The 288,358-nt window shown below is 43.2% G+C and overlaps 1 protein-coding gene and 1 long non-coding RNA gene across 7 annotated transcripts; one reads left to right on the top strand and one right to left on the bottom strand.

Annotated features, from left to right (window-relative positions):
* Window positions 1-8,643: 8,643 nt before the first annotated feature.
* LOC133502465 (uncharacterized) lies at window positions 8,644-20,319 on the top strand. Its single transcript, XR_009795485.1, has 3 exons — window positions 8,644-12,222; window positions 12,297-12,338; window positions 20,188-20,319. It is a non-coding gene; the product is annotated as an uncharacterized LOC133502465 (long non-coding RNA).
* A 38,066-nt stretch (window positions 20,320-58,385) lies between these two features.
* On the bottom strand, window positions 58,386-272,189 carry LOC133502463 (cytosolic carboxypeptidase 4). Of its 6 annotated transcripts, none has more exons than XM_061823276.1 (27): window positions 271,823-272,189; window positions 270,129-270,253; window positions 245,481-245,544; window positions 224,271-224,417; window positions 212,210-212,341; window positions 207,729-207,822; window positions 205,916-205,953; window positions 191,812-192,020; window positions 188,862-189,021; window positions 188,469-188,539; window positions 173,459-173,575; window positions 165,669-165,831; window positions 158,409-158,499; window positions 156,260-156,526; window positions 154,646-154,726; window positions 154,409-154,498; window positions 121,545-121,693; window positions 118,471-118,558; window positions 105,551-105,683; window positions 105,180-105,273; window positions 83,176-83,356; window positions 80,270-80,399; window positions 73,169-73,300; window positions 72,956-73,018; window positions 66,876-66,989; window positions 66,344-66,498; window positions 58,386-59,127 (listed from the first exon to the last, which is right to left on the bottom strand). In XM_061823276.1, exons 2-27 carry the CDS (start codon window positions 270,249-270,251, stop codon window positions 58,899-58,901), a joined length of 3,315 nt encoding a protein of 1,104 aa, XP_061679260.1. In that variant the 5' UTR covers window positions 270,252-270,253; window positions 271,823-272,189; the 3' UTR covers window positions 58,386-58,898. The 6 variants fall into 6 exon arrangements, with proteins under 6 accessions (XP_061679260.1, XP_061679258.1, XP_061679262.1 ...); XM_061823274.1 differs by having other exon boundaries at window positions 58,387-59,127; window positions 105,180-105,333; window positions 191,812-192,017; XM_061823273.1 differs by having other exon boundaries at window positions 58,388-59,127; window positions 105,180-105,333.
* Between the last annotated feature and the right edge of the window lie 16,169 nt (window positions 272,190-288,358).

Raw genomic sequence — 288,358 nt, 5'->3', positions numbered from 1 at the left:
CGTGCATTTGGGTCCACCCTTGAGCCCCGCATCGTGACAGTTACAGTTACACTCGGAGCGAACAAAATGCAACAGTACATATTGTGCTGGGTATTGGACTCAGTACAATGTGTCTACTGTCAAAACGATATGTAAGTATCAAGTATTACCGGTGATTACTGCCACAGGATTTTGGTTTTTACATCTGGATGGAGAGTGGATGGATGTGGGAACAAATACGACTTATGAGATGAAAATGTGTGACGAAACAGACAGAGGAATGGCGTGTACATTACAACAGGGACACAGCAATCCATGTTTAACCGACTCAGAGGCTGTACTTTGTGATTGGACGAGGGAGCCACGAAGGGAGATGTTGTGGCAAATCGAACCACACGCTCTATGTGTGGCAACAATGCAAAATAATTCACAACTACCATCGGTTCCTTTCGTTGGTTACTTATATAATGTGCACCTATGGCATTGGGGAAACCAGACGTATCGTTTGACGAATTACTCTGTGTCTAATCGGCTGACACAAGTACAATGGGATGTACTAAAGAATCCCTGGAACCTCTCACTGGAGCGTTTCAAATGCGCATTGGAACAATCCACTGAAGTTCAGAAAATTATACAGTCACATACGTCTAACATCTCCAAGCTCATGGTGTCCACATTAGTAGCCAGCGGACGGGTACAACATGCTGCTAAAATAGTACAACAGTCCTCAGCCCATCACTGGTGGGACATCTTTTCAGGGATGTCAGTCACTGCTAGGAGGACTTTGGTGCCCCCTCTGATTCTGTTGGTTATTATAATAATATTGCTATCACTATGTAATCTGCTAACATGTATCTACGTAAGACATATCCGAGCTGAAGTGGAGTGGGTGATTATGCAGCGCATGAGATGATTGTATGCCTTGAGAAAAGTAATGGACACTTCGGTATCGAGAACTATACTGTTAAGTTGGTGCCTCACCCCACTCATATATATACATTTATGCTAGATGGCAAGGATGTTTATCACATCAATATATTCACAGAAACCTAACGTTGCGGGAATTATGGTCCATGTTCTTTCATGACATCATGAATCACACTGGAAATGGAATAGTGTTACCATCGATGTTTGACGGGTATATCAACTAATATGTGAAGCCTCAAGAGTGGAATGAAAGGAGTGTTAATTAGTGATGCTTCCCATAACCGTATAATACCCGAATGTATTGTATCTCACTTGTTTTATCTGGTTCAAAGACAACATTGTATTGTATCTCATTTGTTTTATCTGGTTCAAAGACGACCATTGTTGTGGGATATCTTGATTGTTATGTTTCTCAGAGCCTGAAGGACACACTTAGGTGTCAAATGTAAATTGGCTTGAATTGTTGCGGCGCCAGGTGGGACGGGTAGGCCACCCGCTCTTTCTCTCGCACGCAACTGAAAAGTATAATAGAGAGATGCAGAGCACAAACAGGTAGAGTCTGCTGCGGGTTTCGTACGAACGCCCAGCTGGTTGACAAAGCGGACCTCTACCTGGGTGACGGCTCTCCACCTTCTCGGCAGGTAAGAGGCTCATATGATTGATTTCACGCAATGTCAACCGTGTTTTGAGAACTTGCATTTGGTCGAAATAAATATGCCAGTTATTGAGGCTAAATAGCATTTGGGAATGTTGGTCTTTTGTTGAGTGTCATCTTTGTCTCCTGAGCGCCGACCAGCAACGATCCTTTCAATAAAACAAGAGCATATGATGGAACCCTCTCCAATGAGATACTCCAAGACCAAATGACTAAAATACATAATGCTTATCAAAATTGAAAGAAGCACACGAAGCACTTCATCCACATAAGACACCTGATGGAGAGACTCGTCGTCGAGTAGACACGTGATGCTCTCACCAAACAGATCTTGCAATGGGATCTGATGGGAAAGATGGATAAAGAAGCTTTGTTGAGACTGACTCGATATTTTTATCTACAGCTTCCCAAAGATCTAATGTGTACTCAAAGGGAAGTAGTTCAGCAGTAAGTTCAAGCTTAAAATCAGGACATTCACCTCTGTATTCTGTAAAGATACAAGAAGCCGTAGCAGTGTTAGCTGCAACTCAAGCCACTTTGCATGTACTGCAAGAAATGGAATGTAACAAGAGCTTGAAATGCTGGAAATGAAAACATAGAAAAACTTGCTCTTCAGGAAGCTGAAAATACTACTTGGCTAAAAACTCTAGAACATAAGCAAATGCAAATACAGCATTTACAAGTAGTTAAGAACATGAATGCAGCGAAGGCTAGACTGCAATCTATACACAAGAAGGAGACTTGGATCAAGAAATATAAGAGTGGCTTCATGAACCTAAGCACAAGAAACTTGCATCTAAAGTAAGAGATCTTACAGTGAATTTGAGACCACAAAGTAGTTCCCATGTTCAACCTACTGTGTTAAACCCAAATGCACAAGGGGAGCAGCCTTCTGCCCATCAAGAACACAGCACTGCATCACTAGCCAGTGCAATTGGAGAAGCAATCAATGGAAACCATCTGCCTGTGCCAGAGCCTTCAATGTTCAGTGGAGACCCACTAAAATACAAGGACTGGAAAATGGCATTTCAAACTCTGATCGGCAAATAGAACATTCCAGTGAATGAAAAGGTCTACTACATACGCAAATAAGTGGGTGGACCAGCAAAAATAGCTATTGAGTTATTTTCTGATTGATACTGATGCATCTTACCATTCAGCATGGAACATTTTAAAAGAAAGATATGGAAGCTCGTACATATTTGCTAAAGCCTTTAGAGATAAGATCACATCATGGCCAAAGATAGGACATAAGGATGGTCTTGAGCTAAGGGAGTTTTCAGACTTTCTTCGAGGTTGTGAAGTGGCAATGTGTGAGATCAAAGGACTGGAAATTCTGAATGACTGTGGTGAAAATCAAAGAATATTGGCTAAACGTCCTGATTGGTTAACAGCCAGATTGATCAGACGGGTAATTGAGATCGAAGAAGCCCAAACATTTTTTGTTGAATTTGTCACAAGGGAAGCCAAGATAGCCTGTAACCCTGTGACATCCCTGCATGCGCTGAAGTCTAGTGAGGGTGAAAAGGTCAAACCTCCAAAGACGCTAAGTGTTGGTGCAAAGGTACTGGCAAGCAGTTCTGAAGAGAAACCCGATGTTAAGGGTTGCACATTTTGTGAGAAGCTAAATCCCAGCATTCAAACATGTCGAAAATTCATGGATAAGTCATTTTCAGAAAGAGTCAAATTTGTGCAAACTAATAAAATGTGTTTCAGATGTCTGCAACCAGGACACCTTTCAAAGAACTGCGAAAAGAGAAATGTCTGTAACACATGCAAACAAAAGCATCCAACATGTCTGCACGAAGATCGAGTCACAGGGGATGGAAAGAAAGAACATTGTGTGGATGAAAGAGAAGAGAGTGGAAGATATTCAAAGGAAAATGAAAGGCCAAAGGAGAGAACAGAGTCTAAACCAGGGGTGTCCAAACTTTTTGCAAAGAGGGCCAGATTTGGTAAGGTGAAAATGTGTGGGGGCCGACTATTTAGCCTGACATTCTTTGAACCATTAACATTAAATACAAATTAACTTTTTGGGATTTTTTTTAATTTAATTACAAATGGCATACTTTTACTTTTACATTTTTTTTACATTTAGGTTTTTACCGAATTCACAAACCACAAAAAATTAAGAAAACTATAAAGGATATCTAAGTTCATGTGAAACATTACATATTATTCACTATTATATGCTCACTGTAGGAAAAGTGCTGAAAACAAAACAATGATCACTGCATATTCAAACTGTGATTTTGACCATCACAAAAAAATTAATTAACTGAGATTTAAGAATTTATTCAACTCAGAGGACTTAACAAAGGTCTTGCTGCACTAATGTGAAGGGTGATACTGGGATCTTGACTGCAGTATGTAGTCCATGTCTGGCTCAAGAGCAGTGGTTTTGATGCGCAAGACGTCACGCAGGTGAGAGTCACTCAGTCTCGTCCTCATGCGGCTCTTGTTAATGTTCATAACGGAGAATGTCTTCTCGCACATGTATGTGGAGCCAAACAAGCTCAGCATTTTCTTAGCAAATGTCCGAATTGCTTGGAACCTGCCTTCATCCAGCTGGCGGTAGAAGTTGACAAGAGGGAGCTGTTGGTGCCGACTGCGATGCTCGGCGTCACACTGCAGCTCAATGAGCTCCAGTTGCAGGTGGTCTGGAGCGTCATCAGGGTCCACGGAGAAAGGAGAGGAAAAAAGCGTGATCTCCTTTTCAATAGCTGCAAAGTCCCGAAAGCGCTGCTGAAACTCCTCAACCAGAGATGAGATGTCTGCTGCATACTTTGTCATTTGCGCACTGATATTGATCTGTGGGAAACTGGTCACAATTTCCTGCAGCGACGGGAAATGTGCGGTATTGGGCTGCGCCTGTGACAGGTGTCTTTGGAAAAGTAGCAGCTTGGTCCGAAAGGCTTTGATGTGTGAATACAGTTGGCTTACCACTGCATTTTGCCCTTGAAGGCTTGTGTTCAGCGCATTCAGATGTCGCGTTATGTCAACTAAAAATCCCAAATCAGCCAGCCAAACAGGATCATTTAATTGTGGCATGGGTTGTCCCTTTTTAGTCAAGAATTGTCCAATTTCCTCCCTGAGAGAGAAGAAGCGCTGCAGCGCAGACCCCCGACTGAGCCACCTTACGTCGGTGTGATTCAAAACATCTCCGTATTCAGCCTGGATGTCGAGAAGAAACTGTTGAAACTGGCGGTGGCACAGCGCTTTGGAGCGAATATAATTAATAGTCTTTATCACCGGTTTCATAACATTATCATATTTCATATATTTGGCACAGAGAACTTCTTGATGAATAATACAGTGGAGTTTAATAGCGCTGCCTCTTCTTCGCTGACTTTGTTACAGACAAGGCTTGATAATCCACTCCGCTCGCCAGCCATGGCAGGTGCGCCGTCCGTAATAATCCCGGTGACTTTATTCCACTGTAGTTTCATGTCATCTACGGTGGAACAAACAGAAACAAATAAATCCGTTCCTCTTGTTTGGCCCTTCAGACTCTGGAGGTCCAGAAGCTCTTCACTCACGTTCATGTCATTGTCCACTCCTCTTAAAAAGATCAGTAACTGAGCGGTGTCGGACGCATCCGTGCTTTCATCGCACGCTAACGAGAAAAAGTCAAACTCAGTTCCTTTTGCCTCTAACTGTCTCTTAATATCTAATGAAAGGTCTTCAATTCTCCGTACCACAGTATTACGAGCCAGGCAAATATTGGCAAACTCTTGCTTCTTCGCGGGACAAATTTTCTCAACCATTTCCATTACACAGTCTTTAATAAATTCACCCTCAGTGAAAGGTTTGCAGTGCTTTGCAATCAGCGTTGCCACTTCGTCGCTTGCCTTTGTGGCATTTTCATTTGACTCACGGACTCTTGTGAAAAAGCTTTGCTGTGCCGTTAAAACAGCTTCCAGTTGCTTCACTTTTTCACCGCGTATGTTCCCAGTTAGCTTGTCGTCGCTAGCATGTTTCGTCTGGTAGTGCCTCTTGATGTTGAATTCCTTGAAAACAGCCACAGTCTCTTGGCAAATTAGGCAGACACAGTTGTTTCGTATTTCAGTGAAAAAATACTCAAATTTCCACTTGTCCTGGAAGCGGCGGCCCTCGCGGTCAACTTTCCTTTTTTTGTTTACAGACGCCATGTTAGAAATGGGCTGGGCTGAAACGATCACGCAAGGTCAAGGGTCACGGCGGCCAGAGTGCGGCCACAGGGCTACTGCCATCTTCTGGTGAAATGAAAAATATGAAAAATAGCTTTTTGTACACATGTATTTTATACTGTGGTCAACAGTGCTGGCGGGCCGCATATTATTGATTTCATGATAGAGGCCGCGGGCCGGTAAAAATTTGTCCACGGGCCGCAATTGGCCTGGGGGCCGGACTTTGGACATGTCTGGTCTAAACCAACTGATGCAACATTAAGTGTGGCAACATCTAATCGGGTAATACAAGATACATACAGTACCCATACCTCCTCAGTTATGCAAGTATGGTTATCGATAACAAGTAATCCAGAAAATGAGGTTCTCTGAAGTGCATTTCTAGACAAGAAAGAAAGAAGAAGAAAAGAAAAGGTTGACATTCTGGACACAGAAGGAGCTTGCGAAGTTGAAATTATCCAACCTGGTTTCCAGAAGCACAGTTGTTTACAGTCAGAAGTTAACTGATTTGCAAGTCAGAGGCTTTCATGCTTCAAAGAAGATTCCTCTCCCAGTAACTTACACAAGAGAATTTATTCCTGGCAATCTGAGTCACATTCCTACAGCTAAGACAGCAAGAGCTTGGCCTCACTTGGACCACCTGACTGAAGAAATTGCTCCTTTAATTGATTGTGACATTGGCCTACAAATAGGTCACAATTGTTCTCAAGCCCTGATACCTAGAGAAGTTGTGGCCGACAAAGACAACGAACCATTTGCTCAAAGAACGGATTGTTGTGAGACAAGTAATACCCTGCAAACAGTTGCCTGCTTATCTGACCAGTGAAATTCGATACATTTGTCAAACACAAATAACGAAAGTCGTCAGTCCGCCAGATGTGATAAAGGCTCTTGAGTCTGACTTCAACGAGAGGGGCAAGTATAACCTGTCCTCATGACTTTGCACAGTTGTGCGTGTTTTATGTGTCCTTTCTGTGTTTTTTTTTCTAGTTTTAATGAAAGTGTTGTATCTGCCTTTGTGTGTAATTGCGTTTTTTGTGTTTTAATGTGATGTGTGGCTGTGTGTCTTATGCTCACATTTTTCTGACATTGAAACCAATGAGAGAACAAGAATGTAAGCCTTTTGCTTGTCGGTGCTTACCTAATTGGGTAAAAAATATATATTTTTGTTTAACTCTGTCAAAGAACACAGATTTTCATAACATGTAAACATGCTTTGCATCGTGTCTATGTTACGATTTAAACTTAATCTGCAACTGTTGTATTCTGCGTCTTGGACATTTCCCAAGTCAAATCCCATTGTTTTGGCTATCAGCAAAGATAAGGTTAATCAGGAACAATCTGCCAATTCGATGAAGGCTAAACTGCCCATCCACCAACACTGCCGGCACCTATTTCGCATGGACGTTGTTGATGGTATTTTTCGAATATTTGTTTTTATAACCATTGGGCCAAATTCCAACCCGTATTTACGGCTCTGTGGTTATTGGGAATGTTTTTTATATTTTGCTGAAGCGAGCATAAATGGAATCATGTGTCACTTTATCACTTTATTCTGAGGTCCCAAGTTGAGTCCCGGCCACGCCCGTGTGCAGCCTGCATGTTCTCCCCGTGCCTGCGTGGCTCTCTAAATTGCCCCTAGGTGTGATTGTGAGTGGTGCTGTTTGTCTCCATGTCCCTGTGATTGGCTGGCAACCAGTCCAGGGTGTACCCCACATCCTGCCCATTGAAAGCTGGGATAGGCTCCAAGCACTCCCCGTGACCCTCATGAGGATAAGTGGCTAAGAAAATGGATGGATGGATGGATATCGCCACTGTTTGCCCCTTTTTAAGATGGGGGACCGGATGGTGTGTTGCAATCACAGGGGGATCACGCTGCTCAGCCACCCTGGTCAGATCTATTCAAGGGTGCTGGAAAGGAGAGTCCGTCTGGAAGTCGAATCTCAGATTAAGGAGGAGCAATGTGGTTTTCATCTTGGCCGTGGAACAGTGGACCAGCTTGGCAGGATACTCAAGGGTGTATGAGAGTTTGCCCAAACAGTCTACATGTGTTTTGTGGACTTGGAGGTGTATGACCGTGTCCCTCAGATCGTCCTTTGGAGGGTTCTTTGGGAGTATGCGGTACCGAACCCTCTGATATCGGCTGTTCAGTCCCTATATGACTGGTGCCGGCAGTAAGTCGGACTTGCTTCCGGTGAGAATTGGACTCTGCTAAGGCTGCCCTTTGTCACCGATTTTGTTCATCACCTTTACAGACACAATCTCTAAGCGGAGCTGGGAAATAGAGGGGTTCCGGTTTGGTAGCCTTCGCATTGCATCACTGCTTTTTGCAGATAAGGTGATTTGGCTGACTTCATCAAGCTGTGATCTCCAAAGCTTACTGGAATGATTTGCAGCTAGGTGTGAAGCAATTGGGATGAGAATCAGCACCTCCAAATTTGAAACTATAGTCCTTACTCAGAAAAAGGACTAGTACACCCTGAGCACCAGCCAATCACAGGGAACGTGTAAACAAACAACCATTTGCATTCACATTCATACCTCTAGAGAATTTAGAGTTGTGAGTTAACTTACCCTGTGTGATTTTGTTGCATGTAGGTTATCTGGAATAAAAAAAGCAAGGGGAGCAGGTACATGATTAACAAACATTCCTTCATGTCAAAACATTGGAATCTGGAATGTCGTTAAGCTTGTCTGACTTTCAGGCTCTCAAGGCACATGAATTCCTCACACCTCCCATGCCCGTGACAAAAAACAAAAACAAAAAAACACTATATACAGGTTTTTCAAGCTACTGAAACAGAGATCAGTAAAATCAACATAAAATTAAATACGGTACAATAGAATCAAATACAAAATAAGTGATCAAATTGTGGTGCCTTTATGTTACCCAGGTTCAGAAGATTACCTTCATACAATGTTGCCACAAATGGTGAAAATACAAATATTTTCCTTGGCCTGGAGGTAGACTACTCTGGTGCCACCCATTATTTTAACCGGATTAATTGGTGAGGTAAAAAGATCTGTAAGGGGTGGTATTATCACATGCGTTGTATCTTGATGGCACACAATCACCATCTACTCAATATTTTAATTGTGTCAAAGGTCAATTTATTGAGTTTGGTCTAGCTACATGTGATAATACTGTCACACTTAAAAACAAATTTTAAACAAAACAAAAATACTGTCCTCACAAAATGTCATTTAGAGTTTGTAAATAAAAATATATAGTTTAATAAAACAAATTATGACCTCTATCATGAATCCAAAACAAATGTTTATTTGCTTTATTTATTGACAGTCATTTAATAACAAACAGTGTGCCACAGATACCTTGAAAAATTAATTAGTTCATTTACTGATTACTTGATTTCAAAAGTAATGAAGTTAGAAAAAATAATGTTTTAGTTACTTTAGCAGCTGTCAACTGACAGGAATAACTTTTATACACAGTACAAAAAAATTTGCCATATTCTTGGTAATGTACGGCACACAAGTGACAGAATGGTGTCAGTAACCTGAATTATTTGTGTGTACTTGAAGCCTCACTAAATGGGCAACTTTGAACAGACTTGTCAAGCGAAATAGCTACCTAAATGTAAACAAGCACACCATTCACAGTACACTTCTTTAAAGACTCTTGACTGATTGACTACCTACCGACCTACCTACCACCTACAGTCACCAGTGTGCAGTTTTCATGTTCTCCCCATACCCATGCACGTCCAAGTACTCCGATTTCCTCCCACAGCCACGAAAAAATATGCATGGTAGGTTGACGTTTCTAAAACTGTCTCCTGCCCATTGAAAGCTGGGATTGGCTCCAGCACTCCCCACGACCTTTGTGAGGATAAGCAGCTAAAAAATAGATGGATGGATAGTATTTTCTGTACCTGTAAATTATTTCCATGGAAAAAAGGTTCAAATAAGTAGTTACAACAATGAACAAAAACAACACCATTGTCTTTGTAAAAGCAGAATATTATATACACCTCTATTGAATTGTATTGTGCAAGTGGTTTGAAGGTTGTGGCTGGTCAGTGTGAGTAACAGGCGTCATCTAGTGGCTATTGAAGTAATTGGAAGACATTGGGGAAGAATTATTATTTTTTTTTGCGAAGGAGGGATCCAAGTTAGATTTTTATGCTGATTAAACCTACAAATGGCATGCAGATTCCAAAATTGCAGTCATTCCCCCCCAGAATGTTAAAGTATTTTTTTCTCCCATAGTTTACGTTCCAGATAAGGAAGATTGCACTGATTAGCTGTAGTGAAGATGTTGAGGTTCTCGCTCGGAGTGACCAGGTTGGATAGGATTAGAAATGAGCTCATTCGAGGGACAGCCAAAGCTGGATGTTTTGGAGACAAGATTCGAGAGAGCAGACTTCGATGGTTTGGACATGTTCAGAGGCGAGAGAGTGAGTATATTGGTAGAAGGATGCTGAGGATGGAGCTCCCAGGCAAAAGAGCGAGAGGAAGACCAAAGAGAAGGTTTATGGATGTGGTGAGGGAAGACATGAGGGCAGTTGGGGTTAGAGAGGAAGATGCAGGAGATAGGCTAAGATGGCAAAAGATGACACGCTGTGGCGACCCCTAACGGGACAAGCCGAAAGGAAAAGAAGAAGAAGAAGAAGAAGCACTGATTAGCTGTAGTAAGAGTTGCCAGCTGATTACAATTAGACTCATCCACAGCTACGTGGCAACTTGTTTATTCAGTCACAATTGGGACAGCGGAATGAGAATTCTGTGCAGCTCCTCATCAGTCTGTGCTATGAGAATCTTTAACAGAAAGATAACAAAGTAGGAATTGAGAGGATTTGTGCTGATCTTGTAACCACGGGCATGCTGCTGTAATTTCTATCACCGTTTATGCTGGGCTTTTTCCCCATCTAAGTGTTTTATTTACATGAGTATATATTTCCTTTAAGTGGTACGGTGGGACTACTGGTTAGAGCGTTGGCCTCACAGTTGTGAGGACTGGGGTTCAAATCCTGGCCCCGCCTCTGTGGATAATGTATGTTCTCCCTGTGCCTACGTGGGTTTTCTCTGAGCACTCTGGTTTCCTCCCACATCTCAAAATTATGCATTCATTGAAGACTCTAAATTGGCCCCAGGTCTGATGGTGACAGCGACTATTGTCTATCTCCATGCCCCCTGCAATGGATATGTTTCCAATTACGTCACCACCACCCTTAGACCAATGGGATAAATTAATGATGGAAAAAAACCTCATGCTTCACCCATCACCTGTATTCTCTGACCTCTATGACACACAAGATGGCATAAATGGAAACCTATCCATTGGCTGGCAACCAGTTAAGGGTATAATGCCAGTTGACAGCTGAAAAAGTCTCCAGCACTCCCGTCTCCCTCGGGATGATAAGCAGCTCAGAAAATTGATGGATGGATATATCTGACAACTTCATTTTGGGAATAAAAAAAATCATCTGAAAACCTCATTGTGGCGAAGCTTACATCCTGAATGAGTCTTTTAATATATAAGCATTGTAACCCCATAAAACCACTGTTTCCGTCTCAAGGCTCCTATAATAACACATATTTGGATGGAAAGGTGTTATGTCCCTAACGGCCTCATGCTACTGGACGTGTGTAACTGCATTATAAAATATTCAAATGGATTAGAAACAATTTGTTTTATGTATCATGTGAAGATACAGAGTTTACATAATAGTCTCATTTTTTAGCTCGACATTCTCAGCGAACAGGATAAAAACATGTGACTGTATGCGCAGGCGTTTACATAATGGGCACTCCAAATGTTCTAAAAGCCAGAAGATTGCATCCTTGCACAACTGAGAGTTGTGAGAACTGTAAGAACTGTGAGTTCTTATCAGAAAAAAATTTCCTGTCAATTGACTGTCTTTTGTTTCTTTGTTCTTGTTATTTTGTTCTGTTCTTTGTAGTCAACATGTATGTTGTAATACGGTACCACCAACTGGGTAAGTTTCTTTTGGCTTGTCCCTTTCAGGGTCGCAACAGCGCATATATATGTTTGGCACAATTTATTTATTTAAAGAAAAGGCACAACACTTCTCAGGGAGTGGAGCCCCCAGTGGGATACGAACACACAACCCATGGTTTACCAAACCAGTGCTCTAACCACTGAGCTATGAGGCCTCACAGTGCCACTGACTATTGGTGACAAATTCCTTGTGTGTTTTTCCATACTTGGCCAATAAAGTTTATTCTGAGGATAGAATACTGAGTGTAAATTTTAGTTTCAGAAACCAAGTATTATTTTTTTTTTAACTCCACAAGCAGTCAAGTTTGTGTGTGTCTTTGTGTATGCTATGAATTGATGCACATGTTAGTATCATTTGCCTCTATGTGTAATATTTACAACTGACCACCAAAGTAACAGGTCCTCTCAGAGTCTTCAAAAACTGAGATTGTGACACATGGGAACATACCTCACCGATGGACACACGCAGACCAGGGGTACCCACTACAACTCGTCTGACCTTGGAAGAGGTACAATGCATTTCTCATATATTCTACAATTCATTGAGACAACTATAGATTAACAATACTTGTTTTATTGGCAGATGAAACCTTGACTTCATCTTATTTCAGCAGATATGACACAGGTGTGTATTATCCATTTAAGAATATCTGAAAACCAATATGCTTGGGAAAAATAAACTTTATCACCTATTTTTTTTCTCAAATTACAACTTGTCTAGATGATGTTTTGCGGGGGCAAATACTTGGAATAACCCCGACCACTCTGCCTGATTCACAAGCTAACAGCAGCACAACACGGGTAGAGACTGAATATCAGAGACAGGTCCATCAATCGCGGAAGAAGATGTTAAAAAAAGATTCAGACAAAACTTTGTTCGACACACCACACAAACAAGAAGCAGTTCAATCCACACTACGTCTGCAGAAAGAATTGGACCGCTATTTCTATCAAGATAAATGGAATAAGACCAGACATATTTATACTAATCACAATGTTTGTCAGGGTAAGTCTACTTCCTTTGCATTCAGCGAATCAGCTAATTTAAAAAAAAACTTCATACTGTTCTACATCTACATCAAGAAATGGATGATAAATTGCACCCTCAACACAAATGTGGTAACACAATTATATGCAGGGTTCCCTCGCAAAAAAAAAAAAAAAAACAGGCTTACATTATTGCGGGAAGATGGATTGATAATAGGCACATGATTGGTCCCTGCTGCGACATCAACCATCGAGAGCATGAGTGGATCTATCTTGTGAGCTAATTGGCTGCGCTTCATCGAAGCCCCACCCAGCAACTTCCGTTCCACCTTTTCCCTTGTCCTTTCCGCCATTTTCTATGCTGTTGACTACGCAATAGACTTTCATGTTCACAAACTTGACAAAGTGCTGTGCTGTTGCAAAACCTTTATCTGGAGTGCTCAAGAAGATGAGGAAGATGATGACAATCAACGAAAAAGTAAAACTTTTGATTTTGATCAAAAACAGCAGAAGTTACGCTTTGTGGCATGCCATTAAGGCATGAATAAATACACGGTGTGCTACATCAAATCCACAAAACCACATCAATAACTAAGTAAGTGAAACATGTGGTGACTGCGAAATAAGAGGTTTGTTCAAATGGAAGCTGCATTATCTCTGTGGACAGCGGATTGCAGAAAGACGGCCCAGTGACGATGAAGAAGTTCAAGAAAGTGCTGACAAACCTCAAGCTGCAAGGAGGGATTCACCCCTTTGAGGATGAGGTTTTTCGGCAAGCAAAAGTTGGTTTGAAAAATTTCAGAAGTGTTAGAAGCGTGCCTCTGTATGGTGAGGCTTCCTATGGTGACAACGATACTGCTCGTTGTTTTAGGGAGGAATAATTTGCACAAGACACCGATGACAATATGGCACAAGCTGTCGAGTTTAGCAATTGTGTCATGGCCCTGCCGGTCCCTGACGCGGCACGCACCTCCAGTAATCAGTGGAGGTGCACACCTGGGCCTCGTTTCACGTAATCACGGCCAATACACATAGGACCACATGTAGGGTCTGGCCTTTGCCAGATCGTTGCCTCATGCCTCGTTCCCGCACTCTCCTGATACTGTTCTTGCTCTCACATGTACCGACTCCTGCCTGCCCACTGACCTGCCTTTAATGCCTGCCGATTTCATTACTGCTGCTTCCGTGGACTGCCTGTTGCGTTCTCGACACTAGACTGAATAAAGACGTTTCCCAAACCGCCTCTGCGCCTCCCGAGTTGTGTATTTGGGTCCAACCCCATGTTCTGGTTGTGACATTGTGTTGACTGGTTTATGTCCTTGTAAAGGGGAATTTTGAAGCAGAAGGAAAAACAAAGACAACACCATGTTTTTCTCAAAGATAAAAACCTCAGTTGCACCATCAGCACTGTTGGATTAATTGGATTAAATGTACATAAAGTTATCTCATATTTGCTCTCGTTTTGCTTTTAATGCTTGATCGATAGATAGACGTGATTAAACAATGCGATGCAATTAAGAGAGGCACATTGGTGGAACTGAGGGTACGTCACAACAGTGAACGGAGGTGACATCACAATAGTGAGAAGGAAGGGATGTCACAGGGGTGCATCAGGAACATTCTGCACTCTACAGGAGAAGACATCATGCATTTGCTTTGTTTGTCACACTTGCTTACAGTTGCTTTGTCTATCACGTTTGCTTGGTTTGTTACTTTGCGGACCGCCCTAAGGAAATAAATAATGGACCACAGCCAAGAGGGGCATAGCCTGGCCACACCTCTGACACCTGTCACTGGCCACAGCTCTTTTCCATGTGGACTCTAATTAGACCTTGTATTTATTGTGCAAGTGTCGTCAAACGGATGATTTTTGGTATATTATTAATGAAAAACCCACAGCCAATATGGTCCCATGTGTTTTTTCACCACAAAACATGATTTTGACGTATACAGCTTTTTGTAACTCCCGCCATGAAAATTCTCTCGAGGGATTTGTTTTTGAGAAGAAGCAGGAAGTGACATGCAGGACAGAGGCGCGCCCTAGTGGACTTATTTGTTTCCACATTGTTTTTGGAATGTTGATAGGGATGACACCCGGGCTTTAAGTTTGGAGTTTTGTCACTGGCTTTGCCAATTCGTTGCCTTGTGTCAGTGTATTGCGTTCCATGCCAGTTGGATTCTCCACTACTCAGAGTATGTGTAGTGTTGAGCTATCCTCGTCTATACCGTGTATGACCTTGATCTTGAATAAAACCACGCCTAACACCATGTCGTCTTGGAGTCCTGCATGTGGGTCCACCACTGCACCTTTGGTTCATGAAAGAACGCACCAAGCAGAACCGGACCCAGCAGGAAAGGCGAGACGTTGCCGGGCACTTCGCTGGGGACACCGCCGAGTTGATCGCAAAGCTTCTGGCCCAGAGGGAGAAGGGGTCCGTGACCCCCGTGTTGCAGCGATCTGAGGATCCTGAGGCCTTCTATCGCGAAATGCGGGTGGAAATAGAGCAGCTGAGTGCAGAACTTGCGGTCCTCTTGGACCATGTTCGGCGGGAATTAGATTACCAGCCGAGCAACAGACTCGCTGCTGATCCATGCTCACGCTGCGGTAGCCACCGATCCGCTACCGAGATGCGAGATACGGTCGTCAGGCTGCTGTGAACGGGTCTCCGCTGAGGCACATTCATCAGGCGGGTGTGGACAGGTTGCTGCCGGGACAGGAACATGAGGCAGCCATGGAGGGGTCATCGCTGACAAAACAGGAACGTGAGCCGACTGTAGATGGGTTGGTTGCCGGATTGGTTGGCTGTGGCTTGGTCATCACTGGAGTAGCGGCGGAGGTCGGCTGAGGCTCAGTCGCTGGTGTGACAGGGTTGGACGTCAGCTGAGGCTCAGTCGCTGGTGTGACACGGTTGGACGTCATCTGAGGCTTGCTGGGGCGAAAGCGATAGGTCGTTGTGGCTTGGTCGCTGGTGAAGCGTGGGCGGCTGTCGGCTGTGGCTTGGTCACAGAGCCACACCCTACTTGGGCGTCTCCTCTTGCCACCTTGCGGAGGACCTGGATAGATGGCCAAACGGATTCCCCAAAAAGGTTTAGAGGAAGAGGACTTGGACGCACAGGGCGAAGGCACTCGGGGCTGGAAGAATAGGTTGGCAAAACAAACTGACTGGGACCAATCCCCGGGAGAGGAAAATCAGAGTCATTGTCTGAGTCAGAATCAGGCAGCCAGCCATATAAATATAAGTGTTCCTCGTAATCTGAAAAATCTGAGTCCAGCAAGACATGTGGTGGTGAGCGGGTCGTGGTTGGGGAATAATCAGGACACTCGGGTGGTGCAGACGACGTGGTAGGTGGAAACAACAAAACAGAGCCCACCTGGATAGGAGATGCTTAGTCTTCAGGCAGGCGGCATGGCCAGCGACGCCGTGTCTTCCCTGTTGGGTCCTGTACTGGCCAGTTCGTTCTGTCAGGGATCAGCGGTACGGCGGCGGACCCAAATGCAGGACATCCAGACAACGGCATGATATTAGGCGTGGCTCTATTCCAGAAGCAGTGTCCACACACAGTAACACAATGCAATGAACTGGCAAAGGTCAGTGACAAAAACTCCAACATAAAGGGTAATGTGTAATGTCTAATCCAAATGATCTTACCTAGATGAAAATATATGTTCAGTTGTACCATAAAATACGTATCCTCTTTGATTTTTCCCAAAAATACGGTTTTGAATTAAAGCCAGCGAACTTTGACCTAGTTTCCATCACAAGAAAAACGACTAATTTCAGGGGCGGAGCCTCTGATGTCACTCACGGTGGACGGCGGTGCGACTTACATGAGCACCAGACTCGCTGGTTTTGAAAATTCCTCAGTGATTGTGAGCTAAAACCAATCCATAACAATGTTGAACACAAGTGTGGTTCAGTTTTGTAGCATGAATAATTCTGGTCACAGTGTGCATTATTTTTACAAAGACCGAAGCCTCAGAAGACAGTGGGTAAGCTTTGTGCAAATGAATAGGGCTAATTTTTCCAAACCAAATTCACGTGCAGTGAGCATTTAATCTGAACACGTTTCGGAAAGCTGAGCACCGGCACACATCCATCCATCCATCATCTACTGCTTTTCCGGGGATGGCTCGCGGGGGAAGTAGCTTCAGCAGGGATACCCAGACTTCCCTTTCCCCAGCCACTTCTTCCAGGTCTTCCGGAGGGAGCCCGAGGCGTTCCCAAGCCAGCCGAGAGACATTGTCTCTCCAGCGTGTCCTGGGTCGTCCTCGGGGTAACTTTCCAGTGGGACATGCCCGCAACACCTCACTTGGGAGGCGTCCAGGAGGCGTCCGAATCCGATGCCCCAGCCATCTCATCTGGCTCCTCTCATAGTGCAAAAAAGTCACGACTCGACACTGAGCCCCTCCCGGATGACCGAGCTTCTCACCCTATCTCTAAGGGAGAGCCTGGACACCCTGCGGAAGAAACTCATTTCGGCCACTTGTAACTGGGATCTTGTTCTTTCGGTCACGACCCACAGTTCATGCCCATAGGTGAGGGTAGGACCGTAGATTGGTAAATTGAGAGCTTTGCCTTTCGACTTAACCCCCTCTTTACCACAATGGACCAATACAAAGTCCGCATCACTGCAGACACTGCACCGATCTGTCTGTCGATATCCCTCTCCATATTTCCCTCACTCGTGAAGAAGACCCAAAGATACTTGGGAAAGCCTCTCATCCCCAACCTGGAGAGGGCACACCACCCTTTTCTGACTGAGGACCATAGTCTCGGGTTTGGAGGTGCAGATTCTCATGCCAGCCGCTTCGCACTCACCTGCGATTCGCTCCAGTGAAAGGTGGAGATCATAGCTTGATGAAGCCAACAGAACTACATCATCTGCAAAGAGCAGAGATGTGATGTTGAGGCCACCAAACCGGACACCCTCTACACCTTGGCTGCGCCTAGAAATTCTATCCATAAAAATTATGAACAAAATCGGTGACAAAGGGCAGCCTTGGCGGAGTCCAACTCTCACCGGAAACATGTCCGACTTATTGCCAGCAATGCAGACCAAACTCTGACAGCGGTCATGCGGGGACAGAACAGTGCATATCAGGTGATTCGGTACCCCATACTCCAGAAGAACCCCCCACAGCGCTCCCCGAGGGACACAGTCGAATGCCTTCTCCAAGTCCACAAAACACATGTAGACTGGTCCACTGTTCCACGGGCAGGACGAAAACCACATTGCTCCTCCTGAATCTGAGACTCGATTTCCCGTCGGACCCTCCTCTTCAGTATCCCTGAGTAGACCTTACCAGGGAGGGTGAGGAGTGTGACCCCTCTATAGGTGGAACACACCCTCCGGTCACCCTTCTTGAAAAGGGGGACCACCACCCCAGTCTGCCAGTCAGTCTCAGTAACAGAACACCACTCAAGTTCTGATCGGGGGGGGGAGGGGGTTCCTTCCCAATCACGCCCTTCCAGGTCTCACTGTCATTGCCCAAAAGGGCATTGAAGTCCTCCAGCAGATTGATGGAGTCGCCAGAGGGAGCGCTCTCCAGCACTCCCTCTAAGGAGTCCAAAAAGGGTGAATACTCTGGACTGCTGTTTGGTACAGAAGCACAAACAACAGTCAGGACCCTTCCCCCCTTACGTACAAACAGAGGGAGGCTACCCTCTCATCTACTGGGGTAAACCCCAACATAAAGGCTCCGAGCCGTGGGGCAATAAGTATACCCATACCTGCTCAGCGTCTCTCCCAGTGGGAAACTCCAGAGTGGAACAGAGTCCAACCCCTCTCAAGAGGAGTGGTGTCAGAGCCCAAGTGGTGCATCGAGGCAAGTCGGACTATATCTAGTCGGAACTTCTCGACCTCACGCACCAACTCGGGGTCCTTCCCTGCCAAAGAGGTGACATTCCATGTCCCTAGAGCTAGTTTCTGTAGCCGGGTATCAGATCGCCAAGCCTTTGGTCACCACCCAGCTCACATTGCACATTGCCGCAATGGAACCTCTCACAGGTGGTGAGCCCATGGGAAGGGGATCCATGTTACGCTTTCGGGCTGTGCCCGGCCGAGCCCCATGTGTGCAGGCCCGGCCACCAGGCGCTTGCCTTCGAGCCCCACCTCCAAGCATGGCTCCAGAGGGGGGCGCCAGTGACCCACGTCCGGGCAAGGAAAACCAAGATCCAATTTTTGTAGTCATTATAGGGGGTTTTGGAGTCGTACTTTGTCTGGTCCCTCACCTAGGACCTGTTTGCCATGGCTGACCCAACCAGGGGCATGAACCCCCAGACAATTTAGCTCCTAGAACCATCGGGACACACAAACCCCTCCACCACGATAAAGTGTCAGCTCGAGGTAGGGCACCCCTACACAAAGGACCAAAACTGCAAAGACCTTTTGTTAAAAGACAAGCTGCAGAGGTATGTTGATAATCTTTTATTTCCTGAAAACCATGAACACTGTTTACATGGTTGAATGATAGAAGCACACGTCGTACTTTGCGAAAAATATTTTACCGCAAATACTGAAAAATGACCATTCGGAACTAGAAAAAAGGATAATGTGTAGAAATGGAAGCACGGAGGAACAGTTGGAAAGCGTTGCTCTTACAGTACTGAGAACCTGTGTTCAATCCCAGCCCTCCGTGTGTGTAGTTTGCATTTTCTCTCCATGCCTGAGTGAGGTTCCTCTCACATCCCAAAAACATTGGAGAATCTAAATTGGCCCTATATGTGATTTTGAATGCGGCTGTTAGTCTCAATGTGCCCTGTAATTGGTTGGCAACCAGCTCCGGGTGCCCCCTACCAATTGCCCGTTGAAAGGTAGGATAAGCTCCAGCACTCCTGCAACCCTCGTGAGAATAAGTGGCTAAGAAAATGGACAATGGATACAAACCTTTTTTTTTCATTTATTAATTTTGTTGCAGTTTTTTTAATTTTAATAAAATATTACTTAAGCAGTTTTTTAATTGTCAAAAAAATATTATATAACAAAACAAGCAGTATTACATACTAGTCACTCACAGGACACCTGTTATCAAAAACAATTTGTGAACCATTATATAGAATGAAATAAACCTGTGCTTCATCAATACATCCATCCATTTTACTTTGCCGCTTATCACGAGGGTTGTGGAGAGTGCTGGAGCCTATCCCAGCTGTTAACGGGCAGGAGACAGGGTACACCCTGAACTCGTTGCCAGCCAATCGCAGGGCACATCAAGACAAACAGCACCACTCACAATCACACCTAGGGCCAATTTAGAGTCAGCAATTAATGCATGTTTATGGGATGTGTCAGGACACCGGAGTGCTCTGAGAAAACTCACGCAGGCATGGGGAGAACATGCAAACATGCAAACAAACAGGCAGGGCTGGGATCGAAGTGGGTCCTCAGAACTGTGAGGCCAATGCTTTACCAGCTAGTCCACTGTTTCATCAATACAGTTTTTCTTATTTTATAAACTTTGAACCTTATTTTTCTGTTAGTTACAGATGTTGCAGGAAGCATCTTCTGCACAAGAGGTTGACATCGAACCAGAAGATGCTGAATCTCCATCTTTGGTCCATTCCAAAAGTTGCCAGACTGAAGTGACTATTCATGACGGAATACATCTTTCCGACAACATGTATTTCAACCTCAGTTGTTGTCAAAGTACTCTTCTTGAAAGACCAAATAATTCTGTGCTAATGTTATGTAACATTTATACAAAATATAAGCGTACAGTTAAATAAAAATGCTATGATGCTACTTCTGTGGTGTATGTTTACTTCATATACATCAACATTTACACAAAGAAAAACAAAATTAGGATGTAGACCATTTAAATCCTGTGTACTCTTGGCCCTCAGAATCAGGAAATGTGTCACGAATCTTTGACACACAGCACGATGAAAGTGCCATGGGGTTATTACTGCCAAAAATTTCCCAACATCAAGTATGTCGCATTAACCTGAAAAAAAAGAATATATGACAATTTTCCATAATGGGACTGTTAGATTGGACAAATGCTGCTTTTAGTAGGGCGACATGGAGGAGCAGCTATAAACCGTTGGCCTCACAATTATGAGGACTCTGGTTGAATCCTGGCCCACCTGTGTGGAGTTTGCATGTTCTCCCCGTGCCTGCGTGTGTTTTCTCCGGGATGTCCAGTCGGGATCTCCACTTCCTTCTGCTTGATGACAGCTGAGATAGGCTCCAGCACTCCCATGACCCTTGTGAGGATGCGATGAAGAAAATGGATGGATGAATGTAAATGGCAAAAAGTTGGGCTGATTATGAGAAGTTTTTTTTTTTTTCCAAAATACTGTAGCTCTTACTTACTGTTGTGGAAAATTCAGTCGCTGCCTATACTGTTCCTGGAATTGTGACTGCCATTTTCTGGTGAATATGTTGACTCTCATGGCAACAAAAACTCTTCTGTTGTTTGCATAGGAATGCACCATTTACATGCACACCTGTGAATATAATAAATAAATAAATACATTAAAAATCGGTTCACATTCACAAACGTCTACATGCTCAAACACCCATATCAGTCCAGTAAACAGAACCATCCACCCCTTTTGCTATTGTATTTTAAGCATTTAGTTTCCCAACAAAACCACAAGACATATAACAGTATACTATTTTCATTAAAAACTTTTGCGGCTTTGCTCATGACATCTTGGAAAAATTGTGACTAAAATGGGGTTTGGATGGGTGTGGGTGCTGTTTGGTTATGGCATCAGTTCAGTACGTGAAATTACATTGATGGTGAAGCAAGTTAAGACCAGCTATTGCTCTCAAATTAATTTGACACCATTTTTAAACTGATTTCGTTCATTGAAATCCTTGCTTGTGAAAATATACCAACTTAGACTGTGTAATACGTTATCATCTTCTTTTTTGGTGTGATAATAAACTAACCTTGTACACGCAAAACAGTGACGCACAACTTATTGCTCATAGTTTCTCATACGAGCAACCATACAACAAAAAAAAAAACGACGATGGGCTCAGCGCGGCAGAACCGTCCCAGGCCACTTTTACCATGGACCCATACATATAAAAACCGGACAGCTCTTGTCTTCCTCTTGGGCTATCCTGCCAGAAGACACACGTCTCGTGTGTGGCAGATACCTAGATAAGACCCGGAAGTCTGTATTGCACATTCCTTTGTAATAATTCCATTTGCTGTTAACTTTGTCTCATCATTGGTTATCTCTTCCTCGATCAGCAAACACGCGTAGGGTCCAAACTCGCAAATCCCTACTATTTCTTGGTGACCCCGGCCTTAAGTCGAGGGAGGTGGCCGTCGATAGATGAAATAAAGACAGACATATGAGAAACACAGGAGTGTTAAAAGGCAAGTCAAGGGTGGTCGTCTGTATTTCTGACTTCTCCAGGTCGCGACCAAATCCAAAGGTAAGCAGAAGCCTGTTTACTGTCGAATTCTGCATATTGAGCTGCCTAAATATGAGAAGTCATTGGTATCAGATTGGTCATGCCTCATACGAGTTATAAGAGAATAAGAGAGAAGTTGTATATCCCAGCGTAGCTGACGTATATTGTAGACGTACAATTGCACTGTGAGGTTTACCTGTTACACCTACGGGGGATGGGATCCCTTAAAAAAGAGGGTTTGCCGTCGGTTTGAGCCTGGGATGTCGCAAGGTGGCGTACGAAAAAAAAAAATAGTATAGGCTTTCTAATTTGTTGCACGATAGGAATTCAGTTGGGTTAAGTCAAAGAAGAGTGACCACTAAATTACATAAATAATCATGGATGGTGAATTTGATCATGAATGTGCTGAATATAAACCAACTAAAGATGAAATGTACATTGAAAATGAGTGACAAATGGTGCCTAATGTTGACAAAAGAAACAAGATATAAGAAAGGAAGCTTGCATTAAAACAATGGCAAAAGCACAATTTGGGTAAAATTCACGAATGGGACAAACTGATGATGAAGTTATAGGAAATTGACAGAGACTATGTAAATATAATATAAATATAAATGTAAAAGACTATGAAAGACATTAAACAATGGCTCATGGAATTTAAAGAGGTGAACAGAGAAAGGCATACTATGCATTTAATGATGGTGACGGTGACATCGATGCCAACGTTGAAGAAAAATGGTAATGGTAAGTTGAACGAAGGTAAAGTGAAAAAAAGTGTATTTGATATGTGGACGCGAGTGAAGGACTGCAAAAATGCAGAAGGAGGCACATCGAACACGCACACGCCCCGAATCACACGTAAGTTCACCACACACACACAGACAGAGGCACTGAAGGGGGGTTTGTGAAAATGGTCTTATTGATTTGACGCGAAGCGTCCTCTCGCACGACGACGATATTATTAGTATTATTATATATTATGGCAACACGGTGGATCAGCTGGTAAAGCGTTGGCCTCACAGTTCTGAGGTCCCGGGTTCAATCCCGGACCCGCCTGTGTGGATTTCGCATGTTCTCCCCGTGCCTATATGGGTTTCTTCTCACATCCCAAAAAACCGCAATATTAATTGGACACTCAAAATTGCCCCGAGGTGTGATTGGGAATGGGACTGTTGTCTGTCTGTATGTGCCCTCCGAATGGCTGGCAACCAGTTCAGAGTGTACCCCGCCTCCTGCCCGTTGACAGCTGGGATTGGCTCCAGCACCCCCCACGACCCTCATGAGGATAAGCGTGAAAGAAAATGTATGTATATCATATTATTATATAACAAGCAAACAAAACACTACAAGATTGAAAACTCTTTTTTTCTCAGGCTTTTTAGAATACATCCACTTTTTGATCATATTACTTGCACTGTATGCGGTTTTAATTGTCTTTCTTATTGTTTTTATCCTGTTGTAAAGGTTTTATGTCTTTGTTTTAAAATGCCTATACAATTAAATTTGCTTTGCTTTGCTTTACAATGATGCCTACGGTAGAGGCTCCAGCAGGTCCAATATACGAGCTGTTTGATCTTAAAGATGTTGATTGTCTTACTGCTAACTTGCCTCGTCTCTCTTCTAGTGGTAATGCATGGCTGTCTAGTTTTGTGGAAACTTTACAGGGGTATACACTCTGCATGGGACACTGGAGACAAGCAGCATCTAGATCATGCACTAGTATTGAACAACGAGAAATCGAGACAACTGCGGGTATGCTTAACATACCCAATGGAACCATATTAAGAGCACACTTCGAGCGTCTGGCCGCAGCTATCAGAGAGAGGTTCCCCACTCCTGTTATAGCCGCACCCACTTCTTTCCCCTATGTTAAACGACCCACTTGAGGACTTGACTAAGTTTATTAAACTTTGGACTGAATCGACTGCTGGAAACCCTGGACATTCTGGTTAGGAGGAGGCTATGTTCAGGACTGCGATCCTGGCAGGTCTCCCTCAACCAGTACAGACCACTCTTAAAGCTCACCCTGACCTCCTCTCTCCGGAGATGAGCCCAGATTTAGACGAAACTTAGTGCATCACCTCAAAATTTATTGAAACCAACAACTGGGTGAGGATAATGAAATTGCTAAACTCCAAAAACAACTTAGTAAATTAAAAGTACCACAGGCAAGACGTAATGGTCCAAAACCACACCAAACGTAATTTTTTGGCAGGCACAACCACCTAGACAGGCAGCTGGGGTGGATACACAGGAAGATGTGGAGGGGGCAAAGGGAGAGTGCAACAACATCAACGTGATTAAGGATGTTTTGGTTGTGGTTCTACCAATTACTGGATTAAAGACTGTCTTAAAGCTCCTCCACCTCAAAGGTCCAATGCAAGGGCGTGGTGGCTGGTCCAACAACCGAAGGGGCCAAGGCAGAGGCAGAAATGACAGCTTTGGCGGCCCACTGAGCAGCAGGATGGACAGCGGCAGGTTGGACAGTACAACTAGGGGTGCCCGAGAAGCCAGGGGTCCGGCAATGCAGGTGCCATGATCACCATCTCTGTTCTGGGGCAAAAAGTGAACATTCTCGTTGACACGGGGGCAAGAAACTCCTCACTCAAGATCTCGCTCCCGGACACTTTATTGTCACAATACACGGTGAAATTGATGGGCTTTTCAGGACTCAACAAGCCCTGCAATGGACTCAACCCCTACCAACAATCTTGGCTGGACAGACCTTCCACCATTCATTTATAATGACGACAGCTGACACCGTCTGCCACTCTGGACAATGGCTTTTGACACCTGTGAGTGAACCAGCTCCCACTCTGGACATTTATTGGGCCCGACTTGAACCAGAAACACTGCTCAAACCTGGTCTCATACATCAATTTCTGTTGTGGAAGCCCTGGTCAAACACTCTTAGGGCTTACCTGCCACCACTAGATCCATACCATTGCACACTATATTACGACCGCAAACACGATTTAATATACATGGAAAACTTTTTCTGCATACAAGGTGATGCTTGGGACTTTACATCCACACATATATTTGCAGCAAGAGAGGGTGTAGCGGCATCCTGTTCTCTTACACCAGATCAAATGACATGGTTCAAAATCCAGAAAGAGTCAGTATCCCACATTTCACTCGCTCTGTCTCTAGGACACGAGGCCTGACAGCTGGGATCTATGGTAAAACGACTGACTCAAATAACTGACTGGGAGAACACACCACTCCCTAACGTACAGACCTCCAAATCTGCAGATGTATACTGCATCATTGTTCCTGATGCCCCCCCCAACAACTAATATTACCATATTAGAACACGAGACTCTAACTAGAGAACACAGACGTGACTACTCTGACTATGATGACGCCGAGTCAATGTTAAACGAACTGCCAAAATCAGTTTGGTCCTCTGGACCCTTTGATTTTGGACATTGTACTAAAACACCAGACATTAAAATCACTGTTTTTCTAGCATATCATGTTTACAGACCTCAATATCCTTGGCCTCCGGCTGCTAACCAGCAGATGGAAGACACTCTCACTGTCCTGTGGAATTCTGGAGTCCTGGAAACATCCACCTCCTCGTGGTGTACACCACTCAGGCCAGTTTTAAAAGCAGATGGTAACACTTACCGTATAGCGCATGATTTGAGAGCCGTTAATGATGTAATGACCACACCACTGTTACCTTTACCACACCCCCACAGAATGTTGTCTAACATCACACCTGGTTTGAAAAACTTCATAGCGATTGATTTGGCAAATGCATTCTTCTGTGTCCTACTTGCACCCTAGTGTAGACACTTGTTTGCATTCAGATGTCATGGACACAATTTGCAATACATCAGGTTGCCACAAGGCTTCAAAAATTCACCTGGAATTTTTAATCAATGTTTGAAATCATTGCTGCAGAATCTAGATCTCCCAGATGGATGTAAACTCCTGATGTATGTTGACGATCTCCTGTTGGCAGCCCTAACAGCAAAGTTGTGTTTGTCTCTAATTAAAGTTGTTTTGCTTCGTTCGCATTAGCTGGGATTCAAATCTTCCAGAAAGAAGTGTTGTCGCAAATTAGTGACCTTCTTGGGCAGAGTGGTGTCCTCTGAAGGATCCACTATGTCCTAGGAGCATCGTTCTTCTATTCTGCAGATTGTCTTCGTCCACGTACTGATCTCTCTGTCCAACCTCTGACTAACGGCAGGGTCCTGTTCACTGATGGTTGCTGTTACCGTAAGCCGAATGGCTTTTGCTGCAACGGCTGCCGTAGTGAAGCAGCAGCCCTCAGGTGAAATTTTAACTGTTTCCTCTTCCTTACTGACATCTGCTCTCTCAGCCCAGGCAGCGGAATTGCTCGCACTCTGTCTCACACTGGAACTGGCGGTCAGACAATCTGTCACTCTCCATTCTAACTCAGTTGACGCTGTATCGGCTGCTGTGTTGGACCTGTCTGCCTGGAAACGGAATGATTTTAAAACTGCTAAAGGTACCCCTATTGCACATTTGACACTGATCCAATGATTAGACAAAGCCCTGGCCAAACCTTCAGCGGTGGCTATCGTCAAGGTCCCTGGCCACTCCAAATCCACTTCAACCACAGCCCTTGGCAATAATGCAACCAACTTGGCTGCCAAAGAGGCTGTGGGCTATGTCCCACAGATGCTTGTCCAATTATCTGACAAATCCTCTCCTGACCTGCCCGAGCCTCCGTTTCTTTGTGAATTGGTTAAAATACAGCACAACGCCACTCCTGAACAAAAGATATTTTGACCAAAACTTACTCTCTGGCTCATATTGGCCCCAGAGCCATGCTAACCAAACTTTGCATGTAGTGGCAATATAAAATGTCTGACTTGTGTCACGCCCACTGTCATGACTGTAATATTTGCCAGCTACACAATGTTCTCCCCACACTTAGACCGTTGCCAGGTTTATTTGACCCACCCACCTGGCCCGGTGCTGAACTGGTTATGGATTTCACAGACATGATCACTCCTGTTCAAGGTAAGCGCTACCTTCTTGTTTTTGTTGACACCTTTTCCGGATGGCCTGAAGCCTACCCCTGCGCTCGCAAAGACCCCATGTCGGTAATGAAAGCTTTGGTGAACCATTGGATTCCAACGTACGGTTTCCCCGCTCTCATCCGCTCAAACAACGGTACACATTTCACATCCACACACCTAGCTACTGTAGAGCAGTGGTTAGGGTTAACTCATAAGTTTGGTTGTGTTTATCACCCTGCCAGTCAAGGTCCAGTTGAATGTATGAATCGCACGTTGAAGGAAAAACTAGCTAAAATATGTACCTCTTCCAGCTTGAACTGGGTTCAGGCTCTTCCCCCCTTGCTCTAATGTCTGTGAAACAAACTGTGTCTCGCTCTACTGGTTTCCCCCCTTACGAACGTGTTACAGGTCGTCTGATGCCTGGCCCTTCCTCCTCACTCCAACCGCTGGAGCAGGCCATTGTGTCTCCCAAGTTTTCTCAGAAACTGTTTTGGACACAACTGCATTCTTTTGCTTCTAATTTCTCTTTACAGATCCAGGACTGTCTTCCATAACCACCTCCTGCACTTGATCTTCCTGAGTGGTCATCTGTCTACCTTAAACGACTCTCTCGTAAGTGGTCAGAACCCCTTTGGTCTGGCCCACACAAGGTGACTGCTCGTACCTCCGAAGGGGAGGGAAAAGGGAAAAGTTACTAAGTGGTTTAATTATTCCATGCTTCACCCCGCTACAGACTCTTAATCACACTTTTATTTTATTGTTTGTTGTTGTTTTATTGTTAACCATGATTCGTGCAGATGGTCTGATTGCTTTTCGGACCAAAAAAAGGAGAGCAGGAGTCTATGGCATTCTTATTATTGCTCCTTCCCCATAATTAGGACATATACAAATAGAACTCCTCATACGGTCTGGTCTTTGCCAAATTGTTGCCTCATGCCTAGTTCCCGCACTCTTGTTATTCCGTCCCTGATCTCCCGTGTACCGACTCCTGCCTGCCCACTGACCTGCCTCTTACGCCTGAAGTTCTTGTTAGTGCTGCTCCCATTGACTGCCTGCCTGATCTCCAACACTGGACTGAATAAAAACGTTTCCCAAACTGCCTCTACGTCTCCTGAGTCATGCATTTTGGTCCAACCCCATGTTCTGGTCATGACAGGGATTCTTTGATTTGTATGATATAACTCAAAGAATCTACAGAAACAACAAAAATGAATATATCTGCCTTTGCGTCCGAATTCATTTTGTTTTTTTCAACAGGACACAATTTTTTTTCCCATTTTGTAGTCACAGACAAAAAAAAAAAAAAAAACAGAAACAAAAAAACCCAATAATAATCTGATTCTCAGGTCCCATTGAGTTTATTCCAAACATCACTGAAGCACCCATGGGCTGTGCAACAAGGGAAGGGAAGGTGATTTAAAGGGAAACATTACAACAACATTACAACATTCATTTCTGACAAAGCGAAATTTCCTGTCCAAGCAAATACTGCAACTGAGAAGCCTGGGGATTAAAGGGAAACATTCAATCCATTCTGTGAAATTGAAATTTCCTGTCTAAGAAAATACTGCAGCTGAAAACCCTGAGGATGGAGTCCTTTCATCTTATCCCATATGCCTTAAAAAGCCAGACCAATAAATTTACATTGATTGCAGAATGAACATTAGAAATTGAATGAGCTGCATGAAAGTCAGCTATGTGAACCGCTAAATTAGCAATGGCGACAACAGAAATTGAGGCAATTTGATGTCTTTCTCCCTAAATGCATTACTAATTTACTCTATAAATGTATTCATGTGCTGTAGCTTTTAACCCCAGAACCATAAATGTTATTACTGTATATTATATTAGCTTTAGTTTATTATTGTCATTTGTGGGAAGACTTAGATGGTGAGTGCGGAATCCTTCTGTGGTGTTGTGAATTCAGAATAACCTGCTAGAAAGAAGCTATAGAGTTGTGTGTGTGTGTGGGTGTGGGTGTGTGTGAATGTGTGTGTGTGTCTGTGTGTGTCTGCGTGCATGTGCGAGTGAAAGCCTGTTAACCGTTGATGAGTAATCCTCTATCTTTTATGGCAAAGGAACATTAGTAAATTGGGGAATCATTAGACAAGAGATACAATTTAACTCGGATTTAAAATAATAATGGGTCTGTGGTCTGCTTCCATTAAATTGTTGACTGATGACAGATAATTTATAATGATGGTGTGGTAATCAGTAAAAGCCTGCCCGAGTATTTTATATGCAACAGGTTGACTAAGTTACGAATGCCATAATGCAGCATTAGTGAGTAACGCTTGGATAAAATGTCTGATGCTAATGACTTTAAACATAATCACTTTATCCAGGATTGGTTTACCCTTCACTCTGCATTTTAGTCTTATTCTCCAGAAAACAATCAATATGAATTAGATAAAAACTGCTAGCGATCACATGTGAACATTAGGGTCCAGTAACTTCAATCATTCTGAAAAGGAAAATATTTAATATGAACAATGGCTTGTATGTCATCCCTCAAGCAGTAAATGATGCATATGTTGTATCGTGCATTTAATGTGTATTCCCCTCTTTAATGTTGAAGACTTTCAAGCAAATGATGATATCAGATAGATCTAACTGAAGGCACATTAAAATATGTTGTATTGAAGATGAAGAAGATGAAGATAGGCTTAGATGGAAAAAGATGACACGCTGTGGTGACCCCTGATGGGACAAGCCGAGAGGAAAAGAAGAAGAAGTAGCTCTACTATGAGCTCTTCACACTCTTTCTCGAAAGGAGAGCCCAGACACCCTGTGGATGTACCTTATATCCTCATTTTGGCTATTTATATCCAAAACATCTTCTTTCTGCCATGACCCACACCTTGTGACCATGGGTGGGGCCAGGAATATAGATCGAGTGGTAAATTTAAAAAGTTGCGTTTTGGTTTAGGTCCCTCTTTACCAAACAGACCTATACAAAATCCACGTCAGTGAAGACGCTGCACCAATCCACCTGTCAATTTCCTATTCCATTCTTCCCTCACTCGTGGACAGGACCCCAAGAAATTTGAACTGCTCCACCTGGTGTAGCATTTCATCCCTAACCTGGAGAGGGGATCCAACCATTTTCTGACTGAGTACCATGGTCTCAGGTTTCATGGTGTTGATTTTCATCCCAGCTACTTAACACTCTCCTGCAAACTACTCCAGTGAGAGTTGGAGATCACAGCTTGATGAAGCCAAGAGAACCACATGCTCTGCAAAAAGCAGAGGAGCAATACTGAGACCACCAAACCAGACCCCCACTATGCCTCAACTGCACCTAGAATTTCTGTCCATAAAAATTATGAACAGAATTTGTGATGAAGGGCAGCCTTGACAGTCCATCCCTCACTGAAAATGAGTGCGATTTACTGTTGGCAATGCCGACAAAACTCTGACATGGTCGTACTCTGACTGAACACCTTGCATTGGGGGGTTGGTCCTCCATTCTCCTGAAGCATGCCCTACAGAACTCCCCAAAGGTCAAACGCGTTGTCAAATTTAATTTAACACATGTAGACTGCTTGGGCAATCTCACGTGCACCCTCGAGGACCTTGACAAGGATGTAGAGCTGGCCCACTATTCCATGGCTAGGACAAAAACCACACTCTTCCTCTCAAATCTGAGATTTAAATTCCTGACACAGCCTTATCCCCAGCACCCCTGAAAAAACCTTACTAGGAAGGATTCGTAGTGTGTTCCTTCTTTAGTTGGGACACACCCACTGGCCACCACACCATTTTCCCAGCCCAGGGGCACTGTATCCGATGATGCGATTTTGCAACAAGAACAACCTCACAACCACCTGCCCCCAAGTGCTCTCAAGCACCCCCTCCTCGGATACCAAAATGAGTGGATTCTGACCTGCTGTTGAGTGCATAGGCAAAAACAACATTCAGGACCTACTGTATCCCCACACACGAAGGCAGATGGAAACTACCCTCTTTTCCATTGGGGGGAACTCTAATGCACAGTTGGATTATAAAAAGTATACACAAACTCCCTTGGTGCCGCTCAGCTGATCCAGACCTGTGTATCCCTGTGTGTCTATGTTTAGTGGGATGGATTTCAGTGCGAACAACAAGGCACCTCTCACGATTGCAATGCGATGATCAGACCACCATGGGAAATACTCTGTAGGCTTGGGATGGACTCAAGGCACCAATTTGTTTCAGCATCCAAGCCAATGCAGCCTTTTGGTCAAGTGGGCCAGTCACTTTGTTTATGTGAGGCATCCACTTTGTCACCAGGGTTCCAAGTCCAATTGGGTGTGTTTATACTCCTAATTAGGAAGTAGACATGTGTAATCTGACCGTAGCAGCCTGACTATGCAGTGTGTTTTTGTGTGGCCAGCATAAAGCATAATTTTATACACAAAGACTCATTATTTTATTCCAAGACAAGCCCATCAAGCACTTTTAATTTCATGATATTGCAGTATGGTAAACATTGTTACATCCCTAGTATATAATAATGTAAATATGATATGATACATATACAAACTAAAAAAAATGAAACTGGGATGTTGTGTTAAACATTTAAACACGGAATAAAAGGATTTGGAAATAATATTCAAACTTTATTTAATTCAATACACTCCAAAGGCAAGCGGGGTGCAACAGTTGGTGGAAGGTGTCTGGTGTTCTATGTGACAGAAGAGTATCTGCCAGGATGAAGGGCAAAATTTATAAAACGGGGGTGAGGCTGGCCATGATGTATGGATTCGAGATGGTGGCCCTGAAGAAACAAAAGGAAGCAGAACTTGAGGTAGCAGAAATGAAGATGTTGAGGTTCTCGCTTGGTATGAACATGTTGGATAGGATTAGAAATTAGGTCATTAGAGGGACAGCCAAACTTGGATGTTTTGGAGACAAGGTGAGAGAGAGCAGACTTCGATGGTTTGGACATGTTCAGAGACGAGAGAGTGAGTATATTGGTGGAAGGGTGCTGAGGAAGGAGCTGCCAGGCAAAAGAGAGAGAGGAAGACCAAAGAAAAGGTTGATGGATGTTGTAAGGGAGGACATGAGGATAGTGGGTGTTAGAGAGGATGATGCACGAGATAGGCTTAGATGGAAATAGATGACATGCTGTGGCGACCCCGAATGGGACAAGCCGAAAGAAAAAGAAGTAGAACACTGCAAGGGCAATATATAATGTTCAAACTGATAAACTCAAGTGTTTTTGACAAATAACCATTGACTTGGAATTTTATGGCTGCAACACTTTCCAAAAAAGGTGAGACAGGATCCTGTTTACCCCTGTGTGACAGTGCCTTTTCTTTTAACAACGTTCAATAAATATTTGGGACCTGAAGACACTCATTTTTTAATCTTTGTAGGTGGAATTCTTTTTCCCATTCTTGCTTGATGTACAGTTTAAGCTGTTCAACAGTCCGGGGTCTTCATTATTGTATTTTACACATCATAATGTGCCGCACATTTTCAATAGGAGACAAATCTGGACTGAAGGTAGGCCACTCTAGTGCCCATACTGTTTCACTACGAAGCCACGCTGTTATAACACGTGTAGAATGTGGTTTCTCTCTAACTTGCTGAAACAAGCAGGGCCAGTGTTTCTCGTTGGATCACTGAAAACCTTTCTGCTTTGCATCAGCCAATCTTAGATGTGCTTGGGCTTCAGGGAAGCTGGCGGCATTTCTGGATGTTGTTGATAAATGGCATTTGCTTTGAAGAGTAGAGTTTTAAATTGCACTTAGGGGCATAGCGCCACACTGTATTTACTGAAATTTCTTCTTTGTTTGTTGTTCTTTGTTTTCTGAAGAGTTCCTGAGCCCATGTGGTTAAATCCTTTCCACATTAATGTCGTTTTTTTATGCAATGCCACCTGAGGGATTGAAGATCATGGTAATTCTTTGTTGGTTTTTGGCCTTTCTTCTTACATGCAGTGATCTCTCAAGAATCTAGACTGTAAATGATGAAATACCTCAATTCATTGCAATTGTATGTTGAGGGACATTGCCCTAAAATTATTCAACTATTTTCTCGTGCACTTGTTCACATAGAGCTCTACCTCACCTCATTTTAGCTTGTGAATGAATGCAATTCCTAACCCTTTTATACTCAATCATGGCACCTGCCTGTTCCCAACAAGCCTGTTCACCTGTGGGATTTTGTTAACAGATGTTTGATGAGTATTCCTAAACTTTCTCAATCCTTTTTGACACCTGTCCCAGCTTTTTTGGAACATGTTCCAAGACATACAATTCCAAGTTAATGATTGCTCGAGAAAAATATTTAGCGATTTGAACTTAATGTCTTTGTAGTATATTCAATTAAATATAGGTTGAACATCATTTGAAAATCATATACATAACTGATATTTGGATTGATTATTCCCATTTTTAAAAGCTTCTTTTGCTGTTGTTTTCAATATATATATTTTAAAGATGATTATTAATATCTAGTAAACATAAAATAAATGCAGCCCTACGGGGCCACTAGCCAGTGCAATCTGCAGGCCGGTCCCAAGCCCAGATAAATGTAGAGGGTTGCGTCAGGAAGGGCATCCGACGTAAAAGTATACAAAACAAATATTATCGTTCATCTAAAGAATCCCATACCGGATCGGTTGTGGCCTGGGTTAACAACGTTTGCCCCCGGCACCACTAACCTGCAGGGCGTCAGTGGGAATTCAGCTACTGTGGATCGTAGACAAAGAAGAGGAGGAAACCAGATTAAATGGTAGAAGAAGAAGAGGAATAAACAGAGCCTACAACTGAGTGTAGGTACTTTGAATGTTGGGGCTATGACAGGAAGAGCTCACGAGCTGTTTGACATAATGAGAGAGCAGGTGGAAAGTTTGTAAGGCTAGACATTTAGAAGCAGGGTTTAAATTATTTTATGACGGTGTTGATGGGAAGAGAAATGGAGTAAAGGAAGAGCTGGCTAATAATCAGATTGATTGATGAGGCTGAAATTTGAAATGGAGGGTGTTCTATATAAGGTGATTAGTGGCTATGGCCCACAGGTAGGATGTGACCTAGAGATGAAGGAGAAATTCTGAAGTAACGAGATGCTCAGATAGCGAGAGAGTTGTGATTGGCGCAGATTGTCATGGACATTTTGGTGAAGGAAATAGAGGCGATGAACAAGTGATGGGCAAGCACGGTATCCAGGGAAGGAACTTTGAGGGACAGATGGTGGTGGACTTTGCAAAAAGGATGGAAATGGCTGTAGTGAGTACTTTTTTTCCAGAAGAGGCAGGAACATAGAGTGACCTCCAAGAGGGGAGGTTGAAGCACGCAGGTGGATTATATTTTGTGCAGATGATGAACTCTGAAATAGGTTACTGACTGTAAGGTAATGGTAGGGGAGAGTATAGCTCTTGTGGCCCGCAGAAGATCGGTTTTGGTTTTGTCCACCTAGGGGGTTGGGTAGCTACCAAGGATGACGACAGTTTGTAGCTGCCTCCGCATCTTCAACCGCCCTTAGATGGAGCCTACGTAGCCCGTCTCGGTAGGCTTGTTCGTCAAACACCATGTCAGTGGGGATGTCTTCGTCAATGTCTTGACAGTATTTGCGGACGTCATGGAGAAGTAGGCGCAGTTGAGGTGGTTCGTTTGAGATCTGATGGCACGGGTGTGCGAGTAGTTGGCAACGTAGTAGATACTGCCAGGCGAGTAGTTCGTTGTGTTGATTCACCGTTAGGATTTTGGTCTCACGATGCAATCGCTATTGGTCAGTCGTGCAGCAGGTAAAGGTGATTAAGGTCTTCTTCTTTTCCTTTCGGCTTGTCCCGTTAGGGGTCGCCACAGTGTGTCATCTTTTTCCATCGTAACATATCTCCTGCATCTTCCTTTTTAACCCCAACTGCCATCATCTCTTCCCTCACCACATCGATCAATCTTCTCTTTGGTCTTCCTCTCGCTCTTTTCCCTGGCAGCTCCATCTTCAGCACCCTTCTATCAATATACTCACTCTCTCGGCTCTGAACATGTCCAAGCCATCTAAGTCTGCTCTCTCAAACCTTGTCTCTAAAACATCCAACTTTAGCTGTCCCTCTAATGATCTTATTTCTAATCCTATCCAACCTGCTCACTCCGAGAGAACCTCAACATCTTCATTTCTGCGACCTCCAGTTCTGCTTTCTGTTGTTTCTTCAGTGACACCGTCTCTAATCCGTACACCATGGGTGGCCTCACCACTGCTTTAAAAAACTTTGCCCTTCATCCTCACAGAGACTCGTCTGTCACATAACACACCAGACACCTTCCGCCAACTGTTCCAACCTGCTTGGACCCGTTTCTTCACTTCCTTACCACACCCCCATTTGTATTGTTGACCCCAAGTATTTGAAGTCGGTGTAGGTGTAGGTAGAAATTCAGATAATGCAGGTCGAAGACAAAAAAGAGAGGAAAGCAGCTTAGTCGGAGGAAGAAGAAGAAGAGGAATGCACAAAACCTACAGCTGTATGTAGGGACTTTGAATGTTGGGACTATGACAGGAAAACCTCAGGAGTTAGTTGACATGATGACTAGGAGAAAGGTTGACATATTGTGCATCCATGAGAGCAAGTGGAAATGGATTAGGGGTAATTTTAAAAGAAGAGCTGGCTAAGAATGTCTTCGAGGTGAATAGAGGATCAGATCGAGTGTTGAGGCTGAAATTTGAAATTGATAGTATTGTGCATAATTTGATTCGTGGCTATGCCCCACAGCTAGGATGTGACCTCGAGTTGAAAGAGACATTCTGGAAGGAAGTAGACGAAGTAGTCCTGAGCATCCCAGAGAGAGAGAGAGAGAGAGAGAGAGTTGTGATTGATGCAGTTTTCAATGGGCATGTGGGCGAAGGAAACGGGTGATGAAGAAGTGCTGGGTAAGTACTTTGAGGGGCACATGGTGGTGGACTTCGCAAAAAGGATGGAATTGGCAGTGGTGAACACTTATTTCCAGAAGAGACAGGAACATAGAGTGACCTACAAGATCGGACGCAGGAGCATGCAGGTGGATTATATTTTGTGCAGACGGTGTAATCTGAAGGAGGTTACCGACTGTAAGGTTGTGGTGGGGGAGAGTGTAGCTCGACAGCATAGGATGGTGGTGTGTAGGACGACTCTGCTAGTGGGTAGGAAGACTAAGAAGACAAAGGTAGAGCAGAGAATCAGGTGGTGGAAGTTGAAAAAGGAAGAATGTGAGGTGAGACAGGCTCGGGATGAACAGGAAGAGCTCCCAGAAGACTGGAATACTACTGCCAAGGTATTCAGAGAGGCAGGCAGGAGAGTACTTGGGGTGTCTTCTGGTAGGAGAGGGGAGAAGGAGACTTGGTGGTGGAACCCCAAAATACAAGAAGTCATCTAAGGTAAGAGACTATCGAAGAAGAAGTGGGAAACGGAGAGGACTGATGAGAGTTGTAAAGAATACATTGAGATGCGTAGTGTGGCGAAGGCTAAACAAGAGGCATATGACATGTACTCGAGGTTGGATACGAAAAAAGGAGAAAAGGAGCTCTACAGGTTGGCCAGACAGTAGGATAGAGATGGGAAGGATGTGCAGCAAGTAAAGGTGCATCAGGGTTCCGTGCTGTGCCCCTTCCTGTTTGCGGTAGTAATGGATAGGCTGACAGACGAGGTTAGACTGGAATTCCCTTGGACTATGACGTTCACAAATGATATTGTGATCTGCAGTGAAAGTATATTGGTAGAAGGGTTCTGAGGATGGAGCTGCCAGGCAAAAGAGCGAGAGGAAGACCAAAGAAAAGGTTGATGGATGTTGTGAGGGAGAACATGAAGACAGTGGGTTTTAGAGAAGGATATGCATGAGATAGGCTTAGATAGAAAAGGATGACATGCTGTGGTGACCCCTAACAGGACAAGCTGAAAGGAAAAGAAGAAGATGGTGAAGGAAATAGGGGCGATGAAGAAGTGATGGGTAAGTACGGCATCCAGGAAAGGAGGTTTCAGGGACAGATGGGGGTGGACTTTGCAAAAAGGATGGAAATGGCATTAGTGATCACCTTTTCCCACAAGAGGCAGGAACATAAGGTGACCTACAAGAGCGGAGTTCGAAGCACACAAGTGCTGACAATGTAATCTGAAGGAGGCTACTGACTGTAACGTAGTAGTAGAGGATAGTGTAACTCAACGGCATGGGATGGTGGTGTGTAAAATGACTCTAGTGGTGGGGAGAAAGATTAAGAAGACAATGGAAGACTAGAGAACCATGTAGTGGAAACTGTCGTCCTGAGCATCCCAGAGAGAGAGAGAGAGTTGTGATTGCGCAGATTTCAATAGACATGTTGGCGAAGGAAACAGGAGCAATGAAGTAGTGAGTACGGCATTCAGTAAAGGAACTTTGAGGGTCAAATGGTGGTGGAATTCGCAAAAAAGGATGGAATTGGCAGTGGTAAACACTTATTTCCAGAAGAGACAGGAACATAGAGTGACCTACAAGATCGGACGTAGGAGCACGTAGGTGGATTATATTTTGTGGAGACAATGTAATCGGAAGGAGGATACTGATTGTAAGGTTGTGGTGGGAGAGAAGCGGGTGGTAGCGGGTAGGAAGATTAAGAAGTGGGACATGGAGAGGACTGAGGAGAGGTGGAAGGCAAGTCATTTGTCAATGTTCACACTCCCAGTGTCACATCAAAACTAAAATTAGCACACCAAAGCAAAAAAGAATAACGTACCTAGAAAAAAACCCCAAATAAAACAGACTAAAGACTGAAGAAATAATTGACAGAACATGCAGTGTAAGTGGTATTTACATTTTGAGTAGTGCCAAAAAACATGTTGGGAACACTCCCAGCATGCTTTGAGTGGTGTTTAGGTTTGATCTTACACCGTGAGTGTGAACAACATGTTGACTAATGACTTACCTGCACTGTCAGCGTGTGGGGGAATGCAAAACACTAAATTACCCTTAGATGTGATTGTGAGTGTGGCTGCTTGTCTCAATGTGCTCTGCAATTGGCTGGCAACCAGTTCAGGGTGTACCCCACCTCCTGCCCGTTAACAGCAGGGATAGGCCCGAGCACTCCCCATGACCCTTGTGAGGATAAGCGGCTAAGAAAATAGGTGGATTTCAAGGCTTTGCTTTACTTAAGCCAATCGCTAGATTCATATAAAGGGGGTGTTCCCATTTTCGGGAAGATGCTGGGGTTGTTTCACTTGCATCAAAAATTGCTTACTGCCCGCTCGTGATGTCTCAGAGAGAGGATAAGGCCAAAAAACGACATCTGGGACAACGGGTTCATCACACTGCTATGGCCAGAGGCAACCACTGAGTTTCAGCGATTACCTGGCTGCCATGCAGTGCCTCTTGTGGTTCGTGAGCGGCTGTGCATCACTTGGAACAAGCTCAACGTTTCGCGGAGTGTCATTATCTGGACACGTTCAGTGTCTAAAAGCTGACACAATGCATCATCTCTTTACCCTTTTTTGGGGAGAGTTCACGTACTCAACGATTCTGTCCATCATTATAAATTTGTTATACTTATCATCACTTCTTTGTGCTGTTCAGTTTTCCAGGATTTTTTTTGCGACTGCAGAGGATCTTTAAATTACTCAAAACTGCATGACACAGTTGGTTATAGGCTTTTTCATGTTCCGATGAGCTGTTATGTCTTCCATTGATTCTGAGGCCACGGTTCGTCCAGGTTTTGTGAAACTATTGCTAGCCAAAGCAAATGTGAGTGATATCCTGGCAATAATTCCCTTTCAGTAATTGTCAATCAGAAATCTAACATGGCTGCTGTTGGAATTGTGATTGGATCAGCAGTGTGTGTCGACAGAACCTTCCCGCACACCAGAGTGTGATCGCACAGTTTAGACATGCCGATGTCCTTCTGTAGGGCCAGGGGTACAAACTTTTTGACTTGCAGGGCACATTGGGTTCTAAAATTTGACACAGGATCTATCTATCTATCTATCTATCTATCTATCTATCTATCTATCTATCTATCTATCTATCTATCTATCTATCTATCTATCTATCTATCTATCTATCTTCTATCTATCTATCTATCTATCTATCTATCTATCTATCTATCTATCTATCTATCTATCTATCTATCTATCTATCTATCTCTATCTATCTATCTATCTATCTATCTATCTATCTATCTATCTATCTATCTATCTATCTATCTATCTATCTATCTATCTATCTATCTATCTATCTATCTATCTATCTATCTAAGAGCGAGAGGAAGACCAAAGAGAAGGTTGATGGATGTTGTGAGGGAAGACAGGAGGGCAGTTGGTTTTAGAGCGGAAGATGCAGCAGATAGGCTTAGATGGAAAAAGATGACAAGCTGTGGTGACCCCTAACCAGACAAGCCGAAAGGAAAAGAAGAAGACGAAGGAGGACTGGGAACTGGAATTTTGGTGTGCTCTAGAACGCACTGGGTGTTTGGACTGGTAGCCTGCAGCTGTGTCACTTCTTCATAAAACAATTAGCCCCAACTTCAGTCTCTGTGAGTGCCTCCTGGGTTTGCTACCCAGACTCAAGGGAAATATACTTCAAAGTGATCATTAACTCTCTTCATACTGCAGGACTATAAACAATGACTACGGGTCCTTTTTGCTTTCGCTTTCTTTCAGTGCTTAACTTACCCACATAGGTAGATACCGTGCTGTATGCTTGCATAAAAAGTCTTGTTATTCTCCTCTTGCGTGATCACATCAAGATGCACTTTTCCGATTTGAACAAATTCTGCTCAGCTACAGCATTTATGTATATTAGTTCTTGACAAACAACATTAGCAGCATTTAACTTTGCCAGGACCTTTTGATGGTTGAAGGGAGGTTTGCCAAAGACATTTTAGTTTGTGTGCCACATTCATCCCACTTTGATCTCAAGTGGCCCAGACAAATGCTGTATATCTGTGACTTAAAAAAGTAAAAATAAACAAAATCTAGAACAACAGTTCTTTCATCCATCCATTATCTGATTCACTTATCCTCACAAGGATCACGGGAGGTGTTGGAGCCTATCCCAGCTATTTTCGGGCAGGAGGCGGGGTATACCCTGACCTGTTTGCCAGCAAATCGCACAGCACAGAGAAGCAAAAATCCGTACACACTCACAACCACAGGGCAATTTTGAATCTTCAGTTGACTTACCACGCGTGTTTTTGGATGCGTAAAGAAACTGGAGTTTCCAGAGAAAACCCCGCAGGCAAGAGGAGAACACGCAAACTCCATACATCCGGAGCTGGAATTTGATCCCCGGTCCTCAGAACTCTAAGGCAGATGCTCGAACTAGTTGTTCCTCTACTGTTCCACCGCACATTTCAACTTTTTTACAATTTTTTTGGGGAGTGCACATTATCATAGTTACAGCTGGGACATTTATTGATAATTGTTGCAAATCTTGTTGTGAATTGTGAGCAATCTCAATTTTCATAACATAAATTTGTCCAAGTTCAACAATATTATAAATCAGTGTTTTTGTATACATATGGTCCTTACACATCACATTTATAAACTGTACATGTACATTTTATAACAATGTTTTTTAATCATTTTAAATTTACATTCATTTTCACATCCAACTGTGAATCATAAAAGGCTCGTCTGACTCATCACACCTTATAAACTGCACATGCACATTTGCACTGGATATTCCTCAACAAAACATGATATTATATATACAGGGTGGCCCATAAGTCTCCATCCATCCATCCATCCATCCATCCATCCATCCATCCATCCATCCATCCATCCATCCATCCATCCATCCATCCATCCATCCATCCATCCATCCATCCATCCATCCATCCATCCATCTATTTAGTGAGCTGCTTATCCTCCCTCATGAGGGTCGCGGGAGTGCTTGAGCCAATCCGAGCTGTCATCGGACAGTCGGCAGGGTACACACTGAACTGGTTGGCAGCCAATTGCACAGCACAGGAGGACAGACAACAATCACACTCACAATCACACCTAGGCGCAATTTAGAGTGGCCAATTAATGCATGTTTTTGGGATGTGGGAGGAAACCGAAGTGCCCAGAGAAAACCAACGAAGGCATGGGGGGAACATGCAAACTCCACACAGGAGAGGCTGGGATTTGAACCTGGGTCCACAGAACTGTGAGGCTAACGCTATGCACCTTCTTCACCATGCTGCTGGAAGTTACATTAGTTTTACAATTCTGCTATGTCTGGACATTTTTATTCATAATTTAAAAAATACATTCAAAAGACTTGTTTTTGCAGTTATGCTTATGCATTCGTTAAACACACACCTACAGTGTTTTCCGACATGCAGCTTTTTCAGTATTGCTAATGCTGTTCTGAACAAGTGATTGAAAATTATAGATTGACATTCGATTCAACATCAATTCCTCATACAAAAATGATAATAATATGTAATAATATATCCACATTAAAGCAAAGCAAAAAAGGGGAACGGCTTTTTCCTTTTTCAGCTGCTGATAAAAATGTTCTCGATGGAAAGCGCACCACAGTTTGTAATTGTTGTCGTGTTGGAAATTTTCTCAACCTTTTGGGACCAGTGCAGTTTCAATTTTATGTTTGAGGTGGATGGTATTACCTTCATGACAGTAGAATATGTACACATCAAAAGGTCACAATTATTCAGGTGACTTATTTTCTAAGAAAGCAGAATCAGAGTCTGAGACTCTCATGATCAGGTTCTTCTCTTCTGGATTCAATTTACAGATTTAGTTTAGGGACAGTCATTGTTTTCCAATATAATACAGACTTATGTCGTCCAGCCTGGGTGTGATGGTTGAGGCCTCTCTCCAGATACAGCTCCACACCACATACATGACATGAGAATGCTTTAAAGGCCTAAATTAGAAGATGAACGATGATCAAGCTCCCAACGTCACCTAACTCATGTAGCAGAGGCAACATGCCCCACTTGGCCACAAATAACAATGAAGTGGTGATTATGTCACTCAGTTTGACCGACCCCCAGACAACCCTGACTTTTATTGATTATTTGTTTTTAGGTCAAAAGATTTGGATTAGCATTTCCATCAGGTTCCCAGCCTCCTATTGGAAAACAGACCTGTAAAGGCAACAAGCATAAAGTTCCATTCTGTGAACATCAATTACCTACTTTAGTAATGTAGTTGGCGGTGGTGACCAACTTCCCTGCCCTGAGAAGATTTGTGGAATGCAGGAGTGAGCAGTCATGTATTGAGCTTTTCTAACTTCATTGTTTGGGCTAAACAATTAAATTTAAAATGTAATGCTATTGCAAAAATCTAATCGCAAAGCTGCCATTAAACAATGACAAAAAAAAAATGTGACGTGTGAGCAATGTGCAAATAGAGGTGTGTGCTGGAAAAACATCTACCATAGGGTTTATCCTTGTAATTGTATAATTTTATAAGATGTTCCTCTTGCACTTACGTCACAAAACTGAAGAAGATGAAGAAGAACACTTCTGGAGAATTGTGAAATGGCATTGGGCAATGGCATTGGCAATGGCAAAAAAATACTTGTTTAAGACAATACTTCTTGTTGAATGTGGAATATACTATTTTACATAAAATGACATTGGTTATGATATTTTTGTCTGAATTTGTGGAGAAGTCCAGATTCCTCAATCTTGGGTGCTTTTCCTATTGGAAACATTCTGTTCCATGTCACCATTCTTACCGTCAAGAATCAGGAGAAGTCAGAGGTCCCCACACAAATGAGTTTTGATACAGTAGTGTTAAAAAAAAATAGCAGTCCAATGTGATTAACCAGATTAATCCACCTTTTCAGTAGAGTATATTTGTTATTCTTACATCTCAAACAAGTTACCAGTGGGTGCAATACATTCTCAGCCAGCATTCATGTTTTACTTACACACTCTTGAGGGTGTGCAGTTGGAGGATTTGTTGAAAGGGGTGTGTTGAAAATAGCAGTATTCCATTGACTTTACAATTTCAAAACTATTTTATACAAACATTTTGTTTCTTGTATTTACCATTTGTTTGAATCACTAAACTAATATTAAGTTGTATGACCACAGTTTAATTTTAAATAACTGCTTGACATCTGTGTGCCAAGGAGTCAACCAATTTGTGGCACTCCAAGATTCCTTTATGACATTCGACAATTCATTTACAATTCTTGTTTTTTCTTCAGAAGCAGAATTTTTGATCTCACCCCACATTGTCTCGATTGGACTAAGGTCCGGGGAATTGGCTGGCAACTCCATGACATTAACTTTGTTGTTTTGGAACCAAGACGTTGCATGTTTACTCGTGTGTTTGGGATTTTTATCGTAGGTGCATGTCCACTGTGAGAGAGATAATCTAAAAAGAAAAATCCAGAAATCACAATGTATGATTTTTTAATGATTTATTTGTGTGATACAGCTGCAAATAAGTACTTAAACACCTGTCCATCAGCTAGAATTCCGAACCCTCTAAGATCTGTTAGTTTGCCTTTAAAAGTCCACCTCCACTCCATATGTTATCCGTTGTGAGCTGGATAAAGAGACCTGTCCACCCCATACAATCAGTAAGACTCAAACTTGTAAGATGGGCGAGACCAAAGAGCTGTCCAAAGACACCAGACACAAAATTGTTCAAGTCCACACAGCTGGAATAGGTTATGGACAAATTGCCAAGCCGCTTGGTGAAAAAAGGTCCACTGTTGGAGCAATCATTAGAAAATGGAAGAAGCTAAACCTGACGGTCAATCTCAATCGGAGAGGAGCCCCATGCAAGACATCACCTCGTGTGGTCTCGATGATCCTTAAAAAGGTGAGGAATCAGCCCAGGACTACACGACAGGACTTGTTCAATGACCAGAAAAGAGCTGGGACCACTGTTTCCAATGTGACTGTTGGTAATATACTAAGACGTCATGTTTTGAAATCATGCATGGCAAGGAAGGTACCCCTGCCTAAACCAGCACATGTCAAGGTCTGTCTTAAGTTTGCCAATGAGCATTTGGATGATACAAAGGATTCATGGGAGAAGGTTTTATGGTCAGATGAGATCAAAATAGAACTTTTTGGTCATAAGTGGTGGTCAGAAGTGGCTCTGTCAGAAGCATATCAAGTTTCAAGTTTCTTCTAGTTGTACAATTTTGTCTCTGGTGTCTTTGGACAGCGCTTTGGTCTTGGCCATGTTACAAGTTTGATTCTTACTGATTGTATGGGGTGGACAGGTGTCTACATGCAGCTAACGACCTCACGCAGGTGCATCTGAGTCAGGATAATAAATGGAGTGGAGGTGGACTTTTAAAGGCGGACAAAAAGGTTTTTGAGGGTCAGAATTGTAGCTGATAGATAGGTGTTCAAATATTTATTTGCAGTTGTATTACACAAATAGTTAAAAAGTCATTCATTGTGATTGGATTTTTCTTTTTAGATTATCTCTCTCACAGTGGACATGCACCTACGATGAAAATTTCAGACCCTTCCATGATTTCTAAGTGGGAGAACTTCCAATATAGTAGGGTGTCTATCCATCCGTCCATCCATCCATCTATCCATGAACAACACCGTCAAGCCGTGGCGCTTTACTGCATTGTCTTCGCACATGGCTGAGTAAGGCATTGTCGGCTTCATTCTTCAAAGCCGCCGCCGTCCATAAGCCTGACGCTCAGCCTTCACTGGCAAAGCGATGCAGCAGCCCGACGCCGTCCAATGTGCACATCGACACATTTCGTACGTGGATCTTTTTTCACGTTATGCAAGACCAATTACGTGGTCCGCCCCAAACTATTATTTTTTTTAGTAGCTATATACACACCTACCTGTCATTTGGAACCCACAAAGCTCTCGTCCTCTGCACACGTGCAATCCATTTTTCACGACGAACCGGGTCTCTTGCAAACTTATGAAGGGTAAATCCATTCTCCCGAGTGTTCAAGCAATGTCCAGCAATGCAACGAGCCAGCATTTTTGCTAACACAAAGGAACAATAAGCTACCTTCCGGAGGTAAAACTAATGGAAACAAAAGCATTTGAATAACCATCATCTCACTTGTTTTTGAAACCCATCAATGTTGAACATACATTACTTTATGACACATGGCAAGTTCATAATTTAGGAAACAACATATCTTGCTTGTTTGTAGAACACCCCAAAAGTCCATACAACCCACATTTTTAAATTCTTTTATTCACTGATGATTGCCGCGATTCTTTATATGGTCAAGTCGAGATTAAGTCTGTAAAATCAGCAATGAAGTGGCAGCCTGATCTTCATGCTGGAACAACAGGGAGTTGGATGACGGGCCTATTTTGGATGACCGAAGGTATAAAAAAGACCTCTGCAAAACATTGTGTTTACTGTTTCTAATTGACTATATTCTGGTGTAGTTGAAGAAGGATTTTGACTTTCGCAGTAATAATGTTACATGCAAGACAACAAACCATGTCACACAGTCTATTCACCACTGTTGTCAGGTTCACCAATCAGACATTCATTAAACAGGACAAAAAAGGAAGCAAAGACACCAGTACAAGTCTCGCAAGGAGAGAGGAGAGGAACTGTCTCGTACAATTCACCACTGCACTCTCTGATTATCCTCTCCTCAGGACCTCTATTTATTTAGTTTTAAGACGCCCCTTATTTACATGGATGTTACAAAAAGGAGACGACAAGCAAAACAGTTTGAAACAAGCTGTACATGTTTGTTAATGTGCGTGTGCATGTGTGGAAGATTGCTGAATACATGTGTGGTCATCATTTCTTCAAATGTATGATAATTATGATCACAATTATTCCGACATTTCCCCCTTGTTTATCCTACATTTGCTCCCCCATTTTCTAGAGCAGAGCAAAGCATTCTTCATTGCAGGCAGAGACAGTAACTGAATTGGAGCAGAGCAAAGCATTTCTTCATTGCAGGCAGAAACAGTAACTGAATTGGAGCAGAGCAAAGCATTTCTTCATTGCTTTCAGAAGCAGTGACTTAATACTATTTACAATTATTTCTACATTATCCTCCTGTTTATCCTACATTTGTTCAAATCCTTAAATCATCTAATAGATCACCCTTTTGGCTTACACTCGGAGGAAAATATAGCACTAATTACTTGTAATCTTCTGGATCAGAGAACAGGTCTGGAAGAGAAATCATAACGTCATCATCGTGGTCAAGAATATCACTGTCATTACTCTGTTGTGCCAATAATGGATATATTTGTGCCAATTTTGAATTTGTCGGGGCAATAGCAGTGGTTATAAGTTGGTTAAGTGATGCCTTTATGCAGGTAGTACAACAACATCCACACAATGCAAGAATAGCTGCAAACAGCTATAGAAACTAGGACAGAGAACACCAAATTTTTAGATTTGCCAAACTATTTTTTTTTCTTCCACCACTCAGACCTGGCTGATGTATTTACACCAGAGTGCTCCTTCATCTTGTGGTTCAGGGTGCGGAGGCCTTGAATGGCCCTTGTGCATGACCCATCAGGTGCTGTGATATTTGGAATAAACAACACTGGTCACCGAACATTGAGCAGTCACCACCCTTCTCGGCCAGGAGCATGTCGACCGCTAATGCGGTGCTGGAACGTCATGAGTGAGGTTGCAGCTGGTTGTTCCCTTATGGCAATAAAGCCTCCTTCCGTATAATTACCTAGTTTCTGTACATTTTAATGTATGCAGTTGATTATGTCAACATTTTTATTTGGGGTTATCCATAACAAGATGGATTCCCATCCTGCAGCAATCTCGTTAACCAACTTATACTCATCTGGTATGCCGTTGGGATGCCATTTGCATCAATGTATGTCAGATCTCCATCTTTCCAAGAGAAAGGTGTATGGGCTCATAATTAGCTAGTGCTTCTTCTTCTTTTCCTTTTGGTTTGTCCCATTAGCAGTCACAACAGCGTGTCAGCCCTGTCTCCATTTTCTCTATAATACCAACTGCCCTCATATCTTCCCTCACAACATCCATCAACCTTCTCTTTCATCTTCCTCTCAATCTTTTTCCTGGCAGTACAATTCTAAGCATCCTTCTACCAATATACTCATTCTCTTGCCTCTGGACATGTTCAAACCATTGAAGTCTGCTCTCTTGAAGCTTGTCTCCAAAACATCCAACTTTGGCTGTCCCGCTAATGAGTTAATTTCTAATGCTATCCAACCTGCTCACCCCTAGAGAGAACCTCAACATCTTCATTTCTGCCACTTCCAGTTCTGCTTCCCGTTGTCTCTTCAGTGCCACTATCTCTAATCCGTACATCATGGCCAGACTCACAACAGTTTTATAAACGTTGCCCTTCATCCGAGCAGAGACTCTTCTGTCATATAGGACACCAGACATCTTCCACCAGCTGTTACAACCTGGTTGGACCCCTTTCTTCACTTCTTTATCACACTCATCATTGCTCTGGATTGTTGAAGTTGTTCACCCTTTCTATATCTTGTCCCTGGAGCCTCACTCTTCCCCCTCCACTCCTCTCATTCACGCACATATATTCTGTTTTACTTCGGCTAATCTTAATTCCTCTCCTTTCCAGCGCATGCCTCCATCATTCTAATTGTGACTCCACCTGCTCCCTGTTTTCACTGGATATCATATCACCTGTGAGCATCATGATTCAAGGGGATTCCAGTCTAACCTCATCTGTCAGCCTATCCATTACCACAGCAAACAGGACGAGGCTCTGCACTGTTTTATAAACTTTGCCCTTCATCCGAGCAGAGACTCTTCTGTCATATAGGACACTAGACACCTTCCACTAGCTGTTCCAACCTGTTTGGACCCGTTTCTTCACTTCTTTACCACACTCGCCTTTGCTCTGGATTGATTACCCTAAGTATTTGAAGTCGTCCAGTCTCGCTATTCTCCCTTGAGCCTCAATCTTACCCCTCCTTCACTCTTCTCATTCACGCACATATATTCTGTTTTACTTCAGCTTATCTTCATTCCTCTCCTTTCCAGTGCATGCCTCCATCTTTCGAATTGTGACTCCACCTGCTCCCTGCTTTCACTGCATATCACAATGTCATCTTCGAACCTCATGATTCAAGGGGATTCCAGTCTAACCTCATCTGTAAGCCTATCCATTACCAGAGCAAAGAGGAAGTGGCACAGAGTTGATCCCTGATGCAGTTCCACCTCCACCTTAAATTCTTCTGTCACACCCAAGACATACCTCACCACTGTTCTGCAGCCCTCATACATGTCCTGTACTATTCTGACATATTTGTCTGCCACACCAGACTTACGCATGCAGTACCACAATTCCTCCCTTGGTACTCTGTCATAAGCTTGTCTAGATCCACAAAGACACAATGTAGCGCCTTCTGACCTTCTCCGTACTTTATCCACGAGCATCCTCAAAGCAGATATTGCATCTGTGGTACTTTTGTGGTACTTTTTTTCTGAGTCTAACCTCCCATTCTCTTTCCCATAACTTCAACTGCATCTCAATGTATTCCTTTCACCTCTTCTCAATTCTCTGTGTCCCATTATTTCTTCGTTAATCTCTTTCCTCCTATGACTTCCTGTATTTTGGGGTTCCACCACCAAGTCTCCTTCTTGCTTCTCCTACCAGAAGACATACCAAGTACTTCTTTGGCACAGTTTTATGCCAGATGCCCTTCCTAATGTAACACTCTTCCTTTATCCAGGCTTGGGGCCTCCCTACAGATTGCACTCACTTGTGCCCCCGTGGTTGCCCCCAGTAGTTGAATGATAATCTTTGATGTCTTATTTGGCCCACTGGGATGTGACAACAAACTTGAGGCAAAAATTTGGCAGCATATTAGAGTGGAATTGTACGTTAGCTGTTCAAGAATATAATTGCAATCGGGAAGAAACTACTGGAATGGCTGCTAGTTTTGGTTTTCATTGTTCGGTCGTGCCTACCTAAGAGAAGGAGTTGGAAGAGTTGGTGTCCAGGATGTGGAGTGTCTGATATGATTCAGCCCGCTCTTGTCCTAGTTTAGGTGGTCTGCAAGACCTCAAGGATGGGGAGGGTTTGGTAAAAATCCAAAGATGTGATTGTTTATTGGTGTTGGAGTTTGTCCTCTTTTGTGCCAGCCTCAAACCAAACTGTGATGGAGGTACACAGTCCTGATTTGATGACCGCTATTTAGAACTGTCTCAGCTGCTTTCGTGGCAGGCCATGCTTCCAGCGAAGCCGCAGGAAATCCATACATTGCTGGGCTTTTTTTGAGGATGAATTTGATGTTTGTCTCCCACTTCACATCCGGTGAGAATGAAATTTACAGGAACCTGAAGGTCTTGACAGTTGACAATAGACAATTAAACAGCGTCAAGGGCAACTGTGGTGAATGATGCCTCCTTATGTCAACAATCCTCTTCACAGTCTTTAGTGCGTTCAGCTCCAAGTTGTGTCAGTCACAACGAAGCTCCAGCTTCCCCACTTCCCATCAATCCAGAGGAACTCCACTGTCTTTGATGAGCCTGATAACTCTGCTATCATCTGCAAACTTCAGGGGTTTCACAGCAAGGTGTGTTGAGGTGCAGTCATTTGTGTAGAACGAGAAGACCAGTGGGGAGAGGACACAACCATGGGGTGCCTCAGTGTTGATGGTCTATGTAGATGAGGTGGTGTTCCCCAGCCTCTCCTGCTGTGTCCTGCCCATCAGGAATCTGTAGATCCATTGGCAGACAGCAGACGAGACACTGATATGGAGGTGTTTGGAAGAGACAAGTTCGGGGATGATGGTATTGAATGCAGAGCTGAAGTCCACGAACAAAATCCTCTGATAGGTTCCCACGCTTCAAAGTGTTCAAGCATGAAGTGCTGAACTATGTTAACTGCATCATCTGCAGACTTCTTTGCTCAGTCGACAACCACAGTGGGTCCAGGTAGGGACTTGTGATGCTTTTGAGGTAGTCCAACATAAGGCGTTCAAAGGACTTCATAACCACAGATGTCAAGTCAAACAGGCCTCTGGTCATTCGGACCCAAGATTTCAGGTTTCTTGGGGACTGGGATGACAGTGGAGGTTTTGAAGCAGATTGGTACATGTAGGAATAATTGTGATCATAATTATCATACATTTGCTTCCAATAAAGAAATGCTTTGCTCTGCCCTAGATAATGTGGTAGCCTCCTAACAGGAGATAGCAAGAACAAAAACATCTAATCATCAGAACTGTTAGAACTGCTGCCTGTTAAAGAAATGATGACCACACATGTATTCAGCAATCTTCCACACATGCACACGCACATGAACAAACATTTACACCTTGTTTCAAACTGTTTTGCTTGTTGTCTCCTTTTTCTAACATCCATGTAAATAAGGGGCGTCTCAAAACTAAATAAATAGAGGTGCCGAGGAGAGGATAATCAGAGAGTGCAGTGGTGAATTGTACGAGACAGTTCCTCTCCTCTCTCCTCGCGAGACTTGTACTGGTGTCTTTGCTTCCTTTTTTGTCCTGTTTAATGAATGTCTGATTGGTGAACCTGACAGTACATTACACAGTTGTAGAGACCTGCTGAAGATTGAAGATTGGAACAAGTTGGTCTGTGCAGATTTTGAGGCAGAATGGGTACAAAAGCTCTGGGCCGGCAACTTTGTTCGTCTTTTGCTGTTTGAAGATCCGTCTTACGCGTCGTTCATGGATGGTAAACAAAGAAGTCGGAGGTGTTGAAGTGATCGGTGGTGCGACTTGGTGGGAGCGTGGAGTGAAAGTGTCCATTTCAAATTTGCAGTAAAAGCTTTTCAGGTCGTCGGCTCAGCACCTATGATTGTCCACTGGGGGGGCTCGTTGCTTGTAATGCATGCCAGACTGATTTGGAGTCATTGATGCCAAACTGTTTTTCCATCTTTGCTGCATAATCCCTCTTTGCAATGTTAATGTCATCAGTCAGATGGTTTCTAGGGTGACGACAATGAATGACACCCTCTTAATGTGGCACTATGCAAATATCAGTTTTGTTTCAACATACATTAAATATGGATGAAGTGGAGTGGCACAGTATCGCAGCTGTAGAGCATTGGCCTCACAGTCCTGAGGACCGGCGTCTAAATCCTGGCCCCACCTGTGTGGAGTTTGCATGTTAAAATACAGCCCCTTGACGTCATGGGGCAGCTATATAAGGCCAAAGAGATTTTATTTTGTTTGGCTATGATGCTAAGTTGTGAGTTAGCAGTGCTTAAAGCCCAAGTGTCATCCATATAAACATTCTAATATTGATATTGAAATGAAAAATGCATATAACATTATTCACTTCAATGTCTATACGAAAAAAGAAATATGAGTGGAGAGCGCGCCATCCATGCGTAAAGTTGCGGAAGTGTCATTCGACATCCAAGTGGTCACCATATTGGCTGCATCTACTTCCCGTAATGTCGCCCCGGACATTCGCCATTGAAAACCCACTGTGGCCCCTAATATGGGACACGCCCCTTCAGACACGGAAGCTCTTTTCAAAAAAGAGAACATCTCACAATCAAGTGAAGTGTCCGGCACAATATTACGCTATTGTTTCGAGCCATATTTAGATGACATGCGGATCACTTCTAACTAACATCAGACGCCCAAATAGTATGTATGAGCCAGCCCGGCCGAAGCCGTGGCCCTCGTCCGTGAGGCACGGCTTCAGCGACGGCTAGTCCGCTCACCTACTATGAGGAACGGAAGCTCGGCCGAAGCCGTGATTGGCGGACACGGCGCCAAGAGCACATCAACATATTTAGCACCTCTGATTTACAGACATGGATCTTTTGTTACATTCTGAAAGGATTACACCCCCCCCAACTATTGTTTTTTTTTTTTTTTTTTTTTTTTTAGTAGCTCTATACACACCTACCTGTCATTTGGAACCCATGAAGGTCTCGTCCTTTGCACCCATGTAATCCATTTTTCATGATGAACCAGGTCTCTTGGAAACTTATGAAGGGTAAATCCATCCTCCCGAGTGTTTGAGCAATATCCAGCAATGCAACGATCCGGCATTTCGGCGAACATGAAGGAACAAAGAGCTACCTTCCCGCAGGTAAAACGAATAGAAAGAAATGCGTGCGCTACTGCCCTTAATGTCACTTCCTTCTTCTTGTCGAAAACAAATCCCTCAAGAGGATTTTCATGGTGGGAGTTACAAAATGCCATATATGTTAAAATCATGTTTTGTGCTGAAAAAAACGAATGGGTCCATACTGACTGCCATTTTTTTTTCATTAGTAACAAACTAAAAATCATCCATTTCATGACAGTAGCAGTTTAACTTCCATAACAAGACCATTTTACCATTCCCACAATGCAATCAGCAAGCTCATGATAGCTGAACCCTAAAAATGTGTCTTCTCCGGTGTCAGGTTCATCACAGCAAAACCGTTTAAAAATAAGGAGGAGGCACTCATCACCATTTTGTTTGCATCCAAGGAGAGTGGAAGAGAACTGCACCCCACAATTCTCCACCACAAATCGGGAAAATGTCCTGACCAACTCTCCAATTACAGGGTTAAGTTTCCCTTTCACCCCAGTTGACCCTGATGGCATATACGCCCAAGGCCCAAGCGTTCTGCCCTCAAGATTACGACTCCGGTGAGCGTGAATGACCCTGTGGCGGTATTGAATTGAGACCTGCTTCAAGTCACCTTGAACACAGAGGATCGTACTTGTTCACCTACAGCCTTTATTGACTCGGGATTGGATGGCAACCTGATTAATCCATGGGTAGTCGAGGCTTTGAGCGCAGTGGCCTTTTAAGACGCAATGGTTCCATAACGCGTACGAAGCCAATGGCGAATTCTTATGTCGGGTAACAGACCGTACGCATTCTTTGAGGATGACATTTCCGGACGCACACACCGAGAAGATAAGCTTCCACGTATTTACCTCCCGGAGCAGTGATGTCATCCTGGGCAGCCTGTGGTTTAAGAAACACAACCCGCACATTGAGTGGACCACCGGTCAAATCAGGGCAAGGGGCGCTGAATGCAGTAAGACGTGTCTCGAGGCTTTCAAAGAGAGGAACTTGCAGATCGCCCCGGGAGACTTACAGGAGTCGAAGTTCGTGCCAGAACTATCAGCAGTTCTATCTTGTTATTGGGATCTTAAGGAAGCATTTTCGGAGGCAAAGGCTAAGTCCCTTCCGCCACATTGCCTGTACGATTGTGCTATCGAGTTGTTGCCCGGTACCTCACGACCCCGAGGAAGGCTCTTTTCGTTGACAGGACCGGAGCCCCAAGCTATGAAGAAGTACATGGAGGAGTCGCTAGCGGCGGGTCTCATCCGACTATCATCGTCACCTGCTGGATCGGGATTTTTCTTCGTCAAGAAGAAGGACACCTCTTTACGGTCCTGTATTGATCATCGGGGACTTAATGACATCACCATCAAGAACAGGAACCCTCTTCCCCTAATCGCCACCGCATTCGAATTGCTACAAGGGGCCTGGATCTTCACCAAGTTGGATGTAAGAAATGCCATCTGGTATGCATCAGAGAGGGGGACATGTGGAGGGCTGTCTTAATACACCAACAGGCCACAACGAGTACCTGGTGATGCCGTTTGGTTTGACTAATGGGCCAGCGATATTTCAGAAATTTATAAATGATGTGCTACGGGAGAGACTTTACAAGAATGTGTTCGTCTACCTCGACGACATTTTGATCTTTTCTTCAGACGAAGCTTCCCACTTAGAGCATGTCAGGGAGGTTCTGCAGCAGCTCCTACGTTATAACCTATATGTCAAGATGGAAAAGTGCAAGTTTCACCTGCCTTCTGTCACATTCCTGGGATATCGGTTCGTAGACCATTTTGTACTGGGCTGCAAAGAATGAATAATAAATGATTCAATCGTTTTTTTTCTTCTGGGTGTCTTATTTTGAAAGACAACCGAGTCCACCCTTGCCTCATTTCTACGCTTGACTCTTTGGTGCTACCCCCCATAAAATGAACCAGAAACAGTTCACTGGATAGTTTCTTTGGAAAGGGTATACAAGACAACAATGAGACAACAGAGCGGTCACACACTGCCTGCAAAAATAAAAGTGCATTTCAGAGAAAATTCCAAGATTCTTATCTGCGTTATGGGTTCATCACAACAGGTGATTCACAAGCCCCACACCAATGGCGTCAGCTCAAAAGTGAGAGGTGCTATTGAAAAACTGAGCAAGCATTTTAATTGTGTCCGGGCTCCTGTTTTTTTTTTTTTTAATGTGCCTATTACGCTCGTTGCTACGTAATTTTAGCTCGATACAGTTTGAGCTCTCTTCATTTTGATAGCAACCAGATGGCATTATATATTTTGATAGTGACCTGATGCCACACATTTATACCAAACTTTTTGGAGAGGCTGCAGTAAGGTTGAAAACATCCCGCTTTCAGTGACCACAAAAAGAAGAATAAATGAAATAGCAGGTGACATCCAGGCACAGTTACTGAGGAAGATAACGTATAACACTTATGCATTATGGTTAGTTGAATTTTTCATGCACTTAACATTCATTTTTAATAAGAATCAGAATAAGCTTTATTGGCCAAGTGTGTAAAAACACACAAGGATTTTTTCTCCGGCAGTGGGTGCTGCCATGGTACGACATTCAGAACAAAGAACAACAAAGCAATAAGAACAAAGAATAAGAGACATTTCTGCTTATAGGAACTATTCCTTATAAGAGTGCTGCAAGATGTAAAATCTTCATTGAGAACAGGTAACAGATGAGTGTGTTAATTTCCCACATTGTGTTAAACTTGTACAGAGTCGCTTTACCCGTTCGCAGTTCCCATTATTGACCAGTGCAATGACAATTGTGTAAAGGGAGCAATTTATAATGACGAATTGTGCGATAGTCGACAAAATATATTACTAATACTGATTGGACAAGCAGGACGTTAGTGAGTATCCTAACAGTGGCACAAGACATAAAAATAGTAAGTTCGCTGATGAAGAATTTAATTACTTACTTGTCAGAGGGAAAAAAACTCCTTGAATGCCTGCCAGTTTTGACTTTCATCGATCTGTAGCGCTTTCCCGATGGAAGGAGCTGGAAGAGCTGGTGGCCAGGATGAGGAGGATCTGAAAGGATTCTGCCAGCTCTGGACCTAGTTCAAGTTGCGGGCAAAAGTCCGCAATAGTGGGTAGAGTGGTGTTGACAATCCGTTCAGCGGTTTTGATTTTCCGTTGCAGTCGGAGTTTGTCCTGTTTTGTGGCGGCCATAAACAAATCTGTGATGGAGGTACACAGGATTGATTGGATGACAGCAGTGCAGAACTGTCTCAGCAGCTCTTGTGAAAGGCCATGCTTCCTCAGAAGCTGCAAGAAGTACATCCTTTGCTGGTTTTTTGAGGATGGAGTTGATGTTCGTTTCCCGCTTCAGGTCCTCTGAGACTGTAATTCCCAAGAACTTGAAGGTCTTGACGGTTGACACAAGACACATGGAAAGCATCATGGGCAGCTATAGTGAAGGATGGCTCCTGACGTCCACAATCATCTCTACAGTCTTTAGATTGTTCAACGCCAGGTTGTGTTGACCACACCAAAGATCCAGTGTCGCCCATTCCTGTTGATATGCAGACTTGTCGCTGTCTTTGATGAGGCTGATGACTGTAGTGTCATCTGCAAACTTCAGATGTTTGACAGTCAGATGCCATGAGGAGCAGTTGTTCGTGTAGAGCAAGAAGAGAAGAAGGGAGAGGGCACAACCTTGAGGTGCTCCAGTGCTGGTAGTGTGCATGGATGAGATTGTCTCCCCCAACCCTACCTGCTGTTTCCTGCAGATCAGAAAGTTATAGATTCACTGGGAGATGGCAAGCGGGACGCTGAACTGGAGAAGTTTGGAGGCGAGCGGTTCAGGAACGATGGTGTTCAATGGAGAGCTAAAGTCAATGAACAAGATCCTTGCATAGATACCCTCGCTGTCAAGATGTTGAAGGATGAAGTGCAGACCCATGTTGACGGCATCATCCGCAGACCTGTTAGCTCGATAGGCAAACTGCAGTGGGTCCAGGCTGGGGACCTGTGACGCTCTTGAGGTGGTCCAGTACAAGGCGTGCAAAGTACTTCATGACCACAGATGTCAAGGCAACAGGCCTGTAGTCATTAAGACCTGAGACTGCTGCTTTTTTGGGGGGACCGGTATAATGGTGGAACATTTGAAGAAGGTTGGTACTTCACACAGTTGTAGAGACCTGTTGAAGATTGGTGGTGTGGAAGGTGGTGCGGCTTGGTGGGTGCTTGTTGTGGAAGTGTCTATTTCAAATCTGCAGTAAAAGCTATTTACTGGAGGTCATCGGTGAGTCCGCTCTTGTTTTCTTCCGGGGGTGAACGTCGCTTGTAATTAGTGAGCAATTCCAAACTGATTTGGAATTATTAGCGCTGAGATGTTTTTCCAGTTTAACTATATAGTCCCTCTTTGCAATGTGACTTTCTTTAGTTGGAAGGTTTCTTGTGGATAGAGGGCCTTATCCTCACTACGACACGTAATCTCTTTAGCCTGGCGGAGTTGCCCAAGTCTGGCTGAAAACCACGGCTTATTGTTATTGAACATGCAAAATGTTTTTGTTGGTACACACACCTCCTTACAGAAACTGACATATGCGGTTACAGTATCCGTGAATTTGTCTAGACTGCGTGCGGAATTTTCAAAGACAAGTAGCTTCGAAGTTCTAATTTTGCCTCGTTGGTCCACTTTTTAACTGATTTTCCTAAAGGCTTTGCACATTCAAGTGCTTGCCTGTATGTAAGTATTAAGTACAGCAAGCAGTGATCAGAGGAGCCAATGGGTGCATGGCGGATTGTACGATATGAATTTTTAATGGATGTGTAACAGTGGTCTTGGGTGGTATTTGCCCTCATTGGACATTTCACTTGCTGCTTATAGTTCACAACAAGGCGTCGCGAACATTCGATGATACACGACAAGACATCATACGTTGGCTTTGTTTGGGAATTTCTGTACTGCAATAAAATGTTAATTTAGTTTTATTGTTTAACTAGACACTTGTACTGTTGTAACGTTTGTCTCAAGTATGCAATGTATAAATGCTGTACTGTTGATTAAACATTGTTACCCACGCTGAAGTTCCAGTTGAAATCTCCGAGTGATGAACGGTTACTATACCAGTAATATAATACAGTAAGTGTTTTATAATTTATATTTATATATACATTTATAATACTGTATGTATTATATTTATCCGTGTAATATCCTGAATCAGATACACCTGTGTGAGGTCGTTAGCTGCATGTAGACACCTGTCCACCCCATACAATCAGTAAGACTCAAACTTGTAACATGGCCAAGACCAAAGAGCTGACACCACAGACAAAATTGCACAACTCCAAACGGCTGGAAAGGGCAACAGAGATATTGGCAAGCAGCTTGGTGAAAAAAGGTCCACCGTTGGAGCCATCATTAGAAAATGGAAGAAGCTAAACATGATGGTCAATCTCAATCGGAGTGGAGCCCCATGCAAGATATGGGGTCTCAATGATCCTTAGAAAGGTGAGGAATTAGCCGAGGACTACACTACAGGACTTGGTCAATGACCTTTCCAAGGTGACTGTTGGTAATACACTAAGACGTCATGGTTTGAAATCATGCATGGCATGGAAGGTTCCCCTGCTTAAATTAGCAAATGTCGAGGCCTGTCTTAAGTTGGCCAATGACCATTTGGATTGTACACAGGAGTCATGGGAGAAAGTTTTGTGGTCAGATGAGATCATAATTCCACTCACCGTGTTTCCAGGAAGACGAATTATAAGTTCCATCCCAAGAGAACCATCACTACTGTGAAGCATGGGGGGTGGTACTATCATGCTTTGGGGGCGTTTTTCTGCACATTGGACAAGACAATTGCACTGTGTTAAGGAGAGGATGACCGCGGCCATGTATTGTGAGATTTTGGGGAACAACAGATTTCCCTTAGTCAGAGCATTGACGATGGGTCGTGGCTGGGTCTTTCAAAATGACAATGACCCGAAGCACACAGCCAGAAAAACCAAGGAGGGGCTCCCAGAAACCTGTCTGATCTAGAGAAGATCTGTGTGGAGGAGTGGGCCAAAATCCCTCCTGCAGTCTTCGTGAACCTGGTGAACAACTACAGGAAACGTTTGACCTCTGTAATTGCAAATAAAGGCTACTGTACCAAATATTACCATTGGTTTTCTCAGGTGTTCAAATACTAATTTCCAGCTGTATCACACAAATAAATCGGTAAAAAAATCATGCATTGTGATTTCTGGATTTTTCCTTTTAGATGATCTCTCTGACAGTGGACATGCACCTATGATGAAAATGTCAGACCCTTCCATGATTTGGAAGTGGGAGAACTTGCTATATAGCAGGGTGTTCAAATACTTATTTTCTTCACTGTATATCAAAAACGCAATACTCATACAAACTAAAAAAAGATGGGAGTCAAATGCAGACACCAATTAAATCCTTACCCTTAGGAAGCAGAAGGGATTATAATCTGCCATACTATTAATTGTTAATTTAAAAAACCTTCACAGATGATTTATTGCAATAATGATTATGTCAAGATTCCTCCATTTTTTTGTTTGAAATATATCTTGGGAAATTTCAAAAACAAACAAAAATTCTTACAAAAATCACATCCTTGCATCAATAGAAACATCTGGTGTTACTGCAAGAGAAAACATCTTTAGAAATCTCAAGTAAAATAGCAATGACTATGACAATGTAACAGACCCAAATTAATGAAATAATTGGGGAGGCAAAGATCATGGACCACAACTGAGTCGAATAGCGGAGACACGATCACAGTATCCCGGTTGTCTTTAAACACCTGGGTCACATCATATAATAGTCAATTGAAAAAAATTAGCAAAGTCAATTGAAAAACAAGCTACAATTGATACCTCTCTAAAAATGCAGCTCAGCTCGGATATAGTCCCGTTGGTGAGAGTCACATGAGCCCACTTGTTTCATCATTCAGATAGAATTTCAATGGACACCTGCGTTATCAGGTGAGGGAGTAGGTGACTTGACTGTTGTGAATGTTTGATAATATCCTCCTATTTCCCCGGACATTTGTCTTTTAGTGCTACCTTCTGCATCAATGTTAGCCATGCATCTGTTTATATCCAATTCTAAATCATCGCCTTTCAGACCAGGAGACTCAGTTGAATATTCAATTTCTTCAACACATGGAGGCTCATCATCTTCAAAAGAGCTGTATGAGACACAAAAAGATGTTTAACAATGTCTATCATGCATAATCAGTAAAGAAACTATTTTTATACCCAGAGATAGACAAGGAATTACAGTGCAACCTTGGGGTTTGAACATCATTCGTTCTCGTGGAGTGTTCAAAGTCTGATTTTTTTCATCCTCCCTAGTTTAAACCCCCTACCTATTGATTTAACAGTTCTAAAAGATGTGCAAAACATGCTCCTCAAAGTGAAAGTCAGTGATGGCTTACAGAAAACTGAATTAGAAAGTATACATTAGTGGTCTCAAACTGGCGGTCCGTGGGCCATTTGTGGCCCCCAAGGTGATGTTTTGCAGCCCCCACCTTACTTACTATGAAACTCAAATGATGGTGTGGCCCTGAAGTTTTATATGAATGGCACTTTACGGTGTTGTGTGCAGAGCTGGTGAACCGACCAATAACGGTGGGGTTGTGGCTTTCGGGGTGTGACAGTGACAAGTCCTGATGCAAGCTGAGAAACATTTTTCATTGAGTGAAAGTTAGTCATTTTGCCATGGAGAGTTTTATTAGGTTTGCGCACAACCTGTTTACACCAGGTTTCTTGCTTAAATTATTTTGTGTTTTTTTTTTTTTTTTAAAAAAGACTTTTAAATTGTGTGCAACTAGAATCACTGAGGGGGTAGTGGTACACACATCTGCCTTTGGTGTGGGCAGTATGGGATCGATTCCCGCTCAGTGATGGTGCTGATATCTGCCCTGTGACTGACTGGGGACAAATTCAGGGTGTAGTCCACCTTTTGCCCGAATTTAGCTGGAATCGGCTTCATCTTTCCTGCAACTCTTGTGAGGATAAGCGGCTTGAATAATGACATGCTATGACAAATTTTCTGCATGTGCGCTGAGGCTGCGTCCCAGGCTCAGCCAGAATGTACCTCCAGCGGCCCAGAGGTGAATGGACTTTTGAGACCACTGATGTACATAATCAGGGGTAAACCTGTATTATCAAATAATAATAATAATAATAATAAAATAAAATCTGTTAAAAACACTGACAATTTTGAGTCATGGGGCTTGCCATGTCTCAACAGGAGGGATAGTAATGGTAGATATTATACAGACATTTTCGCACCTTTGGATTGAATTCTTACTCAAAAAATTTTGTAGATCATGTCTTAATTGCTACAAACACAATACTCAAGGGAAGTGCAGACCTAAGAGAGGGCAGTTTCCCCAAGGTAGTCACCCTTTCCAGTTTTTACACATTAATTTTATTTGAGTTAAACATCATTACAAATGTAGTTTAGTATTGATCTGCCCCTTATCTAAATGGGTGGAGATTTTTCTATGTACAAGTGCTGATGCTATTACTGTGGCAAAGTTCTTGTGTAAATATATTATTCCTTCTCATGGCATCTCAGAAAAATTGTATGGCAACAATGTGCCACATTTTGTAAATGAAAAAAAAAATAGTCAAGTATCTGCAAATCTAGAAATAATAATATAAAAAAAAATCATTGTGCAGAATTAGTGGATCGAAGCAATGGGACAGTGAAGTCTTGATTAAGGAAAACTACATTTAGTAAAACTGTATATGAAAATAACCCCAACAGATAAAGGATTGTTCCCATTTGAAATAGTATCTAGTAGATTAGATTAGATTAGACTGCCCATGGTAGACCAGTGCAGCAGTCAGAAGAAAATACTTTAAGTGATTGGGTGAAAGAGATGCTGCTAAATAAAACTGTAAAAGAAGCAAATGATCTGCTGCCTACTGTGCCTTCTTCACAGGTGCTGTTGGTGTCCATTGGTGATTGGGTCCTGAGAAAAATCATCAAGAGGAAGTGTTGGTCCTCACCTCGCCGGGATGGTCCACTCCCATGGTGATAAAGATAGCAGAACGTCCCACATGGATACACTTGTCCCACTGCAAGCCTGTGGCTCCCTTTTCATTCAACGACGAGTAGCGGTGTAAGTCCGGCTACAAAGGGTGGGGTAGCAATAGGCTGCCCTGGTCTCAAACCGGTGAAGAATTCAGCTGATCCGCGCTTGAGCAAGTTAGGCAAAGGAGAGCCACTATTGAGACTGCTGGCCTTCGTGCTGTTCGGACCATGGCTCCTCCACACTGGCCAGTCTGGGACTGTACGTGTTTATCACTCGATCTATGGACATGAATCATCATGGAGCAAGGACAATCCCACCTCTCCAATGGACGCCAACACCTGGTACTCTTATGTGAATATGGTGTCCCTCCGTGGACCACCAATGACAGATCAACAAGTGTGGTGAAGCTGGAACTACTCAGATGCCCCGCCATGAAAAGAAGTGTGCAGCAGCGACGAGTCCGACAATGCCAGCAATTCCACCTACTGGTCCCAGACTTCATGCCAGGCCAGGAGAGGATGCAGAGAGAAACAATCTGAGGTCTTCAGGACGGACATGATCACCACCATGAAGGTGCATGACTCGTACCAGCTCAACGCAGAGGATTACTACGTCCTGCCCGATCCATAGGAGCAGAAGTGAGAAAAAGGGTATCCACGTGCCCGTTAGCCCGCAGTCCATCCTGGAGCCCGTGGCCCGGGCGCTAACTGACAAAAGCAAGGATGTCATGTTCATCAGGCCCAAGAAGCTGATCTGCCCATCTGCCACCCTGGTCCTCAGTTATGTGGACATCAGGACTTTGGCGGAGAGCATGTGTCACTACAACCTGCATGAAGAAGATGTTACCTGGCTGCAGGTCATCGACAAGGAGTTTGCAAGGTTTCCCTTCTTCCACTGATGAATTCCCCATAGAGTCCTGAGCACCGTTGTCATAACAACATGACACACACTACCGAGACACAGTAGGGCCTTGGTATCGAGTACAACAAGAATGTGGTGTGTGACGTGCCAGTTCCCCAACGGAGAGGACGACAACGAGATGGTGTTCTGCAACAAGTGCAATATCTGCGTCCACCAGGTATCCTGCCAAAGTGCCAGTTGTGCCCGAAAACGGGCGATGCTTGAAGCCCACCCGCAGTGGAACCAAGTGGGTCCATGTCAGCTGTGCATTGTGGATCCCAAAGATGAGCAATGGGAACCTGCCGAAGATGGAGCACGTCACCAACGTGTCGCACACTCCTAGCAACAGCCTCCACTCCGGCCTGAAGAGACCATCATCACTCAGAACGACAAAGTCAAGGTCAAGTACTACTGGCCCAAGCACTCGGGCCTTAAAGGCAGTGACTCTGTGGAGCGGGACTCCACCACTGAAGTTGAAAATGAGGAAAGCGTCGGGAGCAAGAAGGGCAAATTGAGAGGAAAGGTTGGAAGGGACAATAAAGAGGACATGGCTGCCTTCTGCCTCATCCCTTTTGCCTCGTCATCCTTGTGTCTTGTTTGTAAATGTGACTTGCAGGAAAAGCGCGCCAATGTCCGCAAGATGAAATTGCAAGAGATGGAGGAGGTCTTCTACCAGTTTGTGGACACCAAGGAAGTGGGCCGTCACCTCAAGATGACACCCAAGACAGTTGACTTCCTGTACCAGTACTAGAAGCTGAAGCGCAAAGCGAACTTCAACCAGCTGCTGCTCACGCCTAGGAAGGACGAGGAGTACACCCTGGCCAGACATGAACACGAGGTGTTGCTGAGATGACTGCAGCTATTCAAGCAACTCAGCCAAGATCTGGAGAGGGTGTGCAACCTGACTTGCATGGTGATGAAGATGTAAAGACTGTTGTTTGGAAAAATACGAGGGATGGAGTGCAGGACAATGGCCTGACTTTAAATGGACAAGGACTCTGCACTGTCACCAGCAGAGCTGAAGAATCTCTTCTGTGTTTGCCCTTATATGCCATGGGTTGCAAAAGTCTGCATGACTGTCCCAATCACCAGCGAGGGTTACATTTCTAATCACGGCTTCCAGTTCAGTGGTGGCTGTGTGTTTATCTCGACATCAACCATTGCCTTTCTCCTTACATGTTTCGCGACTCCAGTACCAAGAATATCTACACTAGACTTGGTTGGGCTGCTGTGTAGCCGCACATGATGGGTTCAGAAATGAGCAACGATGTTCACCAACTGTTTATTTATGATGATGATGATGATGATGGTGAGTAATATTTATTACTATTAGTCCTGGTTCACCTCCGGACCTTGGTATTTTGTTATGAGGAATTTCCTTACCTGTAATTACTGTTCTGGGTTTGATCTGCCATTTCATGATGTGTATAATCGCACATTTGAAATCTATGATGGTTCGAGCAAGGTCAAATGTTTTTGTGAACTATGCCCTTCTACAACAAGTAGACCCTGATTATATGCAGCTCGAGCCAAAAGGAAACTTTTGATGCCTTTTATACGCTCGAGTGTAAATGATGAACTTTCTGAAAATGCAACAGCAAGAAGGAAGCTTCTAATGTCCTCACTTGTATTTCCAAAATGATAAACAGGAGGGAAATGTAAAAATAATCATCCATATGTTCTCATTTTGTTCAAACTGTAGTTGGTTACACATCACCACCACGCTTGTACCTTTGAACTCACTGTCTTGATGTAATCAATCTAACTTGATGTAAACAATCAACCAGTCAGACACACTCACACACACACTCATCACGTGATTCACTGAATAAAAAGAAGCCGCAAGGAGACACAAGTTGGAGTTGGTTGGAAGCAGGGAAGTCCCGTCGCTCCCCTTGCAGCAAGTAAAACTTGAAGCCTCGTCTGTACGCCTTCTTTTAATAGAGAGTCAAGCTATTAAACCTGACACCCACCTGTGTGGAGTTTGCATGTTCTACCTGTGTCTACGTTGGTTTCCTTCAGGCACTCCAGTCTCCTCCCACATCTCAGAAACATGCAACATTAATTGGACACTAAATATCTCCTAAGTGTGATTGTGAGTGTGGCTGTTTGTCTCTATGTGCCCTGCGATTGGCTGGCAATCAGCACTCCCGCGACCCTTGTGAGGATAAGCGGCTAAGAAAATAGATTGATGGATGAATATTGCTTTGGAGCTGTGTTATCACTGAAATTTTTGAACATTTGAGACCAGTCAAAAGTGCACATGGTACAACCATTTTCTTTATTGTCGCCTTTTGGTGGTGGTTGAATCACTTTTGCCGAGGCAAAGAAAGTCTATACTGTGCATACTGTATGTATGTCAGTCAGTCAGTCACCCTAAACTGCCCCAAGGTGTGAATTTGTGTGTGACTGTTGTCTGTCTCTCTGTGCCCTCCGATTGGCTGGTAACCAGTTCAGGGTGTACCCCGCCTCCTGCCCATTGACAGCTGGGATAGGCTCCAGCACTCCCCGCGACCCTTGTGAGGGTAAGTCGCTAAGAAAATGGATGGATGGATGTTTTACATGAATAAAATATTTTCAAAAAAAAAAAATACACAAACTCATATTTCAAATGGTTAATTTCTAATGGATGCTTTATAAAGGGTGACACGATGGAGCAACTGAACAATGTTGACATCACAGTTCTGAGGACCGGGGTTCAAATCCCAACCCCATTTCTGTGGAGTTTGCATGTCCTCCTCGTGCCTGTGTGCTTTTTTACACACGCTCCGGTTTGCTCCCACATACCAAAAAACATGCGTTAATTGGATACTCTGAATTGACCCTAGGTGCGATTGTGAGTACAACTGTCTCTTTGACTGTTGTGCAGCCAGTTCAGGTTGTACCCTGCTTCCCGCCCAATGACAGCTGAGAATGTTTCCAGCACTCTCACAACCCTCGAGGGGATAAGTGGCTCACAAAATCAATCGATAGATATTTTACAAAGGATATAGCACAAATTCTTTTCATTACTACTGTACAAATACGTTGCCTCTTTAGCTGTAGAGGAGTCCAATCGTAATCAGTTGGCAAGTCTTACTAAAGTTCATCAGTGGAATTTTGCTTTTCTGGAGGGTAAACTGCAGAGAAAAAACTTGACAGCTTCGAAAAAAACTGACTCTGGTTTTGGAATCAGCATGCCAATTTTAGTTTCATCTGCATAAAAATCAATTTGGACTTTTTTTCCCAATTGGTATCCAGTGTTATTTCAACTGACCTCACCATAAACCCATGGGCGTGTTTGAAGAGGCTCCATGTTGTCACTTTTTCCTGGGATCACTACTGGAGCATGAGTGAAGCCTGCTGGTGCTTAAGAGGCACTGCATGCATCTCAATGACTGCAATATTTAGGGTTATATATATAAAAAATATAAACGCTGTATGAATGATCTCAGTGACCAGTATATCGTAATATCAATGCCAATGACTATATCTTCTTATACAGGTCTACTACCGAGCCTTCTTCAAAAAAACAATGTGATTATGTTTTATCAGATGATCTGAAAGGTCACATAATTGATATGTCTTCTCCACCAAACAAAGACAAACAAAACAATCATTTCACATTATCCGTTATGTGTCAGACAATGCAAAAACTGGTTTTAGCCCACAGATAAAATGTTGGATGAAATTTAATGGTACAGGTGTGGTTTATTCTCCCGATCTGGTCTTTTATCTCACTCCTTTAAGGTACAATAACTACAACCTTCTTCTCAACTCTCTTTTGTTTCCTGCTAAGCTCCAAAACCTTGGCTGTGGCAAAAACTCCCCTTTTGTTCCCTTCCCCCATGCCAACAAGATGGCAGAGCCACAGGGACTCGACCTGACAAAAACCTTCCCAGCTGATTTAACACTTCCAGGACCAAAGAGAGAATGATTTTACTTACAACAACTTTGCCCACAATTCCGTTGCTCAGCAAATTTACATTCCAGTCCATATGCCTCAACAGTCCAGCCCTGGCTGTGCGGGTTCTTCTCCAGATCGTTGCAACTCATGCCCCGTTCCTGCACTCCTGTATCTCTGATCGTGAACCCGTGTGTACCGACCTCCGCCTGTTCTCCGACCGACCCTGTAAGCCTGACTCCTTTGACACTTCTGCCTTCTTTGATCGATCTCACGTGTACCAACTCCTGCCTGCCCGCGGACCTGCTCGGTACGCCCAACGTCCTGACTACCGCTGCTGCACCTGACTGTCTGCCTGATCCCCGACCTTGGAACAATAAACGTTTTTCCCTAATTACTTCTACGTCTCCTGAGTCCTGCATTTGGGTCCTCCCTCCGTCTCGATGGGTCGTGACACATGCTAACTCAATTTATAAGCACAAAATGTGAATATAGTTGCATGAACCTGAACACTTAAATCAGAACACACCCTTTCAATATTTCAAAATTAGTCCGGGAGATACAGTATCTTACTTGTGTGACTTGTGATCGAGGATGTTTTGTCCCAGATTCATGTGGTTGATGAGACTCTTGCCATAAAGTGCCTTTGTATCTATAGTCAGGGAGAGCAAACTGTGGCAAAATTTCATTCCCATTTCTTCCAGCTCCCGGGTGTTTATCTGTAGACCCTATACAATTATGAATAGAAAGAGAGGCACAGATACAAAGACTGAATTTGCAGCAAAATGCAAATTCCATTTTATAATAAGGCTGTAACATAAATTGTGGAAAAAGTGAAAAGCTCTGACTAGCTTCCGGATTCATTGTTATTACAATGGTGTTAAATGTTTTTTCATCCTTCTCAATTTCTTCCAATCTTTTTGTCTCTGTCCTCTCCAGTCCCAAAATAGAAATAAAGAGAAATGTGTGACATTCATGCCCATGATGAGTGTATATAAACCCAATTTCAGTCAGTTAAGAGTTCAGTTCAGAATAAGGTGTCTATACTATACACTCATGATTATAAATATCTTCATAAAAGTTTAGAAAGTTCTAATCTACAAACCTTGTATATTCCCTGGTCAAAACCATTGTAAGTGCTTTCCATGGTATAACTTCTCAGCACGCCCAATTCTTTCCAGACAACAATTCTGGCAGTGGCAGAACGGGACTTCTCCACCTGAAAATAGAAAATTAGTAATGCACATGAAGTTTAAAAATTAAAAATATTATGACAAAGATCATTCTAAAAAGAGGGTCACTGATGGTGTAGTGGTACACACGCCTGCCTTTGGTGCGGGCATCGCGGATCAATTCTCGCCCAGTGATGGTGTCAGTATCTGCCTGCGACTGACTGGCGACCAGTTCAGGGTGTAGTCTGCCTTTCGCCTAAAGCTAGCTGGGATAGCCTCCAGCTTTCCCGCGACCCTCGAGATAATAAGCGGCTTGGATAATGACATGAGATGACATAATTCTAAAAAGTTATTCTGTCAGTTCAGAGAATTCAGTCCATGATTACATATGCAGTTACATTTAAATAAATATCAATCTAACTACTTTCTGTACTTTTTGCACACCACACACCGTACGATGAGAAGCTCAGAGTGAAAGAGGTGTGCACAGAGTGTCGAACCCCTCTGGAGCAGACAGGATGATGCCTTAGTCAAGGGCTCCTCAAGAGTAGCTGACCAACAAATTAGCAACTCTCCAACAACTAGTTGTGGACTTTCACACATTTTTGCCCATATTGGGACTCAAAACCATGTTCTCTGATCTCAAAACCCAAGTCCTCCTAGACTGTGTTACAGCTGCATCACACACAACAAAAGCTGTCATTCTTTTTCAACATGCATGCAGGACCAATTACATGCTTGAGTATAAACTGATTAGTCATACCTGGAATGGGGCACATGGATAATCTGCTAAAGAGATATCTGTTACTGTTACATAGTGGTCACTTGTGAGCTGATTTCAATAACATAGTATGTGTATAGTGTGGCGGTGACTTCAGCGTGCACGCTGCAAAACTATGGCACGCATCACTCCTAGAGTGCTAAGGAATAGCAATAACCGGTGGACTAAAAGCTGGGGTCTTCTCCTGTGAGGTGGCACACTCGACTGTCAACCTGGATGAGGATGACAACGTATCCTTGAGGCGCGGGTGTGGCCAAGCCGGATGGAATGTGCGATGTAAGGTAAAATGAGTTTCTGAGTTTTTGTGTGACAAGAGTGACATTGTACATGCCACAGACATTGTTTGAAAAAGGAATGAAAGTTCATATAAGCTCCAGCAAAATTACTACATCACTCAAATACTTATTTATAGCCCTGATAGAAGAGCATGGATTTAAATAACATTGTACATTACACTACATTACAATTTACACAACAAAAGTGTAACTTACTTTAAATCTGGTTGTACATGTACTAACACATTATTTGAATGGTAATTTACCATTAGAAATTTGAGTTTGTGTATTTTTTAAAATATTTGATCTATTTACTACATCCATCCATCCATACATCCATTCATCCATCCATCCATTTTCTTAGCCCTTATCCTCACAAGGGCATGGGGAGAACATGCAAACTCCACACAGGCCATGTATTTAACCCTTGTGTGTTCCAAGTTGCCATTTCGTTGTATGAGACTACATGAGTCTAACGTGAGCATTCAAGCTTATTGTAATGTATTTGCCTCTTTGCCAAGGCCCAAGGTTCCTATTTTACCACAGACAAATCTAATTAAGTCTTATTTTTATCTAGTAATATCTGACATTATTTTCCTGTTTTTGGACCTTCCCTTTTGCCACGTGCTTATGTGCCTTTGCCTTTGTTGGACTGCTAACTGTGTATAACCTCTGCCTGGAATAAAACCACCTTCAAAATCATGTCGCTGCTTTTGGGTCCTACATTCTTTCCCATGTACGTGTCAGAACGAACTGTCTCTACATGGACACAGCGGACTCAGACCTGATAAATGTTGCCCTTCTAGCGCAGCGGGGTGAAAAATTTGCTGCCCTTCAAGCACAGCAGGTGGAAGAATTTGATGCCTTCCTCCTCCATTTCAAGGATCAATCGGAGCGGTGTACTTCCACGATGAATAATTTGGCCTGGCTGGTTGTGGTTCTCATCGACCGGGCTCAGGCGAGGGAATTCATCAACCGACTGCTCCCTCTTGTTTTTGAACGCCCGTGGCATGCCCCTCTTTCTCCCGTTTTGGTGGCCCCTGCCCTGTGTTGTCCATGACTCCCTCGTGTCTTAGGCTGACCCTGAGTCGCCTCTCGCTCATGTCCCGGTGGTACCTGACGCCGAGGCACCTTTCGCTTCTGCTTCTGCAGGGCCTGACCAACAGTCACCTCTTACTCTTGCCTCTGCTGTGCCTGACCCACAGCTAGCTCTCGCTCCTGCCTCTGTAGTGCCTTAGCCGTAGTCACCTCTTGCTCCATCCTTCCTGGTGCCTGACCCCCAATTGCCTCTTGTTCATGCTGCGGTGGTACTCAACCCCAATCCAAAGCCACCTCTTGCCCACGCCTCAGCGGTGTTCGAACAGCAGCAAGCTACCGCCACTCGACCATGCCTCGGTGGTGCTCGACCAGCAGCAGCCGCGGCCTCTGCCCACGACTCGGCGGTGCTCAACTAGCAGCAGCCACCGCCTCTCGCCCATGCCTCAGTGGTGCTTGACCAGCAACTGCAACTGTTTCTCACCCACACCTCGGGGGTGCTCAACCAGCAGCAGCAGCTGCCACCTCACACCCAGGCCTTGGCTGATCTTGACCAGCAGCAGCCGCTGCCTCTTGTTCCTGCCTTGGTAGTGCTTTAGCAGCAGCTGTCACCTGCTCCTTTTTGGATCCTGCTTTGCCATTGGGACCCTTCTTGCGGATATCCCCCTGAGTGGCCCCATAGGGACCCTAGTTCTTGGCATCACAGCTGACCTCCTGAACTGCTCAGCCAAGCTCCTTGCTTTGAGTGAATGGCCATCGGAAAAACTGGGATGGGGGTTTGCGGTGGCAAGGTGACGCAGCTGCTTAGAGTCTTGACATCACAACTCTGAGGTCCAGCGTTCAAATCCCAGCCCCGCCCATGTGGAGTTTGAATGTTCTCCCCGTGCCTGGGTGTTTTCTTCCAGTCACTCTGATTTCCTCCCACATCCCAAAAACACGCATTAATTGGATACTCTAAATTGGCCCTGGGGTGATTGTGAGTGCAGCTGTTGTCTGTATCCATGTACCCTGTGATTGGTTGGGAACCAGTTCAGGGTGTACCCTTCCTCTTTCCCGATGATAGCTGGGATAGGCCTTGTGAGGGTAAGCGTCCTAGAAATGAATTAATAAATAGAATTGTCATTTGAAAACAATATTTTGTATTTCCTTGGGTGTCTCTGGTTGAGATTAAAATTGTTTTGATTATTTGAAACCATTGAGTGAGATAGTTGAAAAATAACAAATCAGGACAGGGAAAATACTTTTTCACGGCACTGTATTGTCAAGACAGTGGCGTTGCTTTCAATTTTCACCGCAGGCAAACGAACCGTATTCGTTTACAACAGTGAGTATTAAAATATCCTTGTGATAATAGGGTTAGGGTTAGAGTACCTTTTTACTGTTTACACTCTGATATAATGTTTATGTCTCCATAGTTGAATTGCATTATTAAGAGAGGACACATCCTTTGTTGTGCTTCTACTGTCTTTTAGCATCAATGTTGTGATGAAGTTAAGTGACTTCCTTATCTCTTTCCATGTGAAGAGTTTGTTTTCAAAACGAGACATAGGCATTTTTTTCAGATTTACGAAACTCGTGCCAAAATTATCCAGCTAATTTTGGCACGAGTTTCGTAAATCTGAAAAAAATGCCTATGTCTCGTTTTGAAAACAAACTCTTCATGTGTGTGATGATGTTGACACACGATACACACGATCTCAGTAAACCCATATTGGCACATGAAAGAGGGTTTTGCCAGTGTTGTGCGAATGGTTCGCAATCTCCTTTGAGGAAAAAAATGTGGCCAAAATGGACACCACAATGAAGCAAAGAAAAGCAAATGTATTTGTTTTGCGCATTTCATACACAAGGTAACTGAATGTGGTTCACCTGATTAAAAGGATTTGAATACAAAGAGATCAAACATTTAAAATGGGGGAAAAAAACTAAAAATGACAACATAATATATATATATTAAAATCTATCCATCCATTTTCTGAGGCACTTACCCTCACAAGTGTCACGAGAGTTCTTCGAGCCTATCCCACTTGTCAACAGGCAGTAGGCAGGGTACACCCTGAACCGGTTTACAGCCAATCCGAGGCCATACAGAGACAGACAACAGTCGTGCTAAACCAGGGGTTGTCAATGTGTCGATTGAGAGGGAGTTTTGGTCGATCACGAGACGGCGTGTCAACAACAAAACCAAACAACAAAAAAAAAGATGTCAGACTGACGTAGACGTAGAGCAAAGACAAGCTAGACATTCTGCTTACATACTGTTTACTCTTGATAATAATGCCAAAAGTAAAAAAATTAAATGCTGTTGCTTTAAGATGGCATGAATGTGAATAATACAAGAAAAAGGGGTGAAAATGGATGAGATTTTGTCTTTTTCGAGTGAGGAAGGGCTGGTCTGAAGCCAAAGTAGAAAGTGCAAGATGAGACGGTGTGTAATGTTGAAATTCCACCTTGGCACAGCCTGATCCAGGATGAAAGCACAGACGATACAGTACACAAAAAGGTAGTTCAATATTTTAAATATAGTAGGTAACATAACATTAACCTGAAAACTATTTGGGAGCATCATTCAGCTTTCAACATACATTCTGCAAGCAATAATTCATTTTTACACCAAGAAAAAAAAAAAAAGAATATCACAATATGGATAAGAAAAAATGAAACAAAGTTGGAATTGACCTTTCAAATTTATAGTTCATCGTTGGCTTGGTTTGGTTAGAAATGTATTTTTTTTTGGTTGACATTTTCATTGTAAGTTTGCAAAAAAACAAAATTGTTCTTAAAAATGTTCTGATGGGAATGTGAATGCTGTAATCTGAATGTTTTAATGACCCATGTAACTTCAATGGATGACAACGCCTACCACTCAAAGTCCCCCCCCACCCCTTGGTATGTCGAGAGAGGCTCACGACTTGAAAAGTACATCTATAAGGGTGAAAAAGTCTGGGCACCCCTGCACTAAGCAATCACACTTGAGGGCAATTCAGAGTCTCTAATCAATGCATGTTTTTAGGATGTGGGAGGAAACCGATGTACCCGAAGAAATTCGATGCAGGAATGGGGATGCAAACTTCACACAGGTGGGGCCGGGATTTGAACCCCAGTCCTCAGAACAGAAAGGCCAACGTGTTAACCAGTTGCCCCACCGTTTTACCTCACAGTTATTGTCTGTTTAAAGTGTTCATGCGTGACAGTGTGTTTGTCAACGGGAATATCATATATTTAATAGTAAAACAAAATACTGGATTTTCAAAATAGTTAATTTTATTTTTTAAAATGTACTGTATTTTCTTCTATTTCATATTTGGCCACATGAACACAGGCTTGTCATTATTTGTACCTTTAGGATCCAATGACTTGTTACTAGGGAAAAACCCTCCAGGGTACCCCTGTTGTACCCTTAACCAGGGTACATATTGGGACCTTTACAATCTGTACCTTTTGTCGGCAAATATGTACCCCGAAAATACAAATTGTAATAGTCTAAAAATGTACCCTTTTAATTTGTACGCTTTGTCAACAAATATGTACACCAAGGGTACAAATTGTATGGGTATGATACAGTGACAAGGCATAGTACCCTCAAAGGTACAAATTAAGCACATTTATTCTGACAGTGTAGCACTTATCCTCACCAGGATTGCAAGTATGCTGGAGCCTATCGCAGCTAATTCTGGGCGAGAGGCAGAATGTACTGTAAACTGGTTGTTGACCTATCGTAGGGCAAATATAAACAAGCAAACGTTCACAGTCACATTCATACTTTCGGGCAATTTAGAGTCTTTACTAAACCTACCACACGTTTTTGGGATGTGGGAGGAAACCAGAGTACCCACCCAGGCACGGGGAGAAAATGCTACGCACGTGAGGCAGATGTGCTAACCAGTCGTTCACTGTGCCGCAATCATCAAATAAGTATTACCATATAGTTGCAGCTGTTGAAAGAAAATGCTGGTGCAATACGATCCAAGGCCTTTGCAATAGTCTAGAAAGAGCAAGAGAAAGTGAAACAACCAAATTGTTTTCGTATTTACTGAAAAACTGTCATTTTAAGCAATGCACCTAAAAAAAAACAGATTTATATTTAAAATGATATCACAATAATGGTCTTTACAACATATGTACAACATCTTACCCTATATCCAGGGTCCTCTTTCAGTCCTGCATTTTCAACAGTAGAACCTGATTGCCATAAAGTTTCCTTTACACTGCAGCCATACAAAAAAACATTCTTTTTTCGAGAGTGGCCATGATAGTCACAGAAGACCTTGAGGAAATACCATAGACAAAAAGATCTTAGAAATGTACCCTAACTTTAATAGAACAACGACAAAAACTTCAAGGCAGCTGCTAAAACAGAATGAAAACAACAGTTAGTAATGCCAGAAACATGAAAACAAACAAACAAATGTAGTAGCACGAGACTAGAGATTAGTTCAGTAGTTCTCAACTGTCGTCACACTTCGACCCGGATTTTCCTTTTGTTGCTGTCATGACCCACTCTTATAGAACTTAAGAACAATAAAGAATGTTTTGGTCAGAAAGAGGCTCTGATATCATGTATAGTATATTATATAATCAAAAGATCTTTCAAATGAGTTTGAAGTACCACCAAAAGTGTATTGCTCATTATGATGTCCCTCTAGCCAGAGGTTAAGCAGCAATGTATTTTTTCACAGAGTATACTAGTGGCCAAGGCTCCATTTCCTGTTGGTTTCCTAATATGTTCCATTTGTTAACTCAGTACATTCCCGTATTGTTGTAAAAAAAAAATTATATTGTATGTCATTTTTACGACCCATTTCAAATGAAATCGAGCCGTCATGTTAAACAAATAAAAACAGAAGACCTATATTTAATAGAATACACTACGAAGACAAGATATAGACATACAATTGCAGATGCTGGATTTTGAACTTTGCATCCATAACAGTCATGACAGTTCTTTTCCTCCTTGGCCCAGAGGACACAATGTCCACAATGTCCACGATTTCCAAGACAATTTGAAATGTGGACTAGTCGAACCACAAAACACTTTTACACTTTGCATCTTGCCATCTTAGCTGAGCTCAGGCAAAGAGAAGCCATCAGCGTTTTTGGGTGTTGTTGATAAATGACTTTTGCTTTGCATAGTAGAGTTTTAAGTTCCACTTACAGATGGAGCACCACAATGTATTTACTGACATTGGTTTTCAGAAATGTTCCCGAGTCCATGTGGTCATAGCCTTGACACACTCATGTTAGTTTCGGATGCAGTGCTGCCCAAGGGATCAAAGGTCACGGACATTCAAGGTTGGCTTTCGGCCTTACTGCTAGATGCAGTGATTTCTCCAGATTCTCTGAAACTTTTGATGATATTACGGACCGTAGATAATGAAATCCCGCAATTCCTTGCAATTGTACATTGAGGGACATTATCCTTAAATTGCTGGATTGTTTTCTGACGCACATGTCAACAAAAAGGTGTACCTCACCCCATCTTTGCTTGGTAATGACACCAATTCGGAGAAGCTCTATTTATACACGATCATGGCACCCACCTGTTCCCAATTACCCTGCTGACTGTGGGATGTTCCAAAGTTAAATATCCAGCCATCAATTTTCTTAGCCGCTTATCCTCACGAGGTCGTGGGAGTGCTGGACCCTATCCTAGCTGGCAACCGGCAGGACGCGGGGTACACCCTGAACTGGTTGCCAGCCAATCGCAGGGCATATTGAGACAAACAGCCACACTCACAATCACACCTCGGGGCAATGCAGAGTGTCCAATTAACGTTGCTTGTTTTCGGGATGTGGGAGGAAACCGGAGTGCCCGGAGAAAATCCATGCAGGCACGGGGAGAACTTTCAAACTCTACACAGGCTCGGAATCTAACCCGGGCCCTCAGAACTGAGGGCAACACTTTACCAGCTCCTGCACCGTGTCGCCCCAAGTTAAATATGATTTTTTAAAAACAGTAAAGTTTATCAGTTTTAACATGAAGAATCTTGTATTTGTAGTGTATTCAGTTAGATTTGCATAACTGTATTCTGGTTTTATTTGTTTAAAACAATGTCGCAACTTCATCGGAATTGGAATTGGGGTTATAGTAGCTGTTCAGTCCCACTCAAAGAGGGAAATGAGGGTGGGTGAGGGAGTGGGTCGCTAATAAATAAACAAGAGCTCCCTTGATGCATATAGGATACATGAAGTACATTATATTCTCATGAACACCTTGTTCCAAATGTGGTTGTTGTCAAAATGCTTAATAGATAAAGCTGAGTTATCTATCCATTTTCTTGCTGCTTATCCTCACAGATTGCAGGAATGGTCTTCAGTCAGGCAGGAGGCGGGGTAACCCTGAACTGGTCGCAAGCCAATCGCAGGGCACAGAGAGACAAACAACCATTCACACTCACATTCACACCTCGGGTCAATTTAGAGTCTCCATTTAATGCATGTTTTAGAGAGGAAAATGCAGTGCCTGGAGAAAACCCACGCAGGCAGGGGAGAAGATGCAAACTGCACACAGGCGGGGCCGGGATTTGAACCCCAATCCTCAGAACTGTGAGGCAGATGCTGTAACCAGCTGTTCCCTGTCCTGCCAAGATGAGTTATGTCTTAACAAAACTATGACATGACATATGAGGAATGAAATGCACTTCAGATTTAAAGAAAAAAAAGGAAACAGGGTGACTCCAAGAGAGGATCAAACTCACACTTCCAAAATGATCCCCAAACACTCCATCATAACATTCGCTCAGTTGACCACTACACAATAGTGTGATAAAAGATCTCTGAAAGCTCAGCAGACCCAAATTGACAATAGATAAGTAGTTATTCCACTCCCTGCAGACTGGTTTTATTCCACTCTCTGCATACTGTTTGGCTGACCCCTCTAAGATGGGACTGTGACCGGAAATTATGTGGTTCAACTTGGTCCCATGATTTAAAGGGGTGTGAGGTTTAAACAGTTACTCTGTTGAATGTTATGGGCTAATAGGCACCGGAATTTTACACACTACATGAAAATATCTTTTGGATTGTCCTGTCTATGTCAAACATTTAACTACTAAACCTAAGTCTCAATTGAAAACATCAAAACACCCTAAACAGGAAAATATTTAACAAAATAAGTGCACCAGAAATAAACTCCTCACTTTTACTCATCATTAACTGGAAAACCATTTGTCCTTCTCATTTAAAAATTGAGATGGAACAGTTGCGGAGCTGTAAAGCGTTGGCTTCACAATTCTGAGAACCAGGTTTCAATCTCGGCCCTGCAAGTTTGGAGTGTTCATGTTCTCCTCATGCCGGCATGGGTTTTTCCGGGCACTCTGGTTTCCTCCCACATCCCAAAAACATGCAACATTAATTGGACACTCTAAATTGCTCATAGGTGTGATTGTGAGTGCAATTGTTTGTCTCGATGTGCCCTGCAACCAGTTCAGGGTGTACCCTGCCTCCTGCCCATTGACAGCTGGAATTTGCTCCAGCACTAGTACTATCCTTGTGAGGATAAGTGGCTCAGAAAATTGATAGATGCATGGATCTAAAAATAGCTATACTATAGATCCAAGTATGCATTCATCCATTCTCTGTACCGCTTATCCTTAATAGGGTCACCAATGTGGTGGACGCTATACCAAGTGATTGTGGGCAAGAGGTGATGTACACCTTGAACTATCATCCATTAATGCACCCATTTTCTGAGCCATTTATCCTCACAAGGGTCGCGGGGGAGTGCTGGAGCTTCTACCAGCTGTCAACAAGGAGGAGGCGGGGTACACCATGAACTGGCTGCCAGCCAATGACAAGGCACATGGAGACAGACAACAGTCACACTCACAATCACGCCTAGGGGAAATTTAGAGTCTCCAATGAATACATGTTATTGGATGTGGGAAGAAACTGAAGTACCTGGAAAAAAAACATGCAGGCATAGGGAGAAATTGCAAACTCCACAGAGGCGAGGTAGGGATTTGAACCCTGGTCCTCAGAACTATGAGGCCAACACTCTACTGCCAAACCACCGTGCCACCACCTCGAGCTAGTCACCACCAAATAGTGCAAATAGAAAACAGCAATTCAGATTAACATGTACAGTTACAATTTGGAGCCTGGAATCTGTTTTATGAGAAAGGTCATGCAACCAAAGCTGAAGAACAACTTCTAATATATGCTATGCTAATGAACATGACTAGAGTCTCATTACATAGTAATTGTTTGAAACCAGAAATACTAAAATGTTGTTTTCCTTATGGAAAATGTCTTTGGACAAAAGATGATACATCCATCCAGCTCTCCATTTTTGATACAGCTTATTCTTACTAGGCTTGTGAGTGTTCTAGTGCCGATCTCAGCTGATTGTGGGCGAGAGGTTGGGTACACCCTGAACTGGTCTATAACAAATTGCAGGGTTAAGTAAGAGTATATTTTAATTTATTCAAATATATTTATCTCACGAAAAATAAAAACTCAACGTTGAACATAAACATTATTATAATCTTTGGTTGCTGTCCAATGACATTTTGGCTTAAAAAAAAGTGTTTAAAGGTGTTTAAAGTCCTTATATCTACTTTGTCAGAGCCACGTTCGCGAAACAGTTGATGCGTAATGCATGAATTATCCAGAAAAAAAAAATAATGGGGCAATTTTTGTGCTGATTTTATTAAATTCTGTTCTAATATCAGACCAATGTTTCCCAATCATAACAGTACATTCTATCATCTTCTTTTCCTTTTGACTTATCCCGTTCGGGGTCGCAACTGCATGTCACCTTTTTCCATCGAATCCTATCTCCTGCATCTTTCTCTCTAACCCCAACTGCCCTCATGTCTTCCCTCACCACATCCATAAACCTTCTCTTTGGTCTTCCTCTCGCTCTTTTGCCTGGGAGCTCCATCCTCAGCATCCTTCTACCAATATACTCACTCTCTCGCCTCTGGGCATGTCCAAACCAACGAAGTCTGCTCTCTCAAACCTTTTCTCCAAAACATCAAAACTTTGGCAGTCCCTCAAATGAGCTCATTTCTTATCTTATCCAACCTGCTCACTCCAAGAAAGAACCTCAACATCTTCATTTATGCTACCTCTAACTCTGCTTCGTGTTGTCTCTTCAGTGCCACCGTCGCTAATCTATACATCATGGCCGGCCTCCCAACTATTTTATAAACTTTGCCCTTCAAACGAGCAGAGACTCTTGTGTCACATAACACACCAGACAACTTTCACCAGCTGTTCCAACCTGCTTGGACCCGTTTTTTCACTACCTTACCACACTTACCATTGCTGTGGACTGTTCGCCCCAAGTATTTGAAGTCGTCTACCCTCGCTATCTCTTCTCACTGGAGGTTCACGCTTCCCCATCCACCCCTCTCATTCATGCACATATATTCTGTTTTACGTCAGCTAATCTTCATTCCACTCCTGTCCAGTGCATGCCTCCATCATTCTAATTGTTCTTCCACCTCCTCCCTGCTTTTACTGCATATTGCAATGTCCTCTGTGAACATAATGGTTCAAGGGGTTTCCAGTCTAATCTCATCTGTTGGCCTATCCATTACGACAGCAAAAAGAGGGGTCTCAGAGTTGATCGCTGATGAAGTCCCATTTCCACCTTAAATTCTTATGTCACACCAATGGCATACCTCACCACTGTTCTGCTTCCCTCATACATGTCCTGTACTTTTCTAACATATTTCTCCGCCTCACCAGATTTATGCATGCAGTACCACAGTTCCTCTCTTGGTACTGTCATGGACTTTCTCTAGATCCACAAAGACACAATGGAGCTCCTTCTGACCTTCTCCACGACCATCCTCAGGAGAAATATTGAATCTGTGGTACTTTTTCTAGGCATGAAACCATACTGTTGGTAATAGATACTTACTTCTGTCCTGAGTCTAACCTCCACTACTCTTCCCCATAACTTCATTGTGTGGCTCATCAACTTTATTCTCTATAGTTCGCACTCGCTGTGCAAATCGCCTTTGTTCTTAAAAATGGGAACTAGTACACTTTTCCTCCATTCTTCAGGCAGCTTCTCACCCGCTAGTATTCTGTTGAATAAGTTGGTCAAAAACTCCAGAGCTACCTCTCCAAATTGCTTCCATACCTCCACAGGTATGTCATCAGTACCAACTGCTTTTCCATTTTTCATCCTCTTTTGTGCCTTTCTAACTTCCCCCTTACTTATCATTCCCACTTCCTTGTCCTTCACACTTGCCTCTTCTACTCTTCCTTCTCTCTCATTTTCTTCAATCATCAATATCTCAAAGTATTCTTTCCATCTATTTAGCACACTACTGGCACCAGTCAACACATTTCCATCTATCTTATTAATCACCCTAACCTGCTGCACATCCTCCCCATCTCTATTCCTCAAAGTTGTTTTCCTGGATATCGTACTTACCCAACAAGTCTTCATCGACCCTGTTTCTTTTCACCATGTCCATTAAAATCTGCACTAATCACAACTCTCTCTATGTCTGGGATGCTCAGAACTACTTCATCTAGTTCCTTTCAGAATTTCTCTTTTCCAGGTCACATCCTACCTGTGGGCCATAGCCACTAATCACATTATACATAAAACCTTCAATTTCAAATTTCAGCCTCATCACTCGATCTGATACTTTTTTCACCTCCAAAACATTCCTCGCCAACTCTTCCTTTAAAATAACCCTACTCCATTTCTCTTCCCATGGTAAAATAATTTAAACCCTGCTCCTAAACCTCTAGCCTTAACACCTTTCCACCTGCTCTCTTGGATGTACAGTATATCAACCTTTCTCCTTATCATCATGTCAACCAACTCCTGAGCTTTTCATGTCATAGTGTTAATATTCAAAGTCTCAATACTGAGTATTCCTCTTCTTCTTCTGCCAATGAATCGGTTTCCTCCTCTTCTTTGTCTTTGACCCACAGTACCAGAATTTCCACTGACGCCCTGCAGGTTAATGGTGCCAGGTGTGGGCATTGTTAACCCGCGTCACAACTGATCGGGTATGGTATTCTTATGATGAACGCTCATAATTGTTTGGCACAGTTTATGACGGATGCCCTTCCAAACGCAACCCTCTGTATATATCCGGGCGTGGGACCGGCCGACAGGTTGCACTGGCTTGTGCCCCCAATAGGGCTGCATTCCTAACAGTACATACTATGATGGGCTGAAATCAAATTTACCGGTTGGTGTGTACATGGCATAAGATCATTTGTCTGGCAAAGAACTCAAGGAGAAAAATATCCATCTTACCAGCGGAGCCCGTCCAATACTGTTGAGATAGTACAGGAAGCCCTTGGTATGGTAAATGGTTGGACAGAGAATAGGGTCTGGTTTACACCATTGCCGATTCAAATCCTCTCTGCTCAGATCACAGCGATTCCTACAGTGAAAAAAAAATAGTTGGCATGATGTTATTTATATTCATGAGAATTTGGGTTGCTACTGCATTCAGCGCTGTGGTCGAGCCCCACTGACAGGTGATCTGGGGAAAATATTGACGTTTCATTTGCTCTATATTGAGTTTTGTTCACTCTTTTTGGCTCCATCCAGAAAAAAATATGCTTCATTTTCCTGAATTGAATTTCAGTGAAGAAAATCAGTTTTTGTACACCCTGCTATATTTCAAGTTGTCCCACTTAAAAATCATGGAGGGGTCTGAAATTTTCATCATAGGTGCATGTTCACTGTGAGAGACAAAATCAAAACAGAAAAATCCAGAAATCACAATGTATGATTTTTTTAATGATTTTTTTGTGTGATACAGATGAAAATAAGTATTTGAACACCTGAGAAAAACAATATTAATATATGGTACAGCAGCCTTTGTTTGCAATTACAGAAATCAAACCTTTCCTGTAGTTGTTCACCAGGTTTGCTCACAATGCAGGAGGGATTTTGGCCCACTATTCCACACAGACCTTCTCTTGATCAGAAAGGTTTCTCAGCTGTCGCTGAGAAACACAGAGTTTCAGCTCCCTTCAAAGATTTTCAATTGGGTTTAGTTCAGGAGACTGGCTATGCTGTGCTAGAACATTGATATGCTTCTTATGGAGCCACTCCTCGGTTTTCCTGGCTGTGTGCTTGGGTCATTGTCATGTTGAAATACCCACCCACGACCCGCCTTCAATGGTCTGACTGAAGGAAAGAGGTTTTTCCCCAAAATCTCACAATACATGGCTGCGGTCATCATCTCCTTAATAAAGTGCAGTAATCCTGTCCCATGTGCAGGAACCCCCCCCCCCCCCAAAGCATGATGCTACCACCCTCATGCTTCACAGTAGGGATGGTGTTCTTGGGATGGAACTCATCATTTGTCTTCCTTCAAACACGGTTACTGGAATTATGACCAAAATGTTCCATTTTGGTCTCATCTGACCACAAAACATTCGCCCATGACTCCTCTGTATCATCCAAATGGTCATTGGCAAACGTAATATGGGCCTTGACATGTGCTGGTTTAAGCAGGGGAACCTTCCGTGCCATGCATGATTTCAAACCATGAGGTCTTGGTGTATTACCAACAATCACCTTGGAAACGATGGTCCCAGCTCTTTTCAGGTTTTGACCAAGTGCTGTCGTGTGTTCCTGGGCTGATTCCTCACCTTCCTAAGGATCATTGAGACCCCACGAGGTGATATCTTGCATGGGGCTCCACTCCGATTGAGATTGACCATCACTTTTAGCTTCTTCCATTTTCTAATGATTGCTCCAACAGTGGAGCTTTTTCACCAAGCTGCTTGGCAATTTCTCCGTAGCCCTTTCCAGCAGTGTGGAGTTGTACAATTTTGTCAATGGTGTCTTTTGGACAGCTCCTTGCTCATGCCCATGTTACATGTTTGAGTCTTACTGATTGTATGAGGTAGACAAGTGTCGTTATGCAGCTAACGACCTCACACAGGTGCATCTGATTCAGGATAATACACGGAGTGGAGTTGGACTTTTAAAGCCAGAATAACAGGTCTTTGAGGGACAGAATTGTAGACACAGGTGTTAAAATACCTATTTGCAGCTGTATCACAAAAAATCATACATCGTGATTTCTGGATTTTTCTTTTGAGATTATCTCTCTCACAGTGGACATGCAACTACGATGAAAATTTTAGACCCCTCTATGATTTCTAAGTAGGAGAACTTGCAATATAACAGGGTGTTCAAATAATTATTGTCTTCACTGTACCCTGCCTCCTGCAACTCCACTTTTTTTTTATGATTGTTGGGCTTTTACTTGGTCAAGTCAAATGTGACTGGATACAGTCATTACTGTGGGGATGACAATAAAAGCCGATCACGCAGAATATATTTTCAGAAGAAAATGGGTGGGGGTGAAACGGGTTGGCGGTCACTGGTACTCAGGACAGGGGAGGACCTTTGTGTGAGGCTTGCTTGAGGTATGTTCACATACTTTTAATAGGATACGGCTCAATACAATAAGGCAATAAAATGTTACGCTGTCTAGCTAGCAAGCTCGTGGTAATGCTCGCGGTTCTGTGTAAACATGCTGCCATTCTGTTTAACACATGATCTGACCAGTTGGAACTTTTTGAATGCAAAAGAGATTTAACATAATAATACAGGCGTTGCCTTTGTGAATAGCTCAATATCAAGGAAGGAAATCCTCTGAGTGAGTCTACAGAGATGCAGCATATTATTGAATTAACAGTGTCACACAGGCATGTTTGTCATTTGGTTCTCTGGAGTTGCTGTGAATGGCATAATGAGGACAGGTGTATTCACCCTCAGTCATTCAAAAGGGTGCCACACTGTCCAAGTGAGGACCTGGTCGAGAGAATAGGACCTTAATCCAGGGGGCGAGGGACCACCCCTACTGAAAATCAATTATTTTCCAGTTTTTGTAGACGTGGTCATTCTCACTTCTACAATCCAGCCCAATTCTTTTTTTTTTCTTCAGATCACAGCAACGGCCTCACGCTTTCCAGAAAAAAACTAGCTGCCAAAAATAAAAGTCAAAACTCAAATCCCCCCGTTCATTATATGTTAATTTTATCCCATTTATCCTGTCAAGGGTCACTGGTGAGGTGAAGTTGAATCCAGCTAATATTAGGGGAATGGTGACCCACCTGTTGTAAATGTTATCGGTTATTATATTGCATTTTATATCATGCAAATGAGATGATTACTTCTCTCTATATACTCACATTCCATTGATGACCCCATCAGGATTTAACATGGGGATGATCTTGAAGACAAATGTCTCTCTCAGTGCCTGGGCTATTGGATCATTACTGCAAAGAAACTCTAGGGTGCCTTTCATTACCCAGCTGGCATTGGATTCACCAGGATGGACACGACTCGTCAGCACAATGCAGGGGCGTTTACCTAAAGAGAGACATTGACATTGTCTGCGTTTTTCTTACAGAATTAAAAAAAAAAATGCTTGAAAATAACATTGTTTCTCAGAGAATACTAGTGTTTCCCTGTGATTATTTCAGTAATGTTGAACAAATTGCAAAACAAATATATGGTTGTATAACCACAATTTCTGAGAACTGCTTCACATCGGGGTTACTTGGAATCAACCAACTTCTGGCACTTGTAAACTGGCACTCCAGCCAATGGCAAATGGATAAAAACGGCATTCCATGGTTTTGTGTCAGAAACACAATCATTTATCACCCAACCACAAAGGAATTGCCAGGTTCAGAGGATTGTGTGGAGAATTCATTCTATAACATTCATCTTGCTGGTATGAAGCAAAGCTGCAGATATTTTAAGAGTGTGTCATGGGACTGCCGGTCCAGCCCTTTCTGGGCGTGTCCCAGCACACCGGCGGTGATTAGGAGGCGCACACCTGCGCCTCATCCTCGCTGATTCACCCCGGTATTTATAGGATCCCCCAAAATGTACTTTTTGGTGTCATCTGGACCAGTGTTTCCCAAACTTTGTGTAAAGACACCCATTTTTTTAGAAGAAAGAACTCCGAGCACACTGACAAACATGGACACCATGAGCTCCCACGTCATGGTCGAATCCCCTCTTATTGTTCGTGTCTTTTGTTATCTGTTTTGTGTAAAGTGTCTTTGAGGATATTGAAAAGCGCAATACGAGGGAATCATGTACTGTCCATTATGATAGTGATTTCATATTTATTTATTTTTTAGCTTTTTGAGCGAAATATACAAACATTTAAACTATAAATGTGCAAATTTAGATATTATCCAACAATTACCACTTTCACTAAAAATAAAATTAAATCTCCATGAAATGACATATTGAGGCAAATTCAGGTAAAACAAATGAACTTTACTTACACTTGTGAAAAACGTTTTAATCTGAGTTTTTGATAGCTGAAATGTTGACATTTTAGGTCAGGCACAAATTACATCATAATATACTTTATAGTGTAGCTATGCATTTTCATAGTCTTTAGGTAAACAGATTGAGTGTATTGCCAGTGGTTCTCTAGCTCTTTGGACTGTGAGTTACACATTATTGTTGACTCTCTTCTTTCTGCCATGCTTCATGTAAAGTATGTTATGTCATGTTTCATGTAAATTATATACTTTTAAAACTTTGCTCACATGTGGGGCCGCAGAGACTTTGAGCAATCATGTGACTACCTGACTCCGTTGGATTGGTGAAACAGAATCATGTCAAATTTTTCAGACTTTAATTATGACGATCATAGCTTTGCAATTGATACACAGTTATATCGAGTCATCTTTAGAATATACTTTAAAGTTCTACTACTGGTCTATAAATCACTAAATGGTTTGGTTCCTGAATACATGAATATGGAATACTATTTTCTGACTCCTGCACCTGTTGGGACACACCCTCACATCCTCAGTATTAATATTAATTAATTAATAAATTAATATTAATAATATATACAGTAGAATCTACAGCATCGAAGAGTCTACAGCAGTGGTCACAGATTTGTGACCTATGGGATGAAAGTTTGTTGCCCCGTCTTAATGTGAAAGATTAAATGGCCACTTACATGTAAAACGTAATTTGTAGTCTGTTGTTAATAAAAAATAAATAAATCAGCCAGAATGGACCCATCCGTTTGTTAACAGCACATCAGAATGTTACCGTGTATGGATTTTTGCATCTTCTGCCATGAAAATCCTCCAGGCGGCGGAGGCCATTAGTCCCGGACCCCAAAGCTAGGCTAAAGGCCTCCGCCACCACTGAAGGCAGGCCACAAGCTCCGACAGCGGCCACGAGCGAGCTTCCAGGCGTCGGAGGCCGTTAGCCTCGGACATCGAAGCTAGGCTAAAGGCCTCCGCCACCACCGAAGGTGGGCCACAAGCCCCGGCAGCGGCCGTGAGCAAGCTTCCATCGAAGCTTGGCTAAAGGCTTCCGCCGCGACCAAAGCTCAGCTAAAGGCCTCCGCCACCTGACTCGCTCGTCAGACTCCACATTATTCCCGTCCGAATAACCATCCGGGGCTGCCAGCTTGGAGCTTCCGGGGGCCTTTGTTCACATGCACTTATGTCGCATGTAGGCCTCCGAGTAGTCAGACTCCGCGTCATTCCGCCCGAAGAACCATCCGAATATTGAACATTAATTACAGCCATAGGTTCAAATCTGTATGGAAGTATTCTTTCCGATCAACCGATACTGCTATTTCTTCATTAGATGAGGATAAATCCGAGAAATCAGCACTGGGTATAATGGTGATTCATGGAATCGAGCCTTTGTTCCGGCACGGTACACGTCACATATGGCCACGTAGATCATGTGACTCGCGAAAATGGCAGCGCCTCTGAAAATTCGTCATTGTTGATAAAAATCTTCTCAAAACACTATTAAATGAGAGAGGATTTAACATCACATTGTCAAAATAGGGTATATATAACATGACCTATTGATAGACTGTTCATGCAAAGCACTGGATTTCCCCTTTAATTTTAGTGTGGCCCGCAAGCGTCACGTGAATGACCCTTGTTGTATGCAGAGCTGAACGAACCAATCAGCGTGAGGTATATGGCTCTCAAGGGTGGGACATCCACCGAACTTATTGTGTACTCGTGACATTACACAAGACCTCGAGATCCAGTCAAAATCAGCACGTTCAATGGCTCACTGCATTCATTTGCTCGCTCAGTATGTCCAATGCCTCACTGCCTTCACTCGCTCGCTTGCTCATTCTTTCCTCCAATCAACTGGGTGGAGGAGGAGCTGTGAAGCCGCTGACTCTGATCATAACGATCTCGGTCATCCATGTGGACGCCTGCGAACACGGAAACTGAAATTTTAACGCGACACTGACTCCAAGTGGAATTATTATTTTTCATCCCTGTGATTACAAGGTACAGAAAGTTGGTCAAAAAGATATGGCACCAAAAAAGTAGAATTTCCAACTTAGTGAGGATAAAATGTGAGTCTATTGAACCATTCTCTCCAACCATCTGTGCGAGACGAGCTCTTTTTAATATCAGGTCACTGGGTAAGAAATCAATGTTGATCAATGACATCATTACAACCTATGGTCTGGACTTTTTCATGTTAAATGAAACGTCGTTAACAGAAAGGTGACCCAAAGATTATTGTTGTTATAATTTATAGACCTCTAAGATATAATCAAAAATTTGTGGAGGATTTTTCAGAACTGCTGTCAGTAATTTGGACTAAGTACAACTATTTTGTCATAACAGGGGACTTTAACATTCATGTTGACAATAACATGGAAAAAACATACAAAGAACTTTCTGCAATACTAGACACATTTGACCTCTCTCTACATATTAAGAGTCCAACTCACACTCGAGGTCACATCTTAGACCTCATGAATGCTGTCGCTCCTGTTAAAACTAAGACCATGCTGAGGTGACCGAAAACACCGTGAGATTGGAGTGTAGGAAAGTGGAACGCAAGTGGAGAAAAGCTAAACTCCAAACTGACTATGACCTCTACAGACAGTGTCTTTGTAATTTTAACCAAGAGTTAGAGTACACAGCAACACTTTTCTGAAATCATCAGTAAGAACCTCAACAATACTCGTGCTCTATTTGGTGTGGTTGACAAACGTACAACTCCTCCGAATCAGATCGATCCAGAACTCGTAACACCAGACAAATGCAATGAGTTTGCCCGTTATTTTAATGAAAAAATACAATCCATCAGCTCAAATGTCAGCACAAATCAGCAAAAAGATAGCTCACATGAGCTCACATATGAAGCCACCCAGAGAAAACTGTATTTGAAGCCATCAATGAGCTGTCTCTACTCAATACCATCTGACTTTTTCAAAACTATTGTGACGTCACTGATACCTGATTTGCAGCAAATAATCAATTGCTCACTTCAGTCTGGCAAAGTTCCAAAAGCTCTTAAAATAGCTGCTGTTAAGCCTCTTCTAAATAACAGAGCACTGGATGACTCCATGTTAGCAAGCTATAGACCTATCTCAAATCTCTCGTTATAGCCAAGATTCTTGAGAAAGTTATTTTTAATCAACTCAGCAATTTCTTTTAATTTAAATGGACTTTTTGACAAATTTCAATCAGGTTTCTGAACTCATCACAGTAGAGAATCTGCTCTTAATCAAAGTGCTAAATGATATAAGGTTGGATACTGAGGAAATATGTCAATTTTGGTCTTGTTGGATCTAAGCCCGGCTTTTGATATGGTAGATCACAATATACTACTAAACAGGTTGGAAACGTGGGTAGGGCTAAATGGAACACTCCTTAAATGGTTTAGGTCCTACCTGGAGGAAATTAGCTACTTTGTGACCATTGGAGGTCCTCGGTCTCAGCGAATGGCAATGACCTATGGGGTCCCTCAAGGGTCAGTTCTTGGACCTCTCCTGTTCAGCCTGTATATGCTACCCTTGGGTAAATTCTTCAAAACTTTAATTTTGACTACCATAGCTATGCAGAAGACACACAGTTATATTTAGCAGTGTCTCCAGATGACTACAATTCAATTGAGGTATTGTGCCACTGTCTAAATCAGATAAATAACTGGATGAGCCCAAAATTTTCTTCAACTAAATCACAACAAAACTGAGACAAATGTTTTTAGCAATAAAGAAAAGAGAATTTCTTTTAGTAAAGACCTGGACCGTCTATCTTTAAAAACCAAAAACCAAGTCCAAAACCTTGGTGTTCTGATTGATTCCAACCTGACTTTCAATAATGTAGGGATTTGCGAGTTTGGAGCCTATGGTCACGAGTCGAGGAAGATATGACCAATGATTAGAAAAAGTTAACAGCAAATGGATTTATTACAAAGGAATGTGCAATTCAGAGGTCCGGGTCTTATCTAGGTATCTGCCGCACACGAAACGTGTGTCTTCTGGCAGGATAGCCAAAGAAGAAGACAAGAGCTGCCTGGTAACACAAGGTTTTTATATGTACGGGTCCATGGTAAAAGTGGTTAAGCCCCCCTCCCCCCCACCACCCAGATCCCCCCGCCCCCCCCCCCACCTCGCAGTCTGGTCCTGGGCTAGGATGGTAACTTTCCGCTCCTTATCTGGTGTCGTTCGTCTCCACGGCAACGCCTGAGAGAGGAGGATGCCACCAGCCAGTTTTCTGCGTACAAAGATCAAGGACAACCACCGGCTCCACAACACATCCTTGTCTGATTAGCAAATGGACAACACTTTACCTGTTGATTAAATGTATAAGGTCATATTTAAGCAAATAATGAAACTGCAATAAAAGTAAAATAGTCTTCAATAATCATATCAAATGAATCACAAAAACTGCCTTCTACCATCTGAGAAACATATCTAGAGTGAAAAGCTGATCCATGCTTTTATCTCAAGTAGACTTGACTAGTGTAATGGTCTTCTGACTGGACTCCCCAAAAAGAGTATTAAACAGCTGCAGCTCATTCAGAATGCTGCAGCTCGCGTTCTGACGAAAACAAAGCAGTCAGAGCATATAAAATTTGATGGCAAAAAAGAAAATTGATCATTTGAACTCGAAGAAAAGTGTCCAGGAAAGAGAGAATACTAGTGAAATGTAAAAGACAAAAAGCTCTCTCAGCATGTGGTGTTGTCCTCGCAAACAGTCCCTTTGACTTCAGGAAAGACTTGAGCATAGTAGCAGTAAGAACAGCAAGATAACAAAATGTTCTGAAAGAGTCAGAAAAAGATAAAAAAAAGTGGACAGGAAGAACAAACAATTAGGCAGAAAGATCTGTTTTATACAAAGGAAGATAATGAGAGAGGACCAGTGTAAAGGACACTAGACACAAACAGACAAGAGGCAGTAAAAAATAAATAAAAAACACTGACATACTATTACCTTCACATTATGAGACAACACCACACAGAATGACTAGATCAGACCTGACTGACTTGAAATAACGCCGACTCGACTATTTTAGTGTATAGGACTTGAACTAAGAATTGTGTTAAAAATGGTGTGGAAGTTATTACTTCACACAAACCCGACAAAAATCAATCTGCAATAAATTTGAAAATTCAGAGAGCAACCAAGGATTTTAGACATAGAACAAATTAAGTAAATTAAACAAGAAGAGTAAAACAAAAGGATGAGCCTTTTGAGGAATACGGAGTAAAAATGACAACTGTATTTAAATGGGCCTCTTCAACAGCAGTTGAAGGATCCTCTCCAGGTTCAAAAGATGCAATTCGCAGCTAAGTTAACAAACATTACATCGGCCTGTCCACAGGCACATTAGAGGAGTATTTAAATCACATCCTATATACTAAAAACAGAAAAATAAGTAAAAGAAGAAAAAAATAAGTGAAACAGAAGTATACAGATATCTTTTATCAAGACCGAGGTGCATTCTCAGCAAAAATGAGACTTAAACAAAAAATAAAATAAAATAAAACATCTGTTTGAAACAGGCATAAACTGAGTGAAAATGAACCAGAAATGTGTAAATAAGTTAAGAACAGGACGCAACCTTCGCGCAGGAAGAACAATTTCAGATGATAGAAAAAAAAAACATTTGTACTTAAATCACCAAATCCACAAACAAATTATGCAACGATAACTGCACCTTTGTCCACATTAAAGTATGAGGAAGACCTCAAAAGGACATCATTGTTACAAAGGACAGAAGAATCAGAAAAAAGCTTTCTGTGAGATAAAAAAGGAACTAGTATCAAATTATAGCAAATTCCTTTGTGGAGATAGTAGATTGTAAAGGTCATTTTGTGACCTATGTTTTAGTGCAACAACATAGAGACTCAGCGTAGCATGTGCATTACCCTAGTGTATGAGCAGTTATTGTGACATCTATTGCTGTAAGAAACTAGTTCTACCATAAGTTTGTTCCATCCTCTGATTTTAAGACCACGTCATAAGGATGGTTCAAAGCATGATTGTCAAAAGTAGCAGAAACATGAGGCAAAAGCAGAAGTGGCCTGAGAGATCAGTCTTTAGAAAGATAAGAAGTGTTATTTGTAGATGGCTCATCCAAGACAATGCATGGTATAGACAGCCAATATGCAATTGCAACAGTGCACGTTTTTGCGCAGTACTGGAAAAATAGCGGGATTTCATCCACAGCCAAAATAACACATCAGGTGAAAAAAAAAATCAAACAAATATAGGACTTCATTGGGAAATGCAATACCAAAGCAAGCTGCATACAAGAAAAAAAAATCAGATGATGTCATTTTTGGGCAGAACAAGTTATTTCTGAATCTGAGTTCCAAATTATGCACTGAATTTAGTAATATATGAGATAGAAAGTGACATCATTGTTGAAATAAATCGATGGAGCAGAAAAAGCCCTTCATCAAATATAACAAGTTTTTGTGTCAAATACAACACTGTCACGAACGGGACACAAGGGTGGACCCAAATGCACGACTCCAGAGACAAGCAGACAGTGCAGAGGAAATGAGAGTGGTCAGTGGACAGGCGTGGGTCGGTGCACGGAGAGCAGAAGTCAGGCAAACAGGAGTGCGGGAACGAGGCAACAAGGACGACGATCTAGCGGAGGACAAGTCGTCCCCCAAGTCCTATATATACTGGGCGTCATCAACTGTAACACGGTGCAGGTGTGCTCTGACTAATTGGCTTGCCAAGCCCAGCCTGGGCAGGAAGCCCGGAGCATGACAAACACGAGCCTTGACAGATAACAGCAAACACCTTATCTGGATGGTGGGTTCTAAAGGTCAATTTGGCGGGGGTAGGCCACCGCAGCACCGCGTCGACCTTCCCGGGGTCCATCCGTATCTCTCCCTCAGCCAGGACGAAGCCCAGGAAGGACACGGATGCCCGATGGAATTCACACTTATCCATATTCACGTACAATTGGTGCTGCTTCAGACTCCGGAGCACCTCTCTGACTTGTTGAATGTGAGAGGTTAGGTCTGCTGAAAAGATGAGAATGTCATCCAGGTATAGTGCCCTGTGGGGGTGTTGAACACCGTCTTCCACTCATCCCCTTCCCGAATCCGCACCAGATGGTAAGCGCTGCGCAAGTCGAGCTTGGTGAAGATCCGGGCTCCCTGAAGGAGTTCGAATGCTGTAGCGATCAGCGGCAAAGGTTACCTGTTCTTGACTGTGATGTCGTTCAGTCCTCGGTAGTCGCCGCAGGGTCGCAGCGTGGAGTCCTTCTTCTTGACAAAAAAAAAACCCCGCACCGGCTGGTGAGGATGAGGGGCGAATGAGTCCGGCTGCCAGCGAGTCCTCGATGGAGTCTCTCATGGCTTGGTGCTCTGGTCCTGTTAACGAGAACAGTTTCCCTCTGGGAGGAGAGGTGCCTGGCAGGAGTTCAATCGCGCAGTCGTATGACCGATGTGGCGCCAGAGACTTTGCCTTAGATTCAGAGAAGACCTCCCGTAGGTCATGGTAGCAGTAGGGCACCGTGGTCAGCTCCGGGGCAGTACTAGGTTCTGTTAGCCGAACCGGCGTGACTTGAATACCCTTGTCTTCCTGGACAGCGAAACAGCGACTGAGACAGTCCTCTCCCCAAGTCTTGATCTGACCCGTGGTCCAATCTATGTGCGGGTTATGTTCTTTGAGCCACGGGCTGCCCAGGATGATGTCGCTACTACGTGCGTTGAAGACATGAAAGCTAATACGCTCCGAGTGAGCGTCCGGAAAGCTCATACGTAGCGTCTGAGTGCGATGTGTAAACCGACAAAGGAACTTGCCGTTGGCGGCATAGGTGTGACGAAGCCATTGCATGGGGAAAGTTGCTGCCCCCAGCTCCTCGACCACGCGGGGATTCATCAGGTTTGCGTTGGACCCGGAATCTATGAAAGCCGTCACAGTGCATGAACGGGAGTCTGTTCCCAAGGTGAGGTGAAGAAGGGACCTCCCTGACCCCGCCACGGTATACCGCACACTCACCGGAGTAGAGATCCTGATGTCAGAGTGCTCTGGTCGAATCGGGCAGCGGGCGATCAAGTGTCCAAACGCCCGCAGTAAAAACAGCGCCCCTCCCGTCGCCGGCGCAGACGCTCCTCCACTGGCCCCTCGAGACCCTCCACCTGAGTGGGTTCAGCAGTGGACGACTGGACCCCTCCCTCTCTCCCTCAGTCATCACGGCTAGTTGATCCTCCATTACTAGTCGCTGGTCAACCTTGAGGGCCAACGCGATGAGTGTATCCAGCAAGGGAGGAAGATCTACAGCGATGAGGAGACCCCGGATTTGGGGGGAAAGCCCCTGGAAAAAGGCGTCGTGCAGGGTGTCCTCGTTCCATCGGCTCTCGGCGGCGCAGATTCGGAACTCAATGGCGTAGGCGAACACGCAGCGACGTCCTTGACGAATCGTCATGAGGGAGGACGCCGCCTGGCGTTCCGGAGCCGCGTAATGGAAAACTTGGGTGAGTGCGCAGACGAACCTCGTCCATGAACGGCAGATCTCCGAGTTACGACTCCACTCGGCAGTGGCCCACGCCTCCGCCCTCTCCGTCATGTGGGAGATGACGAAGGCGATGCGGGAGCGGTCCGTGGGAAAAGCGGCCGCTTGCAGTTCAAAATGGAGATCGCACTGAACGAGGAAAGGCTTGACGTTCCCCGAGTCGCCTGAGAATCATTCCAGTTGGGGGAGCGGGGTAACGCTGCTAAAGGGGAGCTCCATGGAGAACGGTGGAGTGGCCACCATTGGTGTGGCAACCACGCTAGCCTGGGAGGTTAGCCACGGCTCCAGGCTGGTGCAGATCTCATGGAGCCTCTTGTTGGTTACCTTGAGAGCAGCCTCTTGCTTGACCAGACGCTTGCCCTGAACTTGCAGCGCACGGCGGATGGCTTCGGAGTCGGCTGGGTCCATGTTTTGGCCAGATCGTTCTGTCACGAACGGGGCACGAGGGTGGACCCAAATGCACGACTCCAGAGACAAGCAGACAGTGCAGAAGAAATGAGGGTGGTCAGTGGACAGGCGTGGGTCGGTGCACGGAGAGCAGAAGTCAGGCAAACAGGAGTGTGGGAACGAGGCAACAAGGACGATGATCTAGCGGAGGACAAGTCGTTCCCCAAGTCCTATATATACTGGGCAGGAAGCCCGGAGCATGACAAACTCGAGCCTTGACAGATAACAGCAAACACCTTATCTGGATGGTGGGTTCTAAAGGTCAATTTATGACCTCAGCAAATAGTCAATATGCTTTGCCACAGTGCACACCTTTGCGCAATACTGAAAGAATAGAAGTTTGATAACAACATCAAATCAGTTCCATGTGCAGAACTCGTCGGAAACACTAGGAGCTGTGCAACGGCCACAGACCTTAGTTGTATGCAAATGTGATACACACAAAAAAATCACAAGAGAAAATGATTTTACAGATACGAAGATAAAGGAATAAGTCTTCAAAACCATTTCTGAGGCTAAAAGAGACAGTGTCGCAACAAAATTTAGATAACCAAAGACCAATTAATGTCCAACAACAAAGCTCAATGCAAGAACAGGAAAATTGGCACGAGGGAGGGAGAATAAATGAATAAAAAGACGGAGTTTATGTTAAAAAAGAACAAAAACCCATTTTACAAAAAACATTATACAAATGGGAGGCCATTTTGAGCCATGCTTTTTACATGCCTCAACAGGAGGGAAATGAAGCGAATATACATTATACAATTAATGGATTTTTTTTTTGTAAAGCATGTTTGATCTGTGCTAAACATAACCCACAAGGCTCAGACCAAAAAGGGGCAGGTTTCCGATACCAACTTATCCCTTTCAAAGAATCTTCTTCTTCTGTTCCTTTCGGCTTGTCCCGTTAGGGGTCGCCACAGCATATCATCTTTTGCCATCTTAGCCCATCTTCTGCATCTTCCTCTCTAACCCCAACTGCCCTCATGTCTTCCCTCACCACATCCATAAACCTTCTCTTTGGTCTTCGTCTCGCTCTTTTGCCTGGCAGCTCCATCCTCAGCACCCTTCCACCAATATACTCACTCTCTCACCTCTGAACATGTCCAAACCATCGAAGTCTGCTCTCTCGAATCTTGTCTCCAAAATATGCAACTTTGGCTGTCCCTCTAATGAGCTCATTTCTATTCCTAACCAACCTGCTCACTCCGAGCGAGAACCTGAACATCTTCATTTCTGCTACCTCCAGTTCTGCTTCCTGTTGTTTCTTCAGTGTCACCGTCTCTAATCCGTACATCATGGCCGGCCTCACCACTGTTTTGTAAACTTTGCCCTTCATCCTAGCAGAGACTCTTCTGTCACATAACACACCGGACATCTTCCGCTAGCTGTTCCAACCTGCTTGGACTCGTTTCTTCACTTCCTTACCACATCACCATCGCTCTGGATTGTTGACCCCAAGTATTTGCAGTCTTCCACCCTCGCTATCTCTTCTCCCTCTACCCTCACTCTTCCCCCTCTACCTTTGTCATTCACGCACATATATTCTGTTTTACTTCGGCTAATCTTAATTCCTCTCCATTCCAGTGCATGTCTCCATCTTTCTAATTGTTCCTTTGCATGCTCCCTGCTTTCACTGCATATGACAATATCGCTTACGAACATCATGGTCCAAGGGGATTCCAGTCTAACCTCATCTGTCAGCCTATCCATTACCACTGCAAACAGGAAGGGGCTCAGAGCTGATCCCTGATGCAGTCCCACCTCCACCTTAAATTCTTCTGTCACACCTCAGGCACACCTCACCATTGTTCTGCTGCCATCATACATGTCGTTTACTATTTTATCATACTTCTCTGCCACACCAGACTTATGCATGCATTACCACAGTTCCTCTCTTGGTACTCTGTCATAGGCTTTCTCTAGATCCACAAAGACACAATGTAGCTCCTTCTGACCTTCTCTGTACTTTTCCACTAGCATCCTCAAGGCAAATAATGCATCTGTGGTACTCTTTCTAGGCATGAAACCATACTGTTGCTCGCAGATACTTACTTCTGTCCTGAGTCTCGCCTCCACTACTCTTTCCCATAACTTCATTGTGTGGCTCATCAACTTTATTCCTCTATAATTCCCACAGCTCTGAACACCCCCTTTGTTCTTAAAAGTGGGAACTAGAACACTTTTCCTCCATTCTTCAGGCATCTTTTCGCCAGCTAGTATTCTGTTGAATAAGTTGGTCAAAAACTCCACAGCCATCACTACAATTGCTTCCATACCTCTGCCAGTATGTCATCAGGACCAACTGCCTTTCCATTTTTCATCCTTTGTAGTGCCTTTCGGACTTCACCCTTACTAATCATTGCCACTTCCTGGTCCTTCACACTTGCCTCTTCAACTCTTCCTTCTCTCTCATTTTCTTCATTCATCAACTTATTTCCATCTCTATCTTAATCACCCTTACCTGGTGCACATTCTTCCCATCTCTATCCCTCTGTCTGGCCAACCTGTTGAGATCCTTTTCTCCTTCTTTCGTGTCCAACCTGGTGTACATGTCTTCATATGCCTCTTGTTTAGCCTCTGCCACCTCGACCTTTGCCCCACCTCGCATCTCGATGTACTCCTTTCGCCTCTCCTCAGTCCTCTCAGTGTCCCACTTCTTCTTCGCTAATCTCTTTCCTTGTATGACTCCCTGTATTTTGGGGTTCCACCACCAAGTCTCCTTCTCCCCTTTCCTACCAAAAGACACACCAAGTACTCTCCTGCTTGATTCTCTAATTTCCTCTGCTGTGTAGTCCAGTCTTCCGGGAGCTTCTGCTGTCCATCGAGAGCCTGTCTCAACTCTTTCCAAAAGGCCACACAACATTCTTCCTTTATCAGCTTACACCAGTTGGTTCTCTGCTCTACCTTTGTCTTCTTAACCTTCCTACCCACCACCAGAGTCATCCTACACACCACCATCCTATGCTGTCGAGCTACACTCTCCCCTACCACTACTTTACAGTCAGTAATCTCCTTCAGATTTCATCATCTGCACAAAATATAATCCACCTGCGTGCTTCTACCTCCACTCTTGTAGATCACTATATGTTCCTCCCCCTTCTGGAAATAAGAGTTCACTACAGCCATCTCAATCCTTTTTGCAAAGTCCACCACCATCTGTCCCTCAAAGTTCCTTTCCTGGATGCCTTACCCATCACTTCTTCATCGCCCCTGTTTCCTTTACCAATATGTCCATTACAATCTGGACCAATGACAACTCTCTCGCTGTCTGGGATGCCCAGAACTACTTCATCTAGTTCCTTCCAGAATTTTTCTTTCAACTCTCGGTCACATCCTACCTGTGGGGCATAGCCGCTAACCACATTCTACATAACACCCTCAATTTCAAATTTTATTCCCATCACTCGATCTGATACTCTTTTCACCTCCAAGATATTCTTAGCCAGCTCTTCCTTTAAAATAACCCTTACTCCATTTCTCTTCCCATCTACTCCGTGATATAATAATTTAAACCCTGCTCCTAAACTTCTAGCCTTACCACCTTTCCACCTGCTCTCTTGGATACACACAATATCAACCTTTCTCCTAATCATCAATTCAACCAACTCCTGAGCTTTTCCTGTCATTGTCCTAACATTCAAAGTCCCTACACTCAGTTGTAGGCTCTGTGCATTCCTCTTTTTCTTCTGACGATGGATCCGGTTTCCTCCTCTTCTTTGTCTTCGACCCACAGTAGCTGAATTTCCACTGACGCCCTGCAGGTGAGCACTGCCGGTGGTGGTTGTTGTTAACCCGGGCCACGACCGATCTGTTATGGGATTCTTTTGATGAATGCTCATATTTGTTTGGCACAGTTTTTTTTACGCCGGATGCCCTTCCTGACGCAACCCTCAGCATTTATCCGGGCTTGGGACCGGCCTACATATTGCACTGGTTTGTGCCCCATAGGGCTGCATTTCCCTTTCAAAGATTATATATACATTTTATTGAATTAGGTCAAAGTGAAAAAAAAAATACTGTTTGGCCATTGCAGAAGCATTCGCTAAATGGATAGTTATTTCCAAAAAAAAAAAAAAAAAACGTTTGATGCTGTAACAGTAGCAAATGTATTATGTCGGGACATAATACCATACTATGGCATTCCAAAAGCAAATTATAAGTGACAATGGAATGCGCTTTGTAAATCAAAGAAAAAAATATATGGACAAGTAGGGAAAAATGTGTCATATTGATTTAAAACATCATTGCACTTAAAGGTGTGACGAAGGAGCATTGGCGCTCTCTTAAGTTACCGATCATGCCAACATCTTAAAAAATAAATAAATTAAATAGAAAACTAAATTTACGTTAATTTGACATATTGTAAAAAGGTCATTTCAATCGAGGATCCATTTGGTTAGTTGAGTTGAAAGCTGACCCGAGGCTGGGTGCAGACTTATAGTGTCTAAAAATAGCCAAAAGTCAGAGAAGACATTAAAAGACATTTTACCTATTAGGGAAACCTAGATGAAATGCCTACCTTAAAAGTGGCTAAGTCCCAAATTAGGAGGCTGTGGCGTGGTCGTAATCATGATAACATTCTTATTGCGTATGATACATTTTTGGAGCCTCGGAATGTTGTCCTACGATGAAAAATATTTGACATTCCCAATCATTTTGAGCACCACCAAAGTACCCTTGAAACCACCTTCTTATGAAGAAGCAAGCACACCTCATGTTGCTTCTTTGCAAAGACAAGAATAGTCACAGGTCCACAGAAATAACTACTAGTACCTCTTCTTCAAAATTAAAATTAACAGAAGTAAAAGTGATCCAAAAACTAGAGCCTGGTGACTGGTTTCAAATTGCAACAGGCATTTCCGGTTTGGTTTCCTATGGTAGAACAATGTTGGCACGGTGGAGCAGTTGTAGAGTGTTGTCCTCATGGTTTTGAGGACTGGGGTTCAAATCCTGCCAAATGATTGTACCTTTGAATTTGGAGTGGAACAGTACCTGATAATGAATGTAAAAAAAATTGATTTTGTGTTTACACTAACTTCATTTGAAAATTAAAAAAACAAAACATTGTTTTCTAATGACATAGCACTGAGTAATTTCACATGCATGAAATTGATGAGAACTGGAAGCAAATTTATCAACTTTGATGTGTAAATCCATTTTTGTGATTGACAGTACATTTAAGTCATTGTCGCGTCAGGACATCTGTTGATGATGCAGAGGTAACAGGCTTTTGGAGAAATTGGAAAAAGAAAGGGATGGGTTCTTGTGTGTTGATAACACTATTGTCTTATCTATTCATATGATGTCTATTTATGGATTACATCTACTGTACATGCAGTTTACCAAACACTGGCATAGACGGAAGAGCAGCAGAATGGGAACAACAAAATTGTTTTAACATACATTGACACCACTGATGTTCCAAGTAAGTATAAATTGACTGATGAAATGATTGCAGGATTTGAGTCCTCAGGTGGTTGGTGTAAAGCCAACAAAAATGTAGACAGAATCAACTGCATTCATTAGAATGTACAATAGGGGGGAAAAAATGGGCAGTTGGACACAAAGATGGTTTGAAGCTGTGCAGGAGCTCTGCTACTTCATTTATTGCATTCCAAGGTGGAGTCGCTGTTGACATGTTGGCTGAGAGAGCGGAACTTTGTGCTATGTTCAGAGAACAATGTCGCACACTTCTCGCCAAACATTATAGCTGTGAAGAAGTCACACACCAACGCTATAAGAGAGTCTACGAACCCTTCATGGTGAAATCTGAAAAACATTTTGGTGTTGGTGCTTCCGTGTGGGACTCCTGGATGAGTGCCTTTGGAAAATACAAAGCTTTGACATCCTCAATTTGGTATGTCACTGTTTTCGCAGGAATATTGACCTTGTGTGGATGCTGTTGCATTCTTTGTGTTCTCATTTGTAAAAATTATTAACACGATTTTCCACAAAGGAACAGGTGGTGGAGATGTATCCTTTAATGATGAAGAATATTGATGGAGTGACAGCGATGACGATTTGACATTAAACTTGTCTGACTTGTTTCTAGGTCCATATTATGAGTAAACCTTTTTTTTCCCTCTGTGTATGTTTATTTGTTTTAAGAAAAAAAATGATTTTAGTACTAGATGATAGAGAATATGACTGATAATAGAGATTGAGAATTTGTGCCAATACATAATAAACAGGAGGGAAATGTAGAGTTAGTATTTTATCCTGCATTTGTTTATATCATCTTTGCCTTCCGAGCGGCTGTGTGACCCGAAGTATAACCCAGTGACGCCTTCAGGAGTGATGCACCCCCTTGCTGAGCATATAATTGTATGCCTTTCGCCCAAAGCTAGTCTCCATCTTTCCCCCAACCCTTGTGAGGATAAGTGGATTAGATAATGACATGACGTGACACTTGTGTTTGAGAACTCTGCATCATTTGCACAACTGTCATTGTACCGGATCATTTAGCTGTCACTTTAAACTGCTCTAATCTTCACAATTAAATTGCTTTATTTTGGACGATTAGCATCACCACACTAGCTGTACATTTTTATTGCTCAATGACTCTCCACACGTATGTCCTTCGTAAATGTATGTGGTATTTTATTAAAGTGGCTGTAAGTTGTTGTACCAGAGTGGCTACAACTTCTTTTCCTTTCTACTTGTCTTGTTAGTGGTCACCACAGCATGTCATCTTTTTCTATGCTAGCCGACCTTCCGCATCTTCCTCTCTAAAAGCATCAGCCCTCATCTTCCCTCACAGCATCCATCAACCTTCTCTTTCATCTTCCTCTCGCTCTTTTGCCTGGCAGCTCCATCCTCATCACCCTTCTACCAAAACTGTATACAGAATTTCTCTCTGGATGTGTCCAAGCCATCGAAGTCTGTTCTCTGTCATATTACCTCCAAAGCATCTAACTTTGGCTGTCCCTCCATTGAGCTCATTTAAAATCCTGTCCAACTTGTTCACACCAAGAGGAACCTCATCATCTTCATCCTAACCCATCCATACATCATGGCTGGCTCACCACTGTTTTATAAACTTTGGTCTTTATCCTAGCAGAGACTCTTCTATCACATAACATCTGATACCTTCCCCCAGTTGTTCCAACCCAATTGGACCCGTTTCTTCTCTTTCTTATCAGACTCACAATTGCTCTGGAGACCCCAAGTATTTGATGTCTCAACCCTTGCTAGGTCTTCTTGTAAGCCTCACTCTTCCCTTCCACCTCTCTCATTCATGCACATAGTCTTACTTTGACTAATCCTCATTCCTCTTCTTTCCAGTCCAGTCCTCCAACTTTCCAACTTTTCTAATTGATAATCTAATCTAATCTAACCTTTTGAACCTGACTGCAGATCAGAATTTCATCTGCGAACATCATGGTGCAAGGGGATTCCAGTCTCACCTCATCTGTCACCCTACCAAATACCAATCAGAGCTGATCCCTGATGCAGTCTAACCTCCACCTTAAAATCTTTTGCCACCCTAATGCACACCTCATCAATGTTGTGCTGCTCTCAATCATCTCCTGTACTATTCTAACATACTTCTCTGTCCTCTGCCTTCTGCATGCAGTACCACAGTTCTTCTCCTGGTAGTCTGGCTCTAGATTCACAGACACAATGTAGCTCCTTCTGACACTCTCTCTACTTTTTCCATTAGCATTTTAAAGGCAAATAATGGACCTATGGTACTCTTTCTTGGCATGAAACCATATTGTTGCTCATGTCACGACCGGGGCTCGAGGGCGGACCCAAATGCACGACTCCAGAGGCAAGCAGGTAAAGTACAGAAAGCCTTTATTCGGTCCGTGGTCAATGATCAGCAAGTCAGTCAGGAAAAGCAGCAGTATCAGAAGTGGCAGGCTTACTAGAATGGTCAGGGAACAGGCGAGGGTCAGTACATGGTAGGTCAGGTATACAAGAGTGCGGGAACGAGGCATTTGAATCAACGAACTAGCGGAGGACTAGTTGTACCCCGTGTCCTATAAGTACTGGGTGTAATCAGCCAAAACAGGGTGCAGGTGTGTGTCGACTAATTGGCTGACCACACCCAGCCTGGAGAGGATGCCAGGAGCATGCCAGCACACAAATAATTCTGTCCTGACTCTAGCATCCACTACTCTTTCCCATAACTTTCGTGTGTGACTCATCAACTTTATTCCTCTACAGTTCTGACAGCTCTGCAAATCGCTCTTGGCCTTAAAAATGGGAACCAGCACAATTTTCCTCCATTCATCAGGCATCTTCTCAGCCACTAGAACTCTGTTGCACAAGTTGGTCAAAAACGTCAGTGCCAACTCTCCAAAATGCTTCCATACGTCTACAGATATGTCATCAGGAGCAACTGCCTTTCCATTTTTCATCCTCTTTAGTGCACTTCAAACTTTCCCCTTCCTAATCACTGTCACTTCCTTGTCCACAACACTTGATTCTTCTAATCTTCCTTCTCTCATTTTTTTTCATTCATTAACTTCTTGTAGTATTCCATCGATTTAGCACACTACTGGCTCAGCCATCTCTATCCTTAATCACCCTAATGTGTTTCACATCCTTCCAATCTCTATCCCTCTTTCTGATCAACCTGCAGGGAACCTTTACACTTTTTTTAAGTGTCCAACCTGGTGTAAATGTCCTCATGTGCCTCTTGTTTAGCCTTCACCACTTCTAGCTTTACCCTACGTCAAATCTGAAGCTATTCCTTTCTTCTGTACTCGGTACTCTGTGTCCTACCTTTTCACGACCCTCTCTGAAATAATTTCCTGTACTTTGAGGTTCCACCATCAAGTCCCCTTCTTCCCTTCCCTACCAGAAGATACAAGTACTCTCCTTCATGTCTCTCTGATTACCTTGGCTGTAGTAGTCCAGTGTTCCAGGAGCTCCTTATTTCCACCAAGAACGTGTCTCACACCTCTTTCTGAAAGTTCGCACGGTACTCTTCCTTTCTTGACTTCACTATATTTGTTATTTGTTCTACTTGTGTCTTCTTAATCTTCCTCCCCACCATTTGAGTCATCCTACTCACCACAATCCTATGCTGTCTAGGTACACTCTCCCCTACCATTACCCTGTAGTCAGTAACCTCCTTGAGATTACATCGTCTGAACAAAATGTAATCCACTTCCGTGCTTCTACTGCTACTCTTGTAGGTCACCCTATATTCCTGCCTTTTCTGGAAACCATAATTTTTGAAAAGTCCACCAACATTTGTCCCTCAAAGTTCCTTTTCTGGATTTCTTACTTACCCCTAACTTCTTTATCACAGTTTTCTTCACCAGCATGCTCATTACAATATGTACCAATCACAACACTCTCTGTGTCTGTGATTCTCAGAACTACTTCATGTAGTTCCTTCCAGAATTTCTCTTTCACCTCAAGGTCACATCCTACCTATGTGGCATAGCCACTAAGTACAATATACAGTGAAGAAAATGGGTATTTGAGAGACACTGCTATATTGTAAGCTCTCCAACTTGGAAATCAAGGAGTGGTCTGAAATTTTCGTTGTAGGTGCATCCATCCCAAGAACACCATCCTTTCTGTGAATCATGGAGGTTGTAGCATCATGCTTTGGGGGTGGTTTTTTGTTTTTTTTTTTTGCATATGGGACAGGATGACTGCACTGTATTAAGGAGAGGATGACCGCGGCCATATATTGGGAGATTTTGGGGAACAACCTCTTTCCCTCAGTCAGAGCATTGAAAATGGATTGTGGCTGGGTCTTTCAATATGACAATGACCTGAAGCACACAGCCAGGAAAACCAAAGAGTGGCTCATTAAAAACCATATCAAGGTTCTGGTGTTCCCTAGACAGGCTCCAGACCTACACCCAATAGAAAATCTTTGGAGGGAGCTGAAACTCCGTGTTTCTCAGCGACAGCCCAGAAACCTTTCTGATCTAGAGAAGACCTGTGTGGAGGAGTGGGACAAAATCCCTCCTGCAGTGTGTGCAAATCTGGTGAACAACTACAGGAAACGTTTGACCTGTGTTATTGCAAACAATGTCCACTGTACCATATATTAACATTGGTTTTCTCACGTGTTCAAATACTTATTTGCACCTGTATCAAACAAATAAATTGTTAAAAAATCATACATTCTGATTTCTGGATTTTTCTTTTTAGATTCTCTCTCTCAGAGTGGACATGGACCTACGATGAAAATTTCGGACCCCGTCCATGATTTCCAAGTGGGAGAACTTGGAATATAGTAGGGGGTTCAAATACTTATTTTCTTTACTGTACATAACACCTTCAATTTCAAGTTTCACCCTCATCACTCGATCTGACACATTGTTCACCTCCAAGTTATTCTTAGCTATTGGTTCTTTTAAAATTACCCTACTCTTTTTCTCTTCCAGTCTATACTATGATAAAATAATTTAAACCCGTAATCCTATAGTCTTACTACCGTTCCACCTGCTCTCTTGGAGGCGGAATATATCAGGCTTTCTCCTAATCATCATGTCAACCAACTCCTGATCTTTTCCTGTCATAGTCCCAACATTCAAAGTCCCTTCACTCACTTGTAGGATGTGTGCATTCCTCTTCTTCTTCTGCAATCCGCTTTCCGTCTATTTTTTGTCTTTGACCCACAAGGGCTGATTTCTCACCAACGCCCTCCAGGTAAACAGCGCCGGGGGTGGGTGCTGTTAACCCGGGACATGACCGATCTCGTATGGTATTCTTTTGATGAACGGCATATTTGTTTGGGAATATTTCATATATTCACTTCTTATATTTCATTTAATAATGGGAACTGGCACACTTTTGCTCCATTATTCATGTCTTTCCTGGCACAACCCTGCATTTATTCATGCTCGGGACCAGCCTACAGATTGCTCTGGCTTGTACCTCCATCAGACTGCATCGACCAATGAAGTGGATTAATCCTGTTAGCTGATTGGCTCTGCGTTATCACAACCTCACCCAGCATCTTCCCTTGTGGAAGCTATTCTTGTTGTAGCTCACCAGTCTTGTCCACACTGACTGTCTCGAATACTGGATCTTCACGTTGTTTTCACGGTAACTTTTATTTGTTCAAGCGAATACAATACTTTTTTTTGATTAGTTAAGCTCTTACAATGCGGTTTAAGAGCTGTGCCCTTGCAAAAACTTCCTTCAGGCGCTTAAAGCCTCTACAGGTCAAGTGAAAACCTCTCCTCCATCACCATCACAAGTCTCTCTCAGAAGGCAATGTTGATGAATGTTAATTACTGTTTGATAAATTTTAAGTGTATGAGGTTTTAATCTTCAAGATTTAAGTAAAATACATGTACTGTTGGAATCTTGGTCTCAGGTTGTACTGGATATGTAAAGTATTAATACTGTTTATATATTTTAAACATTCTTATAGCCACATACATGAAAATTCCTAGAAGGGGCGGGGGCAAATCCTACTTTGCATTTTTTCACTTTGGTCTCCATGAACCACAAAAGTACTGTATATTATCTTTCACACAAATTATCTTTTTTGGATGGAATCATTATATTTTTTTCCTTTTTGGAAGAGTATAGGCGGCACAGTGACGCAGCTGTAAAGTGTTTGTCTCACAGTTCTGAGGACAAATCCCGGCCTCCCCTTGTGGAGTTAGCATTTCCCTGTGCCTGCGTGGGTTTTCTCCGGGCACTACAGTTTCCTCTCACATCCCAAAAACATGGATTAATCAGAGACTAAAAATTGCCCCTAAGTGAGTGCGACTGTTGTCAGTTTCTATGTGCGCTGCGATTGACTGGCAACCAGTTCAGGGTGTACCCTCCCTCCTGTCCAATAGGCTTCAGCACTCCTGTGACCCTTGTGAGGATATGCAGAAAATGGATGGATGGATGGATGGAGGGATGGATGAGGAGGAAATAGTGCTTCATAATTAATTATCTGAGAAAATCTTTAAAAAAAAGCAGGTATTTAGGAGCACAATTTGAGATTAGTACTCACCCAGTTGATGAAGATCTTTATCACACTTGCTGGGAGGACATGCAGTGATCGTAACAACTGGGCAGGAGTTTCCAGATAGAGTAGGACAAATAATCTGCTGTCGGAAAAACACCTTAGAAGAAGCAACTGATCTATGCAGCAAATTCAGATGAGCCTGATGAACAAAACAGGAATTTGTAAGGTATGAATAAAAATGGCAAAATATAGCACTGTGGAGGAAGACATATTTGATTAATTCATCCAGCTACAAACTCTTTTTTTTAATTGATTAAACTGCACAATCGACAAAAGAAACCACAACTACCGCCCAGGTAACATTTTTGAAAATAATATTAGGACACAAAAATAGAGAAATAAATGAACTCACTGACCCTGAGAGCAGAGTAAGTATAAGGGTAATGGTAGGCCAGGTAACAGACATCCTCTTTGTATTTGAAGGTGATGGTAAATGTCAGTGTATAAAATGTAGTCTTCTGACTGCCACGAACTGGACAGAAGTAGTTTCTGTAAGATTGAACGAAGAAACAGTGGATGAAGTCATGTGTGGAAAAATTAATTGACTCATGTTTGTTATGTTTATTTGGATGAAGCAATGAGCTATTCTTCAAAACATCCAACTTTGAATGTCCCTCTGATGAGCTCATTTCTAATCCAATCCAACCTGCTCACTCCGAGCGAGAACCTCAACATCTTCATTTCTGCCACCTCCACTTCTGCTTCCTGTTGTCTCTTCAGTGTTTCTTTTTCCTACATCCAAGCAGAGACTCTTCTGTCACATAACACACCGGACGCCTTCCGCCAGATGTTCAAACCTGCTTAGACCTGTTTCTTCACTTCCTTACCACACTCACCATTGCTCTGGATTGTTGACCCCAAGGATTTGAAGTCGTCCCCCCTCTTCTACCCTGTAGCCTCACTCTTTCCCCTCCAACCCTCCCATTCACGCACATATATTCTGTTTTACTTCGGCTAATCTTCATTCCTCTCTTTCTAATTGGGCTTCCATCTGCTTCCTGATTTCACTGCATGTAACAGTATCATCTGCGAACATTATGGTCCAAGGGGATTCAAGTCTAACCGCATCTGTCAGCCTATCCATTACCACAGCGAAAAGGAAGGGGCTCAGAGCTGATCCATGATGCAATCCCACCTTCACCTTAAATTCTTCTGTTATGCCTAGAGCACACTTCACCACTATTCTGCTGCCCTAATACATGTCCTGTACTATTCTAACATATTTCACCGCCACACCAGACCTCCACATGCTGTACCGCAGTACCAGTAGCTCCTCTCTCTGTACTCTATTATAGGTTTTCTCTAGATCCACAAAGGCACAATGTAGCTCCTTCTGACCTTCTCAGTACTTTTCAACTAGCATCCTCAAGGCAAATAATGCATCTGTTATACTCTTTCTATGCATGAACCATATTGTTGCTCGCAGATACTGACTTCTGACCTGAGTATACCCTCCACTACTTTTTCCCATAACTTCATTGTGTGGTTCATCAACTTTATTCCTCTATAGTTGCCACAGATCTGCAAGTCCCCTTTGTTCTTAAAAATGGGAGCAAGCTCACTTTTCCTCCATTCTTCAGTCATCTTTTTCCCGCTTGTATTCTGTTGAATAAGTTGGACAAAAAATCCACAGCCACCTCTCCAAATTGCTTCCATACCTCTACCGGTATGTCATCAGGACCAACTGCCTTTCCATTTTTCATCCTTTGTAGTGCCTTTCTGACTTCGCCCTTAGTAATCATTGCCACTTCCTGGTCCTTCACACTTGCCTCTTCAACTCTTCTTTCTCTCTCATTTTCTTCATTCATCAACTTCTCAAAGTATTTTTTCCATCTATTTGGGACACTACTGGCACCAGTCAACACATTTCCATCTCGTTCGTTAATCACCCTTATCTGCTACACAACCTTCCCATCTCTATCTCTATGTCTGCCCAACCTGTAGAGATCCTTTTCTCCTTCTTTCGTACCCAACCTGGAGTACATGTCGTCATGTGCCTCTTCTTTAACCTTTGCCTCCTCGACCTTAGCCCTACATCACATCTCAATGTATTCCTTTCACCTCTCCTCAGTCCTCTTAGTGTCCCACTTCTTTGCTAATCTCTTTTCTTGTACGACTTCCTGTATTTTGGGGTTATACCACCAAGTCTCCTTCTCCCCTTTCCTACCAGAAGGTACAGAAGGTACCAAGTACTCTCCTGCCTGTCCCTCTGATCACCTTGGCTGTAGTAGTCCAGTCTTCCGGGGGCTCCTCCTGTCATTTGAGAGCATGTCTCACCTCCTTCTGGAAGGCCGCACAGCATTGTTCCTTTCTCAGCTTCTACCACATGGTTCTCTGCTCTACCTTTGTCTTCTTAATCTTCCTACCCACCAACAGAGTCGTCCTACACACCACCATCCTGTGTTGTTGAGCTACACTCTCTCCTACCACTACTTTGCAGTCAGTAACCTCCTTCAGATTACATCGTCTGCGCAGAATATAATAAACCTGCGTGCTCCAACCTCTCCTCTTGTAGGTCACTATATGTTCTTGCTCCTGGAAAAAAGTGTTCACTACTACCATTCCCAAACTTTTTGCACAGTCTACCACCATCAGTCCCTCAAAGTTCATTTCCTGGATGCTGTGCTTACCCATCACCTCTTCATCGCCCTTGTTTCCTCCACCAACATGTCCATTACAATCTGAACCAATCACAACTCTCTCTCTGTCTGGGATGCTCATAACTACTTCATCTATTTCTTTTCAGAATTTCTTTTCTCCGGGTCACATCCTACCTGTGGAGCATAGCCGCTAATCAGATTATACATAACACCATCAATTTCAAAATTTCACCTTCATCACTCTATATGATATTTTTTTCACCTTCAAGACATTCCTCGCCAGCTCTTCCTTTAAAATAACCCCTACTCCATTTCTCTTCCCATCTACCCCATGGTAAAATAATTTAAACCCTGCTCCTAAACTTCTAGTCTTAGTACCCTTCCACCAGCTCTATTTGATCCACAATATATCAACCTTTCTCCTTATCATCGTGTCAACCAACTCCTGAGCTTTTCCCTTTTCCATTTAAAGTTGCTCCACTCAGTTGTAGATGCTGTGGATTCCTCTTTTTCTTCTGCCAACAAATCAGTTTTCCTCATCTTCTTTGTCTTCAACCCACAGTAACTGAATTTACACCGACACCTTGCAGGTTAATGGTGCAAGGGGAGGGCATTGTTTCCCTGTGAATCATTTCTTCTTTTCCTTTTGGTTTGTCTCCACAGTGTGTTATCTTTTTCCATGTAAGCCTATCTCCTGCATCCTACACTCTGACAACAGCCCTGCTGTCTTCCCTCATGACATTCATCAAACTTCTCTTTGGTCTTCCTCTTGTTCGTTTGTCTGCCAGGTCCATCCTAATCACTCTTCGACCAATATACTAACTATCTCTCCTCTAGATTTGTCATAACCAATGAAGTTTGCGCTCTCTAACTTTGTCTCCAAAAGATCTAACTATCTAACAAATCTGCTAGTGTTGTTACATTCAAATATTTTTTTGTGAATCAGTTTATGAAATTATGAATTGTTTTTGCTTGGCTGCCACACGCCGGCATGAGGTGAGCGATTTGTCTGGGAGCAGAAATTGAACTGTTGAAGTGTTCTGTCACACACTTTTGAATATTCGGCAAATGACAAATGAATAGCCAGCTTACAGGCAGGGGCGGGACTGATTTGAGAGTCCTCAGCGATGCCACTCACATCAGCGAGTGACCAATGAGCAGCCAGCATTAGTCAGTGTTGTGTATAAAAAAGATGGACTTAAGGGAACTGAAGAGTGATTTCTTCTGGGGAGGGGCTTAAGCATACAGGGTGATTCAGTCACTGAATTTGTATACTGATGAATTGGAGAATTACCTGTTCATCCAAGGCATGATGTACTTGTACGATGAGAAGAGGAACAATATACTACGCAGTGATCATTCTCATGAGGTTAGCGGAGATAGCAACCGTTTCTTCAAGCTAACAGATAATTTCGAGTCAGTGAATGACATAAAAGTACAGATTTAAAATAAATATAAATTATTAATAAATGTATACATGTACACATAGGGTGACACAGTGGAACAGCTGTAGAGCCTCACAGTTCAATCCCAGGCCCGACTGGGTGGAGTTTGTATGTTCTTCCTGTGTGGATTTACTCTGGGCACTCAGGTTTCCTCCCACATCCCAAAAACATGCATTAATCGGAGACTCTAAATTGCCCCCAGGGTGTGATTGTTAGTGTGACTGTTTTCTGTGTTCATGTTCCCTGCGATTGGCTCGCAACCAGTTCAGGGTGTAACAGGCTTCCTGCCGATGACAGGTGGGAGTGGCTCCAGCACTCCCACAATCATCATGAGGAGAACCTGATCAGAAAATGGTTGGATGGAATACATGAAACTGATTTAACGCTTCTCAACACTTGACAGTTGCCACTAATCAAATGATAATAATAAGCTGAGTGAGCAGGAAGACTGGGTGGTAGATGCCGTTGTCGCGGTTGGTGTGCAAAGGATTGCCAAAAAGTCATACTAGCTGACAAGAGCTGAGATGGATATAAGCGGACATGGAAGTATGGTTGGGATCTGAGCTCGCTGCACACATTTGTTTTCAAATCTCCTCACCTTTCCAACTTTACAATGCATGACAAGAACGCAAACCCAGTTATTTTGCGCTTCACTTTTTGTGGCTTCAGTTCTTGGTGGGTTTTTTATTTTAAAAAAAGTGAAAAATACAGCCAGATCACCATATTGCGTAAAGACACATTGATACAAGGCACATGATTGGTACCTGGCACGACATCAAGAAATGAGAGTACGAGTGGATTTATCCTGTGAGGGTCATGGAAGCCTTATCCTGCAGCTTCCCTAGTCCTTCCAATTTCCTTGTTTTGCCACGCATCCACGCTGTTGACCATCTTGCATATGTACTGTTTGTTAGTGTTGTGCTTGTGAGGTTTTTTTTTTTCAAGCAATAACTTTTTTTGATTATGTAATGACTTCAAGACGGCTTTGAGGAAATTCTGGTCCACCGTCCGGTGTCTCAGGAGGGGGAAGTACTGCACTGTCAACAATATATGTAGTGAGGATGGCGCACTGCTGACCTCAACTCAGGACATTGTGAGTCATTGGGGAGAATATTTCAAATACCTCCTCCATTCCACTGACATGCCTTGCCATGAGGAAGCAGAGTCTTGGTTCTCTGAGGCGGGCTCTTCTATCTCTGAGGTTGAGGTTACTGAGGTAGTTAAAGAACTCCCAGGTGGCAGGGCTCTTGGGGGTGGATGACATTCGCCCAGAGTTCTTAAAGGCTTTGGAGATGTCACGATTCACACGCCTCTGCAACATTGCAAGGACATCGGGACAGTGCTTCTGGATTGTCAGACAAGGGTGATGGTCCCCCTTTTTAACAAGGTAGACTGGAGGGCAACATTCAATGCAGCCCTATGGGGGCACAAACCAGTGCAATCTGTAGGCCGGTCCCAAGCCCGGATAAATGCAGAGGGTTGCGTCAGGAAGGGCATCCGGCGTAAAAACTGTGCCAAACAAATATGAGCATTCATCAAAAGAATCCATACCGGATCGGTCGTGGCCCGGGTTAACAACGCCCGCCCCCGGCACTGCTAACCTGCAGGGCGTCGGTGGAAATTCAGCTACTGTGGGTCGAAGACAAGAAGAGGAGGAAACCGGACCCAGCGTCAGAAGAAAAAGAGGAATGCACAGAGCCTACAACTGAGTGTAGGGACTTTGAATGTTGGGACTATGACAGGAAAAGCTCAGGAGATGGTTGACATGATGATTAGGAGAAAGGTTGATATTCTGTGCATCCAGAGAGCAGGTGGAAAGGTAATAAGGCTAGAAGTTTGGGAGCAGGGTTAAATTATTCTACCACGGAGTAGATGGGAAGAGAAATGGAGTAGGGGTTATTTAAAGGAAGAGCTGGCTAAGAATGTCTTGGAGGTGAAAAGAGTATCAGATCAAGTGATGAGACTAAAATTTGAAATTGAGGGTGTTATGTATAATGTGGTTAGCGGCTATGCACCACAGGTAGGATGTGACCTAGAGTTAAAAGAGAAATTCTGGAAGGAACTAGATGAAGTAGTTCTGAGCATCCCAGACAGCGAGAGAGTTGTGATTGATGCAGATTGTATTAGACATATTGGTAAAGGAAACAGGGGCAATGATAGGTAAATATGGCATCCAGGAAAGGAACTTTGAAGGGCAGATGGTGGTGGACTTTGCAAAAAGGATGGAGATGGCTGTAGTGAACACTTATTTCCAGAAGAGGGAGGAACATATAGTGACCTACAAGAGCGGAGGTAGAACCACGCAGGTAGATTATATTTTGTGCAGACGATGTAATCTGAAGGAGGTTAATGACTGTAAAGTAGTGGTAGGGGAGATTGTAGCTCGACAGCATAGGATGGTAGTATGTAGGATGATTCTGGTGGTGGGTAGGAAGATTAAGAAGACAAGGTAGAGCAGAGAACCATGTGGTGGAAGCTGAGAAAGGAAGAATGTTGTGCGGCCTTCCGGAAAGAGGTGAGACAGGCTCTCGATGGACAACCGAAGCTCCCGAAGACTGGACGACGACAGCCAAGGTGATCAGAGAGACAGGCAGGAGAGTACTTGGTGTGTCATCTGGTAGGAAAGGGGAGAAGGAGACTTGGTGGTGGAACCCCATAATACAGGGAGTCATACAAGGAAAGAGATTAGCGAAGAAGAAGTGGGATACTGAGAGGACTGAGCAGAGGCGAAAGGAGTACATCGAGATGCGACGTAGGGCAAAGGTAGAGGTGGCAAAGGCTAAACAAGAGGCATATGAAGACATGTACACCAGGTTGGACATGAAAGAAGGAGAAAAGGATCTCTACAGTTGGCCAGACAGAGGGATAGAGATGGGAAGGATGTGCAGAGGTTAGGGTGATTAAGGATAGAGATGGAAATGTGTTGACTGGTGCCGGTAGTTGCTAAATAGATGGAAAGAATACTTTGAGAGTTGATGAATGAAGAAAATGAGAGAGAAGGAAGAGTTGAAGAGGCAAGAGTGAAGGACCAGGAAGTGGAAATGATTACCAAGGGGGAAGTCAGAAAGGCACTACAAAGGATGAAAAATGGAAAGGCAGTTGGTCCTGATGACATACCGGTAGAGGTATGGAAGCAATTTGGAGAGATGGCTGTGGAGTTTTTTGACCAACTTATTCAACAGAATACTAGCGGGCGAAAAGATGCCTGAAGAATGGAGGAAAAGTGTTCTAGTTCCCATTTTTAAGAACAAAGGGGATGTTCAGAGCTGTGGGAACTATAGAGGAATAAAGTTGATGAGCCACACAATGAAGTTATGGGAAAGAGTAGTGGAGGCTAGACTCAGGACAGAAGTAAGTATCTGCGAGCAACAGTATGGTTTCATGCCTAGAAAGAGTACCACAGATGCATTATTTGCCTTGAGGATGCTCGTGGAAAAGTACAGAGAAAGTCAGAAGGAGCTACATTGTGTCTTTGTGGATCTAGAGAAAGCCTATGACAGAGTACCAAGAGAGGAACTGTGGTACTGCATGCGTAAGTCTGGTGTGGCAGAGAAGTATGTTAAAATAGTACAGGACATGTATGATGGCAGCAGAACAATATTGAGGTGTGCCTTAGGTGTGACAGAGGAATTTAAGGTGAAGGTGGGACTGCATCAGGGATCAGCTCTGAGCCCCTTCCTGTTTGCAGTGGTAATGGATAGGCTGACAGATGAGGTTAGACTGGAATCCCCTTGGACCATGATGTTCGCAAATGATATTGTGATATGCAGTGAAAGCAGGGAGCATGCAGAGGAACAATTAGAAAGATGGAGACATGCACTGGAAAGGAGAGGATTGAAGATTAGCCGAAGTAAAACAGAATATATGTGCGTGAATGAGAAAAGTGGAGGGGGAAGAGTGAGGCTACAGGGAGAAGAGATAGCGAGGGTGGACGACTTCAAATACTTGGGGTCAACAATACAGAGCAATGGAGAGTGTGGTCAGGAAGTGAAGAAACGGGTCAAGCAGGCTGGAACAGCTGGCGAAAGGTGTCTTGTGTTATGTGACAGAAGAGTGTCTGCTAGGATGAAGGGCAAAGTTTACAAAACAGTGGTGAGGCCGGCCATGATGTATGGATTAGAGACGGTGGCACTGAAGAAACAACAGGAAGCTGAACTGGAGGTGGCAGAAATGAAGATGTTGAGGTTCTCGCTCGGAGTGACCAGGTTGGATAGGATTAGAAATGAGCTCATTAGAGGGACAGCCAAAGCTGGATGTTTTGGAGACAAGATTCGAGAGAGCAGACTTCGATGGTTTGGACATGTTCAGAGGCGAGAGAGTGAGTATATTGGTAGAAGGATGCTGAGGATGGAGCTCCCAGGCAAAAGAGCGAGAGGAAGACCAAAGAGAAGGTTTATGGATGTGGTGAGGGAAGACATGAGGGCAGTTGGGGTTAGAGAGAAAGACGCAGGAGATAGGCTAAGATGGCAAAAGATGACACGCTGTGGCGACCCCTAACGGGACAAGCCGAAAGGAAAAGAAGAAGAGACTGGAGGGCAACATTCCCTCTAAACTGTGCAACTGCACAATTGCACACTGGTCGCACAAACTCAGCACCCAAGAAAACCTATCCAGCGCAGAGAATGCACTGCAAATGAATTAGATATGTAACTTTTTTCTTGTATCATTTTGCTGTGTAATTCAGTGAGTGACAGGTGTCCAGCCAATCATATGATACGATGCAATCATGGCATTGACAGTACTTGCGCATGTGCTCTGGTCGTAAACACTCCATAATGTGCGGCAGAGTTAATTAATGCTAATGCTAACCCCTTATCATGGTGAAACGAGCAGGCAGTGAATGTGGTACATCAACTCCCCAAACCAAAGTAAAAAAGAACTGTGGTTATTTTAAAATGGAATGGGTGTCAGAGTATGTGCAAATAGAACAACAAGGAGTGAAACTGGGTGAGATCAGTTCTTTTTCATGTGAGAAATGTCTGCTCAGCAAAATATGCAGTGAAGCTAAAGTTGTGAGCGAATTTTCCGATGGAAAAGTATGGACTAAATGGAAGCTGGACTACCTCTAGCGACACATTCAGTCGAAAAGTCATTTGAATACTTTTGGAATTATACAAATACTTAAGATGTGAAAAGGGATTGGTACATTATTGCAGGAGAGCACAAACGACTGGGAGAAAAAGAACAAGATGTCACACACACACAGAGACAAACAAAAATCAGACCCTGAGGAAGTTTAAGTTCTGATTGACGGTATTTGACTTTCCGTTAAAATGAATGCATCAATGTTGTCACTTCAACAAATCCACGATCACATGGCAAAGTATGTGAGTATACCAGAAAGCTGGCTACGCAAAAACTATGTCTTTGAATTTATGAATTCAATCAATCAGATGATCAATGTAGAATGAGTCACTATGTGTCAGTTAAAAAATGCACCCTGGCATACCCTAATAGTAGATGAGAGCACAAATATAACAGTACACAAAATGGTAGTCATATATACAGTATCAAATTCAGGGAGGAAAATGATGTGTGCTATAAAACTGTGTAAATTGGCCAAATGAGTTATATTAAAATTAAACAAATGGAAATTGCTGTTGTAATTTTATTCCTTTAATAGGCCATGAAACTTTCTATAATCCCCGGTGTGATACTCATGTGTGGCCACATAGACCACTTCTGATGTTGCTCACAGTGGTCCTTAGTGTGCTCAGGGAGCATGTCTGTATGCCCAGACATATGAAAAATTAAAGGGAACAATGAAAGAGGGTGTGTTTTAACTACTCGGGATCATATTCTTCAGCCTCCTTGGTTAGGTCTATTCAGGGGCGCAGGAGAGGAGGGTCCGTCAGGAAGTCGAATCTCAGATTCAGGAGGAGCAATGTTTTTTCCGTCCTCCCCATGGAACAGTGGACCAACTTTACACCCTCGGCAGGATCCTCAAGGGTGCTTGGGAGTTCGCCCAAAAAGTCTACATGCGTTTTGTGAAAATGGAGAAGGCATTCGCCATGTCCCTCGGGAATCCTGTGGGGGGTTCTTCAGGAGTATAACTTACCGAACACGCTGAAAGGTGCTGTACAATTGGTGTCAGAGTTTGGTCCCCATTGCCACCAATAAGTTGCGATGGTTTCCAGTGAGAGTTGGACTCTGCCGAGTATGCCCTTTGTCACCGATTTTGTTCTTAACTTTTATGGACAGAATTTCTAGGTACAGCCGAGGCATAGAGGGTGTCTGGTTTGGTGTCCTTAGCATTGCATCTCTGCTCTTTGCGGATGATGTGCTTCTGTTGGCTTCATCAAACCATGATCTCCAATGCTTGCTAGAGCAGTTCACAGCAGAGTTTGAAGTGGCTAGGATGAGTCCCAGCACCTCCAAATCTAAGACCATGGTCCACAGCCTGAAAAGGGTGGGTGCCCTCTCTGAGTCGGTCATGAGATCCTGCACCAAGTGGAGGAGTTCAAATATCTTGGGGTCTTGTTCACAACTGAGGGAAGAATGGAGGAGGAGATTGACCAGCGGATCGGTGCGGCATCTGCAGTGATGCAGACTTTGTATCGGCCCGTTGTGGTAAAGAGGGAACACAGTCGAAAGGCGAAGCTCTCAATTTATTATGATTATTTTTTAGTCAATCTACGTTCTGACCCTCACCTAATGTCATTGAGCTGTGGGTCATGACTGAAAGAACAAGATCCCAGATACAGGTGGCCGAAATGAGTTTCATCCTCGCGATGTCCAGGCTCTTCCTTTGAGATAGTTTGAGAAACTTGGTCATCCAGGAGGGGTTCCACATTGAGAGGAGCCTGAATTTAGCGAGGGCGACTGGAGAGGAGCAGTGGTTAAGAGAGGACACGTTGAATCTGAGTGCTTAAAGTATTTAATAAAGCCTTACAACCAGCAAATATAGTGCTTCATACCATTATTTTTCCTGCCACCAAGGCATCTCCCCTGCGTTTACTGACCATGGTCAGGCGACTGTTGCAGGAAAGATTAAAACAACGTTTTTTCATTAAAAATTTAAGTAAATATGTGTACTGTTGTAATCTTAGTCTCAAAATTAAAATTATAAATACTGTTTACATATTTTAATCATTCTGGTAACCAAATACACATACATGAAAATTCCTGGGGGTCGGAGGCTGGTAGGCGAGTCCGACTTCATAGTTTTTCACATTTTGTGTGTGGTTCTGGTCCAAATTAATTGTGAAAAATTAGGGATAACTGTATCCTGCTTCTGGCGGCACGGTGAATCAGCTGGAAAGAATCGGTGTCACAGTTCTGAGGTCCCGGGTTCAATCCTAGACACACCTGTGTGGAGTTTGCATGTTCTCCCCGTGTCTCCGTGGGTTTCCTCCAGGCACTCCAGTTTCCTCCCACATCCCAAAAACATGCAACATTAATGGGACACCCTAAATTGCCCCAAGGTGTGATTGTGAGTGTGGCTGTTGTCTGTTTCCATGTGCCCTGCGATTGGCTGCCAACCAGTTCAGGGTGTACCTTGCCTCCTACACGTTGACAGGTGGGATAGGCTCCAGCACGCCTCACAACCCTTGTGAGGATAAGCGGCAAATAAAATGGATGTATGTATGTATGTATGTATCCTGCTTCGGTGAACGCATTGAGTGAAGGTGAACTTCAGGGATGGATCATTAATGGAATGAGGAAGCATTTAAATTATTTTAGGAAAAAGAACCAAATAATTCAGTGAATAAAAGATTCGGTGAATGAATGTTCTGAATGATTCGTTTTAAGGAACTGATTTAAGTGATCCAGTATATTCAAAATCACTGTCATGCCCATCACTAAAACATCCAAACACCCCGCTTGGCATCCACCCCAACATGCATAGTGCCAGTCACCGGGTGATCCTGAATGAGATGGAAATGTGCCAAATGACCCATGTATGTATAGTGTGAGGACTAAAAATGTACAGATTGTTTGAAGTAAGAGGCTAGGTTCATGTGATTCCAGCCTACTCAAAAACGTCTGGCAGACCACAGAGAAGGGCTGGGGTCTACACCACCTTCTATCCAAAGCAGCAGGCGCTGACACCCTACCAAAAGCCCCAAGTCATTGCAAGGAAGAGATGGGTGTCAACCACAGCAGAGTACGCCCCAGGTAGAAGACGGAGGACAGATGCCCAGGACACAGCAGCATTGCCCCCAAGCCCCAACTGGTGACTAGGAGGAGACCCCAGGAGCGAGGCTAGTGCGCACTTCCTGGCACCCAGGGCCAGAAAGCAGCCTTGTAACTGGCACACCCCAGGAGGGCAACATGGACATAACTAGACCCAAGAGGAAGAAGGGGGAAACAGGCCTAGCATCCTCAGGGACCCACGTCTCGGATTCTGAAGAAGAGGGTTTCAAATGCCTGCAAGTGACACTTTGGTGTACACAGGTGTCTAAAATGACTGATTAGTTACAATACATTTACTTAACATATTACATTACATGGGGCACCACAGTCTTTGATTGGGTTGAGCGTCTGTCTCACAGTTCTGTGGACTGGGGTTCAAATCCCAGACCCGCCCATGTGGAGTTTGCATGTTCTCCCCATGCCTGACTCTAAATTAACCATAAGTGTATATGTGTGCAAATGTTTGTTTGTATATGCCCTGGAATGGGCTGGCGACCAGGGTGGTGTACCTCAGCTCTTATCTGAAGATGGCTGGGATAATATAATGACAAGTTATGTTTGAACATGCGTTTTTGTTTTTTGTGTTTTTGCTTTATCCAAATATTTTAAAAGATGAGAAGAAGTTGGAATCCTAAAGTTCAAAACTGAAGAAAGTAAACTAGTGAGTAGTGTACTGTGGTGTACAATACCAAAAAGCATGAAAATCCATGTCTGGAGTGTTTTCAGCACAATGAATTTTCATGTTTAATTTTGTATCCCCAATTTTATGCATACTATATTGTGTAACATGTGATCAAGGGAGTATTATGAACTGTAAATTGCATTTTTTTGTTTTGTTATAGAGACTGTTTATACAATTTTGTGTCCAATAATCAATGCTAATACACACTGAGAGGTCTTCTTCCCATTTTACAATTAGTAATTGTATTGAATTAGTATTTGAGATTAATATTTATACTTTCAAAATATTATTTTTTGTGGCAGACATTCTACTATTTTCTGAACAAAAATGGGCAGTTGTTCAGTGTTCAAGTGTGTTTACAACTTTGAATCTTTGAAAAAGTAGTGGAATAAAAATGAGAAATGCAGTCTTACCTGAAATAACAAATTTCTGTCCCAGTCCGGAGCCACTGCGGTTTACCATTTAATGCATCTTGAACTGAATAAAGCACTGGTTGCATTCCTGTAGTACACAAATTCACAAAAATAATTCAGGAAACTAAGCACTATTTGTGCTTGATGCAACAGTAAATAGAGGTTGAAACGGAATCAATTGTCTTCCAAGTTAAGTGGCAAAAGCTGTCTTAATTTTACTAACTGAAAATACTAGTGTTATGGTAAAATCACCTTCTATACACACACACAACACACACACACATACTGGCTGAGCTCTACATGCATGTACAATGAAGAAAATTAGTATTTAAACACCCTGCTATATTGCAAGTTCTCCTACTTGGAAATCATGGAGGGGTCTGAAAATTTCATTTTAGGTGCATTTCCACTGTGAGAGAGATAATCTAAAAAGAAAAATCTAGAAATCACAATGTATGATTTTTTTCATGATTTATTTGTGTGATATAGCTGCAAATAAGTATTTGAAAACCTGGGAAAACCAATGTTAATATTTTGTACAGTAGCCTTTGTTTGCAATTACGGAGGTCAAATGTTTCCTGTAGTTGTTCACTAGGTTTGCACACACTGCAGGAGGGATTTTGGCCCACTCATCCACACAGACCTTCTCTTGCTCAGAAAGGTTTCTCAGCTGTCGCTGAGGAACACGGAGTTTCAGCTCCCTCCAGAGATTTTCTATTGGGTTTAGGTCTGGAGACTGGCTAGGCAGCACTAGAAACTTGATATGCTTCTTACGGAGGCACTCCTTGGTTTTCCTGGCTGTGTTCTTTGGGTCATTGTCATTTTAAAAGACGCAGCCACTACACATCTTCAATGCTCTGACCGAGACAAAGAGGTTGTTCCCTAAAATTTCACAATACATGGCTGCAGTCATCCTGTCCCATGTGCAGAAAAACACCCCCAAAGCATGATTCTACCACCTCCATGATTCACAACAGGGATGGTGTTCTTGGGATAGATGCACCGACAATGAAAATTTCAGACCACTCCTTGATTTCCAAGTTGGAGAGCTTACAATATAGCAGGGTTTCTCAAATACCTATTTTCTTCACTGTATATTGTAATTAGTGGCTATGCCACATAGGTAGGATGTGACCTTGAGGTCAAAGAGAAATTCTGGAAGGAATTGGATGAAGTAGTTCTGAGAATCCCAGACACAGCGAGTTGTGATTGATACAGATTGTAATGAGCATGCTGGTGAAGGAAACTGTGATAAAGAAGTTAGGGGTAAGTAAGAAATCCAGAAAAGGAACTTTGAGGGACAAATGTTGGTCGACTTTTCAAAAATTATGGTGTCCAGAAAAGGCAGGAATATAGGGTGACCTACAAGAGTAGCGGTAGAAGCACGGAAGTGGATTACATTTTGTTCAGACGTTGTAATCTCAAGGAGGTTACTGACTACATGGTAATGGTAGGGGAGAGTGTACGGAGACAGCAGAGGATTGTGGTGAGTAGGTTGACTCAAATGGTGGGGAGGAAGATTAGGAAGACACGGGTAGAACAAATAACCATATGGTGAAGTCAAGAAAGGAAGAGTACCGTGCGACCTTTCAGAAAGAGGTGAGACAAGTTCTTGGTGGAAATAAGGAGCTCCTGGAACACTGGACTACTACAGCCAAGGTAATCAGAGAGACATGAAGGAGAGTACTTGTATCATCTGGTAGGCAAGGGAAGAAGGGGACTTGATGGTGGAACCTCAAAGTACAGGAAATTATTTCAGAGAGGGTCGTGAAAAGGTAGGACACAGAGTACTGAATAGAGGAGAAAGGAATACCTTCAGATTTGACGTAGGGTGAAGCTAGAAGTGTGGCTCCACTCTGATTGAGATTGACCGTCATTTTTAGCTTCTTCCATTTTCTAATGATTGCAACAACAGTGGACCATTTTTCACTAAGGTGCTTGGCAATTTTTCCGCAGGCTTTTGATAATGCATGGAGTGGAGGTGGACTTTTAAAGGCAGACTAACAGGTCTTTGAGGGTCAGAATTGTAGCTGATGGACAGGTGTTCAAATACTTATTTGCAGCTGTATCACACAAATAAATCGTTAAAAAATCATATGTTTTGATTTCCGGATTTTTCTTTTTAGATTATCTCTCTCACAGTGGACATGCACCTACGATGAAAATTTCAGACCCCTCCATGATTTCCAAGTTGGAGAACTTGCAATATAGCAGGGTTTTCAAATACTCATTTTCTTCACTGTACACCTATCACCAATCACCACTGAAGTATTGTATGTTATGTTCATTGAAATCACTTTGTATAAGTTCAATGTGTTACTTTTCTGTATATTGTTAAAAGTTAAGAGCACAAACAAGCAGGAGACTTGCAGCTTTTGGGGCCTTTCATCTATTTGGGCATAGTGATTCCCAAACATGCATACATACACCATACAGTAAGGATGAATATAAGGGAACCGTCATGGATATTCTCCTGATTAAAAAATGCAGCTTGAACGAATTTGGTTTTATTGGACAATATATCAATGGCAACATTTTAAAATATTGCACAATCGCTGCATTATTCTTATCAATTTTACATACAATTGCCGACTTCGTGACCACAGTGACTCAAGCAGATTGGTCATGACAGAGTGCTGATGTTTGTAAACAATACAAAAAATGTGATCTGATCGCTTACAGATTACAATGCGGGCAGTTCTGTTTGAGAACCCCTTATAATTAATAGAATACATTTGCCTACAGGGTAAACAAGGCCTTCTGGATCTTAAAAAGCTCCGCATCATTTTAAAAAATAAAAGTGTGATAGTTAAATAATGAATGATTTTACCTGAAAGGGATAAACTAAAGAGACAATGAGTAACCAGGAGTGGGGTAAAAATCAAACTGATAACTGTTGTCTGTAATTTGTTTTCAACCATTTTTCAAGATTGTTGTTTTTATCTGGGATCAAGAGAATGGTTGATTTGTTGAGCTAAATCATAATTGAAATTGTTTTTTGTGTTTTCTTAGCAATCTACCTGGAACAATTGATCAGATTCTACTGTGAGTGTTTGCATCAAAGCAGGTCTCACCATAGTTGAATTGGCTGTTGCTCTTCTCACAGTTGATGATATTGAAACGGTAGGGAACATCAGGCACCATGTTACTCACTTCAAAATAAAACCACTGAGTGTGCTGAGAACAGTTGGCATCCGCGTTCAGTATTAGGTCATATTCGTATCTACAGAGAAGAAAGAGAACAAATCACCACGAATAATATGCAGTCCATCAGCAATAAAACCATGGATGTGTTATTTGAAGAGAACATTGGACATTCAGTGGACTGTATGTACGCTGTTGGAAAGATCACTAAAAATATACTGTAGTTGGTTTCATTTCTAAGTCCCCCTGTAGAAAATCGACTACTGTATATCAATTGCTTTCCCAAAATAATATTGCTAATTGCTTGATTGCATTTTGATACAGTGAAGAAAATAGGTATTTGAACCCCCTGGTATATTGCAAGTTCTCCTACTTAGAAATCGTGGAGGGGTCTGAAATTTTAATCGTAGGCGCATGCCCACTGTGAGAGAGATAATCTAAAAAGAAGAATCCAAAAATCATAATTTACGATGTATTTGTGTGATACACCTGTAGATATGTATTTGAACACCATAGAAATCCAATGTTAATATTTGGTACAGTAGCCTTTGTTTGCAATTAGAGGCCCCGTAGCTCAGTGGTTAGAGCACTGGTTTGGTAAACCAGGGGTTGTGGGTTCGTACCCCACTGGGGCCTCCACTCCCTGAGAAGGGTTGCGTCAGGAAGGGCATCCGGCGTAAAAATTGTGCCAAACATATATATGCATTCATCTGAGATGATACGCTGTGGCGACCCCGAAAGGGACAAGCCGAAAGGAAAACAACAACAACAACAAACAACAGCCTTTGTTTGCAAATGAAGAGGTCAAACATTTCCTGTAGTTCTTCACCAGGTTCGCACACACTGCAAGAGGGATTTTGGCCCACTCCTCCACACAGATCTTCTTGAGATCAGACAAGTTTCTGGGCTGTCACTGAGAAATACAGAGTCTCAGCTCCCTCCAAAGATTTCGATTGGGTTTAGGTCCTTGGTTTTCCTGGTTGTGTGCTTTGGGTCATTGTCATGTTGAAAGACCCAGCCACGACCCATCTTCAATGGTCTGAATGAGGGAAAGAGGTTGTCCCCAAAATCTCACAATACATGGCCGCGGTCATCCTCTCTTAAATACAGTGCAGTTGTCCTGTCCCATGTGCAGAAAAACACCCCCAAAGCATGATACTACCACCCTCATGCTTCACAGTAGGGATGGAGCTTGGGATGGAACTCATTATTCGTTTTCCTCCAAACACGCTTAATGGAATTATGACCAAAAACTTCAATTTTGGTCTCATCTGACCACAAAACTTTCTTCCATGAATTGTCTGTATCATCCAAATGGTCATTGGCAAACTTAAGATGGCCCTTGACATGTGCTGGTTTCAGCATGATTTCAAACCATGATGTCTTAGTGTAGTACCAACAGTCACCTTGGAAACCGAGGTCCCAGCTCTTTTCAGGTCATTGACCAAGTCCTGTTGTGCAGTCCTGGGCTGATTCCTTACGTTTCTAAGGATCATTGAGACCCCATGAGGTGATATCTTGCATGGGGCTCCACTCTGATTTAGATTGACCATCATGTTTAGCTTCTTCCATTTTCTAATGATTGCTCCAACAGTGGACCTTTTTTCACCAAGCTACTTGACAATTTTTCTGAAGCCCTTTCCAGCCATGTGGAGTTGTACAATTTTGTCTCTGGTATCTTTGGACAGCTCTTTGGTCTTGGCCATGTTATATGTTTGAGTCTTACTGATTGTATGTGGTGGACAGGTGTCTTTATGCAGCTAACGATTCAGATTCAGGATAATACATGGAGTGGAGGTTGACTTTTAAAGGCGGACTAACAGGTTTTTGAAGGTCAGAATTCTAGCTGATAGACATGTGTTCAAATACTTATTTGCAGCTGAATCACACAAATAAATCGTTAAAAAAATCATACATTGTGATTTCTGGATTTTTCTTTTTAGATTATCTCTCGCACAGTGGACATGCATTTACGATGAAAATTTCAGAACCCCCCATGATTTCTAAGTGGGAGAACTTGCAATATAGCTGGGTGTTGAAATACTCAATTTTTTCACTGTAACTTATCAATATTGAAAGGAAGCATTAACAGGACCCTTTAAAAAAAAGTGGGTTACAAACAACTGTGTCTGTATTATTATGGAATGAGATTGATTTTTTTGATGTTTAAAAATTTGTACAGCATGTGGAAAACACCCATACCATATAATGTTGACCAAATGTGTACAATTTAGATAATAATGCTTCATATGACAAACCAGAATGTTCCATAAAACGACCAAAATTATCAAGATTAAACTAGTCAAAGTCAATGTTATATTTCCTCAAAACATTAACTATGAGTGCAAACTTTACAGGTGTTTCAAGGTCACTGTCAGAAAAATGTTTTGTTTAAAAAATATGGCAGAATGGCACATGAATGCCAAGAGCCAATCACAAGTGTCGACTTTTGGTGTTGAAAACAAAGAAAAACTAATTGGTAAATCAGCAATTTTTTTAACCCTACAGCTAAAATTGCAATCCAGAATTTCCAAAAGCAGCTGTAATTTAATTAGACATTTTCTCACAGTAATGGAAAGGAATGGATTACAATTACTTACATTTTGTAATTAAATCATGTGAATTAGTTACTCCCTAACACTAGTTGCATATTACTATTATACAATTGTTTTCTTTCTTTAAACAATGACAAACATCTAAAGTATATAATAATAATAATAATCATAATTTGACCATATTTGATTGCCTATGTTTTTACTGCGGTTTATACTGTAGTTATACTGTAGTTAGTACATACTACTTACTACTCAAATAGTGGGGGCTTAGTTTGAATAATCATAGATATATCATAATTTTAGATGGAAAAAGATGACACACTGTCCTGACCCCTCATTGGACAAGCCGAAAGGAAAAGAAGAAGAAGTTTAGAAGAATCAATATTCACTGCAGTGGTGACTTTTACAGTTGAAAAATTACACTGGCAAGATAATCAAGCCACAGAAAACAAACGAAAATATAAACTTTTTTAATCCTAAAATTTAACGTCTGTCATAATTTCATTTAATGTAATTTCAGTGGTTGATGTGGGCTTGTGACCTCAGTAGTTACATTAGCTCCATCTGCTGGGGGTATGTGCAGTAGTAAAATTAACTCCATCTGCTGGGTACAAGTTATTATTGAAAAGTGTTCTTGGTAGTACCCCTAAGAACGTTTTTTCTTCCTAACAGAAAAAAAATTGAGAAGGAATGAGTTAGTGTTCTTAATTTCTTTATGCTCAGTGTACAGGTGGAGGAAGGTGGGCGCCAATTCCCAAAGTCTGGGGTCTATTTTTCAAGAAGCCGTTGTTTGAGTTGTTTGTGTCGAACATGTTTGTATATGTCATAGAGCAAGTTCAATGACCAACAACAAGAGGTCACGAAGACAGAGATGGGACATGGGGCTCCAAACACTGATCTAAAAAAAAAAATCGATGGCTCATTGGCTTATTTCCGTTCTCCAAAGCGGTAGGAGCTAAACAGAAGGCTCTGACCAGCACAATCGTAATTCAGTAAATCGTGCTGATTTTGGACCAAATGTTGTGAACACTCGACGTGGGACACTGCTGGCGACGACTTCAGTGGACTGAAAACCATCTGTGCAGCCTTAGTTATATCGTTCGTGTCGAAGCAGCCCGGGCTAAGTTATCCTAGCCTAGCTGGGACCACTAACAACGAAAGCGTCTGTTTTCCAATATTTACTGAGGTGGAAAACATCAAACGCTAGTATCTACACGACCTGCAAAACCTATATATCATATACAACGAGGGCTGTGAGTACCTATAAGAAGTTGGGCGAGTGGAAACACCAACATAAACTTGCTCATTGGCCGAGTAATCCTTAGCTTAGCTTGCTAAAAACAAGACGCATTTGTAATCAATTCGTGGATGTTGAAGAAACATCGAATGTGAGTAACTTCATAACTTATACGACGAGGGCCGTGAGGATTCAGGAAATTTAACAACTCTTATCTTCGTACCCAAAGTGGTGCCGTATCGTTCACATTGAAGCCTACCGTGCTAACATTTTGCCTGCGTAGAGTATACAACAAGGGCCAAACATCAAACATCGACTCATTCTTGAACTACAAGTGAGGGCCATTTTGGTTTGAATCCCCTCCATCCACGCATCCTTTATATCGTCACATCCTTTATATTTTCAACACAGGTAGTATGTGATTTGTGTACCTTATGTGCTGACTGTGTTTAATGCAGCCCTATGGGGGCACAAACCAGTGCAATCTGTAGGCCGGTCCCAAGCCCGGATAAATGCAGAGGGTTGCGTCAGGAAGGGCATCCGGCGTAAAAACTGTGCCAAACAAATATGAGCGTTCATCTAAAGAATCCCATACCGGATCGGTCGTGGCCCGGGTTAACAACGCCCGCCCCCGGCACTGCTAACCTGCAGGGCGTCGGTGGAAATTCAGCTACTGTGGGTCTAAGACAAAGAAGAGGAGGAAACCGGATCCAGCGTCAGAAGAAAAAAAGGAATGCACAGAGCCTACAACTGAGTGTAGGGACTTTGAATGTTGGGACTATGACAGGAAAAGCTCAGGAGTTGGTTGACATGATGATTAGGAGAAAGGTTGATATTCTGTGCATCCAAGAGAGCAGGTGGAAAGGTAGTAAGGCTAGAAGTTTGGGAGCAGGGTTTAAATTATTCTACCACGGAGTAGATGGGAAGAGAAATGGAGTAGGGGTTATTTTAAAGGAAGAGCTGGCTAAGAATGTCTTGGAGGTGAAAAGAGTATCAGATCGAGTGATGAGACTAAAATTTGAAATTGAGGGTGTTATGTATAATGTGGTTAGCGGCTATGCACCACAGGTAGGATGTGATCTAGAGTTGAAAGAGAAATTCTGGAAGGAACTAGATGAAGTAGTTCTGAGCATCCCAGACAGCGAGAGAGTTGTGATTGGTGTAGATTGTAATGGACATATTGGTAAAGGAAACAGGGGCGATGAAGAAGTGATGGGTAAGTACGGCATCCAGGAAAGGAACTTTGAAGGGCAGATGGTGGTGGACTTTGCAAAAAGGATGGAGATGGCTGTAGTGAACACTTATTTCCAAAAGAGGGAGGAACATATAGTGACCTACAAGAGCGGCGGTAGAACCACGCAGGTAGATTATATTTTGTGCAGACGATGTAATCTGAAGGAGGTTACTGACTGTAAAGTAGTGGTAGGGGAGAGTGTAGCTCGACAGCATAGGATGGTAGTATGTAGGATGATTCTGGTGGTGGGTAGGAAGATTAAGAAGACAAAGGTAGAGCAGAGAACCATGTGGTGGAAGCTGAGAAAGGAAGAATGTTGTGCGGCCTTCCGGAAAGAGGTGAGACAGGCTCTCGATGGACAACCGAAGCTCCCGGAAGACTGGACGACGACAGCCAAGGTGATCAGAGAGACAGGCAGGAGAGTACTTGGTGTGTCATCTGGTAGGAAAGGGGAGAAGGAGACTTGGTGGTGGAACCCCAAAATACAGGGAGTCATACAAGGAAAGAGATTAGCGAAGAAGAAGTGGGATACTGAGAGGACTGAGGAGAGGCGAAAGGAGTACATCGAGATGCGACGTAGGGCAAAGGTAGAGGTGGCAAAGGCTAAACAAGAGGCATATGAAGACATGTACTCCAGGTTGGATACGAAAGAAGGTGAAAAGGAGCTCGACAGGTTGGCCAGACAGAGGGATAGAGATGGGAAGGATGTGTAGCAAGTAAAGGTGATTAAGGATAGCGATGGAAATATGTTGACTGGTGCCAATAGTGTACTAAGTAGACGGAAAGAGTACTTCCAGAAGCTAATGAATGAAGAAAATGGGAGAGAAGGTAGAGTAGAAGAGGCAAGAGTGAAGGACCAGGAAGTGGAAATGATTACTAAGGGGGAAGTCAGAAAGGCATTACAAAGGATGAAAAATGGGAAGGCAGTTGGTCCTGATGACATACCGGTAGAGGTATGGAAGCAATTTGGAGAGATGGCTGTGGAGTTTTTGACCAACTTATTCAACAGAATACTAGCGGGCGAAAAGATGCCTGAAGAATGGAGGAAAAGTGTTCTAGTTCCCATTTTTAAGAACAAAGGGGATGTTCAGAGCTGTGGGAACTATAGAGGAATAAAGTTGATGAGCCACACAATGAAGTTATGGGAAAGAGTAGTGGAGGCTAGACTCAGGTCTAGATTATATTTTGTGCAGACGATGTAATCTGAAGGAGGTTACTGACTGTAAAGTAGTGGTAGGGGAGAGTGTAGCTTGACAGCATAGGATGGTAGTATGTAGGATGATTCTGGTGGTGGGTAGGAAGATTAAGAAGACAAAGGTAGAGCAGAGAACCAACTGGTGTAAGCTGATAAAGGAAGAATGTTGTGTGGCCTTTTGGAAAGAGTTGAGACAGGCTCTCGATGGACAGCAGAAGCTCCCGGAAGACTGGACTACGACAGCAGAGGAAATTAGAGAATCAAGCAGGAGAGTACTTGGTGTGTCTTTTGGTAGGAAAGGGGAGAAGGAGACTTGGTGGTGGAACCCCAAAATACAGGGAGTCATACAAGGAAAGAGATTAGCGAAGAAGAAGTGGGACACTGAGAGGACTGAGGAGAGGCGAAAGGAGTACATCGAGATGCAAGGTGGGGCAAAGGTCGAGGTGGCAGAGGCTAAACAAGAGGCATATGAAGACATGTACACCAGATTGGACACGAAAGAAGGAGAAAAGGATCTCAACAGGTTGGCCAGACAGAGGGATAGAGATGGGAAGAATGTGCACCAGGTAAGGGTGATTAAGGATAGAGATGGAAATAAGTTGATGAATGAAGAAAATGAGAGAGAAGGAAGAGTTGAAGAGGCAAGTGTGAAGGACCAGGAAGTGGCAATGATTAGTAAGGGTGAAGTCCGAAAGGCACTACAAAGGATGAAAAATGGAAAGGCAGTTGGTCCTGATGACATACTGGCAGAGGTATGGAAGCAATTTGTAGTGATGGCTGTGGAGTTTTTGACCAACTTATTCAACAGAATACTAGCTGGCGAAAAGATGCCTGAAGAATGGAGGAAAAGTGTTCTAGTTCCCACTTTTAAGAACAAAGGGGGTGTTCAGAGGTGTGGGAATTATAGAGGAATAAAGTTGATGAGCCACACAATGAAGTTATGGGAAAGAGTAGTGGAGGCGAGACTCAGGACAGAAGTAAGTATCTGCGAGCAACAGTATGGTTTCATGCCTAGAAAGAGTACCACAGATGCATTATTTGCCTTGAGGATGCTCGTGGAAAAGTACAGAGAAGGTCAGAAGGAGCTACATTGTGTCTTTGTGGATGTAGAGAAAGCCTATGACAGAGTACCAAGAGAGGAACTGTGGTACTGCATGCGTAAGTCTGGTGTGGCAGAGAAGTATGTTAAAATAGTACAGGACATGTATGATGGCAGCAGAACAATGGTGAGGTGTGCCTTAGGTGTGACAGAGGAATTTAAGGTGGAGGTGGGACTGCATCAGGGATCAGCTCTGAGCCCCTTCCTGTTTGCAGTGGTAATGGATAGGCTGACAGATGAGGTTAGACTGGAATCCCCTTGGACCATGATGTTCCAGATGATATTGTCATATGCAGTGAAAGCAGGGAGCACGCAGAGGAACAATTGGAAAGATGGAGACATGCACTGGAAAGGAGAGGAATGAAGATTAGCCGAAGTAAAACCGAATATCTGTGCGTGAATGAGAAAAGTGGAGGGGGAAGAGTGAGGCTACAGGGAGAAGAGATAGCGAGGGTGGACGACTTCAAATACTTGGGGTCAACAATACAGAGCAATGGAGAGTGTGGTCAGGAAGTGAAGAAACGGGTCCAAGCAGGTTGGAACAGCTGGCGAAAGGTGTCTGGTGTGTTATGTGACAGAAGAGTGTCTGCTAGGATGAAGGGCAAAGTTTACAAAACAGTGGTGAGGCCGGCCATGATGTACGGATTAGAGACGGTGGCACTGAAGAAACAACAGGAAGCTGAACTGGAGGTGGCAGAAATGAAGATGTTGAGGTTCTCGCTCGGAGTGACCAGGTTGGATAGGATTAGAAATGAGCTCATTAGAGGGACAGCCAAAGCTGGATGTTTTGGAGACAAGATTCGAGAGAGCAGAATTCGATGGTTTGGACATGTTCAGAGGCGAGAGAGTGAGTATATTGGTAGAAGGATGCTGAGGATGGAGCTCCCAGGCAAAAGAGCGAGAGGAAGACCAAAGAGAAGGTTTATGGATGTGGTGAGGGAAGACATGAGGGCAGTTGGGGTTAGAGAGGAAGATGCAGGAGATAGGCTAAGATGGCAAAAGATGACACGCTGTGGCGACCCCTAACGGGACAAGCCGAAAGGAAAAGAAGAAGAAGAAGATGTGCTGACTGTGTTTATTGTGATTGCTTTCATTTGAGCTTAACTTTAACATAGAGTAGGTAGTATGTAAATTGTTATTCTTTTGTGCTGACTTTGTTTATTTGAGTGCTTATTTTTGATTATCTGCAGCCCGTTGAGCAGCAAATTATTGTGCTATTTGTCGGCTGGTCCCAAGCCCAGATAAATGCAGAGGGTTGCGTCAGGAAGGGCATCCGGCGTAAACTGTGCCAAACACATGTGAGCGTTCATCATGCGAATTTTACAACAGTTAGGTCGTTGCCGGGCTTCCAAGACCCGCACCTGGAAATGTTAATCTACAAGGTGTATGTAGAAATTCAGGAAATGTAGGCCGGAGACAAAAAAAAGGAGGAAAGTGGCTTAGTCAGAAGAAGAAGAAGAGGAATGCACAAAACCTACAGCTGTATGTAGGGACTTTGAATGTTGGGACTATGACAGGAAAAGCTCAGGAGTTAGTTGACATGATTAGGAGAAAGGTTGATCTGTTGTGCATCCAAGAGAGCAAGTGGAAAGGGAGCAAGGCTAAAAGTTTAGGTGCAGGGTTTAAATTATTTTATCATGGAGTAGATGGGAAGAGAAGTGGAGAAGGGGTTATTTTAAAAGAAGAGCTGGCAAAGAATGTTTTGGAGGTGAAAAAAGTATCAGATGAAGTCATGAGGCTGAAATTTGAAATTGATGGTATCGTGTATAATGTGATTAGCGGCTATGCCCCACAGGTGGGATGGGACCTCGAGTTGAAAGAGAAATTCTGGAAGGAACTAGACAAAGTAGTCTTGTGCATCCATCAGAAAGAGAGAGAGTTGTGATTGATGCAGATTTCAATGGACATGTGAGCGAAGGAAACAGGGGTGATGAAGAAGTGATGGGTAAGTACGGCCTTCAGCAAAGGAACTTTGAGGGGCAGATAGCTGTGGACTTTGCAAAATGGATGGAATTGGCAGTGGTGAACACTTATTTCCAGAAGAGAGTGGGACATAGAGTGACTTACAAGAGTGGAGGTAAAAGCACACAGGTGGAAAACATTTTGTGCAGACGGTGTAATCTGAAGGAGGTTACCGACTGTAAGGTTGTGGTGGGGGAGAGTGTAGCTCAACAGGATCCTCAATAGGATGGTGGTGTGTAGGATGACTCTGGTCATGAGTCAGAAGACTAAGAAGACAAAGGTAGAGCAGAGAATCAGGTGGTGAAAGTTAAGAAAAGAAGAATGTTGTGTGGCCTTCCGAAAAGAGGTGAGACAGGCTCTAGATGGGCAGGAAGAGCTCCCAGAAGACTGGAATACTACTGACAAGGTATTCAGAGAGGCAGACAGGAGAGTATTTGGGGTGTCTTCTGGTAGGAAAGGGGAGAAGGAGACTTTTTGGTGGAACCCCAAAATACAAGAAGTCATCGAAGGTAAGAGATTAGCAAAGAAGTGGGACACGAAGAGGACTGAGGAGAGGCATAAAGAAGACATTGTGATGTGTCGTAGTACAAAAGTAGAGGTCGCAAAGGCTAAACAAGAGGCATATGACGACATGTACTCCAGGTTGGATACGAAAGAAGGTGAAAAGGAGCTCGACAGGTTGGCCAGACAGAGGGATAGAGATGGGAAGGATGTGTAGCAAGTAAAGGTGATTAAGAATAGCGATGGAAATATGTTGACTGGTGCCAATAGTGTACTAAGTAGACGGAAAGAGTACTTCCAGAAGCTAATGAATGAAGAAAATGGGAGAGAAGGTAGAGTAGAAGAGGTAAGCGTGAATGACCAGGAAGTGGCAATGATTAGTAAGGGGGAAGTTAGAAAGGAATTGAACAGAATGAAAAATGTAAAGACAGTTGGTCCCGATGACATACCAGTGGAGGTATGGAAGTACTTTGTTGAGGTGGCTGTGGAGGTTTTGACCAACTTATTCAACAGAATATTTGCAGGAGAGAAGATGCCAGAAGAATGGAGGAAAAGTGTGCTCGTCCCCATTTTTAAGAACAAAGGCGATGTTCAGAGCTATGGAAAATACAGAGGAATAAATATGATGAGCCACACAATGAAGAAAGAGGAATGGAGGCTTGACTCAGGACAAAAGTAAGTATCTGCGAGCAACAGTATGGTTTCATGCCTAGAAAGAGTACCACAGATGCATTATTTGCCTTGAGGATGCTAGTGGAAAAGTACAGAGAAGGTCAGAAGGAGCTACATTGTGTCTTTGTGCATCTAGAGAAAGCCTATGACAGAGTACCAAGAGAGGAACTGTGGTACTGCATGAGTAAGTCTGGTGTGGCAGAGAAGTATGTTAGAATAGTACAGGACATGTATGATGGTAGCAGAACAGCGGTGAGATGTGCCGTTGGCGTGTTAGAAGAATTTAAGGTAGAGGTGTGACTGCATCAGGGTTCCGCGCTGAGCCCCTTCCTGTTTGCGGTAGTAATGGATAGGCTGACAGATGATCTTAAACTGGATTCCTCTTGAACCATGATGTTAGCAGGTGATATTATGATCTGCAGTGAAAGCAGGGAACAGGCGGAGGAACAGTTAGAAAGATGGAGGTACGCACTGGAAAGGAGAGGAATCAAGATTAGCCGGAGTAAAAATAAAATAACAATATACGTGCGTGAATGAGAGGGGCGGAGGACGAAGAGTGAAGCTCCAGGGAGAAGCGATAGCAAAGGTAGAGGATTTCAAATACTTGGGGTTAAAAATCCAGAGCAATGGATGTATGAGATAGACTTAAATGGAAAAAAGATGACACGCAGTGGTGACCCCTAACGGGACAAGCCAAAAGAAAAAGACGAAGAGGTGTGGTAATAATTGTGATCAGAATTATCATACATCTGCTTCCAATAAAGAAATGCTTTGCTCTGCTCTAGATAACTTGGCAGCCCCTTAGCAGGAGATTGCAATAACAAAAATGTCTAATCATCAGAACTATTAGAACTGCTGATTGTTAAAGAAATGATGACCACACATATATTCAGCATTCTTCAACACATGCATACGCACATGAACAAACATGTACAACTTCTTTCCAACTGTTTTGCTTGCCGTCTCCTTTTTGTAACATCCACGTAAATAAGGGGCATCTTAAAACTAAATAAATAGAGGTGCTGAGGAGAGGATAATCAGAGAGTGCAGTCGTGAATTGTACGAGACAGTTCCTCTTCTCTCTCCTTGCGAGACTTGAACCGGTGTCTTTGCTTCCTTTTTTGTCCTGTTTCATCAATGTCTGATTGGTGAACCTGACATTTACTTGGTCCTTCGAGCCGGACCTCAAGATACCTGAGGTTTCCAGGGGCTGAGTTGACATCCTGGCAAAGACCGTGGCCACGGCACTTGAGACCCTTTCCGAGACTGGCCCTCAACTTTGCGTCTGGAGGCTGAGGGTTGACGAGAATCCGAAGGAAGTAAAGCCATCTCTGGTGAGTAGGAAAACTCCCACACTCATGAGGAACTACTTGTGGTAGAAGCTTGAGAATCACCTCAAACAGAATGTAATTGTCGCCCTGTTCAGGGGGAAGTCACTATAGTCACCCTCGGTCAGGGGTCGGGAACCTTTTTGACTGAGAGAGCCATAAATGCCAAATATTTTAAAACGTAATTTCAAAACAGCCATGCAATATTTAAAAAACTAAATACAGGAGTATTTGCGCATTTATGTAGAACCAACACTTTTAGAGTACAATACAGTCTCTGACTTATTTTAAATAACATTATGATGATGCTAACCAATGACGACAAAAGCACTTCTTACAATTAATGCGACTTCAGGTGCTTCCTGGTTTTGCTAATGGCTTGAAAGTGTGTTTCATACACTCTCAGATTAATCTTCACGCAGGCGTTGAGATTTCCATCCGTTAATCGTGAACGTAATTCATTTTCATTTTATATCATGCTGGGAGGATGGTGAACAGTTCTTGCCAACAAAGGCGTGTCTGTTATTCGTCTGATTATCTTGTCTTGATGCGAACTTGGCAAGATGTTGATTGACAACGTCAAATACGAACGCTTTGGCATACTCCCCATCTGTGGATTTAAACACACAGCAGAACCCTCCATCACCACAATGGCTATCCATTCTTGTTGAAAACTTCGGTGGTACTCGTATTCTTTTCTTTGAGTGACCTTTGTCAAAAGCGTTTCCATAAATAGTGGTTCAGATAAGATCAGCATTAGACTCTTCTGCACCACTGGACTTCGACGACCACGCAAAAACTATGGCAACCCACTATGGCAAACTGTCTCTACGTCATTTGCGTTGCCTCCCACACCTAACTACGGCAACGCCACTAGGACAACCCTTCTCTGCACGACAAAAATCACATGAACAGCGTGTCGTGATGAGGGCTCGGCGAGCCATATGCAACCACCAAAAGAGCCAGGTATGCCCGAGGTGAACCACTGACTCCAACAGGGGAAAAACAAATAGCAAAATAGTTGATAAATAGCAAAATAGTTGAAACAGAACATCTGGGAAAAAAAATAAATGTGTAAGGACTAGAAGTTTGTAGAAAGCCAATGTCCTACTAAAATAAAACATCTACATTTGTGGATAACACAATATGACTTTGCTGGCCAGCTCAACATACACACAAAAAATATATATAGTTAACCTGCAGGATAAAACAAGAGAAAGACACACACACAAAAGATGATGTGAAAGCGTCCATAAAAGGTATCACATCTCATAAAGTTGATGTAACATAATTCGTCCAGGGAACGGAAGACTTGAGAAAATCTTACCACTTAATTGACTCCTCCGTAGAAATTGTGTCATCCGCGTCGCTGACCAATCAGAGGCCAGAGATCTGCATAAACCACGCCCAGTTCCCTCAGACAACGTTGCATGGTCCAGTATAGCTTTTGTTAGCGTTTTATCGCATATTTGGGTTTTTTAACAATAGATATGGTTAAGAGGTGTAGTCACGGACTTTATAATAGTGGCGACAGGTATCCTGAAAGGCTAGTTGGTTGAGTTCAATTCATACCCTTTTCAAAACCGAAGACCCAGTATGAAAAATGTCTTCGATGGATCAAACTTTGTGGAAGACCGCATCATCAACTGAATCCATCTAAAATCAACCGGAACAGAAGACCGAGTACGAAAAATGTCTTCGATGGATCAAACTTTGTGCAAGACCGCATGATCAACTGAATCCATCAACCAGAACAGATATGTTTGCACGAAGGTATGCACTATATTTGATTTTCAATACATGTCTCATATAAATGAATTAGCAGTTCTTCGCTTGCATAACATAGCTACGTGTGAATGATTGACACACTTGATCTGTGCTGAGCGATATTTTGCCATGATCTGACTGCACAAACGTGTCGCTTTGTTGGTGGTGAGCTAAGCTAAACCGGACTAGCAGTCCTAAAAGCCTTCGACGTGCACCGAGACACCAAGACTGAAGGAAGGATGTTTGAGGACACTAGTGATTGTCGTACTCGGTCGGGACTTACGTAGGTTCGGCACTAATTCAAGAATAATTATTGAGGGGAGCGCGTGACGTTACACAAAGAAAACGAGAGAAATAACTCGTAAATCAAGCCTCGCCTTATTTTCCTTCATACGGCAGTTCACAAACGGCTATACAGATACACATACAGATTCTGCACACAAGTGTGAAAGGTAACACAAAAAAAGGAAACTGTCAATGACAAATTCGTCTTTGGGGTATAATATATTATATTATGTGGCTTTTCGGTCTTCCTCTGACTCCGGAAAGATCTCGCACTAATATCAATGGTTTCTCCGTCGATATGCATGTAAATACCATTGAAATACCCCTCGCTGAAATCAGTCGGTAAATCGGACAGTTTCGCTCTAATCTTTTCTTGCTGCGCCGCCATTTTTGCTAATTGTTTGTCTGACGTTAGCGCACGTGGCGTGATGTCACTTCAGGAGGCGTGGTTAAGTGCCCTGTACGGAGGGGTCAATTGACATTGATATTGCGCAATCCACGTCACTGACCAATCAGAGGCCAGAGATCTGCATAGACCAAAGCCCGTTTTTGCTCCCGCCATTTTCTCTGACAACATTGAATGGTCCAGTATAGGTTTAGTTAGCGTTTTATCGCATATTTGGGTTATTTAACAAAAAATATAGTTAAGAGGTGTAGTCACTGACTTTGTAATAGTGACGACAGGTATCCTGAAAGGCTAGTTGGTGGAGTTCGATTCGTACCCTTTCCAAAACCGAAGACCCAGTACGAAAAATGCCTTCGATGGGTCAAACTTTGTGGAAGACCGCATCATCAACTAAATCCATCTAATATCAACCGGAACACGTTTGTACGAAGGTATGCCCTATATTTGATTTTCAATACATGTCTCGTATAAATGAATTCGAAGTTCTTCGCTAGCATAACACTGCTGCGTGTGAACAATTGACACACTTATTCTTTGTTGAGCGATATTTAGCGATGATCGGACTGCACAAACGTATTAATTTCTTGCTGGCTCGCGGCCAGAAGCTTAACCAGACTGTGTTTGCACGAAGATATGCCCTAAATTTGATTTTTAATACACGTCTCGTATAAATGAATGAGACGTTCTCCGCTAGCAAAACATTGCTACGTGTGAATGATTGAATGAGATCAGAAGCATGGCGTCTCTCTCAGTTAAGAATGTATTGTATTTAGAATCTATAATATATCGTTGATTTGAATGGAATCAGAAGCATGGAGTCTGTCTCAGTTCAGAATGTATTGTATTGTATTTGCCATTTTTACTGTTTTACGTGGCGTGACGTCACTTCAGGAGGCGTGGTTAAGTGCCCTGCACGGAGGGGTCAATTGGTGTGGAAGTACAACAAATTTGGATGACAGCAAAGTCCTTTCTCACAGCAGCAGGGCGTTCAGCAGTTAATATCACACACTGCTGCTAGATTTAGACAAAAAGCAATTTTTTCTGCCATTGGAAGAGCAAAATAAAACAACAATGAACCATTTCAAGAATATAGAATTGGAATGACTGCATGTTTTAAAGCAAACAGTGGCATTCCTGAAGATCACACTCCAAGGAGGGTGTATCAAGGGCAATTAAAAAAGGCTCTTCATGTGAATTCAAATAATCCTACAAAACAATGGATTGAAAAACATTGGGTTGACAAACCGACTGGCAGCGTGTAACAATATGTTAACCAAGCACTACACGCAGAAAGAGTGCTACAAAATAAGAAAAAGAAAGTTGACACCTTTCTGACAGAGGAAGGAGAAATTTATGGAGCTTTTAGCGAAACATTTAATAATTGTGTCCACAGATGAGGAAGAGTGTAGCCATCTCCCCATCAAAAATGTCACAACTAATGCTCCCAAAATGCAACTTCTTAATTTGCCCTATGCGTTTGTTGGGAAGAGACGGCTTGCTGAAATTAGGACTGGTCTTAATTCCATCTCTGACAGGAAATATAGAAGTAAAAAGAAAAATAGGAATTACTGGGAGGACAGTTAAATATCTTACAAAATAAGAATGCAGCACTCTATTATTACACCTTAGATATTCCAAACAAACCTCCCACAAGAACAGGAGATTTCTTGCTGCAAAGAGCTTGAGACTTGATTGAACAACCACAAAATGATGTAGGAAGTGACTCATTGTATGTGACTATGTAGTATAAGATACTGTAAACTTATAACAACCCACACCAGACAAAATCATGATTGATTATCTGTACTCAGATGGCATATCAGTCATGGTGGCAGGAACAAGACTGACTGACAAACTAAATACATGACACAAGGAATGGACACCACTGCACACGTCATTACAAACTTAACAGGAGTGGAAGAGTTTGGGACAATTTGTGTTGGTAGTACGAAATGTTCCTGATTGGACAGAAAAAGAACCAGGTTTGGATTGGGACGACTGAACTGTACAGACAATATCTTATTGGACAGTCTTAACCAATCTGAGACCAGATGCTACTCTATTCACGGTGGTATCACAATCTACACAAGCAATACTGGAAAAATAGAGGAATAGTGAAAACTACAGGGAACACAGTGACACATGCAGCGCTACTACAAAATTTGCTCATAGCGGTTCAATTACCAAAAGAAATAGCCATATGTAAATGTGCAGTACACACATCAAATACAGACAAAGAATCATTAGGAAATTGATACAGATAAAACAGCAAAAGAAGTAGCAGCCAAAACCTTTATGGGATTAGCTGACCATGCAACAAATGAAGACATACTTTCAGATGATGTGTTGAACAAAATGCAAAAACAAAGCTTACCAGCAGAACTAAAAATGTGGAAAAATAAAGGTGCTACATTACAAAATGTGAATTATGTCAGCAGAGACACACAAAAAAAAAATTCTACCAAAAACACTTTTTAAGTGGACAGCAGTCTTGAGCCATGGGAAGTCTAAGGTCTCAACAGGGAGAATGCTAGTCCTGGTACAAAGGCATTACATGATCCATGAATTTAACTTGTATGCAAAAAACTTTTTTTGTAGGGCTTGTTTGACCTGTGTGTGACATAATCCACAAGGGAATGTGCATCCAAAACGTGATCAGTTTCCTTAAGCTACACATCCATCCATCCATCCCTCTATCCATTTTCTTAGTCGCTTAACCTCACAAGGGTCGCGGGGAGTGCTGGAGCCTATCCCAGCTGTCAACGGGCAGGAGGCAAGATACACCCTGACCTGGTTGCCAGCCAATCGCAGGGCACATGGAGACAAACAGCCGCACTCACAATGTAGGGGCAATTTGGACACAATGATAGATTTAGTCTAACTATACATACATTACAAGCACATAAGGGTCTCATTCTATTCAAAACACTGTTTGGGAGACCATACAAATTACCAATATTCTCCACACAATGAGAGACAGACGAATGATGAAGGGAAAAAAAAAAAAAACCTCACACAACTGGGTCCCTTTCAGGAGTTATTAACAACTCCAAACAGCTTAAAAAATTGCAAAAAGGGGTACTTGAGTTCATTTGTTGATTGTTAAGAAAGTTGTTGCATTTGAAACCATTATTAACACAAACAAAACTAATTAGTTTTTATTGGCCACTTGTAAGATAGCTGTTCTCATTCCCACTGCCAAGGTATTCTATGGGCAATGAAACACAGTCTGTTGGACTCCAGGACCCACAGTTTGCTTCATGTCAGTTTCTTATTCTAGAGATCCTCACATTCCTGTGCTACAACTTAGGAATGTATGGACGCTTGGTCTGGTTGAATGAATGATGACGATGATGATGATGATGACGAAGAACATGAATGCCACACTGGTATCACTGCTCTTATCTGTGACTGTGTTTCCATTCAAAGTAGAGGATATACAATTGGCCGCATCCATCTTTAGACCTGGCCTTGGGTTCTCCCGAAGGCGAAGGTCCTCTTGGAAAGATGGAGATCCGACATACATTGATGCAAATGGCATCCCAACGGCGTACCAGATGAGTATAAGTTGGTTAACAAGATTGCTGCAGGATGAGAATCCATCTTGCTATGGATAACTCTGAATAAAAACATTGACAGAATCAACTACATACATTACAATGCACAGAAACTAGGTAATTATACGGAAGCAGGCTTTATTGCCATAAGGGAACACCCAGCTGCAACCTCACTAATGACGTTCTAGAACCGCATAGCGGCCGACATGCTCCTGGCCGAGAAGGGTGGCAACTGCTCAATGTTCGGTGACCAGTGTTGTTTATTCCAAATATCACAGCACCTGATGGGTCACTCACAAGGGCCATTAAAGGCTTCCGCACCCTGAACCACAAGATGAAGGAGCACTCTGGTGTAAACACATCAGCCTGGTCTGAGTGGTGGGGGGAAAAAAAATAGTTTGGCAAATCTAAAAATTTGGTGTTCTCTGTCCTAGTTTCTATAGCTGTTTGCAGCTATTCTTGCATTGTGTGGATGTTGTTGTATCCCCTGCATAAAGGCATCACTTAACTGACTAATAACCACTGCAATTGCCCGACAAATTCAAAATTGGCAGAAATATATCCACTATTGGCACAACAGGGTAATGACAGTGATATTGTTGATCACGATGATGATGTTAGGACTTGTTTTCCAGACCTGTTCTCTGATCCAGAAGATTACAAGTAATTAGTACTATATTTTCCTCCAAGTGTAACTATGTTTGTTTTCGTAAATATGACTCTCTAGAATAAAGCCAAAAGGATGATCTATTAGATGATGTGAGGATTTCAGCACATGTAGGATAAACAGGAGGATAATTTAAAAATAATTGTAAATATAATTAAGTAACTGTCTCTGCCTGCAATGAAGAATGCTTTGTTCTGCTCTAGAAAACGTGGTAGCAAATTTAGGATAAAAAGGGGGGAAATGTAGGAATAATTGTGATCATAATTATCATACATCTGGGTCCAATAAAGAAATGCTTTGCTCTCCTCTAGATAACGTGGCAGCCTCTTAGCAGGAGATAGCAAGAACAAAAATGTCTAATCATCAGAACTATTAGAACTGCTGCCTGTTAAAGAAATGATGACCACACATGTATTCAGCATGCTTCAACACATGCACACGCACAGGAACAAACATGTAGACCTTGTTTCCAACTGTTTTGCTTGCCGTCTCCTTTTTGTAACATCCATGTAAATAAGGGGCGTCTTAAAACTAAATAAACATTTATTTTTTATTAATGCATACAGAAGATATAAAAAGTCCGTTTTTAGAACTTACAACTTACAGAGACAGTTCCTGTACTTGCTGACTAACCCTGATTGAATGAGGTTTGTTAATATAGTCACATAATGGGACCAAAAAAAAAAAAAAGCAAAAGAAATGATTTTTCCTTGGGTGGCACAGTGAACCAGCTGTATAGTGTTGGTCTCACAATTCTGAGGAGTGGGATTAATCCCAGCCCCACCTGTGTGGAGTTTGCATGTTCTCCCTGTGCCTGCATGGGTTTTCTCCTGGCACTCCGGTTTCATCCTACATCCCAAATATATAAATATAATAATTGAGGACTCTTTTGCCACTAGATGTGATTGTGAGTGTGACTATATTCTGTCTCTGTGTGATCTGCTAATGGCTGGAACCCAGTTCAGGGTGTACCCTGCCTCCTGCCCAATGACATTTGGGATTGGCTGAAGCACTCCTGCAACCCTTGTGAGGAAAAACGGCTGATAAAATGGATAGATGGATTGATGGATAGATGGAATTTTCCTGGTCACTTCTTTATACTACAAGAACCCAGCCTTCAACAGGGGCCAGATTTGTATCTGCATTTGTAAAAGCCCTTTTTCCCAGATCGGACAGATCCTCCGATTCCATCCGTATATTTATATTCATGCTGCTGTGAAATCTATCCACATTGTGATTTGCCTTGTTCCTGACTGCATTCAGTAGGCCCAAATCAGAGTTTGAGGGGCTAGTCCTCAGCTTGTCAAACAAACGATGATGGGTATGAACCTAGAGACACAGAACTTCAGTTCTAAAAGACGTGCAAAACATGCTCCTCAAAGTGAAACTCAGTGATGGCTTTCAGAAAAAACTGAATTAGAAGATAATATACATTAGTGGTCTCAAACAGCCCCCAATATGATGTTTTGCGGCCCCCACCTTACTTACTATGAAAGTCAAATGATGGTGTAGCCCTCAGGTTAAATATGAATGGCACTTTACGGTGTTGTGTGCAGAGCTGGTGAACCTACCAATCAAGGTGGGGTTGTGGCTTTCGGGGTGTGACAGTGACAAGTCCTGATGCAAGCTGAGAAACATTTTTCATTGAGTGAATGTTAGTGATTTTGCCATGGAGAGTTTTATTAGTTTTGCGCACAACCTGTTTACACCAGCTTTCCTGCTTATCTTATTTTGTGTTTTAAAAAAAAAAAAAAATTAAATTGTGTGCAACAAGAATCATTGAGGGGGTAGTGGAACACACCTCTGCCTTTGGTGTGGGCAGTGTGGGACCGATTCCCACTCAGTGATGGTGCCGATATCTGCCCTGCGACTGACTGGCAACCAATTCAGGGTGTAGTCCACCTTTCGCCCGAATTTAGCTGGAATCGGCTTCAGCTTTCCTGCAACTCTTGTGAGGATAAGCGGCTTGAATAATGACATGTTATGACAAATTGTGTGCATATGCGCGTAAGCTGCGTCCCAGCCTCAGCCAGAATGTGCCTTCAGCGGCCCTGATGTGAATTGACTTTTGAGACCACTGATATACATAATCAGGGGAAAACCTGTATTACCAAATAAATAAATAAATAAATAAATAAATCTGTTTAAAACACTGACAATTTTGAGTCACGGGCCTTGCCATATCTCAACAGGAGGGATGGTAATGGTAGATATTATACAGATATTTTCGTACCTTTGGATTCAATTCTTACTCAAAAAAAATTGTAGATCATGTCTTAGTTGCTACAAACACAATACTCAAGGGAACTGCAGACCCAAGAGAGGGCAGTTTCCCCAAGGTAGTCAGCCTTTCCAGTTTTTACACGTTAATTTTATTTGAGTTAAACAGGATAACAAATGTAGTTTTAGTATTGATCTGCCCCTTATCTAAATGGGTGGAGATTTTTCTATGTACAAGTGCTGATGCTATTACTGTGGCAAAATTCTCGTGTAAATATATTATTCCTTCTCATGACATCCCAGAAAATTTGTATGGCAACAATGTGCCACATTTTGTTCATGAAAAAAAAATTGTCAAGTATCTGCAAATCCTGAAATAACTTGAAAAAAAATCATTGTGCAGAATTAGTGGAACGAAGCAATGGGACAGTGAAGTCTTGATTAAGGAAAACTACATTTAGTAAAACTGTATATGAAAATAACCCCAACAGATAAAGGATTGTTCCCATTTGAAATAGTATCTAGTAGATTAGATTAGATTAGACTGCCCATGGTAGACCAGTGCAGCAGTCAGAAGAAAATACTTTAAGTGATTGGGTGAAAGAGATGCTGCTAAATAAAACTGTAAAAGAAGCACATGATCTGCCGCCTACTATGCCTTCTTCACAGGTGCTGTTGGTGTCCATTGGTGATTGGGTCCTGAGAAAAATCATCAAGAGGAAGTGTTGGTCCTCACCTCGCCGGGATGGTCCACTCCCATGGTGATAAAGATAGCAGAACGTCCCACATGGATACACTTGTCCCACTGCAAGCCTGTGGCTCCCTTTTCATTCAACGACGAGTAGCGGTGTAAGTCCGGCTACAAAGGGTTGGGTAGCAATAGGCTGCCCTGGTCTCAAACCGGTGAAGAATTCAGCTGATCCGGGCTTGAGCAAGTTAGGTAAAGGAGAGCCACTATTGGGACTGCTGGCCTTCATGCTGTTCGGACCATGGCTCCTCCGCACTGGCCAGTCTGGGACTGTACCTGTTTATCACTGGATCTATGGACATGAATCATCATGGAGCAAGGACAATCCCACCTCTCCAATGGACGCCAACACCTGGTACTCTTATGTGAATATGGTGTCCCTCCGTGGACCACCAATGACAGATCAACAAGTGTGGTGAAGCTGGAACTACTCAGATGCCCCGCCATGAAAAGAAGTGTGCAGCAGCGACGAGTCCGACAATGCCAGCAATTCCACCTACTGGTCCCAGACTTCATGCCAGGCCAGGAGAGGATGCAGAGAGAAACCATCTGAGGTCTTCAGGACGGACATGATCACCACCATGAAGGTGCATGACTCGTACCAGCTCAACGCAGAGGATTACTACGTCCTGCCCGATCCATAGGAGCAGAAGCGAGAAAAAGGGTATCCACGTGCCCGTTAGCCCGCAGTCCATCCCGGAGCCCGTGGCCCGGGCGCTAAATGACAAAAGCAAGGATGTCATGTTCGTCAGGCCCAAGAAGCTGATCCGCCCATCTGCCACCCTGGTCCTCAGTTATGTGGACATCAGGACTTTGGCGGAGAGCATGTGTCACTACAACCTGCATGAGGAAGATGTTACCTGGCTGCAGGTCATCGACGAGGAGTTTGCAAGGTTTCCCTTCTTCCACTGATGAATTCCCCATAGAGTGCTGAGCACCGTTGTCATAACAACATGACACACACTACCGAGACACAGTAGGGCCTTGGTATCGAGTACAACGAGAATGTGGTGTGTGACGTGCCAGTTCCCCAACGGAGAGGACGACAACGAGATGATGTTCTGCAACAAGTGCAATATCTGCGTCCACCAGGTATCCTGCCAAAGTGCCAGTTGTGCCCGAAAACGGGCGATGCTTGAAGCCCACCCGCAGTGGAACCAAGTGGGTCCATGTCAGCTCTGCATTGTGGATCCCAAAGATGAGCAATGGGAACCTGGAGAAGATGGAGCACGTCACCAACGTGTCGCACACTCCCAGCAACAGCCTCCACTCCGGCCTGGAGAGACCATCATCACTCAGAACGACAAAGTCAAGGTCAAGTACTACTGGCCCAAGCACTCGGGCCTTAAAGGCAGTGACTCTGTGGAGCGGGACTCCACCACTGAAGTTGAAAATGAGGAAAGCGTCGGAAGCAAGAAGGGCAAATTGAGAGGAAAGGTTGGAAGGGATAATAAAGAGGACATGGCCGCCTTCTGCCTCATCCCTTTCGCCTCGTCGTCCTTGTGTCTTGTTTGTAAATGTGACTCGCAGGAAAAGCGCATCAATGTCCGCAAGATGAAATTGCAAGAGATGGAGGAGGTCTTCTACCAGTTTGTGGACACCAAGGAAGTGGGCCGTCACCTCAAGATGACACCCAAGACAGTTGACTTCCTGTACCAGTACTAGAAGCTGAAGCGCAAACGAACTTCAACCAGCTGCTGCTCACGCCTAGGAAGGACGAGGAGGACACCCTGGCCAGACGTGAACACGAGGTGTTGCTGAGATGACTGCAGCTATTCAAGCAACTCAGCCAAGATCTGGAGAGGGTGTGCAACCTGACTTGCATGGTGATGAAAATGTAAAGACTGTTGTTTGGAAAAATACGAGGGATGGAGTGCAGGACAATGGCCTGACTTTAAATGGACAAGGACTCTGCACTGTCACCAGCAGAGCTGAAGAATCTCTTCTGTGTTTGCCCTTATATGCCATGGGTTGCAAAAGTCTGCATGACTGTCCCAATCACCAGCGAGGGTTACATTTCTAATCACGGCTTCCAGTTCAGTGGTGGCTGTGTGTTTATCTCGACATCAACCATTGCCTTTCTCCTTACATGTTTCACGACTCCACTACCAAGAATATCTACACTAGACTTGGTTGGGCTGCTGTGTAGCCACACATGATGGGTTCAGAAATGAGCAACGATGTTCACCGACTGTTTATTTATGATGATGATGATGAGTAATATTTATTACTATTAGTCCTGGTTCACCTCCGGACCTTGGTATTTTGTTATGAGGAATTTCCTTACCTGTAATTACTGTTCTGGGTTTGATCTGCCATTTCATGATGTGTATAATCGCACGTTTGAAATCTATGATGGTTCGAGCAAGGTCAAATGTTTTTGTGAACTATGCCCTTCTACAACAAGTAGACCCTGATTATATGCAGCTCGAGCCAAAAGGAAACTTTTGATGCCTTTTATACGCTCGAGTGTAAATGATGAACTTTCTGAAAATGCAACAGCAAGAAGGAAGCTTCTAATGTCCTCACTTGTATTTCCAAAATGATAAACAGGAGGGAAATGTAAAAATAATCATCCATATGTTCTCATTTTGTTCAAACTGTAGTTGGTTACACATCACCACCACGCTTGTACCTTTGAACTCACTGTCTCGATGTAATCACTGTAACTTGATGTAATCAATCTAACAGATGAAAACAATCAAACAGTCTGACATGTCTTAGTTTATGTGTCGCAAGCCTTCAATGGTTGTGACACACTCACACACACACTCATCATGTGATTCACTGAATAAAAGGAAGCTGCAAGGAGACACAAGTTGGAGTTGGTTGGAAGCAGGGAAGTCCTGTCCCTCCCCTTGCAGCAAGTAAAACTTGAAGCCTTGTCTGTTCGCCTTCTTTTAATAGAGTCAAGCTTTTAAACCTGACAGTTGGAGACTGTAATGGTCCAGTCTCTCCCGGCCTCCTGATCAGAAAGGCAATCTTTGTTGGTGTGAGTTTATTTCAATACAGTCCTCCGAGCTTGTCTTGGTTGTTTTGTAAAAACCTCTCTGACAATGTGAGAGGATGGAGGCCCAAGATGTCCAGTTTAATCATCGGAATGTCCGGAATGATTATGTTAAAGACTTAGCTATAATTCACTAAGAGCATCCTTCATAGCTCTGTGGTTCTTCCAGGTGACTCAACAGAGCCTCACAAAGCACTCCATGATGGCAGGTGTAAGGGCAACAGAGCAGTAGTAATTATGGCTAGTTAAGGATTTGTTTTTGGGGGTGGGAATGATTGTCGAGCATTTCAAACAGGTGGAGACTGCTTTGACCAGTGAGAGGTTGGAGATCCTGCAGAAGACACAGGACAGCTGTTGGGAATATTTCAGCACCTTGCCTGGAACTCTGTCTGGGTCAGCAGCCATCCGAGGATTCATGAGAGCAGACGCCTCACATCATGCTCCTTTACAGTAAGTGGAGAGTTAGTGCAGCTTAGTATGGGTGGGGGGAAGCAATGGAGCTTCTGACTGTGGCCGCGATGTTTCAAAGCAAGCAAACATGTGATCTCGAGTGTTTCTAATCTTTGTTGGACATTTACCATGCTGGTGGAAATTCGGGAGTCCATTCTTCAAATTGGCCTTGCTAGAGTCCCTGGCTATAATATGGATGCCTTGAGGGTGGACCTGCTGCTGTTCATTTATGACATTCAGCAATAGAGAGAGCAGAGCTTTCGTTATAGCATCTGGTTAGATTAAAACATACGTTATGATGGCTACAGCTTGCTCCCTCAGGATGTAAAAGGGGCATCATTTAACGGACAATGTGAGGTGAACAGTGTCTCTCAATAACCAGGCTGTTGTTGCACCAGTCATCATGCACGTACACACAAAGCCCTCCAACACTGCTTTTGCTGTGATTTTCAGTCCAATCACAGCAGTGCAGGGTACAGCCTGCTAACTCAACGCTTGCATCGGGAATGTTTGCGTGAAGCAAGGTCTCCGTTAAGATGATGACACAGCAGTCAATAATAGATTATCTGCAGGTTGTAGTTCCATCTTGTCCATTTTATTGGCGTTGGATTTGGGGTTGATGAGATACAGGCTAGAAAGATGTGGTCTGTTCTTTGAGGTTTTCTGTGCGGTTTGTTGTTTCATCTGAGCAGACAGCTAGACTGACGGCCCACTTTTGCTTCCTGTCTCTTCTCTGCCTGCACAGCTTCGCTGGCCTGACAATAATCCATGGTGGTCTTGCTAGATCATCTGGAATATCATGTTTGCAATGAAAGTCGTTTTGAGACTGGTGTTTTGTGAATCCAAATTCCAAAAGTTTTGTTTTCTTATGATGGTCATGCTGTCAATGTAGGCTCAAATTGACAGAAGACACACTCCACCTTTGGTCCTGTATCCTCTCGCAATAAAAAGAGATGCCACATGATTAACTACATTGCCCTGACAATTGCCAGAGAAATAATGGAGCGTGCCATGATGCCGATTTCCAAATGCTGCCAGGAGGTGTTGTTATTCTTACCTCTTCCACAAAACTGGTTTGGTACATTGAAGATTTTGTAAAAGAATGGTCCAAAGGTGATAGCAAGGTCTAAGAAAACCACACTTAGGTCTGTCTATGCTCTGCTGCTTGCAGGTTTGGCAGATATTGCTTTATTTTCCCCTGCAATTTATCAAGCTTCACTTATTTTAACTCTATGTCCTTCCTCAACAGCTTTCCTCATTTTCTCATTTTCTTTCAAGAATTTATAGGTTTCCCATTCCTACCTGGAATTTGGATAGTTTAAAATGCCTTTCAGCTAAGTCTGTGACATGCCCTTTTATCTTAACTTCTAGACACTTTAGCTTTTAATGATGAGCATGCATGTTTTGCTGTTTGCTGCAAAGCTTCATCTATGGTCTTAAAACCCTGAGGACTTAGGGGATTATCTTGCCTCCAGGCTCACTTGACTGGTTTGAGGTACTTCTTAAAACCAACTAAGAGGAAACTTGTAGAAACATTATGCATGACAAATATCATCTACAGTGAAGAAAATGAGTATTTGAACACCCTGCTATAATGCAATTTCTCCCACTTAGAAATCGTGGAGGGGTCTGATCACAAGGTATGATTTTTTAACGATTTATTTGTGTGATACAGCTGCAAATAAGTATTTGAATACCTGTCTATCAGCTAGAATTCTGCCCCTCAAAGACCTGTTGGTTCACCTTTAAAAGTCCACCTCCACTCCATGTATTATCCTGAGTCAGATGCACCTGTGTGAGGTCGTTCGCTGCATAAAGACACCTGTCCACCCCATACAATCAGTAAGACTCAAACATGTAACATGGCCAAGACCAAAGAGCTGTCCAAAGACACCAGAGACAAAATTCTACAACTCCACATGGCTGGAAAGGGCTACGGAGAAATTGACAAGCAGCTTGGTGAAAAAAGGTCCACTGTTGGAGCATTCATTAGAAAATGGAAGAAGCTAAACATGACGGTCAATCTCAATCGTAGTGGAGCCCCATGCAAGATATCACCTCGTGGGGTCTCAGTGATCCTTAGAAAGGTGAGGAATCAGCCCAGGACTACACGACAGGACTTGGTCAATGACCTGAAAAGAGCTGAGACCCCCGTTTCGAAGGTGACTGTTTGTAATACACTAAGACATCTTGGTTTGAAATCATGCTGAAACAAGCACATGTCAAGGCCCGTCTTAAGTTTGCCAATGAGCATACACTAAGAAGTCATGGTTTGAAAACATGCATGGCACGGCATGTTCTCCTGCTTAAACCAGCACAAGGCTAGTCTTAAAGTTGCCAATGATCATTTGGATGATATAGAGGAGTCGCAGAGAAAGTTTTGTCGTCAGATGAGACCAAAATTGAACTTTTTGGTCATAATACCACTCACCATGTTAGGGGGAAGACGAATGATGAGTTCCATCCCAAGAGGACCATCCCTACTGTGAAGCATGGGGGTGGTACCATCATGCTTTGGGGGTGTTTTTCTGCACATGGGACAGGACGACTACACTGTGTTTAGGAGAGAATGACCGCGGCCATGTATTGTGAGATTTTGGGGACAACCTCTTTCCCTCAGTCAGGGCATTGAAGATGGGTCGTAGCTGGGTCTTTCAAAATGACAATAACCCGAAGCACACAGCCAGGAAAACCAAGGAGTGTGTCCGTAAGAAGTATATCAAGGTTCTGGCGTGGCCTAGCCAGTCTCCAGACCCAATAGAAAAAGGGAGCTGAAACTCTGTGTTTCTCAGTGACAGCCCATAAACCTGTCTGATCTAGAGAAGATCTGTGCAGAGGAGTGGGCAAAAATACCTCCTGCAGTGTGTGCAAACCTGGTGAACGACCACAGGAAACGTTTGACCTCTGTAATTGCAAACAAAGGCTACTGTACCAAATATTAACATTGTTTTTCTCAGGTGTTCAAATACTTATTTTGGCCATGTTATATGTTTGAGTCTTACTGATTATATGGGGTGGACAGGTGTCTTTATGCAGCTAACGACCAGACACAGGTGCATCTGATTCAGGATAATACATGAAGTGGAGGTGGACTTTTAAAGGTGGACTAAACAGGTCTTTGAGGCTCAGAATTCTAGCTGATAGACAGGTGTTCAAATACTTATTTCCAACTGTATCACACAAATAAATTGTCAAAACATCACACATTGTGATTTCTGGATTTTCTTTTTGGATTATCTCAAAATGAACATTCACCTACAATGAAAATTTCAGACCCCTCCATGATGAGGTGGCAAAAAAGCCAGAAAGTTGAGGAAAACACTTGTTTGGAACATCCACCTGGGAAACACGCTAATTGGGAACAGGGGCATCCCATGATGGGGTATAAAATGAGCTTCCCTGAATTACTGTCATTCACAAGAAAAGATGGTCCCAGGTTGACCTCTTTGTGAACAGGGGCATGGTAAAATAGTCCAACAATTTAAGAAAAATGTTCCTCAATGTACAATTTTAAGGAATTTAGGAATTTCATCATCTGTGGTCCATAACGTCATTAAAGGGTTGGGAAAATCTTGAGAAACAACTGCATGTAAACTGCAATGCCAAGAACAAACAATGAGTGCCCATGACCTACAATCCCTGAGCAGGTACAGCATGAAAAAAAACAAAATTAATGTGTAAAGGATATGGGCTCACATGGGCTCAGGAACACTTCAGAAAACCAATGCCAGTAAATACAGTGCAGCTCTACATATGTAAATCCAATTTGAAGCTCTATTATGCAAGCAAAACATATTTATAAACAACAGAAACACCGATGGCTCCTCTGGGCTCAAGCTCATCTAAGACGGAATGATGCAAAGTGGAAATGTGTTCTGTGATCTGACGAGTCCACACTTCAAACCATTTTTAGAAATTGTGGATATCCTGTTCTCTGGAACAAAGAAAGAATGAACCATCTGGACTGTTATGGATGGAAAGTTCAAAAGCCAGGTGTGGTGGAATGGGACCGTATTTGTGCCAAAGGCCTGGGTAACTTACAGATCTGTGAAAGCTCCATTAATGGTGAGAGACACATTCAGGGTTTGGAGAAACATACCATGCCATATAGGCAAAATGTTTTTAATGTATGCCCCTGCTTATTTGATCAGAGGTACAGCCAATGGTAAATATTTTGGAGACAAAAATAGACAGCACAGACTTTGGAGACTTCCAGAGGGGAGATTGTGAGTATATTGCGAGAGCGATGATGGGGATGGAGCTGCCAGGAGAGAGACCAAAAGAAAACAAAAGAGAAGGTTCATGGATGTAGTGAGGGAAGTAATGAGGAAAGGTTGTTCTTTGACAGCAGGATGCAGGAGAAAGTCAAACATGGAAATTGAAGACATGTTGTGATGACTCCTAATGTGACAACTGAAAAGAAGAGTGAGTTGAATTTCTCCTTAAGAAATTATATTGAGTATAGTAAATTTTTAACAATGCAGGAATCAAGTTGGTTGGATGAGTGTTTAGAGCATCAAAGTTCTGAGGACCAAATCACGGCCCCACCTATGTGGAGTTTTCTGTGTTCATTGCCTGCTTCCTCCCACATATCAAAAACGTGCATGTCAGGATAATTAGGGACTCCAAATTGCTCATAGTGTGAATGTGAGTGTGAAAGGTTGGTTCTTCCTAAGTCCTTTGCGATTCGGTGGCAACCAGCTCAGGGTGTACCCTGCCTCCTGCCCGAAGATGTCTGGGATAGGCTTAAGGATCTCCTAAAGGGACCTGGAAAAAAAAAAGAAAATGCAACTTGTTTCTCGTTAGAATGACAAAGTTTCTCAGTAAAATGAGATGCAAGTTTCTCTTTTTTTTATCATGTTCCTTTAGGGGCTCCATAGTTATCATTTTAATTGTTTGTTTCTTTTACGATTATCTCTATTAGACACTCTTAGTTGTGACCTCAATGTGTAATTTTCCTTTCCAACTCCAGGATGATTCTGGCGGGAGCGTCATCAAGCCAAGCTGGTGGTGGTACTCATCTTCGTTTCATGAGTCCATAAAAATTCTTCCAGATATTTTAATGCTAATCTATGTTCTTCTTGCCAAATCCCAGTTTATCTGACATGCTTCCAGAAATCTGGTGGGGTGATACAGTGACCCCCCCTCACACACACACACACACAAACACACACACACACACACACACACACACACATACACACACACACACACACACACACACACACACCACACACACACACACCACACACACACACACACACACAGAGCTTGATAAACTGCATTCTTCCTAGCGGCCCTGCTGTGAGACCACCACAAGAAGATCCCTAGTGAACTTTAAAATAATAAGCGGGTGCACTTGAAATCTTGGTTCACAATCATCAAAAAGTCATTTTCTTTGTTTGAAATGCCAGCAGACAAAACAGACGAGTTGACAAGGGCCCACACAAGGTGACACCTGCTGATATTGAGAGGAAAGTGCAAAGCTGAACTGTGAACTCTCATTTGATGTTTAACCACAAGAAAATTTCTGTTTTGATATATACCAACTCTGCTGAATTATTCCAAATGTGTGCCTTAAAGTCTGTGTCAGTGTTTCACCCGCTGTCAACTTTTCTCTTTTCAGCTACAGTCATCTTATTTGAAATGGGGTGTGCTGAAATGATCACAAAAGGTCAGATGTCAAGTGCAACAAGAATGTTTTCCATTGTAGCTGTCATTAAATATTCCATAAAATCCCCTCTTGGTCATGTTTCATGTGTGTTCTGAGTTTAAGTAAGCCTCTAACATCTACAACTTGTATTAAAAAAAAAAATGTAGCAACCTTCAGACTACTGGAAAGTAAATAATAGTAATAATAAAGGTTTCCATTCACTTTTCCAAAATATTATGCATATAAAAAGTAACCACGTAGTTTGATATGAATAATTAAAGCGTAAATCAGACTAATCTGGAAGTGAATGTAGGCATTAACCTTGCTTCAGTTTTTTTTTTACAAATTAATTTAATTTTCATATCAACTAATTGATATATACTATACCAGCCTACAGGACATTCCAAGTGGTTGCACAGGCACTGGCTGTGATTGAGTTTAGTATTTTTGTCAGCCTCAATTAAATTTACTTTTTTACTTTTTCACCCTTTCATTGTTTACATTTGGGGTCACACCCTCCCATCTAAGTAAGAGGGAAAATATATGCGGCAGGGTACTTTTGTGGCACATACTGTATTTTTACATATACATTTTACCTGAAAATGTTGACGTCTATCAAATCTGCCCTTGCATTTATTCTGCCATGAACTTTAGCTCTCATGGGCTTCAAAAACTGAAATATGATAAATGCCCAGGGAAATTTGGGTACTGGCAGAGAAGATCAGCGTTAGCTAATATTTTTTGACCATTTTTTTCATGATGCACATAACCAACACAAAGGAGAGACTCATCTTCAAGTATTGCACCATCTGGGATTGAAAGACAAGGCTGTGGAATGTTTTGGAAAAAGAAAAAACAGAATACCCCAAGATTGTATCGGCTTCTTGAAGACAAACAAGCGCAGAACTCACATTAATTGCAACAGTTACAGTTATTGTAATGGTGTAATGTTGAGTTGTATACAGTATATCCATCGATCCATCCATCTATTTTTTGAGATTGCTTATCCTCACAAGGGCCGCGGAAGTGCTGGAGCCAATTCCAGCTGTCATCGGGAAGGACGCCCTGAACTGGTCGCCAGCCAAGCGTAGGGCACATACAGCCGAACTAAAGTCATACTCATAATCACACCATGGGTCAATTTAGAATCTCCAATAAATGCATGTTTTAGGGGATGTGGGAGCAAACCGGACTCCCGGTTTTGAAATACATAAAATATGCTTGAAGGTAAACATCGAAAATGTGCAGAATAAGCACAATATAGTACTGATTTTTTTTAGATACAGTATAGACTAAAGAAATGTCCCCATCTCAGCTACCTGAATTTTTCGCTTGGGCATAGACTTTCTGGCATGAGACCCTCTCTTGCTGTATAAACACGACGCAACCTTATTACATCCAATCACAGTTCGGCGGAATTAACACGTCCTTAATCATAATAACTTTGCCCAGTTATACCAGACGAGATTGCAGTAAGTCTTCAAACTGTGGCCACATCTAAAAAAAAAAAAAATCTTCAAAAAAGTGTAATATACAATATTTTGTGTTGTTTGAGCTATACTGTCTTCCTTCTACCCCAGCTGGTTATTGGAGTAGCTGCCAGCTGTGCAACGCAACAATATTAGAGTCATCACCCTCAGTTGCCAGCTGCAACATCACGGAGCCAGGAAGAGGAGCGAAGAAAAAGATAAACTCGCCTCTCAAGACATGTATTTAAGTGAAATTAGAGTTACAGAAGGTGGAGTTTTCAGAGCATTCACCGTGTCATTGAATGCTCTGAAAAATGCGGCCACAATGTCTGGAAGCTAAGAAATGTTAAATGATGAATAAATATTGAAAAATGAATACGAAATAATGAATTAATCTTTTGCAGCCTGATTTCACATAACCGACTTTGCTTTTTTTTAACTCTAATTTGTACACCTTTGTTTACAGTACTCTTCTCTGTGGTGTGTCAAATTTGCAAGACACTTTGATAAGACTGTAGGGACTTAGAAGATTAAAGGCCTGACTGTTTCAAATATTTTGGAGGTGGGTGTACAGTCTGAAACTGAAATAGTTATAATTAATAACTGAATCTTCATCAATCATCAATTTCTTTGAATATCCATTCCTAGTAGACATGTTGTATATCGTTGGGAAATTATATCCTGTGAGGATGTCTGAGGAGATTGTAATGATTAGACATACTTTTGGATGATGTTCACTTTATCTTTTTTGAAACTCCTTACCATTGTAAATGTGGGCGTACCTGCGTACCTGAATAGCCTTTCTCAGGTTACCACATTCAAAACTGGAAAAGAATCTCAAAGAGTCTGGCTTGTCAGGAGGAAACTGTAAACTAACAGAAATAAAATAACACATTGATTGGTTTCTTTTTACTAAATATTTAACATTTTTTAAAATTCATAAATTACAAACAAATATTGCGACATACAAAGAGATTCAAAATATACTTCATGTCAGTATCCTTGTACTGTTTACCTACCTGTCATCTTCCAGGTCAAAGACCACTTTATTGATGGTATCAGTTTTCAAGAAACGTTGGATATCTTCAAGCACTTTTTGCCTGTCAAAAGAAGATTAAGGAATAACTTCAAACTCCCATGAAATATTAAAAAAAAAAATACCCAGCCTGATGTAGCTATTATATTAACACAATGATTATCTGAGCCACTTATCCTCACAAGGGTCACTGGAAGTATCACATAAAGTGAAGAAAATAAGTATTTGAACACCCTGTTATATTGCAAGTTCTTTCACTTAAATTCATGGAGGGGTCTGAAATTTTCTTCGTAGGTGCATGTCCAGTGTGAGAGAAATAATCTAAAAAGAAAAATCCAGAAATCACAATGTATGATTTTTTTTTCACAATTTATTTGTGTGACACAGCTGCAAATAAGTATTTGAACACCTGTCTATCAGCTAGAATTCTGACTCTCAAAGACCTGTGAGTCAGCCTTTAAAAGTCCACCTCCACTTCATGTTTTATCCTGAATCTGAATCGTTAGCTGCATAAAGACACCTGTCCACCACATACAATCAGTAAGACTCAAACATATAACATGGCCAAGACCAAAGAGCTGTCCAAAGATACCAGAGACAAAATTGTACAACTCCACATGGCTGGAAAGGGCTACGGAGAAATTGACAAGCAGCTTGGTGAAAAAAGGTCCACTGTTGGACCAATCATTAGAAAATGGAAGAAGCTAAACATGACAGCCAATCTCAATTGGAGTGGAGTCCCATGCAAGATATCACCTCGTGGGGTCTCAATGATCCTTGGAAAGGTGAGAAATCAGCCCAGGACTACACAACAGGACTTGGTCAATAACCTGAAAAGAGCTGGGACCACCGTTTCCAATGTGACTGTTGGTAATACACTAAGATGTCATGGTTTGAAATCAGGCATGCAACTAAAGGTTATTCTACATAAAGCAGCACATGTCAAGGCCCGTCTTAAGTTTGCCAAAGACCATTTGGATGATACAGAGGAGTAATGGGAGAAATTTTTGTGGTCTCCATGATTTCTAAGTGGGAGGACTTTGCAATTTAGCACGTTTAAATACTCATTTTCTTCACAATAGTAGTAATGCGTTATTTCACTGTTATCTTTGAAGTCGTACTTTCCATCCAAGGAGTGCAATTCGATCATTGACCAAAATTAAAGTATGCTTGCTTCTGCACCTCTTATTGGTGAAGATGTACCTTCTTGCTTCTTAAAAGTTAGAACTCTTCAACTCCTGGCAACTCATATTACCTTACATTTTTGAATAAAGGAGATCTTCTGGTAAGGATAATTCACAAAGGTAAAGAAAGAATGCTCCTGGGGGGTCTTCAACCGGTGACAATTCACGACAAAGTTGCCCTTTCTGAATAAAGTGTTTGTTGTGGACCCTGGACTGGTTACCTGATGACAGCTGGGTGAGGCTCCAGCACTCCCACGACATTTGTGAGAATAAGCAGCCCAGAAAATGGATGGATGGATGGAAATTTTTTTATTCATCCAAATTTGGCAGGCTTGTTAAAAATAGTCTCTCTGTAGTTATAATATTTGCTTTAGCCACTTTACAAGGTCTTGAAGTGTTGTGTGTGAGGGTACCTCTGTATGTTGAGCTTGCGTGGAGCCATGGGTTCATTTTCTGGTGATGGGACCTGACCCCAAAAATCAGGGAAAGCAAGGGTGGTGAATCCTGGAACAGATTTTGTTTTGGTGGCTGCAGCATGATATGTCCTGGGTTCATGGTAAGGGATGTCAACCCCATGAATATCAATTAAACTGTCTATCATGGTAGAGTTATAAGATTTTCCATTTCCCTCGCTTTTATTGTTCTGCTGATCATTTGTCAGACCTGACTTGGCTTCTTTCCTGGGATGAGAAAACAAGTGTCAGTAGTTACAAATAAAACTGTACCAATTGAAATAGTTCAGGGAGAATTATTAGATATATTTTTCACACTTGAAAACAGTTTGCAGATTTATTAATGACATGCTTTTGACATGCTTTTGCTAGAGTACCCCAGGATAAAAAATAATTGTTACTTTTCACGTTATTTTTCTAGTCTTGCTGAAATTCCAAACTCGAGCAAAATTAGCAATTTCTCATTCACGTCACATCAATCTGCCAGCAACCACTGTTCACAGTGAGTCAAATGGTTAAAATGACAAATACACACATTAGTTAGGCATTCATCATGCTAAACCTTAAACTTCAGAAATATGTATACTGTATTTGTGATGTATAAGAAATATATGCCTATTGTCACGGGTGTTTCCATCCCCCATATGCCTATTGTCACGGGTGTTTCCATCCCCCATATGCCTATTGTCACGGGTGTTTTCATCCCCCTGCCTCTTACAAGTGCTCCTGAGAACAGCCTCTCCACCTGTGCCTTGTCAGACCTAACTAATTTTTGGATTACCTGGCTTTGTACCAACCTCTACCTGTAATAAAACAATCTTCTTGGAGTGTCCCCTTCATTTGGAGTCGTGTATTTTGGGTTCCATTCCTTGTTGTGCCCATGACTATTTGAAGATGTTCCTATGATGAGTGACTGAATATATGAACTGTTACAGTGTCCACAAAAAACATTACTGGTCCAATAATTCTATAGTTAATGTATGGAGAATAGTTTTGGTTTTGTGCAATGTACTTCTTGTATGCATACAAAACATAAATCCATCGATCCAATTTCTTTCCTGCTTATCTTCACAAGGGTCACGGGAGTGGTGGAGCCTATCCCAGGTTTCAATGGGCAAGAGGCAGGGTACACCCTGAACTGGCTGCAGGACACATCGAGACAAACAGCCGCACTCACAATCACACCTCGGGGCAATTGTGAGTGTCCAATTAATGTTGCATGTTTTTGGGATGTGGGAGGAAACCGGAGTGCCCGGAGAAAACCCACGTCGGGAAGGCCGGGATCGAACCCGGATCCCCAGAACTCTGAGGCCAACGCTTTCCAGCTGATCCACCGTGCCGCCTTGCATACAAAACAAAGTCGATATTGTAAAGTTAAAACTTTGAAGGAAAACTTTTTTTTTTCTGATCACATACAAAAAGTACATGTAAGAAGAAATATGTCTTCTCTTGCATGCTAATTTTATTGTGGCGGACACTTGGACCATGCCTCTCTAACAGGAAGGCAGATGGTAATGTTTTCTAATTATTTTGGTGCTCATTTGACGTTTTCGCATAAATGTGTTGGCTGGAGAGGGTATGTTGCCAGTAAAGGAATAAGGACGTGTTGATCCAAGTATATGCATCCTTTCATCTTGCCACAATATACATATCTATCTTTTCTTTATTCACAATTGGTTATGAAGAGATGCAGATTTCCCCATTGTGGGAGTAATAAACATGATCTTATTTTATATTACAAGTGTTTCATAATAATAATATACTTTTATCCTGCAAACATTTTGGCGATAATCAGTGCTCTGTAATGTGGACTGGACGCAAAGAGAACTTTGGCCTCTGCAGCTTGACACCAGGGCAGCGTACTAGAAAAGCATGAACTAAGCAGCTGTGCAATATGTGCAGTACAGGATGTAGGTGACATCATCTCATGGCAGAAGGTTTTTTTGTCCAATATCCATAATTAGTATTATGGTGGTAATTCGTCAACATTCAGTGTTTGCATAATAAAATACAGATGTTATGTAACATTTAGCAGCTCTGCATAAATTTGATTATTATTTTTTCTTTCACATAATAATTCATCAGAACCCACTAATGACTAACATCTTACCTTGTCTCTCGAGCCTTGGTTCCAACTTCAGCGCTGGAGTTAAGGATACCAGTATGACTGTAGAAATCTTTTGCCTTAAATAGGCTAGCAGCTATACATTGCATGGACAAAACATAGGATAGACTGTTAGGTTATGTTATGTTACATGTTAAAGTAATTCAAATGAGATAATTCAGATTTTTGCTAAAATATATTTTATACACCTTACACGATATAGTATGTGTCGCTAATAATTGGTTATTTAGTCATTGTGACATCTGCAATAGAAATCCATCAATTTTCTTCACCGCTTATCCTCACGAGGGTTGCGGGGAGTGCTGGAGCCTATCCCAGCTGTCAACAAGCAGGAAGCGGGGTACACCCTGAACTGGTTGCCAGCCAATCGCAGGGCACATGAAGACAAACAGCCGCACTTAGAGTGTCCAATTAATGTTGCATGTTTTTGGAATGTGGGAGGAAACCGGAGTGCCCGGAGGAAACCCACGCAGGCACGGGGAGAACATGCAAACTCCACACAGGCGGCTCTGAGATTGAACTGTGAGGCCAACGTTTTACCAGCTGAGCCACCGCGTCACCCTGCAATAGAAATATTCCAAGTAATTATTATTATTATTTATATTTAATATATGTCATTGTTCATACATGAATTGCAACACTTAATAAGCAGTACAGCATGGTTTCACATTTACGCTTAGACCCTGAAAGTTAAACTGTAATATTTTTTAAAACTGCTGGATGCATCTGTTTGAGCATTGAACACTAACCAGATAATCCACATCCCTATGAACATTCTAAAATGGATATTGTAATGAAAAATACATATCAGATTATTCACTTAAATGTCTACACGAAAAAATAAATGTGAGCAGAGACCGCATCATCCAGCGCAAAGTTGTACAATTGTCATTTTACGACAACTAAGTGGTCGTCATATTGGCTGCATCCTCTGTCCATGACGTCACCCGGACATTCGCCAATGAAAACACGCAGTGCACACTACTATTGGAGACGAACACGCCCCTTCTTACACGGAAGCTCTTTTCGAAAAGGAGAACACCAAACAACTGAGTGAAGTTACCGGGGCAATATTACACTGTTGTTGTTATTGTTATTATTGCAACGAGAGTTACTTCAACTTACAGACATATAAAAGGGAGTTATTACTTTTTATATTGTGTGGAGCATCATTTGGCCACTTGCACACAGTAAAACAATTGCTAGCATACATTCCAGTAGTGTAACCAGTGTATTTATATGTACTTTATTGGACAAATATAACAGCAATTGTGTGCATAAGATCAATATGAGCCAATGCAGAATGCCAATGAGGAATAACGGGAACACTGTGGAACACTGTCATGGGCATTTCCTTCCTCGACCCAGTGCGCACCTGCTCCAGTGAGCAGACGTGCCCACCTGCTTCCTGTTCAAGCTAATTACAGTCGATATATATTGTCATGCGTGTGGTCTGGTCTTTTGCCAGTGAGGGAAGAATGGAGCGGGAGATCGACAGACAGATCAGTGCAGCGTCTGCAGTGATGCTGACTTTGTATCGGTCGGTTGTGGTAAAGAGGGAGCTAAGCTGAAAGGCGAAGCTCTCAATTTATCAGCCGATCTACATTCCTACCCTCACCTATGGCCATGAGCTGTGACATGAGTTTCCTCCGCAGGGTGTCTGGGCTCTCCCTTAGAGATGGGTTGAGAAGCTCGGTCATCCAAGAGGGGCTCAGTGTTGAGCCCCTTCTCCTCCACATTGAGAGGAGATAGATGAGGTGGCTGGGGCATCTGATTCGGATGCTTCCCGGACCACTCCCTGGTGAGGTGTTCTGGGCATGTCCCACCAGAAAGAGACCCCGAGGATGACCCAGGACACGATGGAGAGACTATGTCTCTCGGCTGGCTTGGGAATGATCCTTCCGCAAGAGCTGGAGGAAGTGGCTGGGGAAAGGGAAGTCTGGGTATCACTGCTGAATCTACTTCCCCTGCAACCCGACCAGGAAAAGTGGTAGATAATGGATGGATTGATTAATTAACCCAGCAATTGGTTATAGACCAATCCAGGGTGTACCCCACCTCTCACCCACAATCAGCTGAGATAGGCACTGGCACACCCATAACCTTAGTAAGGATAAGCTGTATTGAAAATGGATAGCTGGATAGACATATATTCAGCTTTTGTCCAAAGACATTTTCCATCAGGAAAACAACATTTTAGTAAGTTTGGTTTGTTCAGGGGAAAGTCAGTTTAGTCACCCTAGGCGAATCGCTAACTTCAACATGGGAAAATCATCCGGCAAAATAGTTGACACAGAGGATCAGAGGCAAAAATTACCATGTAAGGACTGGAAGTGTGTAAAAGACCAATGTCCTTCTAAAATAAAACATCTAAATTTGTGGATAACAAAATATGGCTTTGCTTGCTAGCTCAACATGCAAAAATTAGTTAACCTGCACGATAAAATAAGAACCGCACACAAAAATGATTTTAAAAAAAGGAGTGAAGGTGGTAATGAAGAAACAGAGTTTGGGATGTTAATAGCCATAAAGAGAAAAGAGGGGAAATATAAAAGGACAGAAAAGCAGGAAGAGCAAAGGTAGACGATAAGAAAGAGGAATCAATGATGTTTCATAGAAAGGAAGATAATGAGACAGGACCAGTAGGAGTAAGGCAGGAAGGGAGACAGGGAGTTACACACCCACACAGCACCACCCTAGTTATAACACCAACTGCTCCGGGGTATCCAGTGCTGTGTTTGCCTTTACCCCCTTAACCTCCCCCACACTATGGAGGAACAAATAAAAGAGTAACTAGGTCAGGAGGAGCAGAAATTGAATGGTCAAAAACATGGGGGAAGACTTTCTCCCCATGCCAAAAAATAGAATAGTCCGTCGAAAGCATTGAAGAAACAGATCCCATGATAGAACTGGCAAATCACAATATTCAAGATGATCAACTACCAACCATTTTGGTACACAGAACCTGGACTCAAGATGATTTGAAAAAGGCTATAGAAGGTATCACATCTAATAAAGTTGATGTCACAGAATTCATCCAGGGAATGGAAGAATTAAGAAAGTCTTACCACTTAAATGATGTGGAAGTACAAGAAATTTGGATGACAGCAATGAAGTGAGATTGGTACAGTATCAGAGGAGATTGGAACTCAAAAGATAACAACGAAGTCCTTTCTCACCACAGCAGGGAACTTAATCATTGAGTTAAAGGGTTAATAGAACGTTCTGCTAGATTTAGACAATGAGCAAATCATGCTGCCATTGGAAGCGCAAAACAAAAAGACAATGAAACATTTGAAGAATATAGAATCAGATTGACTACATGTTTTAAAGCAAACAGTGGCATTCATGAAGACCACACAATCCAGGGAGTATATAACAAGAGCAATTAAAAAATGCTCTCCAGGCTAATTCAGATAATTCTATAAAACAATGGATTGAAAAACATTGGGTTGACAAATCAAATCTTTTTTGTAGATGGATCACCAAAGAAGAATAAGTTTGGAAAAAGACAAACGGGACATGCTTTAGTGAGAGAAACACATATCTTAAATGCTGAACCGTTACCATCACAGTATTCATCACAAGCTGCAGAATTCATGGCACAAACTGAGGTGTGTAAATTAATGAAAGAAAAATGTGTTACGATCTACACAGACAGCCAATATGCTTTTGCAACATGTCACATATTTGCACAATGCTGGAAAAATAGAGGAATGGTGACATCTACAGGGAAATCAGTGACACATGCAGAGCTACTACAAAATTTGCTCATAGCAGTTCAAGTACCAAAAGAAATAGCCACATATAAATGTGCAGCACACACATCAAATACAAAGTATCATTAGAGAAACACACAGACAAAACGGCAAAAGAAGTAGCAGCCAAAACCTTTATGGGATTAGCTGACCATGTAACAAATGAAGACATACTTTCGGATTATGTGTTAAACAAAATGCAACAACAAAGTTTACCAGTAGAACTAAAAATGTGTAAAAATAAAGGAGCCTCCCAATGAATCAGTTAAGCACTATTTTAATTCCCTGGCCAAGTCTAAATGAACATTCAAATAAAGGGACCCTACAAGGAAGAAGGTATACATCAAATAAATGGTATCTAACAAATAATGTACGAGACTCCAGGTGGAACACCCTGGTGGCAGACGAAGGTAACAGATGGATCCCCTCCTGGGGAACATCATCATATTCTCGACATCACAAACGCCCAATGACCTTGCTTAAGACAGAAACAGGCAATACAATATAAGTAAATTTAACTAAAGGTGCAATTATTCCACCATCTTTTAAGACTTCTACCACACCTTGCTGGGGATTCCATCTATGGACTTATGTCAAAGGAAACCTCTGGTTCCTTTTCACCATTTGCCAATCTAATGCCACCCTAAACCCAAATGCCAGACAAAAGAGTCTGTATACTATGGAGTTGAAGTATTTTAACTGAAAAACCAATAAGGCCATTTTTTTGGCAGTGACCAGTATTTCACAAGTAGGAAATAATTGGTTGTTATTAATGGAGAATGCAGCTTGCCTGGTAAACTATAGTTGCATCACCTGGATGGGACACAGTCCACTACTACATGTCATTCCAGCAGAAATCCCACCACAGTGCACCGTGGAAGTAATAGCGAAAAGAACTCCAAACACCACTTGTCAGAAATGAAATAGTGTTTATCCGACAACTTAAAGCAGTAAATGAGAAACTGATATTTTCTACTAATGTTGCATGAGCTAATTTCTCCTGTGTTAGCTTTACAGGCACAGGTGTTAAGGTGGGAAGTCTCAACAAAACATAGTGTCATGTTATCCATTGACAAACTGCCCCCCTGCGACCAAGCAGTGATGTGTGGTGGTTATGCGGTGGCCAAAAGTTATATGACACATTGATAAATGGATCAGGAATGTGTGCACTGTTACCACTGCTCTTACCTGTGACTGTGTTTCCATCCACAGCAGAAGATATACAATTGGCCACATCCATCTTTGGACCTCCCCTCGGTTTTTACTGAAGGCAAAGGTCCTCTTGGAAAGATTGAGATCCGACATGTATTGATGCAATCGGCATCCCACGAGGCGTACCAAATGAGTATAAATTGGCTAACCAGATTGGTGCAGGATGGGAATCCATCTTGCTATGGATAACTCTGAATAAAAATGTTGACAGATTAGACTATATGCATTAAAATGTACATAAACTAGGTAACTATACGGAAGCAGGCTTTATCGCCATAAGAGAGCAACTGGCTGCAACCTCACTCATGGCGTTCCAGAACCGCATAGCTGTCGACATGCTCCTGGCCGAGAAGGGTGGCGTCTGCGCAATGTTCGGTGACTAGTGTTGTACATTTATTGCAGATAACACAGCACCTGATAGGTCACCCACAAGGGTCATTCAAAGCCACCGTACACTGACCCACAAGATGAAGGAGCACAGGAGTGGTGGGAAAAAATGTTTGGCAAATATAAAAACTTGGTGTTCTCTGTCCTAGTTTCTATAGCTGTGTTTGCAGCTATTCTTATATTGTGTGGATGTTGTATTCCCTGCATAAGGATATCACTTAACTGACTTATAACCACTGCAATTGCCCGACAAATTCAAAATTGGCAGAAATATATCCACTTTTGGCACAACAGGGTAATGACAGGGATATTGTTGACCACGATGATGATGTTAGGACTTGTTTTCCAAACCTGTTCTCTGATCCAAAAGATTACAAGTAATATATTTGCTATATTTATATTATATAGTGTTTGTTTTCATAAACATGATTCTGTAGAATAAAGCCAACCGGGTGATCTATTAGATGATGTGACGATTTGAGCAAATGTAGGATAAACAGGAGAATAATGTATAAATAATTGTAAATATAATTAAGTAACTGCTTCTGCCTACAATGAAGAAATGCTTTGCTCTGCTCCAGTTCAGTCACTGTTCCTGCCTGCAATGAATAATACTTTGCTCTGCCTGCAATGAAGAAATACTTTGCTCTGCTTCAATTCAGTTACTTTTCCTGCCTGCAATGAAGAATGCTTTTCTCTGCCCGCAATGAAGAAATGTTTTGCTCTACTCCAATTCAGTTACTGTTCCTGCCTGCAATGAAGAATGCTTTGCTCTGCTCAAGAAAACGTGGTAGCAAATGTAGGATAAATGGGGGAAATGTAGGAATAATTGTGAATATAATTATCATACATCTGATTCCAATAAAGAAATGCTTTGCTCTGCTCTAGATAACATGGCAGCCACCTAGCAGGAGATAGCAAGAACAAAAGCATCTAATCATCAGAACTATAAGAACCATGAGCACCTGCTGCCTGTTAAAGAAATGATGACCACACATGTACTCAGCAATCTTTCACACACATGCACACACACGCATGAACAAACAAGTACACTTTGTTTTCAACTATGTTTTGCTTGCCGTCTCCTTTTTGTAACATCCATGTAAATAAGGGGCGTGTTGAAACTAAATAAATAGAGATGCTGAGGAGACGATAATCAGAGAGTGCAGTGATGAATTGTACGAGCCAGCTCCTCTCCTCTCTCCTCATGTGAGTGAACTGGTGTCTTTGCTTCCTTTATGTCCAGTTTAATGAATGTCTAATAGGTAAACCTGATAGAACGCTCGGGCTTAAAAGAACAACTTTCCTCTTATCAGTCCACAAAATGTTAGTCCACTTCCCTTTACACCAGTTGTTGTGTTCTTTGGTAAATTGTAACCTCTTCTGCACATACCTTTTTAACAAAGGGACTTTGTGGGGGATTCTTGTAAATAGATTAGCTTCATATGTCCTTTCTCACTGTCACAGTACTAACACCAGACTGTCCTTGATCATCCAGGATCTGATCATTGGCTACTGTCCTTGATCATCCAGGATCTGATCATTGGCTGGCTCGTTGTACCTTGCTGTCACATTCCAGTGTTCCTTTTCTCCACGTCACTGACTCATCATAAGCCTATACTCAGTTTTGATTATTCACTGTAGCTAGTCTTTTGTCTCACATTTTTGGATACTCTTGTCTTTTTTGACTGCCTACCTCTGTACTGACCTTTACCTTCTTGAATGCTTCCTTGCATTTGAATTCATGCATTTTCTGTCCTATCCAGCTTGAGAATGTAGCAGTACAACCTCTTCACATGTTGTGCCTCAACATCAACAACTAATACTAGAAGTGTCTGCTATTGTTTTGTTGAGTCTTATATGCAAACTATTATAATTAACACTTAACCTGATTTGGTTTGACCTGATGTGCCATTTTCTGTCTTGGAGAAAACTGCACTTTTTTCCCCCCTCCTGAAGGAATGAAGAGATAAATTGTTGCACTTCTCAGTTTCGTCATCAGATGAAGATGATGAGGGTGATCTCCCTTGTGAACTCAATTCCAGCTGCTCCTGGAGACAAAGATGCTTAATGTCAAGCTTCATAGGTTACATGAAAAAAAAAATGCAATTTTTGTTTTGTTGGTCACAGTCCCTGATATTAAACATACTAATGGTCAAAATGGCAAACATTTTTTTTTTTTGGTTGCTGCTGGATTTTGTCATTTATATGGGTGAGATCAAAACCAGTCAGTGGTGGTAGAACAATGGCTGTCTCTATTCAATCCCACAATGCATTCACAATATAATCACACCATACAGGAAGGCAAGGTTACAGAAAAACAGATAAGATGAACTATGGATGCCAATTTTATGAATGATCCCTGAGTGCTGGAGAACATTGAGGAAAGTAAGTAAGTTTCTCTCGGCTTGTCCCGTTAGGGGTCGCCACAGCGTGACATCTCAGATGAGTGCTAACATTTGTTTGCCACAGTTTTTTTGCGCCAGATGGGCTTCCTGACACAACCCTTCTTGGGGAGTAGAGGCCCCAGTGAGATATGAACTCATGACCCCTGGTTTACCAAATCAATGCTCTAACCATTGAGCTATGGGGCCTCACAACATTGAGCAAAGTAATTATTTTAATTCTCTTTAAAGGAAGACTTTGTGGAAACTAATGGGAATGGGAGCACACATTAAAAGTTAGTAGATGAGGGTTCAGTGTTTCTTTTAAAGCCAGAAGTTATTTGCAGATTTCACCGAGAAACATCTCTAAATTGGAAAAGTATTATTGAAATTCCTCTCTCGCTCAGACATTCAAATGAGCCCGGCTGGAAAACTGACAGCTAATCAGCATTTCCCACGCCTGCAGAGCTTCCTGTTCTGACTCCCATTGCTCGTCAATACATTTTACCGAACAGAGAACCTCCACTATCTGGCATTTTGTGGTTGATTTTTGTGAAGAAATAATTACAAACAAAACAAAAGTAGGATGACATACAATGTTCAAGTCTGGGCGCTTGAGCCAGAATACACACAGCCAACAGTTTTGTTAGAGAGGGGGCATGGCACTCACAACGAACAATAATCCCATTATATGGACCGCAGAGATTTGAGATAACCCCAAGCAGCTCTCAAGCGACCGGCAGCAACCAGTAGCAGCGGGGGGACGGCGCACGCGCAGATTGCTGTAAATAGTAACCAGGAAGTGTTGTGTTCTTAGACCCAGCAAAGCGAGTTAATGCTCTGTGTTATTACAATACCAATCATTGAGCAAACAAAATAAAAATAACAATGTATAATGTTCAAGCGCTTGACCCAGAACACACACAAGCTGAATTTGACGTGTTGGGAGGGACGTGGCATTGATGACGAAGAATAACAGTCCCTTCCGCCGCACCGCCTGTACGATTGTCCTATTGAGTTGTTGCCAGGCACCTCACCCCCTCGAGAAAGGCTCTTTTCATTAACAGGACCGACGCATCAAGCCATGAAAGAGTACGTGGAGGAGTCGCTGGCGGCAGGACTCACCCGACCATCATCGTCACCTGCTGGAGCGGGATTCTTCTTGATCAAGAAGAAGGACACCTCATTAAAGCCATGTATTGATTACCGTGGACTTAATACCACCATCAAGAACAGGTACCCTCTTCCCCTAATTGCCACCGCATTCGAGCTGCTACGAGGGACCTGGATCTTCACCAAGTTGGATTTATGAAACGCATACCATCTGGTTCGCATCAGAGAAGGGGATGAGTGGAAGACTGCCTTTAATACACCAACAGGCCACCACGAGTACCTGGTGATGGCGTTTGGTCTGACTAATGTTCCAGCGGTTTTTCAGAATTTTATAAAGGATGTGCTACGGGAGAGACTGAACAAGAATGTATTCGTCTACCTCGACGACATTTTGTCTTTTCTTCGGATGAAGCTTCCCACATAGAGCATGTAAGGGAGGTGCTCCAGCAGCTACTATGACATAACCTATATGGCAAGATGGAAAAGCACGAGTTTCACCGGCCTTCCGTCACATTCCTGGGATTCATCTTGGCCAAAGGAAAGATTCTTAGGGATTCCAGTAAGGTCGACTCTGTTCTCCAATGGTCCATCCCCACCAATCGCAGGGAGGTGCAGAGATTCATTGGATTCGCTAATTTCTACCGCAAGTTCATCAGAAACTTCAGTTCCAAAGCTGCTCCCTTACATGCCCTCACTTCAACCCACAATTCATTTGAGTGGGATGTGACCTGCCAGGAAGCCTTTAACAGACTTAGGCCAAGTTTCACCACAGCTCCAGTCGTCATCATGCCAGATCCAGAGAGGCAGTTTGTGGTAGAAGTGGATGCATCCGACTCAGGAATGGGAGCACTACTCTCCCAGATGTGTGCGAGGGATGGGAGACTTCACCTGTGCTCCTTCTTATCCAAGAGACTGACTCGGCAGAGCGGAATTATGACGTGGGTGATGGAGAATTATTGGCGGTCAAAAGAGCGCTGGAAGAATGGAGGCACTGGCTGGAGGGATCGCAAGTCCCATTTCTGGTCCTTACTGATCATAAGAACTTGGAACAGACTGCTCAACTACTGCTAGACAAAGTCATCCACTATCATGGTCTCCCAGTGGATGGAGGACTGCAATTCGTGTCTCGGTTCCGGAAGGAGTTCTGCACCCTCATCGGGGCAAAAATAAGCCATATGTCAGGGCATCAGCCGAAGTCCAATAGTCAAATGGAAAGAATAAATCAGGATCTGGAGACCAGTCTATGCTGTCTGGCATCACATGATCACAGCACTTGGAGCCAGCACCTTCGGATGGGTGGAATATAACAACAACTCACTGCCTTCCACTTCCACAGGTATGGATCCGTTCCACGTCGTTCATGGGTTCCCCTCCTCTTTGTTTCCATCTGTGGCTGCCGACTCCGCGGTGCTATCCGCATCGGCAGTGGTGAGATGCTGCAAGTGGACCTGAGAGCTAGCCAGGAAAACGCTACTATATATGGGCAGCTCGTCCATCCGAGTCGTCCATCGCCATTAGTCCCTCCAGCCAAGCCCCCTCTGCCCCCCCACCACGCCCCCTATGATCGATGGAGGTCCAGTGTACTTGGTACGTCGGCTTCTATCATTCCGCCGTAGAGAGAGGGGGGTCAATACCTGGTGGACTGGGAGGTATATGGTCCAGAAGAACGTTCCTGGATCCCGTCCCATTTTATTGTGGACCCTAGACTTATCAGAGGCTTCCACACATCCCAGACTGAGGCTCCTGGGCCATCTGGAGCTGGCCGTTGATGGGGGGGGGGGTACTGTCATGGTCCTGCCGGTCCCAGCCCAGGCAGTGCAAGTCCCCTGCAAACCTGCGCTTCATCGGGGATAATTAACCCTCATATATATAGGACCCAGCGAACGGTCTGGCTTTGCCAGATCGTTGCCATCCATGCCTCGTTCCCGCACTTCCTTGTTCCTGATCTTGAATTCTTGAAATCTTTGCCTGTCCTCCGACCAACCCCATAAGCTTGACACTCTTGAAACTGCTGCTCTCTCTGACTGACTCACCGTCTTACGACCTTGGAACTAATAAAGATCTTCCTTTAACGGCCTCCTTGTCTACCGATCCATGCATTTGGATCCACCCTAGCGTTCTGGTTATGGCAGAAAGATCTGGCCACGGCATGGACCCAGTCGCCTCAGAAGCCATCCGCCGCTCTCTACAGATCCAGGGCAGACGCCTGCCCGAGCAGGAGACTGCTCTTCAGGTGACCAACCCGAAACTTCTCAAGATCTGTGCCCGATTAGAGCCATGGCTAGCATCTCAGGCTAGCGCTGCTAATGCCATGTTGACGGTTCCTCCCACAGTTCCTACCTCAGTCCAGGTTGCTCCAACTAACCCGCCAGTTGTGGAGTTTCAGTAGTTCGGGGCCATACCTCTCTCCCAGCCAGAACGCTTTTCCGGCAACACGGGGACCGTCAAACCCTTCCTCGCCCAGTGCGACCTCCACTTTGAGCTACAGGCTTCCGCCTTCCCGACGGACCACGCACAAATTGCCTTTGTCATATCCCACCTGACGGGAAGAGCACAGGCGTGGGCGACACCAGAGTGAAGTCGTAACTACGAAATGTGCCACTCCTGGACCTGCTTCATATGCTCCATGATGCAAGTTTTCCAGTAAGCCTCATCAAAACGCGAAGCAGCAGCGACGTTGATTACGGCAGCATCATGTGGCAGATTATGCTATCGAGTTTGGCATCAGAGCAGCTGAGAGTCGATGGAATGAGAATGCGCTTCTCATCGCATTTTTCAAAGGGCTTTCACCGCAGAGCCGCAGTCACCTCATTGCAGTGGAATAGCGTTCCTCCCTGGATTCGCTCATCGCCCTATCTCTCAACCAAAGGCTACAATCCAGAGACAAGTGGACGCGCTACTAGTAGGAGTGCATGGCACATCTGCCCCATCGGTTCCCCTTCATCCTTCTAACCACGACGGAGCCGATGCAGGTTGAGAGGCTTGATGGTCCTGCAGAGGAACGACTGCGACGCCAGTGAGAGGGCCGATGCTTCTACTGTGGACGCCTGGGCCACTTAATAGCCCACTGTCCAGTCAGGCCCAAACGCTCTGCTCTCAAGATCACGACTCCGGTGAGTGTGAATTACACCGCGGAGGGATTGAGTCGAGCACTGCTTCAAGTCACCTTGTGCACGGGGGGTCATACTTATTCCGCTACAGCCTTTATTGACTCAGGATTTGACGCCAACCTGATTAATCCATGGGTACTTGAAGCCTTGATTGCAGTGACCTTTCAGACATAACAGTTCCGCAACACATCTGGGGCCAATGGTCAATTCCTATGCCGAGTAATTCACCCTACGCAATCTCTGATGATGACATTTCCGGACACTCACACCAAGAAGATAAGTTTCTATGTATTTATTTCGCGGAGCAGTGATGTCCCCCTGGGCAGCCCCTGGCTTAAAAGACACAACCCACTGGACCACCGGTCAAATCAGGGCATGGAGCGATTTATGCAGTAAGGTATATCTCGGGGCTCCATAAGAGAGGAATTTATAGATCGCGCCAGTCGACTTACAGGAATCGAAGTCCGTGCCGGAACTATCAGCAGTGCCGTCTTGTTAATGGGACCTTAAGGAAGTATTTTCAGAGACAAAGGCCAAGTCCCTTCTGCCGCAGCGCCCGTACGATTGTACTATCGAGTTGTCCTAGGCCAACTTGGGCCAAGCAGCTTCAACACGAACGAGATGGCACCAATTTCGGTACTAACATGTACTAAGAAAAGACTTGTTAAAATTCCTATAAGTCCTCATGGCCCTCGTCGAACAAAGTTATGAAGTGACAAACATTCAATGTTTCTTCAACATCCACGAAATGATCACAAACGCGTCTCATTGTTAGCAAGCTAAGCTAAGGAATACTAGGCCAACATTATTTGCTTCAATGTCTATATGAAAAAATAAATATGAGCGGAGAGCGCGTCATCCATGCGCAAAGTTGCGGAAGTGTCATTCAACGACATCCAAGTTATCGCCATATTGGCTGCATTCCCTGTCCGTGACGTCACCCCGGACATTCGCTATTGAAAACATGCGGCGGAACCTACTATGCGAGACGAACACACCACTTCTGACACGGAAGCTCTTTTCGAAGAAGAGAACATCACGCAACTGAGTGAAGTTACCGGGGCAATATTACCCTATTGTTTTGAGCCATATTCAGAAGATATGCGATCATGCCCAAACTGCTTCCCCGTCTCATCCACTCCCACGGCGGAGATGAGCCATCGTGGCCCGGCGCCATGACGAGCCACCCCGGCCGACAAGGCCGGCGGCTGGCTGCAACGAGCCACCACGTCCGACAAGGCCGGTGGCCAAGGTGGCTCGTCACAGCCAGCCCGGGTGGCTTATTTTCGGTGCCGAGGTGGCTTATCATGGCACCGAGGCGCTTTACGGCATTGTTCATAGCCGCCGCTGTCCGCGATGAACAACACCGCCGAGCCGGAGCACTTTACGCCGTTGTCATCGCAAACAAAGCCAAAGCAAAGTTAGTCTAAAATATGTATAAATACTGTTGACATATTGTAATCATTCTGGTACTCAGAAATGAAATTTCCTGGGGTGTCTGGGATGGGGGTGGGTTCATGGTTTGGGAGGTGAGCTTCCTACTTCACAGTTTTTCACATTTTGCAGGGTGTTCTGGTCCCCATTAACCGCGAAAAACGAGGAATTAATGTACCACAACCAGAGGGCAGTGCAGATCTACCGCATCTGCCTACCCTGACTGCATGTCACTGGTGCTGGAAAGTGCTCCCACTGGGGATTTCATTATGTTGCTGGGGGACATCAATACTCACATGGGCAATAACAGTGCAATCTGGAGGGGTTGGTTGGGAGAAATGCACCCCATGATGGGGGCTGTTTGATCCGGTGTCAGCGTTTGATCCGCATTGCCAGCAATAAGTTGGACTCATTTCTCGTGAGAGTCAGACTCCCCCAAGGATGCTCTTTGTCATCGATTTTGTTTATAACTTTTATGGACAGAATTTCTAGACACAGCGGAGGCCATAGAGGGTGTTCGGTGTGGTGGCCTCTGCATTGCATCACTGCTCTTTGCAAATAATGTGGTTGTGTTGGCTTCATCAAACTGTGATCTCCAACACTCACTGGAGCGGTTCGCAGACGAGTGTGAAGTGGCTAGGATTTTAATTACCACCTCCAAATCTTAGATCCATTATCCTCAGTCAATGCGTGCTGTGCCCTCTCCGGGTCGTGGGTGAGAACCTGCCTCAAGTGGATGAATTCAACTATCTTTGGGTCTTGTTCATGAGTGAGGGAAGAAGAGTTCCCCAAAATCTCACAATACATGGCCGCAGTCATCCTCTCCTTAATACAGTGCAGTCGTCCTGTCTAATGCGCAGAAAAACACCCCAAAAGCATGATGCTACCACCCTCTTGCTTCACAGTAGGGATGGTGTTCTTGGGATGGAAGTCATCATTTGTCTTCCTCCAAACACGGTTAGTGGAATTATGACCAAAAATCTCAATTTTGGTCTCATCTGACCACAAAATTTTCTCCCATGATTTTTCTGTATCGTCCAAATGGTCATTGGTAAACTTAAGACGGGCCTTGACATGTGGTGATTTAAGCAGGGGAACATTCCGTGCTATGCATGATTTCAAACTTTTGACGGCAAACTAATAGGTCTTTGAGGAATTCTAGCTGATAGACAGATGTTCAGGTACTTATTCTCAGTTGTATCACACAAATACATCAATGAAAAATCATTCATTGTGATTTCTGGATTTTTGGACATGGACCAACGATGAAAATAGTAAAAATGAGAACTTGCAATATACCAGGGGGTTCAAATACTTATTTTCGTCACTGTAGAGACAGACAACAGTCACTCCCAATCACACCAAGGGGCAATTTAGAGTCTCAAATAAATGCATGTTTTTGAGATGTGGGAGGAAACCGGAGTAGCCGGAGAAAACCCACGCAGGCACGGGCAGAACATGCAAACTCCACACAGGAGGGGCCGGGGTTGAACCCGGGTCCTCAGAACAGCGAGGCCAACACTTTACAGGTGCTCCACCGTGCCGACCATTACAACCATCAAATCATAAAAAATGTCGAAATTCTCCTGGACCTGTTATCTGTATAATGCCAGATAGAGGACTCTTTCAAATAGTACCAGGAAGTCATGTGAGAGTTCAGGACAAAGACGGCTGTACTGCGGCAGTAGGTCTTTGGGTCTGTCTAACGGAGGACGAAGACAAAGTTTCTTCAGGTCAGTCTCCAAGTCATCGTCCTGCAACAACAACAACAACAACAAAAAACTTTATTAAATATTCATCTACAAAATATTTGAGGTTCCTGCTATTTATAATTTTTATTTAGTATTTACTCTTTTTAAATACAGTATACTGTAATTTACATTTGTGTCTAGGGACTGAATGTTTTTGAAGCGTGAAAGAAATCCTTTCCATGTATGCATTTTAGTGCCTTTTAATACACCCCTGTAAATGCCTCTTTTTTCCTGTCTAGTTTGTTTTAACCAAATGTTGGTTTTTAATTCCCCCTGTAGTTCCCTGCTGGATTAAAATATATATATATATATATATATATATATATATATCTTGGCTGTGTAATCTATTTTAGGATTGCGTTAGTTAAAATCCTTGTGATGAGAATTAAGGTTTGACTTTAGAAATCATGATAGACAGACTTCCTGAGTGGTTCTACTTCAAAGGAATTCTATGGACTTTGTGGCTTTTACAGTTAGTCCTCTCTCGAGTGACCACCTGGGGTTATTTCCAGATGTCCTGCTTGCAGATCTTCATTTATTGTTATTATGCCCCCAGGTCTTTGATGCGCACAGACTCCCCGGAGCTAGAAATTGGGCTACGTTCCATTGGTGATGGGGAGAAGGGATGGTTCCCTGGAGAAACACCCAAGGGGGGGCCTTCTTTCCACATGCAGACGAGACTGAGGATTTTTTTTAAAAAAGAACAATGGTTTGGGGGTGTGCGGGTGCTTTTTTCTGTCTTTCCAACACAACGCATCATCTGACCTGGAGCTTGCACCTGTGATGCTTTTCGTTTTTCAATGGCGAATGTCCCAGTGTGACGTCTGCTGATGCACGTTTCAGGCAATATGGCTACCACTTGGATGTTTAGTGAGACTTCCGCAACTTTGCGCATGGATGACATGCTCTCTGCTCATATTTATTTTTTCATATAGACATTGAAGTGAATAATGTTATAGGTATTTTTCATTACAATATCTATTTTAGAATGTTTATAGAGATGACAGTTGACCTTTAATAACCCTTACCAGCTGCACATCCTTCCCATCTCTATCCCTCTGTCTGGACAACCCGTAGAGATCCTTGTCATTTGGGCTTTAAGTGAGCCTTTTGATTGCTGGCAAAAAGTTTAGGGTGTACCGTGCCTCCTGTCCGAAGATAACACTCCCGCGAACCTTGTGAGGATTATAGACTGAGATTATGGAAGGATAGATGAACATTACCCTCATTTTCAATTATGCAAATGCAATTCTGTGAAGTGATCACCCATTGGCACAACCTTTGCCAATAGGGCTCCAAACAATGGCAATCACCTTCCTCTACTCTGCCACCCATACAACCTCTGTGACACATGGTTTCCCCGTAAACGTATCAAATACTGGGCACGGTAGAGCACAGATGGCCTCATTTCTTAATACTGGAAATCATTTGTCTTAAACCAGCATGTACCTAGGAGCAGAGCTTGGCAACACAGACTATCACCTACGGGTAGCCCAGATCAAGCTCAAGTTCTGAACCAATTTGCTCAAGACCCAGTCACACCTGGACATTTCTTTATGAAGTGACACCAATATCTGCACAGAATTTACCTGCTCTGGTTGTCGGAGCACAACCTTATTATCACTGACCACCACTGTGAGGGCCACATCCATCCGATCTGACAGAACATTGCCGGCTGAACCATCTACACTACATGGCTACTGCCATAGAAAGGGATAGATACTGGCAAGAACTGCACACTGTCGCAATACAGCCAGTGGCCAATAACAACAACATGAGCCAGGTCTTCAGTTTTCTGAGCCAAGACGATAATAGCCCATGGCTCAAGACAGCCCTGGTGAAAACATCAGAGACAACCTGACCACTGAATCTGACTGCTTAAAGTCTCGGAAGAGCTCTTTCGTCGCCTTCTGCAGCATGGTCCCACCTCTGCTGACTTGGCCCTCTTAGCAACTGTAAATGCTGTTGTTCCTAATGACACCTGCAGAGCAGACCCAGTCAGACCCGAAGAAGCCAAATCCACTCTCAGGAATCTGAGAAAGAAAGCCCCTGGTATATTCGGACTAAACATTGAAATGTTGAAATCATGTGGGAATGGCATGATTGAGCAGTTTACCTAGATTTTTAACAATGGTTAAGTGACAGTGTGGCTTCAGATCATCTGGACCAGAGGTGTTATGCTGGTGAAAACGCAAGGGTAACTGACTCACCTGTGGGAATCACAGAGGCATCACTCTTCTTTCCCATTCCTAGCAAGCTCTTTACTGGGATCTTGCTCACTCTTGCACTTTCAGCAATCAGAAGGCGCTGCCGTCCTAAGCAGGCTGGCTTAGTTCACAACCACTCCACAATGCACTACATCTCTGCCCTTTGCCGACTTAAGATCAATGAATTCCATTAAGATTTCCATTTCCATACCCATTCATTCCTTTTCTTAGCCACTTATCTTCACAAGGTTCGTGGAAGTGCTGGAAGCTATCCCAGCTGTGAAAGGAGGAAAGGAGGCAGGGACACCCTGAACTGATTACCAGCCAATCGCAGGGCACATAGAGACAAACAGTCGCACATAGGACTGGCCTGGAGTATGCTGCTCAGAACATGCTGCGGTCAGTTTAGAGATGCTCTGGACATATACAGTGAACAGAGAGAGAAGCTTGGCCGGCAAGTGGCAGAAGGTCCAGTGACATGACCACAAATTTGATCATGAAACTGCGACCTAGGGTGTCCTGGTGTCAAATGCACATGTGAACACCCCTATGTTTGAACATAGTGTTTGTTATGTACAATGCTTGATGACCACATAAGTCCAATAGCAGAACTCCGCTTTGTTTCCGATTGAGGGGGCCGTACCTCCCAACCACGCCCTTCCAGGTCTCACTGTCATTGCGCACGTGAGCTTGACGTCCCCCCAGCAAAATAATGGAATCCCTGCTGTAGGACTCTGCACCACCAGTCAGGACCCAGCCCTCCACCTGAAAGAGGGCGTCTGCCCTGTCATCCACCAGGGTGAACCCAACAGTACAGCCACAGGCCAATAAGTTTACCCACACCTACTTGGTGCCTCTCAACATGGGCTACTCCAGAGTGAAAGAAAGTTCAACCCTTCACAAGACGACTGGTACCAGAGACCAAGCTGTTAGTGAAGTTGAGCCCGACTATACTGTATCTAATCATAACTTCTGAAACTCACACACAAGTTCGGCTCCTTCCCTGCAAGAGAGGTGAGACTCCATGTCCCTAGTGCCAGCTTCTGTAGCCAGGTATCGGAACACCAATGTCCCAGCCTTTGCCCACAGCCCAGCTCACACTGCAATAGATTGTTCATTAGATCCTGAAACCTTACCACAGTTCCAAGACAAATTTGAGAATGATAAATTACAGATAGACAGACAGATAGGCTTTTATGCAACTCAAATGCCTTTTATGGAAATTTTATTGACCATGTCAAATAAAGAAGAGTCTCCAATTAATGCATCTTTTTGGGATATGGGAGGAAACAACAATGCCCGAAGAAAACCCATGCAGGTACCCCAAGTATTTGAAGACATCCACCCTCACTATCTTTTCTCCCTAGAGCCTCACGCATCTCCCTCCACCTCTCTCGTTCACAAACATAGAGTCTGTTTTACTTCGGCTAAACTTCATTCCTCTACTTTCAAGTGCAGGCCTCCATCTTTCTAATTGTTCCTCCACCTGCTCCCTGCTTTCACTGCATCGAACAATATGATCTGCGAACATCATGTTCCGAGGGGATTCCAATCTAACCTTATATGTCAACTTATCCATTACCACAGTAAACAGGAAGGGGCTCAAAGCTAATCCCTAATGCAGTTCCACCTCCAACTTAAATTTTTGTGTCACACCTACGGCACACCTCATCACTGTTCTGCTGCCCTCATACATGTCCTGTACTATTCTAACATACAGTATTTGACTTCCACATGCAGTACCACAATTCCTCTCTTTGTTCTCTGTCATAGGCTTTCTCTAGATCCACAAAGACACAACGACGTTCTCTGTACTTTTCCACCAGCATCCTCGAGGCAAATAATGCATCAGTGGTACTTTTTCGAGGCAGGAAACCACATACTGTTGCTCGCAGATACCTACTTCTTCCCAGAACTTCATTGTGTGGCTCATCAATTTCATTCCTTTCGTTCCCACAGCTATGCAAATAGCCTTTGTTTTTACAAATGGGAACTAGCACACATTTCCTCCATTCTTTAGGGATCTTCTCGCCTGCTAAGATTCTTTTGAATAAGTTGGTCAAAAACTCCACAGCCACCTCTCCAAATCGCTTCCAAACCTCCACAGGTATTTCATCGGGACCAACTGCCTTTCCATTTTTCATCCTCTTCAGTGCCTTTCTAACTTCCCCCTTCCCCTTTCTAATCATCATCATTGCCACTTCCTGGTCCTTCACACTTGCCTCTTCTACACTTCCTTCTCTCTCATTTTCTTCATTCATAAACTTCTTAATGTATTCTGTCCATCCATTTAGCACACAACTGACATCAGTTGACACATTTCCATCTCTATCCTTAAAGGTCAACTGTCATGAAATGCATGATTGTTGAATGTTATTCATGAAAAAACGGCAGCCGGTATGGACCCTTCTGTTTTTTCACCACAAAACATGATTATGACGTATATGGCTTTTTGTAACTCCTGCCATGAAAATCTTCTTGATTTGTTTTCTTGAAGAAGCAGGAAGTGACGTACAGGGCAGTACCACACTCAAGCGGTCTCGTCTGTTTGTACTCGTTTTACCTTTTGGAAGGTAGCTTGTTGTTCCTTTGTGTTAGCCAAACTGCTGGCTCTTTGTATTGCTGGATATTGCTGGATATTGCTCGAACATTCGGGAGGATGGGTTCGCTCTTCATACTTTTCCACAAGACCCGGTTCGTTGGGAAAAAATGGTTTGTACAGGTGCAAAGGACAAGAGCTTCATTGGTTCCAAATGACAGGTAGGTGTCTATACAGGTACTACGAAAAATAATAGTGCGGGGGACATACTCCGTAAGTCAGGGATGCTAAATGTGTCAATGTGCCACAATGTGCTGAAGCCGTGATAGGTGGACGCGGCGCCACGCGGAGGTGAACTGGACGGGGAGGAAGTTTGGCCGAGGTGTCGTTGTCGCTCGCGGGCGGCGTTGTTTTTATCACCGCCGCGCAGAGGTGGACCAGGCAGGGAGGTGGTTTGGCCGCATGCGTTTTTTTTTTATCTGCATATCATCTAAATATGGCTCGAAACAATAGTCACTTCTCTCGGTTGTGAGAAGGGGCGTGTTCGTCTCCCATAGTAGGTGGCAGAGTATGTTATCAATGGTGAATGTCCCAGTGTGACGTCACGGACAGAAGATGCAGCCAATATGGATGTCGAATGAGACTTCCGCAACTTTGTGCACGTATGACGCGCTAACCGCTCATATTTATTTTTTCGTATAGACATTGAAGTAAATAATGTTATATGTATTTTTCATTACAATATCTATTTTAGAATATTTATAGGGATGACACTTGACCTTTAATCACCCTGACCTGCTGCACATCCTTCCCATCTCTATCCCTCTGTCTGGACAACCTGTAGAGAAACTTTTCTCCTTTTGTGTCCAACCTGGTGTAGATGTCGTCATATGCGTCTTCTTTAGCCTTTGCCACCTCTACCTTGGCCCTCTGTCACATTTTAATGTATTCCTTTCGCATCTTTTCAGTTGTCTCAGTGTCCCATTTCTTTGGTCACCTCTTTCCTTGTATGACTTCTTGTAACTTGGTGTTCCACCACAAAGTGTCCTTGTCCCCTTTCCTACCAGAAGACACACCAAGTACTCTCTTGCCTGTCTCTCTGATCACCTTTGATGGAGTAGTCCAGTCTTCTAGGAGCTCGTCCTGTCCATTAAGAGCATGTCTCACCTTTTTGCGAAAGGCCACACAACATTCTTCATTTCTCACCTTCCACCACATGGTTCTCTGCTCTAGGGTTACCTTTGTCTTCCTAATCTTCCTACCCACAACCAGAGTCACACACCACCATCCTATGCTGTTGAGCTGCACTCTCCCCTAGAAGAAACTACGATTAGAAGAGAGCTTGTGAGCAAGTGAAGTAGAGGAAGAGGAAAGAGAAGGTTGAAAGATGTGGTGAGAGAAGACATATGGGCAGTAGGTGTCCGAGAGGCAGATGCAGGTGAAAGGCTTAAGGGGAGAACATGTTAGCATTGCTTATAGTTTTCTTATGAACTATTAATTTATATCTGTTTCCTGTTTTTGTAAAAGGTAGAATTTGAGGAAGAGGCTTCAAAAGTATAGAAAATCGTGTCCGATAGGTACTGTCTATAGCCTGTTTTAACGTAGCAGGTTGAAGTATGGCTTTCATTAAAAGAAGTTGCCACAACTCTGGCCTGATTCAAAATTGCTCATCAAAATTTAGACAATGCAATAGTCTTTTGAATCTTATTATATCAGCATTGCGGTGACACAGCTGTAGAGCGTTGGCCTCACAGGTCTGAGGACCAGGGTTTAAATCTCGGCGCCACCTTTTTGGAGTTTGCGTGTTCTTCCCGTGCCTGCGTGGGTATCTCCGGGCTCTCCGGTTTCCATAAAGCACATTTAAAACTCTTGGATTTTCTCCAAAATGGACACTGCGTCTGATGTGTGCTCTGAGTTCCAAAATCTGAAAATATTTTTGTATGACTATTTAAATAAAGTACATATGCAAGTACAAACAACATGATGGTTGCAAACTAACATGTGTTAAAATGCAAGTATGTATGTATACTGTATCACCACAAGGTGGGGCACATTTTGGCAATGAGAAATAATTGCAATTTTTTATATGTGAGAAGAAGAAGCTTACTTTCTCGCTATATACTAACAGGTGCAGGCAAGTCATTACATGTGGTTCACGCTTAGTGTCATGTCAAAACTAAAATTATCACACCACAGAAAACAGAATAGTACCCATCCATCCATCCATTTTCTTTGCTGCTTATCCCAGTGGTCCACGGGCAGGAGGCAGCATACACCCTGAACTGGTTACCAGCAGATTGCAGGGCAGATGGTGACAGACAACAGTCACATTCACAATCACACCAAGGAGCAAATTAGAGTGTACAATGAATGCGTGTTTTTGGGATTGTCAGATAGGTTGCCATACCACAAATAGCAATGGAGCGAATTGATAACATTTGGGGTGTATGGCTTAAGGTTCATGTTTTGATCTGAGCCACCAACTCTCAAATTGAACACCAGATGTCGCCAAACAAAATTATACTTGATTGGGTCACCAGCACGGCAAAGATCTCTCTGATAAACGTAGCCTACCCACTTAGCTTCTCATTGCATTGCATACGTATAACAAAGTCAGTAACCTTATATAAACCTGATTATTTTTCATATCTTTGTATTACATACATATATCGGGGTTAGCAACCTTAAGAAGCCAATTATTGTTATATCTTTGTATTCACATCTTATTTCTGATATAAAGACAGTGACAGGATGCAGCTGTCAAGCCACACCTAACGTTTTTCAAGACGGTTCCAGCATCAAGTTACTGAACAGGAAGCCCGTCACACTTGAATGACCACGCAGGATGTTGGCAAGCAGAAATAGATTTCAACTATTTTTCTACTAGACTTTTAGCAGAAAATAAGATGCTTTGAAACAGCTTTGTGAAAAGAATATAACCTGTGTATGGCTGTCTCTCTCAGACAAGGCAACACATAATGAGGAACCAACTAAAACAAGCCTGAGAATGCACGAGAGAATTGTATTCACAAGAATGTTGATACATTTATGCTATTGTTCAAAACTAGGGTGAAACCGAATGCGAGTTGTGGTTGTATTTTTTAAAGATGCATTTATTAATTAAAGGGAGGATGACGAAATTGAGTGAAGCTAAAGAGGGGCGTGACAAGTCAAGCCAGGAATGGCAAATGGGGCCTGATGGGATGAACCCGGGGAGGCCCTTCCCACTAGGCGTAGATTCAGCCAACATTTTCCAGAATGTTCCACCAAAAAGCAATAAAAACCTTGGATGCGGAAGTTTGGGGTTTTTTGTTAAGTTTTTGCTGACAAAGAGACAAGGTCTTTCTATAGGTGTAATAGTCGTGTGGCAAGCTGGCGGGGAGAAGGAATTGGCAACTTGGAGTGCTTAAATTGACGACTCTGTTTGAGTATATATATAAGTATATGAGTATAATACCAGCGACATTACGTTGTTACCTATGAAGGGCAAATTGGTTTGAGAATTTATCCGTAATCCCAAAAACCCTTATTAAATTAGGCTTCGAGCTATATAGGACTTGGTCAACCCTAACAGGCTCACTAAAAAATGTCCATTATCCCTAATTTCTGATGCTTTTAGACGCTTTGAATCTCATTTCACTTATATTGCTATTTTTATCATTTATCTTATCCTTCTTACCATCAGTTTTATCATTTTAACCATTTTTACTTTTATTGATTTATGTTCAATTAACATTGAATTTTGCCTTAACATCGCAACCTTACCTCACGTCTGGCGGGGATAACTGTATAATGAATGTTATCTGAACAATTTTCATCATTTTAACCATTTTTACTTTTATTGATTTATGTTCAATTAACATTGAATTTTGCCTTAACATCGCAACCTTACCTCGCGTCTGACGGGGATAACTGTAGAATGAATGTTATCTGAACAATTTTCATCATTTTAACCATTTTTACTTTTATTGATTTATGTTCAATTAACATTGAATTTTGCCTTAACATCGCAACCTTACCTCGCGTCTGGCGGGGATAACTGTATAATGAATGTTATCTGAACAATTTTCATTATTTTAACCATTTTTACTTTTATTGATTTATGTTCAATTAACATTGAATTTTGCCTTAACATCATAACCTTACCTCACGTCTGGCGGGGATAACTGTAGAATGAAAGTTATCTGAACAATTTTTATCATTGTATTAAATTCTTAGAATTTCCATCTTCATCTATCTTTGTCATTCATACATTGAGTTATCTCATTATTACCATTCTACCTCATTAAAAATCGACCGTCATTGACATTAACATCATTTAGTCATAAAAATTCTTTTTTAATCAGTCACTCATTGATAATCTCCATCTTAAGATAAAACAAATCCGTATGATCCTAATGAGGATTGTTAAATTTACTAGGTCAATGACAAGTGCAATCGATTCACAAGCGATGGAGCTGCTGTAAAAGCAGAGCGAACACTTTGTCACCTTGTTACTCGGAAAGGTTACTCGACGAGGCGGACAAGTGGGGGCAGACCGGATTGGCTCTGCAAAACTAAAGGCAGTTAGTACACCTAGGCGAATTCATCTCGACACCGATTTAAGAAGCTCCCGTCCTCCTGCATGCGCGGCGTTAGAGTCGGCTGGGGTAAAGGGGTAGCTTAACCCTTCAAGTGGAGAGGCGGTCAGGACATTTCTCCTGATTAGTCCTGCGGATAAGAGGAATCTGACAGGATATGGAAGGAAACCGGAGTGCCCGGAGAAAAACCCATGCAGGCACAGGGAGAACATGGAAACTCCACACAGGGAGCGCCATGATTGAACAGTGGTCTCTAGAACTGTGAGGCACTTTACAGCTGCTCCACCGTGCTGCCAAACAGAATAGCATAACTCTTAAATAATAAAACAAATAAATCCATGACTGAAGACATAATTTACACAAAACTTATTCTTCTTTCCTTTGGGCTTGTCCCGTTAGGAGTCACCACAGCGTGTCATCTTTTTCCATCTAAGCCTATCTCTTGCATCTTCCTTCCTAACATCGACTGTCCTCATGTCCTTCCTCACAACATCCATCAACCTTTTCTTTGGTCTTCCTCATGCTCTTTTGCTTGACAGCTCCATTCTCAGCTCCCTTCTACCAATATACTCACTGTCTCGCGTCTGAACTTGTCCAAATCATCAAAGTCTGGTCTCTCTAACCTTGCCTCAAAAACATCCAACATCCAAGCAGTCCCTCTAATGAGGTCATTTCTAGTGCGATCGAACCTGCTTACTCCAAGCGTGAATCTCAGCATCTTATTTTCTGCTACCTCCAGTTCTGTTTCCTGTTGTTTCTTCAGTACTACCGTCTCTAATCCATACATCCGGACACCGCTGTTTTATAAACTTTGTCCTTCAACCTAAACTATTCTGTCACGTAGAACACCAGACACCTTCTGCCAACTGTTCCGCCCCGCTTGGACCCATTTCTTCACTTCCTTACCACACTCTTCATTGCTCTGTATTGTTGACCCCAAGCTTTTGAAGTCGTCCACCCTCGCTATCTCTTCTCTTCTCGCTTCACTCTTCCTCCTCCGCCCCTCACATTCATGCACATATATTCTGTTTTACTTCGGCTCATCTTCATTCCTCTCCTTTCCAGTGCCTGCCTTCATCTTTCTAAATGTTCTTCCTCCTGCTCCCTGCTTTCACTGAAGATCACAATATCATCTGCAAACATCATTGTCCAAGAGGATTCCAGTCTAACCTCATCAGTCATCCTATGTATTACTACCGCAAACAGGAAGGGGCTCAGTGCGGATTCCTGATGTAGTCCCACCTCAATCTTAAATTCTTCTGACACACCTATGGCACATCTCACCGCTGTTCTGCTGCCCACATACATACCGTGTACTATTATAACATATTTCTCTTCCACGCCAGACTTGCGCATGCAGTCCCACAGTTCCTCTCTTCGTACTCTGTCATAGGCTGTCAAAGACACAATGTACATTGAAGAAAATAAGTATTTGAACACCCTTCTATATTGGAAGTTCTCCCACTTAGTAATCATGGAGGGGTGTGAAATTTTCATTGTAGGTGCATGCCCACTGTGAGAGAGATAATCTAAAAAGAAAAATCCAGAAATCACAATGTATGATTTTTTAAAACTATTTATTTGTGTGATACAGCTGCATATAAGTATTTCAACACCTGTCTATCAGCTAGAATTCTGACCCTCAAAACCTATTAGTCCGCCTTTTAAAGTCCATCTCCACTCTATGTATCATCCTGAATCAGATGTAGCCGTGTCAGGTCGTTTGCTGCATGAAGACATCTATCCAGTCCAAACAATCGGTAAGACTCAAACTTGTAACATGGCCAAGACCAAAGAGCTGTCCAAAGACACCAGAGACAAAATTCTACAACTCCACATGGTTGGAAAGGAATACAGAGAAATTGCCAAGCAGCTTGGTAAAAAAAAAAAGGTCCACAGTTAGAGCAATCATTAGAAAATGTAAGAAGCTAAAAATGACGGTCAATCTTTATCGGAGTGGAGCCCCATGCATATCTCACCTCGTGGGGTATCAATGATCCTTACAAAGGTGGAGAATCAGTCAAGGACTACACGCCACGACTTTTCAATGACCTGAAAAGAGTTGGGACCACCGTTTCCAAGGTGACAGTTGGGAATACACAAAGATGTCATGGTTTGAAATCATGCATGGTAAAGAAGTTTCCCCTGCTTAAACCAGCACACGTCAAGGCGCGTCAGATGAGACCAAAATGGAACTTTTTGGTCATAATTCCAATGACCGTGTTTGGAGGAAGACGAATGATGAAGAATACCATTCCTATTGTGAAGCATGGGTGGTAGCATCATGCTTTGGGGTGTTTTTCTGCACATGGGATAGGACAACTGCACTGTATTAAGGAGAGCTGAATTGAGCTCTGCGTTCAACACCATCATCCCTAAACTCCTCTCCTCGCAACTTCTCCACCTCGGCATCTCGGCTGCCATCTCCCGGTGTATCTACAACTTCCTGATGGCCATGACACAGCAGGTGAGGCTGGGGGACACCACTTCATCAACATCCACTACCACCACCGGGGTACGTCGAGGTTGTGTCATCTCCCTTCTGCTCTTCTTGCTCTACATGAATGATTTCACCTTGTGGCATCTGACTGTCAAACTTCTGAAGTTGGCAGATGACACCACGGTCATCAGCCTCATCAAAGACCATGACGAGTCTGCGTATCAACAGGAAGAGGCGAGACTGGAGCTTTTGTGTGGTCAACACAACCTTGCATTGAACACTCTAAGGACTCTGACGATGATTGTGAACTTCATGAGGCATCCTTCACCACAGCTGCCCCTGACATTGACCAACTGTCTTGTATCAACTGTCGAGACCTTCAAGTTATTAGAAATTACAGTCTCAGACGACCTGGAGTGGAGGACGAACATCAACACTATCCTCAAAAAAGGCCAGCAAAGGATGTACTTCTTGCAGCTTCTGAGGAAGCACAGTCACAAGAGCTCCAGAGACAATTCTACACAGTGGTTAACCAATCAGGACTGCCACAAAAAATGAAAAACTCAGACTGCAACGGACAATCAAATCCGCTCAGCGGATTGTCGGCACCACACTCCCCACTATCGAGGACTTGCGTGCAACACGAACTAGGTCCAGAGCAGGCAGGATCCTTTCGGACCCTCCACATCGTGGACACAAGCTCTTCCAGCTCTTCCGTCGAGAAAGTACTACAGATCAATGAAAGTCAAAAGTAGCAGGCTATTGAACAGTTGTTTTCCCTTTGGCAATTAAAGTAAGTTTCTTTCCGCTTGTCCCTTCCGGCGTCGCCACAACGTGTCATCTCAGATGAACGCACATATTTCTTTGGCAATTAAGTGGTTAACTTGTTGATCAGTGAACCTAAAAATTTTCTGCCTTGTGCCACGTTAGGACACTTACTCATATCCCGCTGGTCCACTCAGTATTAGTATTAGTAATAATATATACAGTGAAAAAAATAAATATTTGAACACCCTGCTATATTGCAAGTTCTCACACTTAGAAATCATGGAGGAGTCTGAAATTTTCATCGTAGTTCCATGTCCATTGTGAGAGAGATGATCTAAAAGAAAAATCCAGGAATCACAATGTATGATTTTTTTAATGATTTATTTGTGTGATACAGTTGAAAATAAGTATTTGAAGACCTGAGAAAACCATTGTTAATATTTGGTACAGTAGCCTTTGTTTGCAATTACAGAGGTCAAACGTTTTCTGTAGTTGTTCACCAGGTTTGCACACACTGCAGGTGGGATTTTGGCCCACTCCTCCACATTGATCTTCTCTCAGGTTTCTGGGGTGTCGCTGAGAAACATGGAGTTTCAGCTACCTCCAAAGATTTTGTATAGGGTTTAGGTCTGGAGACTAGCTAAGCCACGCCAGAACCTTGATATCCTTCTCACTGAGCCACTCCTTGGTTTTCCTGGCTGTGTGCTTCGAGTCGTTGTCATGTTGAAAGACGCATCCACGACCTATCTTCCGTGCTTTGACGAAGAGCTTGTTCCCCAAAATCTCACAATATACATGGCCGCGGTCATCCTCTCCTCAATACAGTGCTGTCGTCCTTTCCTATTTGCAGAAAAACACCCCCAAAGCATGATGCTATCACCCCCATGCTTCACAGTCGGGATGGTGTATGATGTCTTCTTGTATTACCGACAGTCACCTTGGAAATGGTGGTCTCAGCTCTTTTCAGGTCATCGACCAAGTCCTGTCGTGTAGTCCTGGGCTGATTTATCACCTTTCTTAGGATTATTGAGACCCTACGAGGTGATAGCTTGCATGAGGCTCCACTCTGATTGAGATTGACCGTCATGTTTAGCTTCTTCCACTTTCTCATGATTGCTCCAACAGTGGACTTTTTTTCACCGAGCTGCTTGGCAATTTCTCCGTAGCCCTTTCCAGTGGTGTGGAGTTATACAATGTTGTCTCTGGTGTCTTTGGACAGCTCTTTGGTCTTGGCCATGTTACAAGTTTGAGTCTTACTAATTGTATGGGGTGGATAGATGTCTTTATGCAGCTAACGACTTCACATAGGGTTAGGGTTAGGGCATCTGATTGAGGATAACACATGGAGTGGAGGTGGACATGTACAAATCTCTAATATGATCATTAAAGTCTTTTTTATGTCATAATAAGAGCCATCCCTTTTCTGAGCCACTTATCCTCACAAGGGTGGTGGGAGTGCCGGAGCCCATCCCAGCTGTCCTTGGCCTCGAAGGAGAATACACCCTGAACTGGTTGCCAGCCAATCACAGGGCACATGGCAGTCGACAACAGTTGCACTCACATCACACCTTGGGTCGATTTAGAGTCTCCAATCCAATCCAACCGTGCTTCCTTCATGATAATAATAATAATAATAATAATAATAATGATAATAATATATACATTTATCTCGTGTTTCTCAACACTCAAAGACACTTTCCAAGAATCGGATGACAAAACCAGGAAGGGGAGTGAGCCGAAATTCCAGATGGCAGATGCTGGTGTCAGTGATGCTCTGCACCTTGGCTGGCGAGAGCCTCACTGGATGTAATGAATGGATCATTAACAGAATGAGGAAGCACTTAAAGTAGTTTATGAAAGAGAACAACAATTTGATGAATGAATCCTTCAAAGTAATCTTTTTAAGAAACTGATTCGGGTGACTCAAAAGAACAGCTGTGCCTGTCACTAACGGGAATAAATGTTTTAAAACACTTATTCAAGATTAATACAAAAGTTAATAATGTAAATGTTAAACACAAATGAACTGTACTGAGGCAGTGATTAGGCTGTGTACCACTTTAGGGAGCCCATGAATTAGGAGAGGTACTTTTACCACACTGAGTCCATATAACTGTTTCTGTGCATGTTTGGATGTTCTGGCCCATGTCTTTATGTTCAATCCCCCAGAATGAAAAAGATGAATTTTAGAGACTAGTACGTAAATGTGTTTTATATTTATATTTTTTTGCTTTACTGTAAAGCAATCAAACTTGTTTTTTTTTTTTGGTCAGGAAAAAAAAAAAGGGGGGGGGGGGGGAAGTTGATTTTTCTTTCATAAAGGTGGGAAAGTCCAACTGACTTGTAAATGTGCCAAACTTACATAGTCTTTACTCTGAGCCTCCTGGTAATCTTTCTCCATCTTATCACCGGCAATCTCACCACTGGTGTCATCTTAAAATTCAAGAGAAAAGTGTGATTTAGGTTGAACTGTTTTAAAAGATGTATGACATAAATGGCACAACAATCTAAATAATAAACATTAAAGCAATAATGAATATTGAAAAAAAGAGTATGTTTGAAGGAACAGCTGTGAATCTCTCCATCCAAATCCTGATTTCACAACAAAAACATGTAGACAATATACATCATCTCAACATCATATAGAATACATTACTAACAACCTTTTACACAATATTTTTTCATCTGTTAAAACACTCTTCAAAAAATGAACCAACAGTCTACATCAATTTTTTACTGGAATTATCGTCTTTACCTGATGCAACCACATCAAGAAGATGATGTCTTCTAGGCAGGGGGAAGCAGTACACTGACTGATCTGATCTCAATGGTAGAGGAGTCTTCGGCAGGCACCACCTCATCAGCTGAACCGATGACTCTACCAGTAACCCCTGACATATATTCAATGAGCATGTCTGCAAAAACACAAAAACTCATAACACTGATACTATGACAGAGCAACATTTAATTTCATTGGAAAATTAGCGAGTTCAATTGTTTTATCTTCAAATCTAGTCATCCATCGCGTCTGTTAATCTTGAATATAGTCTAAAGGTGGCTATTGTCTGACTTACTTAAGCCTTACCTAAGAACTTAAGCTTAAAAACTCAGTGTGCGTGGTTTTTTTCCATGTTATTGTGTACCCAAATCCTTTATTTTTATTATTCTGCCACCATTTTGCCCCTGTAAAACTTGCAATTGACACCTATTCAAACCATTTTGCTCAACCAATTGTTCACCACAGTGAGAACCTTTTGAAAATAACTTTTTGCAAAGTAAAAATTCCCACTTTTTTCAGAATTCTACATTTTCTGCCTAAAGATTAATATTGACAGCAATTTCTCATGTGTAATGCATATTTTCCCCTGAGAAAATTTCAGTGGTGTGCAGTTGACATAGTTAGAGGGGTAATGAAAGAAAGTGTTCCTGTTTTACAAAAGTATGCCATGACTAGTGGTTATTTGCAAACAAAGGCTACACTACCAAATATTAACCTTGGTTTCCTCAGGTTTTTAAATACCCTTTTTCAGGTGTATCACACAAATAAATAATTTAAAAAATCATACATTGTGATTTCTGGATTTTTCTTTTTAGATTATCTCTCTCACAGTGGACATGCACCTACGCTGAAAATTTTGGACCCCGTCCATGATTTCTAAAACTTGGAATATAGCAGGGGGTTCAAATACTTATTTTATTCACTGTAGCTGTGCTCATAAGTTTACATACCCTAAATAAGGGGAATTTTTCATTATAAGGACTTCTACTACAGATAGAAGCTTCCTTTTTCTATGTCTGTTTTATTTCTTTTTCACATGGATTTAATTCCTTTCATAGATTAAAAGAAAATTGAGAGTTTTAAAAACGATACCCAACCAAGAAGCATGCGCCATGATTAAACAGTGGTCAGTTATCACGTTTTTGGTAGCTGAAAGGTGCAAACCAGTTAAAATTCATTGGAGAATGTCAACTCAGTAGGCTGCCACATATTTCAGCCCAAAAAATGTCTACCAGTGGACTAAATTGTTTAAAGAAGGATGGAGCAGTGTTGAGGATGTAGACAAGCCTGGGATGCCTACAAAAATGAGGTCTCCTGAGGTGATTGTCGTTGACATCAGTCATTGACCTAGTTCAGTCTGACAGAAGGATGACAGTGGATGACATTGCAAGGACTTTGATCTTATCTGTCGAGAGAGCACACAAAATTGTCCAATTGTTCACCCGGTGGATGCCAAAGATGCTTAGTGCAGTGCACAAATAGTGGAGGGTGGAGTTGTCCCAGCAGTGTCTCTCCAGCGATGAGAAAGATGGTGATGAGTTTCTGAAGAAGGTGACGAGACACTATGACACTATGAGGCTGAGTCCAAACAGCAATCTATGGAGTGAAAGCATGCAGACTCTCCAGTGAAGAAGAAGTTAAAGTCCCAGCGGCCCACGAGGAAGGGGATGCTCACCATTTTTTTGGAATATGCAAGGCCCAATTACAATTTCATTCCTTGAGAAAGGAAGCACTGTGAACAGTGAAAACCACTGTGAACTGCTGAGGCAGGTCAAGAAAGATATAAAGAACAAATGCAGGGGTCATCAACCAGAAAGAGTCATCTTGCATTATGACAACGCAAGGCCTCACACAGAAGTCCAAACAGTGCAGACCATCAACGAGCAAGTTTGGTAACTGCTCCCTTATCTCCCTTACAGCCAACATCTTGCCCCTTCAGATTTTCACCTGTTTGGTCTCTTAAAAGCATTCACGAGAGGCACAAAGTTTTAAAGTGACGATGAAGTGAAGTTTTGTGAGCAACTGGCTGAGACAGCAGTCTCAAGATTTTTACGCTGAGAGAATATGGAAGTTTGTGCTCAGATGGGAAAAGTGTGAGACAGTGCTGGGAGACGACGTTGAAAAAAAAAAGCTTCTGTATTAGAAGTCCTTATCCTGAATATTTCACCTTTTGTATTGAATGACCCTCATGTGTGTGAGTGTGTATGCATATATATATATATATCATACAGGGAAGCACAGTGGGTCAGCTGGAAAAGCATTGGCCTCACAGCTCTGAAGTCCCGGGTTCGATCCCGGACCCGCCTTTGTGGAGTTTGCATGTTCTCCCCATACCTGTGTGGGTTTTCTCCTGGCCCTCTGGTTTCCTCCCACATCCCAAAAACATGCAACATTAATTGGACACTCTAAATTGCCCCTAGGTGTGATTGTGAATGCGGCTGTTTGTCTTAATATGCCCCACGATTGGCTGGCAACCAGTTCAGGGTGTACCCCACCTGCCCATTCGCAGCTGGGATAGGCTCCAAGCACTCCTGCGATCCTCGTGAGGATAAGCGGCTAAGAAAATGGATGAATGGATGGATAACATAAACGTAACATTAAAATTATAGATTACTCAAGACTTTGTAACTTGGTAAGTTTACAAAATTGGATCAAATAATTATTTCATCTGTAAAAGTACTGTGCGCAAAATATCTTGGATACATTGGGGTCTCTGTCTATCCATTTCCAGCTCAAACATAACGGAGTGTATAGTAACATTGTAGAATTTTAAGTCTTGGTAAAGACTAAGTCTGTTTCATGGCAGTTTTTGGTGTGAAAAATTGTAGCTAAGGTTAATGGTGGTAATGAGTAAAACAAGAGAATGTTGGTAGTAATCAAAGTATTAGTAGTAGCGTAGTAGTAGCAGCAGCAGCACCACCAATACCTGAGTAGTATGATAAAGAAGTCGGATGCCTCCTTGGGACACAAAAGTGTCTCTTCCTACAGCACTGCGTACTATTTTATGAAAGCAATTTAGCAGTGCCTGGAGGATGTCAATTGCAGAATGTTTAGTGTCCTTGCTGTGCCACTCCTCATACAGCAGTAGGAGGCCTGAAACATAACCCTTGGACACTGCTGAGGAGATGTTATCTACTGTAGAGGAAAGAAACAGATACACAGAGCAAAAGGAAATTATCAGCATATTTTGCAGTAATACACCAATTATAGCTGACAATGTTATCCAAAAATGACGTTTGTGTCAGTCATGGTGGAAATCTAAGGAAATCAACTGTTGCAGTAATGCACACGAGGTGCTGTTAGATTTTAAGTTTCAATCAAGTGTCTTTTATACAGACGTCATAGTGAAAGTCCTCTGTTGATTTTGACAGGAGCCATTTTCGTTATTTTAAGATTTTGACAAAAAACATAATAACAGGGCGGCACGGTGACTCAGCTGGTAAAGCGTTGGCCTCACAGTTCTGAGGACCCGGGCTCGATCTTGAACTTGCCTGTGTGGCGTTTGCATGTTCTTCTGGTCCCTGCGTGAGTTTTCTCCGGGCACTCCGGTTTCCTCCCACATCCCAAAAACATGCAACATTAATTGGACACTCTAAATTGCCACTGGGTGTGATTGTGAGTGCGGCTGTTGGTCTCGAAGTGTTCTGTGATTGGCTGGCAATTCGTTCAGGGTGTACCCCGCCTGCCCGTTGACAGCTGGGATGGGCTCCAGCACGCCCTGCGACCCTCGTGAGGATAGGCGGCAAAGAAAATGGATGGATAATAATAATAATAATCATAACCCAAACTGACCACGGTTTTCATTATAAACTTCCCAAGTGGTGAATACTACCCCGTAACACCACATTATGGATTTATGAATATCATTTCCTGTCATTATACAAAGCTGCAGAATGAAATTGGAGAGCGTCCCCTGTCAGTGAATAAAAGCAAGGTAAAAATGAATAAAGATAACAGTAAAAATAAAGTAAATTAAGTGTAAAGTTGAATGCATAAAAAATTATTGCTCAAGATGTTGAAATCAACGCACCTTTGCTTTCCTGTCCTTTGCAGACTTTGTACAATAATGTAATATGTGCATTATGTCACTTTTGTAATACAAAGTACAATTCTTTGTTGCAATATGTAATAAACTTTGCAGAATTTTGTAATGAGGTGATGTTTTCAACTCATGTACAGATGCTGCATTTTGTCATAGTCTTCAACATTTTGTCTACCATACATCAATCCATTTTCTGAGCAACTTATCCTCACAAGGGTTACGGGAGTACTGGAACCTATCCCATATTGAAGCTGTTTTTACACAATGTGGATGCTGCACTTTTATAAAATCAATCCAACCATTTGCAATAATGGTCATCTTCACTGGGGTCACAGGAGAACTGGAGCGTATCCCAGCTGACTTCCAGTGAGTGGCTCGGTTCACCCTGAACTGGTCACCAATGAATTGCAGGACATATACCCGTATAAAAAAAACATTCACAGTCTCATTTTCACCTCCAGGATGATTTTGTGTCCTCAAACCTAACCTTAACCCTAATCCATTCAACATTGACTATCTTGGAATGTGGCAAGAAACTGTAGTATTTGGAGAAACCCTATACATGCATGTGGGGAACATGCAAACTCCACAGAGGAAGGCGAGCACCTGGATTCAAACAGATAACCTCAGAACCGTGAGATGGATATGCTATCAATGAGACCACTTTTTGTATGAAAGAAAAATTCTATAATGTGGTGCATTATGTAATATGACCACCACCAAGACAATAATTGTCTTAATTAGAAAAAAAAACACATTACTCCCTTGGAATATTGCCTTTGGTCGTAGCAGCATGAATTGTAAAATAATAATTAATTTTTATAAAGAGTTCAATGTTCCATTGGTGTTACTGTAATTTAGAGACCTAATAAAATGTGAACATGGACGACAGCAAACCACCAGGGAACGAGTCAATTTGCTTCAGTTTTGAAGAGCAGTTTTGTCTACACTTCAGCTGTAAAATAATTGAAAGGTATTATGATGAAAAGTATGCACAAAAAAAGGTGAGATTAGAAACTCTTATAATATCCATCCATCCATCCATCCATCCAGCCATCCATCCATTTTCTTAGCCATTTATTCTCACAAGGTTCCCGGGGACTGCTGGAGCCGAGCCCAGCTGTCAACGAGTAGGAGGCGGGGTACACCCTGAACTGGCTGCCAGCCAATCGCAGGGCACATCGAGACAAACAGCACCTAGGGGCAATTTTAGAGTGCCCAATTATTGTCGCATGTTTTTGGGATGTGGGAGGAAACCAGAGTGCCTGGAGGAAACCCACGCAGGCACGGGGAGAACATGCAAACTCCACGCAGGCGGGTTTGGGATTGAACCCGAGACCTCAGAACTGTGAGGCCAATGTTTTTCCAGCTGATCCACCGTGCCGCCCCTCATATAATTCATGTTTGTTTGTTTGTTTTATTGACTAAAATTACTTCTAATAGACATCAATTGGATACAACAAATTGCCCATAGGTGTGATTGTTACTGTGGCTGTTTGTCTCTATGTCGCGTGCGATTGGCTGGCAACCAGTTCAGGGTGTACCCTGGATCCCGCCCGTTGACAGCTGGGCAAGGCTCCAGCACTCCCCGCGACCCTCGAGAGCATAAGCGGCAAAGAAAATGAATGGATGGATAATTCTAATGGAAATGATCTGATTAGAAATGATGAAATTAAACTAGCAGATACCGGATTGTTGATCAAATTAAAATTCAAATATATATATGTAGTTATGTATGTTCATTAGTAAAGGTATGAAAAGGTGTGGTGAGAGTGTCTAACTGAATTTCTGGACGTACCCTGTGTTGATAATTTGTACGTTTGTTGTGTTTGTGTGAATAAGTGTAATGCTGAGTGTCCATATGTGTATGTTTATCAAGAGATCTAGGTGTGCAGCTGTAATGGGACGTATCAAACAAAAAAGTGTATGCAGTCTTGTGTATGTGTGCAGATAGCAATTATCAAAATCACTGCATTGTAATGTGACAAGAAAGGTAGCGGTTTTGGAACCAGTGGAAAATATTTTCTCACAACATTGAGTTGAACAGGCTACAATTGGTCAAATTTCAACTTTTGTGATCACAGCTGGAATGTTCCCCTCCCTTTTTCATAAGAGGTCAACAGCTAGTTCTTATTTTTTTTTTTTAGATTTAATGCTGATGTACAAGATTCACACAAAACTGCAATGACATATACACACAGAAATCTATGCAGTATATAGATAAAGTGAATTCTACAACACTCAATATTGCCTGAGCATACAGTATTTGGCAGTGTTACGCCTTCTCCTTTCTTCATTTGCTACATGGACTTGCAGCAATCAACAGAGAACAGTGGCAAGATTGTTCTTGCACTGAAAGTTCAGCTGACCCATTACTCTTTTCCTTTGGCCAGTTGTAGGAGGTTGTCACAGAATGTTGTCATATTTGCTTCTTTGGGTCTAATAGGATATGGTTTTGATGTTTAATTACAAGTAGCTAAAAAAAATGATATAATCAAGATAGGGGCTTATTTCATGCTGAAAGAATAATACTCTATTACAATTAAGATGAACTCAAGTGTACTGATTAGAGGTTCCCAGTAGGATGCATGTGTAGGTCATGAGAAACATCTGTTGGAGAGAACTGCTGCTACAAAGTGTTGCTGCAAACCACAAGAGGAAAATGTTGAGACAAAGCCTGTCACAAATGCCTGATGCTTGATGCCATCATTCTACATAGCAATGACACCGTCAATAGACCCTGGACCAACCAGACAAAGACAATTTTACACTTTTGCTTAGAAAAATTGTATTAGCGTGGCTGCTGGAACAGATAGTTTTGTCCGATCTACTCTATCTCTGCAAAGGCTAAGATGGGCGTAGCTGGTGACCCATAGCTCTGAAGTATGGAGAGACTTCTCTGTCCAGAATAAATTATTTCGCTTTTAACACATCATTGTAATTGTAGTTTTCACGAAAACGAAGACCCTTCAAACCTTGAGAATTAATAGGAGATCTGTAAAAACACGTTCCTTTAACTGGTGACCCCGATGTGATCCTTTAAAGCACATCAGATAAAACGACAGAGGAGTGGACAGGAATTCGTTTGGACTACAATCTCCCTGGTGCACTGACAGAAAGCGGTGAGCAGAAACCTTTTTGATTATATCATGAATTCTGCACATTGGAAATTGTGAAATTTGTGGTACAATTGTTTCATTGTGAATAGTTACCATGATGTGTTGTTGTTGTGTTAATCGGAAGTCAAGGTGAGAGAGGACCTGACTTTCCAGGGTAACAAAGGGCCTGGTAAAAGTAAGGTAAAGTCAGTAAGCTAGTCCAGTATTGGACTTGTTGTTGTTGTGGTAATTAGAAGTTGGGGTAAAACAGGGTCAGACTGACTGAAACAGAGGACCTAGTAAAAAGAGTGTAACAGGGTACCAACTACTTCCATTGTAAACTGACTTGATATCGGACGCAGTTTCATACTGTGACATTTCAGTAGATGGGGATTTTTGGACCCTCAAAAACAGATTTAGAATAAGATGAGTGGGCCAGCAAAACCCAATCGAGTGTAGCAGTAATGAACGTGATATGTATCAGAGTGATTACCAGAACTCAATGGAGGATTTGTGGATTTAAAAAGGTTAGTTGTTGCCTGACGTTGAAAAATGAAGCAAAGCAAAGCAAATTTATTTGTAAAGTGCATTTCGTACACAACATAACTCAATGCGCTTTACATGATTAAAAGCAGAAAAAGAAACAAGCAGAATTTAGAAGTGTGTGGGCAGAGTGGAAAAGGAAAGGAACATAAAAGGCAGAGAAGGAAAAAAGACATTTGAATAAGAAAATACAAGAGTGAAAAACTGAGGAGAAATGTTGACAAAATCAGTGTAGCATCCATTGCCATGGCAGCTTTTCGGCACCAAAAACCATGACAGATCGATCCGCTAGATCGTATCATGGACCTTCCCAAAAGCGGCCAACCAGTAACTTCCCTTTATCGGGCTTTACCTAACGAGGGAGCCGCTCAAATGACAGACCAAGACACCGGGGAAGTAAAACTCCAATTGGGACCCCCAGGATACACTAATACCAATCGGACCAGCAGGATGTGAGTGTGTGTCCCAACAACAGTGCAAGGCAGAAAACAGTAGGTTCGCTGATCAAGAATTTAATAGCCTAATTGCAAGACGGAAAAAAAATGTTTAAATGTCTGCTAGTTTTGATTTGCATTGATCGGTAGTGCCTACCCAATGGAAGGAGCTGGAAGAGCTGGTGGTCAGGACGTGGAGGATCTGAAAGGATCCTCCCCGCTCTAGTCCTAGTTCAAGTGGTGAGAAAGTCTTCAAGGGTGGGTAGGTTGGTGATGACAATCCAGTGGTTTTGATTGTCGTTGCAGTCAGAGTTAGTCCTTTTTTGTGGCAGCCACAAACCAGACTGTGATGGAGGTACACAATACTGATTCGATGACAAGCCATACTTCCTCAGAGTCCGCAAGAAGTGCATCCTTTGCTGGGCTTTTTGAGGATGGAGTTGATGTTCGTCTCCGACTTCAGGCCCTATGAGACTGTAATTCCTAAGAACTTAAAGGTCTCGAAGGTTGGCACAAGACAGTTGGACAGTGTGAGGGACAGCTGTAGTGAAGGATCCCTCCCGAAGTCCACAATCATTTTTGCAGTCTTTAGAGTGTTCAACGCCAGGTTGTGTTGATCGCACCAAAGCTCCTGTCTCACCACTTCCTGTTGATATGCAGACTCATCGCCGTCTTTGATGAGGCCAATGAGTGTGGTATCCTCTGCAAACTTCAGGAGTTTAACAGCTGGATGCCTCGAGGTGTAGTCGTATGTGTAGAGCGAGAAGAGCAGAGGGGAGTGGACACAACCTTGTGGGTGCCTCAGTGCTGATCGTGCGTGTGGATGAGGTACTGTCCCCCAGCCTCACTTGCCTTATCCTGCCAGTCAGAAAGTTGTAGACCCACTTGCAGATGGCAGGTGAGACGCTGAGCTGGAGAAGCTTGGAGGAAAGGAGTTCAGGGATGTTGGTGTTAAACGTGGAGCTGTTCCCTCACTGTTGAGATCTTCAAGGATGAAATGCAGACCCATTTTGACAGCATCATCCACAGACCTGTTAGCACGATAGGCAAACTGCAGTGGGTCCAGTTGAAGACTTGTGAAGCTCTTGAGGTGGTCCAGCATGTGGCATTAAAAGGACTTTGTGACCACAGATGTCAAGGCAGCATGCTTGTAGTCATTAAGACCTGAGTCTGCAATGTTTGGGGTGACCGGTATGATGGTGGACCGTTTGAAGCAGGTTGATACTTCACACAGTTCTAGAGACCTGTTGAAGATCTTGGTGAAGACAGGTGCAAGTTTGTGTTCGCAGACATTAAGGCAGGATAGGGACACAAGGTCTCGGCCTGGTACCCTGTTGATCTTTTGTTGTTTGAAGGTCTTCCTCACGTCGCGGTCATGTATGTGAAACGGTGGAGTTGGAGATGCTGAAGTGGATGGTGGTGCGACTTGGTGGGTGTATGGAGTGAAAATGTCCCTTTCAAATCTGCAGTTGAAGCTGTTTAGGTCGTCGGCAAGCCTACTATTATTGTTTACTGGGGGTGATCGTTGCTTGTAATTAGTGAGCAATTGTAATATGTGCCAGACTGATTCGGAGTCGTTAGCTCCAAGATGTTTTTCCAGATTTGCTGAGTAATCCCTCTTTGCAATGTAATGTAACTAAAGAAAATAATTTCTTTAGTCAGATGGTTTCTAGTGTGATTGTAGAGGGGCCTATCCACACTGCGATATGTAACCTCTTTAGCCTGACAGAATTGCCCAAGTCTGGCTTTCAATTACCGTACAAAAAGTTTTTGTTGGTACACGCACCTCCACACAGACACTGACATACGCAATGGTAACAATATCCGCAAATTCATCTAGGATGCTCGCTGAATTTTCAAAGACACACCAGTCTGTGCAGTCAAAGAAGCTATAAAGTTCTAATTTTGTCTCGTTGGTCCACTTTTTAACTAATTTTACAAAAGGCTTCGTGCACTTAAAGTGTATGGAAGGTCTTCAATGCACCTTTTGCTAATATTATAAAATTTTTCATGCTGAATTCAAATGTGAGAGGCCCTGTAGCTCAGTGGTTAGAGCACTGGTTTGATAAACCAGGGGTTGTGGGTTCGTATCCCACTGGGGCCTCCACTCCCTGAGAAGGGTTGCGTCAGGAAGGGCATCCGGCGTAAAAATTGTGCCAAACATATGTGCGTTCATCTGAGATGACACGCTGTGGCGACCCCGAAAGGGACAAGCCGAAAGAAACTTACTTATGCTGAATTCAAATCTGAAATCCGTTATGAAGGAAACATTTTTATTGTTCGATTATCGGTGAAAAATGATCGCACATTGCTGGATTCGCCGGAAAAAGACGGAAATGGAGTGGAAAGAAATAGAAATAGAAAAGAAATAGGGGCATGACATGAAAATGCAGAATGTCTGGAAGTATGGTTGACAGAGGATAATAAGCGAGAAAAGAATCCCCTTCGTGTCCGTCTTTGAAGACAGCATTTGTTCGCATTGACCAAAATCATGGCTAATAATCTGATTGGCAGCTAATTGAAATTGGCTCTGAGTGTATGTGGGCCAAGGCTGCGGTCCAGCCTCAGACAGACGCTGGCTCTAGCAATAAAACATTTAAAACGATAAAAATGACAACAATGTATATACATTTTCTTAGCCTTTTATCCTCACAAGGGTTGGGGGAGTGCTGGAGCATATGGCCACAGCTCCGGTCGCCCGCCTCAGCAATGGAGGTGCGGAACATTGTCCATTTGGACTCAATGTCCCCCCGCCTCCTCTGGGAGGTGAGCAAAATTATTTCGGAGATGGGAGTTGAAATTCCTTTTGACAGGGGAATCTGCCAGCCATTCCCAACATACTCTCAAAATACGGCATCTTCCCCACCATCGGAGCCAACTCACCACCAGGTGGTGATCAGTTGACTCTCCCCCTCTGTAGGAATAATTGTGATCATAATTATCATACATTTCCTTCCAATAAAGAAATGCTTTGCTCTGCTCTAGATAACGTGGCAGCCTCCTAGCAGGAGATAGCAAGAACAAAAACATCTAATCATCAGAACTGTTAGAACTGCTGCCTGTTAAAGAAATGATGACCACACATGTATTCAGCAATCTTCCACACATGCACACGCACATGAACAAATATGTACCCCTTGTTTCAAACTGTTTTGGTTGTCGTCTCCTTTTTGTAACATCCATGTAAATAAGGGGTGTCTTAAAACTAAATAAATAGAGGTGCTGAGGAGAGGATAATCAGAGAGTGCAGTGGTGAATTGTACGAGACAGTTCCTCTCCTCTCTCCTCGCGAGAATTGAACTGGTGTCTTTGCTTCCTTTTTTGTCCTGTTTAATGAATGTCTGATTGGTGAACCTGACATTTACTTGGTCCTTCGAGCCGGATCTCAAGATACCTGAGGTTTCCAGGGGCCGAGTTGACGTCCAGGCAAAGACCGTGGCCACGGCACTTGAGACCCTTTCCGGGACTGGGCCTCGACTTTGCGCCTGGAGGCTGAGGGTTGACGAGAAGCCGAAGGAAGTGAAGACACAACATAATCCACAAGGGAATGTGCATCCAAAACGTGTTCAATTACCTCAAGCTACACATCCATCCATCCCTCTATCCATTTTCTTAGTCGCTTATCCTCACAAGGGTCGCAGGGAGGGCTGGAGCCTATCTCAGCTGTCAATGGGCAGGAGGCAAGGGACACCCTGTCCTGGTTGCCAACCAATTGCAGGTCACATGGAGACAAACAGCCGCACTCACAATCACACATAGGGGCAATTTGGACACAATGATTTAGTCTAACTATACATACATTACAAGCACGTAAGGGTCTCATTCCATTCAAAAAGCTGCTTGGGAGACCATACAAATTACCAATAATTTCCACACAATGAGAGATAGACGAATGATGAAGGGAAAAAAAACACAAGTGGGTCCCTTGAGGAGTTATTAAGAACCCCAAACGGCTTTAAAAAAATTGCAAAAAGGGGTATTTGAGTTCATTTGTTGATTGTAGGAAAGTTATTGCTTTTGAAACCATTGTTAACACAAACAAAACTAATTTGTTTTTATTGGCCACTTGTAAGATAGCTGTTCTCATTCCCACTGCCAAGGTCGCTGTAGTCCGGTTACACATGGGAGTGAGACTCCTGTCATAATGGTGACTAAACAGTTAAATTTTGCTCTTGGGTGTTGGATGAAAACGCTATCCGTTATTTTAATTTTTCTGTTCGAGTGGTACCCGTGGGACCCACTCAAGGTTCCACCCCCTAAAAAAATAATAAAATAAAATAAAAACAAAACAAATTGGATAACGACATACAAAAAAACGTGTCCAAAAGATTGTATTGTTTGCACAGATCCAGAGATAATACCAATGCTATTAATTCATAATGAATGCAAAAAAAAAAGTTGGGGGAGTCTGTGTATCCATTAACTTTTGAAAAACAAAAAAAAAAACATTGTTTTCTAATGGCGTGTCACAAGGAAATTTCACATGCATCAATTTGATGGGACTAGAAACAAATTGGGAATTTTATCAGCATTGATGTGTGAAGCCATTTTTGTGCCACTGTCATGGTGGTGTGGCAGTAACTGTCTTTTTGATTTTTTTTTTTTTCGCCGGATGCCTTTCCTGACGCAACCCTTCTGCATTTATTCGGAGAGAGAGCTGGAGCCAATCCCAGCTAACTTCGGGCAGCAGCAGACTACACCCCGAACTGGTCGCCAGCCAGTTGCAGTGTAGATGTCGACATCATCACTGAGTGGGAATCGATCCCACGCTGCCTTCACTCGAAATGTCCCTCTGAGGGAAACCCGAACTACAACGTGGCCCGCAAGAGAAATGAGTTTGACATCCCTGCACTACACCATCAGAAAAAAAAATATATATATATATAACAAGTTGCTGTGCTCTAATAACCTTATTACTGCCATTTGTCTATTCATCCTATGTCTGTTTATGAATTAACATCTACTGTACATGCAGTATTACCCGAACACTGGCGTAGACTGAGCGAGAGCTGAATGACATGGACAAAATAGCAGAAAGAAACACGTGGATACACCTTACACACTGTAAAAGGTCATCTCAGATGAGTCACCCAAGGGGAAAGGTGAGGAAAGTCCAGCATACGATCGGTGCAGATTTATAGTATCTGAAAATACCTGAAGGCTGGTGAAGATTTAAAAGACACTTCACTCATTTAGGGGTGACTTGGTCGACATGACTTCAAAATGGCTAAATAATATGATAGCATGTTGGGCTGCAACATTGACAGCCGTAATAATATTTTTGTTCATATGCTACTTTTGGACACCTGTAAAGCTGACAACAATACATATACCAACAGAACCAATAATTATACTCAGTCATCTATGCTTACCACACATAAGATAAAGAAGCGCAACCTCATTTCAAATAACATTGGTAAACAAGAATGCGGGAGTCACCGAGGCATGAGAGGAGGACTCCATGTGTGCCTCCCAGTGAATCAGTTCAGCACTTTTTCAATTCCTTGGCAGAGTCTAATTGCTGGGGATTCCATCCTTGGGCTTATGCTAAAGGAAACCCCCACTTTCTTCTCACCATTTGCCAATTTAATGCTACCTTAAACCCGAATGCCATACAAAAGAGTACGTATACTATGGAGGGAGTATTTTAACCGAAAAAGCCTGAGGAACATTTTTTCATTATTATGATTATCATTTTTACAAATGGGAAACAAAACTGGTTGTTATTAATGTAGAATGCCGCTAACAAGGTAAACTATAGTTACATCACATGCATGGGCCCAGGGCCAATAATGCGTGTCATTCCAACAGAAATCCCAACACAATGTACCCTGGAGGTAATGACTAAAACAACTCCTAACACCACTTGTCAGAAATGGAAAAGTGTTTATCCAACAACTAAGGCAGTAAATGATAAACTGATATTATCTACTAATATTGCATTTGCTGATTTCTCCTGTGTTAGCTTTACAGGGACAGATTTTAAGGTGGGAAGTCTCAACAAAACATAGTGTCATGATATCCATCTGCAAACTGCCCCACTGCTCCAATGCAGCGATTTGTTGTGGTGGTGTGTTGGTCAAAAATTGTATGACACACTGATAAGTGCAGCAGAAACGTCTACACTGGTATCACTGCTCTTATCTGTGAATGTTTCCATCCAAAGCAGAGGATATACAATTGGCCGCATCCATCTTTGGACCTCAACTCGTTTTTTGCCGAAGGCGAAGGTCCTCTTGGAAAGATGGCGATCCGACATACATTGATGCAATCGGCATCCCACGAGGCGTACCAGATGAGTATAAGTTGGTTAACCAGATTGCTGCAGGATGGGAATCCATCTTGTTATGGATAAGCCCGAATAAAAATGTTGACAGAATCAACTACATACATTACGATGTACAGAAACTAGGTAACTATACAGAAGCAGGCTTTATTGCCATAAAAGAGCAACTAGCTGCAACCTCACTCATGGTTTTCCAGAACCGCATTGCGGTCGACATGCTCCTGGCCGAGAAGGATGGCGACCGTGCAATATTCGGTGACCAGTGTTGTACGTTTATTCCAAATAACACAGGACCTGATGGGTCACTCACAAGGGCCGTTCAAGGCCTCTGCACCCTGAACCACAAGATGAAGGACCACTCTGGCGTGAGCACATCAGCCTGGTCTGAGTGGTGGGAAAAAATGTTTGGCAATTATAAAAAGTTGGTGTTCTCTCTCCTAGTTTCTATAGCTGTGTTTGAAGCTATTCTTACATTGTGTGGATGTTGTTGTATTCCCTGCATAAGGGCATTACTTAACCGACTTATAACCACTGCTATTGCCCCGACAAATTCAAAATTGGCAGAAATATATCCACTATTGGCACAACAGAGTAATGACAGTGATATTATTGACCACGATGATGACGTTATGACTTCTCTTCCAGACCTGTTCTCTGATCCAGAAGATTACAAGTAATTAGTGCTATATTTTCCTCCGACTGTAAGCCGAAAGGGTGATCTATTAGATGATTTAAGGATTTGAACAAATGTACGATAAACAGGAGGATAATGTAGAAATAATTTTAAATAGTATTAAGTAACTGCTTCTGACTGCAATGAAGAAATGCTTTACTCTGCTCCAATTCAGTTACTGTTTCTGCCTGCAATGAAGAAATGCTTTGCTCTGCTCCAATTCAGTTACTCTCTCCGCCTGCAATGAAGAATGCTTTGCTCTGCTCTAGAAAACGTGGTAGCAAATGTAGGATAAACAGGGGGGAAATGTAGGAATAATTTTGATCATAATCATCATACATTTGCTTCCAATAAAGAAATACTTTGCTCTGCCCTAGATAACCCGGCAGCCTCCTAGCAGGAGATAACAAGAACAAAAACATCTAATCATCAGAACTGTTGCCTGTTAAAGAAATGATGACCACAGATTTATTCAGCAATCTTCCACACATGCACACGCACATGAACAAACATGTAACACTTTGTTTCAAACTGTTTTGCTTGTCGTGTCCTTTTTATAACATCCATGTAAATAAGGGGCGTCTTAAAACAAAATAAATAGAGGTGCTGAGGAGAGGATAATCAGAGTGCAGTGGTGAATTGTACGAGACAGTTCCTCTCCTCTCTCCTCGCGAGACTTGAACTGGTGTCTCTGCTTCCTTTTTTGTTTATTGAATGTCTGATTGGTGAACCTGACGAGTGTCCAAGACATGTGGTCGCAAGTCAGATGACATGACCACAAAGTCGATCATCGAACAGTGACCTAGGGTGTCCTGGTGCCAGGTTGACATGTGGACACCCTTATGCCAGAACATGGTGTTCGTTACGAACAATCCAGGATGAGCACAGAAGTCCAGTCACAAAACACCACTCGGGTTCTGATCGGAGGGGGGGTGGTGGGGGGTGGTCTTTTTCAATCACGCCCGTACAGGTCTCACTGTCATTGCCCACGTGGGCATTGAAGTCCCCCAGCAGAATGATGGAGTCTCCAGAGGGGGCGCTCTCCAGCACTCCTTCTAAGGACTCCAATAAGGGTGGGTACTCTGAACTTCTGTTTGGTGCATAACCATGAACAACAATCAGGACCCGTCCCCCTAACTGAAGGCGGTGGGAGGTTACCCTCTCATCCACCAGGGTAAACACCAATGGACAGGCCCCGAGCTGGGGGGCAGTAAGTATACCCACACCTGCTCGGTGTGTCTCACTGTGGGCAACTCCAAAGTGGAACGGAGTCTAACCCCTCTCAACAGGAGTGGTACCAGAGCCCAAGCGATGTGTAGAAGCCAGTCTGACCATATCTAGTCGGAACTTCTCGACCTCACGCACCAACTCAGGCTCCTTCCCTGCCATAGAGATGACATTCCATGTCCCTAGAGCAAGTTTCTGTAGCCGGAGATCAGATCGCCACGCCTTTGGCCATGCTCAGCTAACATTGCACCCGACCCTGAGAGCCCCTCTCCCAGGTGTTGAGCCCATGAGATGGGGGACCCATGTTTTCCCTTTCGGGCTGTGCCCGGCCAAGCCCTGTGGGTGCAGGCCCGACTAACAGGCACTCGCCTTCGAGCCCCACCTGCAGGCCTGCCTCCAGAGGTTCTCTAGAAGTAGGCATTCTGGAGCTGTTCAGGCATCACATGAATGGATTTGGGCTTTCAGACTGGCGCATTGGACAGTGGGCACTGGAGAGACTCCTCTGGACTCTCTGTGCAACGGAATCTGTCAGTGTCACAAACAAAGGAGAACAGCTACAGTTTTAAGTGTCTTTTGTTTCTGTGTATGTAATTTGCCAGGTAAGATTCCACGATTGCATATTTGGTATTTGCCATGCTGTGGAAATGAATTTCTTTTCATAAAACAATTCATAAAAAGTGACTGCACACACTTTTTTTTCAGCTGGTAAACTGCTGGTAAAACTTACCTGAGGAAAGCAGTGCAGCAAATGCATTAATGGATGCCCTGCAAAACAGAAATAATTTAGGCCCACACTCTTCAATAAGAAGACAAATACAGACTTTTGTAATGGTTTAAAATGATAATCATTACAGTATTTAAAAAGTGACTGCTCATCATAACTTCTTCTTCTTCTTTTCCTTTCGGCTTGTCCCATTAAGGCTCCCCACAGCGTGTCATCTTTTTCCCTCTTAGCCTATCTCCTGCATCTTCTCCTCTAACCCCAACTACCCTCATGTCTTTCCCTGACCACATCCATAAACCTTCTCTTTGGTCTTCCTCTCGCTCTTTCGCCTGGCAGCTCCATCTTCGGCACCCTTCCACCAGTATACTCACTCTCTCGCCCCAGAACATGTCCAAACCATCGAAGTCTGCTCTCTTGAATCTTGTCTCCAAAACATCCAACTTTGGCTGTCCCTCTAATCATCTCATTTCTAATACCTATCCAACCTGCTCACTCCAAGTGAGAACCTCAACAACTTCATTTCTGCTACCTCCAGTTCTGCTTCGTGTTGTTTCTTCAATGCCACCATATCTAATCCGTACATCATGGCCAGTCTCACCACTGTTTTGTAAACTTTGCCCTTCATCCTAGCAGAGACTCTTCTGTCACATAACACACCAGACACCTTCCGCCAGCTGTTCCAACCTGCTTGGACCCGTTTCTTCACTTCCTTACCACACTCACCATTACTCTGGATTGTTGACCCTAAATATTTGAATACTCCACCCTTGCTATCTCTTCTCCCTGAAGCCTCACTCTCCCCTCTCCACCTTTCTTACTCACACAGATAAATTATGATTTTACTTCAGATAATCTTTATTCCTCTCCATTCCAGTGCTCCATCTTTCTAATTGTTCCTCTGCATGCTCCCTGCTTTCACTGCATATCACAATATCATCTGCGAACATCATGGTCAAATTCCAGTCTAACCATATCTGTCAGTCTATCCATGACCACTGCAAAGAGGAAGGGGCTCAGAGCTGATCCCTGAAGCAGTCCATTGTATGTGCATTTCCATTGTGAGAGAGATAATCTAAAAAGAAAAATCCATAAAATGGCTCAAAAAAAAGAAGGTTTTGGATTGGTCAAGTCAAAGTCCAGATTTACAGGAAATCCAATTGAGATGCTGTGGTGTGATCATAAACCGGCATGACATAACATGCTAGAAAACCCTCCAATATGGCGGAGTTTAAATAATTCTGCAAAGAAGAGTCAGGCAAAAACCTAGCGGCACTGTGGTGCACCTGTAAAGCATTGGCCTCACAGTTCTGAGGACCAGGGTTCAATCCCGAACCTCCCTGTGTGGGGTTTCCATGTTCTCCCTGAGTTTTCTCCAGGCACTCCAGTTTCCTCCCACATCCCAAAAACATCCATTGATTAGAGACTATAGATGGCCCTTAGGTGTGATTGTGAGTGTGAGTGTGGTTGTTGTCTGACTCCATGTGCCCTGCGATTGGCTGGCAACCAGTTCAGGGTGTGCCCTACCTACAGCCCTTTGACAGCTGGGATAGGCTCCAGCACTCTCGTGACCCTTGTGAGGATAAGCAGCTAAGAAAATTGATGGATGGATGGATTTGAAACCTTTTTTGTAATTAAAAATACTTTTTCACAGCACTGTATTTTATTACTTTCCTCCAGTGACTGCGATTTTTTTCATACATGCATTCTGCACATACAGTACTTAATTGTTTTCAGAAAAACGGGTGGACAAAATTATTTTATTACTTTACTCCAGTTCTTTCTCCAAAATGTTTTCATGCATGCATTCCGTACGTACTTAATTGTTTGCAGATTCTTTGTGGTGTAATTCGGGATAAGGTTGTAGATGATATCCAGGCCTTGGTTCGATGCAATTAATTTTGCAGTGGAAACTGTAACACAATAACAAATATACACATAAAAAAACAACACTTTGTTTCATAATCCTCATATTGTTGTTTTAGGAGTAATTTCATTCTCACTTCCTGTTCCTATCAGCTCTGTTGTTGTAATCGTTAGTTTGTCTTCTTAATATCAAAGTGGACATACCTTGCATGTATCAGTTGTTTCTCTTAATATGTGACATAACCAGATACATATTTTCAACCATTCTGTTTTTAGCATTGAGGCACCTACTAGCAAGGGATTTATTTTACTGTTGATAGTTTTTCATTTTGTAGACTACTTCCGCTGCAATATAGGATAACATTATCACATTATTTACACTATTATATTGGAAATAATTGAATCATATAAGATGGCAAAAGAGAGTATATATTTTGAATGTAGCCTGGTGCCCTATCACAATTTTTTCATGTGGTCAGGCTCCCTGTTCTTTCAGTTACCTATCAGCATAATAGCTTTGTGCTTCTCAAAACTAGGATTCAACATTAATTAATTTTGGAATTCAGACCAAAAATGGAACATATTTAGAGTAACTGCTCAATGTTAAATTCATCTGTTGATAAAGGCTACACCAGCTCTTCTTCATTCTTTAAGGCGCACAGCCATTTTAACTTTTAGTTTTGAAACTAATGTTTTTTGTTTTTTTGGGGGGGGGGGCGTGAGGGTCATTTCCCATTTTATTTTGAAAGACCAACCCCCTCTCGTTTCAGAGCACTTGGCCTTTCTCATGTGTCGGCCCTAATTCCCCATTGTCTCCACCTGTGCCCATTACCCTTGTCTGCTTATTCAGTGTCTCCCTTGTCTGGCACCAGACCGTCTTTGTTTGTTTAGTCAATTCACCTGATTCACATGGACCCAGTCAACACTTGGCAAAGTTCAATCAGTGCTACTCTGACCCAGAATGATTCCAAGTTTTAAAAGGTTCCAATCACCACAGATATCTTTCAGCAACCAAGCCACTTGATGCAAATACCACATGCTAGTGCTAATTCCGCTCCTAACGAGGCACCTGTTGCAACACAAGCTCAGACTGAGGATCCAATTTCTAACACAGTTTCTTCCTTTTTTGAACTGGAGCCCTCATCTTTTGCAATAGTGCAGTGTTGCTTTTGTCATTGTATTGCGTTCTGGTAGAGCTTGCCTATCAAGAACTGCATAGTGGGATAGTTGTTTTCTCCGATCCTTTTCTGATTACTTGAAAACGGCTTTTTACCCCCAAGCACAACTCCAATTGTCTTGTGGTTTGACAACAAGTAGTGAAGGAAACACATTTGTGGGTGGCAGCAGCCGTGAGGGGTAACCTCTCAGTTTACAGTAGAGAAAAACAAACTCATGGCGGTCGGCCACACCCTCTATGCACTGAAGAGTGGTAGTGTCTTTTCCTGTGGTGTTGTGAGGTCCATTTTAGGGGGAATTCAGAAGATTCTATCTATCTATCTATCTATCTATCTATCTATCTATCTATCTATCTATCTATCTATCTATCTATCTATCTATCTATCTATCTATCTATCTATCTATCTATCTATCTATCTATCTATCTATCTATCTACTATCTATCTATCTATCTATCTATATATCTATCTATCTATCTATCTATCTATCTATCTATCTATCTATCTATCAAGGGCACTCCTCCCCTCGTGCACTCGGTCAACAATGTCCTAGTGTCTGAGGGCTGCCTTTGCCTGTTCAGTTGCAGCCACCGGTGTCCACTTCCTCCCAGTGGCCAGGATGGAGGCAGTCTCGGCTACTAGTGGATCGGTGGAATCCAGTAGCATCATTCCCAGTTTTACTTTGGTGGCCTTGTACTCCTCTGCCAGGCTGGAAATGGGCCGGTATAGCATCCCTTTACCGTGGAGCCCAATGCTGCTGAGGCACTTGGGAAGGCCAAGCCACTTCCTCACAAACGAGCTGATCAGTCTCTCCAGCTTTTCTACCTTTGCGAGTGGGATCTCGTAAAGGGTGAGTGCCCAAAGGAGTTGAGAAGTAACCCGTAGTACAAGCAGCACACCTTCAACTTCCTGGGAAGCAGGGTTCTGTCAATTCTTTCCAGGCCACTTGTCCTTAAGAGAGGCATCGTACCACCGGCCTAACCGCTTCACAGGCTTCACGGAAACAGTTGGAATTGGTTCCTCACCATTGTGAAAGTGGTGGTTTGACAGTTTTCCTTTGACGATGGAGATGCTTCTGGATTTACAAGGCTTGATCTTCATGTGAGCCAGCTCGATGTTTTCCTTTTTTAACAACCGTGCAGTGCAGGCCTTAGCTGTAGTAAGTGTGGTGAAGTCATCCATGTAGGCTCTGACTGGCGGCAGCCTCACCCCAGGTCCAACCACCCAGCGAGAGGCTCGGAGGATGACTTCCATGGCCAGGGTGAATAGAAGCGGGGAGATGGTACACCCAGCCACGATTCCCACTTCCAGGTGCTGCTATGCAGTGGTGTACCCTGCTGTTGTAACACAGAGCTGGATCTCCTTGAAGTATGCTGTAACCAAGATTTTAAGATGAAGACTTTGAAATAGTCAAGGGCTGTCCACAGAAGATTATGAGGGACTGAGCCAATGGTTTGCTAACTCCAGAAACTCCACATGAGGAACTCTTCCCTCGTTTTTGTCAACTTGGATCTGATGTCAGATGACGCTAGTGTGTTTTTTTTAAATCCGGAGAAGCTAGGTAGTCCTGTTTTCTGGATTGACGTGTCAATCAGGTTGTTACTTCGCAGATATTCTGCAAGCCTATGAGCAAGCACGCTGAAAAACATTTTCCGTTCGACATTTAGGAGGCTGATCTGTCGGAACTGCCAAATCCCTGAAGAGTCTTTCACCTTTGGGATAAGAAATCCTCCAGGTTTCTCCCTCTACTGTCACACGACCCTCACCAGCCTCCAGAGGAATCACAAGACATGTGGTGTGTTTTTGTAGAACTGGTATGGAACTCCATTGGGACCAGGAGCTGATGCAGCCCTTGCTCTAGGCAGAATATGGATTCCCTCACCCCACCTGGGTGGACTAACATCCAGCTCATGCTCTGGTGGATCGATTGGTGGCATATCCGGTGGGAGCATAACTTCTTCATGACGGCGGTCATCTGTGCAGCAATTTTTCAGGTGTTCTTCTAGGATGGCTTTCGTCACAGAGACTTCCGCTTTTCTCCTTTGTAAAGAGACTCTTTGCAAATCTGAAGGGACCTTTATAGAAGCGTGATCTAGCATTCACTCTTTCCTCCTACGTTTTTTTTTAAGGTTTTCAGCTCTCCTCAGTGCTTCCAGCCTTTCCTGGATTCCTTCATGCAATAGCTTTATGACCTCCTGCTCCTCTTCTGTGGCCTTCCTCCAAAACCTCTTCAGATGCATCCTCTCTTTGATCAGGTGACCTATTTCTTTCTCCCTTCTGGATTTTTGGAGGATAGCTTGGGCAGTCTGTTTACCTTCCACCACTCCAAATTGTTCCACTCTGTATGTATAAATGAGGTCACTCATCCTTTCCAGCTTCTTTGTACTGGTGCCTCTGATCCCTTCCAAAATGCTGCAGAGATTCATGTTGACCTTCCTCCACACAGCCTTGTTGCAGGCCTTTGGCCATTTGATCAATGGCCTACGCCCCTGGATCTTCCTCTCTGCGGTTGGTTATAGTGGTGGCTTGGGTCGAGGTTGCACTCCTGTGCCTTGTTCCTCCTCCTCCTCCAATGGGAAAGGGGCGTTGATGTCCTGCAGACTATGGTGTGTGTCCTGCTGCTGAACGTCTCCCGATTGACTCGGCCTGCTTCTCAAAAAGTACTTGTCAATGCGATTTACCCGCTGCCCCTTCTTCTAGATCTGTAATATAACGACATGTACCTACCATGCTCACCTGACGGGCATGTGGAATGGAGGGTATTGACCTGGTCGTCATGGTTATCTCTTTTGTATTTTGCCGTAGAATGCATTGCAGGAAGAGAGAAAATGGCATGATGGCGTGTAAATTCTTGGGAATATTTTAAAAAATAATAATGAAAATGTTTGGGAGACGGGAAATTTGTATTTTTGGTACTGTAAATTTTGGGGGGATTTGGAGCTAGGCAGCATTGATGAAAAGGACTCACCTATGATGAGTACTCTACGTCAGTAATACCACCAGGATTAAGCAAGTCAGGTTAGTTTGGATAAAATGTGAAACTTTCAAGCAATTTCAAGCTTTTTTGTTATATTCACAATACATTTTTATTGTCCTTGGCATTTTAGAGCATGAAAAAAATACAAAACAATTTTGTACATATGGCCTCAAAAAAAAAAAAAAAGAATTGGTTCAATATAATAGACAATTGGTTATTTCGGGCTACCACCAAATAAAATACTATATGAATTTTCCAATAAACTAAAATAAGCAATTTTACCTGATGTAGCAAAAACTTGGATGACTAGGAGACATGCTTCAGCCCTCCTGGCATGTTGAATGTTGTTTTTGAGAAGGTTTAGAATCAGAAGAATAGCTCCAGCCTCTTCAGCCTTCTTTCCTATACCACAGTCTGAAAAAAAAAAAAAACGCGCATCATGTAATACTTTTAAAAAGTTGACAGTTTTTGTGGTTAAACTCTACAGAAACTTTACTATAATGCAAAAATATTTGGGTCCATCCTTATTTTTGTCATCGCACCTAGTCTGTTTGAGTAATAGGGCTATATTTTTCCAATCTTCATTGCATATGCTCACCAAATGTTTCAGATAAAAAAAAAAAATTGCATTAACATGCTAACTACCGGCGGCACTGTGGAACAGCTGAAAAGCGTTGGCATCACAGTTCTGAAGACCATGGTTCAATCCCAGCTCTGCATCTGTGGAGTTTGCATGTTGTTCCCGTGGGTTACATTAGGGTTAGGGGTTTTCTCCGGGCATGCCAGTTTCCTCCCACATCCCAAAAACATGATGGACACTCTAAATTGTGAATGCGACTGTTGTCTGTCTCCATGTGCTCTGTGTTTGGCTGGCAACCAGTTCAGGGTGTACCCTGCCTCCTGCCCGTTGACAGCTGGGATAGGCTACAGTATTCCCACGACCCTTGTGAGGATAAGAAAGAAAATGGATGGATGGATGCTAACTACCTAATAGTTTTCGACCACGTGACCTCATTTGGGGCATGTGGCCATGTTGATTGGGTTCACTCTACTGACGCGCTGTTCACTCTATTGCTTTAGCATACAGACCGGAGTTGCACAAATGTTCGTATGACTGTTAAAAGTGACGCATGATGGCTAAAAATACTTTGGAACGTTATCGAGGGTCATTAGATGTTTCAAGAAACCATTACAACAAGAGTGCGTGTTGATCGACAATATCAACCCATATGCCTTGGAGAAACACAAATGGAGCAAGAATTTTCAACTGTGGCCGTCAGTAACCTATCCAGACATCATCAACTATCTCCTGTTCTCAACAAGCGCTTGTACCATGGACCAACTAAAGAATTACAAAGGTCTGGAGGCCTACAACTAATTCATCAATGGCTGGGTTCGTGATGCGGTGGTATCCATCGTAAGCAACCTGTGTCTCCACACTGCTAAGGTTAGTGTACCGCACAATGCAATTTAAATACAGTACGTAGGCTGAGGGTACTTAATTTCCCAGTGAATCCTGTCGAAAGTATTCATTTGCGTTATTACAGTCAGCGTTGTGTGAAATTATGTTTATTATACCAACGAAAGAGGTGTAGATAATTGTTTTCGTTTTTGCAAACGTGCACAAAATGATCACTTTGGACAGATGAGAAAAGGGAATATGTGAAACAACGAAATAAAGATTAAGATGGATTCATTTTAGAGTACTTGGGGGGGGGGGATTCAGTCCAGTTTTAGTTGCTTTCGTGGGCTGACCGAAAATCCACATTTTGAGAGACATGCATTGCATTCACACACGAGTATTATATAAGCCCTTGGCCCTAAAGAATACTTCGCCTTCGCAGAACTTAGTTATTCCTAAGTAGGTGTGAATTTCTAAAAGCTATCCGCTAACTACTAAGAACAAAATGCTCCGAGAAAACTCTGACATAAGGCAATGATTTGGCTGTTAGATCGGCTCTGTTGAGACAGCCACAGTTGTCGATGTATTTCTCGCACTGGTTCTTGATCACAGTTAGTAGTCGAAAGAAAGACTCTTTATAACGGCCACTTTCGTTAGAGCAACCGATAACATAGCAGTGCACACCCATTCATACTCCTTTCTAAAATAATTTCTGTTTAGTTGCGGTTTGTTTACTCGAATTCACCCATCCAAAATGGGGACCACTTTCTAAACTGGAAGGTGTGTGACGTGAGTAAAAAACTATCTATATCAAAAGTTAAAAAATCCTACGTGTCAAATTTGGTAGAAAACAGAAGATAAAAAAACGATTTGTAAAAACTTCCCTCGCTTTAAAGCACTGGTCTCAGACTCGAGGCCCCAGGATGATAGTTTGCGGCCCCCGTCTTAATATGAAAGTTTAATTTTAGTGCAGCCCGCAAGTTTCATATGAATGATGGTTGTATGCAGAGCTGAACGAACCAGTCACTGTGAGGCATATGACTGTCGAGGGCGGGACATCCACCAAGCTAATTGCGTACACGCAACATTAGACGAGATCTCGAGACACAGTCAAGATCAGTATGTCGAATAGAGCTTGTGCACCTACATCACCGAAATCATGTGACTGGCCATATTGCCGGTCAAACAAATCATTGTTCAATGCTAAGTCAGTTGAGACAAAACGAATATACGTCTTTAGCATGACGACCAGAGTTTTGTCCGATACCGTTAAACATTTAGAAGGTGATAATAAATGAAGTTACATGGACAAATGAGAGACACTTGGCATAGAGCTAGTATTCATACAAATACCAATATTTAAATAAATGACCCCTGGTTTTACACAAACTCACATTCATTAACTATGATTGAACAAAAAAAGACGACGGGTTGATGGCTCGTGAACGCGAAGCATAGTCGGCTACACGTTAAACCTTTTCCGGAATCCATCGATCTTTTCAGCTAATATTCAATAGAAATACCAATTTTAAATAAATGGCCTCTGGTGTTACACAAACTCTCATTCATTAACTATCATTGAATAAAAAAAAAAAAAAGACGAAGGGTTGACGGCTCATGAACGTGGAAGTGTATTCGGCTACACGTTAACTTTTGCCGGAATCCATTGATCTTTTCATCTAGTATTCAATACAAATACCAATATTTAAATAAACTACCCCTGATTTTACACAAACTCGCATTCATTAACTACAATAACATTAACTAACTTAAAATGAGAATGGAGTCATCTCCACGGAATGTACATGGAAGAGATTGCGGCCACACGTTAATCTCTCTGCTGCGACCGAGGGTTTATTTTCTTTTTGGATTGTTTTCAAATGAGCCAATTTGGCATTATAAATACTTCTTGTAATTTGAGATTGAGAAGAATAATTCCTACCTAAAATGAAGCGATCGCTACACAGGCGTGTGTGTATTTTGGTTGTGCACCATCCATCATGTTTGATTGCTAAAATCCATCGATATTTTCTGGTCTTTTCAGATGTTCTTCCATACAATCATCTCTTTGAATATCTGTCTTGTCTGCTGTGACAACCAACAACACAACAGGTGTCGGACAATTTGAAAAATCTGTTCTGGTTCAATGGCTCCCGCAGTGCAGAGCAGCAAGATTTGACTGGCAATATGGCGCCGTGCAAACTGTGACTCTATACTTCACCACCTTAACTCACTCACATACTGAGTACGTCCAATGCCCGACCCCATTCATTAGCTCGTTCAGTACGTCCAATGCCTCACCACCTTCACTCACTCGCGCGCTCATTCATTCGTCCAATTAACTGTGAAGCCGCCGACTCTGCTCTTCCCTGTAAACACTGAAAGTTGAACACGACACTGATTCCAAGTGGAATAATTAAACAGCCCCTAACATGTCTTTTTCAAAGCCCGCAGTGAAGAGAACAGACAATTTCAGGAAAAGTGGGGGGTCCAATATTTCTTTGTTGAGCACAGGCGGCACCACGATGTGTCTTATTTGAACTGAGAAAGTTGCACAAGAAATACAATTTGAAACGTCATTACACAACTACACATGCTGATGAGTATGAAAAATACCAAGGAGATGAGAGAGCCAACCATGTTGCCAATCTTTAAACAGGTCTACTGAGGCAACAAGACTTTTTTAAGAATGCAACCAAAGAGAATAATTCACCAGTTGCAGCTACCTGCGTGGTCAGTGAGAAGATTGCTAAACCAGGAAAGCCATTCACTGGGAAGGAACACCTCACCTGGGAGGTGTTCAGTAGGCCTCCTAAGCAGGTGCTCCAGCAAACCTCATTTGGCTCTTCTCAATAGGGGGTTGCAGTAGCTGACCTTCGAGTCTGGACCAGATCCTTTATGACTGGGTTATTTCTAAGGAAGAGCCTTTAGCCTCTGGAAGCTTGTAATCTGTGATCTTGTTCTTTCAGTCACAACCCATAGCACATGATCAGAGGTGAGGAGGATGACGTAGATCCAAGGGCTACGCTGAAGGGAACATCATGATGAAACTAGAAGAACTACATCACTTGCAAAAAGTTGAGACGTAATATTGAGGTCACCAAACTGGACCCCACCATCATTTAGGCTGCACCTAAAAATTCTGTCTCAGAAGTTTGAGAACAGAATCGGTGACAAAGGGCCATGGTACAATCCAACCCTCCCTTACTATAAACAAATCTGATTTATTGCCAGCAATGTGGACCGAACACTGACACTATTCTACATCGAGGAGAAACTCACACTGGCACACTTCAATCTGAGATTCGGCTTTCTGGTGGACCCTCCTCTCAGAACTCCCAAATAGACCTTATCATGGAGGCTGAGAAGAGTGATCCCCTCTAGTTAAAATAGGAATATAACCCTTTATTTTAAAAAGGGCACACAATCCTGTTATGGCACTCAAGAGGGATATCCCCAATGTCCATGTGATTGATGTAGGCATGTCAATCAAAACAGCCCCACAGGTGGATGTCATCCACACCTGGACACCTGCCTCCGAGGCACTTTCTAACCACTTTGCCTACCTTAACCCCACATATAAGAGAGCCCACCTCAAACCAAACCAAACTTCTTAGGCAGGCATGTAAACCGCATTCAAACTTTTGCCAAGACATGTACCTTACCGTCATGGTTCGGATCAGCCACCTCAACAATAGCGGCGCGGAACATGGGCCACTCCGACTATTGTTTTATGAAAACTAGCTATAGAAAACGCTTTCCTTACACAGATGAGGGTGACTGGAACCTTTCTCTGGAGCCAGCCCTGAAGGTGGGTGTCCATGACAAGTACATGATGGCTTGGCCTCCAACTATGGGGCACAACCTGAAGACATAACATGGGTTTCCCTTGCAACGGATTCATCACGTGTGTGTGTGGGGGGGGGGGGGGGGCAATGAGGTTGGGTGCCTTTTGAGCTGGCTGCATACAGAGCCGCTTATCCTCACGACGTCGCGGGAGTCCTGTAGCCTATCCAGCAGTCAATGGTCAGGAGGCATGGTACATCCTAAACTGGTTGCCAGCTAATCGCAGGATACATAGAGACACACAGACGCACTCACAATCACACCTCAGGGTAATTTAGAGTGTCCAATTCATGTTGCATGATTTTTGGGATGTGGTACAATAGCCTTTGTTTACAATTACAGAGGTCAAACGTTTCCTATAGTTGTTCACCAAGTTTGCACACACTGCAGGAAGGATTTTGGCCCACTCCTCCACACAGATCTTCTCTTGATCAGACAGGTTTGTGGGTTGTCTCTGAGAAACACGGAGTTTCGGCTCCCTTAAAAGATTTTCTATTGGGTTTCGGTCTGGAGACTGGCTAGGCCACGCCAGAACTGTGATATGCTTATTACAGAGCTACTCCTTGGTTTTCCTGGCTTTGGGTCATTGTCATGTTGAAAGACCCAGCCATGACCCATCGTCAATACTCTGACTGAGGGAAATAGGTTGTTCCCCAACTTTATCCTCTCCTTAATACAGTGCAGTCGTCCTGTCCCATGTGCAGAAAAACACCCCCAAACCATGATCCTACCACTCCCATGCTTTACAGTAGGGATGGTGTTCTTGGCATGGAACTCATCATTTGTCTTCCTCCAAACACGGTTAGTGTAATTATGACCATTTTAAGTTCCATTTTGGTCTCATCACACCACAAAACCTTCTCCCATGACTCCTCTGTATCATCCAAATGGTCATTGGCAAACTTAAGACGGGCCTTGACATGTGCTGGTTTAAGCAGGGGAACCTTCCGTGCCAAGCATGATTTCAAACCCTCAAGTTTTAGTGGATTACCAACAGTCACCTTGGAAATGGCGCCTCTGATTCAGGATAATACATGGAGTGGAGGTGGACTTTTAAAGGCGGACTAACACTTCTTTGAGGGTCAGAATTCTAGTTGATAGATAGGTGTTCAAATACTTATTTGCAGCTGTATCACACAAATCGTTAAAAAATTATACATTGTGGTTTCTGGATTTTTCTTTTTAGATTATCCCTCTCAAAGTGCACATGCACCTACGATGAAAATTTCAGACCCCTCCATGTATTCTAAGTAGGAGAACTTGCAATATGGCAGGGTGTTCAAATACTTATTTTCTTCACTGTATCGCTGGAATCACGACCCTTGTCCTGCATGCTTCTTTTCCTGTCCCTTCTTCTTCTTCTTCTTTTCCTTTCGGCTTGTCCCGTTAGGGGTCGCCACAGCGTGTCATCTTTTGCCATCTTAGCCTATCTCCTGCATCTTCCTCTCTAACCCCAACTGCCCTCATGTCTTCCCTCACCACATCCATAAACCTTCTCTTTGGTCTTCCTCTCGCTCTTTTGCCTGGGAGCTCCATCCTCAGCATCCTTCTACCAATATACTCACTCTCTCGCCTCTGAACATGTCCAAACCATCGAAGTCTGCTCTCTCGAATCTTGTCTCCAAAACATCCAGCTTTGGCTGTCCCTCGAATGAGCTCATTTCTAATCCTATCCAACCTGGTCACTCCGAGCGAGAACCTCAACATCTTCATTTCTGCCACCTCCAGTTCAGCTTCCTGTTGTTTCTTCAGTGCCACCGTCTCTAATCCGTACATCATGGCCGGCCTCACCACTGTTTTGTAAACTTTGCCCTTCATCCTAGCAGAGACTCTTCTGTCACATAACACACCAGAAACCTTTCGCCAGCTGTTCCAACCTGCTTGGACCCGTTTCTTCACTTCCTGACCACACTCTCCATTGCTCTGTATTGTTGACCCCAAGTATTTGAAGTCGTCCACCCTCGCTATCTCTTCTCCCTGTAGCCTCACTCTTCCCCCTCTACTTTTCTCATTCACGCACATATATTCTGTTTTACTTCTGCTAATCTTCATTCCTCTCCTTTCCAGTGCATGTCTCCATCTTTCCAATTGTTCCTCTGCATGCTCCCTGCTTTCACTGCATATGACAATATCATCTGCGAACATCATGGTCCAAGGGGATTCCAGTCTAACCTCATCTGTCAGCCTATCCATTACCACTGCAAACAGGAAGGGGCTCAGAGCTGATCCCTGATGCAGTCCCACCTCCACCTTAAATTCCTCTGTCACACCTAAGGCACACCTCACCATTGTTCTGCTGCCATCATACATGTCCTGTACTATTTTAACATACTTCTCTGCCACACCAGACTTACGCATGCAGTACCACAGTTCCTCTCTTGGTACTCTGTCATAGGCTTTCTCTAGATCCACAAAGACACAATGTAGCTCCTTCTGACCTTCTCTGTACTTTTCCACGACCATCCTCAAGGCAAATAATGCATCTGTGGTAGTCTTTCTAGGCATGAAACCATACTGTTGCTCGCAGATACTTACTTCTGTCCTGAGTCTAGCCTCCACTACTCTTTCCCATAACTTCATTGTGTGGCTCATCAACTTTCTTCCTCTATAGTTCCCACAGCTCTGAACATCCCTTTGTTCTTAAAAATGGGAACTAGAACACTTTTCCTCCATTCTTCAGGCATCTTTTCGCCCGCTAGTATTCTGTTGAATAAGTTGGTCAAAAACTCCACAGCCATCTCTCCAATTGCTTCCATACCTCTACCGGTATGTCATCAGGACCAACTGCCTTCCCATTTTTCATCCTTTGTAATGCCTTTCTGACTTCCCCCTTAGTAATCATTTCCACTTCCTGGTCCTTCACTCTTGCCTCTACAACTCTTCCTTCTCTGTCATTTTCTTCATTCATCAACTTCTCAAAGTATTCTTTCCATCTATTTAGTACACTACCGGCACCAGTCAACACATTTCCATCTCTATCCTTAATCACCCTTACCTGCTGCACATCCTTCCCATCTCTATCCCTCTGTCTGGCCAACCGTTAGAGATCCTTTTCTCCTTCTTTCGTGTCCAACCTGGTGTACATGTCTTCATATGCCTCTTGTTTAGCCTTTGCCACCTCTACCTTTGCCCTACGTCGCATCTCGATGTACTCCTTTCGCCTCTCCTCAGTCCTCTCAGTATCCCACTTCTTCTTCGCTAATCTCTTTCCTTGTATGACTCCCTGTATTTTGGGGTTCCACCACCAAGTCTCCTTCTCCCCTTTCCTACCAGATGACACACCAAGTACTCTCCTGCCTGTCTCTCTGATCACCTTGGCTGTCGTCGTCCAGTCTTCCGGGAGCTTCGGTTGTCCATCGAGAGCCTGTCTCACCTCTTTCCGGAAGGCCGCACAACATTCTTCCTTTCTCAGCTTCCACCACATGGTTCTCTGCTCTACCTTTGTCTTCTTAATCTTCCTACCCACCACCAGAATCATCCTACATACTACCATCCTATGCTGTCGAGCTACACTCTCCCCTACCACTACTTTACAGTCAGTAACCTCCTTCAGATTACATCGTCTGCACAAAATATAATCTACCTGCGTGGTTCTACCTCCGCTCTTGTAGGTCACTATATGCTCCTCCCTCTTCTGGAAATAAGTGTTCACTACAGCCATCTCCATCCTTTTTGCAAAGTCCACCACCATCTGCCCTTCAAAGTTCCTTTCCTGGATGCCGTACTTACCCATCACTTCTTCATCGCCCCTGTTTCCTTTACCAATATGTCCATTACAATCTGCACCAATCACAACTCTCTCGCTGTCTGGGATGCTCAGAACTACTTCATCTAGTTCCTTCCAGAATTTCTCTTTCAACTCTAGGTCACATCCTACCTGTGGTGCATAGCCGCTAACCACATTGTACATAACACCCTCAATTTCAAATTTTAGTCTCATCACTCGATCTGATACTCTTTTCACCTCCAAGACATTCTTAGCCAGCTCTTCCTTTAAAATAACCCCTACTCCATTTCTCTTCCCATCTACTCCGTGGTAGAATAATTTAAACCCTGCTCCCAAACTTCTAGCCTTACTACCTTTCCACCTGCTGTCTTGGATGCACAGAATATCAACCTTTCTCCTAATCATCATGTCAACCAACTCCTGAGCTTTTCCTGTCATAGTCCCAACATTCAAAGTCCCTACACTCAGTTGTAGGCTCTGTGCATTCCTCTTTTTCTTCTGACGCTGGATCCGGTTTCCTCCTCTTCTTTGTCTTCGACCCACAGTAGCTGAATTTCCACCGACGCCCTGCAGGTTAGCAGTGCCGGGGGCGGGCGTTGTTAACCCGGGCCACGACCGATCCGGTATGGGATTCTTTAGATGAACGCTCATATTTGTTTGGCACAATTTTTACGCCGGATGCCCTTCCTGACGCAACCCTCTGCATTTATCCGGGCTTGGGACCGGCCTACAGATTGCACTGGTTTGTGCCCCCCATAGGGCTGCATTTGCTTCTTTTCCTGTCCCTATCCTGCCCTATTGCGTCCTGTCTGTTCCTCACAGGGTGTAATGATAGATTCCCAGGCAGTATCTATATTTGTTGCTTAGTTGTCAATACGTAATGATTTTATTTCATGTTATTATTATGTTTTCTGGCGGCATAGTGGAGCAGCTGTAGAGCATGTTCTCCCTGTGCCTTCATGGGTTTTCACTCCGGTTTCTTCCCTTCATTCCAAAAACATACGTTATTTGGATACTCTAAATTGCCCCTAGTTGTGATTGTGATTGCGACTGTTGTCTGTCTCCATGTTCCCTGCGATTAGGTGGCAACCAGCTCAGGATGTACCCCACCTCCTGCCCAATGACATCTGGGATAGGCTCCAGCACTCCCATGACCCTTGTGAGGATAAGTGGCTCAGAAAATTGATGGATGGATTTTTAAATGGCAGAGGAAGCCTTCAAACGCCAAAGTGACACAAATAAAACCGTTCTGTCAGAAAAGGGATACACATCCTCCATTCTGTTTGAGCTGACAGCCAAACCGCACAAAAAAATTAACTGAAAGAGAATAATATTTTTTAATAAACACAAGATTTGGGAGTTATTAGACATTTATTGGTCACATAATGGGGTAATTTAAGTAATTTCAGTAGGAATAGTAGATCGAGGAAATATAATTTACGGTAAATACAGTGAAAGAGATACCTGTAAAAGAAACCCATTGCACAAAGTAGAACCCTATTTCATACATTGAGCACGCTTCAATTCAAACAATTGACTTCACCTCTCAAGCAACATAGAGTAGCCATCCAGAAGAAATCAAAACAAGCAGTGAGCGATCAAAAAACTCTGTAATGATCTAAAAGCTTTGAGTCACAATCATGCCAAAACAATACTAAGTAGCACGGTAACAAATATCCATCTCTCTCGCTTCCCATACACACGTCTTTCTATCTTCATGGCTCTCTGGACAATCGGAAGCCTTACACGCATGAACAAATGGTGAGTTACTGCAATAAGCTTTCTGCTTTCCCAGAGCACCATAATTCTCTTATACATACAATAAAATTACTTTTTCAATCGGTCGAAAGTTGCCTCTCTATAGGGAGTAAGGTGTTTTGTGAATGTTGACGAGAGTAGCATGAAACTAGACGGCGATTAAAGAGCCACTGTATGAAATGGATGATTTTTAGTATGTTATTAATGCAAAAACGGCAGCCAATATGGGCCCATGCGTTTTTTTTTCATCACAAAACAGAATTTTGACGTATACAGCCTTTTGTAACTCCAGCCATGAAAAGCCTCTCGAAGGATTTGCTTTTGAGAAGAAGCAGGAAGTGACATAAAGGACAGAAGTGCCCCTAAGTGGACTCGTTTGTTTCCATTAGTTTTACCTCCGGGAAGGTAGCTCATTGTTCCTTCGTGTTAGCCAAAATGCTGGCTTGTTGCATTGATGGACATTGCTTGAACAGTCGGGAGAATGGATTTACCCTTCATAAGTTTGCAAGAGACCCGGTTCGTCATGAAAAATGGATTGCACGGGTGCAGAGGACGAGAGCTTCGTGGGTTCCAAATGACAGGTAGGTGTGTATACAGCTACTAAAAAAAAATAATAATTTGGGGCAGACCATGTAATCGGTCTCTCATAGTGTAACAAAAGATCCACGTACGAAATATGTCGATGTGCGCGTCAGACGGCGTTGGGCTGCTGCGTCACTTCGCTAGCGAAGGCTGCACTTCGGGCTTGCGGATGGCGGCGGCTCTGAAGAACGCAGCCGACAATGCCTCACTCAGCCGTGTGTGATGACAACGCAGTAAAGCGCCCCTGCTCGGCGGTGTTGTTCATCGTGTAATGCGGTGGCTATGAACAACCCCGTAAAGCAGCAAGACTCAGCTCCATGATAAGCCACCTCGGCTGCAATGAACCGCGATGGCTCATCTCCGTTGCGGATGTGGATCGGACGGGGAGGTGGTTTGGCTGTGATCGCATATCATCTGAATATGGCTCGAAACAATAGGGTAATATTGCCCTCGTAACTTCACTTGGTTGTGTGGTGTTCTCCTTTTCGAAAAGAGCTTCCGTGTCAGAAGGGGCGTGTTCGTCTCCCATAGTATGGTGCACAGCATGTTTTCATTGGCAAATGTCCGGGTGACGTCACCAACAGAGGATGCAGCCAATATAGTGACAACTTGGATGTCACTTCTGCAACTTTGCACATGGCTGACACACTCTCCGCTCACATTTATTTTTTTGTTTTGACATTGAAGTGAATAATTTTATATGTATTTTTCATTACAATATCTATTTTAGAATGTCTGACACTTGACCTTTAAGTACTGAGTGTAACTTTTGTTCAAATTACCGCCCAAAATAGCGTTTGGAAAACTTTATACGAAAATCTCAGTAATTTCCAAGATTAAAATCATTTTGTGTAGTAACAAGTGCTGCTAAATTTTTGGGAGTATTTTGAAAGATGAATATTGGCAACTATCACCCGTTTTAGGTGAGCATAAAATATTCACAGAAATTTGCCTTTAACAGTCAGGCTTGATCTGTATCCTCTGCAAAAAGTGGGGGCTCCACTGAATTTCGTTATGAGTATTGTTACCTTTGTGTCCAACTTTGGCGACCAGATATAGTATGGGCAACAGAATGGTGTAGTTGGGAATGAACCTGCTGCCATTTTTGACGAGTGCATTCAGCAAGGACTCGCTTCCACCTTGACTGATCATATAGTGAATACGACGATCGGTACCTGGAACAAAAAGTCATGGTTAATTGGGCATGACTCTTTCCAGTAATTGACTGAAAACAACACTACTTGCGATACATAATGTTTTTCTGTATTTTTACCTTGCTCACTACCTGTCTGATGCTGCATATTGTGTATTTCATAGCAATTTATTACGTGCACTGGCAAACATTGAAATCACACATTCCAGATCCATCCATCCATCCATTTTCTGAGCCGCTTATTGCCACAAGGGCCACGGGAATGCTGGAGCCTATCCCAGCTGTCATTGGACAGGAGGCAGGGTACATTCTTAACTGGTTGCAAGCCAATCGCAGGGCACATGGAGACAGACAATAGTCACTCAATCACAACTTAGACCAAATAAGAGTCTCCAATTAATGCATGTTTTTGGGATGCGGGAGGAAACCGGAGTGCCCAAAGAAAATGCACGCAGGCATGCGGAGAATATGCAAAATCCACACAAGGGGAGGTTGGGATTTTAACCCCGGTCCTAAGAACTTTGAGGCCATTGCTCTCCAGCTGCGCCAGCATCATGCTAGATCCATTTTTCTTTTCCTTACGAGTGAGCTGGAGCCTACTCAGCTGTCTTTGGCCAAGAGGCAGGGTACATCCTAACCTGGTCATGAGCCAATCACACTTAAACTGGATAATCTGTGTATTGAATATACTTTCCGTATACTTACACAAAATCTTTTGGTTCCTGACAAGGAAAAGGCCTAGAAAAATGTCCAATGCAATTTGTGTATTAGCTCCCCCACTGTAATATATTTCTTCTTCTGTACTCCCCACTATAAGTGTAATTTTGTGGCCCACATTTGCCCCATAGGACAGCCTTCCTCTGGAAGAAGTGGGTGACCATTTTTATGGTTTATTCCATCTGGTATGTTTTGTTAAATTTATTTATTTTACTGCGTAGTTGCTGGCACCCTTTTGTACTGTCTTCATCTGGGATCAGAGCATGAGCAAACTGTGGAAATTTATAAGGCGTTTTTTATTCTGTTTTTTTAATTTGTCACAATAAAAGGAGATCGTCTCCAATATGGTCCAGTGTCACACCTTTCTTCAAATCATCACATCTCAGACCAGTGACCGCGTATGTGTCCGACTGATCTTCTCTTTTGCTTCGCCCTGCACGGGCTCCAGCTATCTATGATGACATAAGAGCAGTGCCCCGTCTTTTACTTGCAGGTGTTTTTTATTTGGGGGCAGGGTTGTTTTGTCGTGTTGTCACTGGGTAAATTTAGTAGTGCTGGAGGGTTGTTGATACTTTATGTACGAATTTCAGCACATTTGTATTATTGGACTGGCCCCGTTACTCGTTATTTTGCTAAGTTTCTCCATTCTTGGGATTTATCGTCTGACATTTGCCAAGCTATTTTGCCTTATGATGGGTCAGGTGAATGATTATTCCTTTGCTCTGTTTTGGTTGCTTCGTGAGCAGTTTTTCTCCCCTGGTACTATGCATCAATTTTCTGAACTGCTTATCCTCACAAGGGTCGTGGGAGTGCTGGAGCCTATCGCATCTATCTTCTTGAGGGAGGCAGAATCCACCCTAAACCGGTTGCCAGGCATTTGTAGGGCACATAGAGACAAACAATGACACTCACAATCACACCTAAGGGAAATTTAAAGTGTACAATTATTGCATGTTTTTTGGATGTGGGAGGAAACCGCAGTTCCTGGAGAAAAGCCACCCAAATTTGTGCCGATCATGCAAATTTCACACAGGTGGGGCCAAGATGTGAACCCTAGTCCGCAGAACTGAGAGGCTAACATATTAACCAGTAATTCCACTCTGCCGTTCCAGGTAATATCTGTCATGATCCTGGATTCCAGCCAGGGCTGGGCGTGGCCGTCTAATCGGAAGGGTCACACCTGCGCCTCATGACCTCCGATTAGACCCAGTACATATAGGACCCGGGGGACGACAGAGACTCTGCTAGATCGTTGCCTCTCATGCCTCGTTCCCGCACTACCGTACTCCTGACGTCTACCTCCTGTGTACCGACCAACGCCTGTCTCCCGACCTACCCCATAAGCCTGCCGTTACTGATCTTGCTGCTTGTTTGGACTGACTCCCTGGTAACCGACATTGGAACGAATAAAGGCTTATTCCGCACTGCTTACCTCTCACCTGAGTCGTGCATTTGGGTCCACCCCCGAGTCTCGTCCGTGACAGAACGATCTAGCCAAGAACATGGACCCAGCCGACTCTGAAGCCATTCGTCGTGCGCTGCAAGTGCAGGGCAAACGCCTGGGTGAGCAAGAGGCTGCTCTCCAGGGTGTGACTCACCAGATCCAGGAGCTCTGCACCCAGGTGCAACCGTGGCTAGCCTCCCAAGCTAGCGCGGCCGCTCCTGTGCCTCCCCGTGCCACCATCACTCTCGACCAGAGCGGTTCTCAGGCGACTCCGGTAACGTCAAGCCCTACCTGGCGCAGTGCGATCTCCACTTTGAGCTGCAAGCTTCCGCTTTTCCCACGGACCGCTCCTGGATCACCTTCGTCATTTCCCACATGACAGGGAGGGCGGAGGCATGGGCCACCGCCGAGTGGAGCTGTAACTTTGAGACCTGCCGCTCATGGGCGAGCTTCGTCTGCGCGCTCACCCAGGTGTTCCAGTATGCGGCTCCGGAACGCCAGGCGGCTTCGTCACTCATGACAATTCGCCAGGGGCGTTGCCGCGTGTCCGACTACGCCATTGAGTTCTGGATTTGGGCTGCCGAGAGCCACTGGAATGAGGAAGCCCTCCATGACGCGTTTTACGAGGGACTGTCCCCACAGATCCGTGGTCACTTCGTGGCCATGGATCTTCCGCCTTCGCTTAACTCCCTCATCGCATTGGCCCTCAAGGTGGACCAGCGCCTCACCGTGCAGAGACAGATGGAGGGCCTGAGGGAGGAGGAGAGGGAGAGTCGCAGTCCGGTTGTTTCCGCTTCCCGGCCACCCGTGTTGTCAGCTTCACCGGAAGCCATGCAAGTGGAGGGGCTTGGCAGCTCAGCGGAGGAGCGCTTACGTCGGCGACGAGAGGGACGCTGTTTTTACTGGGGGCGTTTGGGACACTTGATCGCCCGTTGCCCGACTCGACCAGGGCATTCTGACATCAGGATCGCTACTCCGGTGAGTGTGCGGTACACCGCGACGGGGTCAGAGAGGTCCCTTCTTCACCTCACCTTGGGAACGGACTCCCGTTCATGCTCTGTGACGGCTTTCATAGATTCTGGGTCGGAAGCAAACCTGATAAATCCCCGCGTGGTCGAGGAGCTGGGGGCGGCAATCTTCCCCACACAACGGTTTCGTCACGCCTATGCCGCCAACGGCAAGTTCCTTTGTCGGGTTACACATCGTACTCAGACGCTACGTATGAGCTTTCCGGACGCTCACTCGGAGCGAATTAGCTTTCATGTCTTCGACGCACGTAGTAGCGACATCATCTTGGGCAGTCCGTGGCTCAAAGAACATAATCCGCACATAGATTGGACCACGGGTCAGATCAAGACTTGGGGTGAGGACTGTCTCAGTCGTTGTTTCGCTGTCTGGAGAGACAGGGGTATTCAAGTCGCGCCGGTTCGGCTAACAGAACCTGGTACCGCCCTGGACCTGACCGCAGTGCCCTCCTGCTATCATGACCTACGGGAGGTCTTCTCTGAATCTAAGGCAAAGTCTCTACCGCCACATCGGTCATACGACTGCGCGATTGAACTCCTGCCAGGCACCTTCCCTACCAGAGGGAAACTGTTCTCTTTAACAGGACCAGAGCATCAAGCCATGAGGGACTACATCGAGGACTCGCTGGCAGCCGGACTCATTCGCCCCTCATCTTCACCAGCCGGTGGGTTTTTTTTTTTTTTGTCAAGAAGAAGGACTCCATGCTGCGACCCTGCATCGACTACCGAGGACTGAACGACATCACAGTCAAGAACAGGTACCCTTTGCCGCTTATCTCAACAGCATTCGAACTCCTCCAGGGAGCCCGGATCTTCACCAAGCTCGACTTGCGCAGCGCTTACCATCTGGTGCCGATTCGGGAACGGGATGAGTGGAAGACGGTGTTCAACACCCCCACAGGGCACTATGAGTATCTTGTGATGCCCTTTGGACTGACAAACGCTCCGGCCGTCTTTCAGAACTTCATTAACGACGTGCTCCGGGAGTTCCTGAACAGATCTGTCTTTGTTTACCTGGATGACATTCTCATCTTTTCAGCAGACCTAGCCTCTCACATTCAACAAGTCCAAGAGGTGCTCCGGCGTCTGCAGCAGCACCAATTATACGTGAATATGGATAAGTGTGAGTTCCATCAGGCATCCGTGTCCTTCCTGGGCTTCGTCCTGGCTGAGGGAGAGATACGGATGGATCCCGGGAAGGTCGACGCAGTGCTGCGGTGGCCTACCCCCACCAACAGGAGGGACGTGCAGAGGTTCTTGGGATTTGCCAATTTCTATAGGAAATTCATAAGGAACTTCAGTTCCGTGGCCGCTCCTCTGCATTCGCTCACTTCGCCAAATACCACCTTCGACTGGTCCGGGACCTGCCAGGAGGCCTTTGGCAGGCTCAAGGCAAGTTTCACTACTGCGCCCGTTCTCATTATTCCGGATCCCGATAACCAGTTTGTGGTGGAGGTGGATGCATCGAATTCAGGAATCGGAGCAGTCTTGTCGCAGAGGAGTCCCAGGGATGGAAGGATTCACCCGTGCGCGTTCCTGTCTAGAAAGTTGACCCCGGCAGAGAGGAACTACGACATGGGAGATAAGGAACTGCTGGCGGTCAAGAGCACGTTGGAGGAGTGGCGGCACTGGCTGGAGGGCTCGCAAGTACCGTTCGTTGTCTTCACGGACCATAAGAACCTTGAATACCTGAAGTCCGCGAGGAGGTTGAACGCCGGTCAGGCCAGGTGGGCTCTATTTTTCACCCGCTTCCACTTTAAGGTGTTTTACCGCCCAGGCTCCAAAAACGGCAAGCCGGATGCACTCTCACGGATCCACGAGGGAGGGCGCACTAATTCAGACGCCGCCACTATCCTGCCAGCGGGGTGCTTCATGTCCGGGTTCACTTGGTCGATCGAGTTGCGGGTGAAGGAGGCCCTGGAAGAGACACCGCCACCCGCGGATTGTCCGTCGGGCCGTCTTTTCGTCATCCCATCTCTGCGGGGAGACGTCATCAACTGGGCCCATACCAACAAGACGGTCTGCCACCCGGGAATGGCGAAGACACGGTCAGTGGTCGAACAAAGGTTCTGGTGGCCTAACCTCAGCAAGGATGTAAGGGAGTTCGTCAACGCCTGCCCGGTGTGTGCTGCCAATAAAACTTCCCGCCTACGGCCCGTTGGTGAGTTGCAACCCCTGTCCATCCCCTTTCGTCCGTGGTCACACATCGCGATGGACTTCGTTACCGGCCTGCCGCCTTCACAAGGGAACACAGTGGTGGTGCTGTCCATAGTGGACCGTTTCTCCAAGATGGTCCACTTCGTGCCGCTCCCGAAGATCCCGTCGGCCAAGCAGACAGCCCAGTTGGTATTAGACGAGGTCGTCCGTTACCACGGTCTACCCCAGGACATCTTTTCAGACAGGGGTCCGCAATTCAGCGCCCGTTTCTGGAAGGAGTTCTGCAACCTCATCGGCGCTTCAGCAAGTCGGACATCGGGTCATCACCCAGAGTCTAATGGCCAGACTGAGAGGATTAACCAGGAATTAGAGACCGGTCTTCGATGTCTGGTATCCAGGGACCAGAGCACGTGGAGCCAGCACATCAAGTGGGTGGAGTATGCCCACAATTCCCTACCCTCCGCTTCAACAGGTATGGCTCCACTCCATGTCGTGCATGGGTATCCTCCGTCCGTGTTTCCTCCACTGGTCACAGAATCCACAGTTCCGTCGGCCCTGGCCGTGGTGCGACGCTGCAAACGGACCTGGGAAGCAGCTCGGAGGACACTGCTGCGCATGAGCAGCGCCTACAAGGCCGCAGCAGACCGCAAGAGGAGGGCCGCACCAGAGCTCAGAGTGGGACAGCGAGTGTGGCTCTCCACCAAAGATCTCCCGCTGCGGACGGAATCCCGCAAACTTGCTCCCAGGTTCGTTGGCCCGTTCCCTGTTTCCAAGGTCATTAACCCGGTCGCCGTCTCGTTGAAACTGCCCAGGTCGATGAGGGTGCACCCTACGTTCCACGTCAGCAGACTTCGCCCGAATCGCACGTCGTCGCTGGCTCCTCCGCTCAAGTCCCCCCCGCCCTCCCGCATGGTCGACGGTGGGTTGGTGTACACCGTGTGCCGGTTGCTGTCTTCCCGCCGCAGAGGGAGGGGGGTCCAGTACCTGGTGGACTGGGAGGGATATGGCCCAGAGGAGCGCTCTTGGATCCCCTCCCGCTTCGTCGTGGACCGCTCCCTCATCAGGGAGTTTCACGCGACTCACCCTGATGCGCCTGGGCCGTCCAGAGCCGGCCGTTGAGGGGGGGGTACTGTCATGATCCTGGATTCCAGCCAGGGCTGGGCGTGGCCGTCTAATCGGAAGGGTCACACCTGCGCCTCATGACCTCCGATTAGACCCAGTACATATAGGACCCGGGGGACGACAGAGACTCTGCTAGATCGTTGCCTCTCATGCCTCGTTCCCGCACTACCGTACTCCTGACGTCTACCTCCCGTGTACCGACCAACGCCTGTCTCCCGACTTACCCCGTAAGCCTGCTGTTACTGATCTTGCTGCTTGTTTGGACTGACTCCCTGGTAACCGACATTGGAACGAATAAAGGCTTATTCCGCACTGCTTACCTCTTACCTGAGTCGTGCATTTGGGTCCACCCCCGAGTCTTGTCCATGACAATATCCTTTTACAATTTTCTTCATAATGTGTTTTGGATGTTTTGGATAAGATGACCTTTTTCCTCTTTGAGTTGCGGGTACGTGTATATTATATTATATATTATATTATTATTATATTATATTATATTATATATTATATTATATTATATTATATTATATTGCAATGTTTGGGTTAAATGGCGTGGGAAATTTTGCTGGTTTTAGTTTGGGTAGGGGTGAGTGATTGGCTTCGTAATGTTTTGGAAGGGGTAGGCCAAGGCCACCTAACAATTACTGGGGGCCAGACCAGTCAATGATACGAAGCCATTATTCTCTGCAGCTAGCTCCACTCCTCTTGTTCATACGACTCAACAACAAACCCCAGTTATCATGACTGAGGCGCCGAGTAACATAAGTACTGATCTGGCAAAACAGATTGGTGATAGTCTCACACCAAATCTCAGCACCATACACAACCGCAGTTGCAGCCAGTTTCCTGTCCGCCAGCAGAAAATTGTCGTTCAGGCAGACGCTAAGGCACCTCCATACTTTAGGGGTGACTGCACAGATGCATTCTCTATTTATGAATGGGAGGATATGATGAAGTGTTACCTATCTGGAATGGACTGTAAAACACCTACAGGAATGTTTGACCTGACAATGTCCAGGTTGACTGGAAATGCTCGAGATTTGGTCAGTTGTTGCGCAGCAGCCCTGCATTGAGTGGGGCTGAGATGCTGACTGCTGTGTTTGTCATTCTTATGTCCAACTTCAGTGAGGTGACTTTGTCCAGCCTGCCCATGAAGGAGTTTTGCAACACCGTTCTGTGGGCTGTTGAAGATGCCATGGATTACTGGATCTGCTTCAACAACTGTATTGATGCTGTACATGAGTGCCTTCATGCTTCATTCAGGCAGGGCAAACTGGTGAAGGTCCCCACTGTAGAAGTTGTCATAATGTTTATTAACCATTGTCCTAATCCTAGTCTCGCCCTATCTTTTTAACTGAAGGCTCCCAAGGAAAGACCTGTAACTGAGGTCCAGCACTGGCTGGATAGTCATGTGACAAAATGTTCCATATGTTGCTGCCCCTGGTCAGGGTTCGATTGATGTCATCGGCTGCAGAGCTGTTCCAGTGCTTTTCTCAGTGAGGTATGAGAATACATCCCACCCTATGCCCTCCCTCTCATCCACTGCAGCCATTGGCTAATCTCAGTCACCTGGCGGTGCTGTAAATCAATGTCTACCTTTAGCTTCTTGCCCCTTGCCTCAGATGCAGGCTGCTCCACTGTCTCCTGTTGCTTCTGGTCCCTCAGTAGTCAATCCCTGCCATCAACAGATGGTGGCTATGTTTGACAAAGTTCTGTCTTTGTAAACTGCTTCTCTTTCTATTGGTCAATGGCGTGCCAATCGGCACAGTCCTCCCCTTGGCCTGCAGGGTGCTCAACATACATCACGCAGAGTTTGTGTCTGAGCGAAGCACTGAATCAATTCACACTGTAGGCCATACATACGGGCTGTGTCTGAATTGTTACAGTCCTGGACATGTGAGGTATCAATGCTCACAGACTTCAAGAAATCCAGCCGCATCATTGCGCCCTTCTTCCACACCCACTTTAAACTAGGCAACCCATGTGACAAGAAGGGCAGTATGGGCAACATTCAAGACACGCTCACCAGTACCTGAGATCTTTGGTCTGTGTACATGAACTGTTCCAATATATACCCCGCTGACAAGACAGTAATCATGGTGGGGTCACATAGAGTTGAAGGAGTGAGTGAGTTGTTTTATTATCCAGTCTCTATCAGTGGCCAGTCCGTCCTTCCTCAACCCGGTGCCCACCAGCTTCGGTGAGAAGACGAGCCCACCTGCTTCTTGTTGTGCTGATTCCTGTCGGTATATATTGTCATGTCTGTGGCCTGGCCCTTCGCCAGATCGTTGTACCTTGATGCCACATTCCTGCAATTCCATGTTCTTGTCTTTGAGTCTTTGTGTACCGAACCCTTCCCCATTGATAACCTTGCCTCTTTGCCTTTTGATTCTGGCACTATTGCCTGTTTGGACTGCCTGCCTGTGTATCAACCTCAGATTGAAAAAATACGCTCCGCGAACTGTACCTGGTCTTGTGAGTCATGCATCTTGGGTTCTGCCTTGAGTTCTGGGTATGACAAAACGATCTGGCCACAACATGGACCCAGCCTACTCTGATCCGGTGCCCAAGGCTCTCCAAATCAAGGGCTTCGCTTCGCCTAACATGAAGAATGTTTCCTGACATTTGGCCGCCAGTTGGAGCAGCAGGACAACATGTTGCAGCAGGTAATGGCACGGCTTAATTTTATGCTTGTACCTTCCCCCTACTGGTCGCCAGCCCGGCGCTGGTCACAGCCGTGGAATCCTCGCGTCTCCACGAGTCAGTCTCCGGCAGGAGAGGGGTTCTTTTTCATGCAAAAGAAGGATAAGACCCTGCGGCCCTGTATAGACTATCAAACATTGAACAGCATTACGGTAAAGAACAGGTAGCCGCACCCCCTCATGCCACAAACTTTAGTATGCACTCCAAAAGGGGGCCAAGTTTTTTTCCGAGCTAGACTTGAGAAGTGGATACCACCCAGTGAGGATACGAGAGGGGGATGAGTGGAAAAAGGCATTCAACATGTTCAACTGTCATTAGAAATATTTGATTATGCCTTTTGGAATCACGAATGCCCCTGCAGTGTTTCAGAGCTTTGCCAAGGACATTTCACGGGAAGTGCTCAACATAAGTGTTTTTTGTGTACCTAGATGATATTCTGTTATTCTCCCTGGACAAAAAATCCCGTGTCGGGCACATTCGAGCATTACTACAGTGGTTGCTGCTTCATGACTTATATAACAAGGCCGAAAAGTGTGAGTTCCACCAATCATTTGTATCATTCCTGGGCTTCGTAATGGCAGTGGGTGAGAATGTTTGGGTCCCCACAAGGTCGAGACTGTTCTACATTGGTCCCCTTCTACTGCTCGCAGAGGTTCATAGGGTTCACCAACTTCTCCCGTTAAATTCACCCGGAACTTTAGACTGGTCGCAGCCCCATTACATAAACTAACCTCACCCCACAATTCCTTCAATTGGAACCCAGCATGTCAAGCGACCTTCCGAAAGCTCAAGTCCAGCTTTACCTCCGCTACAATTCTTGCCTTGCCAGATCCCAATCAGCAGTTTGTCACAGAGGTAGATGCATTGGATTTGGGCATAAGGGCCGTCCTCTCACAGAGGAGTCCCAACGATGGGAGATTGGACCCTGCATGTTTTTCGCAAAAAAACTGCCTTCCGCAGAATGAAATTTTGACATTGGGGCCCGGGAGCTTTTAGCAGTCAAAGCAGCATTGTCTGAATGAAGACACTAGCTAGAAGGAGCACAGGTTCCATTCCTGCTGTTAACCGACCATAAGAACTTAGAATATCTTCAGGCTAAAGACACGCTAAAGGGTTCTCGCAGTCCCAAAGGGTGCCCAGCTGACAGGCTGTATATCGGCCCCCCTACTGAGGGGTAGAGTAGTTGAATGCGCCCACACCAATCTTACAGTTTTCCACCCGGGAATTGCCAAAATGCAGTCAGTTATAGAATAACACTTTTGATGGCCAAACATAAAAAAAATGACCTCAGGGAGTTCGTCAATGCGTGTCCTGCTTATGCGGCAAATAAACCCTCCCGCCAACAACCCTTAGGGGAGTTATAACTTCTGTCCGTCCCTCGATGGCCATGGTCACACATGTTTCTCCGTTCTTCCAAAATGGTTCACTTCATTGCGTTGCCTAAATTCCCTTCTACAAAACAGACGATGGAGCTTATAATGACTAACATATTCAGGTTGCATGGACAGGGGGCCCCAGTTCATTTCACGGTTCTGGAAGGAGTTTTGTTCCCTAATAGGGGCCACAGTTGGGCTTTCCTCAGGCCATCATCCGGAAACCAATGGCCAGACCGAACGCATAAAACAAGACCTGGCGACAGGGCTCCGGTGTCTTGAGTCTTGGTATCCGGGCTCTTGGAGCCAACAACTAATTTGGGTATAATACTCTCACATTTCTCTTCCCTCAGCCTCCACTGGATTGTGCCTTTTCATATTGTGCAAGGTTGTCCACTCTCTCTTTTTCCATCTGTAGACTCTGACTCATCAGTGTCATCTGCGTTTGCCATTATGAGGCACTGCAAGAGAACCTGTGAGCGAGCCCGACAGATGCTGCTATGCAAGAGGTGTTCGTAAATGGCTGTCGAGGATCGTAAGAGCGCCAGCACAGGCCTACAGAGTGGGTCAGCGGATCTGGGTGTTAGCTAAGAACCTTGAACTCTGAGTGGAGTCTTGGAAGCTGTCTCACAAATTCTTTGATCCTTTCCTGATTACCAAAGTAATCAATATGGTCACTATGAGATTGGGACTTCCAAAGTTGATGCGGGTCCACCTGAACTTTCATGTCAGCCTGCTCAAGCCTGCTCAGGTGTCCTTGCTGATGTGTTCACCTGTGTTCCTGTTGAGGATATTCCCATTGCCCAAGGGCTGTGCAAATTACGGTATGACCATCTGACCAGCTCTACTCCATCAGTGAGTGCAACACCTGACCTATCGCAACAGCTTAAAAACTGTGGGTTGTGTGACCTCAACATCAGTGGCTATGAGGTGTCAGATGAATGGAAGACGAAGTTACCTAAGATGGTGTTTTGCTATCAAGATGTAGTCTCTAAGGACAAGCTCGACTGTGGTGAAGCCAAGATTAGGTTCATCGTATTAACCTCACTGATAAACGCCACTTTTGGCTTTACTTCCGATGTATTGCCCCAGCACACTATCAGCTAAGAGATGTTTTGTCAGAAATGTTTCTCTATGTGCCCCGCAGTTGGCTCGCAACCACTTCAGGGTGTATCCTACCTCCTGCCCGTTGACAGCTGGGATAGACTCCAGCACTCCAGTGACCCTTGCGAGGATAAGCAGCAATGAAAATGGATGGATGGATGGATGGATGGATGGATGGATGGATGGATGGATGGATGGATGGATGGATGGATGGATGGATGGATGGATAGCTGATATTGCTGATTTAACTTGCTGTGGCTGTGAATTTGGTTTGGGCATTATTGTTTTTTTCAGTTTTGGGGAAGTTTTGTTTTACTGATGTTTTTTAATTTAGTGTAATTCTGGAGGGGTTAATTTAACCAGGTCAATCTGTGTGTTGAATGAAGTTTTTATCCATGAAACTAAATCTGTTACTGCCTGACAAGAAAATCCCTCCAGCTCCAGAGTAAACTGTGCAATAGCTCATCCTCTTTAATATGTTTCTTTTTCTGTTTGGCATTCTTCAGAGGTAGTACTTACTATGTGAGGAGTTTAAGGACTTTTCCCTGGTTTATTCTACTGATGACAAGTTGAGAAATAACTAACAGATTAATGGTTGTTATCAATTAATCTCTATTAGGAGATCAGGAGATGCTCAGCCCTGCTTTTATGTCACGTACACTTGACTATTGTGATGGTCTTCTGACTGGACTCTCCAAAAAGAGCATTATAGAGCTGCAGCTCATTCAGAATACTGCAACTCGGATTATGACAAGAACAAAGAGATCAGAACATATCACCCTAATTCTAAAGCCTTTATACTGGCTTCCTGTCAGGTTTAGAATAGATTTTAAACTTCTGCTACTGGTAAATGTCCTGAAGAAATGCTAATGGAATACAAATACAGTAGAGCTCCGAGAAAGACTGATCGAGGTCAAATAGTGGAGCGCAGAGTCCAAAGCATTCCCAACAACATCATGGTTGTCACCCCAAAGTTTGAATGTTTTTAAATCCAAGTATTTTTTTTCACATGCTTTTTTGAGTATTTCCACGTTTCAATATTTCTTGCACTGTACTCGGTTTGAATTCTATTTTTATTTTTTAAATTAGATCTTTTTGTTTTGAATGCTGTCGGTCATAGAAGCACATTGAGTTACCTTGTGCATTAAATGTGCTATACAAATAAATTTGCTTTGCTGGTTTGCTTTGCTATGAAATACTATTAACTACTATTAAATAATTAATTAGTAGTTAATTCATGAACCTCTCATCTTTCCCACAGCTTCTCAAAATATAATGCAAGTTCGAGACGATGCAATCTTATTAACATTTCATTCTTGAACATTTCTGCACATTTGTTAACTTGGAATATTCGCTGGAAAGAATATTAGCCTGGTTGCTCAACTCAGTGACAGTTCATAGCTTGGCTCAACTATTCGGTCTTTGAACTTTGATTCTGTGTTGATTGTTTTATTTTTGTGTTGTGTTGTTGTGTGTGACTAAATTGTCTTAAACGCAATACAACTGCTTTATCATATTTTGCTGGTTTGAGTTTGGGGATTTTAGTCTGAATTCACACGTAACAAAATTGGGGGCTCGTCCAGGATCAACTTCATTTGACATTTGAGACATCTGTTTAAAAGCGCTAATATTTTTTGGTGCATATTTGCAACTTAAACTGTGAAGCTAACAAAATGGAGTTTAGACTTGAGCACTTCATTAGGTCCCCTAACCCTGAATCAGTCTGAGCTTCTGCAACTTGCTAGTCATTTCCGACTTGGTGCCAAACCTTCTTCTTCATCTTCCTTTCCTTCCGGCTTGTCCCGTTAGGGGTCGCCACAGCGTGTCATCTTTTGCCATCTTAGCCTATCTTCTGCATCTTCCTCTCTAACCCCAACTGCCCTCATGTCTTCCCTCACCACATCCATAAACCTTCTCTTTGGTCTTCCTCTTGCTCTTTTGCCTGGCAGCTCCATCCTCAGCACCCTTCCACCAATATACTTACTCTCTCGCCTCTGAACATGTCCAAACCATCGAAGTCTGCTCTCTCGAATATTGTCTCCAAAACACCCAACTTTGGCTGTCCCTCTAATGAGCTAATTTTTAATCCTATCCAACCTGCTCACTCCGAGCGAGAACCTCAACAACTTCATTTCTGCTACCTCGAGTTCTGCTTCGTGTTGTTTCTTCAATGCCACTGTATCTAATCCGTACATCATGGCCAGCCTCACCACTGTTTTGTAAACTTTGCCCTTCATCCTAGCAGAGACTCTTCTGTCACATAACACACCAGACACCTTCCGCCAGCTGTTCCAACCTGCTTGGAACCGTTTCTTCACTCCCTTACCAAACTCACCATTGCTCTGGATTGTTGACCCTAAATATTTGAAGTCCTCCACCCTCGCTATCTCTTCTCCCTGTAGCCTCACTCTTACCCCTCCACCTTTCTCATTCATGCACAGATATTCTGTTTTACTTCAGCTAATCTTCATTCCTCTCCTTTCCAGTGCATGTCTCCATCTTTTTAATTGTTCCTCTGCATGCTCCCTGCTTTCACCGCAATCACAATATCATCTGCGAACATCATGGTCGAAGGAGATTCCAGTCTAACCTCATCTGTCAGCCTATCCATTACCACTGCAAACAGGAACGAGCTCAGAGCTGATCCCTGATGCAGTCCCACCTCCACCTTAAATTCTTCTGTCACACCTAAGGCACACCTCAGCATTGTTCTGCTGCCATCATACATGTCCTGGACTATTTTAACATACTTCTCTCCCACACCAGACATCAACAAGGCAAATAATGCATCTGTGGTATTCCTTCTAGGCATGAAACCATTCTGTTGCTCGCAGATACTTACTTCTGTCCTGAGTCTAGCCTCCACTACTCTTTCCCATAACTTCATTGTGTTGCTCATCAACTTTATTCCTCTATAATTCCCACAGCTCTGTACATCGCATTTGTTCTTAAAAATCGGAACTAGAACACTTTTCCTCCATTCTTCAGGCATCTTTTCGCCCGCTAGTATTCTGTTGAATAAGTTGGTCAAAAACTCCACAGCCATCTCTCCAAATTGCTTCCATACCTCCACCGGTATCTCATCAGGACCAACTGCCTTTCCATTTTTCATCCTTTGTAGTGCCTTTCTGACTTCACCCTTAGTAATCATTGCCACTTCCTGGTCCTTCACACTTGCCTCTTCAACTCTTCCTTCTCTCTCATTTTCTTCAGTCATCAACTTATAAAAAGTATTCTTATAAAGTATTCTTTGCTTCTATTTAGCACACTACTGGCACCAGTCAACACATTTCCATCTCTATCCTTAATCACCCTTACCTGCTGCACATCCATCCCATCTCTATCCCTCTGTCTGGCTAACCTGTAGAGATCCTTTTCTCCTTCTTTCGTGTCCAACCTGGTGTACATGTCTTCATATGCCTCTTGTTTAGCCTTTACCACCTCACCCTTTGCCTTACGTCACATCTCAATGTACCCCTTTAGCCTCTCCTCAGTCCTCTCTGTGTCCCAGTTCTTCTTCGCTAATCTCTTCCCTTGTATGACTACCTGTATTTTGGGGTTCCACCGATAAATCTTCTTCTCCCCTTTCCTATCAGAAGACACCAAGTACTCTCCGGCCTGTCTCTCTGATCACTCTCTGATCAACTTGACTGTAGTAGTCCAGTCTTCCTAGTGCTCCTCCTGTGTCACCTCTTTCCGAAAGGCTGCACAACATTCTTCCTTTCTCAGCTTCCACCACATGGTTCTCTGCTCTATCTTTGTTTTCTTAATCTTCCTACCCACCACCAGTCATCCTACACACCACCATCCTATGCTGTCGAGCTACACTCTCCCCTGCCACTACTTTACAGTCAGTAATCTCCTCCAGATTACATTGTGAGCACAAAATATGGCCCCGTAGCTCAGTGGTTAGAGCACTGGTTTGGTAAACCAGGGGTTGTGGGTTCATATCCCACTGGGGCCTCCACTCCCTGAGAAGGCTTGTGTCAGGAATGGCATCTGGTGGGAAAAATTATGCCAAACATATATGTGTGTTCATCTGAGATGACACACTGTGGCGACCCCGAAAGGGACAAGCTGAAAGAAACTTACTTTACTCCTAATCATCATGTCAACCAACTCCTGAGCTTTTCCTGTCATAGTCCCAACATTCAAAGTCCCTACACTCAGTTGTAGGCTCTGTGCATTCCTCTTTATCTTCTGACGATGGATCCGGTTTCTTCCCCTTCTTTGTCTTCGACCCACAGTAGCTGAATTTCCACTGACGCCCTGCAGGTTAGCAGTGCCGGGGGCGGGCGTTGTTTACTCGGGCCACGACCGAGCCGGTATGGGATTCTTATATTATTATTATTATATTATATATATTTGTTTAGCACAGTTTTTACGCCGGATGCCCTTCCTGATGCAACCCTCTGCATTTTTCCGGACTTGGGACCGGCCTACAAATTGCACTGGTTTGTGCCCCCATAGGGCTGCATTGACTTGGTGCCAAACCTGGTATGAGAAAATTTCAAATTTTGAAAATTGTTCTGAGTCATAACACTGATGAGAGGATTTTTGTTCCTGATGTTTTGGCCTTGGTAGAAGAGGAACCTTCAGACGTTTTGGAATTAAAGAAACTGGAATTACAACTTCAGATTGAAAAAGAGAGAGGAAGGAAAGGCATAGAACTTCAAAAACTCGAATGTGACAAAGAGATTAAACTCAAGAAACTTGAAATGTCCTCTGTTTTGGTCAGTTCTTCATCTTTTGATGTTACACAGTATGCCACAATGGTCCCTCCTTTCAATGAAAAACAAGTTGATAAATCCTTCCTCTACTTTGACAAAGTAGCTGAAAATCTCAAGTGGCCTAAAGAGTCATGGACTATGCTATTGCAAATAGTCTTAAAAGGAAAAGCTCAGGATGCATATTCTGCCCTTTCTGTCGAGCAAAGTTCTGATTATGATTTTGTCAAAAAGACCCTCCTGGAAGTTTATGAGTTAATGCCCGAAGCATACCGTCAGAAATTTAGAAGTACTCAAAAAAGGGACAATGAGAGCTTTGTAAAATTTGCTAGAGAAAAGGAAACTTTGTTTGATAGGTGGTGTAGTTCAAAGGGGTCTTTAAATTGGCAGAGTTTGACACAATTAGTTTTGATGGAGGAATTTAAGCAGTGTGCTCTGTCCAATCTCAGGATTTACTTGGATGAACGGACTCTTAATAATTTACATGATGCAGCAGTGTTGGCAGATTATTTTTTGACTCACAAGAGTTCTTTTCAGTCTCCTAGCAATTCCAATTTTTGTCGCCAAAAGACTGTTTCTCACCCAGAGTCAAGTGATGATAAGGCAGCTTCAAATTCTCAGGATAAAGGACCTGTCTGTGCCTATTGTAAGAATCCCGATCACTTGATTTCTGTTTGTAAAAAGCTCAAATACAAAAATCAGTCCATGGTTTCCCCAATAGCCTGTGCATACATCACACATCAGCCTTCCTTACCAGGTGGTTCTGAGGAGAGTTTTGGTTCTGACAAAGAACTTTCAGATTCTGGAGTTTCAGTGAAGTTGTTGCCTTTTATTCACAATGGTTCAGTTTCACTTATGGCAGATAATTCTACCCCAAGGCCAGTTACTATTCTGAGGGACACTGGAGCTCTGCATTCTCTGATTTTGAAGGATGTTTTGCCTTTTTCTGCAGTCTTCAGCTAACTCAGATAGTATTATTAAGAGTGTAAGTGGCTCTTCTCTTGTTCCGTTGCATTTTGTGAATTTGACACCATCATGGTTGGTGTTCTTGACTCTCTTCCAGTTCCGGATGTTGATTTGTTGATTGGCAACAATCTTATGGCGACACAAGTTGTCACTGTTTCTCTGGAGTGTTTGCCCAATACAGAGCAATTGGAGTATGACGTTCCGGGTACTTTTCCGTCTTATGCATTGATGTCAAAAGACATTTTTCCAAGACGTCTTTGCCGAATGATTCCATTTTTGATTTATCAGATAAATTCATGGTTCATTCTGTAGCGTCAGAGGCTGATGACTTATCTACAAACACCTCAGGTCCTACTGATAAGTCTGAAAATTTGTTGAACAACAAACAAGTCAGTTGCATTGCAACAACACTTTCCTCCCCAGTTACTGATTGTACAGTTGATGATGATGCAAGCGTCAATGACAATGTTGAAGATGTTGTTATCGATGTCAAGTTGGATGATATGCGTGATAATGCTTCACCAAGATTGTGCAATTCTGATGTGATAGCTCACCTTGATGAGAAATTGACACATTTGTCAGCTGACCAGAAAGCTGAAATGTCATGTCTGCTTTTTGAGTTTTCTCACCTGTTTCCAGATGTGCCTGGCCACACATGCCTGATTAGTCATGACATAGATGTGGGTGATGCTGTGCCTGTGAAACAACACCCATATCAAATGAATCCTGCGAAGAGTGAGATTTTGCAGAAGGAGGTGCAGTACATGCTGGACAATGACATTATAGAACCAAGTCACAGTCCATGGAGTTCACCTAGTGTACTTGTGCCCAAGCGTGGTGCTTCTACACTAACATGAAAACTGTCAATGTACTGTCACAAGCTGACTCTTACCCTCTTCCGAGAGTGGATGATTGCATTGATCACATCAGTCAAGCTACATACGTAAGTTTGACCTTCTGAAGGGCTTCTGGCAGGTGCCGCTCACTGTCCCTGCAAAGACTATTGCGGCATTTGCTACACCTGACGAACTGTATCAATACAAAGTGATGCTGTTCAGCTTGAAAAATGCCCCAGCAACGTTCCAATGGCTCATCAACAATGTGACATCGGGTCAGGAGGCTGTCAAAGCCTACATGGATGATGTCATCGTTTACGCCATGGAAGGGAAATAGAATGTCCAAGTTGCAAAGTGTGAGTTTTGAAAGGCCCAGGTTGAGTTTCTGGGGCATGTTGTAGGGCACGGCCAGGCACAACCAGTTTGTGCTTGAATAAAGGCTATTGCACGCGCTGCATCACTCTCCAGGGTGTAAAGTTGTTTGATGTTTGGTACTTCTGTTTTATTTTTCTGTTTTCGTTTCTTTATTTTCTGTTTATTCTGATTTCTATTCTGTTTTGTCATGTTTTGTGTTGCTTAGTTTTATTACAACAGAAAGTTTCTTTGTAACGTTCTTTTCCTTAAGGGGGAGAGTGTTATGCGTGTGTGTATTTTTCTATACCCACACCTGCTCAGCCCCTCTCTCTGTAGGCAACTCTAGAGTGGAACAGAGTCCAACCCCTCTCAACAGGACTGGTACCAGCAATGTGTAGAGGCGAGTCTGACTTTATCTTGTTGAAACTTCTCGACCTCACACACCAGCTCGGTCTTCTTCCCTGCCAGAGAGGTGACATTGTATGTCCCTATAGCTAGTTTCTTTAGCCGTGGATCGGATCACCAAGGTCCCTGTCTTTTGCTACTGTCCAGCTCTTATTGCACCAGACCCCTATGTCTCCATGTTACCCTTTCAGGATGTCCCAACCGAGCCCCATGGTTGCAGGCCCAGCCACCAGGCACGCACCTTCGGCCCCATTTCCAGGCCTGGATCCAGTGCCCACTCTAGATAAAATATCTACAATGTGGCTTTTATTGGTTGATAAATAAAAAATGAAGTCAAGTAAGGATAAAGGTTTGACCTCATAAATTGAATAATCCTCATAATAATAACCCTCACCCCAGTATGCCCGGTGGCCATTCAGGTTACCCAAAGCGAGGAGGTTGGCTGATCAGTTCAGCAGGTCAGCCAGGACGCCAAGCACTAGGGTTCCTACACGGTCACAAAAGCAGATGCGAGGAGGCAAAGCAAGACCCAAACAGGAACAGGTGACAGCTGCAGCGAAACCCGAGGCAGGAGCAAGAGGCGGCAGCTGCTGCAGGTCGAGAATCACTGAGGTGTGGGCGAAAGGCAATGGTGGCTGCTACTGATCCTGATCGAGCCCAGCCGAGGCATGGGCAAGACACGGTGCATGGTCAGGCTCCACTGAGACATGAGTGAGAGGCGACTCGGGGTCAAGCTCCGCTGAGATGTGAGTGAGAGGCAGCTCAGGGTCAGGTCTTAGACATGAGTGAGTGGTGGATAGCACAGGCCGGAAAAAGACCATGTGGCGGCTGTTGCGGGTCAGGTGCTGCCGCTGATGCAAGACCAAGGGAGCAGCAGCTGGAAGCTGTTGTAACAGAAATGAGTGTATGTTGCACGCAGCGACTGCCACGGGTTGAGCATTGCTGAAGCATGAGCAGGAGACATCTTTGGGTTGAACGTCCCTGCTGAAGTGCATGAGCAAAGGTTAGTCACTGTGAACTTTTCGACAAAACATGAGAGAGAGGTGAATGCCACAGGCTGGGAGTTGTTGGAACAAAAACAAGAGGCAGCGGCTGGTCGATTGATCCCCTCTCCTGAGCCCGATCCATGAGAACCAACGAAGTGCACCACTCTGATTGATCCTTGAAAGGATGGTGGAAGGCAACACGATGTACTTAAAGGGTAGCTAATTGTTCCTCCTGCTGCACTTGAAGTTCAGCGTTTATCAGTCCACTGGGTCCATGCATGGGCAGTTTGTTCTGTCACGAACATGGGACAAGGGGTTGGATTTAAATGCAGGACTCTCAGGCATTGACTTGATATCAAGGGTAGTTTTATTTCAGGCACAGGTAATTCACAGCGAAGCAGTCAAAAAAAAAAAAAGGCAAAGGCACAAAAACACATGGCAAAAGGTGAGGTCCAAAAACAAGAAAACAAGGTTGGATTACTCTTAGACAAAAACAAGACTTGACTATATTTGGCTGTGGAGGCACAGGAACAGTTGGCCGTGACAGCCGAGCAAATACACTTGAAGAAGGTCGTAAAGTCACGCAGACTCATGCAGTTTCATACGACTTGGCCAAAGGTAATACAATACACAATTCTTAAATACATGTCTTAATTACAGCCAATGAGGTGTAAATACTGTACATGGCTTAATTAGAGCCAATGAGGTGCAGGCAAGGAGCTGCTGCCGGAGGCAGCCGCATATAGGGTAGTAGCCTGGCCACGCCCCTGACAGACTACACCCTAAACTGGTCACCAGTGAGTCGCAGGACACATATTGACACCATCACTGAGTGGGAACAAATCCCATGCTGCCCACACCAAAGCCAGGGGTGTGTATCATTAAACCAGACTTTGTTTTAGTTAAATTTCCCCTAGGTGTAATTGTGAGTGCAACTGTTGTTTGTCTCCATGTGCCCTGCGATTGGCTGGCAACAGGTTCAGAGTGTATCTTGCCTCCTCCCCGATGACAGCTGGGATTGTCTCCAACACTCCCGTGACCCTCATGAGGGTAAGCGGCTCAGAAATTGGATGGATGGAGGGATATTGGTTTGGAATTATTTTAATTAGTTTAGGAATACAGCATGTGGAAATATATGTATTCTTTGTATGATTTTCCAATCTTACCTGATGACAGAAGTTCTTCCAGGACATTGAGAACATTCAAAGTGCTCTCTGCATCCCCTGCATTCTGGAGAAAAAAAAGAAAAGCATCATTCTGATCAAAGAATATTCTATATTAGATGACTCCTTTCCAGTGTTCAGACATCTTGTTCATGTTGACAAAAATGGGCATGCAAGAGAAACTGTACCACAGAGTGCAGGGTTGGGATAAGCCTCTGTAAGCCTTTTGCTGAAAACACGAGGAGCAGCACCGTTATCAAAAGAACCGAGGGGTTGACTTTTTGTCCTTTCTGGTTTTCCTGCCTTGTTGTTTACAGGACAATATGTCATCTGGGTGAGCATATAGATGAGCTATAAATGGGGATTACTATTGTAATATCAAAGATTGCACTCACAATTTGGTCGTTCAGAACCAGACTCATTGGTTCCATTAGGTTTGGGGTTGATTCATGGATAGAGAGCAAGCCACCTTGTTGACAAAAGTGACACTCACTATCGGTAGGGGTAGTTGCTTGTTATTCAAACCCACCCATGAGCCGAGACGTTTGTGACTGAGAATTTCAGGTGGGCCTTAGCAAATCTGAATGAAAACAGATATTATGACACAAAAGCTTTTCAATAAAATAAATTTTGCCTGAATGTGTTTTACGCGTTTTACTGTACTATTTGCTAAAATATAATCTACAAAATACTGACTGGTTATGTTGATTGGAATGATTGATGATGAATCTACTATTTCTAGATTATCAAATATCAGATGACCAAATCTGAATGATCATATGTAGGATTGCTTACAATTGTTTAGAGCTAAACTGGCTAAACTCTGCTTTATGCCTCTTTATACAAAGGTTATGAGGTTCATTCAATAAATAAAGTGAATTTTTCATTGTAAGGACTTCTGATGCAGATAGAAGCTTAATTTGTTTTTTTTAAATATTTCTGTTTTACTTCTTTTTCGCATGGGTTTAATTTCTTTTGCAGATGAAAAAAAAAATGAATTTTGGCAATTAAAAAAGATGGCCGACCAAGAAGTATGCTCCAGGTTTAACAGCGGTAAGTTATCAAGTTTTTGTTTGCTGAATGACGCAAAATAGTTGAGATTCGCACCAACTGCATTATCCCACACCATTTTGAAAGTGTCTGCTGTAATCCAAAACAGAGGCCGCACACCAATCAAAATAACTCTGCAACGGTGGTCTTCGAGGCCCTCTGCTCAATTGAACTACTGGGCAACACAATCATACAAGACCACCATAAGTCCCTGTTTGAGATGTGGGAAAAGCGTGCATCCACACCTCAACCGACTATCAATGTCGAAGTAGGAATAATTGTGATCATAATTATCATACATTTGCTTTCAATAAATAAATGGTTTGCTCTGCCCTAGATAACGTGGCAGTCTCCTTGCAGGAGATAGCAAGAACAAAAACATCTAATCATCAGAACTGTCACAACTGCTGCCTGTTAAAGAAATGATGACTACACATGTTTTCAGCAATCTCACACACACGCACATGCACATGAACAAACATGTACACTTTGCTTCAAACTGTTTTGCTTGTCGTCTCCTCTTTGTAACATCCATGTAAATAAGCGGTGTCTCAAAACTAAATAAATAGAGGTGCTGAGGAGAGGATAACCAGAGAGCGCAGTGGTGAATTGTACGAGACAGTTCCTCTCCTCTCTCCTCGCGAGACTTGAACTCGTGTCTTTGCTTCCTTTTTTGTCCTGTTTAATGAATGTCTGATTGGTGAACCTGACATTTACTTGGTCCTTCGAGCCAGATCTCAAGATACCTGAGGTTTCCAGGGGCTCAGTTGACGTCCAGGCAAAGACCGTGGCCATGGCACTTGAGACCCTTTCCGGGACTGGGCCTCGACTTTGCATCTGGAGGCTGAGGGTTGACGAGAAGCCGAAGGAAGTGAAGACATCTCTGGTGAGTAGGAAACTCATACACTCATGAGGAATGAGTGAAAGCACGTCTGGGTGACTGCGGCAGAACCAAACCTCGAGAATACTAGTCACTATCGAGTAGACTAATTAGTCTATAAAACTGAGAAAAGGGCAAGGTGTGTCCTGTACGTGAGCTCCGTGAAATGTGTGCATGTGTAAAAGTGTGAGTGGAGGTTCGCTACCTCATTTGAACAGGAAATTGAGTGACAACTGTTTGAGAATGCAGTGGTAAGAATTCTCCGCCACTTGTGGTAGAAGCTTGAGAAATACCTCAAACGGAACGTAATTGTCCCCCTATTCAGGGTGAAGTCAGGATAGTCAGCCTAGGTGAACCACTGACTCCACCAGGGGAAAATCAAATAGTAAAATAATTGATAAATAGCAAAATAGTTGAAACACAACATCTGAAAAAAAATAATAATAAAAACAAAACATCTAAATTTGTGGATAACACAATATGACTTTGCTGGCCAGCTCAACATACACACAAAAAATATATATAGTTAACCTGCAGGATAAAATTAGAGAAACACACACACAAAAACAAAACAACAACAACAACCAAACCTGGACTCAAGAGGATGTGAAAACGGCCAAAAAAGGGATCACATCTCATAAAGTTGATGTAACATAATTCGTCCAGGGAACGCAAGACTTGAGAAAATGTTACCACTTAAATGGTGTGGAAGTACAATAAGTTTGTATGACAGCAAAATACTTTCTCACAGCAGCAGGGAGTTCGAGGGTTAGTATCGCGCACCTCTGCTAGATTTGGAAAAAAAAGCAAATTGTTCTGCCATTGGAAGAGCCAAATAAAATAACAATGAACCATTTGAAGAATATAGAATTGGAATGACTGCATGTTTTAAAGCACACAGTGGCATTCCTGAAGATCACACTTCAGGGAGTGTGTATCAAGAGCAATTAAAAAATGCTCTCCATGCTAATTCAAATAATCCTACAAAACAATGGATTGAAAAACATTGGGTTGACAAACCGACTGGCAGCCTGTAACATTACATTAACCAAGCACTACATGCAGAAAGAGTGCTACAAAATAAGAAAAAGAAAGTTGACACGTTCCTGACAGAGGAAGGACAAATTTCTTGAGCTTTATGTGATACATTTAATAATTGTTGGCCGCAGACGAGGAAGAGAGCAGCCATCTCCCCATCAAAAATGTCACAACTAATGCTCCCAAAATGCAACTTTTTAATTTGCCCCGTACGTTTGTTGGGAAGAGATGGCTTGCTGAAACTAGGACTAGGCTTAGTTCCCTCTCTGACAGGAAAAATAGAAGTAAAAGGAAAAAAAGGAATTACTGGGAGGACAGTTAAATATCTTACAAAATAGGAATCCAGCGCTCTATTATTACACCTTAGATATTCCTGTCATGATCCTGCCACTCCAGCCTGGGCTGGGCGGGTGTCCGCGGTTGCGCTGATTGGAAGGTGCACACCTGCGCCTCATGCAGCCTGATTATGCTATGGATTTATATGACCGCGATGACAACTGGCCGGGGCCAGTTCGTATGATCTTCATGTCCCATTCGTGTGCTCCGGTATCCCTGATTGAACCTGTGTGTACCGACCTTCGTTCGTTCTCCGACCAACCTTGTAAGCCTGACTCCTTTGATACTTCTGCCTGCGTTGATTGTTCTCCCGTGTATCGACTCCTGCTGCACCGGACTGCCTGCTCGATCCCCTACCTCTGCATATAATAAACGTGTCTCTTCTTGAACTACCTTGCGTCTTCCGAGTTCCTGCATTTGGGTCCTACTCTCGTTTCTGATGGGACGTGATAGAACGAACTGGCCAATACAGGACCCAGCAGGAAAGACCCGGCGTCGCTGGGACCGACGCAAGGTCGACCGTCTGTCGGAGGACCAAGCCTGTCCAATCCTGGTAGGCTCCCTGACGTCCTACACTTCCGTGTCTTACGCTCCGCCAGCGAGGTATGAATACGTCCCGAACACGACCCGTCCGGCTCCTCATATTCTTCTGGACTCTGACTTTTTGGAGTATGAGGAGGACCGTGATTTGTATGACCGGCTGCCGGAGTACGACTCCGACGACTTTGATTTTGAATCTCTTTGCCCGGCTGGGCCCTGAGAGCCGCCAATTCCGCGCTCTGCCTCTCTATCTGCGCCCGCATTTCGCGACAGAACACCTCGTGGTTTGGCGGCTCCTCCTCCCTCTAGGCTAGTCAGGCTTACAAGGTTGGTCGGAGAATGGACGAAGGTCGGTACACACAGGTTCAATCAGGGATACCGGAGCACACGAATGGGACATGAAGATCATACGAACTGGCCCCGGCCAGTTGTCATCGCGGTCATATAAATCCATAGCATAATCAGGCTGCATGAGGCGCAGGTGTGCACCTTCCAATCAGTGCAACCGCGGACACCCGCCCAGCCCAGGCTGGAGCGGCAGGATCATGACAATTCCAAACAAACCTCCCACAAGAACAGGAGATTTCTTGCTGCAAACAGCTCAAGACATGATTGAACAACTACAAAATAACGTAGGAAGTGACTCATTGCATGTGACTATGTAGTATAAGATACTGTAAACTTATAACAGCCCACACCAGACAAAATCATGATTATCTGTACTCAGATGGTATATCAGTCATGGTGACAGGAACAAGACTGACTGACAAACTAAATGCACTACACAAGGAATGGACACCACCACACGTCATTACAACGGGAGTGGAAGAGTTTGGGACAATTTGTTTTGGTAGTACGAAATGTTCCAGATTGGACAGAAAAAGAACCAGACTTGAATTGGGATGACTGAACTGTATAGACAATATCTTATTGGACAGTCTTAAACAATCTGAGACCAGATGCTGCTGTACTCACGGTGGTATCACAATCTACACAGACAATACTGGAAAAATAAAGGAATAGTGACAACTACAGGGAACACAGTGACACATGCAGAGCTACTGCAAAATTTGCTCATAGCAGTTCAATTACCAAAAGAAATAGCCATATGTAAATGTCCAGTACACACATCAAATACAGACAAAGAATCATTAGGAAATGGATTTACAGATAAAACAGCAAAAGAAGCAGCAGCCAAAACCTTTATGGGATTAGCTAACCATGTAACAAATGAAGACATACTTTGAGATGATGTGTTAAACAAAATGCAACAACAAAGCTTGCCAGTAGAACTAAAAATGTGGAAAAAATAAGATACTACATTACAAAATGCGAATTATGTCAGCACAGATACAAAAAAAAATTCTACCAAAAACATTTTTTTAAGTGGGCGGCAATCTTGAGCCATGGGAAGTCTCAGGTCTCAACAGGGGGAATGGTAGCCCTGGTACAAAGGCATTACATGATCCATGGATTTAACTTGTATGCAAAAACTTTTTTGTAGGGCTTGTTTGATCTGTGTGCGACATAATCCACAAGGGAATGTTCATCCAAAACGTGTTCAATTTCCTCAAGCTACACATCCATTCATCCCTCCATCCATTTTCTTAGCCGCTTATCCTCACATGGGTTGCGGGGAGTGCTGGAGCCTATCCCAGCCGTTAACGGGCAGGAGGCAAGGTACACCCTGACCTGGTTGCCAGCCAATTGCAGGTCACATGGAGACAAACAGCCGCACTCACAATCACACATAAGGGCAATTTGGATTTAGTCTAACTATACATACATTACAAGCACGTAAGGGTCTCATTCTATTCAAAACACTGTTTGGGAGACCCTACAAATTACCAATAATTTCCACACAATGAGAGATAGGCGAATGATGAAGGAAAAAAAAATATTAACAAACCCAAAAAGCTTAAAAAATTGCAAAAAGGGGTACTTGAGTTCATTTGTTCATTGTAGGAAAGTTTTTGCTTTTGAAACCATTGTTAATACAAACAAAACTAATTTCTTTTTATTGGCCACTTGTAAGATAGCCGTTCTCATTCCCACTGCCAAGGTCGCTGTAGTCCGGTTACACATGGGAGTGAGACTGCTGTCATAATGGCAACTAAACAGTTAAATTTTACTGTTGGGTGTGGATGAAAATGCTACCAGTTATTTTCATTTTTCTGTTCGAGTGGTACCTGTGGAAACCACTCGAGATCCCACCCAAAAAAAAAATAGATAAAATAAAATAAAAACAAAACAAATTGGATAACTACATACAAAAAAACGTGTCCAAAAGATTGTGTTGTTTGCACAAATCCAGAGATAATACCAATGCTATCCATTGATAATGAATGCAAAAAAAAAAAAAAGTTGGGCGATTCTGTGTATCCATTAACTTCTCTTGAAAAACAAAAAAACTTTTCTAATGGCGTGTCACTAGGAAATTTCACATGCATCAATTTGATAGGACTAGAAACAAATTGGGAATTTTATCAGCATTGATGTGTGAAGCCATTTTTGTGCCATTGTCATGTTGGTGCGGCAGTAACTGTCTTTTTGATTTTTTTATGCCGGATGCCTTTCCTGACGCAACCCTTCTGCATTTATTCGGAGAGAGAGTTGGAGCCAATCCAGCTAACTTCGGGGAGCGGCAGACTACACCCCGAACTGGTCGCCAGACAGTCACAGTGCAGATGTCGACACCATCACTGAGCGGGAATCGATCCCAAACTGCCTTCACTCGAAATGTCGCTCTGAGGGAAACCTGAACTACAACGTGGCCCACAAGAGAAATGAGTTTGACATCCCTGCACTACACCATCAGGAAAAAAAATGTAACAAGTTTGCTTTAATAACCTTATTACTGCCATTTGTCTATTCATCCTATGTCTGTTTATGAATTAACATCTACTGTACATGCAGTATTACCCAAACACTGGCGTAGACTGAGCGAGAGCTGAATGACATGGACAAAATAGCAGAAAGAAACACGTGGATACACCTTACACACTGTAAAAGGTCATCTCAGATGAGTCACCCAAGGGGAAAGGTGAGGAAAGTCCAGCATACGATCGGTGCAGATTTATAGTATCTGAAAATACCTGAAGGCTGGTGAAGATTTAAAAGACACTTCACTCATTTAGGGGTGACTTGGTCGACATGACTTCAAAATGGCTAAATAATATGATAGCATGTTGGGCTGCAACATTGACAGCCATAATGATATTTTTGTTCATATGCTACTTTTGGACACCTGTAAAGCTGACAAAAATACATAACAACAGAACCAATAATTATACTCAGTCAACTATGCCTACCACACATAAGATAAAGAAGCACAACCACATTTCAAATAACATTGGTAAACAACTATGCGGGATTCACCGAGGCATGAGAGGAGGACTCCATGTGTGCCTCCCAGTGAATCAGTTCAGCACTTTTTCAATTCCTTGGCAGAGTCTAATTGCTGGGGATTCCATCTTTGGGCTTATGCTAAATGAAACCCCCACTTCCTTCTCACCATTTGCCAATTTAATGCTACCTTAAACCCGAATGCCATGCAAAAGAGTACGTATAGTATGGAGGGAGTATTTTAACCGAAAAAGCCTGAGGAACATTTTTTCATTATTATGATTATCATTTTTACAAATGGGAAACAAAACTGGTTGTTATTAATGTAGAATGCAGGTAACAAGGTCAACTATATTTAGATCAAATGCATGGGCCCTGGGCCACTAATGCGTGTCATTCCACCAGATATCCCAACACAATGTACCCTGGAGGTAATGACTAAAAAAACTCCTAACACCACTTGTCAGGAATGGAAAAGTGTTTATCCAACAACTAAGGCAGTAAATGATAAACTGATATTTTCTACTAATGTTGCATTGGCTAATTTCTCCTGTGTTAGCTTTATAGGGACAGATTTTAAAGTGGGAAGTGTCAACAAAACATGGTGTCATGATATCCATCTGCAAACTGCCCCACTGCTCCCATGAAGCGATTTGTTGTGGTGGTGTGTTGGTCAAAAGTTGTATGACACACTGATAAATCCAACAGGAATGTGTACACTGGTATCCCTGCTCTTATCTGTGACTGTGTTTCCATCCAAAGCAGAGGATATACAATTGGCCGCATCCATCTTTGGACCTCCCCTTGGGTTCTCCCGAAGGCGAAGGTCCTCTTGGAAAGATGGAGATCTGACATACATTGATGCAAATGGAATCCCAACTGCATACCAGATGAGTATAAGTTGGTTAACGAGTTTGCTGCAGGATGGGAATCCATCTTGTTATGGATAACTGAATAAAAACATTGACAGAATCAACTACACACATTACAATGTACAGAAACTAGGTAACTATACGGAAGCAGGCTTTATTGCCATAAAAGAGCAACTAGCTGCAACCTCACTCATGGTTTTCCAGAACCGCATTGCGGTCGACATGCTCCTGGCCGAGAAGGATGGCGTCCGTGCAATATTCGGTGATCAGTGTTGTACGTTTATTCCAAATATCACAGCACCTGATGGGTCACTCACAAGGGCCATTCCAGGCCTCCGCACCCTGAACCACAAGATGAAGGAGCACTCTGGTATAAACACATCAGCCAGGTCTGAGTGGTGGGGAAAAAAAAAAAAAAAAGTTTGGCAAATCTAAAAATTTGGCGTTCTCTGTCCTCGGTTCTATCGCTGTTTGCAGCTATTCTTGCATTGTGTGGATGTTGTTGTATTCCCTGCATAAAGGCATCACTTAACCAACTTATAACCACTGCTATTGCCCCGACAAATTCAAAATTGGCAGAAATATATCCACTATTGGCACAACAGAGTAATGACAGTGTTATTGTTGACCACGATGATGATGTTATGACTTCTCTTCCAGACCTATTCTCTGATCCAGAAGATTACAAGTAATTAGTGCTATATTTTCCTCCAAGTGTAACCCGAAAGGGTGATCTCTTAGATTATTTCAGGATTTGAGCAAATGTTGGATACACAGGAGGATAATGTAGAAATAATTGTAAATAGCATTAAGTAACTGCTTCTGACTGCAATGAAGAAATGCTTTGCTCTGCTCTTTGAAAACGTGGTAGCAAATGTAGGATAAACAGTGGGGAAATGTAGGAATAATTGTGATCATAATTATCATACATTGCTTTCAATAAAGAAATGATTTGCTCTGCCCTAGATAACGTGGCAGCCTCCTAGCAGGAGATAGCAAGAACAAAAACATCTAATCATCAGAACTGTTAGAACTGCTGCCTGTTAAAGAAATGATGACCACACATGTATTCAGCAATCTTCCACAAATGCACACGCACATGAACAAATATGTACACCTTGTTTCAAACTATTTTGCTTGTCGTCTCCTTTTTGTAACATCCATGTAAATAAGGGGTGTCTCAAAACTAAATAAATAGAGGTGCTGAGGAGAGGATAATCAGAGAGTGCAGTGGTGAATTGTACGAGAAGGTTCCTCTCCTCTCAAGACTTAAACTGGTGTCTTTGCTTTCCTTTTTGTCCTGTTTAATGAATGTCTGATTGGTGAACCCTCCCATTAGATGCCAACGACTAAGGAATTGAATCCACTCTGTGCATTCCCACTGGAACTAATACCATACTGGCAGTCGGAGACACAGGCTGCCAATTGTGTCTTGCTGGGACTTCCTTCCTGCGTCAGCTTGATTTGAACCCCTCCCACCTCATCCCCACCTCAATGAAGATGAGGGCCACATAGAAATCGTGGGCGCCCTACACCTATGCATCACCGTCTTTACACAATCTATGCAGCCAAAAACAACACGTCAGATTGTATACATTTCCCAATCAACAGAGAAATTCTTCCTATCCATGGAGGCCTCCAGGGATCTAGGCATTATACCCCATTATACCCCACTCATTTCCCTCCATTGAGTCAGTAATAACAGAGTCTTCTACACTGCACAGTGACACAGACAATAGCCCTGATGAAGACTGTTGCAACTGTCCTCACCGCCAAACCCCACCCCCTTTCCCAACATCCTAACCCTTTCCACCCACTGATGAGAACAGAGGAAAAACATTCAACATTTGTTCATATAAAAATCTGCTCATGATGTCATGACCCTCCATGAGACTTATTGTAGACGCCAATGCCACACCTGTAGCACACCACATACAAATCCCAGTACCTGTCCACTGGCAAAAACAGGTGATCATGATTATCAGGATGTCCAGCTCAGTGTCTTAGAGCCTGTCCCAATCGGAACCCCAGCTTCATGGTGTCATCGAATGATCGTTAGCACAGAAAAAATCTGGTAAACCTCAGCAAACTGTCGACTTCCAAGCTTTGAATCGCCATGCAACAAGAAAGACACACCACACCCAATCCCCATTCCACCAAGCCTGCATGGTCCCACGGAACACAAGGAAAAGCACTTTTGATGCCTGGAATGGCTACCATAGCATCACACTCAACCCTAAGGACAGGCACCTGACAACCTTCGTCACACTCTGCGGCCGGTACAGGTATTGAGTATGCCCTCAGGCATACATAGCATCTGGAGACGTATACACCGGGTGATTTGATGAAATAGTTCGTGTCATTGACAACAAAACCAAAGTCATTGAGGGCACATTAATGTGGTCTCCCCTCATTGAGGACATCCAAGCGGCAAATTGGTTGGACAAATTTGGCTGAAATGGTATCATCCTCAACCCATCAAAATTCTTATTTGCCAAAGAAACTGTCAATTTTGCAGGCTTTGAAATCACCCCCACAACTGTTCGTCCATGCCCATAGGTTCTGAAGGCAATCAAGGGATTCCCCAAACCTTGCAATATCACTGAAGTGTGAAGCTGGTTTGGACTTGTAAACCAAGTAGCATTAACTTTTGCATCAGTAGAGAGAATGCAACCCTTTCGCACCCTGCTATAATACAACACGCCACTCAAATTGAATTTACATATGGATAACCTCTTTGAAGAAACCAAGACTATCTTAATCCAAAGGGGCGTGGAAATATTCGACACATCAAGCAAGCCACTCTGCTGCCGCCTAGGCTGGAAAGTCACACTGGTGGCCAGCCGCTTTACTTCATCGGCCGAATCAAGGTATGCCCCCATTGAAGGAGAGGCACTGGCTGTGGCGGATGCCCTTAAAAAAAATCATCATTTGGTTCTGGGCTGCCCCAATCTGATCATTGTGGTCGATCACAGACCCCTTCTGAAGGTGTTCGGTGACAAACTTGGATGCCATCCCCAACCCACGACTGAGGAACCTGAAAGAAAAATCTCTGAAGTACAGATTCCATATCGCTCACATTCCAGGGATCCGTCATGCTCCTGCAGATATTATCTCACGTTACCCAGTCGGGGCTCCCATTCACCTTCACCTGTCTGATGATGCAACACCAGTCTCGACTGACAACAACCTCCCGATCATGCCTCACAGCTTCCTCATGGCCATCAGAGCCCAACCAGAGAGCCCTGCACTGCACTCTAGTGAAGAGGACTCTCTAGGTGGGGTTAGCTCCATCACCTGGAACAATATTCGTGTGGCCACCAATAGTGATGACTCAATGGTCAAATTTATTGACCTAATTGTGGCAAAGGATAACCCGCCAACAGAACTCAGACCCTATTACCAAAACAGAGACAAACTGGCCATCTTTGATGTTGTGGCTCTGTACAACGACCACATAATCATAATCATCCCTCCCAGCCTACGTAGAAGAAAATAAGTATTTGAACACCCTGCTATATTGCAAGTTCTCCCACTAAGAAATCATGGAGGGGACTGAAATTTGCATCATAGGTGCATGTCCACTGTGCGAGAGAAAATCTAAAAAGAAAAAATTCAGATATCACAATGTATGATTCTTTAACGATTTATTTGTGTGATACAGCTGGAAATATGTATTTGAACACCTGAGAAAAACCAATGTTAATATTTGGTACAGTAGCCTTTGTTTGCAATTACAGAGGTCAAACGTTTCCTGTCGTTATTCACCAGGTTTGCACACAATGCAGGATGGATTTTGGCCCACTCCTCCACACAGATGTTCTCTTTCAGACAGGTTTCGGGGCTGTCACTGAGAAACACGGAGTTTCAACTCCCTCCAAAGATTTTCTATTGGGTTTAGTTCTGGAGACGGGCTAGGCCACGACCCATCTTCAATGCTCTGACTGAAGGAAAGAGGTTGTTCCAAAAAATAAGGATTTAAGGATCATTGAGACCCCACGAGGTGATATCTTGCATGGGGCTCCACTCCGATTGAGAATGCCCATCATGTTTTGCTTCTTCCATTTTCTAATGATTGCTCCAACAGTGGACCTTATTTCACCAAGCTGCTTGTAAATTTCTACGTAGCCGTTTCCAGCTGTGTGGAGTTGTATAATTTTGTCTCTGGTGTCTTTGGACAGCTCTTTGTTCTTGGCCATGTTACAAGTTTGAGTCTTCCTGATTCTATGGGGTGGACAGCTGTCTTTATGCAGCAAACGACCTCACACAGGTGCATCTGATTCAGGAAAATACGTGGAGTGGAGGTGAACTTTTAAACAGGTTTTAAACAGGATGATACAGAGGACTCATGGGAGCACGTTTTATGGTCAGATGAGACCAAAATTGAACTTTTGGTCATAATTCCACTAGTCGTGCTTGAAGGAAGACGAATGATGAGTTCCATTCCAAGAACACCATCCCTACTGCACATGGGACAGGACAACTGCACTGTATTAAGGAGAGGATGATCACAGCCATGTATTGTGAGATTTTGGGGAACAACTTTCCCTCAGCCAGAGCATTGAAGATGCGTCGTGGCTGGATTTTTCAACATGACAATGACCCGGGGCACACAGCCAGGAAAACCAACGAGTGGCTCCGGAAGAAGCATATCAAGGTTCTAGCATGGCCTAGACAGTCTCCAGACCTAACCCCAACAGAAAATCTTTGGAGGCAGCTGAAACTCCATGTTTCTCAGCGACGGCCCAGAAACCTGTCTGATCAAGAGAAGATCCGTGTGGAGGCCAAAATCCTTCCTGCAGTGTGTGCAAACCTGGTGAACAACTACAGGAAATATTTGACCTCTGTAATTGCAAACAAAGGCTTCTTCTTGTTTTCCTTTCAGCTTGTCCCGTTAGGGGTCACCACAGCGTGTCATCTTTTTTCATCTAAGTCTCTCTTCCATCTGCATCTTCTTCTCTAACACCCACTGACCTCCTGTCCTCCCTCACAACTTCCATCAACCTGTTCTTTGGTCTTCCTCTCGCTCTTTTGTCTGGCAGCTCTATCCTCAGGACCCTTCTATCAATATACTCACTCTTTCAGCTCTGAACATGTCCCAACCAAGTCTAAGTCTGCTCTCTCTAATTTTGTCTCCAAAACATCCAACTTTGGCTGTCCCTCAAATGAGCTCGTTTCTAATCCTATCCTCAGTGTTCACTCCAAGCAAGAACCTCAGCATCTTCATTTCTACTGCCTCCAGTTCTGTTTCCTGTTGTTTCTTCAGTGCCACCGTCTCAAATTCATACATCATGGCTGGCCTCACCACTGTTTTATAAACTTTGCCCTTCATCCTAGCGGAGACTCTTCTGTCGCATAGAACACCAGACATCTTCCGCCAACTGTTCCACCCTGCTTGGACCCGTTTCTTCACTTCCTTACCACACTCACCTTTGCTCTGGATTGTTGACCCGAAGTACTTAAAGTCGTCCACCCCTGCTATCTCTTCTCCCTGGACCTTCACTCTTCCTCCTCCTCCCCTCTCATTCACGCACAAATATTCTGTTTTACTACAGCTAATCTTCATTCCTCTCCTTTCCAGTGTGTACCTCCATCTTTCTAACTCTCGCTCCGCCTGTTCCCTGCTTTCACTGCAGATTGCAATATTATCTTCGAACATCATGGTCCAAGAGGAATCAAGTCTAACCTCATCTGTCAGCCTATCCGTAAACAGGAAGAGGCTCAGCGCGAACATCTGTGTGGAGGAGTGGGCCAAAATCCATCCTGCATTGTGTGCAAACCTGGTGAATAACTACAGGAAACGTTTGACCTCTGTAATTGCAAACAAAGGCTCCTGTACCAAATATTAACATTGTTTTTCTCGGGTGTTCAAATACTTATTTGCAGCTGTATCACACAGATAAATTGTTAAAAAAAAAAATCATACATTGTGATTTCTGGATTTTTTGTTTTAAATTATCTCTTTCACAGTGGACATGCACCTACGATGAAAATTTGAGACCCCTCCAATGATTTGTAAGTGGGAGAACTTGCAATTTAGCAATGTGTTCAAATACTTATTTTCTTCACTCTAACAATGTTCTCTGAGCACTCCACTCAGCCCATCAAGGTATCTCCCAAATGTGCTCTCGGCTGATGGGTCATTCTTCTGGCCAGGTATGATTTTGTCAGTCGTCTAGCTCCATCACAAACAGGTGCTCCTCCAACCCCACCAGTACAACCCCAATACCCCCTTCAATGTATCTATGCAGACTTTGTCCAATTTGCCGGATACCACTACTTGGTGATCGGCGACAGATACAGCAACCTGCCTATCGTGGAAAGAGCGCACGGGGAAACCAAAGGCCTCATATCCAGCCTCAGGTGCACATTCACAACATTTGGGATCAGTGAAGAGCTCTCATCTGACGGTGGTCCAGAGTTTACATCCACAGCCACAGTGGCCCTCCTGCGCGACTGGTGAGTTCATCACCGCCTCTCGTCTGTAGCATTCCCTCACAGCAACAGCAGGGCAGAAATTCGTGTGAAGACCAAGAGGATGATCATCAACATCACTAGTTGTGATTGGTAGCCTTGACCCGGATGCATTTCAACGCGCCATCCTCCAATACTGCAACACTGCAGACAGAGATACAGGGTTATCCCCAGTGATCTGCATCTTCGGACAAACAATCCGGGGCTTCATCCCAATCCACCCAAACAAGTACCTACCCCATAAGGTTGTGACAAGAGATTTTGAGCGATCTGCGACCTGAGCAACAAATGACTTTGTTATTCTACATAAATTAGAGCCTAGCCTTTCCTACATCCAGTTTGTTACAGCTACAACTTAATTTGGTCTCCTTGATATACACATGTTACATGATTGCCTTTCTATCAACCCCACCAAATGCAGACCAACTTAGTACTCAGCCTTTGAATTTTGCGTTTATCTTATGCTTATCAAACAGACACCATCCAAAGGCTTGGGGGGACATAGATGATATTTAAGTGGCCTATCTTATATGTTATGTATTTAGAGGTACCTAGGTCAAGCGTGATTCTGTATTGTTGAAGAAATACAGCCAATAATTCTGAGACAAAGACTTTCATCTCGTTATCTATTTCCTTTTCCAACATATCCGTTACAATCTCCACCAACCACAACTCCCTCTCTGTCTGGGATGCTCAGAACTACTTCATCTCGTTCCTTCCAGAATTTCTCTTTCAACTCTAGGTCACACCCTACCTGTGGGGCATAGCCGCTAAACTCATTATACACTACGCCCTCAATTTCAAGTTTCAGCCTCAACACTCGATCTGATAATCTTTTCACCTCCAAGACATTCTTAGCCAGCTCTTCTTTTAAAATAACCCCTGCTCCATTTTCTTCCCATCTACTCCATGGTAAAATAATTTAAACCCTAACACTAACACTAAGGGTGCCACATGCTGTGTCAGCCCTACTGCTACAGACCAATATGACCTTTTTGTCCCCAGCTAGACATCTATCATGCATGGCCATATTGTTATCTCAACCACACCTCACACTGGAAAGATGGACTGTTTTAAACCCGGCTACCCTTCTACCACTCCCTGACGAGGGAGAACAACATGACTGCCAAGAATTATCTGAACAAACTACTAAATGCAGACCAGATTTAAAAGACCAACCATTAGAAACAGGAGAAATCCTTTTTGTAGATGGATCATCAAAAAAGAATAATTTTGGAAAAACACAAACGGGATATGCTGAAGTAACAGAAACACATTTTAAAAGCTTAACCGTTGCCATCACACGATTCATTGCAAGCTGCAGAATTAGTGGCACTAACTGAGGCATGTAAATTAATGAAAGAAAAATGTGTTACAATCTACACAGACAGCCAATATGCTTTTGCTACATGTCACATATTTGCGCAATACTGGAAAAACAGAGGAATGGTGATATCTACAGGGAAACCAGTGACACATGCAGAGCTACTACAAAATTTGCTCATAGCAGTTCAATTACCAAAAGAAATAGGCATATGTAAATGTGCAGCACACACATCAAATACAGACAAAGTATCATTAGGAAATGCACTTGCAGATAAAACAGCAAAAGAAGTAGCAGCCAAAACCTTTATGGGATTAGCTGACCATGCAACAAATGAAGACATACTTTGAAATGATGTGTTAAACAAAATGCAACAAGAAAGCTTGCCAGCAGAACTAAAAATGTGGAAAAATAAAGGCGCCACATTACAAAATGGGATTTATGTCAGCACAGATACAAAACCCATTCTACCAAAAAATCTTTTTAAGTGGGCGGAAATATTGAGCCACGGGAAGTCTCATGTCTCAACAGGGGGAATGGTAGCCTTGGGACAAAGGCATTATACAACCTATGGATTTAACTTGTATGCAAAAATTTTTTGCAGGGCTTGTTTGACCTGTGCTCGACATAATCCACAAGGGAATGTGCGTCCAAAATGTGGTCAGTTTCCTCAGACTACATATCCATTTCAGAGAATACACATGGATTTCATTGAACTAAACAAAAGTGAGGGAAAACAATACTGTTTAGTCATCATTGATGCTTTTTCAAAATGGGTAGAAGTATTCCGGCTAAAAAACCTGATGCGCTAACAGTAGCAAAAGCATGACGTAAAGACATCATACCACGATATGGTATCCCAGAGACCATATATAGTGATAATGGAACACACTTTGTAAACAAAGTGCTCGACAAAATAGGACACATGTTCCACATTAACTTGAAACACCACTGTTCTTATCATCCACAAAGTGCAGGTTTGGTAGAAAGAATGAACGGCACAATTAAGAATAGACTGAAGAAATGCATGGAAGAAACACAGACCATGGACGCAATGTATAGATCTAGTCAAACTATACATCAACATAACAAGTATACAGGTCTCACTCCATTTGAAACACTGTTTGGGAGACCATACAAATTACCGATATTTTCCACACAATGGGAGATAGATGATGAGGCAAATTTAGCAGACTACATGAGAAAAACATTAGAAAAAAGAAGTGAACTTAAATTACCAGAATGTGATATTATTTCCCAACAGGATCAACAACTGGTGGTGCCAGGCGACTGGGTGCCGACACGCAGCATAAAGAAGAAGCACTGGCATGATCCAAAGTGGGAAGGCCCATTTCAAGTATTGCTGACGACACCAACAGCAGTGACAATAGCAGAAAGAAACAAGTGGATACATCTCACACACTGTAAAAAGGTCATCTCAGCTGAGTCACCCGAAGGGAAAGGTGAGCAAAGACCAGCATACGGTGGGTGCAGATTTATAGTATCTGAAAATACCTGAAGGCTAGTGAAGATTTAAAAGACACCTGACTCATTTAGGGGTGACTTGGTCGACATGACTTCAAGATGGCAAAGTGAAATCATAGCAAGTTGGGCTGCAACTGCGACATCAATTATGATATTTTTGTTCATATGGTACCTTTGGACACCTGCACAGCTGACAAAAACACATAACATAACCAATAATTATACTAAGTCAACTATGCCTACCACACATAAGCTAAAGAGGCGCAACCTCATTTCAAATAAAATTGATAAACAACTATGTGGCAGTCACCTAGGCATGAGGGCAGGACTCTATATGTGCCTCCCAATGAATCAGCTAAGCACTATTTTAATTCCCTGGCCAAGTCTAAATTAACACTCAAATAAAGGGACCCTGCAAGGAATAAGGTATAGATCAAATAAATGGTATCTGACAAATAATGTCCGAGACTCCAGGTAGAACACCCTGGTGGTGGACGAAGGTAACAGATGGACCCCCTCCTGGGGAACATCATCATACTCTCAACATCACAAACGCCTAATGACCTTGCTTAAGAAAGAAACAGGCCTTACAATACAAGTAAATTTAACTAAAGGTTCAGTTATTCCACCAGCCTTTAAGCCTTCTTCCACACCTTGCTGGGGATTCCATCTATGGGCTTATGTCAAAGGAAACCCACGTTACCTTCTCACCATTTGCCAATTTAACGCCACCCTGAACCCAAATGCCAGACAAAAGAGTCCGTATACTATGGAGGCGGTTGAAATATTTCAACAAAAAAAACAGGATGGACATTTTTTGGCAGTGACCGGTATTTCACAAGTACGAAATAATTGGTTGTTGTTAATGGAGAATGCAGCTAGCATGGTAAACTATAGTTGCATCACCTGCATGGGCCCCAGTCCACTACTACGTGTCATTCCAGCAGCAATCCCACCACAGTGCACCATGGAAGTAATGACAAAAATAACTCTTAACACCACTTGTCAGAAATGGAATAGTGTTTATCCAACAACTAAAGCAGTAAATGACATACCGATATTTTCTACTAATGTTGCATTAGCTAATTTCTCCAGTGTTAACTTTACAGGGACAGGTGTTAAAGTGGGAAGTCTCAACAAAACATGGTGTCATGTTATCCATCGGCAAAATGCCCCTCTGCTACCACACAGCAATGTGTGGTGGTGGTGCGGTGGCCAAAAGTTGTATGACACACTTATAAATGCATCAGGAACGTGTGCACTGGTATCACTGCTCCTACCTGTGACTGTGTTTCCATCCACGGCAGAGGATATACAATTGGCCGCATCCATCTTTGGACCTCAACTCGTTTTTTGCCGAAGGCGAAGGTCCTCTTGGAAAGATGGCGATCCGACATACATTGATGCAATCGGCATCCCACGAGGCGTACCAGATGAGTATAAGTTGGTTAACCAGATTGCTGCAGGATGGGAATCCATCTTGTTATGGATAAGCCCGAATAAAAATGTTGACAGAATCAACTACATACATTACGATGTACAGAAACTAGGTAACTATACAGAAGCAGGCTTTATTGCCATAAAAGAGCAACTAGCTGCAACCTCACTCATGGTTTTCCAGAACCGCATTGCGGTCGACATGCTCCTGGCCGAGAAGGATGGCGTCCGTGCAATATTCGGTGATCAGTGTTGTACGTTTATTCCAAATAACACAGGACCTGATGGGTCACTCACAAGGGCCGTTCAAGGCCTCCGCACCCTGAACCACAAGATGAAGGACCACTCTGGCGTGAGCACATCAGCCTGGTCTGAGTGGTGGGAAAAAATGTTTGGCAATTATAAAAAGTTGGTGTTCTCTGTCCTAGTTTCTATAGCTGTGTTTGAAGCTATTCTTACATTGTGTGGATGTTGTTGTATTCCCTGCATAAGGGCATTACTTAACCGACTTATAACCACTGCTATTGCCCCGACAAATTCAAAATTGGCAGAAATATATCCACTATTGGCACAACAGGTTAATGACAGTGATGTTGTTGACCACGATGATGATGTTATGACTTCCCTTACAGACCTGTTCTCTGATTCAGAAGATTACAAGTAATTAGTACTATATTTTCCTCCGAGTGTAACTATGTTTGTTTTCATAAATATGACTCTGTAGAATAAAGCCGAAAGGATGATCTATTAGATGATGTGAGGATTTCAGCACATGTAGGATAAAGAGGGGGATAATGTAAAATAATTGTAAATATAATTCAGTTACTGTTTCTGCCTGCAATGAAGAAATGCTTTGCTCTGCTCCAATTCAGTGAATGTTTCTGCCTGCAATGAAGAAATCCTTTGCTCTGCTCCAATTCAGTGAATGTTTCTGCCTGCAATGAAGAAATGCTTTGCTCTGCTCCAATTCAGTGACTCTTTCTGCCTGCAATGAAGAAATGCTTTGCTCTCCTTCAATTCAGTGACTGTTTCTGCCTGCAATGAAGAAATGCTTTGCTCTGCTCCAGTTCAGTGACTGTTTCTGTCTGCAATGAAGAAATGCTTTGCTCTGCTCCAATTCAGTGACTGTTTCTGCCTGCAATGAAGAAATGCTTTGCTCTGCTCCAATTCAGTTACTGTTTCTGTCTGCAATGAAGAAATGCTTTGCTCTGCTACAATTCAGTTACTGTCTCTGCCTGCAATGAAGAATGCTTTGCTCTGCTCTAGAAAACGTAGTGGCAAATGTAGGATAAACAGGGGGGGAATGTAGGAATAATTGTGATCATAATTATCATACATTTGCTTCCAATAAAGAAATGCTTTGCTCTGTCCTAGATAACGTGGCAGCCTCCTTGCAGGAGATAGCAAGAACAAAAATATCTAATCATCAAAACTATTAGAACTGCTGCCTATTAAAGAAATGATGACCACACATGTATTCAGCAATCTTCCACACATGCACACGCACATGCACACGCACATGAACAAACATGTACACCTTGTTTCAAACTGTTTTGCTTGTCATCTCCTTATTGTAATATCCATGTAAATAAGGGGCGTCTCAAAACTAAATAAATAGAGGTGCTGAGGAGAGGATAATCAGAGTGCAGTGATGAATTGTACGAGACAGTTCCTCTCCTCTCTCCTCGTGAGACTTGAACTGGTGTCTTTGCTTCCTTTTTTGTCCTGTTTAATGAATGTCTGATTGGTGAACTTGACATTTACCCACCAATTAGACAAAAGGGTCTTGTTACTGTGAGGCAAACTTTTTTGTTTTTTAGTTTTTTCTTTGTTTTGTTCAAATTCATTGTGATTTAAAAAGCTGGAGTTTTACCTCAATGTTAAGATTGTAATGCAACTATTTCAAGGTTCTTCCCAATATAGTAAAGTGATTTATTTTAGTGTCTGGCATCAGCTCTTACATTGGTTTAAAGACAAAATTATATGCTAAAAAGTGCAACCCAGCAATTAACTTTTTAATTGCCTCAATGTTGGGATGGACAGTCTAAAGTCAAACAATTGACTTGATTGAAGTCTGCTGGGTATAGGCTAGGGTTTGGAATGGGAGGGAATTCTTCACACTGTGAAAGCCTCCTTTGCACAATAGAACCTTAATTCAAGTTTTGCACTGAAGTGATTTATTTTAAAATTATTAATGCTTCTGTTTGCGGGCTGCTGGTGGGCACAAGTGCATGCGGGTTCTTTGTTGGTTTTCACCACTTCTTCATAGGCTGACTCCACTTTGTTATTTTGGCTTGTCAGACTGAAGACATCAAAACAGTGAACAAATTATTATTTTTTGAACGATTTCAGGAAAACTGGAATGTTAGTTCCAATTGGTTCTCGATTCCTGATGCCCAAATAAAGTCACATGTTCATATCTTGTCTGCTCATTTTATTTCCTCCAGCTGTTCTCGTCAGCCACAACCTATCAACTCCCTTTGGCCACTCACATTTTGATCAGGCTTAGGTGACACTACTTACGGATTCTTACAGATTTTGAATCTTGCCCGAGACCTCCGCATGATGGCCAACAGAAGCGCCCAAGTGAAGGGCAAGTTTTGTTGTCCCATTTTTCCATCGCTATTTCAAAGCCACACAATTTTTTACCCATTTCCACTCCACACTCCACCCCATCTGGTTAAGTCCTGCCAAAACTGCCCCATATGACCTCAATCTTGTGCCAAATTCTTCATCACATCTTGTACCACCCTTGTTTCCTTTTTCACATTCCTACTTCCTCCACACGAGGCACACTTTTGTTAACTTGGTTGTGATTTACTTTGTTTAATGCTTTTGTCTTTTCCGTGTCATTTGTTTGTCTTGTCTGCTCATCAGAATCAGCTTTATTGGCAAAGTGTGTAAAAACACGAGGAATTTTTCTCCAGTTGTCAGTGCTGCCCTGGTATGACATTAGGAACAAAGAACAACAAAACAACGAGAACAACGAACAAAAGATATTAGTGTTTATAGGAAGTCACAGATGTGCAAGATGTAAAATCTTCATTTAGAACAGGTAAGAGATAAGTGTGTCAACATGCCACATTGGGTTAAGCTTGTACAGACTGCCTTTATCCATTCATGGTTGCCGTTATAGAGCAGTGCAATAACAATTGTGCAAAGGGAGCAGTTTAAATCATGCAATAGTCTACAAAATATATTACTAATACTATTACTGATTGGACCAGCACGATGTGATTGTGTGTCCCAACAATGAGACAAGTCAGAAAATAGTAGGTTCCCTGATCAAGAAATTAATGACTTAATTTCCAGAGGGGGAAAACTGTTAGAATGCGTGCTACTTTTGACTTGTGAAGAGGTGGTGGCCAGGATGTGGAAGGTCTGAAATGATCCTGCCTGCTATGGACCAAGTTCGCTTTGCGCGCAAGTCCTCAATAGTGGGTAGAGTGGTGCCGACAATCCATTCAGCGGTTTTGATTGTCCGTTGCAGTCTGAGTTTGTCCTTTTTTTTTTGGCAACTCCGAACACAGTACTGATTGGATAACCGCTGTGTAGAACTGTCTCAGCAGCTCTTGTGACAGGCTGTGCTTCCTCAGAAGCCACAAGAACTACATCCTGAGCTGGGCTTTTATTTAAGGATGGAGTTGATGTTTGTCTCCTAATTCAGGTCCTCTGAGACTGTAATTCCCAAGAACTTGAAGGTCTCGACAGTTGACACAAGACAGTTGGACAGCGTCAGGGGCTACTGAAGTCCACAGTCATTTCTACAGTCTTTAGAGTGTTCAAAGCCAGGTTGTGGTGACCACACCAACGCTCCAGTCTCGCTGCTTCCTGTCAATCCACAGACTCCTTGCCGTCTTTGATGAGGCAGATGACTGTGTTGTCACCTGCGAACTTCAGGATTTTGATGGTCAAATGCCATGAGGTGCAGTAATTTATGTAGCATGAGAAGAGCAGAAGACATGTCTTGTCTACACCAGTTCTCATCAGCCTGCTACCCTGTGTCAACTACTCAACTGCCGCCAGTCACTTGTCTTGTCCTGGTGGTCCTCATTATCTTGTCAATTTTTCTCTATGTAGTTTGTAGTTCCCTGATTGCAGTCCTTGTTGGTTCATTGTCCTTTATTTAGTCAGTTGCTGTAAGTCACATTTCTCTTGTCGTGAATGTACGTCTAGTAGTTTTTTTGTCACTTGGAACCTTTGGTTTTTTTTGTTTTGCTTTTTTCTTTGGAGGAGTGGACGTTGTTATTTTATTATTATTTTTCCTCCATTATTCCTTTTTGCCTCTCTTCATTTTAAAATTAAATATGAAATTGAGATTCTTGCAGTTCTGTTTTGCTTCTCTGCAGTTGGGTCATCCAACTTTTTGCCTTCAATTCCATGCAAAATCCCAACGACAATGACATGATCAGGCTTGTACTCTCGAAGGCTCACTGAAATTAGAAGGTCTAAAGTAGGGGTCAACAACATAACATTCACAGCCATTTCGATCCGGTTTCCACAGAAAAGACAAAACTGGGAGCCGCAAAAACATCTTGATATCTAATATGAAGATGTTAGCTTATATATTTTTTTGTGTCCATACACCCTCCAAAGAATAGATCTATATATAATTTTACACTTGTAGAATACTATGTTGCTTATGAAATCTATGCAGTCATCCATGTTTCAGAAAATTATATTTTATTCATTAAACGCAATTTTAACTCTTACTGAAAAATTGCAATGTTGAAGGTTTCATTCAAATGAATTAAAAAGCTGAACTTAAATTATTGATTACACATTAAGCCATCTTCCTTTAGGCTTAGGCATGGAGCGGAATTTAAAAATATTTGAAGATCTGTAATTATGTGAACCACTTTGAGAACACAGGGGGGCAGAGAAAGGTAGACAAGGGGAAGAGCCAGGGCAACCCAGCAGCTTGTTGTGGTTGGAGTGTTAATTAAAAAAAAAAAAAACGAACAAACCCAGCAGTGACTGCTGTTTCTCATTGCCCGTTGCCGAGGGTATTGCAATACAACAGCAAAAAGAGCACTTTTTCACGGAACAAAGAAAATTGTGAAAGTAAATATGTGACACCAGAATTTGAATCACATTTTTAATAGTTATATTTCAGTGTAACTTTTCAATGTTAACAATTCAACTGGCTACAATTCGCTGTCTGAAATTCAACCGGCTACAATTCACTGTCTGAAATTCGTTGTCAGAAATTTAACCGGCTACAATTCGGTTTCTGAAATTCGACTGGCTTCAATACACTGTCTAAAAATCACCCTCTGTGCCACCAGGCAGGGTTACTTCAGGTCAGAACTAAACAGCCAGCCAATCCATTTACGCTCTCTTAGTATGTGACGTCACGTGACTAAGAAAGCATAACTGCAATTGGCTAGGTGTTTGGTTCTGACCTGAAGTAACCCTGCCTGGTGGCACACATGGTGAATTTTATGCAGTGAATTGTAAACAGTTGAATTTCAGACAGCGAATTGTAGCCAGTTGAATTGCTAACATTGAAAAGTTACACTGAAATACCACTAGTGAACGTGATCACTTTTTATTTCAAATTCAAATCCTGTTTTCTGTTTCATTTCAAATTCAAATCCTGGTGGCACATATATACTTCCATAGAAAATAAATATTTGCAAAATGACTGCCCGAACATTTGCTTTAGCTGCTCCTGATTCTAAGCGCACAGTGTTTATAAATAAGGGCTGTAGTAAGTCACTTTCATCTTTACACAGGACCGTCTGGGAGGCGTGTTGGCGTCTCGGATAGTGTGACACATATTTTTAGCGATAATGTGTTTTGAGATCACAATAATCTTACCATTCACAACAACAATTAAGTAAACAAATAAAAACAAAAAAACCCACTTTGTTCAGATATTGTGTAATTTTGATGTCACTGGCCTTTGCGCGCATGTCAACTGTCAAATATGGCTGCTGGCATGTCAAATAAGCTGTCAAATGTCTCCGAAGAAGGCAAACTGTGATCATACCTGAAAAAAAAAAAAACGTTGTAGTTTTGATTTCCTACATTTCAGAAATAAGGTCAGTAGTTGGCTATTTATTATTATTATTAGTTTTTCTTTACAAAACATATTTACTCCATCATCAGCATATGATGCCGTAGTTTTCTTGTCAGTTCTCGTTAATTCAGGCTCTTACATGAATAGAGATCAGAATTCATGAAGGCTTGGTCCAAAAAACATGAAACCATGTCAAAAATTGGACATGGCAACACATGAAATTGTAACTTGACTTAATATGACTCAGTCACACTATGACATAGGATGATGCAGTTACGGTAGCTGACGCTTGTGAACACACATGCATATGAAGAGTTTGTTTTCAAAACGAAACATAGGCATTTTTTTCAGATTTACGAAACTCGCGCCAAAATTATCCAGCTCTGAATGGATAATTTTGGCGCAAGTTTCGTAAATCTGAAAAAAATTCCTATGTCTCGTTTTGAAAACAAACTCTTCATATACACACAACGATCAGACAACAAGTGGCATGAAAAACAAGGTTTAAACGCACAACATACTCAGGGTGCAAGGTTTAAATGGACAACATAGCAGCAGCGTGCATGAGGAAGTAGGATACTGCCACACCGCTGTGGCTGCTGTCTAACTATGGCGTCCACCATTTTAATTGGTTTGGCCCTCATGCTTTTTAATGTGCCCATTATGCTCATTTCTACATAGTTTGAGCTCTCGTTGTTTAGCAACCTGACGCATGTGTGGTTGTTGAGAACCATGCCCCTCACATATTACATAAAATGTTTGGATTGGCGGGAATTTTTAGGGTCAGTCGGGAAATCAGAACCACAAGTATTTTTATTACACCTTTCCGAAATTGCACAAAGTTTGAAGAGAGAAGTTAAAAGCTTTGACTTAATAAGAATACATGATACATATTTTTGAGACAGATAACACACTTCAACCGGACACTTATTTGTTTTCCCAAGGTACGCAGAGCCGCGACATAAGGGCGAAAGAGCCTCATGCGGCTCCGGAGCCGTGGTTTGCCGACCCCTGGTCAAAAGAGATGACATTGAGATACTCAATCAGAGCACAGGACCCTTTCAACTGTCGACAACAACCTACTATATATGTCAATGTACACAACAATGGCATAAAAGAAAACAAAGGATATTTATGTGAACATATTCCATCATATAAAGGAGTGGTTCTCAAACTTTTGATACAAAGCACCACTGGAAAGAAAACTGCCAATCATTAAAATATTGTAGTAGTTGGCACAAGTGTTGATCAAAAAATAAGGAAAACGTTTATTTGTAAAAACTGGGTTGAATACCATTGTGTGCCACTATAATGATGCACATTTTGAACATCACCATTGTTTGAATACATGAACATACAAAAGAAAAGATGAACTGTAAATGTATTGTAGAAAATGTATCAGGATTCTTTCACTTAACACAAGAAAGAACCACTGTATCACTGAGATAAATACTTTTTATCTCAGTCATTGCATTACTCAGTCTCAAATCGTCAGGTCTATAGTATCATATAATGCTGACTTCCACAGTGAATCCTTACCTGTAGAGTAGAAAATATGGCTTCAAAGCCACTGGCAGAGTTTTGGGGGTTTGACATTCTTTTTGGCCAAGCAAAAATTGGATCAGCCAGGTCTTGATAATTTAAAAACAATCACAAAAAAAAAAGGCAGGTAACAAAATGCACAAAAAAATCTGTGATTTCCAAAGCACAGAAAAAGAGTTGTAGAGGAAATAAAGCAAAAATTCCACTGTCACACAGAACTGTGAAACATCGCATTTGACTCCTTGGTTTTTGACATCGAGTGTTTGTGTGTGTGCGTGTGGGTGTCTGTGCGTGCGCGTGTGTGTGTGCGCGTGCGTGTGGGTGTGTGTGTCTGTGAAAGAAAGAGATCTTCACATCGTGTGTCTGCGTGTGTGTATGTGACAGAAAGAGGGAGCGAGTGAGAGGGAGAGAGAGACAGAGAGAGAGAGAGAAAGAGAGAGAGAGCGGTGCAGTCAGATAGACAGACCACCACCTCCAAACTTCACTGCATATAATTAGGGAGGCTACTTTTATTTATGAGCATTTAGAAGTAGTGGCATCCTGTGAGTGTGTTTATTTCTTTTGAATAAAGAAAAGAATATTTGGCACATGGTCATTTTGGTTGAATGTATACATCCTGTGTCAAGGTCCACACAGATGCTTTTGCAGATGTAACTCTATCCCTCCAGGATAAAGAGCTCTACAAAACATTTGTGCTTTGGTGTTGAGAGGTCTGCCACTAAAAAAAGGCTTTGACAAGACCAGCTGGGCAGCTGCAGAGGAAACTATATTCAGTGGTAGGATTCATTCACAGAAGATTAATGACCAAGAACTTATGTTTGGCACTGGTAACACGTGTGCATGTGTGTGTAAATATAGGTAGATAGATAGATAGATAGATAGATAGATAGATAGATAGATAGATAGATAGATAGATAGATAGATAGATAGATAGATAGATAGATAGATAGATAGATAGATAGATAGATAGATAGATAGATAGATAGATAGATAGATAGATAGATAGATAGATAGATAGATAGATAGATAGATAGAGATAGATAGATAGATAGATAGATAGATAGATAGATAGATAGATATCCAACTGTAGGAATAATTGTGAATATAATTATCATACATCTGCTTCCAATAAAGAAATGCTTTGATCTGTTTTAGGTAATGTGGCAGCCACTTAACAGGAGATAGGACAAGAACAAAAAGATCTAATCATCAAAACTGTTAGAACCAGGAGCACCTGTTGTCTCTTAAAGAAATGATGACCACACATGTACTCAGCAATCTTCCACACACATGCACACAGACACACACATGAACAAATAAGTACACTTGCCATGTTACACAACATGGCATGCACTTTGTGTATTGATGCACAGTCATGTTGGAAAAGGAAGGGCCCATTTTCAAACTGTTCACATAGAGGTGGAAATGCCTAAATATTAGCCCCTGTGCTCCAGTGAAAGGAACTTGGACTGCTTCAGTATACCAAGAGATTTTGGACAGCCAAACAATTGTAACATGTTGGACCCCTTCCTGTTCCACCATGTTTCTGTATTGGTTCACTAAAAAAGGTCAATAAAGACATAAATGAGAGAATTTGGTATGGATGAATCTGACTGGCCTGTACTGAGTCATGTGTTCCATCTGATAGAACAACTTTTGGTTGATTTCAAGTGAACAGTGATCCACGCCTTTTTAAACAAAATTAGTGTGTGACCTCACACATTTGTTCCTGGACGAAAAGGCACAAATTCCCATAAATTTACATTTAAATTTTCCTTAAAACTTTTCCACAAGTGTTGAAGCTGTTATACCTCCAAAAGGTAGAGTAACATGACTAACTAACTGCAGTTAAGTTAAGTAACTGAGTAATTAAGTAACTAGATCAATTTAGAAAAGGATATGCCTAAAATCACACAGTATGTGTGTTAAAGTCGGTGAGATTATATTTTTGCTATTACAGTGTTCCCTTGCTACAACACGGTTCACTTTATGCGGCCTCGCCATTACATGGATTTTGTCTGTGCGTAATTTTTTTTTTAGTGTAGCAGGCTTTTTATTCAGTTTTAGGAATGCACTTTGTGTTCTGTATCCTGACTGATTTGGTTGCTTCCTGTGTTCAAGCTGGTAGCAGCTTAAACAGTAGGCTCTGACCAGCCCGATCGTAATTCAATACATCCTGATGATTTTGGACCGAATGTTGTGAATACTCGATGTGGGACACTCCTGACGACGACTTCAGTGGACTAAAACCACCATCTGTGCAATCTTAGTACCAAAATTGGAGTTGTATCGTTCGCGTTGAAGCAGCTTGGCCTAATTAGCCTAGCCTAGCTGGGACGGCTCTGTTTTCCAATATTTACAGAGGAGGAAAACATCAAACGCTAGTATCTACACGTCCTGCAAAACCTATGTATCGTATACAACGAGGGCCATGAGTACCAATAAGAAGTTGCGCGAGTGGAAACACCAACATAAACTTGCTTATCGGCCAAGGATTCCTTAGCTTATCTTGCTAACAACGTGATGCGTTCGTGATCAATTCGTGGATGTTGAAGAAACATCGAACGTGAGTAACTTAATAACTTATACAACGAGGGCCGTGAGGATTTAGGAAATTTAACAAGTCTTATTCTTAGTACCCAAATTGGTACAACGCGGACCAAACATCAATCGTCGACTCATCCTTGAACTACGAGTGAGGTCCATTGTGGTTTGAATCTCCTCCATCCACGTATCCTTTAAATCACCAAATCCGTGATATTTTTAACAAGGGTAGTATGTGATTTTTGTACCTTATGTGCTGACTGTGTTTATTGTGATTGTTTTCATTTGACCTTAACTTTAACATAGAGTAGGTAGTATGTAAACTGTGTATCTTTTGTGCTGAATTTGTTTATTTGATTGCTTCTTATTGATTATCTGCAGCCCGTTGGGCAGCACATTATTGTGCTACCTGTAGGCCACTCCCAAGCCCGGATAAATGCAAAGGGTTGCGTCAGGAAGGGCATCCGGCGTAAAACTGTGCCAAACGTATGTGAACGTTCATCAAACAAATTCCATAATGGATAGGTCGTGGCATGGGCTAAATATGCCCGCGCCTGGCACTGTTAATCCACAAGGCATAAGTAGAAATTCACATCATGTAGGTAGAAGGCAAAAAAGACGAGGAAAGCGGCTTAGTCGTCAGAAGAAAAGGAATGCACAAACCCTACAGCTGTATGTAGGGACTTTGAATGTTGGGACTATGACAGGAAAAGCTCAGGAGTTAGTTGACATGATGATTGGGAGTAAGATTGATATATTGTGCATCCAAGAAGGCCAGTGGAAAGGGAGTAAGGCTAGAAGTTTAGGTGCAGGGTTTAAATTATTTTATCATGGAGTAGATGGGAAGAGAAATGGAGTATGGGTTATTTTAAAAGAAGAGGTGGCTAAGAATGTCTTGATAAGAGTATCAGATCAAGTGATGAGGCTAAAAATTTAAATAGGGTGTATAATATGATGAGTGGCTATGCCCCGCATGTGACCTAGAGTTAAAAGAAATTCTGGGAAAGAACTAGACAAAGTAGTCCTGAGCATCCCAGAGAGAGAGAGAGAGAGAGAGAGAGAGAGAGAGAGAGAGTTGTGATTGGTGCAGATTTCAATGGACATGTTGGTGAACTTGAGAAAGGAAGAAAGTTGTGTGGCCTTCCGGAAAGAGGTGAGGCAGGCTCTTGATGGACAAGGAGAGCTCCCAGAAGACTGGAATACTATTGCCAAGGTTTTCAGAGAGGCAGGCAGGAGAGTACTTGGGGTGTCTCCTGGTAGGAAAGGGGAGAAGGAGACTTGGTGGTGAAACCCCAAAACAAAAGAAGTCATCCAAGGTAAGAGATTAGCAAAGAAGAAGTGGGACACGGAGAGGACTGAGAAGAGGCGTAAGGAATACATTGAGATGCGTCGTAGGGCAAAGGTGGAGGTGGTGAAGGCTAAACAAGAGGCATATGATGACATGTACTTCAGGTTGGATATGAAAGAAGGAGAAAAAGAGCTCTACGGGTTGGCCAGACAGAGACGAGAATGATGTGCAGCAAGTAAACGTGACTAAGGATAGCGATGGAAATACGTTGACTGGTGCCTGTAGTGTGCTAAGTAGATGGAAAGAGGACTTTGAGACGTTGATGAATGAAGAAAATGGGAGAAAAGGTAGCGTAGAAGAGGCAAGCGTGAATGACCAGGAAGTGGCTTTGATTAGTCAGGGAGAAGTTCGAAAGGAACTGAAAAAAAAATGAAAAATGGAAGGACAGTTGGTCCTGATGACATCTTAGTGGAGGTATGGAAGCAATTTGGTGAGGTGGCTGTGGAGTTTTTGACCAATTTATTCAATAGAATACTAGCGAGAAGATGCCAGAAGAATGGATGAAAAGTGTGCTCGTCCCCATTTTGAAGGACAAAGGCGATGTTCAGGACTGTGGAAACTACAGAGGAATAAAGATGATGAGCCACACAATGAAGTTATGGAAAGAGTAGTGGAAGCTAGACTCAGGACAGAAATAAGTATCTGTGAGAAACAGTATGGTTTCATGCCTAGAAAGAGTACCACAGATGCACTATTTGAATTGAGGATGCTCATGGAAAAGTACAGAGAAGGTCAGAAGGAGCTACATTGTGTCTTTGTTGACAGAGAGAAAGGCTATGACAGAATACCAAGAGAGGAACTGTGGACATGTATGAGGGTAGCAGAACAAAGGTGAGATGCACCGTTGGTGTGTCAGAAGTATTTAAGGTAGAGGTGGGACTGCATCAGTATTCCGCGCTGAGCCCCTTCCTATTTACGGACAGGCTGACAGACGAGGTTAGACTTGATTCCCCTTGGACCATGACGTTCGCAGATAATATTGCAATCTGCAGTGAAAACAGGGAACAGGCGGAGGAACAGTTAGAAAGATGAAGGTACACACTGGAAAGGGGAGGAATGAAGATTAGCCGTAGTAAACGAGAATATTCGTGCGTGAATGAGAGGGGCGGAGGAGGAAGAGTGAAGCTCCAGGGAGAAGAGATAGCGAAGGTGGACGACATCAAATACTTGGGGTCAACAATACAGAGCAATGGAGAGTGTGGTAAGGAAGTGAAGAAACGGGCCCAAGCGGGGTAAAACAGTTGGTGGAAGGTCTCTGGTGTTCTATGTGACAGAAGAGTATCCGCCAGGATTAAGGGCAAAATTTATAAAACAATGGTGAGGCCGGCCATGATGTACGGATTAGAGACGGTGGCCCTGAGAAAAAACGGGAAGCAGAACTGGAGGTAGCAGAAATGAAGATACTGAGGTTCTCGGTTGGTGTAAATAGGTTGGATAGGATTAGAAATGAACTCGTTAGAGGGATAGCCAAAGTTGGATGTTTTAGAGACAAGGTGAGAGAGAGCAAACTTCGATGGTTTGGACATGTTCAGAGGCGAGAGAGTGAGTATATTGGTAGAAGGGCGCTGAGGATGGAGCTGCCAAAGAAAAGCTTAATGGATGTTGTAAAGGAGGACATGAGGACAGTGGGTGATAGAGAGGAGGATGCATGAAATAGGCTTAGATGGAAAAAGATGACATGCTGTGGCGACCCCTAATGGGACAAGCCGAAAGAAAGAGAAGAAGTAGAAGTTCTCCTCAAACCTTGTCTCAAAAACATCTAACTTTGGGTGTCCCTCTAATGAGCTAATTTCTATTCATATCGAACCTGCTCACCCCGAGCGAGAACCTCAACATCTTTATTCCTGCCACCTTCAGTTCTTCTTCTTGTTGTCTCTTCAGTGGCACCGTCTCTAATCCATACATCATGGCAGGCCTCACCACTGTTTTATAAACTTTGCCCTTCATCCTACCAGAGACTCTTCTGTCACATAACACACCAGACACCTTCCGCCAGCTGTTCCAACCTGCTTGGACCCGTTTCTTCACTTCCTTACCACACTCACCATTGCTCTGGATTGTTGACCCCAAGTACTTCAAGTCATCCACCCCTGCTATCATCAATCTTACCCCTCCATCCCTCTCATTCACGCACATATATTCTGTTTTACTTTTTACTCATTCCTTTGCTTTTCAGTGCATGCCTCCATCTTTCTAATTGTTCCTCCACCTGTTCCCTGCTTTCACTGCAGATCACAATGCCATCTGTGAACATTGTGGTCAGAGGGGATTCCAGTCTAACCTCATCTGTCATCTATCCATTACCGCAGCAAAAAGTAAGGGGTTCAGAGTTGATCCCTGATGCAATGTCAACTCCACCTTAATTTTTTCTGTCACACCTATGGCACACCTCACCAATGTCCTGCTGCCGTCATACTGTCACGAGCATGCGGCAAGAGATAGGACCCAAATGCAGGACTCTAAGGCAGGGACCTGATTTGCAAGTGTAGTTTAATTCAGGCAGAGGTCACACACACGTAAGCAGTGCAAATAGGCAGAAGCACAAAAACATTATGCTCCGCCCAGGGCAGTGAGTTGGTCATGCCCCAGACAGAGCCCTTTTGCAAGGCGCAGATCCCAGATGTGCCAAGAAGAAAGAAAAGACCAGTGAGGGGGCAAGGGAGCCCAATGGAGGGCACAAACCCCCACCCCAGCCTGTCTGGTGGCCGTCCAGGCCACCCAAACTGAGGACCTTGGCTGAGTAGTTCAGGAGGTCGGCTAGGACGCCAATCACCAGGGACCCTACAGGGCGACTCAGGCGGACATCCACAAGGGGGATCCCAATGGCACAGCAGAAACCAAACAGGAGCATGTGATAGCTGAGGACGTACCCCGGCCAAGGCATGGTGGAAAGCCGGCAGCTGCTGACACTGGTAGAGGGCTGCCAAGTCTTGGGCGAAAGGCCTCTGTGATTCGAGTGCCGCTGAAGCATGGATGATAGGTGGCTGTGGTTCGGGCGCTGCAGAGATATGAGCAAGAGGCAGCCATTGGATCAGGCGCACCGAGGCGTGGGCAAGAAGCGGCCGTGGATTGGGCTCCGCCGAGGCATGGGCGAGAGGCAGCTGTGGATCGGTCGCGGCTAAGGCGTGAGCCAAGGGCGGCTGAGGATTTATCGCCACCAATACAGGAGCAAGAGGCGGCCTGGGGTCGGTTTTCACACTTTACTTGGGGTCAACAATACAGAGCAATGGAGAGTGTGGTAAGGAAGTGAAGAAACGGATCCAAGCGGGGTGGAAACAGTTGGTGGAAGATGTCTGGTGTTCTAACGGGACAAGCCGAAATAAAAAGAAGAAAATGAAGAAGATTCTTTCCATCCATTTAGCACACTTTTGGCACCAGTCAACACATTTCCATCTCTATCCTTAATCACCTTTACCTGCTGCACATCCTTCCCATCTCTATCCCTCTGTCTGGCCAACCTGTAGAGATCATTTTCTTCTGGTTTCGTGTCCAACGTGCTGTACATGTCATTTGAATGTTAAAACTTCTGATTCCAATTGTACATGGACAAAAATTATTCTTTTAAAAATATATATTTCCACTCATCTGAAATCCCATATATTCTTCAAGAACCAATAGTTGCATCCACTTTTACAGGTTGCTGGTGCATTGCAATAACATGGAATTGACCACATCTATTCAACAATGTTTTTAGGACGCATCATGAATTGTTACAAAAAATTCAATTGACAGGTGGAAAATTTCTTCAATACAATAAATCAAAAGCAGCAATAATAAAAAAATAATAATAATAAGTGGTGAGACGGCATATGCATGGAGTGTGGATTTACTTCTCTTGTCCCTGTGTTTGTGGCTCCAGCCTCTGTGGGAGCAGGACTCATTTTTCACTCCTTCATGATCTCTGGGAGGTGGGTGAACCACTGGGGTGACCTCCCTGATACATAGGTTGAGCCAATGACTGCCAGTTGGGGACCTGGCATTGGGTCCCTGTGGTCCGCGCTGTATGGTCACTTGCCAAGCTACCCCTGGGTTTCTTAGCAAGGGATATGTACAGTCCAACAAGTTTTTCTCAGGTGGACCCTGAGCCCAATCACGCCCTTGGAGTGAGGTTGTCAGCCGCCGCGGTGCAGGCACAGCAATTATAGGACTCTTAAGTCAGTCTTTTTGCATGTAAAATTGTGTCAATTCACTTGCATGTGTCTGGAGGCACACAGCCCGGGACTCTTGCATTAGGTGTGGGACTACTGACTTATTGCGACAAATAACTCATGAATACACAAATTGCTTGTGTATCACCATACATATTCTCTCATTCTTCTTCTTCTTCTTTTCCTTTCGGCTTGTCCCGTTAGGGGTCGCCACAGCGTGTCATCTTTTGCCATCTTAGCCTATCTCCTGCATCTTCCTCTCTAACCCCAACTGCCCTCATGTCTTCCCTCACCACATCCATAAACCTTCTCTTTGGTCTTCCTCTCGCTCTTTTGCCTGGGAGCGCCATCCTCAGCATCCTTCTACCAATATACTCACTCTCTCGCCTCTGAACATGTCCGCCTCTGAACATGTCACATATTCTCTCATTCTACAGACTTATATAATTCACTTAGTGAATCCCACCACACTGAGTTGTTTAGTTGCCCTATCTTGTCTTGTCCTTCCCTCACAGGGTGTAGTGTTACAGCCCCATTCACATCCATATTTAATGTTTCCTTGTTGTAGTTGTATGTAATGATTAGGTTTTCTCATCCTGTTTATTATTAGCGCTTTCTCTTTTGTGTTCGCTTCTTTCCCACTCTTGAAACTGTGATTCTGAACAAACTTCAATTATAATATTAAAGCACTAGTGTCATCCCTATAAACATTCTAAAATAGATATTGAAATGCAAAATACATATAAGATTATTCACTTCAATGTCTACACAAAAATATAAATATGAGCAGAGAGCGCGTCCTCCGTGCGCAAAGTTGCAGATGTCTCATTTGACATCCAAGTGGTCCCATATTGGCTGCATTTACTGTCTGTGACGTCACCCCCGGACTTTTGCCATTGAAAACATGCTGTGGCTCCTACTGTAGGACACGCCCATTCAGACACGGAAGGTCTTTTCAAAGAAAACATCTCACAACCGAGTGAAGTGTCCGGGGTAATATTACCCTATTGTTTCGAGCCATATTTAGATGACATGCCGATCATGGCCAAACCACCTCCTTGCCCTATCCACACCCGCGTGGCGGTGATAAACGCCCACTTCCGCGGCGGACATGAGCCACCGCAGCAACGAGCCAACCCGGGCAACAAAGCCGGCACCAGGCTCGGCCTTGTCAACAAGGTCGCGGCCAACTAGGGCCTATCCCAGCCGTCAACGGGCAGGAGGCCGAGTCCAACCTGAACTGGTTGCTAGCCAATCCCAGGGCACATCGAGACAAACAACTGCACTCACTATCAGACCTAGAGGCAATTTAGAGTGTCCAATTAATGTTGCATGTTTTTGGGATGTGGGAGAAATCCGGAGTGCCTGGAGAAAACCCACGCAGGCACGGGGAGAACATGCAAACTCCACACAGGCAGGGCCCGAATTGAATCCGAGTCCACAGAACTGTGAGGACAATGCTTTACAACTGACCGACCATGCTGCCTTTTATGAACTTAGTGTCTAATATAATACATTTACACAGATTTTTCAATTGTGTGGAAGGATTGAGAAACATCTTTTATAATTGAGTATAATTTAATTCTCTTCGGGCCTCAGGGCCGATTACTAAAACGTAGTTTGTCTGAGTTGTGCTGCAGAAAGTTCCCTCCCATCCAGGATGTGATGTCTAAAATGTGATTTAAAAAAAAAACTTACTTTACACTGATGTCATCAGGAGAATATCAATTTGAAATGACAAGGTCAATAGACTAAAATAATTTAAATATAATCCGACACTACGGTCTTCTGTCTGAACGGGTGTTATAGTCATTGCATTGCCAAAGTGCCGAAACATGTGTCTCATAGTTCAAAAATTTCCAAAGGCTTAACAGATTACAGCAGTCAGCCACAGATTTTAAAATGATCATTCGTAGAAAGAAGACACTGAAGCACTGTTGGGTCGTGTATGTGCGTTGCTTAAAATAAACAAAGTTTTAATCCACTGTGCCTGCAATGATATGTTCAGAGAATCTCAAGGGTTAAGAATAGAGATACATATACATAATCTTGCAATGAAATAGTTTCCTGTCATGAATGGATCCTTTGTGCTAAATACTGTAGATCACTTTGAAATTAAATCATTTTAAATAACTAATGATTGCCTGGAATGAGGGCTCATGTTCTTCACAATGAGTTGATCATTTCTCAGACCCTAATTACTGGAGAGGGCGGCATGGTGGGTCATCTGGAAAGCGTTGGCCTCACAATTCTGAGGACCCAGGTTCGATCCTGGAGCTTCCTGTGTGGAGTTTGCATGTTTTCTCTGTGCTTGCGTGGTTTTTCTCTGGACACTCCGGTTCACCTCCCACAGCCCAAAAATATGCAACATTAATTGGACACTCTAAATTGCCCTAAGGTGTGATTGGGAGTGTGGCTGTTTGTCTCTATGTGGCCTGCTATTGGCTAGCAACCAGTTCAGGGTGTACCCTGGCTCCTGCCAGTTGACAACTGCGATAGGCTCCAGCACTCCCGTGACCCTTGATAGGATAAGTGGCTAAGAAAATAGATGGATGGGCAATTAATAGAGAGTCAGGACTATTCATAGTGGGCAAAATAACAAAATATAATTAATTCCACAAAAACATATCATGTTATAAAACGCAATATTAGATTAAATCTTAAATTTAAAACACCAAGTGAGGAACTATGATTTAGAAAGTGCCACAAAACTGATCGTTTACCACTTTATATCACAGCTATGACTTCAGCATTTTCAGTTTATAGCTTTATTTAGGCCCCTGTCAGGTAATTAGACATTCAAGGTTTCAGCACCACAGAAACTTCAAACTCAGCACTATCGTCTAGTGCTTAGCACATCAACCTCAAAGTTACAATGTCTTGTGTTTGAATATTGGCTGGGCATAGATGTGAATTTGAGTGTGAGGGGAGAACATGCAAACTCCACACATGGCGGGCCGGGATTGAACCGTGGTCCTCAGAACTTTGAGGCCAGTGCTTTACAGGTGACCCACCGTGCCATATTAATAATAATATAACATTTAAAAAAATATATATGCCGCAATTTTTCCTGTATAATGTGTGAAATTTTCCCAAAATATTTTTAAAAGGTCAATAGAGTGTGTTATATTTTGGTATAGATTAATCATATGGGTGTATTCAGGTAAGAGGGCGGTAAAAAAAGGATACATTTACAATTTAATATGATATTCGATGTCTTATGTTCCACCTACTCGGGGGAGTTTGTCATTTTACAATCGTTTGCGTCACATCATTTTTGCAACTGCACCAAACATCAGAAATGGCTGCACGTGAGTTTGTTTTAACTTAAACTCAGGCAAAAGATGTCAACGACAAGGGTTAGTTATGCAGTCGCTTTTAAAACAAAACGGTCATCACTCCAACCAACCACAAAGCACTGCAGCAGTTTAAAGTAGCTGAATCAAATGTGGGACTGTGGAGGAAAACAAAGGAGAAAATCATTCATCAAAAATCAGTTTTGAGATGTGGGAGAAATAAGAGTACAAAACTAGCAAAATAGAAATACAGATAAGTTTTATCAGCCTTCTATGTGCTCTTCTTCAAGTTGTTTTGCCTGAGACCTCCATCCTCATCATCCTTCTACAAATATTCTCTCTCCGTCTCTACTCTGGATATGTCCTAACCATCGAAGTCTCCTCTCTCTAACTTTGTCTTCAAAACACCTAATCTTGGCTGGTCCTCTTATGAGATCATTTCTAATGCTATTCAACCTGTTTAAATCCAAAGAGAACGTCAACATCTTCATTTCTGCCACCTTCAGCTGTGCTTCACGGTTTCTCATCAGCTCCACTGTCTCTAATCCATACATCAGAGCAGGCTTCATCACTTTCATATAAATTTTGCCCTTCATTCTCACGGTCTTCACGGTCACACAGTATAAGTGACATCTTCCTCCACATGGTTTCAACCTGCTTGGACCTATTTCTTCACTTCTGTACCACACGCACAATTGCTCTGGACTGTTGAGTATATTTTAATAGTAGCTGTAACGTATTGGCCTCACAGTTCAGAGGGTTGGGGTTCAAATCCCATCCCCGCTTATGTGGAATTTGCATGTTCTCCACGTGCCTGCGTGGGTTTTCTCCGGGCACTCCGGCTTCATCCCAGATCCCAAAAACATGCATTAAGTGGTGACTCTAAATTTTTGTGATAGTGATTGTAACTGTTGTCTGTCTCCCTGTGCCTTGCGATTGGCTGGGAACCAGTTCCGGGTGCACCCTTCCTCCTGCCCATTGACTGTTGTGATAAGCTCCAGCACTCATGCAAATTTTGTGAAGATATGCGGCTAAGATGATGGATCAATGAATATTATTTAGATGGAGTATTGTTTTAACAATGATACTGTATTGTTCTATTTTGCTAGTGTGCTGCAGCACTCCCCGTTCTGAGAACCTACCTATGTATCCCAGTTTCCTCATCAACTTTTAATGTGCAGCCATTTATAACACACACCCCAAAGTTGACCACAAAATTATGAAAAACTCTTCTACCTGTGTACAATGCATTTTTACAATGTATGGTTTTGGATTAAGTATTATCTGTATTCTTGTTTTTTTCCCTAAGAATTATTCTGAAGCTAAGCACATTATTTGAACACGTGATGCTTTCTTTTTTGTCATGATCCTGCCGCTCCAGCACGAGCTGTGCGGGTGTCCGCGCAGGTGCGCTGATTGGAAGGTGCACACCTGCGCCTCATGCAGCCTGATTATGCTGTGGATTTATATGACCGCGATGACAACTGGCTGGCGCCAGTTCGTTGATCTTCATGTCCCGTTCGTGTGCTCCGGTATCCCTGATTGAACCTGTGTGTACCGACCTTCGTCCGTTCTCCGACCAACCTTGTAAGCCTGACTCCTTCGTTACTTCTGCCTGCTTTGATTGTTCTCCTGTGTACTGACTCCTGCCTGCCCGCTCACCTGCTCTCTTTACCCAACGTCCCAACCACCGCTGCTGCACCGGACTGCCTGCTCAATCCCCTCCCTCTGCATATAATAAACGTGTCTCCTTGAACTACCTTGCATCTTACGAGTCCTGCGTTTGGGTCCTACCCCCGCTCCGATGGGACATGACATTTTTATTTACTTGCTCTTATTCTGAAATTCACACCACTCTTTCTATTTAGCAAATGAGATTTTTATTTTTGTGGTGGTACTGCGATAAAATGTTTGAAAAACGGCATCACGGTGGAGCGAACTGGTTGAAGCACTGTCCTTACAGTTCTGAGCACAGGGGTTCAAATCGCAGCCTCGCCTGCGTGGAGTTTGCAAATTCTCCACATGCGTTCATGGGTTTTCTCTGGGCACTCCGGTTTCCTTCTACATCTGAAAAACATGCATTCATTGGAGACTCTAAATTGCCCTTAGGTGTGATTGTGAGGCTGAATGGTTGTTCATTTCTATGTCCCCTGCGATTGTCTGGCAACTAGTTAGTATGTACCCCACTTCCTGACTGAAGATGGCTGGGATAAACTCCAGCAGACCTGCGACACATGTGAAGATAAACGGCTTAGAAAATGGATGGATGTTTGAAAAGTGCTGGCCTAGAGGCTTTGAAATACAAAACGGTAGTGTTCAGTTATTTTCCAGAACATCATCATTGCACACTGGACTGCATACTAATTTAGTGGGCAAGGGGGAAAGCTCATCTTAATTTGTCGTTAAGGTCTCCAACTGATGTGATTCCTTCCAAACAAGTGTCCTTTAAGTAAATAAATAAATAGATAAATAAATAATAAAATATAAAATAAATAAATAAGTCCAATAAATCAATTGTGTTGTAATTGGCGGGGGAGCAGCAATGGAAATTATACCATCGAACGTCCAACACAACACTGATCTTTAGCCTTTTATATCACAGCTAATAACTTCAGCACATCACTATAACATGGCAACTAGCGACCAGAGAGTCATGCAGATTTTTGCAGGCGATCACAGATTTACGGAGAAGGCAAAGCAACACTGTGTTTTTTTAAAATGGTGCTCTAAGTTAAACAACTAATTCCATAAATAGTGGCAACAATGTGAATGTTAATAGAGCTGGTGTCCGTTTCTACCACATTTATTATGTCTTAACTTGTTTTCCATAAATCTTGGAACATGAGTTGAATCTCAGCAGATGACTTCACTAGCATTCTGAGTAAGGGAAAATAAGTCAGCTAATATGTCAATAGTCAGATGGGAGGGAGAACAATACATTTTATAAGTTCCATCTGTTTTTCAGTCCCACTTATCCTCACTATGGTATTTGGGGTGCTGGAGCCTATCCCAACTACATTGGAGTTAGTGCCTGGGTACACCCTGAACTGATTGCCAGCCAATCATAGGGCACATTCAAACTAACATCTATTCATACTCATTTTCACATCTATGGGAAATTCAGTGTTTTCAATTAATCTACCATGCATATTTTAGAGATGTAGAAGGGAACCATATCGCCCAGAAAAAACCCATGCAGACACCCGGCAGAACATACAAACTCCATGCAGGGGAGGATTTGAGCCCAGATCCTCAGAACTGTGGAGTGTAGGGAGATGCATCAACTACTTGCCCACCGTGCCACCACCTTTTATACGTTGCAGTGACTGTAAACTGTGGAGATCACTACTTAAACTGCAGAAATAAAGAATTTGAATCCAAGTAAGAATGATTATCCAAGATAAAGTAAGATGGTGCCGTGAGAAGTTATAAATGGGCCATGAAACCCCAGCCCCATTGGGGTCCTCGCAGTTTGGTGTATTGGCACAATGGGGTTGGGGTCACATAAAAATATGAAAATCAAAATAGAAAGCTTTTTTATTAAAAAGGGTCAGATGCAAAAGATGAAATGATATACATAAATTGCAAAGTCAACAGAAAAATCTACGGATGCAAAGGGCCCAAGACCATTGTTTGACAAAGCAGTGCATCATACAATTATACAGAACACTATAGTTATTGGGGGAAAGAACTGTGGAAAGACAGGAGGAAAAATTGAGTGGGTGTAAGACCCGACTCATGAAAAGACTGACCCCCACATGAGCAAGCACATACAAAATAATCTCACTCTTGGGAAGAAATCTCAAGCATATCCGAGGCTCATTGTGGGGTGGATGTCTGCTTCGACCAGTTCGATTAGTGAATAGTGGAATGTGGGGATGGTTTGGGGGACAGACAGACAGACAGAGAGCGAGAGGGAGAGGAAGTTTAGAAGTCATTACATCGTTATCGTAAGAATGTATGTTTAGATGGAATGAAAATAAAATGTAAGTTACTGTTATAGGATTTGACACTCACAGTTTGCATGCTGGCTCACCACCTTTTGTAAAAGCTGAGACAAGCGGCACAGAAAAAATGGAGGGGAAGTACAGCATCCAGGAAAGGAACATTGAGGGATAGATGGTGGTGGACTTTGCAAAAAGTATGGAAATGGCAGGTGTAACACTTCTGCCCCAAAGAGGCAGGAACATTGGGTGACCTACGGAGGTAGAAGCACATGAGTTGATTACATTTTGTGCAGACGATGTAATCTAAAGGAGTTTACTGACTGTAAGGTAGTTGTAGGGGAGAGTGTACTGTAGTTCAGCAGCATAGGATGGTGGTGTGTGGGATGACTCTGGTGGTGGGGATGAAGATTAAGAAGACAAAGGTAGAGCAGAGAGCAGGGTGTACATATTCCTCCAGGGCTCACTGCTTCCACATTGGGTTTCACTCCGATGGATGAGAGGGAAGCCTCACTTAGCCTTCAGGTGGGGGATGGGTCCTGACTGTTGTTTGCACCTATGCACCAAACAGCAGTTCAGAGTACCCACCCTTTTTGTAGTCCTTGAGGGAGTTCTGGAGAGCGCCCCCTCTGGGGACTCCATCATTCTGCTGGGGGACTTTAATGCTCATGTGGGCAATGACAGATCTGGAAAGGCATGATTGGAAGGAACGACCACCTAATAAGAACCTGAATGGTGTTCTGGTTTTGGACTTCTGTATTCACCATGGTTTGTCCATGACAAACACCATGTTTAAGCATAAGGGTATCCATATATGCACTTGGAACCAGGAAACCCTAGGTCGCCGACTGGCCAAGCGGAATGCAGGTGTCGCTGAATTAAAAACAGGGGCGTGGGAGGAGTTCGGAGGCCATGGAGAACGACTTCACGTTGGCTTTGAGGTGGGGATGAGGCAAGGAGCCTTGGTGGTCATCGATTCTGTTCATAGTGTTTATGGACAGAATTTCAAAGTTTAGTCAAGGAGTAGAGGGTGTCCAGTTTCATGGTCTCAGTATACATTCCTGCATTTTGCAGATGATGTGGTTCTGTTGACTTCATCAACCTATGATCTCCAACTCTCACTGGAGCAGTTCACAGCTGAGTGTGAAGTGGCTGGAATGAGAATCAACACTTCTAAATCTGAGACCATAGTCTTCAGTTGGAAAAAGGTGGAGTGCACTCTCCAGGTCTGGGATTCAATCAAGTAAAGGAGT

This window comes from Syngnathoides biaculeatus, chromosome 6 (genome assembly GCF_019802595.1).
Source record: "Syngnathoides biaculeatus isolate LvHL_M chromosome 6, ASM1980259v1, whole genome shotgun sequence".
NCBI lineage: Eukaryota > Metazoa > Chordata > Actinopteri > Syngnathiformes > Syngnathidae > Syngnathoides > Syngnathoides biaculeatus.
Note: the sequence above shows the minus strand (reverse complement) of the source record. Positions and strands in the feature narration are given on the sequence as shown.

Coding starts and splice junctions, on each gene's coding strand:
- LOC133502463 (XM_061823273.1), bottom strand. CDS start 270,251: ATGATCACAGTTTGCCTTCTTCGGAGACATTTGACAGCTTATTTGACA. Junction 245,545..270,128: donor TTACACAATATCTGAACAAA/GTGGGTTTTTTT, acceptor TTTTTTCTCCAG/AATGCAGGGGATGCAGAGAG. Junction 80,400..83,175: donor GATGGGGTCATCAATGGAAT/GTGAGTATATAG, acceptor TTTTCACTGTAG/GAATCGCTGTGATCTGAGCA.